A 288358-nucleotide genomic window follows, 5' to 3' on the forward strand; every position below is an offset into this window, starting at 1 on the left:
GAAATATCAGCTCATATTTCTTCATCTTAAGTAACTTAATTTTAGGGCTGGATTATTTCTCCCCACAGAGGTAGCAACTATTAGGCTATCAAAAATGTAGACTTAAAGAAATGCATGATAACCTCAACGTTACCGTCATCATATCTCTAAATAGCGTTGTCTTAAGAGTAAAGCAATGATCATACGTGGATGGCATGGGAAACGAAGCTAGATTTTTGCTGTTTTGGTTCCTCATGCTGGGGCCTCCTTGCATGGCATGTAACATCTCTGTGCCTCAGTGCCTTCATTTGTTTAACGGGGACCATAATATTATGTACCCCATAGGGTCGTATGAAGATTAAGTGTTTCAATACATGTTAGAAGCTCAGGGCACTATGTGTTAGATGTGCTCAGAATATATTAGCAGTGGTTATTTGTGAACCTGGTTGGAGACTTAAACTTGGTGGCAAGTCCTCTGACAAATTTGGACACTAACACGTCTGCAGTGTCACAGACTCTCTTGTTTCCACAGAAAAGTGCTCACCATGTACATATCCGTGGATATGCCAAGTAGGCGATAGAGGCAAATATTTAGGAAAACTTAAAAACTTAGGAAGTGTGAGTTACCCTATAACATAGTATTCTTAATCAATTAAATACAGGCCCATACAGATTATTGAACCAGATCCCTAAAGAATACCGGTGTTCCAGAAAATTCAGAAAAGTAGTATTTTATTTCCGAAAACGCTTTTTACTTGGTCTGTCTCTCACACGACCGAAACAAATTTTGCTCAAGAGATATGGTAATAATAAACGGAAGACAAAAACTTTCATTGATTGATTTAGACAACAAATAAAAATCTGAAGGTAATTAAAGTAAAATTGTAAAAGCTCTCCATTCTATGATATAAGAAAGAGTCTCTAAATCCCAGTTTAATATTTCCTGTCATGTAGAATATCCAGCTGCAATAAAAAGATGAAATTTTCCAGTCTCTGCTTTTGTGTATAGATTTGATACTCTTTTCTGCACCTTAAATGTTGTCAATTAAGTCACTAGTCAATTAAGTCACTCTCCCCAGAGCCAAGGCATTTTGCTTTAAATTCAACAGAGCTTAAGGTTTAAAATAATGAACTGCATATGTAATGATTAAATATAAAATCGCCATTTATCATATTTTATTAACAAAGATGGCTCGGAAATGAGTTCATACGAAAGAAATTTTTCATTACCAGCAAAAATTATTTGCTAAATGAGACAGATTCCCATGCTCCGTCTACAGGAGGGAAATTTTCATTGTAAATGATTAGGCGTTTTACAGATTAATATTGTTTACAAGCAACAATACTTTAAATTCTTCAGGATCAGGGATGGTGGGCAAAAAATATTTAAATAGAATTGGCCTTGTACGCCTGTCATGGGAGAGGAGGAATGAACTTCAGAGCAAAAAATACAGAAAATACAAAAAATACAAACATTTTTGATGATGCCGAAAATAATAGTCCTGGCTGTTCCATGATGAGGTAGCTGGCCCTCTTCCTTCCCCGGCTTCAGGGCACCTTACGTGGGATGAAAGAAGGAAAGTTCCCTTTTTGGCTTTCCTCTTCCACACCCAGCTCCTCTGCCATATTGTCTGCCTTCTGTACTGCCTCATCGCCACTACTCTGTCTTGTTGTGCAAGACTCCTCTCCTACTGACCAAATGTAATCTCTGTGAGTGCTAAATGTTCCTTAAACTGTACTAAAAACAAACCAAAAATGCTTATTGAGATCTCTTTCGCATCTTACTTCTTCACAACCCAGCTCTATCTTTGGCTGTATTTTGTCCGCACTCTTGAGTGTGGTGAATTAAGTTTTCTGGAATGATCTCTCCGGGTTTCCCCCGTCTGGGTTTTTACCCCCTCCCTTTGTTTCCAGCTTTTTACTACTCTTGTTTAGGATATTTTTTATTGAATCTTGACTTGTTTTGCAGCAAACTAAGTCTTACTGTCCTTACCATTTTTCTGTTTATTTCACCTCTTTCCTTACCTCCTTTGGCGGCTCCACCAACCATCATCAGAAGCATTTAATCTCTTGGTCAGAACTCTCTTGTCAACACCATCCCTTGACCCTGACTGGAGGGGTCCCTGCCCTGTGCTCTGCATTTTAGAGAGCCTTTCATTGGCCCTCTTCTGGAAATACCCTTCCCCAGGGGCTGAGGAATCTGGGGGGGAGAAGGCAACACGGCCAATTGAAATCCAAGCCCTCTTTTAGAACTCTTAAAGTCACATTTAGGTACCCAGAACCCTCGAATTCCCTGCCCAAGCCCATGTCCTGGGCCTCCACAGATCTCTTCACGGAGACCATGCTCCCAAGTGCAGATACAACCTACCAAGTGGCCACAGTTTGCCGGAATGTAGAGCGTTTGCACTCAGACATCCCCAGGCAAGTGCGGATCCCTTGTATATGGGATGAAGTCAGAGCGAAAAGAGAAGCGATGCAGGGCTTCTCCCCCAGGGAAAGTTCTCATTGAAGAACTCAAGAGAGCACAAACGTTCTATATTTGACGTGGCTTTCTAGGTTACAAAGGGCCACGTGTCCAAATAGGAGCCTAGAACACATTTTATTTAGCAATTTCTTACCTTGATTTAGATCTTTTGACTATTTAGTCTTATGGTATCTGGTCTTCCTATCCTACAAAGTCTGTCTTATGGTCTTAGTTTCTGTTTTATTTCATAGAGCCCCTTTAAAATATATTTTTGGGGGGAAAATGAAAAAGAAATATTTTTGTCCCTTTCTCTGCTGCATCACAATAATCCCAAATGCCATTCTTCTGCTTACTTTTACCCCTTGTTGCAATGCTCTGTTTCCATCTGCCTCATTCTGGAAATAGTTTCTGATAGATCAGTTTCTGATCCAGCTGGCCAGGGCTGCAGAACTGACTAAGCTATTCCATATAAGCCTTAAAGCCCAGCTTTGGACAACCAGCAACACCTTTCTATGAACTCCTTCAGGGCTTCTGATGACAGCCAGGTGTACCTCCTTCTTTTGTTTCGTGGAAAAACTACACAAAATTGTTGGCAGTCAGAATGTGAAAATAAATGGCAGTATTATCTGTACTTCCTGACTTAGGAATGCCAACACTCTTGATAGGAGTAACAACTATTATAACTTAAGATGCAGAGATCAAATGCCCCAGGAATTGCACAAACAATTTGCGTTGGCTTTTTAAAAAGTTTACCCTTCTCTAACAATTGGATTGCTCAATTCATATTTCAACCAGTTGGCCATGATCCTTGGGTCGTTAGTATCAGGTACATAGTATTTTACTACCATATTTTACATACTTTACAGCCATTTAATTTTTTAAAGCAAATGTCAATTGTCTTTACCCTGGCTTCCTTGTGTGAGATTATCATAAAATCCCAATAGATGTGGCCGATTTTGCTCTCATATGTTTCCCCCTAAATCTGACATGTAATTGGAGATTTAAATCTCTGTAAGTCTACTGTTTTGGTTTTATTTCTAACTCTAGGACCACATCTCCAGTAGCTGTGGTTCCAAGGGCACTGGGATAACACAGGATTGACTCATAGAATCTTGGGAGGTTTGACTCATGTTATGGTGTCCCCAGCACCGTAAGTGCAGCTTACATGAATGGGAAGCTGGAGATCTAGGCTTGTATGTTGAAACTCCTTCTCCTCGTCAAGCACTTCACAGACCACTTCTAGGCTGATTGCCTTCATAAGCAGGAGAAGAATCCCTTGCCACTTCTACTGTACCCCGATTGCACATGCTTGCTTAGAAGTCTCTTCCTAGCTTCTCCTTTGAACTATTAACATCTCATGGCCTTAGGTCAATGGTGTCTTGTGGGGCCTTCCCCATGTCTCACATCCTTCGATCAGTTGAATAAGTGAGAACCTTCCACAGCCACTAGAAAAAAGGTAATTCATCCTAAAACAGAGGGTTGTCATCGGTTGAGCTGGACAACAGTAAGAAGTAATAGTAACTGAACTGACTCATTCATTTATTTATTTATTTTGTTTAGCTCTTGGCTCAGGCCATTCCAATGAGGATCCCCAACATAGTTCCTTTGACTTTTTTTTTTTTTCTAATTTAGGTACAACTCAGGGCACCTGGGCTACTCAGTCTGATGAGCATCTGACTCTTGATTTTGACCCAGGTCATGATCCTGGAGTCATGGTATCGAGTCCTGCATTGGGCTCAGTGTTGAGTGCTGAGCATGGAGACTGCTTAAGACTCTCTCTCTCTCTCTCTCTCTCTCTCTCTCTCTCTCTCTCTCTCCTTCTCCCCTGCTCATGCACACTCTCTTTCTCTCTCTCTCTTTCTCTCTAAAAACCAAAAAGAAAAAAATTAGGTGTGGGGAATAAGTTTAAGGAGTCTCAAAGCTTGCACCAACGGATTAACAAAGCTTAGGGTGGAAAACCACCATGGGAGGAAAGCGCTCAGCATAGAACAAAGCTTAGAGCAGAAAGCTGCTTCCACAGGATGAAAAGCATCAGAGAACAGGTGGGGGTGGGGGGGGGCAAAGACACTGAAACAGGGCGAAAATGCCCAGAATTTATCATTAAGTAAAACAAAGCATAGAGTAGAAAGCCACTGCAGGGCGAAAGTGCCCAGAGCTAATTAGCAAAAAAATGCCTTGTTAACCCTGTGGTATCAGGGTTAACCTGATCATGGTCTACCTGTCTTAGCCCCTAGAAAAATTAAGATAGGGGCGCCTGGGTGGCTCAGTCGGTTAAGCGTCCGACTTCGTCTCAGGTCATGATCTCACAGTTCGTGAGTTCAAGCCCCGCGTCGGGCTCTGTGTTGACAGCTCAGAGTCTGGAGCCTGCTTCATATTCTGTGTCTCCCTCTCTCTCTGCCCCGTCCCTGCTCATGCTGTGTCTCTCTCTTTCTCAAAAATAAATAAACATTAAAAAAAAATTAAGATAAACAGACACGGTGCCTGGTGCCTGCAGTAAATGGCCATCTGCTCGGTGCCGGGACTTTGATTTGTATTGACCCTAACCCCTAATACCACATACCTTCGAAACCCCCCTTTGCTCACACACGAGTTAACGATCACTGTTTTATTGTCTCCTTCTGCACGTCCATCACGTATGGACGTCCATCAGCCTTCTGATCCTAATAAATATGGAGCAAGGACCTTTACTGAGGGCTCTTGTCTCCTCCCGGACATTAGCCTCTCTCATAGTCAATGCTGTGCCTGCTCTCTTGCTGGACAAGAGAGAACTCCAGACTCAAAGTCGGCAACATTTATGTATCATTCACATACCATAAAATTCATTTTTTAAGGGTGTACACTCCAGTGATTTTTTTAAAGTTGTGTTAATTCTAAAACATTTTTGTGAGTCCCAAAATAACCTCCATAACACATTAGTAGTGCCTCATTCCCTTCTTCCCTCAGCTCTTCGCAACGACTAAATCTATATTCAGTATCTATGGATTTGCTTATTCCAGACACTTCATATAAATGGAATCATGCAATATATGGTCTTTTGTATCTGGCTTCTTTCATTTAGCATAATGTTTTCAAAGTTCATTCACGTTGTAGCATAAATCAGTACTTCGTTTTTTTTTTTTTTTTTTTAATTGCTGAATAATATTGGATTATGTGGTCATACCACATTTGGTTATCCACTTGTTGGTTGGACGTTTGGGGTTGCTTGGTTGTGTCCAACTTTTGGATTTTATAAATAATGCTGTTTCTCGACGATTCATGAATTTATGTGGATATATGTTTTCAATTCTTTTGGGTAGACACCTGGGAAGTTGAAATTGTTGGATGATATGGTAAATCTATATTTGAGCACCTGAGGAACTGCCTGACTATTTTCCAAAGTGGGTGCACCATTTTACATTCCCACAGCCTCATTGACATTTGTTATGGTCTTCTTTTTTTTTTTAAATATAGCCATCCTAGTAAGTGTGAGGTGGCATCTCGTTATTATTTTGGTTTGCATTTCCGTAATGAGTAATGATGTTGGACATCTCTTCATGTGCTTACTGGACATCAGTAAATCTTTGAGAAAATGTGTATTCAGATTCATTGCCCCTTTTTGTTTTGTTATTATTTTGTTTATTATTGTTTTTATTTTAATTCCAGTGTAGTTAACATACACGGTTGCATTAATTTCAAGTGATTCCACAATTCTATACATTAGTCAGTGCTCATCATGATAAGCACTTTAATCTCCTTCAGCTCTCTCACTCATCCCCCCCCCCCCCGCCCCCCACCCCACTTCTCCTCTGGTAACCCTAGTAGTTTGTTTCGTTTGTTTTTTTTTGGCTTGTCTCTTTTTTTCCATTTGTTTATTTATTTTGCTTCTTAAATTCCACATATGAGTGAAATCATTTGGTTTGTCTTTCTCTGACTTATTTCACTTATCATTATACCCTCTAGATCCATCTATGTTGTTGCAAATGGCAAGATCTCATTCTTTTTTGTGACTGAGCGATATTCCAGTGTGTGTATGTGTGTGATAAAACTCGAAGTACCAATTCAATATCTTGTTACACGTCTATTCATATTTTTAACTTTTTATTGAGTCAGTTTCTGCAGTTTATATATTTCTAGGAATCTGTCCATTTCAAGTAGAGTTTCTAATTTGTTGGCAAGTAAGGGTTCATAGTATTCCCTTAGAATCCTTTTTTCCCCATAAAGTCTGTAATGATGTTTTCCTCTTCCATTCCTGATTTTTATGATTTGAGTTTTCTCTCTTTTTAGCTTGGTCAGTCTAGCTAAAAGTTTGTCAATTTTGTTGATATTTTCAAAGAACCAACTTTTGATTTCATTGATTCTGTTGTCCTTTTCTTTCTTTCTTTCTTTCTTTCTTTCTTTCTTTCTTTCTTTTTCTTTCTTCCTTCCTTCCTTCTTCCTTCCTTCCTTCCTTCCTTCCTCCCTCCCTCCCTCCCTTCCTTCCTTCCTTCCTTCCTTCCTTCCTTCCTTCCTTCGTATTTATTTTTTAGAGAGACAGAGAATGTGCGTGAGCTGGAGAAGGGGCTGAAAGAGAGAGAGAGAGAGAGAGAGAGAGAGAGAGAGAGAGAGAGAATAGTAAGCATGCTCCATGCTCAGTGCAGAGCCCAACCTGGGGCTCGATCCCATGACCCTGGGATCATGACCTGAGCCAAAACCAAGAGTGGGACACTCAACCGACTGAGCCACCTAGGTGCCCCATCTTCTATTCTCTATTTAAACTCCACTCTGTCATTTCCTTCCTTCTGCTACCTTTGGGTTTACTTTGCTCTTCTCTTACTATTTCCTTCAGAAGTAAGGTTAGATTATTGATTTGAGATCTCTTAAAAAAAATGTGTGTGTTTACTGCTATAAATCTCACTGTGAGCCCTGCTTCCTTTGCATTCCATAAGCTTTGGTGTGTTGTGTTTTTGTTTTCATTGGTCTTTATGTACTTGCTAATTTCCCTTAAGATTTTTTCTTTGACCTTTTAGTTTTGTAAGAGTGAGTTTTTTAATATCCGCATATTTGTGAATTCCAGTTTTCATTATGTTATTGACTTTTGGCTTGATTCCACTGTGGTCAGAGAAGATACTTCATGTGATTTCAATCTTTTAAAACTTATCGAGACTTATCTGGTATCCTAATGTACAGTCTATACTGAAGAATGTTTCATGTGCACTTGTGAAGAATATACATTCTGCTGTTGTTGGGTGGAGTATTCCATAGATGTCTGTGAGTTCTAGTTGGCCTATAGCATTTTTCAAGTTTTCTGTTTCCTTATTGATCATCTGTACAGTAGTTTTATTCATTATTCAGAGTGGTACATTTGACTATAACCTGTCTGGTGTGGCTCTCTTTGCAGTTATTATTTTTGGAAGCTGTCGAGCTTTTCAGATGTAAAAACTAATGTTTTTCCTCAATTTTGGGAAGTCCTATTTCTTCAAATTTTCTTTCTGCCCATTTCTCCCTTCCCCCTTCTTTGGGGACTCATATTACATGTATGTTGGGACATTTGATAGCGTTTCACAGGTCTCTGAAGCTCTGTTTATTTTTCTTCAATCTTTTTCTTTTCTGTTCCTCAAACTGGATAATCTCAACTGACTTAGCTTCAAGTTTGTTTATTACTTCTTCTGCCTGCTGAAATCTGCTATTGAAATCCTCTCGTGAAATTTTAATTTTAGTTATTGCACTTTTCAACCGCAGAATTTCTAGTTGATTCCTTTTTATAACTTCTCTCTGTTTATTGATAATCTCTGCGGGGTGATTTAAAGACTTCTTCTATGGCTTATGTCCAGGCTTCCTCATGGACAGTTTTTTATTAATTGACTTTTTTTCCCTGTGTATGAGCCATACCTTCCTGTTTCTTTGCTAGTCCCATGGTTCTTTATTGAAATTGGATATTTTAAATAATGTATCGTGGAAACTCTGGCAATCCCCTCCTCCCCAGGGTTTGTTGTTTTGACCGTTTGTTGGGGTTGTTTATTTTCGTAACGGGTTTTCTAAACCAATTCTGTAAAGTCTGTCTTCTTTGTGTGGCCCCTGACATCTCTGATTGGTTAGCATATTGGTCAACTAATGATTAGAAAGAGATATACTTTACAAATAAAACCAGTAATTCTTACCAGTATTTACTAGAAGTTCTGTGTGTGTTGAGGCATGCCTCCAACACTCAGCCAGGCAATTTGCCATTCTGTCTGGTTTTCACTTCCTGCTTGTGCAGGACCTCAAGGTCACCCCCAAGGTGAGTGCCTGGAGCCTTCTCTGGTCTTTTCTGAGGCATGTGCACAACCAATCCCAGGCGTGCAAATAGCTCTATCCGAGCATGTGGCTTTCTACATGCCCAGGAATAGGTCATGGCTTTTCAAAGCTCCCTATGGACATCTCATGCCCCCACTTTTCCTATCAATTATTTCGGTCAGGTTTTGTTTGCTCCAACTATCTTCTGTTTCAGGTAGCCACAATATTCAATTGCTTCTGATTATTTTCGACAAATGTCTATGGGAAAAGGGCTTTTTTGTATGGGGTGAGCGCCAAGGAAGGCCAAATAAAGGGAGTCTTGCAAATGGGATATTGCAGGAAAATGGCACACAGGTCAGATAATGTTAATTCTCTGGGAACGGGTCTTGAAGGAGCTCTACCAGCTCCATTCTGCCTCCAAGCTGCCAGGTTGCTGATCTTCACCGTGATTCGTGGCTGTTCGTTTTCAAGGTTCCTACAAAGCTTGAGAGGAGAATGAGGATAGGAGAGGTGGAAACTCCCCAAAACTTACTATTCTTACCGAGACTTGGCTCTTGTACTTGCATAAGTGCTCCCTGGATTGCGACAAGCTCTGGTTAATTTGCGGAGCTCAGAGAAAGTTGATTCTGACCATCTTTGCCACTGCTCTCATCACTTTTATGGAGGAGAGAATTTTTGGAGGTCTTTACTCCACCATTTCCGTTGACGCCCTCAGCGCCTTTGATTCCAGTGGAAACAACACCCAATCTGGTCTCTCCTAGCAAATGTTTAAGAAAAGTCCTCTTTGTAATTAATTATCGTACCTCTTTGAAAAGTCTCCTGCATTGAAACCTCTTTCTTCCTTCGCTGGTTTATTTTCTGTGTCATTTGAAGCCAGGGATGCAAAAACACCACCACCATATACCTTGGCTTTCTCCTGGTCTTTTTCTCCATAGTACCCATTCACCTCTGGCCCCGATTTTGCAACCGTCTCTGCCGAGCCCCTGCCCTTCAAGGCTGCTGTCTGTGCTGCTGGCTGGAGTTCGCCGTGCCAAGGCAGGAAATACTTCCAGATTGTGTATCTCTAAAATCCTGCTGGTCTCCAGCTGCTCTTGCCGTTCATACTTTATTTCATTCTCCCTCCTCCACGTTCATCTTAGTTGTTTCTCCAGGGCAAAGGCTTTCACCCTGGAGTCTACAGAGCTTGACATGTGGGGACGGGGGAGGTTGGGAAAGGCCACCGAGGTGAAGCTCCAAGCCTCAGTCACTCTGATCAGATCCGCTCAGCTTTTATCTGGTTTATTTGCTGAAATCTCCCTGTAAGCCTTCCTTTAAACAGAGTGCTCCCTGGTATTTAAAAAAAAAAAGTTTGAAAATTAGTTCTCTAAGGAAAACAATGTCATTGTGGCCACAGATGCAACCGATAGAATACAGAGCCCAATAACATTAAAGGAAAACTCATTATTAAAGAATCCCTGTTTCATAGGACAAACTTGAAACTGCTGGCTTCTCTAGAATTCCATAATGAAAGGGAAGCCTTTTGTTTTATACATGAGAAAACTAAAACCCAGAGGAGGTGAGTGACTTATCCCAAGGTCAAATAATGGTGCAGCTCTAGCCAAAAGCCAAGGCCACGGTGTGTTGGCAGGGGTGGGTCATTCTCAGTGTCCTTCGGGCAGAGCAGTTTCTCAGCCTTTGTAGCTCCTAGCACGTGAATGCATGATTCTCCTTCGCCCAGCCTCAGGCTCATTACAGGTATTCTCCGCTCTCCTTCACTCTCCACTTGCCTGCCTTTGGTGAGCCTCTTGTGTGCTTTAGAAGATGTCCACGAAGCCACTTATAAGTACTTATTTTCATCAGCCCTGTCTGGTCTGACCATTCCAATGTCTTTTCATTCAGATCCCTAAGATCAAACACTTGTTTAGTTCAGCCCAGCAGATGGATTAGCCACCTCCAAGGTTCCTAGTCATTATCTACCTCTGGTCCACCTCTGGGCCAAGAGGTTTGGGATACCTGGAGCTATCATGACCACACAGACCTGCCTCCTCCCTGGGTCTTGAAAAAATTCAGAGTGGCGAGTAAGCCAGATATTGAGAACAAGGCATATCTTCTCGAGCAATCGTCTTTAGTGTGGTTTTAGAAACCAATAAATATGGGATCCAGAGTTCTATACGTCTACTGATGAGCAACTGGTACAATTGATCTGTTGATGAATATCGTACTGCATTAGTCAAGGCCCTCCAGAGAAATAGAACTCACACACACACACACACACACACACACACACACACACACACCTCGTGTGAAGAGATTTATCATAAGGAATTGGATCACATGGTTATGGAGACTGGCAAGTCAAAATATGCAGTGTTGGCCAGTATGCTTGAGACCCAGGAGAGTTGATGGTAAAGTTCCAGTCCAAGAGCCAGGAACCTGGAGACCCAGGAAAGCCAATGGTGCAGATGAGATCTGAAGCCACTCTCCTGGAGACTGTCTCTTACTTGTGAAAGCTGGTCTTTGTGTTCTACGCAGGCCTTCAACAGATTGGATGAGGCCCATCCACATTATGGAGAGCAATCTGCTTACTCAGAGTTCAGCGACTGAAATGTTAATCTCACCCCAAACACCCTCCAAGTTGGCACATAAAACTCACCATCACGTACGCTTTCTGGGATCTCATCCAAAACAGCTCAGGTACCACAGAGTGAACATGATTCAATAGTCTTCTTCAGGGACTCATTCCAATTCAGTTTTTCATTAGCCCCGACCATTCCTGCTTTTCCTTAAGTAAATTTTATGAACTTCCATATGTATAGAACTGTCACAGAGAGCAAAGAGACTGATATGAGAAGAGTAGAGCATTAAACAGAGCAAAGGGGCTGTGCTATCTTGATAGAATCTCCCTGACGGAAGGATCCCTGGGGTTTCTGTCAGCTCACCAGTTTGACCAGTGGATAAGTGATTGTTTCAGAATGACCCAGTATATTCTGTAGGGTTGGAAATTCCTCGATTGCTGACTAACTTTTACATCAAGAAACACAATAATAAACAGACTTCCAACTGCTGTGGCCACATGGTGAGATTCGTCACTAAAGAATGCCTCTTTTTGCTCTCTCTCTCGACTTCCTCTTGAAAAGCCAGACATCCTGTTTATCATCCAGGATGTGTCAGCTATATAAACAATGCCACAAGACCTAATTCATAGAAATGTGGTAGAGGCACCCTAATTCATGATCAATAAATCTTTTACAGTATGTGTACTCTATGCTTTTTTTAATTTTAGAGAAAGGGAGAGAGAGAGAGAGGGCAAACGGGGGAGGGACAGAGGGAGAGAGAGAGAGAAAAATCTTAAGCAGGCTTCACGCTCAGTGGGGAAATCAAGAGTCGGACGCTCAACCAACCAAGCCACCTAGGTGCCCCAGGACACATCCATCGTTGCTGCCATCACCCCAGGTATCAAACCAGTAATGTTTAGGGATATTGCCCCTCCCACTCCTACAGGTCACATGAGGATCAGTTTCTTTTCAGAGATGTAAATGACTTATTAAATGTAAATAACGCAAATAATTTATTTGCCACTCTTCTTTAAAAATGACACAACTCTCAAGATAGCACTTGCACCTTAGGACTTCCAGACAGAGAGCTATGTTTTTTGATATTTCATGGTGCTGAAGGCCATGAGTATACTTTCAATTATATGAAGGAGAGTACAATATGGAATTCATTTTTGATGTTACATCTTTTCCAATGACTAATAACTACTGACATAGGGCCAGTACACCATCCAACAGTGTTAGGCAACGTATAGGAGAAAAAGTGAAACATGGAAGTCTGCTAAAACAGTTATTCTGTTGGTACAATAGAGCAGCGTGGGTTCAACTTAAGCAGGTGAATGTGATAAAACCACAGAGATAACAATGCCTTCAGCGCCATAGCCCGATAGAGACAAACAGCGGATTGCCTGTGTACAACATCATTTTCCACCTTAGTTTTTGACAGTCCTTTTAAGTTGGACCCTAACTGGAACATTTCTAATAGTGCCTCAAAAATTGCTTTTATGTCATGCTCATGTATGGTAGGATGAGGAAGCATTTTAGGAAATAAATTACAAGCAGGGTACAAAATCTGTACCTCAAAGAAGTTAGAATCGCATTAAGTCTGGTAGAACTTCCTTTTTTTTTTTTTTTTTTTTTTTTTTGGTATTCTTTCAGGTTGTTGGAGTCTGCAGTGTTAGCTAAGCTGTGTTTTAGAAGTTTGAGGCTGTTGGTCGATATGGCTTCAGGCTACCAGGAATATTGTTAGTAGGCGTTATCCCCCAGTCCCCAATTTCACCATAGCTGTTGAGCATAAAGCAGTAAGTGTTTGGTTCCGTTCAGTAATTGCTGTGGAGCTTGTACGGTGAGACCTTGGGTAGATGTACACCGAGGGAAGTCAGTCTTGTGCCTCATCCATAAGGAATGTCCAGTCTGGTGTCCGAGAAACGCCCTATGTGACTGTTGACCACATGACCTGGTAGATATAAGCACAGATGCCTGATAGACATGAGCGGAGAAGGGGACCTAAACCAGCCTAGATTCAAATAATGAAAGACCTAGACAAGCATTCAATTCTGAGTTTGTGTTTCATAACTCAGCCCGTTGTGATCCAGAAGTTCCTGCATCCAGTGCTTGGGGCAGGCTGGTTTCTCAAGCCCCCTGCCCTGCCCTGGGCACTTCCCTGAGAAGCACCTCCCACCCCTCCACCCCCGCCCCCCACTCCGAAATGTTTACTGGAGAATTCAAATAAACTGCTCAGCCTGGGTACAGCAACTCAATAAAAAATGGGCTAGAAAACCTTTGCCTCCAGGATCACCTTCCTGCCATCCATCCTCCAGCCCCTCTCTGAGAGGCAAGAGGGATGTTCCCTTCCCGGATTAAAGCCCTGGGGGGTGGGCAGGAGCCGAGCGGGGTGTCTCTCCCACAGCTGGCCTGGTAAGGTCTGCAGTTCCCTTCCTTCTGGCTCCTCCCCTTCTCTGGCTCTCTTACTAGCCCAGCTCCCATTCCACTGATTTGTGATTCCTCCCTCCTAGAACGTTCCCTTGCTCTTGGTGATAATCCTAATCACCTTTTAAGACCCAGTTCAGGAGTCTTCACCTTTGGGAAGCCTTCATCGGCCTTCCTGCAAAGGGATCTCTACCTCCTCTGTGCCACCGCCGTGGCCCATTCGCATCGCTTCGTTGTAGTAGCAGCAAGGGTAGTGTCTTGAAATCGTCTATGTGTCCGGCTCCACACCAGGCCTCTAAGCACCTTGACAGTGCAAGAAAATATCATATTCATTTTTATTTATTTTATTTTTATTTTATTCATTTTCTCCTGGCATACAGAAAGTCCCCCAAAAGTAGCTTGTGATGAATTACTCTGCTTCGTCATAGCAATTAATTCAGTGTTTTGCAACTATTTATTTACAAAAGCCACTCCACTTCCAGTTTAAGTATCTTGAGGGCAGAGACTGTGCCTCAAATATACTGTTGACCCTTGAACAACATGGGTTTGAACTGCACGGGTCCACTTATACACAGATGCTTTCTGATAAATACGATACAGTATTGTACATGTGTTTCTCTTCCTTATCATTTTCTTAATCACATTTTCTTTCCTCTAGCTTACTTTATTGTAAGAATACAGCCTATAGTACATATAACATACAAATATATGTATGTTAAAATAACTATGTTATCATTAAGGCTTCTGGTCAACAATAGGCTATTAGTAGTTACGATTGGGGGGAGTCCAAAGTTCTACTGGGAGTTTTGGCTGTGTTGGAGGGGCATCGGCGCCCTTAACTCCTGTGTTGTTCAAGGGTTGACCATATTTATCTGCCTAGCATATAAGAGGAATGACTAAGCAAATCGATGAATTAATTTGGGAAATTACCAATAATAATATTCTACATCTGTGATGCCTAGTAAATTTTCTTAATGAGAAGACTTATAGCATAAATACTGCACTACCTGTGAAAGGTATGTCAGGGGTGCTATGTGGCAGACGTTACCAAGCAAGGTGATCTTGCAAGAATAAAAATAACCCTGTGTTTTCCCCTCCCGTAGAATATTAACTGACGATGATCTGGAAAAGATGTGGTACCCGATATACTGGAAGTCACCAAGCAACAAATGAATTCAAGTGGACTTCAGGGCATACATTCTCTTGCAAAATGACTTCTATGTGGCCGTGCCATTGCTCACAGGCTTTGGGAGAGATCTGAGTCCTGGGGCATCAGCCCATTTTGCTGCTTGGGGTAATCTAATGAGGAGGCTTATAAAACTCTAAGTGCCCCTGACTTGAGAGAGCTTCCAGAGCATGAGCTAAGAGCCTTCCTTCCACTCACCAAGACTCAGCCTCAGAACATTAAAGGGCACCTGCAAAACTCCAAGGCTCCCGTTCTCATCTGGCTCCTAGCCAATGAGTGTGTTGTCTCTCACAATGAGATGTCAAGCAGCAAACACTCTAAGCACGAACTGCTCTCCTTCCAGTTCATTTTCATTAGCGTCCCTATTCCAGTAGTTCACTAAACCCATCTAGACCTCCAAGTCATTTGCAATTTGTCACATGCTCCTGTGTCCACGTCATGCATTGCCCATTCTCGAGTCCATCACTACAATAAGTCCCTTGCATACACTCGCCAATTCCCTGGCCAATGGGACAGTCAACGAAGGTCCCCAGGCCAGATCAGCCCACTGTTTTTATAAATCACATTTTACTGGAACACGGTCACACCTATGCAGTTGGCGCATTGTATTTGGCTACTTTTGCACTGAAGCGGTGAGCTGAATAGTTGTGACGGGGACTGTATAGCCCACAAAGCAAGTTTAAAATATATACCGCCTGACCCTTTACAAGCAAGGTTTTCTAATCTCCACCCATCGCTGTCTATCATATCCACTTGGAACAACTCAAGTTCTGCACATGCTGCTTCCGGCCTCGGAGCAATAGAATGGGCTGAGCAAAAGCTCAAGCCGAAGCTGAACACGCTTGCTGTAAATTGAAGGCTGTATTTTTCCAGTAATTCTTCAGCACTGCTCAAAACTTCACCTTAATTCCCTAGTCAATGAATGATTCCACTCTCTGAGATTACAATTTTCCATCTATTTCCTCAAAACTCCAATTACCCTTTTCCTCTTCGCACTCTGAGATGATTGATTTACTTCTCATTTCGCTCAGAAAATAATAATATTAAGAAAAGAAATACCCTGCCTACCTTTCATCAAATCTACCAACCTATTGACAGCTCGGCCCATCTTCTCTGTGTGCCCTCTTACAGGGCTTGAACCACCTCTACCCCTATAAGAGGCCAACCACTTGGTGAGTGTTTGGATCTCATGTCCTCAAGGACTTTGATCCTCTAATTATTTCCTCCTTCTTCTGTTTCATCAATTTATTTTTCTCTATTCGACCATGACTGTCAATACACATACTGTAGTTCCCATAAAAATAAAAATGCTCGGGGTGCCTGGGTGGCGCAGTCCGTTAAGCGTCCGACTTCAGCCAGGTCACGATCTCGCGGTCCGTGAGTTCGAGCCCCGCGTCGGGCTCTGGGCTGATGGCTCAGAGCCTGGAGCCTGTTTCCGATTCTGTGTCTCCCTCTCTCTATGCCCCTCCCCCATTCATGCTCTGTCTCTCTCTGTCCCAAAAATAAATAAACGTTGAAAAAAAAAAAATGCTCTTCCAAGAATGCTCACTGCCTTTAGCCTCGGCCTTACTTACCCGTTGCCTTGTCGTCATCCAGCTAGAAAGAGTTGTCTCTGCGGACCGTCTCCACATTCTCATCTCGAACTTTCTCTGCAACACGCTCTACTCAGACTGTTCCCGTGCCTCCAGACTGAAAACATAACTGTCAAGGCCACAAAGTCATTACACTCACCCTCTCAGGAGCATAGGATGTAGGGATCACTCTTTCCCTCCTGAGGCACTTTCTTCTTTTGGTTTTCACAGCACCATACCCTCCTGGCATTCTACCTGCTTCTCTGTGCCTCCTCAGCCTTTACTGCTGGCCTCCCTTATCCTCGGTTGCTAAATTGTGAAGGTCTCAGAGCTCCGTGCCCAATCCTTAGAACTTTTCTTTCTTATCTATGCTCATTTCCTAGAGAGTCTTGCCCCGTCCCATGGATTTAAATACCATCCATATCCTGATGCTTACCACATTCATATCTCCAGCCCAGACCACTTCTCTAAACTCTGTGTTGACTTCTCTACAGGCATCTCAAACTTAACAGGGCCATAATGAAGAGACTTCCAAAACATGCTTCTCCAGTGGTCTGTTTCCATAACTTATAACTCCATTCTTCCAGGGATAAGCCTATAAATATCTGTATCCCACTATTCATCTCTCCCTTCACATTCAGTCCATCAGCAAATCTTATCAGCTCTTCCTTTGAAATGTTACCCAAGTGTGACATCTTCTTGTCACTTCTGTCACTATTTCTTGTTCTAAGTCTCAGCCATCATCTCCTGCTCGGTCTTCTTTGCTTCTTTGCTTCTACTCTTGCCCATGATCTCCCCCTCCCCCCGCAGTGATTCCATAACAATCAGAAAGGTTTTATTTTAAATACAAACCTGCTATGTCGTTGCTATGCTGTCAACTTTCCAGTGGTTTCCCATTATTCTGAGATGAGAATTCAAGTCCTTCCCATAATCTGGAATGCCACCCATGATTTGACTTTGGTCAGGCTCTCTGACCTCCTCTTGACTCACTCACTCCATCTTAAGCTTCATCAGCATTTCTACTATTCCTTTTATGTCAAATCCTCTCCTCTCTCAAGTCTTGTGCATTTCCTCTTCCCCTGGGATGCCTCCCACCCCACCCCGCCCAGGCCTTCTTCACGAGGCTCGCCACCAACCTTTGTCAGCATGATTCTGTGTTCAGATGTCACTGCCTCAGAGAAATCTTCCCTGACCACCAGGGAAGTCTTCCTTCTCCCAGGTCATCCTCCACCCACCGATTCTGCTTTTCTTTTCTTCAAAAGCCGTTGTCACTGTGCCCATGGCAACATGTTTAGTTTGTATTGCCTGGATTCTCCTCTAGAACATAAACCCTTTGAGGTCAGTGACTTTGTCTAATCACCTCTGCATCCTGGGGTCTAAAATAGTGCCTAACACATAGTAGGTTTACAGTAACTGGTTTTTTGTTTGTTCTGTTTGTTTTTTAATGTTTATTTGAGAGAGAGAGAGAGAGAGAGAGAGAGAGAGAGAGATCACGAGCAAGGGAGGGGCAGAGAGGGAGGAGAGAAAGAATCCCGAGCAGGCTCCATGCTGGTAGTGCAGAGCTCCACTTGGGGCTCTATCTCAAGAACCATGCGATCATGACCTGAACCAAAATCAAGAGTCAGATGCTTAACTCACTGAGCCACCCAGGTACCCCTATGTTTTGAATAAATAAATAAAATCATTTCTATCTAATTTCATATCCTTGTAATCATCATTAGGAGTAGAATGACTTCTGTAGTCTTAAAGTGAAAGTCAACAGAGGAAGAAAGAATTTTATTCTGTGAAACACAGAAATGCAATTTAATAATGACTTGATGTTCTATTAAAGGTCAATTAAATCTCTACTCTTTACTTTATTTTGGCTTCTGCATTGAAGCCCTTATGATAGAGTAGAGATCTCTTTTTTGGTTATGTCTGTAGGTACAGGGGACTTGACCAGGGCTTATGTTAGGAAGGAAAACAGAGGGTGGTTAGAGATGAAGTGAATTGACCTGCAGGATGTGTTTGGCTACCATAGGGAAGACTTAATTTCATTAATTATCCCAGGTCTATGCAGTGATCACATTTGCCAACAGTCTGTCACTTATGCAAGAATGCATATTTCCTCTTAAACGTCTATCAAGAGAGTGAAAGACTTCATCAAACTGCTAACTCCCATCAAGTTCTAATTCATGGAGGTGATGTGGGCCCAGGACCAGCCAAGAAAGTCCTTGGCTTTGTGCAGGATGGAAATCAAACTCAAGCTGGAGAAAGTGAAAGCAGAGTTTATCAAACAATGTGAGTGACAGACATAGAACAGCAGAGTGTCGGGGAGACTCAGAAAGGAAAGAAGAATGAGTTTTTGTCATAGCTTGGGGTTTGGGCTTTATATTAGAAAGGGCTCTAGGGTATATTCTCTTTCAGGAACACAGGGTAGGGTCCAATCAAAGGTCAGTAACAGGTGAATACTCAGTGTTATTTTCTAAATTATCCAGATAAGGGGTATTGATGTCAGCATCAGCCAAGGTTTGTTTGAAACTAATGTTCTGGAACATGTTTGGGATCAGGCTCTTCTTAGATGTTATCAGGTGTTTAGGGGGCCTAGACAAAACTAGAGAATGATTAACTTTCTTGTTTCCCCCTTGGAGGGGGACCATAGCTTCTTTGGTTTATTTAGAGACAAAATACAGAACATGAATACATGGGGCCGAGCAGAAAAACAGCCGAGATAGAGCCTTTCCAAAATGGCGTCTCTTCAGTTTCCCTACCTCGGAGGTAAATTTCCCTTCATGTGAGGCCTCTATGCATCAGACTTTGCCTTTTATAGACCAGAAATTCTAAATACCCTTCATCTATTTCTGATAAATATGTAATTACATTTAGCAAAAAAAAAAAAAAAAAAATAGAGAAACCTGTTGTTTCAATAAAATGAGTCTTTTGACAAATACCCATGGAGCTATAGCCAAGGAAAAAAAATGACGTATTCACATTAAAGGAAAACAAACCCTCTGAAGAAAAGCACATGGTAATTATGCACATTCAAGAATTTATCCTCAAAATACAGTTGAAGAACAACATATGCATTTGATTATCTCCTTCTTATACTCTAGTCTTCCCCTTTACATCCTTTTCCTGCACAGACACTTTTCACAATCATGATTTTGATATACAAACAATGTCACCAAGAATCTGCACTCTCAGTGACACAGAGACAGCCAGTAAAAGGCCAAATAGGAAATGAACTAAAGTTCTGATTTTATCCCAACAGGAAAGAAGATATGTTTATAATTTCCCCTTGGGAAATCAGATCTATTTCTCTGCATAGCTTGACAAGATGATGGTATGTCTTTTCCCTCTCTATTAACATCATATCAAAATAATGGTAACCCAGAGTTAAATAAACAGGAATAGACTTCTAGTCTCAATCAAAACACCTGCCAACTTCACTTCTACTGTCAGTTGTGTAGAACTCAAGTTTATTACTAAAAGTATTTATAATGTTCTTTCCTCGTTGTCTAAATCAGAAAGAGATTTAAGAGAAAAAGGGGGAAAAAATGCCAGGTGACAATATTATCGTATCATTTCATTTGGAGGATTACCTTCTTATGAATTTTTCTCAACTGTTCTCATCCAAACACCCACCCTCCCACTCCCCCCTCCCCACCACCATTTTTAGCTGGAAGGTATTGGTGACGCGCTACATTTACCTGAAAATGTGAGCATAAATCCTTTTATCCAAAAGTGATTCTTAAGTCAAATTTCCAGACTCAGAAACCTCCCGTTTCATTTGCAGAGGTAGCTTCTGATGAATTTCCCTCAGAGAAACATTCTGTTGCTCTCCCGAGTTGAAAAACATATTCTAGATGACTAACGTTTCAGTGCTATTTTTCCCTTAGCAACATAAAATGGACTTTGGGGTAGAAGGAGCCTGATTTACTGACAACAGTTCTCTCTGTCAGTTGGGGGGCATTGCCAAATGCCTCCATATGCTCTGTACTTAAGATGCTCCTTCTAGGAGGCTTTTATCAAAACAATGTGTAAAGCAGTGACCCTCCTGGAAGAGTTACAGGGTAAAGACAGAAACCGTGATCTGGCACCCAAGACTGGCCTGGGCTCCTATTAGGACGTCCATGAATTCCTGACCTGAATAGTTCCTTCATCCTGTGTGGGTGGCCATAAAGTTTGTGGTGAGTCTGGAGCTGAAATACTAAAATGAAGAGGGCGGAGGCTTAGCTTCCCTACTTGCATTTATTTACGCATTGGGCATTTATTCAGCGGGCATGGAAAGAAGAGCTTGACAGACCCTGGGCTCCTGGACCCCATACAGAATGGGCACAAAGTAGAGGGAGAGAAACGGAGTTGGTTATACAGTTTCACATACACGTGTCTGTCTATCTCTATTACCTATCTATCACCTATTTATCTATTAAAAAGAGTATACACCCGTAAGATTTATTTATTATCGAAATGTCTTTGGAGAATGCACTACCTCAAAACAAACAAACAAACAAACAAACAAACAAACCCCGAAAAACCCAACTCAGGCTTGCCCTGAGCATGTCAGGATGCAGTTAGTTAATGACCTTGTTGCTTAACGTCTAGCCAAACGCTTTTTACCTTTAAGGCGGAAAATATTTTTGGAAGATAAAGTTCCAACCATTCTTTACATTCAAATTGTTCTTTTTCACTGTGTTCTTCCATAAGACCCTTTCGGGAAGCTTTATGAAAGGTTAAGAGGAACTCCAAACTTCGCCCCGCCCACCGTGAATGCCGCAGTCATTAGCTGTAGCTAAGGCTTAAATTAACTGGTATAGTAAGACCTTCTAGAATCTCACATGTGGATCTCTTCATATAGGTAGCTCCTTGAAAGAGCCCACAGAGTTCACACAATGTTTGGGAAGAGTCAAAGATTAGGAAGAGTCCCAAACGATTCCATAAATCTAGGGAAGGTTATGGCTTACCAACTACAAATAATGGCTGTATTTAATGTACTATATGAAGTTGCTTCTTTTTAAAATAATACCGCCTCGTAGGTGCCTCATGTAAATCACTTTTACTCTTGATCTCCTGAATTTGATACGCTAAAAGCCCATTTTATGATTTATTAATTAAAATGCACCTCTTATGCCTGCAAGTCTTTTGTAAGCCCCTTAAAACGGGCAGAAGGAAGAGAAATTAAATCAAACTTTTCAGTTGTTAGATTATCCAATCTGATAAAGGAGTCTCAGTGAAATCTACACCAGCAGGCAAAAGCAACAAATAAAAGGAGCTACTGTAAAGTTAAAATCAAAATCAGCTGATTAGCAACTCCTTGAAATTCCTTGGTAACAAATGCAGATAGTCTTGGCTTTGTTCTCTGGGCAGTGATGTTGCTGGAGTCAGAGCTATTTAAATCTGAGCTACACCCATTGGTTAGGAAAATTAAAAAGTTTATTTAACTCTGGCACATAACCATGTGGTGGCAAAACTACTGTGGTTAAAAAGAAATTAATTTAGGCTTTATAAGTAAGCTTTCTCAGCATGTTTTTATCAAGGAAAAAATCATCAAAGTGATAAAGTAGTAAGTACAAATGTAAAAATAATACACAGACTCTCAAAAGAGCCCAGCCAGTCTCTGAGTGCACAAGGAATTTAGGAAGAAGCCAGTTCTCAGAAAATTGAGATTTGTTGCCTTATGATCCAGGAATACAGAACAAAATCTATATTTTCTAAAACACAGTGGTTCCCACGCTAAGATTCTGCGTTTTTCTGTTTTGTGGTGTTTGTTTTGTGAATGTATGGTTACCGGAGTGAAATTTTCCCAGAAAAATATTTCCAAAATGTTTCAGTTTACATAAATGGTCAGGCAGATCCTAAACAGATGTATTTTTTGCAATGAGTGCTAATATGGTGTCATCACTATGGAGGGTTTACTTCCAAAAGGAGTCCTACAGAAGCATTTGATGATTTGTCTGCCATAATTTGCAATTAACAATTCACACAGCCGCTGGTTTGTATTGCAGTTCATAAGAAATGCAATCCCCTTAATTAATTCTTACCACAAAATATACAGCTGAAATGATAGATAGCATTTATATAAATATTTAACAACCAGGACTTGAGGCTGAGGGTTGGAGTGTTGCCCTGATTTTAACATTTATCTATATTATGGGTGTCAATATGCCCATCACGACCAATTTCAAGCTACCAAGCTGACATCACAAATTGTGGAGTTGGGGAGAGGTGTACGATTAGCCAGCATTATGTAGTATTTCTACCAAGTAGGTATGAAAAGAAGTAAAAAACCTCAAGAGCACAGATGATAGTAAAATGCAATAAAATAATCAGAAACTATTGAGTTTCAAGTGTTTATACCTTTTTATAGAACACAATAATGTAACATAATATTGTATAATGTGCAATTTTTAATAATGGCTACTTTTAACAACCGGCTTGAAAAATTCCTGAAACTTTGATATTCTTATGAATTCTTATGATTGATTCTTATGAATTAGTGTGATTCATAATTCTTATTGAATTAGTGTGAACTGGCTCCAGCATATCATGGTAAGACTTTCAGAGCTAAGTAATATTATTCCAGAAAAAAGAAATTTCATTTAAAAAAAATTTCATTAAAAAAAATTTTTTTTGACACTTCTTTATTTTTGAGAGACAGAGAGATAGAAGAGCACGAGTGGGGTAGGGGCAGAGGGAGAGGGAGACACAGAATCTGAAACAAGCTCCAGGCTCTGAGCTGTCAGCACAGAGCCTGATGCAAGGCTTGAACTCACGAACCGGTGAGATCGTGTCGTGAGCCGAAGTCGGACACTCAACTGACTAAGCCATGCAGGTGCCTCAAATTTCACTTTTAAAGGATGAAAAATTAGACGCCTTCAGTTAGCATCCAGATTAGTACTTTCTAGACATTCCATTTCTCTCACCATCCCCTTCACACTTCTTAGGCATCTTCTAACACACGTTTTCAGTGAAGGGGATGCAATGAGGAAATAAAGGTTTCTTGTGAGTGAACACATCATCATTGATCCCTGACATTTCATTTTCACATCCCTCCTCTACAGGTTGTATCTATTCTACAGAGCATGCCTGGTGGCCGGCTTTTCCATTTGCCCCATCCCATACGAGCCCACAATGCTACCCTAACTGCTCAGACAGGGGTGCACCGCTTCTAACCCTGAATATGGTCTTGAAAACAGAGATTGCAGAAGTGCCGTAACTTACCTACGTTCTCCTTCTCCATTTGATCTTTTCTATGGCAAAATGGTCAAGTACAAAATGAAGTTCTAAAGATTAAATGGGGCATTGTATTTAACTCTACCTTTGCCAAAGTCTCTTATACAGCTTTGGAAAACTTCCCAGGGCGTAATCTAATAACCATGATTCCCAAACCACAGTTGGATGACATATTTCATGGGGTAGATGTGGCCATTCATCCACCGTTCCTCTTTTTTTCATATTCTCCCTTAACAATGTTATACTATCCTGCAACGCCAACTATTGAGCTGAAGTGGATGTTATAAGTAAGAGTCACCATCCATTCTGGGTTGCCTGACATAGCTGCAATTTATGTTCACTGTCCTGGTGTAGGTCTTAATACTGTCCAGTGCACTCCAAAGGGGTCCATCCTGCTTTGGTTGATAAATTGTATGGTCATCTTTCCCCAACCCAACCATGATTTCTTGTTCTGATTCCTGACCCAACTAGATATCCCCAAAGACCTCGAAAGTCAGTTCATCCCAATCTTAACTGAAATTCTGTTCCCCAAACCTACACTTACAGGCTGCTGTTTGTGTTGATGGTATCTCTAATTTATCACATTATTGAGGTCTTTCTAAAAATTGCCCCTTCTTTTCCATGTAAAACAATTTAGGAACGTCTATCCACTTTCCATAGATTTGTATCCTGAACCCACCCCACTGCCACCAACTTGGCTTAGGTTTTCTTCCCTGGGCTGCTGAAAATGTTTTCTAACTGCCCTCATTATTTTGTTTCTCCAATTCATCTTATACAGTCTCACCAGACTAATGAAATATTTGCTAGAAAGGACCATACAAAGTTCTCTTTATGTTGCCATCATTTAGAATGCACCTGGCACATTTTAAGAGCTCAACGTTATTTGTTAAATAAAAGAATTAATAAACACACGTTAAAGTAATCTTCCTAAACCAGTCACTTATGCCTAAGACCCATTTTACAATATTCTTTCAATAGCCTCCTTCTATCTCCCACAGCAAAGTCCTTTCTCTGCATCCAAGAGCCTTTGTGTCTTAGGCACCTCCTCTTTCCACCATGTCTGATCATCTGGGTTCCTGTGCCATCACGTGGGTCTTGCCATAGAAAAGGGCACACCCTTCCCAGTATTGTTCCATGCTTATCTGCCTTCAAACTGTTGGTCCTGCCATTACCTAAACACCAATCATCTTCCTCCTTAACTGTCCCCAGCCCATCTTCCAAGAGTGCGATAAATTGCTAAGTAAAAAGACTGATTATTGCAGCAAGGATTTAATGTGATGCAAATCTCAGCGTTCACTCCCAAGTCATGACTTGCTAAAGTCATGTTTCTGTTTCCGTAATCAACTGTACCTTTGGGGGGGGAGGGAATCCAGTGTGTTTATAAATAATGTACTTCATTTTTCTAAAATGAAACTAGATAAAAAATATGACACCCAAAGAGATGATTTAAGATGATTTATTTTATTCAGAATATCGCAGCTTATAGTAGCTTTTAGCCTTAAGATGAATATAAAATACTCCACATGAAGTATTTTATGTGTTTTTTATGGTTCCATCAGTACATTTCTTTCTCTAGTAGCTTTATAATAGATTCCATAAAAAAAAGTCATCACCAAAACATAAAGTTAATATTTGTAGGTAAGTCTTCTAAAATTTGAAAATAGGACACAATTCAAGAGGTCTTTTGTGCCTGACTTTTTTGTCAGGAGCATAGATAAGAAATAGAAATAAACAATAATATTTTAAACAAATGAAATGATAGCAAGTATAAGAATTGCTTTATTTGTCCACTTAACTCATACCCTTTGGAGCTATTTAAGCAAAATTAAATCAACAGTGTTAGTTCCATTTGTAATTACTTAGGAAACTTTGAGAGACAGATTTTATTCCCAATATTTTTTTTTCTGTGACTTCTTTTATAAAAAATAGGAATTTTAATATTCTAAGAGTAAGTATAAATCTGAACTTTGAAGGGGTCGTTTGTAGTTCAGGATTTGGAAGATAAAATGTTTAAATGAGCCTTGAGCTTAGTATAACCCATGTGTTGCTTCTATCCTTTTTGCAATAATGCCTCAGAGCAAATAAAACCAGCTGTGTAAATCAAAAATTCAAATTAGATATGTTTAGAACAGCCGCTAGTCCCAGAGAAGCCATTTGAAAAGCTATTCTATTCCTTCTGTTACCAAATACAAGCAAACAAACTGTCGCTAAAACTTCACGAGTGACCGAGTCAAGACATCTCGGACTGATGACAAAAATTAATGCAACCCAAAGTTATTCCCTAGTAGAGCTAAAAGGTATCAGAGTGTAAGATATAGACAAATGATAGATGGGTACATAGATAGATTGATAGATGATAGAGATGAACAATGGGTTTGTGTCTAATATTGTGAATATAAAATACTATCCCAAGAAAGAGTCAACGACCAAGAATTTAAAAATTATGTATTTGTTTATTGCCCATATAAACCAGTATGTGATGTAAATCACAGAACGGTGTCATTTTCCTGTGAGACAGAAGTTTGGAGGGATTAGTTTATACTTTTGTCTTCGAGAGTCGGTATACAGATCACTCCTCAAAAGTCGATGACCTGTCTTCCTGGAAGCGTTGGCCACATGAATGTTGCCATTGGTCAAAACTCGGCTCTAGTGCGGCCTGAATCCGTTTTCAGCTCACGCAGATATATCGAGCCCCATGCGTTTCCTCCGAGGAAACGGTATGAGCCCACGGACGTAGCCTACTCGTGTCCTACCTGTCCTGATGTGATTCCCCACTGTGTTCCACTCCCAGAGCACAGCAGATCGCTCCCCTGCATGCTCTACCAGGTGGCTAATCCCAGCCCATGGTGGCCTCGATATTCCATTATCGAGGGCTCAATCTTTATGAGGGCCCAGTAGCACGTGAAAGTCGCCGTTCAGTTTCCTGCTGCAGAGAGCCGGTCCTCACTCCAGAACTCTAAGGACTTAGAGGGCCCTTAGACTCTTTAGCGAGGACAGCTACACAAAGAATTTTCTGGCACTGTTGGGTCTGCTGGGCCATGCAGCATGAGTGGCAGGGCATAGACCTGAAGCAGGGGTGCCTTGGGTACCCCTCCCAACAGGCAGCCTTCCGAGTCACATGATAAATGGTTGGCACAGTGGTGGTCCCGAGCGTGGTATATGTTGCCTACGAATCTAACCGATACAGGTATGCGATGCAAGGTCTTGTCCTTCATCATAAAGGGGTTGACCTAGCTTGCCCAGACCACTCAGCCCCTTAAAACTTTACAACGTGGCAGGCCACTCTATATTTCTAAGGCTGATCTCCTTCTCTTTGGCACTTTCTTGCTTACTAGGGTACCCAGAGGCTGGGTCCCTTCCTGTACACTGTGTGCACAATGTCATCAATATAGGGGACTAACACGCTGTTCCGCAGAAGGGTCAGAGCATCCAGGTCCCTGGAAAGCTTGTTTAAAGCATTATGTAGGCCAAATGGAGAAAGTTTACAACAGCTGCTGGGTGTAGTTGTATGTCCTTCTTTTTCACCTGGTGTTATTCGTAAGTATCTTCTCATGTCATTTAATATTCCTTTAAAAATTTTTTTAACACTTATTTTTGAGAGAAAGAGAGCGTGAGCAGGAGAGGGGCAGAGAGAGAGAGAGGGAGACACAGAATCCGAAGCAGGCTCCAGGCTCCGGGCTGTCAGCACAGAGCCCGACACGGGGCTCGAACTTATGAGCAGAGAGATCGTGACATCAGCTGAAGTGGCCGCTCAACCGATTTAGCCACCCAGGTGCCCCAACATTTAATATTCCTTTAAAGATAAGTCTTAAATGGCTGTGTAATACTCCATCATATTGCTATATGATATTTGTGAAACTGTTCTCCATCTACTAGATATTTAAATGTTTGAAAATATTTGTTATAAAAATAGTATTGTGAAACCGTTTTTGCATTTAACTCCCTTTCATCTTTATTTCCTCCAAAGAAATTCCTAGACATGAAATTACTTCTAGAGTGTACTAAATTCATACAAATGGTTCTCTAGAAATGGTATCCTGATTTATAGCCAACCGCCCATGTTTTAGAGGGCTCATTCCCCATGTGCTGGCCGGCACTGATGTTGGTATCGTTTTTAACTTTTGCAAATTCTGTTTATAACTTCTGACTCCTCCCAAATGTAACTACTAACAGCCCACTGCTGACCAGAAGCCTTACTGATAACATAGTTGATTGGCACATATTTCGTATGTTATGCATAATACAACATATATATATATACACACATGTATATACATATATATACATATATAGTATATTTACATACACATGTATATATACATATATAGTATATTTACATACACATATACATATATAGTATATTTACATACACATTGTATATATATATATACAAATTCTTACAAGGAAGTAAGCTAGAGAAAAGAAAATGTTAAGAAAATCAAAAGAAAGAGAAAAGGAAATTATAGCACTATATTGTAGTTATTGAAAAAAAAATCTGTGTGTCAGTAGACTTGTGTACTTCAAGGGTCAGTTCTCTTTTATTTTGATATAAAGTTGAATATTTTCATGTGCTTATTGGAAATGCTTATTTCCTACTTTTTCCCCAAACTTCCCAGAGAAGGAGATAGTATGATTGCCTTCCTATTATTCCATGTTCTCATTGGCATCAAATCTTTCTCATCTTTTTAAAAAATGTTTATTTATTTTTGAGAGAGAGAGAGAGAGAGAGAGAGAGCGCACAAGGGGGGAGGGGCAGAGAGAGAAGGAGACCCAGAATGTGAAGCAGGCTCCAGGATCCTAGCTGTCAGCACAGAGCCCGACATGGGGCTCAAGCTCACAAACCTGGAGATCATGACCTGAGCCAAAGTTGGACACTTAACTGACTGAGCCCCCCAGGCACCCCAAATCTTTCTCATCTTTAATATTGTGTTACTACCCATTCAATTTAAGGCCCCAATATGTTATCAAGTTATCAGAAGAATAACTCCCTTTGATTCAATAAAATATTCAAGATACTCATTTAATAACTACTCTCTAAACCGTTTCATTGTCCTGACCTTGTAGGATGAGTGCCTTCACTTCTCTTCTTCCTTATTGTTTTCTTTTATGTTTATTTATTTATTTATTTATTTGAGAGAGAGAGAGAGGGAGGGAGGGAGTCCCAAGCAAGCTCCATACACTGATAGCATGGAGCCTGACACAGGGCTCGATCCCATGACCCTGGGATCATGACTTGAGCTGAAACTGAGAGTTGGACACTTAACCAACTGAACAACCCAGGCTCCCTCTCTTCTTCCTTATTCTTATCTACCCAGCCTATGGATGCCATTCAGTCTGAGGTCCCCTCAGGTTCATGGCTGATCATTCCGGGATGTGATTGCTATGAACAGTAAGTAGGTAATCCCAGGGATTTTCATTTGGACAGTAAATGTTGATGCAGACCAATGCTTAACTAACCAAATTTTAGTTATTTCTTTATTCTTCTCTAAACTCTTTCAAAGTGTTTACTGTTCAATTTTTCCTCTTCAATTACAGGAATGAAAATGGAATGGGTACTACATGCACCAATATGGATGAATCTCACAAATACAGTGTTCAGTGAAGGAAGGTGGCCGCAAAGTGTGTACATACTTTATAAGCGGTTCCATTGACGTAAAGTTCGAGAATAGGCAAATTAATCTCCAGTGATAAAAGCAAAATAACAGTTAGCTTTGGTTGAGGGAATATTGGCTGCAAGGGCCTTGAGAGAGCCTTCTGGGATGTCCTGCTATTTTATCTGAAGGAAGGGTTCATTCATGGTATAGCCACGTATTAAAATTCATCAGTTAAGATTTGTGCATTTTACCTCAATAAACATGTAGATGAAAGGGAATAGGGTGCTCTAATATGTCTTTTGTTAAGTAAGTAAAGAATTTTATGGGTTTTTTTTTTCTGTCTGGATGTCTCTGTAACTAAATAATCTTAAACCTCTTTTGTATGACTTTTATTCTGAGGTTAGTATCTCCTTCCAGGTGAAGTGCAAGAAAATCATTTTTAACTAAAGCTTTGGAAGTTACAAGGATAAAGATCTATATAGTAAATTTTTTTCCCATAAAGCCAAATATTTTACAGCAAATCTCATATATCTTTACCCATTTCTTAGGTTAGTTTAGCATCAGTAATTCTTAATAAGGAAATGCCACAGAAATGCACTTTGATATTAATTACACTAGATGCTAATACAATTGACAAGATTTGTAACCTCACCAAGTAACTTACAAAGTTGTCTCAAGAGAATAAGAAAGCAAGACAGAATCTTCATATCACTGTAATTATATCTAGCTGATTAATGATTTTTAAAAGCTTTTAAAAAGTGTTTCTCATCCACTACCTATATATTTTCTCCCACTCTCAAAAAATAAATGGTACTAACCTTTTGTTTACATTTTCTTTCTTTTGCCATGCAAGAGAATAATGCATGATAATTTTTTTGTCAGAAACGAGGAGGGTGGGTGTGGCTCACTCGGTCGGTACAGCAGTCAACTCTCGATCTCGGGGTTGTAGGTTCAAGCCCCATGGTGGGTGTAGAGATTACTTAAAAATAAAAATCTTAAAAAATCTTGACAGCCATTTGGGAAAACTTGATTTTGTTTTCTTCCAGGAAATATCTGAAAACAGTCAATTTTAAAGTGGCTCTCACAAGGGGACCTCTTCTGAGGTAGTCTTTGCCAGGTATTAAGTAAACAGGTATCATATGGCAAATCGTTTCAAGAATACCTTTACTACTTTACGTGTCTAAGAATGCCCCTTGCCCTCCATCGCCTTCATTAAATCCCAAATTAATCTATAAATGTAGTAGAATTCTAATCACCATTCCTTGAGAGATTTTTGGAAACTGGAACATAATTCTGAAATTCAACTGAAATAACTCATGCTAAAGAAGTGAGGGATGTTTAGAAAAAAAAGCAAGACAGGAGCATGTCTACCAGATTCTGAAACATGAACTTGTAATTAGCAGCCACCATCTACTGGAGTGTACTATGGTCTACTGGCTGCTGAGCTATAGCAACCGTGACCACTGTAAGTCACCTTGTGACAGATTGGTGTGCCTTTCATGGAGGAATAATAATTGGTCCTCAATGGAATATACACAGGTATATTCTATATTTGAAGTTACTTTCTTGCCCCAAACCACTTGTCACTGATTTGCTGAGAACCTTATTTTCTATCATGAGAACCCAGACAACATTATTTTTGACCAAGGAACTTACTTTACTTCAGTAGATGTTAAGATGATAATTATTGTTCATGTGACTTATTCTTACTATGTATCCCATGACCTAGAAGCCTATTATTGATAGAGTGACTATCCGTCTTGCCGTGCCTAGGATGGCCTTGATTTATGCCTTGTTGTTCCAGAATAATTAGTCAAAGTGCTCCCTTTTGCTCTCGAAATGTCCTTCTTTAGATGATAAATTGTATGGTTATTCAACTTATTGGCATTTCAATTACAGCTTTAACTGGAAAACCACCCTTGTAGGTTTGTGATGCTATCCTTTAGGATTCAGTATTAGGTCTGAGCCCATCTCCATAAATAAATAAAATACAACCATCCAGGAACCCATGGATGTAAGGATGAGTGTATCTCTCACTATTATACTTAATGACCCTCTTGCATAATTTTTTTTGCTTCCCATACCTAAGACTTGGACCTTGCTGGCTGGAGACTATTGCTCAAAGGATTTGGATTAGTTACCTATTACTGTAGAAAAAGAATTCACTCCAACACTTAATGGCTTAAAATGGTAATTGCCATTTATTAGCTCCCATGATTTCTTTGGGTAAAAAATGTGGGTGTATTTGACTGAATGATTCTGGTTTGTGGTTTCTCTTGAGGTTGTAGTCAGGTGGTAGCCTGGACTGGGAAGACTAGAACATCTGGAAGCCAGAATAGCTGGGGCTCATTGAATGTCTCATTATGTAGCCTCTTCATATGAAGACTTCATATGCCTCTCCAACATGGCAGCTTCAGGGTAACTCAGAGTTCCCAGAGTACATAGAAAGAGAAAGAGTGAGGAAAGGAAGGAGACAGAAGAAAGAGAGAGAGAGAGAGGGAGAGAGAGAGAGAGAGAGAGAGAGAGAGAGAGAGAGAGAGGCATTTTGTTGATCAAGGCAATTACAAGAATTTTTTCCAGATTTAAGGGGGAGGGGGGTCATAGACTCTCAGTGGGGGAGTGTTAATAGCACACTGGGAGATGAACATGGGGAATGAAGTATTAATGTAGCAATAAAATGCAGTCTGCTATAGGATACCATACTTGTTCCATTGAATTAAAAACAGACCCAGGGCCAACTCATGGGCATGTGGTCACGGTAGCCGCACAATGTTCCATGCTTAGAGCACCCCAGGCTTGGTTTAATGCTCAGCTGTTGCCATCTTGAAATCCTTCATACATTTTTAACCAAAGACCCACATTTCATTTCACAAATGATTCTGCAAATTATGCACCTGGTCATGCTGAGATTGTTACCTAGATATTTCGGGCTCTTCACTCTGGACAAACAAGTAAGAAAATAGGGTTATGGTTTGCTGTGGTGATTAACTCTAGGGAAAATCAGGTTGCTAATAAACTATAGACGTAGTTAGGACATGAGCCGGTACATGAAAAACTAAAGGAAGCCTATAAAGGAAGTACTACCAAGGGAACACGGCCCCTAGAAACAAAAATTTTCATCATCCCATAAAATGCTGGCCGAAGGCAAAAGGACTGTGTAGAGAAAGAGGCAAGGCATAATTATCAAGTGAAGCCTGGGGACTCGTTGTGGAAATGAGGACGGTGGCATGTAATTGCATTTTATTTCTTGTATTTTCATGCATACATTTATTAACTAATATTGTTCTTTCTTTTATCTCTGTGTATGTGTGTGTGCGTGCATGTGTGTGTGTGTGCATGTGTATGTTAGTGATTGTTGACTATACCATGTAGTCCATAGGCTACAGAATAAAAAGAAAGGATTAGGACAGAGCTAAAGAAAGAATGGACATAGTTTTGACATTTTGAATCATGATGGCTGAAATAATTGAAGAATTTGCACTGATTACTTTTGGGGAAGTGGTGAGAAGGTTAACTGCATTATATGTTGCATTATAATTGTATTGTGTGTGTGTGCGTGTGTGTATGTGTGGTGTGTACCATTGTTTCTATCTTTGTTTTACAATTTTTTTTAAACGTTCATTTATTTTTGAGAGACAGAGAGTTAGATCATGAGCAAGGGAGGGAGACAGACTCGGAAGCAGGCTCCAGCCTCTGAGCTGTCAGCACAGAGCCCGACGTGGGGCTCGGACCCACGAACCGTGAGATCATGACCAGAGCTGAACTCGGCCGCTTAACCGACTGAGCCACCCAGGAGTCCCTTGTCTGTCTATCAAGAGGTGATTTGTAGTGGAAATTTGTCTTCTTTTTAGGCTGTAGCATCTGTGAGGAATCATACGGGGGAAATTCCTTATTTTATGGATCCAAACTTGGCTTCAACTACAGAAGCTGAAAATGTCAGCTACTTCTTTCCCTGGCTCTCTTGTTGCTAAGGTGTATGTGCTGACCAAAGGCCTTTGCCAGTCAATTGAAGTAAAAATTGGTGATGCAAAAAATGTATTTTGGTGATGGATTGCATGGGTAGCAATAGCCGTATCCATAATTTCCAATTTTGTGGTATCATTTTGAGTGCTGGTTTGGCCAGTGAGCTTTACCCCTGATTCTCCAGTTCCCTAACTGAATCTGCGAGCTACCCAATATCCTTTTCCTAAGTTCCCTTTCTGTTAATTTCAACCAGAATCAAGTTTTGTTGATTGTGAGTAAGAACCTTAACTAATACATGTAAAAAGATGTTTATAAAACATGACGAGTAATTGGGAATTTACCAAAAAAGTACAAATATAATCTCATTTTAAGGATAGAGAAGGGAAATACCCATAGCACAAATATTGGATAGAATACACAAAAATTCAAACAGTAACTGTCTCTGGCTTGTGAGACTATCAGAGGTTCTTCTTTCTTTTCTTCTTCCTCCTCCTTTTCTTCTTCTCATTGTCTCTGTTTCTCTGTTATTCCGTCCTTTCTCATCTTTTCTTCTTAAGACATCTTTTCAGGTGTTCCTTTACTGCGTACAGAATAATTGTTTGACATGCCTTTAGTGATTCTTAAAACATGAGGCAGAAAGAGGGTTTACATTTCCAGATTTTAACAACTTGTAGAAATGGATAGGAACTTAGAAATTAAGTACTCCAACTTCTTCACTTATACAGGACAAGATATTCAGGACCTGCAGGGTTACTAACTCTGGGTCGCACAGCAAGTTCAAGGTGGAGGTAGCTCTAGAACATGGATCTTCACTCCTTCAACAAATATGGATGTGTCAGGCACTGGTCTAGGCATTGGTGATAGAGTAATGAATGAGACAGATAAGGTCACTGTTGTCCTGAAGCTTAAATTCTATTGGGAGAGATAAACAGTAATCAGGTAGAATAATAAATAATATAGTTCTAAGTAGTGATAAATGTTATGAGCAAAATAAAAGAATTACTTAATAGAAAGCGATCAGGCGAGTTGATAGGAAGCCTAGGGGAGATTCTTTGTAAGGTTTCCACTTCAGTTGAGATGTGACCAATAAGAACGAGGCAGACTGGGGGATTTGGGATAAGCATGGCAGGAAGAATGAACAGTCAACGTGAGGCACTGAAGTAGACATCGAGTTTTGCATAATCGAAGAACAGAGAAGGCCAATGGGATAGGAGCATTGGGGTAAAAGGGGGGACACGCCATGACATGTGATCAGAGATGTAGAAAGGGACCAGAACATGTGGGACTGTACATGCTTTGGTTAAAAAAATTTTTTTAAAGAAACAAGTTGAAGCTATTAGAAGTTTTCTTGTGAGACCGTATGATCTAAGACAAAAATTAAGCACAAAAAGTTAACTCAGCCTTCTGGACTGTATTAGAATCCCCAGGAGGGCCTGTTAAAACGCAGATTTCTGGCCCCCACCCCCAAATTTATGATTCAGCATTTCGCAATTTGTATTTCTAGCAATTTCCCAGATGATGCTGATGTTGTTGGTCCAGGGACCATACTTTGAGAACTACTGGTCAGGTGCCATATTCTTGGTGACAGACGGTGATGTCTTAGACAAGGGTGGTAGTTGTGGGGTGAAGGAAAGAAATTGGGGATGCATGGTGATAATAAAGCCATTAGGACTGAGTGATTTGAAGTGGGGGTAGTGAAATGGCTTGAATTGCCAGGGGGCAGTGATGCCGATCGCCGAGACGGGGAAGACTGAGGGGTGAGGAGAGAGGTCAAGAAGTTCAATCAGCGATTAGGTGGTCTTTTGTTGCCATGTATTTCATTTTGGGTTGAAAGTTATCCAGGTAGAGATACCAAGCAGAGAGCGGGCCTTCTAAGTGTGCAACTCAGGTGTGATGGGGGAGCTGAAGTTACAAATATGTGTCATCAGCATATTGATGAGACTGAATGAGAAAGCAGGAAAAAAAAATAAAGCAGAGGAGAACAGTGGCCTCCAAAGCAAGCGCTGAGGCGCTCCACCATTTTCTTGTTTTGGCAAAAGAGAGCAAAGAAAAGTAGGAAGAGTGGCAGGCAAAGCCAAAGGGAAAGCAAGAGCGGGTGGTCCATGAAATGGGAGGGGGGAGGCGATTCAAGGGGGAGATGAGCGAATGGGCCCGTTGCTGCTGCAAACTTACCAAGAGCCGGGGTGGGCTGGGAAGGCCCGCGTCATCTGGTGACACGGGGGGGGGGGGGGGGGTCAGGGAAGGCCCCAGCGAGGGGAGTTTCAGTGACCTGAAAGCATCAGAGTTTGATTGTAGTGAGTTAAGAAGAGAACCTGACATGAGAAGGCAGAAGCAGAGAATGCAGCCAATCTTCCCAGAAGTGTGGCCTTGAACAGACAGACAGAAATGAGACAGGGTAGCTGGAGGAGGGTACGGATCAATCCCAGGAAGGGGATTGCTGGTTTGGTCGGGCTTTTAACTTCAAGGACTCCCCCGCCCAGGGTTAAGTGCTAATAGGTAAGACCACACAGAAGGGAGCATCTAAGCTGTACAAGACCCGGGGATCAGCACTGCAGAGATTGAGTCCTTGGGCAATGGGAGAAGTTGCCCCAGATGGTAGCTGGGAGGGACAGAAGGGCAGCAGAACTCAGCTTTCCTGCTCCCCGGTGCGGTGAGACCGCAGCCTTCTTCCTCCTGCCCTACCCAAGGAGACAGCCACTATCATAACACATTAACCAATTGCCGTATCTTTGTCAAACAATTTGGGAAGCCATAAGAAGGATTGATTAGGAGGTAGATGAGACAAGGGAATAGTATATCCCTGATGAAAGGAGGTAAAGCCCACGAGACTTGGACATGCCCAAGGATGTTTGGAACCCGTAGGCAAACTTGGTTTAAAACACAATACAAGGGGAACGTTTTGACTGATGAGTGACATGGTGAAAACGTTACATGAGTGACATAGAAGAAAATAAGATGCCTTTATATTATGTTATATAAATAATCAGGGGAGAAAGGGTTGGCATGAAATATTTTACTTCCTCCATCCCGAGGAAAAATTATGTGTTAAAGAGGCTCTATCATGCCTTTTTTTCTTTTTACTTTTCCATGATTTGGTACTCTGGGTACAGAATTTAAAGATCTAATCAAGGTGATAAGAATTATGCACTTGAATTTAAAACATTCAAAAACTCAATTTGGTATTTAAAAATAAACCAAATGGCCTGGGATTCAGATGTTTTAATACGTTCCAAGTTTTTATACTATTAGCCATCTGCTTAAGCAGCAGACAAATTGAAAGCCCAGGAATATACACACATCAAATATTCACGGAGATCAAATTCATGGAGAAATACATTCTTCAGGGAGAGACATTTCTACTTCAAGATGTGTTACAACACACAAATCTACCGGATTTTGCTGTTAGGATCGTGTCTGTTAAGGCTACATCACACGCTATTTACTGTGTTTTAGATGTGACCTACATAGGCTGATGGTTGTGGCTGATCTCAAAATATTGTCTGTCCTCCTTCTGCAGGAAGCCACTAGGAGCAAGGGGGCATTTACACTTAAATGTGATTTTTATTCATGAGCTCGCTCCGTCTTTCTTATTCTCTTGCTTCCGATCTTTTTGTGTGTGACAGGTTCAGAGGTGTAGTCTTGATAAGCGTGCAAAAGTTTGGATGTTTGTGTCAACCTCCTGCATCTGCACGAATCTGGCCAGAGTCTCCTGAGGGCTGCTTTCTTGCAAGTTCGCCGGGCTTTCTTTCATACTGGCAGTCCTGGGCAAATTGTCTACCTCAGGCATTTCGTCACTTCTGCTCTGAGCCCAGGCAGCAAGGGACAGATGCAGGGACTGAGTGAACATTGACATCTTGAGAGAGAAAGAAAGGGCTGCATTTTGGGCATTGGCCTTCGGTGACATCAAGGGACGCGTAGGGATGGAGACCTGGCGTGGCTGTTTCAGAGTCGAGACACTGAGTTGTTATCACATTTGAGGGACACTCTGCCTCTGCGCTGGGAATTTTGGTATTAGTAATTTTAATCCTTTGGATAAAAAGTCTTGTTCAGCTCATATGCATCACTTTATATTAATCTAACTTAGTTTTGGTATTCACGCATCTATTTATGTTAATTCCATGCTCGATGCCAGACGCTGATGGAGGCCCTGGGGATCCACTCACGGATAAGCCTGCATAAATAACGAGTCGAGGAGGTGCTCTTCTAGAAGGACTTCTTTCCGCCCCCCACCCCCCACCGTCCACCGTGTCAGTACCTTTTCTATGCCCCCCATGGCACCAGATACATTATTCCACAAATATCTCTTGAACCTTTTGTGAGTCACGTGTTGCTGAACCATGATGGCAAACGCTCAGTGATATGCAACATTAAACATTTTATTTCTTATTCGTTCATCTTCTGGTTAGGCAGGTGTTGCCTGATGGAGGCTGGCTTTGCCATTTGGTTCTCAACCATGAAACAGTCCTGGGCCTGTGCTATTCCATATCTTCCTCAGACCAGTAGATACCTAAGGATCTTCTAAGGGTAATCGCAGAAGCACCAGAGGGCGAGTGGGAAGGTGATGCTCTTGTGTTAAAAGCTGGCATGCTGACCCATTCTATTAGCCAAGCAAGTCACTTGGTCATGTTCACCATCAGTGGTGTGGGATCTACGCATCTTGCTTAGAGTCTGGTTGGGGAGGGAAGGAATGAACGTCTGCTGAACAGTCATCACCTCTATCCCAAGAACCTACTATGAACCAACTATTTAAAGTTGCTAAAGAGGCAATGCCTTCCAGAAGGGTAAGGCTTCTCACTAAACAGGCAACTACAATGTGATCAGTTAAAAGCAACACAGGTATGGGTTAAGAATTTGAACCCTGAGGTCAGGCAGTCTGTGAATTTTGCTTTTTCCACTTATGAAATCTATGGCCTTGCACAAGATTTTGTATTCTCTCTGAGCCCCCATTTCCACATCTATACATTGAAAGTGACAATAAGGTACCCATCCTGGAGGCTTCTTGTGGGGATTAAGTAGAGAATGCATGTAAAGTTTTAAATCTAGAGGCTGGCACGGTGTAAATGCTCAATAAATGGGCACTCTCATCATTAATCCCAGGCATCCCGAATAAGCAAGAAAAGCATCCTTGCTTTGGAGGTGCGGGGGAGGAAACTTAAAGAAAGCTTTAGTCTGGCATCTGTCCGATTGGGCTACAAGAGTCTGTTGGACCATCCGCTTTGCCAACCGAACGGTGCGCCCCTCAGGGACAGTCTCCAGGCCTCCTTCCCCAGCGGCCAGCACTCAGTGCACGTTGATAAACCACTGAAACCCACCCCCCTCCCCACTGTGCTCGCCATAGCACTGCTGTTAAAACTAGCTGCAGTGAAGAAGGTTTGGGGTTTGGGTTTGTTGTTTTCACTTCCGATCTGTCACAGACCAGTGTTTCTCGCCTCTGCTCTGTTGGGGGAAATGGATCCCTCGAGCGTACGCTGGAGCGTCATGGCCGTGTCAAATTGCCGGAGACGTTTGTCAACGATGACTCAGTATTTCTGTACCGATCTCTCTGTGAAGTAGCAGCAATCCTTGTGGAGGCCCGCACCAGTTCCCAGACCCCACCTTGGAAGAATGTTGCTGTACAGTTTGTGAGTTTCCTCGTTACACAGTCTGATGGGAAATCCTTGCCAAAGAAGGTATGTGGATAAGCAGGCACACCCTCTCTGCTATCCTTCCAGATACTTAGAGCCGAGGGGCAAAACCATCATTTATCTTGTCAGTGGTTCTCGCTCGGATGCTTCATCCCTCCTTGTTCTCCATAGCCCGGTTTTCCCAAGGAAAACAGCAGAAGCCGCGCTGTGGAGGCAGGCACGGGAGTGTAGCGTTGGGTCAGCTCCAAAGCACCCAGTTCGGGGGTTTCTGTAAATGGCTACAAGAGTTCAAATTCCTTAGCCCTGAAACTACCCTTCCAGTGTCGTTGCCCTCTCCCGAAACGCACATGCCCTGAAGGCAGCTGAACTGAATGAGACCAGTGGTTCTTTGTACAGGACCGACTTCTCACCCCTTGTGTTTGCTTGTACAGCTCCTTCCTTCCATCTCTACGTGTAGACTCTCCTCATCGTTATCCCCCTTAGTCTACATTAAACCTTCCTTGGTATCCCAGAGCCTAATGCCTTGCACGTAATAATGCTCACTAAATATCCCTGGAATGAGAACATTTAAGCAAAGACTGCTTCCTCTTCACGGTGGGAGCGGCAGTGTCTTTCTGTTGTTCAGATGAGCCAATCAAGACTTAGGTTTCTAACCTCTAGAGGGGTTTTATAGAATGGAGATTTGTTAGAGATGTGGTTTTGGAAGTAATGGATCAACCACATGATTGACTGATTGGATGAATGAAGGAATGAATGGTTTTGACCTGTGGTTGGGAGTCCTCTAAGTTTTGCTTCGTTTTCTATGGCACCTAGAAGGGTTTTCCTGATGGCGTATGATTTTTCCTTTTTGTTCCTGTCTCAAATCTAAGATATTGTAGTCATTGTGTCAAAACATCTGACTCTGAAGGAAATTGCTTCTCTTAAAAGATTCACAGTTGGGGCGCCTGGGTGGCTCAGTCGGTTAGGCGTCCGACTTCAGCCAGGTCACGATCTCGCGGTCTGTGAGTTCGAGCCCCGCGTTGGGCTCTGGGCTGATGGCTCAGAGCCTGGAGCCTGTTTCCAATTCTGTGTCTCCCTCTCTCTCTGCCCCTCCCCCGTTCATGCTCTGTCTCTCTCTGTCTCAAAAATAAATAAACGTTAAAAAAAAAAAATTAAAAAAAAAAAAAAGATTCACAGCAAGTTTCCAAGTCACATGACAAATGAATGGCTGCCAGGTCTATGCATCAAAAGTCTAGACAGAACTATCTACTTCCTGGAATCATAGATGATACAGGAACCATCTTTTGTTGTTTAATACGTTTATTTCTTTGAGAGAGAGAGAGAGAGAGAGAGAGAGGCAGAGAGAGAGAGGGGGACAGAGGATCCAAAGCAGGCTCTGTGCTGACAGCAGAGAGCCCAGTGTGGGGCTGGAACTCGTGAACTATGAGATCATGACCTGAGCTGAAGTTAGATACTTAACTGACTGGACCACCCAGGTGCCCCATTTTTTTTTTTTCAGGAACCATCTTTTACAGAAAAGGAAGCAGGGGTGCAGAGGACCCCTCATCTGCGTTCCCTTGGGTGGTGGCCGGGGTGGGGCTGGAACTGGACTGCAGACTCCCTCTCCATGCCCTGGAGTCACTCAGTCATCTTTTTTGTGGGTTTGAGGGCCCGGGAGAGGCAGCAGGACATGGAGGGAAGACGCAGGTCAGAGCCAGAAGTCCTGCTTAGAGGTCGGGCTCTCACACTTTCTAGGGCTGATTGTTGGCCAACTCATCGAGTTCCACTGCAGGTGCTTCCTTGTTTGTATTATGGGTACGGGCCCTTCCTAGAATCACAGGGTTTGTGTGTCACTGGGGTTGTCATGAGGACAAGGAAAAGTCTGCTCCTTCCATATTCCGATCCTACTCCACATGGACTCAACAGACGTGATGCTCTGTCCTTTTGGAGCATTGCACCAGGAATCACGTGAAGTTGGTTTGTCCCAATTGGTGACGCTAACTTGGATCCATTGGTTAAGGTGGTATCCGCTATCTTAATCCATCCATGGTAAGGGGTAAGGTTACTATTTTTCCTTTCTAATTAACTCGTAATTTGGGGGGAGGCTCTTTGAGGCTATGTAAGTATCCCTTTTCCTCATCAGACGTGTATGTATAAGTTTTGTTGCCTGAATCAATTGTTGCTCTGTTGGTGGTAACCTGGTGAAATCTTAACTCAAATGATGTCTTCCACATTTATTAGTTGCCTAAATTGAGCTCTGATAATATGAACAATGAATAACACAAAGAAGTATACGTAGTTTGCTTGTTGGTTTGTTTTTGTTTGTTGGTTTGTTTTTACTCCCTCGGTAAATATTCATGTCCTGGTTACTGTGGTTAAGCACTGGGGGGACATCAGACACGACATCACTGTCCCTCTCTCTGTGGTTCTCACTGTCTAATGCCAAACATATGACCATCAGCACAAGAGCAAATAGCTAAAAGTAGACAAAATCTGCAAAAAGTGCTATGGGATCATAGGACCAGGGTGTCAGGGAACGCTGTTTAATCTCCGTAAGTGGCATTTACTGAGAAACAAAGAAGGAGGTGGCCTTTGATGGTGAGGGCATTAGGGGCTGAACAGCACATTCCAGGCAAGGGTTCTCATGGGCAGAGGTCGGGACAGACAGCTTGTAGGGACGCCCCTTCGCACCCTTCAGCACCTCTGTTGGCACTCACACAGAACTGAAAGGCTGAGTTCCCCTCCCCAGGAGGGAACCCCCAGTGGTCAGCTTTTCTGGAGGCCTCGCTTGCCCTCCAGCCTCTCATCCCAGATAGTCCCAGTCAGAGAGATGTCCTTGTGTCTTGGAGGGAGAAAAAAAGAAAGATCTCCCTAAAAGTATTGGGTCAGACCTCAACAGCCCACAGAAAACAGCCTCCAGAAACTCTGGCCCCGAGATAATGTTCTAGACTGAGGATGTACGGTCAAAAGCTTACCTGGGTGGCCTGAGTCTAGGCTTTCGTCAGCCATGCAGAGGGGAATCCTGCACTTCTCTCTCAAGGATGCTGCTAGAACTAAGTGTGATTACGTTTGAAGAGCCCCCTGCTCAGTGCCCCCGCATAACTAACAAGATGCATGTATTAATGGCTGCTTCTCATGATCATTTTCTTTCTTTCTCATTTAGAGACAGGGCATATTTTGGGGATTGTTATTATATGGCAGAACATACCAACAATTAATACAATATAGGATGCCACTAACATGCACAATACAGCAGCACCTAACACATTTTACTTCAATGTAATATTCATTAAGATATCTTTTCGATATAATTTTACATCATATAGAAAGAGAACGAACATAGTTTTTGAACGCTGCTTTGTTTCCAAAAGAGAATTTTAAGATCCAAGCTTGCACTTAGGTTCAGACTATGATTTTGTTGTTGTTGTTTATTTATTTATTTTTGAGAGAGAGAGAGAGAGAGAGAGCGAGCGTGAGTCGGGGAGGGGCAGAGAGAGGGAGACACAGAATCGAAGCAGGCTCCACACTGTCGGCACAGAGTTCGACACGGGGCTCGAACTCACAAACTGTGAGATCATGACCTGAGCTGAAGTCGGATGTTCAACCGACTGAGCCACCCATGCGCCCCCGGACAATGATTTTTAAGGTCTGACAGATATAAAAATTAAAGAGCACCTTTGCCCCTCATTGCTAATTATTAGAGCTGGGCTTTTTATACAAGCCTGAAAATTGGTCCTTGTAATCCCTTCGATACCTGGGACTGAGTGAGGTTGAGCAGGGTCACTAGGCCGTGTGGGGGTCGGGCGCAAGACAAAGCACACATATTGGCTGTGTACTAGTAACACTCTCTTAGACAATAAATGGATGTGATCGCGAGAGACGCTTGACCCCATTTGAATAGTACATTACATGTTCCCAAACTAAGGTGACTGGGTATTTCCAAAGTGATTGCAGTTGTATGGTATTACGATAAGGACATATGCTTTTCAATAAACTGGCTGGAACTCATACATTTAAACGAGGCTTATCCTGCAGAGTAGTTATTGTGGGAGAGGATACCCACGTTCTCACAGAGGCGTCGTTTCTTAAAATATCCTGGAGCTCGGTTTCTGGAAGGGCTCTGTGATAACATTTAGTTTTTAAACTACATCATAATGATCAATGCATCCTCTATAATTGTATCGTATCCTAAAATAAAAATAAAAATCGATCACGCATATTATTTTCCTTTCATTGTTCTCCCAAATGGATCCAATTTCTAAATATCAGGATGATCCATCCAAAGCTTAATGTATCCCGCTTGAGGTTTGTGGGCCCACGTTCTAGTCTGCATTCCAAGGACGGCACTCCCTGTCCCGGGACAAGGGCTAAGGAAAGAAGAATCATGGTTGTGCGTCTTGAGAGGACAGACCCAGCATGTTAGATCGTTGCACCTGGCATTGATTGAAACTCAAAACCTGGTGAGTCTCCGAGCCAATGCAAGCCTGACTCACTCGAAAGCCAACCTCTGTACAGAACTACTCCTGAACTTCTCCAACTGCATTACGAGATGTGCCTGAGATAGCGCAGCTAAGCAGGGCTAGGTCTTCAACTGCAAGTAGCCTCGTTTATCCCAGAGTGCTTTGCAAATATGACTTTTTCATGGGAGCCGGGAAGGTTTGGAAGTACCCCATTGTGTTGCACCATTTTCTGCATTCGCTCGCTCGCCCGTTATTTTCATCGCTTTTCATGAGGCAAGCATAGTGCTAGAGCTTGGGATTATCATAGGAATAACCCTGTCTGTGTGTTTCAAGTGCAATGGAGGGACTGACAAAAATTAATGACATGTTTACCTATATGTACAGTGAGAATTATGGCGAAATGATCCCTTTTTTCTTTTTATCCGATCTTTTTTTTTCTGATTTCTTTTTTGTTTTCATCTGATCAGTTTTTCCAGGTTTTCTATAATTACTATGTATTGCTTGCATAATAGGAATAAGCAAGTTTATGTTTTAAAGTGCCCATATCATTTCAGAGGGCAGTTCAACCCATGGTGGAAGGAGTTCTTGACTTGGGTAGTCGAGTGGTGCTCTTTGGCTCAGCCCATTCTTTCTTATTTTTTTTTTAATTTTTTTTTTTTTTTAAGAGAGAGAAAGAAAGCATGAGAAGGCGGGGAGAGAGAGTGAGAGAGAGAAAGAATCTCAAGCAGGCTTCACGGTCAGGTCGGAGTCTGATACAGGGCTTGATCCCATGAACCTGGGATCATGACCTGAGCTGAAATCAAGAGTTGGATGCTCAACGGACAGAGCCACCCAGGCACCCCTGGCCCAGACTATTCTTAGCAGTCCAGGGATTGGCTCCTTCTGGTTGTGCCTCAACACTCTCATGACTTTGTGTGGCCGAGGTCTCCGAGGAGAGCATGAGTCCTAGAAACTGCCCCCAACTCAAGGCAACTATTCACTGTCTTTAAACTAACCAACCGTCTCAAAGGCACCATACCCAGGGCATTAGTGGGGACTCTGGTGTTGAAAGTGACAGAAAACCCAAATCAAACCTAATACAGAAACGTAGGGGGTGGGGTTTGGTTCACAGAACTGGAAGTCGGATGGGCGTGGCCGAACAGTATCCCTGTCTCTGCTGGGCCTCACTCTTGACGGTGACCCCCAGCAGCTCCAGGGTCACCACTACTGTTTGTTCTGGTAGAATCTCTTCCCCCTTCTCACTGAGGACCTCTGATTGGGCCCCATGGCCTGAGATTTGGGACACTCTATTATCGGCCCTGCCCGGGTCACTGCCCGGGTCACAGCTGATGAACAAGGGTATGAGGTGGCGGGGTGGCAGGAGGGGAGGGGGGAGCCGGGGGGGGGGTGCGGGAGGGCTGTACTGCACGGTCACACCAACAGTGCCCACAGGCACGGCCTCTGAGGACTGTAGCACACTGAGGACCATCTGAGATTAATGGAACTTGTTTGCAGTAGCCTGTTTAGAATTCTCTGGTAGTAAATGACACCGAAACGGAGAGAAGGACAGCAGTGTGCAGACCCTTTTGGTGTTCCTCCCTCTTGCTGGTGATGTGGCCAGAGCTCGGGGGGCCAGGAGTCAGGCAGCCTGGTGGTCTCTCTGGGCGGGCTGCACTGTTCTGTGGATCCGCTTGGGGCTGTCACCCCAGAGCCACCGGGCCTCCTGGGCGACCTTACCGCTTGACAAAATATTTAGGCACTCATCTTGAAAGAGGATAGTTGTTCGAGGTTAACAGACCGAGCGCTCACAAATCAAACCACCACCCACAAAATCTAGGCTGGGAGCATCACTTGGACTGGTTAGACTTGTCGTTCTGGAAGTGTCCTTGGCTTGCCTCCCTCCCTCATTTCTGCCCCTGTGTTTCTTGAGCGGATGTTGCCATTCACTTCTTCAGCCGTCTTATCCTTAGAACAGACTTTGCCCTTTGTTCTGGGGAGAGCACCCATGTCCCATCGTCAGCTCTGCATTCTCGGGGATACAATCTCCTTTTGCAAACTGACAAACTGCAGTCGTTTGAAAGAAATGCCACCTCACACAGAGGTCAGTGCTGGTGGAGTTTTAACGAGCTATGCTGAGTGCCGAGCGCTTGTTGGAGAGACAGGATGATTCCTTGTTTTTGCTGGTCTATGACTGACTGGGAGGGAGGGGACAGTGCCAGCGAGGGTGTGTTCGCAGCGTCACAAGCCACCGTGTGATGTGCATTCCTGCCTTGTGTGTTATCCGCAGGGACATCCATTTTATCTGCAAGGTGTCAGGGTGGAAATGAGATCAGTGCACTTAAAATACCGGCTCAGATAGAATAAGAATTAGCAAACAAGGGACGCCTGGGTGGCTCAGTTGGTGAAGCGACCGACTCTTGGTTTCGGCTCACGCCATGATCTCACGGTTCGTGAGTTCGAGCCCCACATGGGACTTCACGCTGACGGTGTAGGGCCTACTTGGGATTCTCTCTCCCCCTCTCTCTGTCCCTCCCCCGCTAGCTCTCTCTGTCTCTCTCTCAAAATAAATAAACTTAAAAAAAAAAAAAGGCTCAGCCAACAAAACCTATATTGTAGAATCTTGTGCCCGAAAGTAAAGAGGACAACTTCTTTAATAAAAGTATGAACACACACACACACATCTCTGTAGAAAGCTTTCACACAAAATCCTTTCAGTTCAACACTTCTAAGTCTTCCAAAGTTGTCACTTTCCAGTAGCATCTAGAACATCATTTACTCCCATTTGACGGTCTTGCAGCTTCTAGGCCTTTCCGGGCTGGCAGTGGGAGCTGTACCTCTAAATCAGCTCAGACAAGCTCTGAAAATATGCTCCTTTTCACTCGGTCGCCATTCTCGGCCTGTTTTCCAGCAGACCGCCTCCCTCGATTTCAAGTTCAGTGCCATAATACAATTCTGCACAACCAAACCCTGACTTACCGCGAGTAGACACAACTACCTACCTCCTAGGTGCAGCGTTTCTAGCCCGTGGAAAAGCCATAATAAGTAATAAGTTCTACAGAAAGCTTTATTTCAGTCAGTCAAGTTCACACTGGGACACGGCACTTAGGGAAAGCTGCTCTCCCTCTCCTTGGCTTCCCTCCCTCCCATGACAGGTTCTCCGAAGTTCCTATTCCTGTGACAGTGCAGCACCGTGAAAAGCCCAATTGGTTTAAGGGATATTGGACCTCAGGCGTTCACAAGGAAAGGAATAGCAGTGTTCAGCTCAGAGCAGGGACTGTCTACCCGGGGTTTTAATTAACGGCACACGTCTATCTACAGTCTCTACATCCCATTTGAATCAACACGATTATTAGCACTACAGTTAATTTTACAGAGAAACGAAACCCAGAAACTCTTCCGAAGTCAAGTCAAGTGGGAGTTCATTCTGGGCTGCGTGTATGCAAAGTGGGTTTTCCCAGATGAAGCCGCGGTGTGAACACTTAGACGGGTGGGTTTTCCATCGCTTTCTCGGTGGGAAAAGTTAAATAGACTGACGTGAGATTTAAACAACATTTTGAAACGACAATTAAAACAACAATGGGAGACGTGCCACAGGGCCACATGTGATTTATTGCCAAACGTTCTCTGCAATAAATAATTGTCACACACACACGCGGGAGGGAGGTGGGAAGACCAGCTGTGTGGTGTGACGGGACGGGAAGGCTTAGAAAGGGGGTAGTTTGGTTTGGGGTTCACAGGATTTGAGTTAGAAATTGGGGGGGGATGGGGTAAGGATGCCCCACGAGTTGTGTCCTCTCCCCTCCTAACCTGTTGGATTCCCCTTTGTGTCCCACAAAACCCTGGACAAGCTGGTCCGCAGTGGGAATTGTTACGTAAATGGATGAAAGAAAGTTTTCCCATGGCTAATTGTTTTCTAAAGTTCGGGCCCCCTTCTTGGTGACAATGCATTCAGAAATTCATGAAATGAAAGAGAACAGGGGGGGAGGAGGAGGGGAGACCCCAGGCCCCACTGGGTGCCGAGTACACGGATTTAACCCTCACAAAAGGATGACCCCTTCCTCCTGAGGAGGAAGACGCACCAGACAGTGTCTCCGTTTTGCAGATGAGGAAACTGAGGCCGAGCAAGCTTGCGTGAGCTGCTGAAGGTTCACAGCGGGAAGAGAAGGTATGGAGAGCGGAGCCCTCAGAAACCAAAGCGGAGTGGGGAGTGGGGGGCGGGGTCTGGCACTTTTCTGGGGATGGGAGAGTGTGAGATGCCACCACTGGCTGGGGCACAGACACTGAAGTTTCCAGTTCGCAGAAATGCTTCTGCCTCCGGTTGGCTGCCGTCTAGGCTACTGATTTTTCTGTCTCTGGGAGCCTCCACCCTGCGAGGGTTTGCTGGTCTGAACTGGGCTGTTGGTTTCTGTGGTCTTTGTTCTGAAAATGAGGCCTGAGCTCAAGTTGTGTGACTAGCTTATGCAGGTATGATATATATATATACATATATATATATATATATATATATACACACACTTGCGCATGTATATTTTTATTTATACATTTGTAGTATATGTATGTATATTTATGTACGTATATATGTATGTATATTATATATGTATAATTGTATATGTATGTCTGTTATATACGTATACATAATGTATTTCCATATAGTTATACATGTGCGTATATATATATATTTATATACACGTCTTTTACTTTATTATAAAGATATGAAAAAAGGTATTTGAAATCATGTTACTTGGTATTATTTACTTTTCTGTTACAGAAATGATTTTAATTAAACAAAATAAAAATAAGACTAGTGTGGGGCACCTGGGTGGCTCAAGTGGGTTAGGTGTCCAACTTTGGCTCGGGTTATGATCTCACGGTTCATGGGCTCCAGCCCCGCATCGGGCTCTGTGCTGACAGGGTGGAGCCTGCTTGGGATTCTCCCTCTCTCTCTCTCTCTCTCTCTCTCTCTCTCTCTGTCTCTCTCTCTCTCCCCCTCTGCCCCTCCTCCACTCGCACTGTCTCCATCTCTCTCAAAATAAAGAAATAAAGCTTTAAAAAAAGTAAGACTAGCGAACAGTGGCACTTGGTGGTGATTAAAGTAGGACTAAGCAGTCGGTTGAGTGTCTGACTTCAGCTCAGGTCGTGATCTCACAGTTCATGAGTTCGAGCCCCATGTCGGGCTCTGGGCTGACAGCTCGGAGCCTGGAGCCTGCTTCGGATTCTGCGTCTCCCTCTCTCTCTGCGCCTCCCCCACTTGTGCTCTGTCTCTGTCTACCAAAAATAAATAAAATGTAAAATAAAATAAAGTAGGACTAAGCAAACAAACGCTCTGTGTCGGGAGAACATAAACTTTTCCCAGTGTGCCTTCTGTCATGTGACGCCACGGGTCACCGTAGCCCTCTTCTTCTCTTTCCTGGACGTCTGACTGTTGTGGGCTGGGTTCGGAGGTACTGGGGACACAGCTGGTGACAAGGGCGGGCCATGAGGCCCCGTACCCGCCTGGCCGTCAGCTGGTTTCTGTGATCTTCAGGGAACCGAGCTCCCCCAAAGCGGTTCCTGACTCAGTGCAATGGTCTACACTACACCTGTCTCTCAGGATGGAAGCGTCCCCACGGGGATTCCAGAGAACAAGCTTAGGTTTACTGGCGTGTCCCAACCCGCAGCGTCCCCTCAAGGGCATCTGACTGATACGACGTTTTCCTTTCTTAGGGACTCACCACTAAGTAGCTAACCCCTTTGTTTCTCCTCAGCCCCGTGGGTCCCGCAGTGTATTTGCTGTGTCTGTAGCCGGGATTGCTTTTCTCTGATATGTCCGAGGTCCCTCCCTCACCTCCCTCAGTTTTTCCTCAAATGACACCCCAAGTAAGGCCACTGCCTATCACTGCGGTCCTGTTGTATTCCTTTGTCCCAAGCTTGTGTGATTGTCTCAGCGTCTGTACATCTGTCTATTTAGTCTGTCTCACAGGGAGATCAGAGCTCTGAGAGGGGGCGCATTCTGCCTGCGGGGCTCACCGTGGTGTCCCCAGGCTCAGAGCGGCGTCTGGGACAGGGCGGCCACTGGCAGAAGGGAAAGCTCTCTGCTCAGCCTTTCTGGTCTCTCCCCTGAGATTAGGACTCCTAATCTGAGATCTTGGGTTTTTTCTTACCTCGTATTCATTCAGTGAACATGAAGCACCTTCACGCGATACGCGCACCACAGTCAAGGAGGCACTGGCGACACAGCAGTGGGGCAAGGGTCCCCGTCTTCAGGGAGGTTACCTCCGCACGGGCGCATGTGAGAACAGAGGAAAATCGAACGGAACTGTGTTACCACCTTAGCTGCGGCTCCCTCTTCTCGCTAGGCAAGATGTTTGTTCTCTAATCTTTTCTTTTCCCCCAAACCTGAATGCGTTCAGGACGTTCAATCACCAGGCAAAGAGGGCTCAGAGTACGTATACGTTAGAGAAGATGCTTTACTTTTTCTTTTCAGTTCGAAATCGGCCTTCCTATCTGCTGGGCTACATGTCACATCAAACTCCCCTGCAAAGAACCCCCTCTGCCAAATCGCCAGGATTTTAATTAAAAAAAAATAACGGAAGTGGGGGGCGCCTGGGTGGCTCGGTTGGTTGGGCGGCTGACTTCGGCTCAGGTCATGATCTCATGGTTCTTGAGTTCGAGCCCCGCGTCGGGCTCTGGGCTGATGGCTCAGAGCCTGGAGCCTGCCTTGGATTCTGTGTCTTCCCCTCTCTCTGCCCCTCCCCTGCTCACGCTCCGTGTCTCTCTGTCTCTCAACAATAAATAAACGTTAAAAAAAAAAAAAATAACGGTAGTGTAACATGACCCCCAGGACATTTGTCTGGAGTACATTCTTCAAGAAGTCTGACATGTGCATGCACATGAACGCGTAATCATTTAAGTGCAGAAAGCACAAAAATCCACTTCAGCCATTAAACTGGATTTAAAAGGCATCAGGTGGTGAATTAAAGGCTGGAAACCAAACCTTGGGAACCCGAAATGCTGTCCAAATCTCAACTCGCAGATTCCTTACACCAAAGAATTCTCAGCAGATGGAAACAAAATCCATAAACTCCGAGCAAGGAGTCTTTAGGGAAGGGGGTGGTTTTTAAATCCCAGGCTCACACACCAAGCTGCTCTGAGAAATCCGCAACATGGACAAAACATACCAAGCCTTTGTTCAGACCGAATGGAGTAATTTTCTCGCCGCCGCAGACATTCGCCCCACGTTCCCGGACCACGTGCACCTGTCAGTTCATTGGGAGAAAAGAAGAAAAGCCTTTAGTAAACTAGCCACATGCCCATGAGGTTACCGAATGAATGTGTCAACCACGTTTCCTTCCAGAATAAAATGCGTCGTTGTTCCGGTCCTTAACATGGTGGAGAACCCCGTGGGGGAAATGATGTGCCTGCCGGAAACATTTGGAGTTTGGAGCTCGGCAGCCGAGAGCTCAGGGTGCACACAAGACACTCACCTGGCTGCTGTTCTCCGTCTCTTACAAAAAGGGGGAAACCACCGGCACAGATTAAGCACGCCTAGAACTCCTCGAAAGCTTCCAAACTTACCTTCACTCAGAAAGGCAAAGCAGGCTACCCCAAGCATCTTGGGAGGCAGAGCCCTGAGAGCCCTCCCTCCTGGTTTCCCTTCTCCCAGTCGATCTTCCGTATGTTCTCAGTTACCAGCCACCACAGTTTCATCCAATTGAGAGAGAAATTGCATTCATGCACGGTTGGCCTTTTCCTTTTTTTTTTTAATTCCCCAGTGAGCAGAATTTCCCAGAGAACAGGATGGTGAGCCCCCGGTTGAGAGGTCAGCGTGCGCAAACTGAAAGGCTCAAATGGGAGGCGATTCTGAGCCAGTTTTGCTGTGGAGACAGACTGCCGGGGGGCTTTCAACGGTGTATACCCAGGAGCGCTATCTTGAGTACGTATTTTCATTCAAAAGGTAAGCTTTTGTATTGAGGTAAGGAAATGGGGTGTGTTACTCCTTGGCCTTTGAGACAAATGGGAGGAAGGAAGTCAAGATAAAGATTCTGCATTCTTAGATGGTCACTATCCCCAGCCCATCCCAAGTAGAGCTGCCCACTGTTTTGGGCTACGGTTTGGAGGGAATAGGAGACTTTTGCTTTCATTTATTTATTTTCTGAGAGAGGGAAGGAGGGGAGGGGTGAGCAGGAGAGAGGGGCAGAGGGAGAGAGAGAGAATTTTAAGCAGGCTCCATGCTCATTGTGGAGCTGGCCAGCGGACTGGATCTCACCCATGACCCTGAGATCACGACCTGAGCCAAAATCAAGAGTCCGTTGGCTCAACCCGCTGAGCCATTCAGGCGTCCTGATTCCCCTTCTTTTTTTTTTTTTTTTTTTAATGTTTATTTATTTTTGAGAGAGAGAGAGAGGGAGAGAGAAAGAGAGAGAAACCTGGGAAGGGGCAGAGAGAGAGAGAAAGGGAGACATAGAATCTGAACCAGACTCTGAGCTGTCAGCACAGAGCCCGCATGGGACTCGAACTCACGAATGGCGAGATCGAGACCTGAGCCAAAGTCAGATGCTTCATCCACTGAGCCACCCAGGCCCCCCTCCACTTCTTTTGAATGAGTGAGAAATTCTTGCTTATAAAATCCTTTTATGCGGGGAAGTCCCTCTTGTGGACTCCTACGACCTTAAATGTGTTGGTTATTTTTTAATTTTTTTTATTTTATTTTTTGCTTTTGTGTTTTCATTTTCCAAAAACAAATACTAGGGCGAGAAACTTTTTTTAAATTTTTAAAAAAATTTTTAAACATTTTTATTTATTTATTTATTTATTATTTTTTTTTTAATTTTTTTTTTCAAAGTTTATTTATTTTTGGGACAGAGAGAGACAGAGCATGAACGGGGGAGGGGCAGAGAGAGAGGGAGACACAGAATCGGAAACAGGCTCCAGGCTCTGAGCTGTCAGCCCAGAGCCCGACGCGGGGCTCGAACTCACGGACCGCGAGATCGTGACCTGAGCCGAAGTTGGACACTCAACCGACCAAGCCACCCAGGCGCCCCTAGGGCGAGAAACTCTTAGATGCCAACCCCAGTTCTCATCTGTAGCAAGACTCTAACAGAGTGTCACTGTCAGAGACAGGAGGGGCAGAAGGACAAGCTGATGAGGGGACCCTGAAGCCATGAGGTGGGATTAGGTGAGGAGCTAGGTCTGGATTCTTCCATTCATTCTGAGGATACCCCACAGTCAGCACTCCTGTACCTGGAGCTGAACGGGGTAAAGGGGGCGAAAGAACACCCAAGATCGACCCTAACTTACCGAATGAGAGGATTTCAGATTGCGCTAAGTGCCAGGAAGGAAATTAGCAGGGGACGGAGATTAATGAACACAAGGAATCAACTTTATGGCAACAGAAATGAAACCTGAGAGGACAGGTCTGCCACGTGAGGAGGGAATTTCAAGAGGACGATGGCCTGTTAAGGAGGCAGCGACCCTGGACCCTGGGAGTTGGGGTGAGAGGAGCTGGTGCGCTCACAAACACGAGTGAGAGCGGAGGGAATGGGGAGCCTCGGTGTTGGGGGGCCAAGGCTGTGAGAGACACCACAGGGTCTCACGGCCTGAGGTGCAGCATTTTTAATTTTGTCACAGTACAAAATTAATATCGGTGGGAAATCACTGAATGGTTTTGAGCAGTGGAATGATACTACGCACGGTTGGTTTTGCAAAGGTCGCCTTTGGTTGCTTAACGGGAATGAATTGAGGGGGGAGCAGAGTGAAGCAGGCATTCAGAGGCTCCGGCTCAGAAGTAGGATTCCAAAATGTAACAAAAGTATCTCCTTTCTTTCTTTCTTAAATGTTTATTTACTCTTGAGACAGACACAGAGCATGAGTGGGGGAGGGGCAGAGAGAGAGGGAGACACAGAATCCGAAGCAGGCTCCAGGCTCCGAGCTGTCAGCACAGAGCCCGATGCGGGGCTCGAACTCACGGACTGCGAGATCATGACCTGAGACAAAGTTGGCCGTTTAACCGACTGAGCCACCCAGGCGCCCCTCAAAAGTATTTTCCAATACCAGACAATGATAGCATTCTCCCTGGTTTCCATTTAGTAACTTTTGGAGGGTACAGGTTAAAAAGGCAGATTGGGCCCACTCCTTGGGATTCTGACTCAGGATGTCTGGGGTGGCACTCAGGAATTTGCTTTGCATTGAGAACCTCAAGGGATTCAAATACAATGTTTCAGGGGCACGTTTTGAGAAACAAAGTGTTGGAGCCGGCCCTTTGATCCTGCCTCTTGCTGGAATAATGTGACCATCTTTTAAGTCTTATTGGTTGCATTCCAACAGAGGCAACAGTCTGGATGGGCCAGGCTGTGCCTTAGGGCAAAATAATCCCCCAGATGGGGGTCATTTACAAGGGCAGAGTTCATCCCCTGGGGTTTGTATATCCACTCTGTGTTGGGGGTGGAGGGCTCTGTTCTACGTTGTCCTCATTCGGGAATCTAAGGGCCACTCCGCCTTCTGGAACTTTGCTGGCTGCCATGTTTGAGGAAAGAGAAGATGAAAAATCTGGGACTAGCTCCTCCCTCCTCTAACATAGTCACTTCCATTCATGGTTCATTGGCCACAACTAACGCTGGGGGATGTGAACAGGCCGTCCTCTTGTGAGCAGGAAGGAGGAAGAAGCCAATGCCCCAGAGGATCCAGGATGCCGAGAATCAGGCCGGTAAAAACAGTCCCTAAGCTCCTGAGGAACACTGGGCAGCCACGGACGGCGGAGTTACCAAAATAACACGAAAACAGTGATAAGTCTTTCCAAAATTGCTAGAAGCTTCCTGAGAGAAATTTCTTAATCTCTATTAAGTATTTTATATCTGCTATGCTTAAATTGAGAAAGAGGTCATGCACATTAATAAGAAATCTAATTAAAGTTTCTTTAAATATCCGATAGTTTTTGAGGCCAGAGGCCCTGCAAAGGAATGATAGAGTAGATGGCGACCACGTCACGTGACGGAATTGTTAGTGGTGCGTGGTCCCACCGTTCCCTGGCCCTGGTACTTAGTGAGGGTGGTGGAGCTCTCGTCTCCCTGTTCTGGCTCCACTGGTCAGTTCACCTGCTCCGCAGCCCTGCCTGAGTCCCGCCGCCTCCTCCTTGCTCGGCACCCGTTTCCTCCTCTACAAAATAGGATAGAGAGGGCTAGTTGATCAGTGACGTCCCTCTCAGAAGAACCAAGAAGCTTCAGGCCTGATGGGATCAAAAGCGAGAACTAATCTGGCGTCACTCACTGCACGGAAGAATCACAATCCAGCCTACGTAATTGGGTTTGAAAGTTCTGGGGAACGTCCTGCAACACAATTTACCTCCCGCAAAGGAGCAAAAGTGGCTCCCCACCCTGCTAGATACTGATAACTCATTACGGACTGAGTGCTTTATGGGCATGGATTTGCATTTCACTCTTCCCACTGACTGGGTGGGTGCCTTGGAGAAGTTGCTCGAGCCTCAGATCTCTCATCGGCAAAGCAGATTCTAATTTACTTCTAACGTTCTTGTGAGAACGAAATGAGAGAACGTGACAAAGGGCTTAGCATCGCATCGAAGGCATACTAATGGTTGTCTCGTGAATGTGGAATGAATAAAGCGCCCAATAAAGTGAACGACTCTGTCATTATCATTATCACGGCTTTGTACATTGGTGTGCACTTGGCCACGTTCATTTCTGTCACCTTCTGACACCATGACACGTTTCTGGAGATTCCTTCCATTCAGAGAAGAATCTTTTTATAGGCTTCATTCCTTTCCCCCACTAGAGGCTGGTGCAGACAATGCCAGTAGGTGAAGTACTTGGCCCCCATCAGGCCTTGCCTGCCATGTCACTTGCCATGACAACATGAACCCAGCCTTCTCTGAATTTTCATAACCCCGCGCTTCATTCTAAAGTTCCGAAAACAGCTCTCGGTGCTGCCACGAAGCCCTGAGGCCAAGGGAACACCCGCGCCAGATGACTTTCCTTCTGTTTTGCAGGTGAGGGAATGGAGGCAAAGTTTTAGGCAGACGGGTCTCCGTTATCGGAGGAAGGGGTCTCACAAGGCTGCCGAGGCCCATCTCTCTTTGGCTTTTCCTTCTGCTGGGTTTCTGCCAAAGCAAGAGAGCGTGAACTACACATATGAGAGAAACCCTCCATGCAGGTGACTTTGTTCAGAGCCAGACACACAACCACAGAGCCTGTCTTTCATCGTGTCACTCTCGGACGGCTGTGTAGAAGCCGAGAGAACTCTCGGTCACCTTACAGGGCTAAGTGGACAAAGCAGGTGTCACATTTTCAAAACTGTGGTGAGATAAATCATCCTTTCTGAGTGAAGGATCTCTTCAGTTTTTCTGGAGCATCCTTAACCTTCTTATTCCTCCCCCAGCACATCTTCTGGCCAGAACACTCCATGTACCTCCCCGAGGACGGCAGAAGGGAATCATGCTGATTCACCAAATCGTCTAAATGTGTTCCCTGATTGTTGAATTACGGGCAGACATTCATCTCTGTTTACCCCTTCTGAAAGTCCTTGGTCAGAAAAGACAGGACGTACCTTCAAAACACAGCACACCCAGAACTGAAAGAATGCCATTCTGAACAGCGTTGTCTCTTTGAACTTAGCAGGCTGTGTGTTGTTATTCATAATGCAACGGCTGAAGTCTTTTTCTAAATTTTATTGGTTACCGTTTTGGTAAGAGTGAAAACTGCAGAAATTCTGACTGTCTGAGACATGTTTGTATATACAGACAGCAGATGAAATTATCAAGATGAATTTAAGAGCACTTTGGGGGGCGCCTGGGTGGCTCAGTCGGTTGGGCGGCCGACTTCGGCTCAGGTCATGATCTCGTGGTCAGTGAGTTCAAGCCCCGCGTCAGGCTCTGTGCTGACGGCTCGGAGCCTGGAGCCTGTTTCAGATTCTGTGTCTCCCTCTCTCTGACCCTCCCCTGTTCATGCTCTGTCTCTCTCTGTCTCAAAAATAAATAAATGTTAAAAAAAAAAAAAAAAAAAAAAAGAGCACTTTGGTTTTAAAGTACAACACTCAGTCTGCCTTTTTCTGTCTTGAGCTGGAATTGCAGTGTTGAGTTCACGCCCCTTCCTGCCACTTACTTCCTCTGGGATCTTGGTTAAGGGGCTTAACCTCCATGGAACTGAGGTGCTTCACCTGCAAAATGGAACAATAACGACCACCTTGGGTTCATCTGAGAACACTTTTGGAGTAACTAGCACAGGACTGAACAGTGATAGGTTAAAAAAAAATCCAGTCAACACTTACGAAGCATCTACTATATATTCTAGGCGGCTGTGCTGTGCCCTGGCCAACTCTGGGATCCCAGTTCACATTATACTCTTTGGAGATTTATGAATTAATAGGGCAGTCTTTTTTTTTTTTTTTTTTTTTTTAGCCGGGCAGAAAATCAAATGTTTTGAGGAAGGTATACCTTATAACAATTTACACAAAGGCACCGTTTAGGCTGGCAAAGCCTGGGCCAGTGGGCAGGACAAAAAAGTTACTATGTAATGGGAGAAGGCAACATCGAAACTCAAAAATATCACTGGTGGATGGTTGTGTTGAATCTCGAAACAGCAGAAGTCCGCGAAGTCAAGGAGGAAGGGAAAGGCATTCCTCACAGAATTAAAAACTACTGAAACTCAGCAGCAGTGATTTTAAAAGATGGGTATAAATTCCATGATATTTCTTCCTTTAAAAGATGAGGACTAATCCTCCTCTCTAGGAGCGTGGGTTGTATTTAGTGACACGCTTTTAGTCAATTGAATATGGTGGAGGTGTGTGTGACTTCAGATATTGGGTATCAGCAGATATTGGATCATAAAACGTATCGTGGCTTCCTCCTTGCTGTCCCTGTTCGGTCACTCCCTGTAGAGGAACCCAGACGCCATGTTGTAAGGACTCTTGGCAACATCACGTGATTCATCTTGGACTTTTGGATTCTCCAGCCCCAGTCAAGCCTCCAGCTGATGCAGCCCCAAATGACATTTTGTCTGGAGCCCAATGAGATACCCTGAGCCAGAAGCATCTGACTAAGCTTGCTTAGTGGTCCAGGATTCCTGACCCACAGAGAGTGAGATAATAAATACTTGTTGTTATAAGTTGCTCAGCTTTGGGACAATTTATTTTGCAGAACAGATCACTACCACACTGGGAAAAACTCCCAATGGAAACTTCCTCTGATTGGAGACTGGGGCTTGAGTGGTTGGAGCCTGGGGGCCTGGAGACAGAGAAAAGGGGGTCTGAAAAGTAAACACTCCACATTCTCTTAGAAGAAGTTAGGATTTATCCTATCAGCAATACATTCAACCTGGAGGATGTTTTCACATAGAGAAGAGACATGATCGGAGTTGATTATGGTATCTTTGGCATGAAGTGGGATGGGAAGGGAGATTGGCTGGCAGCAGAGGGTTCTCCAGTTAGGAGGTTAGAGGAACAGTAGTTCAGGTACAAAGATGAGAGCCTGGATGAAGACAACGGCAGAGGGGGGTGGTTCTGGGAGGACTGTCTTAAAATTTGGTGGTTCTCAGAAACAAACCAGTATTTGGGGCCATCTTGTGAAATCATGCTTCACCCTGCATTGTGCGTGGGGAAAAGTATGCTGAACTATATTCCTACTAACATTATCATTATCATCACACACACACACACACACACACACACACACATGTGCGTGTGCACACACACGAGATAACTTTTCATGCTCTAACAGAATCAGCACTTTGTGAAAAGGACTTTAGGAAGTCCTTTTAGGAAGTCTCTCACGCTTAGGATTTAATAGTAAGCCTCTGAAACAGTCCTTTATGGAAACTCTAATTTCAAGAACAAAAAGGAAATAAGGGGCCCCCACCTTCTATGAAAGGAACCAAAAGGCTCACATTTGTTCACTATTCTAACGAGGCCACACAGGATTAGACTGAATTATGGTGGGATGCAGATTACATGTGGTTTTATTTATTTTTTTTTAATTTTTTTTAACGTTTATTTTTGAGACAGAGAGAGACAGAGCATGAGCAGGGGAGGGTCAGAGAGAGAGGGAGACACAGAATCTGAAACGGGCTCCAGGCTCTGAGCGGTCAGCACAGAGCCCAACGCGGGGCTCGAACTCACAGACCGTGAGATCATGACCTGAGCTGAAGCCGGCCGCTTAACCGACTGAGCCACCCAGGCGCCCCTACATGTGGTTTTCAAATACTGGAAGATTCAACAGGATCCATGACTAAAACAGCATGGGCAGTGATGTTAAATTAGCTAAGAAGTGCTCTTCTTCCAAAAAAAAACTGGTTTCCTTAGAAAAATGACACAATTTTTGGTATTTCAATAGCCCTAGAAAGAGATGCATATATAGATGCTAAGCCATGAATATTTCAAATGGCCACATTTCTTCCCTAATGGTTAGGGAATATAAGAATATATGTGTGTGTGTGTGTGTGTATTATATATATATATAATATATATAATATATATAAAACTTATATATAATATATATTATATATATAACTATAAATGTTTTATATATATATATATATATATATATATATATATATAACTTATTTTGAACTAAATGAAAGAAACCTATTTTCATTCTATTATCCTGAATGTGCTGTGTCATCACCCACGCCAAGCTGCATTTCAGAATGTTTCTTCTGGGAAGTAGAAGTCTAGTTGAACTGAAAACTAATCCGAGAACCAGAAAGAATTCAAACCCAGCAGAGAGAGTCAAGGAACCAAATTTGATCTCCAGAGGGAAAGTGTTACAAACAGTAGTGGTTGGGAATCTTATTTCTGTTTCCGAAAAGTTTTCAAATAATGCTTTCTTTCACACTGACATATCACGCGGAACTGTTGAAGAAGAGTTAGCCTTCAAATAACTTGATTCAGTAAACGGTTGAATACTCAATGTCCTCATAAGAGGAGATAAGGTAGGTCCACTCAGAAGAGCGATGTTTCTCGGAAGGTGAACGTGAGAACCTGTGCTCCTTGAGGCAGAGACCGTGTTGTTGACCACGAAAGTCATGTGCCTACCGTGAGGCCTGAAAAAGGGAGCCGCTCGTCCAATGACCTGTTGAAAGAGGAACGAACGAACGGGTGGGCAGGTGTATGGACGCTGGTAATGTTCACGATGTCGGGCTTGTACAAATAAGGACCATTCAAGGGGATGTCTCCGCTGTATGAACTCATAAATATTTACAACTGGAGTCTTGGAGAAGATGTGAAAAATCCGGATGTGTAAGAAAAGGTAAAAATAACAAACGTGTGAACTAAGTAAGGAAGAGGCAGCATATTTTAGCAAGCCGGATGAAGCTATTTTAACAAAAGCACATTGCTATCGCTATCATTCGGAAGAACTGTGATGTGGTGAAAATAACTTAATGAAACAACGTGTCTTCAACACGATCAAAAATCCGCTTCTGGCCCACAGTCCAAAGTTAAACGTTGAAGAAGGGAGCAAAGAAAAGGACAAAGAGAAACCACCAGCATTAGTGCCTGCACCAGAGCTATTTATTAGCGTAACTTTTTTTTTTGTTGTTTCTTAAAGATTTCATAACAACTGAAGTATGTACAAAGTCTTACAGCATTTACACCATAAAAAGTTTCCCATTAGCCGATGAAGTCTAAGGTAGTGCTGCTGAGAACTTCGGGGCATGAGTACAGAGCAACGAAGCAGACTGCCACACGTTTACCTCTCTGCGACCGCACCGCGACTATCAGCTGGTCCACAGCTAACTAACCACCTGCGGGACAGGTTACTGGGGAAAACGGGGAACAAGTTGACAGGCAGCACTAGAGACCAAAGGCAGGGGTGGGGGGGTGGGGGTGGGAAGCTACATGGCATCATGTCTCTACAGTTTCCTAGAGCTGTAACAAAGGTCCACAGCCTGAGAGAATAACATAGGCAAGACAACACAATCGCACTGCTCGGATATGGTTCGGCTACGGAAGGTATTCACTTCTGCATGGGAGGCTCTATACTGATATGGCTGGTATTTCCATTTGTGTTTATGTCTTCAGAGAACTCAAACCTGTGCAAGCCCCCCCCCCCCCCAAATAAATCAACAACGCAGGAAGGGGAGGAGAGAGGGAAGAGAATCAGCATAGAATCAGTTCTTGATCAAAAACCTTTTTGTTTTGTTTTGTTTTGTTTTTTAAGACATTTAGTATCAGCTTTAGGATGGCCATTCCCGTCAAAAGATTAATAGTAGGAATTTTTGGAATCAACCCAAATCAGAACATCAACAAAACCCTCAACCCCTGGACTCCTAGATTTTATCACCCTCGTTGTATCTGATTGTCTTTCCTCGGGGTCAGTATTACACAGAAGCACCAACATTTTACACACAGAGTTGGACACAGAACGTAGCACGGTTGCCCCATTACTTTAACGAGTGGCAGGAGAATTCCAATACGCGAACGCTTAACATCAGGCTCACCGCTTTTCTTCCTCAGAAAACCCAGCCTGGTTCTCTCACTCAGGTCAGTCACTGTTATCCGTTTGGTAGCAGATCCCATTTCCTTCCCCACTGTCTGGGTCTCGCGTGTAGGCAAATTGGCTTTTTACTTCGAAACGGTTCTCCTCTCAACTTAAAAGCCAGTGGATAAGATTTTTAATTAAGACACAATAGCGCGGGATAGAAAAACACAAGAACCACATAAATATCGAAGAAGTTGTCTACCGTTTTTCGTGTAAACAGTTTTGCTCAAAAGATCGAAGCCCTAGTTGGATTCTGGATTCTGGCCGCAAACTCTTGGCAGGTGACGTGCGTTCAGCCGGGCTCTGCAGCGATGGTGGACGTGGAAGCCGGGTCGGTCCCCATGTTGACAGGCATGCAACTTGGAAACATTGCACAACAAGCAACACAAAGAGAGTGGAGAAGCTCACGACACTTCAAGGAGACCTCACACCCTTCACACTGCGGATGCACAGACAGAGACCCACCCCTCCCTCCTTCGCACGGCCTTTCTGTCTCACACGTGGGAGACCTTCTGTGACTCTCTGGCTTGTTTGATGCTATACAACCACTTGATGATCCTCGCGTTTCTTTCGATGGCAGAGATGCCGTATGGCACCCGGTCATTGGCACTGTCGTCATTCCTAAGGTCACTGTTACTGTCCTGAGACTGTTCGCAGTCTGAGCTGATCATGCTTGCGCTGCGGAAGTTGAGGGATATGATGTCGGAGTTGGCCCGGGCAAAGTTTTCCATGCCGAGGTTCTCCAGCTCCTCGGGGTCCAGTCCGCAGTAGTTGAAGAACCTCTCCACGTCCGCGTCCACCCGGAAATACCGGTCGCTCAAGTCCGACTTGGACCGCTGGAGCGAGGGCCTCCGGCTGACGCCGCAGGCCGGTTCCACCGCGTCGGCCTCGGGGGACTTCGCGGTGGCCGCGGCCGCGACCTTGGGCTTGGGAGGCAGGGGGGGCGCGGAGCTGCTGCAGGGGATCGCTTTCAAGGGCTTCGCGCTGGTCACCCTGCGGATGTCCGAGGAGCTGTGCGAGACGTGGAGGAAGGACTCGGCCGCCGGCTCCAGCAGCCGCCGGCCCCCGTGGGAGCCGCCCTCCTGCGGGCTGCCGCGGCCCTGCGTGGGGTACACCTTCAGGGACTCGGCGAACGAGTGCCGCTGCAGGTCGGCGGAGTCCGGCCGGTGGGGCGGCCAGTTCCGGGCGCTGTGCTTGTGCCCCGAGCCCGAGCTGGAGCCCTCCGAGCTGTTGATGATGTTCTTCAGGATCTCGAGCTTCAGGGTCTCCCTCTGCACGCCGCTCTCGGTCTTGGCGTGGCCGCCGAACACGCGGAGCGTCGGGCTGCCCAGGGCGCGCTTGGCGGCGGGGCACACGGGCGGCTTGGCCAGCACGGCCGGCTTCACGGGCTCCTGCTTCGCGTTGATGACCTCCTGGCTCTTGACGTACTTGGCCTTGTCGGCCTCCAGCCTCTCCACCGCGCTGAGTCTCTTGGGGTTGGGCTCGGCCTGCCTGCGGAAGTAGTCGGGGCCTTTGTTGAGGATGCGCAGGGGCACGGCCGAGGTGAAGGTGCCCGCGGGGCTGACCGGCTTCACCATGCTACCTGTCTGGAGCGTCTCCGTGGGCATGGTGGGTGGCCTCTCCCCGGCAGCCGTGTTGGATTCTCGTCTGGGCGCCTCCGGGTGCGCGGGGCAGACACATGTACATGAAGCACGCAGGGCGGCGCACGGAGCCTGGGGTCTGGGTGTCGTCAGCAGTAGCAGCAGCAGCAGCAGCGGCGGCGGCGCCTCATCTCACGGCTCGCCGACCGCCCCCCCGCGCCCCCCGCCTCCGATCCGCTCGCCCCCCTCTCCGGAAGGCCACGAGCCACGAGTTCCTCTGATGCGCCCGGCCGCCTCCTTTCTTCTCCCCGAACGACGTGGGAGTCTCCTCCAGGTCTTTGTGTTCGACTGCAGGCAGAGCTGAAACACACAACAACCAACCGCGGGTTAGGACGGGCGAGTGACATCACGGCTGTAGCAACAGAGAAAGCCCGCGGCGCCCCCGCCCCCGCCGCCGCCCCCTCCCACCCCCGCCGGCCGCGCCTGGGCGGCGGGGCCCCGGGGCCCGGAGCGCGCGCCCCGGGCGCCCTCAGTCGGACGCGGGGGCTCGGGGCGCGCGCGCACGGGGGCCGCGCTCTCCCACGCGTGTGGGCTCTCGCGGCTGCCTCCCCGTGGCCGCCATCCGCCCCCGGATCACGCCCGGCGGGCGTCCCTCGCCCCAAACCCAGCAAATCCTGGGTGGGTGTGGAAATGCGGGCTTGGCCAGGGCCGGGTCCCCGGGGCCCTGAACCCCGCGGCGTTGCGAGGCTCCCGCATCCGCGCCGGCGACCGCGTCGGGGAGTCGGGGAGTCGGGGAGCGCCGGCTCCTTCCGTCCGGCGGGCGGCCGGCGCAAAACACTTCGGGGTTTCTTCCTACCGACCGCTCAGTAACGTCTGAAACGAGCGCTTCCTTCACTCTTCAAAAGCTGAAGATAACGGGGCGAGCCGCGGGATTGGCAGCAGAGATGGAAACAAGTTTTTTAAAAGCAGGTTTCAGTTATCTTACTTTGGACAACCCATATATTTGAAAGCACTTTCTCCCGAAAGCCAAGTCTACGGTATGGAGCTCCTCCTGTTAAATAAAGCAAGCTTATTTTATTTTATTTTTTAATTAAACAGAAAACTAGAAAGACCTCCGGATTAACCAAGTTAACCAATTTGATTATAAATGCTCCATAATGTTTCACACTTCATGAGCAGAAATCAAGCGTTTCTCTGTGCTTTGTGTTTTCCCCAATCCCCTAGAGAGCTAAGAACTAAGAACATGTGAAGACGTCAGTCATACCTAAGCATGTCTGTGCTATAGAAAACTGGTGCAAGAATTGAGTATTCACGGATTTATTATTTGTGGCTTTCTGAACAATCTGACCACCCCGGCCCTCAACCAAAACCACCACAACGAAACATTTATCAATACTCCCAGTATCAATCTATCGGCTGTCTCTCTACTTAGTGAATGATCTATGTAGCGTTTTTCAAAAAAAATAAAAAAATGCTTACTTATTTTTGAGAGAGAGAGAGAGAGACAGAGTGCGAGCAGGGGAGGGGCAGAGAGAGAGGGAGACAGAATCCGAAGCAGGCTCCAGGCTCTGAGCTGTCAGCACAGAGCCTGATGCAGGGCTTGAACTCATGAACCTTGAGATCATGACCTGAGCTGAAGTCAGACCCTCAACTGACTGAGCCACCCAGGCACCCCTAACATTTACTCATTTTTGAAAGACAGAGAGAAACAGAGTGCGAGCAGGGGAGGGCCAGAGAGAGAGAGAGGGACACAGAATCTGGAGCAGGCTCCAGGCCTTGAGCTCTCAGCACACAGCCCGACACGGGGCTCGAATTCGCGAACTGTGAGATCATGACCTGAGCCGAAGTTGGGCCCTTAACCAACTGAGCCACCGAGGTGCCCCTAAAAAAATTTTTTTTAATGTTTATATTTGAGAGAGAGACAGAGACAGTACAAGCAGGGGAGGGGCAGAGAGAGAGGGAGACAGAATCCGAAGCAGGCTCTAGGCTCTGAGCTGTCAGCACAGAGCCTGATGCAGGGCTCGAACTCACGAAGCGTGGGATCATGACCTGAGCTGAAGTCAGACCCTCAACTGACTGAGCCACCCAGGCACCCCTAACATTTACTCATTTTTGAAAGACAGAGAGAAACAGAGTGTGAGCAGGGGAGGGCCAGAGAGAGAGAGAGGGACACAGAATCTGAAGCAGGCTCCAGGCTCTGAGCTGTCCGCACAGATCCTGACATGAGGCTTGAACTCACGAACCATGAGATCATGACCTGAGCTGAAGTCGGAGGCACAACCCACTGAGCCACCCAGGCGCCCCCTAAAATTTTATGTTTATTTATTTTTGAGAGAGAGAGAGACAGAGCACAAGCGGGGGTGGGGTAGAGAGAGAGGGAGACATAGAATCGGAAGCAGGGTCCAGGCTCTGAGCCGCCAGCACAGAGCCCGAGGCGGGGCTCGAACCCATGAACTGTGAGATCAGGGGCTCCAACCCAGGAACTGTGAGATCATGACCTGAGCCAAAGTCCAGTGCTTAACCGACTGAGCCACCCAGGTGTCCCATGTAGTATTTTTCTAAGAACAAGTCTCTTTGCCTGTTACTGCTGACAGAGAACATTTATGAATGCGTCAGCATCCCAGGGTAACTGGTTACAGACCTTTTCAGCATCTTTGGTTATAATAAGCAATATTAAGGGTAATGTATTCACTAACATCAAATAACTAATTTACAAAATAAAGTGGCGTACGTATAAAATCATCTCTCACGTTAAGAGAATGAAGGGTCCGTTAATAACAAGCATGGAGGTGGGGGGGGGAGGGAAGCCTGAGATTCCTCTCTCATCATCTTTTACAGGCTCAGTCTCCAAATACACCCATCGCCGTGTTTTGTTAAGAGACGATTTTGGGACTCTGCAAAAGGATTTGTTCTAATAAAAATATTTTCCTATGCGAGAGTTGAGAAGCCCCAAGGCAATTCCTACACAATAACTTCCTTTAATTGTGCGCTATGTAGTTTAAAATGTCACCGCCTCCTCCCCCCTCTCATGGATTCAGTGAGATTGTTTCTTTGCACACATTTTGAGCGAAATGCCAGAAGGGAGCGACTATTTCTCTGCGGAGCCTTCTGCGTTTGGTCATCCACCATCCTGGGTCCACCTTCCTGGGAAGATGGACTGGGGCTCCCTTCACAGAGGGGCTCAGGGCCAGAACAGGCAGGAGAGCCTGGGGTCAGAGGCAATCCACCGGATCACAAACGGAGTGCGCGACAGCAGGCTGCCCCCAGGACAGGCCACGTTTCTTTCCAGCATGTGTAACGTCTCCTCTGATTAGTTACCTCTGGAGTTTCCAACCGTGTCCACAGAGGGGACAGGGGCGGTACATCTGGGGACACAGTGAAGGACAGGACTGAGATTGGCGCCCATCAGCTCTGTGCTCAGGGACCAAAGCCAACCTCTGGCAAGGTGAGCCGAGGGGAGAGGATCGTCCAGTGGGTTGCAGGAGACAGAGCTCCTGGAGCCTCTTCTGCTGGGGCCTCGTCTCCTCATCTGGGATAGGAGGTGCTTGGGTGAGATTCCCAAGATCTTGGGAATCTCACCCAAGCACCTTGTATCCCTCTAAGTCATGTGGTTCCCTCCTCCCTCCAAGTCATGTGGTTCTGAGCAGCCAAGAAGGAGCGATCTACTTCCAATTTCAAAATGGCATATGGGGATATTGGCTCAGGACTGCACTGTGGTTCCTGTATTTACCGTTCTTAGGACAATATTCTCCGCACGATGAGTTGTCCTTATCACGTAATGTGAACTGGCATTAGAGCCCATGCTGGCCTGCTCGACTGTCTCCCCTTCTAACCCTATCCTGCTAAGACCAGAAGCCCCGACCTCCACCGCTACTGACCGGACCATACCGCATGGCCCTGTCTGTTAAGGCGGGCTTTGGTGTCGTTGAGAACACGAAACAAAAATCATTACTTTCGGCTCACAAGACTGGCAGACACCAGTTTATTTAAATACCCGGGCACCCGCCTCAGAAAGCTCCCTGTCTTGCTTTCACAGTTTGCTTTCTTCGTGGAAAAAAAGGCGAGGCAATGGGTAAACAGAGGCAGACGCTCAGGATGGCTCCCGCAGGCACTCCCATCTGTTCCACGCCATCTAACCTTCGGAAGCACGTACTAGAACAAAACCGGTGTGAAAAGATTATGTTAGAAAGGTCGTGACTGAAAGCAGTTCGCACTGCATTTCCTTGTTGTTTCCACCCCTTCCCTCTCCCTTTCCGCTGGCACCCCCAATCTCCCTAATAACTTTCAACACCCTGATATTTACAAACGACCAGGTTCGGAGCCTACACGTTTTAATCCGGACTCTTTGGAGAGGAAAAGGAAAAGCATCTTCCTGGAAGAAACAGGTTGGGTGCTACAGGGTCTGTTTTGGTCAACAAACTACAGCTACTTCAGACCTAATGAAGGCAGCTTAGGTGCTCCTTCTTTTAATGCTCCCATAATCCCTAACTTCTGTTCTTTTCCTTTTCAACGTTGACACGGTGCTGGCTGAGATCGGTCAAATGGTAGACGCCGTGCCTGGAACCCCGGGGCCACATCTCGAGGTCATGGATGTGTGACAACCACGATCTCTGCTCGGGGAGCAGATGACGCCCCTCTGACCCCTGGACAGGTCCCTCGGGTGTGGCCAGGCACCGGCCAGGAGGGGCTTCTATTTCTTTACCTTATTCTAGGAAAGGAAGATCAGAGCTCCGCCGCCTAGAGTTTCATCAACAAAGGTAATTCTACAGTCCTGCCTGATCCCTGACTTACGGCTACGAAGAGGGAACATAAGCCCGAGGCAGAGAGACACTTCCGCTCACCAACTACTTGGCTACATCCTCCCCTGTTTAATATCCATTTGAACATTTCACGGAAGTAAAAAATGAACCGGAGAACAAAGCTTGGCAGAGGTGAGACACAAAACGGTCCGCCGCATCAGGGTGCTCGTGAACTCCACAGCAATCTGGCCTCGGGTGACGGGGGCGGGGCCCCGCCGGTTCCTCCCCCCCCCCACGGTGGAGCAGGGCGGCTAGAGGGGTCACGTTATCTGCGGGGGTCCCGCTCTGGGTGGGGAGGGCTGGAGGCCACAGGCGCACACGGTGACTCTCACCCACTTGAAACAGTGTTTCTCAAGCTGTTACGTGCCTGTGCACCCCTGGGGATGCCCTGCAAACGCCCACTCCTGAAGTAGATCTGGGGTGGGGGGGGGGGACCTAGATCCTGTGCCGCTCACAGGTCCCAGGCGAGGCCTAGGAAGCTGGTGCACCTTTGAGGGGCGAGAGGAAGCCCACCGCTGCACTCGCGAGCATCAGGTTAGAACCCAAGTGCCTCGGGCGCAGAGGAAAACGAGCCAAGCTTTCTTGTCTCTCAAGTGAATTCAACTCTGGGGTCTTCCGGGCACGGAGGAAGAAAGCAAGGGAGTTAGAGCCAGGACCTTGGGATTCAACACAGTCCCGGATTCACCCATAGACATTCCTTAAATATGTGAAGACTGGCCATTTCCCACGCGCGTTACTACGGAGAAAAGCTGGAAATGTTGCCGTCAGGTGGGAGCTGAATTCCACTTGCGGTCACCAAACGTGACCTTCTCTACGAAAACTGAATGTGTTGAATTTGGCGAGCTTGGAAATGCCTTCAGTTCAAACATTCCTGGAGGCGGACAACAAAAGCGGTTTACCTTCAAGGTAAGTAAGAATTCTTGAAGAACCGATCTTCTGATTTCCTACCAAGTCAGAGCACAGAACACTGACAGTACGTATCCACCTGGGCCATGCTGCTTTCTGATTTTTTTGTTTGTTGTGGTAACAGTATTTGTGCTACTGCCTTTAGGCATCAAACCCCAACCTGGTAGGAGGGTCACTCTTGCAACTACAGTCTCGGTTTTTCCCACTTAAGGACAGACAGACATCCTTGTCGGTGTGGCAAAAATGCAGAGTTTCACGTGACAGTGTTAACCTTTGAATTCTTTACAAACTAAGAGAAATGCACTCACAATACAAGAGTCAGAACCGTCCGGGGAAGGGAGAAGGTGGCTGGGCTCGGAGTAGCTGCCTCTGGGTCTGGATCCTGGCTCAGCCCTGCGATGGCTGAGCCGCCGTGGGCAGGTTACGGCATCTTCTTGGGCCTCAGGTTCCCCGTCTCCAAAATGGGGACAATAATAGTACCCACCTCTTTACAGGACCCGAGAAGGTCAGATAAGGGCACAGACACTTTTCATTCACATAACCATTATGCGGAGGGTGTCTCTGGGGATGGAGAGAAGTGTGGACAATTTCGAGAGACGTTGGAAGAGGTACATTGGGCTGAACTTGGAGACGCGCTGGGTGTGGAGGGTGAGGGGGGCGTGTTGAGGACGATTCTGGCTCCCAGTTTGACTGCCGAGAAGCGGCTTGTGGGGAGGTACACACTCTCTCTTCCTTCCCTCCCTCCTCTGCACCCCAGGCCTGAGCCAAAATGAACTATGGCAGTCTGTCCCTCCAGACCAGCTGTGTGCATTCACACCTGTCCTCCCCTCTCCCTCAGATGTCTCCTAACCAGCAGCGTCTCACAATGTTTGTCACGTCCTTAATACCCATCACACACGGTTAACAATATCGTGGTTCTCACAGAAAATTATTTTATCGAAGCAAAATGCATTCACAAATAACGCTCAGTTCTGTGGGTTCAAGGGAGCAACACCATTCCATTTGGAAGACGTCAATGCGTCCATTTTAATTAATATGCCATGTTCTCAACGTGTTCCCGTCCTAACGCATGCTCATTTTTATTCCTTTCTTTCATGCTGGGACAATAACTTGCAAAAAGTGCAAAAGCAAAGGAGAGTATCAAAAGTGGAAAAGTAACTGGGGAAGTCACAAAAGCAGGTTCGAAAAAAAGACTGCATTTGCACGCTACAAATTGCACAGAAACTAAGAAATCAGAGTGCCCACCATCTGGAAGCATTAAGTCAAAACCACTGCCCTTTCTGGACCTGTACTTTTTCAATTACTGAATGACGTGCCTCGTTCTGTCTCATCGCCCGGTGAATCCCTCTCGTCTATAATTCTGACGGCTGAATCTTCTCTTTTTTGGCCTCAGTGTTGCCATCAACATCAACTCCAGGCTGTTGGTGAAATAATCGTCTTCCAACCACACTATCCCTTCGTATGTTCTTGGCAACCGGGGACTTTTCCCAATAACATTTTGACTTTTGATTCCAGTATCCTAGTCCTTTTTCGGCTTATTTTTTCGGTTGGCTACAGAGTAGGTCTTCACAGATGATTTAATAACAAACCCTTGCCCTAGGTTTCCATTCCTTTGTTTTAGTGTTCCACAGGTGGCGTAAACCGTTACCCCCCTTTGCAGCACCCCCTTTCAGCCCTGTTTCTTCCGGCACATCCATTCTCTAAAACCGCGGGATAGAAAAAGATGTTGGAATGGGTGCAGAGATGATGGGCAGGCCAACTCTTAGCTTGTTTTTTTTTTTTTTTTTTTTTTTAACATTTATTCATTTTTGAGAGTGAGAGAGACGGGGCATGAACAGAGGAGGGGCACAGAGAGAGGGAGACACAGAATCCGAAGCAGGCTGCAGGCTCTGAGCCATCAGCACAGAGCCCCACGCAGGGCTCAAACTCACAGACTGCGAGATCATGACCTGAGCCGAAGCCGGACCCTCAACCGACTGCGCCACCGAGGCGCCCCGCCCCTGCCGTTAGCTTCTTATGACTTTACAGATATGGACGAAGAGGAACTGTCTCACTGGCTCTCATATGTGCCAGGTGCACTGGTGGGGCAGCACACAACTTGTGCCTGCATTTTGATCAAGGTGTGAAAATTACTGGGACAACCGGGGAGGCCCTGTGTTATGGAAATATCCCCCAGGTGGCGCTGTGAGCTGAGCAAGGCTGGAGGGAAGCGCGGAGGGGGGTGGGTGCCACTTGCTACGCCCAGTGTTTCCTCATGAAGCCCAGGGGGCACACAAAGGCGGCTACGGGAGACAACTCTGCCTCAGGAAAGCAGTATGGAGGGCAGTCTCAGGCTCTCTGCTCGGAGCTATGATGGAGGACAGTGGCTCTGTCTGTCTGCCTTCATCTCAGACAGTGAGATGAAGCCGTGTTTCCATGAGCACAAGAGTGGGGGTTTCCTAGGTGCACCTAGGTATTTGGGAGAAGGTGCTCTGGGGTGATGGTACACAGAATTGCCCCCAAAGATTCACCCCCAAAGGAAGCCCCCGGCCCTGAGCTGAGTGGGAGGCCGTGAGCACCCCCTAGCGGTAGGAGGGGTGCGGCTGCCCCCAGGGAGCCCCAAAGCTCCCAAAGAAAGGCAGCTCTGAAATCCCCCGTCCCCGTCCCCGGGGGACCACACCAGATGACAGGTGTCAGAGCCCAGGGCAGGAAGCTTGCGATCCTCCCCTTCGCACTCTGCCTGGCCTGCACATTCACACAGCCTCACGGGACCTACTCAGGTCAGAAGGGACGCCTGCTCATGAGAGGGAAACAAGCTGGAACAAGAAAGGAGGGGAAAACCCACGATGTTTATTACGTCCCCTCCTCCACGGTAAATCCTCACCCCCCCCCCCCCCCTTCTCTCCTGAGCCAACACAGGCCTGAGCTGCAAGAGGGAGAAGCTAATTTAAACCGGATGAAAGGCTGGAGTTTGGGTTGAGACAGAACGATGGACTGGACTCTTTCGTTCCTGAAACTGATCCGAGAACTTTCAATTATTTAAGACCCACTGAAGAGGCTATGGGTGCCATCTGAGATTTCATCCCAGGGACGGAAAGGAGAACTCAGCAGGGTGAATTCTTCAGGCACAGAGAAAAGCGCACACTCACTTCCTGTTTATCCCTCCTGAATCCAGGCCAGAAAACAAAAGGGCTCCATCCACACAGTATCCCTCAGGTTTTCTGTTCCCCTGTTCACTCTCTGCCACTCCTCAGCTCAGAGCCCAGGTCCAGGGGTCAAGGTCAACCACACCTAAAGGTCTGCAACCCTGGGAAGTTACTCAAGCTGAGTGTGCCTCAGTTTCCTCTCTTATGTATAATGACTGCTACCCTCCATAGGGCTGATGTGGGAACTCCGTGAGGTATATAAACGCGCTCAGCATGGAACTCAGCACCACGTTTGTTCAGTAAATGTGAGCGGTTATTAAATTTCGTCCCCAGTGTCCGCAACTTGGCACTGATAATCGCCGTCATCAGATCTCGAGCTTTACGGGAACTGAATGATCTTTTGTCTTAAAATGATTCCATTACTCTCAAGCCATAGCGTGTGTGTGTGTGTGTGTGTGTGTGCTATTTCTGTCAAAGTGGATTGACTATGCAGTTTCTGTCTGAAAGGTCATTCGCATGACCCCATTTTTATTTGAGTTACAGAGAAAATATGTGGTTTCAAATTTCAAAGCAAACAGTTATGTGAGTGAACCAGGCTAGAGTAAATAATAGAGCCATTATTAAAAATGAAATCAAACCTAAAATTGGGAGGAGAAAAAGAGCCGGTCAAATCTCAATCCATGATGGATTCTTTAATGTCATTCTCCAAGGTCATTTAGAAAATGCTTCGTTTTCATTTTGAAGTCAATCCGTTATTTTTAAATGTTATGGGTTCCCTTTAAAACGCCTTTCTCCTATTTAAGACAATTAGAATGAAAACAGAATCAGGGGGACAAAAATCACATTTCCGGTCCAACGTTCTTCCTTGGCCAAAGGCGAAGAAAATGCTGCTAAGAGAGGCCCAGCAACTTGTTCCACTGTGGGGGAGCCCTGCCTTTCACCTGAGATTACAGAAATCAAGGCTGCGTGTAGCTGGGCCCCCAAAATCATTTGGCAATACAATGGCTTGCTTAATGGCAATAACTACAAGTAATTAAAAAACAGGGCCACTAGGATTCCTAATGAAAATCCAATAGGACTGCTTGCCTTATCCAAACAAACATAAAACGATCCCACTCGCAGCCACTTTTTATCCTCTCCTAGAGTTTTATGTGGTTTTACGTTCCGCTGTGAGAATGCGGGAGGCCAAATTCTAAATGAACGTCAAGTTCAAGGGACCACTGTCCTCTTTTAAAGACTAGTGTGCTCAAGTCACAGGCTTTAGAAGTCTTGCTAATTAACGTGGGTCTCAGTGTTAGCTGGTTCCCTTAGTCAGGTAGACCAGGCGACCCTTCCAGGGGCTCAACGATCTCAAAGATTCGGAACTCTAAAAGGATCTGTGTTGTGCATGGAGACCACCTCATCCGTGCTCACAACTGCCTCCTCGAGGCTGCCTGGTGCCCCTGTGTAAGCCAGAGGGTTACACTTGTGAGGGGCCCCTGACGGCCCTGACCAGAATCCAGGGTTGAGTGCATCTGGGGACCCTGCACCTACGTTCTCCCACCAGCATCGATGTTAAGCATCTATGCTTCACATACTGCTTTTTCCTTTAGCTGTGTGTTGACTCGTACTCTACGGCAATCGTAGCACATACATACGATAACAGAGATTAAGGGTGGCAATATAGATCGAACCCTTATTTCTGAAAGTATTTTTCATTTCTAGTGATCAGCCTTGGGGCAGAGGAGATTTTACTCTGGAATAAACCTTAACACGTGTTAACATTGTGAACCATTTTTCAACTTGAAGGGAGAAAAAGTAAAGCAGCATTTTTTTTTTTGGACAGTGGGCCAAGTTCGCTGTAAGTGGATTAGGTAAATTCCTTTGTATTACGTTTGAAAATTAACCTGTTAATCATGGCCACTTCTTATAAAGCATATATAATGTTCCCAGGACTGTACTAATGCATCTTATAGGTTTTTAAATTCAATCCTGCCGATATCTCTAAAGCAAGTATTATCCCCATTTTACAAATGAGGACACGGAGGTCCAAATAGTCTAAGGTATTCAATACTGAGTGGCTGCTGGCTCTACACCCAGGTTTGCACAGGTACACTTTGGCCCACCTCACCGTGTCACACTGTCACCCCAGAGCTCTTGATGATGTCATTTTGAATGTTTTACATTTGGGTAATATGGCCATAGGAGCCCACACTAATTATATTTTAGTTCCTAAAAATCTCCTCTTTTGGCTGTGTGCTGTTCAGTACCAGCTTCCCCCAGAAGGTGGAGAAGGAACAGAAATCTCCTTAATTTTTTGCTAAATCAAATAACCATGCCATTTGCTAAGAGCTTAAATGCACAAGCGGAGAAGGTGAAGTGTTTATAAATTGGGTTCCATTAATTTCATTTTCTTTCGTGATACCGCTGACTGCGGATCTATGAAAGTTAACCGAACTTTGATGAAAATAATGAGAGATATTAAAAGGAACAACAAGCAACATGAGACTGTGATTTCATTCTGTCTTACTACACAGAGCATCAGAGAGCAGGGATCGCACACTTTTTATTGCCATTTCCAGTAAAGCTGCCCGCCTTGCACATAGTAAGCACTTGAGTTGAACTAAAACGCTAACCACTCCCTAGAATGTCTAGCATGTCAATTTATATTGCAGAGACTCAATGAAGATGTCAGATATAAAGCCTGGGAAGTGAAACTTGGAATAAACTGTTTAGAAATTTGAAACCACACTCAAATCTCCTCCTTTTTCTTTTTAATGTTTTTTTTTTTTTTTTTTTTAATTTATTTTTGAGACCGAGAGAGACAGAGCATGAGCAGGGGAGGGACAGAAAGAGAAGGAGACACAGAATCCAAAGCAGGCTCCAGGCTCCGAGCTGTCGGCACAGAGCCCGGTGTGGGGCTGGAACCCACGGGCCATGAGATCATGGCTCTGAGCCGAAGTCACTCAACCGACTGAGCCACCCAGGCGCCCCAGAGCACCTCCTTTGGACTGCAGAGTTTGGTATAATAGCATACAACTGCACAGAACCTGTTCTTTCACAACTTCATGGACACATTAGCCCGGAATTGTGGTTAGGGAACAAATACGCTGCAAAAGGACATCAATGCAAGGTAGAATTTTCAAGCATAGCCAGTGGGTTCACTTAAAAACAAACGAACACAACACGTGGTCTCCTTTGCCAGGGAACACCTAGAATCGTTTTCGAGTTCTCGAATAGCTCTTAGTACCGCAGCGGTTCGGACGAGTTCTTTGCCTCAAACGTACTCAAAAAAGGTAACAGCATTTTCTCATTTTCCAGGATTCAGACTGCACCGTGGGAGAAAAAAATAACCTTCAAAATAAGATATGGACACGTGTTTTCTGCAGCACATCTTTTAATCTTGAGCGTTTTGACGCGTCTCACGCGAATCGTCTGCAAACCTAGAATGCCACGAGGTAGGGCTTCACCACGATTTGCGCTTGAAGTGATATTTTTGGGTCCAAGTGACAAGGAGCTCAGGAATGACTGGTAAGTTCACTCTACTTGCCCGGGCCCATTCCGGCACCAGAGCACCAGGCACGGGGCCAAACTGTTGGCTCTGCTGGGCAGTTTAGCCTGGAGGTGTCTGGGGGCAGGCACTGGGCTAGGAGGGACGGGAGATCCCGGGGCCAAGGGTAATCTGGGTGTGTGGCTGCAGCCCCCTCCCACCTGCCGCCAGGACCCCGTCTTCCCGGCCACGCGCTCTGATGCCTGCTTCCAGCTCCGGCTCCCTCCTCTGCCAGGCCTTGACCGGAGCCTTCCAGGCTGGAGAAAGTGTCCCCGAGGCCCCTGAGAAGCCTCGTCTGACCTCTCTCTCCGCATCCTGTCCTTCCTCCCTGGCACTTCCCTTATGGTCCTTATAGTCAAGTGGCGGTCCTGCCCTCGCGTCTCCCAGCCACACACACCTGAGGGCGGGCAACCCGGCTCTCGTCTGTCTGTCCAGCCCAGCACTTCCTGCTGGGGATGGCAGGCTTCAGAGATCTCTCGCAGGGACGCTTGGCTGACCCGAGTCCAGTTCAGGACGTGTCTGTGCCTCAGTGTAAAAGAATAAAAGCCAACGCTATCCCCAAGGCTTACTTCCCCGTCTCCCTCCTCCTGCTGCCCAAACGCACAAACACACAAACAAAAAGCTGCTCACTTAAGAGGCGCTCTAAGGATTACAGTAATCTTAAATCTATAGTAAAAGGAATCGGATAAAGACTTAAAAAAACCACAGGCGTTGCTGGATGAACAAAATGCATCTTTCACGCGCTCTGAAAACTCTGCCTTTGGTATCCACTCACATACAATGTACTTTTTTACTGCCCTCCTTCGTGCTTTCACTTCAAAACGATGCTATCTGCCTCTGTCTTGATTAATTTTAAGCTTCTCACTCCTGTTTACTAAAGAAAAATGACTCATTCAAAGTGAAAAAAGGGGGTAGGCTTTTTGAAATAGTTTTTTTTCCCCCTGTCTCTAGCATTTTTTTGTTTGTTTGTTTGTGTGGCAAGAAATGGGAGTTTTCCATTACTTTTTAACAGGAAAGAATTATTTCGCTTGTGCCAAAAGGTGGGTGTTGACGTTCAGTGCTTCACGATCTCTCAAGCTTTTGATTTTAGGCGCAATCCCTGGGTCTAAAAAGAGAAATACAGTAGCAACCATTTGCGGGGTACCTTTCCTCTGTCGGACCTCATGCCAGGTAAGTGCTTTACATTTATCAGCCTCGCCCAACGGGTGTCATGTGTCCCCCTTAGCAGATGGGGAAACTGAGGCTCGGAAAGTCTGAGGGGCTGGCGTGAAGACGGTCAGTCGAAGGAGCTCAGTGTCGACCTCAGGTCTGTTTTCTAAACCTGTGCTCTCCCACTGCTCTGCAGAGACATGGAAACATCTGCGGCTGCAGGGAGCGAAGACGGGCCGGATCTGGACGAGAGCCAGGAAGGAAGGGAGGACGGAACAGAGCGGGCGCCCTCCTCACCACCCCCAACCCAGATGATGCCAGGCCTCTGGCTGCTTTCCTAACGAAACCTCCTTCCTGCTGTGGTGGCAGAATCTGGGAGACACTGCAGTTAGCGGTACTGGCCGCACCAGAGGATAAAACAGTGAGGGGGAGTAAGAGGCAGGAAGATGTTCTGAAAACTTTGTGAGACGGCATTCGTAAAATATGAAAAATCGGCCCGATAAGCCCAACTTGTGGCAGTGCCCATAAAACTCTGTTTGGTAAGATGCTCCAAGGGGATCTCAAAATTGCGCTCTACCCTCCTTGTGGGAAATAATTATTCTATCTTGCTAAGGAAACGACAGCGTCTTCCTAACGACCGAAAAATAACAATCCAGTCATCACCGGGTGAGATAAAAGCCACATTCTGTCTGGACGGAGCTGGGCCCACCCCTGGGCATGAACCCTTTGGGTCACGGAGACCCACTCAATACGGCAAAGACAGCTTCCTATCATCTCCCTGCCCTCAAGGGAACAGGCCCCTAAAGGGACACGGTCAAGCCAGTTTGTACAGACAGAAAGGTCTAGAATGCAGGAAGCGCCAGAGGCGTCCCGGTTCATTCAGAGGATGTTTCCTGAGCACCTACTATACGCCGGGCCGTGAACAAGATGAACGATACACACGGGGCTCACATACATGGCAATACCTAAGAGAAAGAAAGAAAACACGTAGTCCGGTAAGTAGAGCCGCTAAAAGGAAAAACAGATCGTGTATTTTAGCAAGGTGGAAGTTACGGCCGACTTCAGTAAAACAGAGCTTGGCAAAGCGTCGGGCGGGGGGTTTAGGAGAGAATGGAAGAAAGAAAGGAGACCCTGAGGGCTGGCGGCTTGGTTCAGGAGGTGATAGCTGGAGGGGAAGCAGGGTCAAGGGAGGGTTTTTTCTTTAAGGGGGTAGAAATGACAGCACGTGTGTCTGCGACAGGAATGATACAGCAGAAAGAAAACATGTGCACAATGCAGGGGAGAGAGAGAGGGAGGCTTCACACATAAGTACCGGGAACAGGGGAATAAAAGCAAGAACCGTAAACTTTAACACAGGCGGTGAGTGATGGCTCACGAGTGTCGAAGGTTGTGTGTGGGACGTCTCACAACTGGCCTGTAACACTGGAGGACCCCTTCCTCAATGACACCTTCTCTGAAGGAATGGCGGGGGTGGGGAGCGCTGCTGAGGGTCAAGGGGGTAATGATACGGACCCCCCTCGGAGCCCGTGGGTGGGCACGGGGCAGAGAGTGCCTGGCCGGCACTGGAAGGTAGGCAGAAAGCCAGCGATATTGCTGTGGGGAGGTTACCAGACCCCAGGGAGTCAGCAGCTACCTTGTGGCACAGATTACAAACTGCCACCGAGGCAAAGCCTAAGAGCGTGACAGGAAGTGACAGATCTCCATTTGCCGCTTCTGCGGCCAAAAGCAAAGCATCTGATGAATTACAGTTCGACGTCCTGCAAGAGAGAGGAAGAACATATTGCTGCCGTGAACTTAGATCTAGTTCACCAACGGGAAATCAGAGACCCCACGGAGAGGGAGCTCGGCACGCACAGAGTCTACAAGGACGGAGGCAGGGAATTCAATCCCTGGACAAATACCAACCGAGTGCCTACCACGCGCCAGCCACCGTTCCGGGTACTGATGTGTACATCCGGTACATCCGGTAACTGATGTGAGTGCGGCACGCACAGCATTCCAGCAAGCAGACTGCACAATTCAGGGTAAAGGTGCTGAGATCTGATGGCTGGACTCTAAGGCGGAGAAGACGAACTCCTAACTGCTCCCAGGGTGAGACGCGGGAAAGGCATCTGAGAGAAACAGGTGACAGAGGACCAAAGGGGGCAAGTAAACCATGAGGAAAGAAGGCGCCCAGAGCAGGCGTGTGGGACCCGGGACGACAGGACCCACAAGAAGGGGCTCAGGCGCCTGTATCTGCCGGGCTCTCACTCTGGCTCCACCCTTTACTGCCACGTGACCTCCGTCGCCCTGGCCTTCCCGTCCCTTACATGTGCCATGCGGATGATGCTGCGACCTACCTCGGGGGAGGGGGCGATACATGTTAGCCACCGTTTTTATTTTATTTTATTTTTTTTTTAATTTTTTTTAAACGTTTATTTATTTTTGAGACAGAGAGAGACAGAGCATGAACGGGGGAGGGGCAGAGAGAGAGGGAGACACAGAACCGGAAGCAGGCTCCAGGCTCTGAGCCATCAGCCCAGAGCCCGGCGCGGGGCTCGAACTCACGGACCTCCAGATCGTGACCTGAGCCGAAGTCGGCCGCTCAACCGACTGAGCCACCCAGGCGCCCCGCCACCGTTCTTTTTTAACGAGCTGGAGCAACACCGCGAGGCAGCCGCAGAAGCAATCTGCAGACCGGTCGAAGGAAGCATTTTTGGAACAATCAAAACTATCCCGAGCAGGAGTTAACTCCTTTGTAACCAAGAGCGAGCTCCTTCTCCCAGGACGCGTGTGTACAGACGCCGACCTCCCACCTGTCCGACAAACAGAGGGGATTCCTGGGGCGGTGGGAGGGCGCGGCTGGCGAACGTCAAGTGCCTCTCCGAGAAGTCTGCTTCTCTGAAACTTCTCTCACTGCCGAGACTTCATTTACCGCGCTCAGAGCAAGAGGACAGGAACGCGAGGACAGACAGCACGTGAAGTCAGCAGAAACATTTGCAGACAGACTGTCCTAAGATACCGAGCACTAGTTGCACAGGTGACAGCAGGACAGAGGCAAGAATGCTTATGATAAGCTGTTGAGGTCTTCCGAGAAGAAGAGGAGGGTGTGAGTGAGGAGGGCTGGCTGAAGGAGAGGGGAGAGAAGAGAGAGCAACACGTCTTGTCAACCGTGGCCGCGGAGACCGAGCTGTGCCTTGCAGGCCGACGACCTTTCTCCCGGCGCTGTTCTCCTGGTTCTCGATCGGCACCCGGGGTTGATTTCTGGCATCTCTTACGGCCCTGAAATTCTTCTCGCAGGGCGTGTCTCCCGATGCAGACTGTGTAGAGTCTTTCGAGCAGTGCACAGCCCCTGAAACTGCCCCACGAGTTTATGGGCTCACCAAGGAAATCACCACGTAGGAGCCGTTCACTGGGCTAAGGAATGATGACAGGTGGTTGCTACCTGAAGGTCAGAGGCCGCCTCTAATGTGACCCAGAGCCGGGCGGTTACACGTGACACCGTGCTACCAGCAGCATTTCGTTTGCGTGTGATGCCTCAGCTCATTCGGGAGGTCACGTCCTCCCAAAGGCTTTCGGAAAACCTCCCTCCACGACTGCGGTTCAGAGATGGGAGTCATTAAATCCTGCAACAGGCGGCCACTGGCTCTGAACTGAGAGATATCACCAGGAATCACTGGATATAATGCCTGCCTCTCCAAAATGAATGTTTCGATTCCCGTCATTTCCCCCTCCATTAGCTTCGAGGGCGCCTAACTCCTTTGTGATATTCTTTTCTCTTTATCGATTTCTAGAGGGAGGGCATTGGATATTTCTCTTTTGTTTAAGAGCTTTAAAGATAGACGGAGGCTTTTCAGTGTTTACCTGTTTTACTTACCAAGGCTCTCTCGATCTCTGCAATTGCTGTTTCTGGAACATAAGGAGGTTAGAGCATAAGGAGGTATATCTAGAAAAATATTTCAATAAATGAAGCCAAAATATATACATATGAAGGCAAGATGACTCCTTCTATCAAGCCACAATTGACCATTAGATTGAAATTTATCTAGGGAGGAAACAGGAAAATGATGTTTTTTTGAAAAAGCTAGTGTCTATCTCAGAAAAAAAATCTCTTAGTAATCCGTATCTTGTCTTTGGACGAAGAACTACTCAACACGCAACTTCTCATTTTTCAGTGTCAGCTTTTTCAAGTATTATGAAAAATACTATAAAGTGACCTATTTCCTGACACCTACAGAAAGTAATGCGTCATTCCAAAATCCATTTCTCCTACTTGCGGGACAAAACACACCTTCTCTGACAGATGGGAAAGGCCCTTTTACATAATCCCTCCGTCGCCCCCACCCCGACACACGAAAAAGTTACTCTACAAAGTATCTATGAAATGTTGCCTTATAGCTGGACAATTTACTACAACCTTCGGGTCCAACTCTCTAGCCAGAACTGGAATGTTATGGTACAGTGGGGATATTCAAGATACGGCCTTGCTGGGAACTAGGTAGCAAAGTGATACAAGGATTACAGTGATTTTCAAAAAGTAGGATTATCTGAGAAAGCGGTTGGTAGGAGTCCCTCGCAGGAACCGAGGAAGACAGCAGGACCCCTGAGTACAGGGCAGGCTCTGGACTCAAGCTGGTCTGTGTTTTGAACCTGCTTCCCTACGCTCTAGTCCTGTGACCTTGGGTGAGTAACTTCCCCCGACGTGCTATCCTCTACTTTTCCGTCTCTTAAGTGGAGACGACAATGCCTTCCGCCCTGGGTGGCTGTGAATTTGAGGTGATAGGAAGGACGGAAGGCCCTCAGCCTGGGGCCTGGCATACCGAAGGTGTGTGCTCACATTTCACAGTAAAGGTGTTACTTCTATGGAAAGTATTAAAAGCACTTGGTGGTATTGGCAAGTCATTTCTTTGGTCATCATTTTCCAAAACACATGGAAATTCTAGACGTTCTTGTTAAAATAAATGTAGGAGAATGAAAACCGTACCAACAAAAAACAATCTTTCTGGGGTTTTGAGAGGCATCGCATTCAACCTGCTTAGCAATTTGGGGACCAGTGACATCTTTACTAGACTGAGTTTTCCAGTTTACTAAACATGGTAGGTCACTTCATTTATTTAGAGCTTCCCAGATCTCTTTGTCGGAGTTTTACCGTTTTCAGCATACACGTCCTGTAGGTGTTTTGTTAGATTTACCTTTAACTATCTCATTTATTTTTAGCCATTGTAAACGATAGTGTATTTTTAATTTTAGTTTCCATGTTCTCATTACTAGTGTATAGAAATATAACTGACTCCTGTGTGTTGATCTTGTACCCTGCGACCTTGCTGGATCTGTGTTTTAATTCTAGAGTTTGGTTGTTTTTCTTTAAGTTTTTGGTAGACCCCTTGATATTCTCCAAGGAGACAATATGCCAGACAATACAGACAACAAGAAGAAAAGTAGAAGCAAAGCAGGCCAAAACGAAACAGTGCAAGGCAGGAAGAGTGTCAAGTAAAACCTCCTATCAGTTACATGCAAACTCACAGAAGATTCTTTTAAGATTTATATAGAAAGGAGGGGCGTTTGGGTGGCTCAGTTGGTTAAGCATCTGGCTCTTGATCTTGGCTCAGGTCACCATGACCTCATGGTTTGTGAGTTCGAGCCCCATGTCGGGCTCTGTGCTGTCAGCGCCTGCTTGGACTTCTGTCTCTCTCTCTCTCTCTCTCTCTGCCCCTCCCTCTCGTCCGCGGTCTCAAAAAAGTAATAAAATAAACTTAAAAAAATGTATACGGAAAGGCAAACGAACTCTAATAGCTAAAACAATTTTGAGAAAAAAGAATAAAGTGGGGGGAATCACTCTCCTTACTTTCAAGACTTCTTAAAATAGCCATAATAATAAAGACTGTGTGATACTGTGAAGGGACAGACTTACAGAACAGTGGAATGGAACAGAAAACCCAAATACAGTACCAGTATACCCACACACGAGTACAGTCAGCATATTTTAACAAAGGTTCAGAAGCGATTCAATGAAGGAAAAATGGTCTTCTCAACAAACAGTACTGGAACAACTGGGCATCCATAGGCCGAAATGTGAATCTTGACCTAAATTTCATACCTTATGCAAAAATTCAGAAAGGATCACAGATCTACTTGTAAGACATAAAACTATAGAATTTTTAGGAGACAACACAGGAAAAAGTCTTTGGGATCCTGGGGCTTGATGAAGCAAAGTTCTTGGGTATGACAACAACAACGTGATCCAACAAAGGACACATGGGGAAGTCGGACTTATCAAAATTAAAAAAAAAAAAAAACTTTTGCTCTGCGAAAGACCCTGTCACCAGGAGGAAAAGACAAGCTACAGACTCAAAGAAAATAGTCGCACAACACGTATCTGACAACTCATATCTGGAATATATAGATAAGTCAAAACTCAACTTAAAAAAAAAAAAGACAATCCAGTTGGAAAATGTGCAAAAGATATGAAGAGATACTTCGACAGAGAGGGCATATGAAGGGCAGAAAACACGGAAAAAGATGTCCCACATCACTAGTGGTTAAGATGACAAAGCAATACCTTTACACGCTTGTTAGCGCAACTAAGATAAAAAAAGCGCCACCATGAAGATCATGCCGGTGAGGGTGCAGACAAACGAGATCACTGTGTGCACCAAGTAGGGATATTTTCTGGTAGAGACATGCCGGGAAAGAGTTTGGCAGGTTTCTGTTTTTGTTTTTTGTGTTTTGAAAGCTAGGTGTAGACTTACATAGAACTCAAGAACTGTACTCCTGGGCATTCATTCCAGGGAAATGAAAACTATACCCACATAAAACCTATGCATACTTGTTCACAGCAGCTGTATGTGTAATAGTTGAAAACTAGAAGCAGCCAAAATGTCCCTTGATGGGCGACTGCTTCAGCATAAGCATCCCATGGAATGCTTCTCAGAAATCTAAAAGAACTACTGGTCCATGCAACAAGTTGGACGCATCTCAAAGGCATTACACTGGGTGAAAAAAGCCAATATCCAAAATCGTACACTGACTCATCCCAGTTAGGTAACATCCTCAAAATTATGTAACTACAGTGATGGAGATCAACACATACATGGCCATGAGGGGCTGGGGGCAGTGTGTACATGTGTGTGTAAGGGGGTACAGAAAGGGAGACCTCTGCATACAGAAGACGATCTTGACTGCGGTGGTGGTTACATGAAACTATACATGTGATGAGAGTGACATATGTATGGCATCCCACACGTTGTCCCAATGTCCATTTCTTGGCTTTGATCTCTGATACTACACTATAATTCTATCAGACATAACCGTGGGGACAGAGAGTGCTGGGAGATGGTACGTAGCACTTCTGTTATCTTTGTAACTTTCTATGAATCTATAATTTCAGAATAAAAAGTAAAAAAAAAAAAAAAAAAAAAAAGCCTTGCCCAGGACACAGGGCGGAAACACACAATCTGTTTCCTGAATAAGTGAAAAATCATTACTTTAAAAATAACACAAATTTGGGGGCACCTGGGTGGCTCAGTTGGCTAAGCACCTCACTTTGGCTCAGGTCATGATCTCATGGTTTGTGAGTTCAAGTCCTGTAGGCTCTGTGCTGTCAGCACAGAGCCCACTGCAGATCCTTTGTCCCCCTCACTCTCTGCCCCTCCCCTAGTTGCGCGTGCGCTCTATTGCGCAAAAAGAATAAACGTTTAAAAAATTAATTAAAGGGGCACCCGGGTGGCCCAGGTGGCTAAGCATCTGACTTCGGCTCAGGTCATATCTCACATTTTGTGGGTTCGAGCTCCATGTGGAGCTCTGTGCTGACAGCTCAGAGCCTGGAGCCTGCTTCCGATTCTGTGTCTCCTTCTCTCTCTCTGCTCCTCCCCCGCTCACCCTCTGTCTCTCTCTGTCTCTCAAAAATGAATAAATGTTAACAAAAAATTTTTTTAATTAAAAAAATAAAAAATAAAACAACACAGATATAAAATATAATAGGTTTTACGATAATAGTTCTATAAAATAGGTTCTACTATAGAAATTAACATGTTTGTCAGATTACGAGACATTTTATATGGAGAAATGAGCTTTAACATTTCTCAGATTTTCATATTGAGAAACCAACCTGAGACTCAAGCTTTGGCCTCAAAATAAAAAAATGGGACCGTATTTTCTAAATTGCTAGGAGTTTCTAAAATCAAACTTTGTTTCGAAAAAAAAAAAAAAGTGTTTTTCCCTTATTACAGTTCAGAATCTGGCCTGGATTGTAATATGCCATTTAAATAGTACTGAAGACAGTAATGTACTAACCTAAGAACTTACTCATGCTTATGAAGGTACCAAGCTGGAAGTATTGGAGATGAGGTTTAGAGATAAAAGAACTTTCACACATGCATAGTGTTCTTTGAAATTGTTTCCCAGAAAGTGTTTTCAAGGAAAAATTTCATATGTAATTCAAACAGAGCAAAAAAACACACAAAAAAACAAAAAAACAAAAAAACAAACAAAAACAAACAAACAGAACAATTACAGATTTCAATGATTTCCTACTCCAGACTGAAGTGCTTTAAACTTATTTTAACAAGAAATTTAAAAAAGAATTAGCATCAAAGAAAGAGGATTTGGGGCGGAGCGGACTTCTCGGTCTAGCAAACTTGAAAGGAACGAACCATTTTTTCTTCTTAAATTCCCCAGTAACTGATTTAGAGGAACAAGATTCAATGATTTCACATTTGGCATTTCCTAAGCATTCCCCATTCATTCTATATTTTACATGACCATGCTAGCACAGATGTACGTAAAGTCGGTGGGAAAGTTTTAAAAACACGTGCTTTGCGAATTTAAGTTCTATTTAAGTATGGGATAGGTGATGTAACAAAGGCGATTTTCCTACCCTCTGGCACATCTTAAAACGTACCGGTCGAGTGTACGGTGTTGCCTCCTCCTTGCCTCTGCCTGTCTTTACACGCGTCACTAGGGTGCAGCCTATTACGGCATTTCTGGGATTGAAAGACTGCGAGCAAAGATGATGAAAAAAGTGAGGTGTGCATTGTAACGTGGAATCCCGATGTTTACGTATAGCTAGTCTATCAGATCCGTTTGGATTTGGGAATGAAACTTTGTTGGCGGACAGCGCAACCCAAGAATAGATCCAGTATGACTCTTCTGAGCAATGGTCTACTATGCTTCGCTAGCAAGAAAGATGAGGGGTTCACGGCAGATTTTACCATCAGAACGGCGTGAAGAATCTCATCTGGTCCAATTCATTTTACTTCAGGATGACTGAATATCCTAATTAATCTACTGAAGGCTCTGCCAATATACATATGGCCTCTCATCTGTAGACCAGAGACCAGGGCTAATTATTACCCCAAGAGTGGCCAAGAAGATGTTACTTGGGAACCCTGTCTTCCTTTTTAGAGCTGAATGCTTCCATTATTATCTTCTCTAGATTGACACTCCTATTAAATAACCAGGGACCCTCCCCCCAGAAGAAGAAGTTAAAAAAGATAACAGAGAGATAAAGGAAGGCAGATTAGCAGAGGTGCAAAAGGGCAAATCCAATTAAGAAGAACTGTTTCCTATACGGATCTCATACCCTCCTCATTTGTGTAGGATCAGGAGAACACGTTTTCTCTATAAATAGAAGAGAACTGAATCCCTGTCACAAACGCTATTAATTAACTTCGAACTCTGCTTTCATACTGTCTTTCCGAGTAAGTCCGTACAGCAAGAAGCCGTGTCTCAGACTCTACAGTCAGGACAGCTATGCAAACGCGTCTGGCACAGCCGACAGATCCTTTCTCAACCGATCCTTATAAAGCATAAGTCATGTCGATGAAATAATTTATAATTAGTGTCGGTGTGCAAAATCTTTACCGTATCATGTTGATGTGTTACAGAATTTAGCATTTTCTGCACGGTGTTTTCTAAAGGTGGATGCCTCATGTGGAGAATACAGTTAGAGCAACGGCTATAATTTGAATAACGCAAGATGCATCTAAAGCAAGTGGGGGGAAAAATAGCAAATGTGACTTTCGGTTCAGAATGGTCGCGTGATTTCTTGTATCTCCTTTCATTCCGCAAATCTTGTTAACGTGAGACGAGAAGAATAAAAAGGGCAAAAAAAGAGTAAGAGAGATACAAAGCAGAGGAATGAATAGTAGCTAACCTAACGGGACGCTGGAAATTAAATCGAACTGTGTGTCAGAAGATCCCAGTGACAAGCCAGTGGATGTTCCTGGCAACACCCCCAAAGAGGCAGGACCCTTGCACAGGACAGGCCCAGAGTGGAGGGCTAGAAAGCAAGCTGAAAGCATGGAGCCTGTGAAACTCCGAACACAGTACTGGGGGGCCCCTGGGACCCCCACCCTGACATGGCATGAAGGCAAGTGTCCCCTCTCCCCCATCTCTGCCATCACCCGCGGGACTCCAGGTGGGCAGCGCTGGGCCCAAAGCGAGACTGAGATACACCGAAGGCACCAGCACGGGGAGGAGGAATAGGCCTATGTCTCACTTCCTCTGCCAAACTCTCAGTGCCAACAGCAGGACATAAGATGCTTTCCGGGAAGGAATTTTTTCCCTCGGAAGAAACCGATCAGATCGGGTAGGGGTGTGTGTGTGTGTGTGTGTGTGTGTGTGTGTGCGTGCGCATGCATGCATGCATGCGTGTGCTGGGGCAGAGGGAACAGGGCACCTCCTGAAGTTTAGGGGTTCCAATCTGGAGAAGGTGGCTCAGCACAGGGTTTCATACAGTGCATTTCTCCATCCACAGCCTTTATCTTCTCGCACGGAGACCCTGATCTGATTCTCAGTAACTCCCTTTTAAGTGGTAATGGGCAGCCAAGACTCTAACATGAAAGCCAGAGGCCAGAATAATCAAACAGAAAAAAAGAAACCTGGAGGAAAACAAAATATTCAAAGGACATTTGAAGAAAACTTCAAAAGGCTTAGGAAATCATTTAGAGAAATAAGTAAAGATATTGCAGCCCCAAAATAGAAAACAAACGCTCCCTTGAAAAAAAAAAAAAAGCAAAAATAAGAGCTGTTAATTAAATACCGAATTGAAACAAAGATTCTGGGGGCGCCTGGGTGGCGCAGTCGGTTAAGCGTCCGACTTCAGCCAGGCCACGATCTCGCGGTCCGTGAGTTCGAGCCCCGCGTCGGGCTCTGGGCTGATGGCTCGGAGCCTGGAGCCTGTTTCCGAGTCTGTGTCTCCCTCTCTCTCTGCCCCTCCCCCGTTCATGCTCTGTCTCTCTCTGTCCCAAAAATAAATAAACGTTGAAAAAAAAAAAAAAAAAAAAAGAAATAAAGATTCTGTAGGAGAATTTGAAGGAACATCAGGGAGCTTTCCCAGAAGGTAGAGCCAAAAACCAACAAACAACAAAGTTAGGAAATAGTTAAGAAAAAAGGTGATGACATGAGAGGCTCCATCCAGAAGTCCCAGTATTCAAGTAATAAAGATTCTAGGCAAAGACAACAGAGATTAAGGTGGCGGAGAAATTATCTAAGAAATACTACTAAAAAGTCAGTCATGGGGGTGCCTGGGTGGCTCAGTCGGTTAAGTGTCCGACCTCAGCTCAGGTCATGATCTCACGGCTCGTGAGTTCGAGCCCCAGGTTGGGCTCTGTGAGGACAGCTCGGAGCCTGGAGCCTGCTTCGGATTCCGTGTCTCCCTCTCTCTCTCTACCCCTCCCGTGCTCACACTCTGTTTCTCTCTCCCTCAAAAATAAATAAACATTAAAAAAAAAAAAAAAAAGGTTAGTCATGGAAGGACGCAGGCATCCAGGGCCAGGACGAGCAGTCCCAAGAAGAAAGACCAAAGAAACCAAAGACTAAAAGAAACCAAAAATTCACGGTAAGTCACATCACTGTGAAATCTCAGCCCATCAGGATCAAGAAAAGATCTTTTTTAAAAAGCTTCGAAAGAAAAACAGGACACATCCAGGCGCCCGAATGGCACTGTGCTTCTTAAGAGCAGCACCAGATGCCAGAAGATGACGGTGCCGTGTCTCCAAAATTGAGGGGACGTGCTTGTTTAACCCGCAGTCACATGCCCAGGCACTCCTTCTTCAAGCAGGAGGGTCGAATAAAGACACTTTTTAGGAATGCAGGGATTCAAAAGCACACCTCCCAGGCAACTTTATTTAGGGAACGTACAGAGCGTGTGCTTTGTCAGATGGCAGAACAAACCTAGAGAGAAAACGCCCAGGAATCCAAGAAGAGAGACGGTCTCCCCCCGACCCCCTCCGCTGTCTCGCATTGTCTCGCACTGTGTTGAGAAGTCACAGCATAGCACCTGTGGAGGGGCTTTAAGAGTAACCAACTGGCCCAGAAATGACCCTGGGGGATAAAGAGCTCCAGGAAGCAGGCACGTATGAGTATTTATAATTAAAGGCACCATGTATGCATATGGGCAAAGGCGATCGATGGCCCTCTGGTTTCCTCCCCAGGCTCAGATGTCACTTCTCAGACCAGCAGCCACACAGCATGTACATTCCCATTACAGTCCCATTAAATGGTTACCTTTCTGCATACGCTTGCCACTAACCGAAGTCTTATCTGTTTGTCGGTCTCCTGAACCGGAAGGTAAGCTCCCTGAGGACAGCGCGGCGTCTGTCATTCGCCTCTGTATCTCCGGGGGGCATCACTAGAGTCAAGTGATGGGAGGAGCCAAGGGGAAGTGAGGAGGGAAAGAGGATTCTCATATGCCTCCGGGGCAGCTTCGTCTGCGCATCCCCTGAACTGGAGCTTTTCACGGGGGACACTCTGCGTCCCTAACCCTTCAACTCCACCTCACGCGGACGTTGTCTGGACAGGCGAGGGATGTGTCTGTTGAACAGCTGCCTCAGCCGACTCGGATTGCAGTCACCCCTCCAGTGTTTTAAATCACTGTCCCCTCTTCTCCCTGTCTTACGGCTCGGTTTCTTCACCTTGGGGACTTCGTGGATCCCAGAGGCATCTTCTTAGAGGCTAGATTCTTTATATCAGGGCTCTTGGGCAGATAAGGCAAAACCTCAACAACGTGGGTGAGGTATTCCCTCCCTTTGAATTCTTGAGCAGATTATTCGCTGTGGATTATCCTTATCTACAGCAAAAGGGCAGCCCGCTCTGGGACGGGAAGGCAGTCCGTAAGCAAGTATTCTGACACAAAAATAAACTACAGAGGAAGAAGTTCACCTGTTGAAATACCAGACTTACTCCCGGAGGTACCCTGCCTGGAATTTCTCCTGGTAGATAATAGGTATCAGTGGGGCTATTCTCTTATTCCTACATCCCCCATCATTCTTCATCATTAAATAGCGTACAGGGCATTCCAGACAAGAAAAGCTAAATCAAGTAGGTCAAAAGGGAACCACCCAGAAAAAGTGACTTCCCAAAGCGATCTCAGTAAGAAAGCAACATGTTAGGTACAGGGCTGGGGGGGGGGGTGTCCCCCATAATGATAAATATTTATGAGCACCTACAACTTGCCTGTCTTCTTCAAATACGCTCAGGCCATGGGCCCTTCCTCAGCCTCTGACAGAATTATCAGAAATCGTGTGCCCTTGCGGAAGGTGCCCTTGGAGTCGCTCAGTCAGGGACACAGGTCTGGGAGGCAGGACGTTCTGCCCACTGGTTCGGTGACGGTACAAATAGCGACTGAAAGTATGAACCTGGACGTCAGACGGATCTTGGCTTCACTCTGGGCTCCACTGCCTACTGACTGCACGTCCCTGAAGCAGATTACGGCTTTCTTGACAGCAAAGGAATGGCACATACAACCTACCTTACCAGATGGCCGTGGACTTAAAATGACGTAACACGTACAGGGCACCTAGTAGGCAGGCGAGTGCCGAAGGGCACAGCCGTCACTCTCGCCTAACAGAGAAGGCTGAGAAGCAGGACAGTCCCAAAGAACGTCTGAAAACAAGTCAGCGGGAGGAAGCAAAGCCACCGGAGTCGTCTGAATCTGTTTTATGGCGACTGCGGCGAGACGACTACAAGGACCCACGAGTAAAGCAAAGCATACGTCTCGACCAATTTGTCAAAACCCTGCCGATGAGAAGCGAGTTACTTGGAGCGTTGGATCTACTATCACAACGAGAAATTTACATACCGCCATTTCCCCAAACCCCGAGAAAGAGAAAACAAATTAAGATAAAAGGAAGCATGCAGGCTAACTTTCTTCAGATTTGCTACTCGATTTCCATTTGTTCCATCCTGAATTTCAGCTCAGCCATCCCGAGACAGCAGGCACGAGGATGGGCACGTATCCGAGTTTCTCGGGCTACAAGAGGATACCCTTACCCTCCCTGTTCAGAAGACTCATGGATCATCCGAATTCTGAATGTTTAAAGTAATAATGTCTGCAGGCGATGTTAAAACGAGGCTCTGCAAAGGAGATTCGAAGGCCAGAAGCACAAGTACGGTTGAGTGGTTTTTTTAGACGTGTCAGTATTATGATGTGTTTTAGCGTCGTAAAGTTAGATGGTTTTCCCCAGTCTGCACCAAACTAACATCTGAAATGGTAGCTGTAAAAAAAGAGGTGCTTCGCTAACCACACTTGTAAGGTTCAGAGGGGGAAGTTTTGGAGTCTCTACCCTCAATGGCACGGAAGATATTTACAACAGTAGTTGCTACAGATCCTGCTGATTTGCAACTGAAAGTATGAGTGTGTTGAGTAAAGGCATCGCTCTTAATGCAGGCTCTGTGGAAGCATCTTGGCAACCGGTACCGTGGTCACGCATCCCCCTCGATGAGAAGCCCCTGCTTAGAAGTAACCGTTGGCAATGAAGCTTTCCAGGGAAGCTGGCCACGTAGCTAAGCTGCTCGCCACTATTCTGATGCAGCGCTCTGACCTGACGTTTGGTCCCTCCCGCCTCCTGCAAAAATAGATGACCAGTCTGGGGAATGAAAAGCATTTGAAATCTGAATGCCCTGCAATGTATCTGGCTCCTTTCCCTTTTCGTTTTCAGTAAGAGGCCAGACGTTTGTAGCTCTTGAGATGTGAATGATGTGCGCTTCCTCACTGTGTCAACCTGCGGTACCCCGAGTACCAGGGATTGGCGTTTCCAGGATAGAATACGCACATTCATCAAATTTATGAGAAATGATGTCATGGAATAAGGTCAGTAGAGAGAGGAGGAAAGAGACAAGAAATCTCTTGGGATCATGGCAATGGTATTATTATCAATATAGAGATTGATGGTAACCAGGTAAACTTTTTTTTCTTTTTTAATTTAAGGTTCCTGACATTAGCACACATAAGATCTATCTTTTTTATAACTAAGGACCTTATTCTAGAATCTTCCTGAGACTTTTTGGAGGCCGAGAGATTTCACAGTATTGCATAAGTGTTTATAAAGATACTTTTTGATTTAAATTTTTTAAATGCTGTCCTTTATTTAATCTCTTTTTGTTTTCTAAGGAAACTAAGTTTAATGCGGATTAAATAGGGAGATTGCAAAAATGCCTTGGTTATAGACTATGTTTATTAATATACACATGCATTAGGTGCCTCATACATAGGAGTAATGATTACAGAAATAACTCCTGGCTGGTGCTTCCTGTAGGTGCCTTATGAATATGAACACGTTAACTCCTCCAACAGTTAGGAGGGGCTATTACTGTCCTTCACTTTACAAATGAAGAAACTGAGGCCCTAAGATGGTACGATGTTCAGTAATTTCCTCCAGAAAATGCCTGCCCGACCACGGCTAGAAAGAAGGAGGGCTCGAATGCAAACAAGGCAGTCTGGGTCCGCGCCAGACGTCTCTCAGGGTCACGTGTGGCCAACAGAGGAAGTGCAGTGCTCAGAGGCAAAGAGGCCCCCCATATCTGCCATCCCCACTTTTGGCAATCGTTCTGTGGCTCTGTGCTTCTCCATGCAAACTGGGGCCTCTGCAGCTCTCCCCTTTCTAAGTTTTCTCTGGCTCTTTTGCTGAATGTTGGTTCATGGATTGTCCCACCGGGGAGTAAACTTGAACAAACCCCTCTTTGTTCCCGTATCTGCGTCCAGCTGCCACCAAGAAAGCGGTGCCCAGAATCATATCAGCTCTTCTCATGTAGCTCAGCTTGCCTTCTGTTTTATTGGACTCACAGAAACCACTTCACTTAGGTTCCCTAATTGGTTTACCTACGATCGATTTTTTTTTTTTTTTTCCCCTGCTTAAGGGATTCTGGACGGGGCTAGCACAAAAATGCTGGAAAATAAGCCCACCACAAAAGAGGCCCTTTGCTTTAAGCCATCCCATGGGGTCCCGAGACACGTGCTTTCTAGTCTTACCACTTGTCCTTCTTTAGGTCTTGAGAGAGCTTCTAGCCTTAGAATCCTAGAGGCAGCCCCCAAATGCTGTGTGCATCGCACTCAGGAGAAGCTTGAAATGGTTTGCGGTTAACAAACCTTTCCTGATGCTCTACAGTCTATTATATCCCCCCGCCTCCAGAATCCAGAATTACAAGCCTGAAATGGAAGAAATTCTGGACAGGAACAAATAAGGTAACTTGCTTGTCTTTTCCTTATCTCTTCCAAATAGGATGAATGCTCATTCGTTCATAATCTCTGGATTTATTATCACGACACATCTGAATAAATGTCAGCGTCTGTAGGAAGAAGGCTCCTGAAACCTTCAGAATAGGCTTTTATTCTACTGATGGGTTAGTGAACTATTAAAAGTACTAAGGAACACATCTTGTCTGAATGTTAGGGTTGGCATATTTGTATGTTCAACAGGTATGGTAGCTCCTTCCACATTCAGGCAAGATTCTGTATGTCAAAGAGGGAGGCCTCATTGAGGAAGAGATCTCTGAGCCAAGTTCTGGAGGAGGTGAGGGGGTGATCACAGAAATGCTGCAGAAAGACAGGTGCAGAGGCCTGAAGGCACACGTGTGGTGAGCATGAGAGGGAGGAGGGGGGCCACCTAAGGGGCACAACCTCGCCATACCGTGCGATGCTACAAAGGCCATAACCACCTCCATGGGAACAGGTGCCACTGTAGTGTTGCAAGCCCAGGAGTGAGGATTTGGACTGAGGAGTTAGCCTGGGCTCTTTGGAATAGGCTGTAGGGGCCAGAATGGAAGTAGGGACCAGTTAAGAGACTACTGCAATGATCCCAGCGCTTTAGGTCTCAATCACAGCAGTGGAACCGTAAGAACCAGTCATTTCCTGGAAACGTACCGAAGGCGGGGCCAATAGGATGAGGACATATTTATTTATTTACTGTCTGTTTCCCATGCTAGTATTAAGTTGCGCTGGAGCAGCCTTGGTTCGCTTTGTTCTCTGCATCTCCAGAGCCCAGAACAGTACTGGGCACACAGGCCCCTGGCAATGTCCGCTGAATAAGTAAAGGAACCTGCCAGAGTCTGGAGTGTTACCGAGAGGCTAAACTAGGATTCCAGTCCAGGGGTTTCTCACTCCCAAGTTCCAGTTCATAATCACTATGCTGTTCTGCTTCTACTAACATATTTTTTTTTATCAGGAATAAGAGGTCCCCCCCCAAGTTATACTCAGGGTAACACACTTCTTAGCATCTGAGTAAGGCACACACTGTATCATTAGTGTGTGTGCAGTGTCGACATCTGGAAGAAAAGGGTCAGAAACAAGGCAAAGGTCCCAAGAAGCTCCTACATACTCTAACATGACCTTAGCATGGCCTTGGTTAGTGTGTGTGTGTGTGTGTGTGTGTGTGTATGTGTGTGTGTGTGTGTATGTGTGTGTGTGTGTGTGTAGAACTTACTATCTGGTAAAGACACTATATTAATAGCACTCTATAGTTACACAAAAGACATACAAGGGGAATTCTGTTTTGTAGTTCCACAAAAAAAAAAAAAAAATGGAGGGGCACCTGGGTGGCGCAGTCAGTTAAGCGTCCGACTTCAGCCAGGTCACGATCTCGCGGTCCGTGAGTTCGAGCCCCACGTCAGGCTCTGGGCTGATGGCTCAGAGCCTGGAGCCTGTTTCCGATTCTGTGTCTCCCTCTCTCTCTGTCCCTCCCCCGTTCATGCTCTGTCTCTCTCTGTCCCAAAAATAAATAAACGTTAAAAAAAAAAAAATGGAAAATGAGCCAGAGAAACAGTCTTTAAGAAACTGAATGGGATGGGACATTGAGGTTGGCACAAGTAAGTGAACAATGAAATATTTTAAACAACGGTGTTAGTCCAGATGAGTCACAGGTTCCGAGGAAAATGGGATTTTCCTGGAACTTACAGTGATCCAACCACAAATTAAAACAACAAACCTTCCGGGAGACAGGAACAGGTAGCCTCAGAGCACTAAACTAACTCTAGAGGTCTGACGCCAATTAAGATGACCTGTCATATCGCCCTTAATCAGAGGACAGCACAGCATGAAGTCTGGAGAGACGCCTGCTGGGTTTAGATAGTGCCTCTACCCGACTAGCTAAATGTCCTTTGGCAAGATACTTACATTCTCTGTCTCAATCTCCTCATCTGTAAAAAGAGATAAAAAATATTACCCTTCTGCGAGGATTAAGTCAGGATTAATTATACTAACACATGCAAAACATTTAGAACTGCTCCTGGCTCATACCGATAGTTAGCCCTTACTGAACACTTGGTTGTTTCACCTAGTGACTTTGTCTCTCAGCTCAGGGCCAGAAAAGGCCCCTAAAGCACCCCCCCCCCCGCCCCTACCAACGTGTCCAGCTAACTTTAAGAAGGGGAATCCCTTTTCGGTGTTTCAGTCCAGAAGGAGGAGCCTTGAGTCCTGTGCCTGGGGTTCAAAAAGGTGAACTGGGAGTCTCATCAAGAATGCAAAATCACTGAGGTCAATGTGAGGCTGGCTGGGACGAGGAAGGCCACTGGGCCCGAGAATGAGCACACTTGGAGAGAATGCCAGTGACTGTTACACATAATTACAGCTTTCAAAGAAAGTTCTGAGAATCCATGGAAATATTTCATTTATTACTCTATCATTACCAGAATAAATCATTATGAAATATCAATCTATTTGACCTGAGGAACAACAATGATGATTCTAGAAATAATTCTCTCAGACTGATATACTCTCTTGTCATGGAAAGCGGACAAGTTATAGATGGAACCTAGCAGGACTTGTGATTCCGTCTCATATCATAGTGATCATCTGGGAAAAGAGTGTCTCCCTCTACAAATATTAGTCTTTGAGTTATTAGTGAGCCTTTCCCTTCTTAAGGGACAGGGTATGCTCATTAAAGACCCAGAGGGCAGGACAGAGCAAACTTCCTAAGTTTGCAGATGACATTAATGTAAAGGTAGGATGTGAGTTACTTTAAAACAGAGAATACCAAAATAAAGCGACAAGGGGCTGTGAGTGAGCACGAACCTTTTAAAAAATGATGAAGAAGTCACTTAAACTCTCCTCTGACATTTATTTTCCATGCTTACTAAGCTTTAGCCAAGACATGAGTCCAAAGCAATTCTGTGCACGGATACCTATGAAACACCATTAAAGATCTGTACCCAGGAGATCCTTCTTTATTAACGGATCACCCCCACTCAGCGATTTGCTTCCTTCTTTGCAGGAAACTATAAAAGATCCCTTAAAACCATAAAGCCAGATGATGTTTCCTATGGGAGTGTTCTTGGGAAGACAAAGCTAGAAATTGTTTCCAGGTTTCATGGGAATCAGCATGCATCTGGAATGAGCCCGGATCAGGTCAGGGCTGCATATACCTAAGAGGTGGGGCCGCAAACCTGCCAGGGGGACCCAGGGACCAGGTCCGGCCCTCAGCAGCACCCTATACAGCACAGGGTGTCACAGGGGAGTCACAGACAGGTGACGTTCACCTGCAGGGTGAGTGAGGATTGTTACCAGACCTACAAATGCTCAAGGTACAGATCTAGATACTTGGGACTTGGAACTCTAGCTTTTTACAAGGTTATATTCATGATGTTTCAAGCAAAAACGAGTTAGAACTTCCTTGTAAAAACTACTAAGTAAGCTGTCGACAGGATGATATTAATTTTAAACTTGCATATCGTGATTTTAAACAGCACTAAAAAACAACGCCAGAAGGATTTGCTTTTTACCAATGACCTTTTGCTTTACGTGTAACTAATCTGAATTACGGGTATCTGGATAACTGAGGGTGAATTTGTTTTTATCTCAGTTAAACAAGACACGGAAAGTGCCTACCACAGTGCCAGGCACAGACTGTGTGCTCAGCGAGTGACTGACAGAATGCAGAATTAATCCCTCACTACTCTCCACGGTTGGGGGAGGAGGGGCTGGTGCACAGAGACATTAGAATTCGTCTTTGCACTCAAACTCATCACATGTCTATTTAAGGATCCAGACAGTTTGCTTAAATAAGCATTTGTGACGGTATCTTTTACTTATTAAAGTTTATTTACTTTGGAGCTCTCGAGATAGAGTGTGAGCAGGGGAGGGGCAGAGAGAGAGAGAGAAAGAGAGTCCCAAGCAGCCTTTGTGCTGTCAGCACAGCTGACCTTGGGCTCGATCTCATGAACCTCGAGATCATGACCGGAGCCGAAACCAAGAGTCAGACACTTAACTGACTGAGCCACCCGGGAGCCCCTGTGATGGTATCTTCTCAAAGTAGTTTATATACTTGCATATCTGTGTTTATTGATGATTCATGGTTATTATATAACTATAGTACATAGAAACCCTGCCTGGAGATGTCTGCTGTTTTAGGTTTCTAGTGTTCCTCATGGAATCAGGCTATTAGTTCTAATTGGCCATTATTCTTGGGTCCAGAAGTTTCCTCACCCTTTTGCAATTCCTGCTTCTAATCTACTGAGTTCAAAAAGAATTAAATTAAATTATAAATTAAAAATTTTAAAGTCTGCATTAAATGTAAGCCAACAAGATATCGATTGAATGGACAGTTTAGGAGTGGAGAGCATATTCTGCCATTATATCTAGACAGCCATTTTCTGAGCACAGCATTATTTTTTAAACTTAGGGGGTACACGAGGGCAGGGTCTCGTACAAGACGAACACGTGTGTTTAGAATGTTGCTTTATATTTGCAAAAAGAGATTCACGGAATTGTAAATAAATACAAAACATAAAATTATCTTCATAAAGATTAATTAATTCTCATTATTCAGAAGTCCAATGTTTTTTGTAACACAAAATTTATGAATTGCTATCATCAAGTAACAATATTCAATCAAATCCGTTTCATACAATTAGGCATTACACTATCTTCTAAAAGTGATGTTCTAAAACAACGTTTTAAAGGTTTTATTTTTGGCCTCCTATAATTTGGAATCTATTTTCCTGGAGCAACTTTTATAGCTATTTAAAGACTAACCTTTTATTTGAGGAATAATCACCATCAGTGTTCCCGCCCCGCCCCCCACCATGTCACTCAAAACGTCTGGCACAATTTTACACTATTGTTCAAGTGACATGTTCAAATGCCTGACGTATAATTGACTTTCTGTGGAAATTTTCTCAAACACTGAAAAAAAAAAATCCCCAAAATCTGTTCTTTCAATCTGATTTTCTAACCCCTGTTGGTCTGCATTTGAAATAAAAGAAAGTGTAATACTGGGCTGATAACACAGTTCAGATCAAGTTCTGAAGTAATTTTTTAGAAAAGAAAAAGAATCTTTGGTCAGAGGCTCTGATCTATGGTAAAGAAAGAAAGAATAAGGAAGATAATGCTACCGCGTAAAATACACCACGTAAAATACGCAAAAAACACTGTTACCTTTACTTACACGGAACTAACTTTTCATTACACACAACTTAGGGTAACACTTCCAACTATGACCCCCTTTCTGAGCCATTTTATGGGCCACCGATTCTCCAAAGAAAAATTGAAGTTTTAATCATCTTAACCAGTCCCTTTCTTTTTTCTCTCCTAATTAAAATGCACAATAATGTCAGCAATAAACTTCATCAATAAACCAACAGATTTCTTTTTTCCTTTTTCTAATCATAGCAGTTGGTAGTCCTTTCCGGTTTGGGGCAAACAGACTGATAAGTACATTTCCTCGTCCAAACAAATGAGTATGATGATACGATCATCTGCCTTGAAGAGTTTCTTGAATAAATAATTCTAACCAGCCCAAATGTAAACAATGGCTATGAAGTAGGTAGCAAGTTTAATTCCCGCTAGCCCCAAATCTTGGATTACTTCTGTTGGATGGAACCTTCAGGCCTCTGGGAACCCCACAGCTCAGTTTCTCAGGACTACCGTCCCTTCTGTGGTTTAGTCGATGACCGTGGAAGAGAAGAATAATCAGAATAAACATGGAAGGCACGAGGTTCCCAACTTTTCTGTTCGGCCTTGTCTCTGAGCCACTCACTACAGCCTTCGAATGAGTAGATTGAATACGTTACAGTAGGCTGTTCTCTCCAGGCCGGACTCACTTCCATAGTAAATGAATTGCAAAGAAGGACAGATTAATGACTCGAGGGCACTAGGGTGTTATTTAGTTGAAGGGTCACCAATCATGGCAGGCGGGATGGCGCTGGCTCAGATGGCCACTCTGGCAATCCCACAACCTTCTGCTTTTCTGATGGCAGGGGGCATGCCTGCTGGCCCTCTGGATTCTCCATCAGTGTCCCGGGCACCTTGCCACTGTGTGGGATCGTCTGGGATCTTCCAGTGTGGCTGGGCTGATGTATGAGGAACTCTAGACAAGCCCCCCTCCCCAAACTGCCCTTCACATGCTGCCTGGCCAGTAACCAGAAAGGGGGCCTACACAGAGTTAGCGCTGTGGAAAAACTAAACTTCCATGTTTCAGGACCCTTCATCGAAATCGCTTCTGTGCCTTTGTTTGAGGCCAACGAGTAACCGCAGCCCTAGAGACTCTAAGAGTTCTGTTTACGTAGACTCTCACCGTGGCCAGATACGTACAGCCGAAAAATATTCCCGCAAATACGATGTGCCGTTTATAAAATTGGATTTCGGTCTTTATTCTTACCCTGTGGCTACCCGGGAGTGGATTCAAACTTTCGATCAGTCACTCATCTGGTCCTCCGATAAACTTTACTCATGGAACAAGGACCCTGGGCCAAGGGTGGTGGTGCTGAATGTTTAGGGTTGAGGTAGAAGTGATAAGCCGATTAAGACAGAGAACTTCACAGTCTAGCGGGGAAGATAAACATGAAGCAGGCACACAACCACACAATGTGTGACATGCTATATGAGAGAGCAAATATTTCAATCCAAATTTCCTAATTACTGGTGACTTCCGGAGCGAGGTGGTCGTTTCCTCATCTATCAGAGTCTGTAACAGGGCTGAACAGGGCTGAACAGGGCTGCTGGGTGGGTCGACATCACTCGTGTCAAGTGCATTGGTGCATAACAGGCACCCCCCCCCCCCCCACCGCATACACACACCCAAACAGGAGGTGCCATGGTGGCTAAGAATAAATTACTTCCGGAGGAAGGTAATGAAGGCAAAGAAGTAATAAAGTTCTTGGGGAAGGAAGGAAAGAATTCCTTATCACTATCTGTGGTTCACAGAGTGACAGAGTGACAGTGACGGAGTGGGAGAGGGGCAGGCATTCCTGCAGAAGGCATGGTCTGAGTGAGGGCATGAACCACTAGAAGCCGAACCAGGGAGGGTGGGAATTTGCAGCTGCCAGAGGAGGGGGGGGGGGGGGGGGGAGGGCAGGGCTGTGGCACCGCAGGCTGGCCTCGTGGCCATCAGGGGCAGTGGGCTGCAGTCAGGAGGCCCGGGCTGTGACGCCCGGTGTCCCTGAGCGGGGGACATCACTGGCCAGGAGGCTAATGAGAAATAGCACCAAATTCCAAGTCACCCATTTTCTTAAAGGTGCTAGAAAGCCTCCTGTGGGATCTGAGCCAACGGAGAGGCTTTCTGTAACATTTTAGACCGAGTCTGAAGAGCAGGCCTGTCCCGGAGGGGCTCGGGGTGGCCTTCTGTGGGCCTACGAGGATTGCTGAAGGTCTCACCTATGGCACTGTTGGCTCAGGTTTGTGCCTTACTCATTGTCCTGCTGCAGAAATTTCCCTTCGTACAGATGGAAGTCAAAGAACATAACTGGAATTTGAGAATTAGCGAAGGATCTTCAAAATCACCATTTCTGACCCTTCTTTATGTTTAATGCTTAATCATTTACTTTGAGGGAGAGAAAGAGAGCATGCGGGAGTGAGGGAGAGAGAGAATCCCAAGCAGGTTCCACGCTAGCAGCACGGAGGCCGACGCGGGGCTTGATCCCATGACCCCGAGATCATGACCTGAGCCAAAATCAAGGTGCTTAACCGACGGAGCCACCCAGGCGCCCCAGACCCCCTTCTTTACTATGTCTGTCACCTTCTCATTGTACGTCATGGAATCTCCACCTCAGATTCAGGAAACAAATGTTCTGGAGTAAGAAAAAAAAATTTTTTATAGAGCTGATAAATATGACAGGATAAATTACATGATAAACAGCCATGTGCAAATTCATGTACACGAAGGGGGCAGGTCCCAAAAAGAACAAAAGCAATTCATCTCCTTGCTATATCCACAGACCACAGCACAAGACATTAAAGATAACCCAGAGGCCCTTATTATTATTCATTATACTAACATCTTTCAAAACCAACCAATTTGGAGGTTTTAAATTACAGGCAATTATTACAAGGTTGAATGATACAAGACAGGTTTAATTATTTTAGAGGTCTTCAAATCAAAACGATCTGCATGCATTAGCATGAGATGCACAACAAATCCCCTCCGCTTGGTGACTTAAGCTAGCAAACAAGATTACATTTCTCACCCCTCAAGAGACTGCAGATATGAACGGGAAATCTAGTAATCACGACAGAACTGTCACTAAAACTTGCTACGTATAATGCAGTGATCTGCCTGTTTGCCTGCGAAACACAGCAGCGGGGCCTTCTTTTATGATGAAAACAAAGAAACAAACCACTTTCGTTGTGCAAAAATATTGCACTAAGAGCACCACAAAAGTAGGAGTCTTCGAATATTTAATTTCTGGCCTTTCTGAAAATTCAAAATAACCAATATTGAGAAGTCAGAAAAAGGTCTACAATCAGTAAGGCATCTGTTACTAGATGAACTGCCTTTAAAAGGCGAGGACAGTAATTGAAAATAATGACAATATTAAAGAGGGTATGTGAGCTAATTTTTCAGTAATGGAAAATCCGTACGGCAATAGGATTTGTTTTGACTGTTTTTCACTGCAGATAGCCCTCACTTTTTCAAGGTTATGGCTAGAAAAAGAACCTCAGGGGGCACCTGGGTGGCTCAGTCAGTTAAGCATCCAACTCTTGGTTTCAGCTTAGGTCATGATTTCAGGGTTCGTGGGTTTGAGCCCCCCACTGGGCTCTGCGCTGACAGTGCGGAGCCTGCTTGGGATTCTCTCTGTCTCCCTCTCTCTCTGCTCCTCCCCCACTCCCATTCTCCCCCCACCTTTCAAAATAAATACATAGACTTAAACATAAAAAAAGAAAAAAAGAACCTTAGAGGCTGAAACCATGCAGTGGGTACTTACTAAACAAGGGCAAAAATTATGAAGGCTCTGTGGTGTCTACAGTTTCTTGTCAAAACCTTGAAAACTTGCTTCTTGTCAGTTATAAACGTGTAGGGAAATGAACGCTACAATTGAAAACACTATAATCGACAACAGAAACACATTGAGAATTTTTAATTTCTTGTGGGAATTTAGCAAGAGTGATCCAAACGATCAATGCTTGTTGCCTTCTCCACCTCACCCGACAGGAATGAAGTTGAGCATCTTTTCACACTCTGCTCCCACCATTTAATCCTTTGTGCTTTCGATGCCATGCATATCCCCGAAAACCGCTGTAACAGGAAGTCGTGGATGGCATCACTTCCTCTGGGACATCTTCAACCTGGTCACCTCCGCTTCCCTCACTGACGCGGTAAGCATCAGCTCTCACTGCACATCCGGAAGTCTCTCAAACAACGCAGGGTCAACGCTCCCCACGGAACTCTTTCTCCTGTGTCCCTTTGATGCCAGTGTCATTGCTCTGCGGCACTCCCATCCCGGCTGGCCAATTTGCCTTTTTAAGTATCCACTTTCATAAAATGTCGCGAGGTATTACCAGGAGACAAGGGGCCACAGCAACTACACCTACAGCTGTCGGTAGACGCTCGATGAGCAGTGACTCTGAAGGAAGTGACATGACTGTGACATTCGCCAGAAGGAGCACCTGCTATTTCTGTAGTGATCTGTGGCCTGAAGGGCTGGCGATGAAGTTTGCTCTTTATGCAATTATGGTCAGCACACTAATGAGAACTCAAATCTGAACTGTGGTGTGGGGTAACTGTTCTTATGAACTAAACGGCGTGACTGAAACTCATGTAGACTGCAACCACGTAAAGGAAAGAGAAAAGACTGGGCACAATTCCAGTCCACTAGACAGTTTTATTCTAACTCCATGGCCTACAACTATTTCGCATTTGTTTGTGCTGGGGCAATCACCAAATTCCCAAGCTTTGCATACACGCTCGGAGTTGAAATGACACTTGAGTATTGGAAAAAATGAAACACTGAAACACAGTTCAACCCTTTTCAACGCAATGAAAATTGGCCCATCAAAATAATAACAGAATAACACGGTATCCTAAGTATTTTACATCCAAATTCCCATTTAATACATCAAACCTTAGGAAACAGAGGCTTATAGAAGTTTCCTGGCTTGCCAAGATCACTCCCCTAATTGGTGGTAGGGCTATAATGAAACCCAGGTGTTTCCAGCTCTAGACCTTGTTCTTCAACCTTAGGTAACATGGAGGCCAAAGCCATTTTAGACAGACTTTGGTTTCCTCCATTAATAAAGTGTTTTTCTAGCCTTTAAGAAATCGCCGAGCCAAGTCATCTGAGAAACTTTCTGGAATATAACTTCACACAATGTGCTTTTATTTTGATTGGTTTTATTTGCATATAAAACCGTAATTTCCAATATTTAAAGAAGACTGAAAAAGGCAATCAGATACGAATTTTGGAAAATATGTAACGGTAACACCAAAGTAAAGAATATCCGTAGAAAAACTGTGGGGACTAATTATTTCAAAAGCAAGTAGGTACTGCATTACAGCACAGAAGACTGCAAGCAAGTTATTGCAGGTTGACTTTGAACAGTGAGAATCAATTTTACACGTTATAAAAAAAAGCTTATGATCACTATCTTTTAATCTAGTCTCACTCTGCCCTGTGGTCTTCCCCCTCCCAGGTGCAAAGAGGGTGAGGAAGAAAATGGCCTGTATGTAAAAAGATAGGTTTACATTTAATTTTTATTTGTAGTTTCAATAGATGATTTTCTACTTAGTCCTAGAACCCAGCTTGCTCTCAGGTGTTCTGCAATCTTCTTTACCAGACTTCCGTTTTAGAAAAAAATTAAAAAAAAAATTTTTTTTAACGTTTATTTATTTTTGAGACAGAGAGAGAGACAGAGCATGAACAGGGGAGGGTCAGAGAGAGAGGGAGACACAGAATCTGAAACGGGTTGCAGGCTCTGAGCGGTCAGCACAGAGCCTGACGCGGGGCTCGAACTCACGGACCGTGAGATCGTGACCTGAGCCGAAGTCGGACGTTTAACCGACTGAGCCACCCAGGCGCCCCAGAAAAAAAAGTTTTTAATGTTTATTTAGTTTTGAGAGAGACAGAGACAGAGACAGAGTGTGAGCAGGGGAGGGGTAGAGAGAGAGGGAGACACAGAATCCGAAGCAGGCTCCAGGCTCTGAGCTGTCAGCACAGAGCCCGACCTGGGGCTCGAACTCATGAACTGGGAGATCATGACCTGAAGTCGGACACTTAACCAACTGAGCCACCCAGGTGCCCCTTCTTTATTAGACTTTCTTAAAACCTGTGACATGCTCACTCGATTGCCAAGGCTTTGCTGCAATTCTTGGAGAAAAACAGGTGGAACCATAGTGTCCCTGTCTAGCCACAAGATTCCGTACAGCCAGGAAACATCTGAGCCGATCAGTATGTTTCTTAAGTTGACAGGTTAAACCTCGAAAGACTAATCTTGGGAAAAATCAAAGCGTGAAATAGAAGTATGCAGAGAAGCAAAGATTAAGGAGCCGGCTGGAGGCTCAAGACATCGCTGTCTTCCTCCTTTATTCGTTCATTTTGCAAACACATATTGAGTAATAAACCCAGCGCTGGGTGATGAGAAGTGAGTCAAAGAATGACACAGTCCCTGCTCTTGACACACTGGGGTCTAGCTGGGCAAGGCAACCAGACAACTACATTAGAGGGTGATATGCCATCTAGTAGAATTATGAGCGGGGCACCAGGGACGCTTCAAGGAAAGGCTGGTAAGCGTCAGGTAAGGAGACAGAATGTGCTGGGAAAATAAAACTGTTATGACTCATTTTTGTCCTCTTATGGCTCCTGGAAGGAGTCAAAGTAGTGAAAATGATGGGGACATGGGGAACTGCACCCGTGCAGTTTACTATCAAGACTGATTGAAATGTTCGGGACGTAACACGGGTACTTGCGTATAGAAATACACGGCAGGACTCTATATGCTGCATTAATTGGGTCAGCTGTACAAACCGTTCTCTGTATCCCCTTCCAAAGTTTAATTAATTTTGAGAACTGAAACCTGCCTTAGACAAAATAAGAACAATTTAAAATTAAGGCATAAGACCCTCAGGTATATATTCAACCCTTTTAGTGCCTTATTTCACTCAATAGGTCTTCTTTTTAAGATGCACTATACTCTATAATATTGCACACGGAAAGACGATGACAGGCTTTTCTAAAGCACGAGTCTCATCGTGTCACTCTTCTTTCAAATCCCTTTACTGGTTTTGAAGTTTCTAGCCTGGGTGACCAGTATCCATCCTGGGTAACGGCACGGCTAAGGTATGAGGAGTCGTACGTGCGAGAAGGCAGCGGGCTCGTGTGCAGGTATGATGTGAACCCCACTTGGGGGCTGAGAGTGAAATATGTTGTTACGACCTTGGAAATCAACTCGTTTCTGCAAAAACGTAAGTAGCTTTGTACTAACACCTGCCCAGATAAATTTCTTTCCATCATTAGAACTCACGTATTCTGGTTTAAAGGAGCTGGCTACGTTAAAAAATATATATATTCTTAAACAGTTTATTTAGATATACTCTGAACCCAGGGTCAGACAGGAGAAAGCTGTATTTTATTGGAGATCAAATTATATAAACAGTGGTAAACCTCTAGGATGAAAATCAAATTACATAATCAGAAATTGGTATGCTGCGAATAGATAATTTCCCAATTTTGGCTCTAAAACAGAAGTGGATTGATTCGTGGGAATATCCATTTGTTGCTCCGTATCGTCGTTTCCAAGTTCTGTCAATCAGAGCCCCTCTTTCCGTGACTGAGGCAGGGTGACTCATTCTGAATGCCACTGAAGCAGTGCAAAGTTATCTGCAATCTGGGTCTTCTAACATCCTGGCTGTGCTTTAATGTAAACACATTCCTGAAAAGTGTTGGTGAATAAGCTAGCATTGCTGAACGAAGGGAAAAGTAGACGTGACGGTCCAGAAAGATAACTAAAAGCAGCATTAATACTGAAGATTTCCTTGCCTTTCGAGTTTTAGATGTAGGGCCCGAGCGCCATTTAAATAGAATAAATACAAGTTGGTGGATGCCATAGCTCCAGCTTGCCGCTTTCGTGTCTCCCCTTGGGGGGCGCGTGAAGCCTGTGCCCTGGGACTCCAACTGACAGCGACAACTGCCACATGGCTGGAGGGCACAGACTCGCAGCTTCAAGGAAACGGGTACCAAGAGTGCCAATGGTGAGCCACTGGATGCCATCTGCCACTGAGAACCTGGCCCTCTCATTGGCTGGTGACTTACAAAAGAAAAATTTTAAATTAAGGTTTAAGACCTGTAGGTATATATCCAATGCTTTCAAATCCCCTGTGATTAAATGACAGTGTAGTCGAGCACGATCAAGAAACTAATTCTTGAAACATGAAGAACATGAGGTTTCGGAGGAAGTGAGTTCATCGAGGTTGGAAATCAATACGGCTCTCATTAATAATATACCGTGGTTTACTCTCAGTAAATATTCATATGGTCCAGGTTATTTTTGGATTAAAATGGAACCATCATCTGATGAAAAGGTTACAGTGACGTTGAACGATCTCACTGTCATGTGGGGGGGTAACAATCGCTGAGCACAAATTTAGACACAGTTCGTTTATTTTTCTTTTTTTTTTTAATTTTTTTTTCAACGTTTATTTATTTTTGGGACAGAGAGAGACAGAGCATGAATGGGGGAGGGGCAGAGAGAGAGGGAGACACAGAATCGGAAACAGGCTCCAGGCTCCGAGCCATCAGCCCAGAGCCTGACGCGGGGCTCGAACTCACGGACCGCGAGATCGTGACCTGGCCGAAGTCGGACGCTTAACCGACTGCGCCACCCAGGCGCCCCAACACAGTTCGTTTATTTTTCAAATGAGGTTGAGCTAGTATGATTAGGAATGAATGGACCCTCCAAGTACATGAACAAACAGAGTGCCAAGCAGAGCTGGCCAAGGCGTAAATGCTCACGACTTCATTTGTTAAAAGCACCCACACCAACTGTGTTTGATTTGCACCGCGATCCAAACACAAGATCTACCTGTTGCGAAACCATGGAGTAGACTCAGGATATAAAACAAATTTTGTTGTAATGATATGAGCTAGGGGTTGAATCGGGTCCCTCTAAAACTCATACAGTGAAGTCCCTCCTACTCCTCGGTAACAAAGAATGTGACCTTGTTTGGAAATAAAGGTGTGCTGATGTAATTAGCGAAAACGAGGTGATACTGGAATAAGGTGGGCCTTAGCGCAATACGATTGGGGTCCTTATAAAAATGGGGAGATCTGAACACAGACACACGCAGGGAGAATGCCATGTGAACACACAGGCAGAGATCAGGGTGACGCTTCTACAAGCCAAGCAGTACCAAAGATTGCCACCAGAAATTGCCAAGGATGGAGGGCCACCAGAACCTGGGGGAGAGGCAGGGAAAAGGGAATGAGCCCTGGACACCTTCATCCAGACGTCTCTGTTTCCAGAACAGACAGGGAATAATACATTTCTGTTGCTGTAGCCACTCAATCTGTGCTACTTTGTTATGGCAGCGCTGGCCGACTAATATGTGAAATGTATTCCACTGAGAAGGGGACCAAAACATAACAACTTGTATGCTGCTCTTTGAAGGAGCCCATCCGCCTTCAGAACACATCCTGTGGGAATAACTTCAAGGACCCTAAATTGAATTAATGATTGTTTTTCTTCCAAAGGATAGGAGGAAACACCGAACGAAATTTAGGGCGTGCTATTTCAGTATCTAGAGCTTGGGAATGTACATGGGCTGGATAGTACAGAGAACTAGAGGAACAGAATCCCTGGCTTCCACGAGATTTCTAGAATCTACATGACAACAGAAAAGAAAGGGACAGAGATCAGGGAGTGGGGAAAAGAAAAGCTGAGCGGACAGCATTGACACAGCACTCTGGCGGAGCAAACCGTGCACGGATTCCCCAAACGGGAGTAGGACGCGGGAACAAAAGGCTGGTATCTCGAATGCTTAGCAATCGGGTGGTAGGAGAGAAAATGAAGAGACGGACAGGAATCAATGGAAATTTTCAAACCTCGAAACGCAGCACACAAAACACAGAGCCTTCGTTCGGCCCACTTACGTGTAAGGCCATAGGCTCCATGAGAAAACACAAAACACACTTAGGAAATATTATGAAAAGTACGCAGGAAACAGATGAGATATACTCTGAAAGATATACTCTGCCGATATACTCGGCAGCGAGGTTGGGTATGTGTGTGTGTGCATAATATATCAGTACGGTATTCATATCTATACACACTTAAACATCTAGACGACAACTAAATCCGCCCAGGGAGACCAGAGGATCGGACCTGAATGAACTTAACAACCAGAACGAAGAGAGAAACTTTCCTCGGAGTTTACTGAAGAGATTTACATGCTGAAATTCCTTGTGTTCAATTTTTTGGAATGTAAGTATTCACTTTTAAAAACTACATTTAAATATTTAAGGGGCGCCTGGGTGGCGCAGTCGGTTAAGCGTCCGACTTCAGCCAGGTCACGATCTCACGCTCCGTGAGTTCGAGCCCCGCGTCAGGCTCTGGGCTGATGGCTCAGAGCCTGGAGCCTGTTTCCGATTCTGTGTCTCCCTCTCTCTCTGCCCCTCCCCCGTTCATGCTCTGTCTCTCTCTGTCCCAAAAATAAATAAACGTTGAAAAAAAAAAAAATTAAAAAAAAAAAAAAAAAAAAAAAAATAAATATTTAATATACCCCAATTAATGACTATCAACTTGAATATTTCTGTACATTCCTTTAGATTCTATCCTCACTATTTTTTTTATTTATTTTGAGAGAGAGAGAGAGAGACAGCGAGTGAGGAGGGGAGGGGCGGAGGGACAGAGGAAGAGAGGATCCCAAACAGGCTCCATGCTGTCAGCTCAGAGCCCGATGCTCAACTCACTGAGCTGCCCCGGTGCCCCTATTCCCACTTTTAAACTAACGAGTCAGCAGGCGTGTAGACACCGCACACAAAAGCTACTGTCGACGGGGAAAAGTGAACAGTCACTTATCCTGTCTGTGCAGGGACAGTACGCTTGATAAATGTAGCGTGTCTCCATAAGGAAGCTGAGATTTAAAAGACAAAAATAGTACATAAACAGCAAAGTCTGACAAAATAAAATTATGTTCTCCCAGATGACTCCAACGCCAAACCCAAACTATGATACGGGAAAAAGAAGGCTTAGTTAGTGGCAGGAGAACATCGACCTCCTAGCGGTGGTTACTCGGCTTGTGCGAAGCATTATTATTAATAAGAGCAGATGCAATACCCCTCAGAAGGAGAGTCTATTTGGAATTTGAAATGAATGCTTTTCCTCCAATAATGATGCATATTCAAAAGCCAGCTATGAACCTTAGGTTTATTTTTTTAGGACTAGTATAGAGTTAATGTTCCTGGAACTAGCCAGAAGGGCTTAGAAACTAGTAAGTGCGTTTCCATGGTAACGGGCTGCTCTGCCAAGGAGAGATCGGTTCACACATTCCCTATAACCCAGCGACCGCATGGGGAGAAGGGAGATCTGCATTTGGGGTTTTCAGGGTCACTGCCAGCTATGATTTTTGCTAGGTTATTTGTTTTCATGAGAATTCACGTGGCATTCATGTTTACAAGTTACCTAAGCTTAATGGCGACGGCCATCGGCGTGGGCTCTGAGGGAGGTATGGTGGTGACAAAGGCACCCACAGATTTCACTTTAATTCATGCTGTGGGTTACAGACCCCTGGCTGGAAGAGTCCAACGCGGAATCCCGACAGAGGAGGGGCTGCGCCCAACAGGTGTGGCACCCTTCACGTACGGAAGCGCAGAGAGCAGCTGCTGTCCAGCAGGGGCTTCGTGAGCCCCGCGGGACAACTGACTTGTGACAACTGACCAGGGGATCGTCAGAAGGATCAGGCAGAAAGCATGGTTTCCAAAGACACGGAAGACAAGTGCGGGAGACGCTCCGTAACCCGGAGATGAACGATCACAACTTCCTGAATAAGGGTGCCTTCTTCAAGGGAGATTTTTTTCCCAAAGGAAATGTTCTCATTCTGCTTTGCTTCAAATGTAATTCTGGGTGGTGAGAGGAACATGAAAATGCCCTTCTCTTTTGTCTTACAGGGTTCGCCTTCTGGAGTGGCATTAACTTTTGGCCCATTACAGAGGTTGTACGGTCAAGGATTCACTAGACGGGTGAAGGCAAGGCCATACCTATAATGCACGGCTGCCCCCCCCTCCCCCCCCCCCCCCCCCCCCCACCGCAGAGAGTGGTCCCACGAGGATAGCACTTGCGTGCTGCAGTTTCCTCCCCTGTACCAAGGGCATATTGTGAAGATGAAGGGGGAAAATCCAGGTTAATGCTTAAAATGGGGCCAAGAGTATAGCAAGCATCCAACAAATGTCAGCGGCTACATGTCATTACCATGGATGTTATCAGATTGTTAATATTAAAATTGAGGCAGGGTCTCTTACGAGGCCTTGGGAAAAATGCAGGTCAATCTTATAAATGATGAGATGAAAACACAAGAGATTCTCAAAGGAACTCTCCAAAAGTGTATACAGATACCTTAGACTTTATTTTGAATCAAACTAATTAATTGAAGGTCTTCTGAATCTTGCTAAGGCAACAGCACATTTGGGGAGAAGCACAGAAACTGAACTTCAAATGTGTAAGTAAAATGTTCTAAAAGATGCCATCACGGCAAAAATATGTTTTTAATGTAGCAGTTAGTTTTGGTGGTATTTTACTTCTATGAAACGCTTTCTCCTAAAAGAGGACTGCCTGATGTAAAAATAAAGAAGGACTATGTGAACTTTTAATATGAATAGCCAGCTCTGAAGCAAAACTTATCAATGCACACCCATAGTATATCTATTTCTCAAATGATCTGTATCAAATCATTACAATGTCAGGATGTTTATGGCTTTCTCCCACCCAGTGAATGTGTTGTCAAATTGCCATAATTATTTTTGTCTTTATTTCAGTCATAACCTATTTATCACGCCAAATAGAGTATCTGCAAAGCAGAGCCATGGATGCTAATCAGAAGAAAATGACCAGGGAAAGAAATGTACTCTGGGCAGTAGAAGGTAATGTCTTTGGACTCAGTTTTTATTCTAGTTTTTTGTGGAAAGCAGAACTCCTAAAACTAAGGCACCCACAAATAGATCAAACCGTGAAACTAAATCACTGCGAATTTAAGGCACAGTGTTTTAAGCACTACACCGAGGGAAGCAGCCGCCAAAGAGAAGCAGTAAACATCGAAACAGATCCCCAGTGCAAATGACAAGGCTGGCAGAGATCTGGAATGTTCTCAGAACTGTAGAGATGATAGCTCAGCCACAGATGACCTTCACACGATGAAATACTTTATGATCCTCGCCCACTGAACTTCACCGATCCACGCGGATGATACACAAAGGCAGCAACTGATAGACAGTATTAAGACCACAGAGTTGATGTGAAATAAAACCAATCATCTGTGAAGGTTTTATTTCAGCTTCTCCCTGCCCTTTGTGGGACCATTTGATTGTCACCTAAAACTTCAACGCCTTACTGCAGAGTTTTCACTACCGCTAAAGGCATATTCGTGGCACTAGCTCTGATCCCGTCAAAGGCAGTATTTATGTACACGGGAATATAAAACTGTTGTAACAAGGAGAAATGTTGCAGATTTACAAGGGATCAAATTTACAAGGGAGCAAGTTGAGGTGCAAAGGTTTCATCTTGTAAACGCTCCGATCAGAAAGGCAGCATGAAAAGCAGAAAAATCTGTCCTTGATGGTTTTCGGATAAAATATCGCTTCCCCTTGGAACGTGCTCATAACTTATTGTTCCTCCTCACATCCAGGATGGGGCCACGCCAAGCACCAGGCGTAACTTGGAAGCAGAGTTCCGTGTTCTTGGGACTTCCACATAAATTCTAGCGCGCGCAATCAACTGACAATCATGTCTTTCTCAAGTTTGGAAAATGGAGAACATACGATTCGGTTTATTAAACTAAGTGTTCATTGCATCCCATAAAAAGAAGCATACACAATCCCCCCCTACTCAAATCTCCAAGAATGAAGAGAATACAGACAATGGGTTATGGAAGGAAAAAGGACCATTTCACTGAATTCAGAACCGAACTACAAAAGATGGGGAAGCCTGTCTGGAAACGTCATTTTATCACAGGACTTCTAAACTGGATGTGTGAGTTGAAGACATTTAGGCCTTGCTACAACTAGAAATTCATCAACTCAGGAAAACAAGGAAGACAGCTACGGAGTGACTGGGTAACTGGGGAAATGCACTGTTATGTACAAACTCACTGAATATATGTATGCACATAGCAAAATGAGATTTAACGGAAAAACCGAAAGATGTGATTATCCTTTAAAATCAATTATGAAATTATTTATCATCCTCGCATACTTTAACAGGTATAAAATAAGTACATTTTTGCTGTTCTGTGCACCGCTTAAAATATATACTATAACGGAATTTAGTTTTTCATTTAATTTCACCTTAGCAAACATTTATTGGGCCCCTCTCATGAGCCAGGTGCTAGACTAACCACGAGGGATACAAAAATGACCGATACCTGTGCTCTGTCCCTGAGGAGATCAGATTAGAGAGGGAAAAAGATACCACTGGAATTGAAACATTTGATCTCAGTGCAGAAATAAAGTATGTAAGAGCCACGAAACCACCCAAGAGGAGCACGTGGGGGTAAACTGTAGAGTCAAGGGTAATGAAGTCTTCCTGGAAGTGATGACGTCTGGGCAGACTCCTAAAGCTGAGTGCCAGGCCAGAAAACAGTCTAAAACCCAAGCCCAAGAGCATTAAGAATCTGCTATTCACAGAGGCTGTGAGTCCTTTCATGATCCTTCAGGGAAACCGTGTGTGTGTGTGTGTTGGGGGCAGGGGCGGGCGGGGGGAAGATGTGCAGGAGAGGTAAACAGACCGTCATGGGGAATCTCATCTGAAGTGAAGCGGCCTGAACCTGACCTTGTAAGTGATGGGAGCCAGTGAATAGTGGTGAGTGGGGGCCAACGTGCCACTTGAAATCACCTGTGCTCTTTGGAGCACGCAGGTAGACCTGGGCAGACAAGGAGAGCAGCAAAACTTCGGAGAAGGTAGGACCAGGGCTTGAAGGAGATACGTGGTATCGAGCTGGGTATCAGACGTTTTACTTCCGGGGATCCCTGCTGGCCTCACCCAACAGAAACATCGTTGGAAAGCTGCAAATTAATTTGGGAAGCCAAACCACACCACTGACAACTTACTCGTGTTTCTATTAATTTCATTGATTATTAAGTTGGCGCTGGGCCCTAAAGGGTAGAGCTTAGAATGTAATACGAATGGAAGTCTTCACAGCATTTTGTTGGCTGCAGCAGTTGTCTCTAAAGTAAAGGTTATGGGGGCGCCTGGGTGGCGCAGTCGGTTAAGCGTCCGACTTCAGCCAGGTCACGATCTCGCGGTCTGTGAGTTCGAGCCCCGCGTCAGGCTCTGGGCTGATGGCTCAGAGTCTGGAGCCTGTTTCCGATTCTGTGTCTCCCTCTCTCTCTGCCCCTCCCCCGTTCATGCTCTATCTCTCTCTGTCCCAAAAATAAATAAAAAATGTTGAAAAAAAAAAAATAAAGTAAAGGTTATGTGGAACATCGGCGTGTAAAACAGACACACGGTGGTTTTGGCTAAAGCAGGGCCTCAAATCTCAATGCCCCGTCAGCCTGGAAACGTCTGTACTCCAGGGAACGGTGCTGAAAACCACTGAAGAAGCCCCATTCATTGACTCCGCTGATAAGCAAATGAGGTCTCCTGGGCAGAGGCCTTGTTTCAGAGTTGTGATGGAGAAGGAGACAGATGGGTTCACACGCACGGCTTTTCCAGTTATGAGCCACGTTACTTTGACAAGTCACTTTCCTTCTATGCTTCTGTTGCTTATCTATAAAGTTGAGGTGACAGTGCCCCCCATTCCTCAAAGCATAAGTGCTTTGTAAAATGTATACGTCTATGAAAAAAAAAAAAAGCAAATTGCCAACCTCCATTCAGAGAGCTGGCAGCAAAGCCCAATGATCCGAGTCCCAGACGGCCGGGTCAGCCATCCAAGACCCCTCCCCCTAAGGATAAGGATGGAGGTGACAGAGAGCATGGGTCTCTTTGAGGCCACTACATAATCCACAGCATGGAGGGGAACTGTTGTTGGCATCTACAGCAAGTTTTTTTGTTGTTGTTGTTCAGAGAATCCTTTAGTAGATCTAATCTGCCAAAAGAATATGGTTTCTAAATAGGAAGAAAACATTTAGCTCCAAAGTCTGGGATCTGGCACGTAAACCATCACTCTTGACACGCTTTGGCAAGGTGTACAAGAAGGCTGCATCTGCAGCCAAACATGGGCTTGTATCTTGCCCCCTGATTACCTGCTCTGTTCCAACAACTGCCTGCTATGAGAATTAAGCGAGATGATGCATAAAGGCCAGATGACTGGCCTCTGAAAAGCGCCTAGTAAATGCTAGGCCAACACCGGTTCCACAACCTTCCGCTCGTGCCCCATCGTGTAAGTCACTATGCTATGGAGCTATTCATCGATTAATATTCCACTGTCTTCCCCGGGAAACACAGCAGCATTTAACACGTAGTCTTAGAGGATCACCATCCGTTACTGACCCGTGAGGAGACTGGAAATCAGAGAGGGCAGTTTGTGAAGTATTTTACACAGCAATAAGGCGTGAGCTTAAAACAGAGGCAGCACCCTCTACAAAATATCCTAAGACCCTCACGGTGGTCTTACTTATGTATGAGGCCAACTGTCAATGACATGGCTACTTTTACTTTAAAATAGAAGACCATTTCAGCTAGCGATTCAAAACCAGGTTTCAACAGTCATAAAACATGAGATCGACTGGATGTAAATGTCTAATGATCATAAGGTGCTTTGAAATACGGTTGTTGTATTTAAGGTGAACGCATGACGTCAAGTGTCATTAATACAATGAAAAACCCCCAAACGTTGCAGATTTGGCATAAAGTGTCTTCAGGGAGAGACTTAAAGTCACATATCCATATAATTTTTCTTAATTGCACTTTAGCATCTCTTAATCGAAAGCTCAGTGGCCAAAGGATGTGAAGAATAAGAGAGAGATGCTCTTCCAGGCTCCAAATGAGGCCATTTGCTTTGGTCTGGCACCCCCGGAAACCAGCTGAGGATGACTGGAGAGTCAGTTACGAAGACGTGAGCACTGGCCACGGCTGATGAACAGCAGGGCAGCGGGCAGGTCCTCATTTGCAAAAGGACAGCATCAAGGAATGCGGCAAGGAACCAGTTACACGAAAGCAGAATGCAGCACGTTACGTAACAGGGACAAGTTCCGGGGAAGGTTCAAAGTGCAGAAACACACGTCGGTAGGGGAGGAAATGCACGTGGCCTTCAAATGCCTTATAAGTAAACATGCCAGGTGTATTCTGAGATCATTTATTACATTCTCTAAAAACCCAATGTGAATAAAACCTTTTCAGGCTCAAGTTCAACAAATGCACGCGTCTTTCTGGTTCTCGACAAGCCAATGGTCAAAATCTTAAATCTATGAGGGTATTGGCTTTCTAAGATCTCCTCATTGATTGTATGAAGAAAAGAAAGGGGGGGTGGTTCTTAAAAGTATAGCATGAAATGAACCACAAATAAAACTAGGAGAATAAAAGAAAATGAAGCCCTGCCTTCTCCCCTTATTTTTGCTGTCTACTGCCAGGGTTCTGGAGCAAGGACACAGAGCCTGAGACAGAGGCAGAAGAGGCAGTGGGATGGGGAAAGACAGTCACGTATCAATGCCGACCCTGACTCACCAGGGATGTCCATTCTGATATACTCTGTAAGACAGTGTGCAGAAGGGGGTCTTGAGATCGCAGTATGGGAGCTCACGCCTTTGCTAAGTTTAGGATCTAAGGCTACTGGGTGGGGATATTGACCATGATCCCAGCAGTCAAGTATAAATATCCCACTGGCGCCTCGGTGGAACCTCTTGGAAAGTAATCCACATTAACAGATGGAAAGAACAGCCTCGCAGCCCCCTCTCTTCCTGGGAGATGGAGAGTGGCAGGGTATAAAAGGTGTTAAGCTTTGCAGTGAAAAGTCATGTTTTCAAAAAACGGGATTCAAGTCCACGGTTCACTGGATGGAAAGCAAGCACGAGAATCTTACAAAACCACTTAAAATCTCAAACTCTGCCACTACGTATGGGCCAACTGCCTTCAAAACGATGCTTGAAAACAGTATGTTTGTCTGTTAACCGGGGTGCACACCATCAATGCGTTGCACTTCGTCCTTTGCACGTCCACTATATGAGATGAATGTCAGCCAGCAAGGTCTAGGTCACAAACACACCTCTCAGGAAAGATAGCATGGAGGTTTCAGAGGACACAGAGAACAGACCCTTGGCATTCACAGACAATGCTACGATCTATGAGAATAGACCAAAGATTCGAATACACAGTTCAGTCGTACTGGAATCTTCCATAGGTCATGGATCTGAGCTACCCACGATTTAGCCATTCTCTTCTGGCATGTGATCAGGGCTTCTGTTCTGCCTAAAATCCATCATTTTCTTCGATCTTTTCACATTTTCTTTACAACCAACCCCAAGATGAGTTAACGGACACTCTTCTCAAAATTAGTTTTCAAACACAAAGTTTTTATCCCTTCACGAGAAGGACTGAGAATGTCAGTGTCTCAGGGGGCAGGAAAGGTTCCTTATACCCGTTAAATCCCCAGGTGCACTAGGGCAGTGGATTCCTGTATTTTTTTTTTTTTTTTTTTTAAGGAAAAGATGAATGGACTAACACACAGGCAGAACGCGAAGCCGGGGTGAGTGTGAACAGTAGGCATGGCTGTGCTCATTCCTCATTTTTCATGAGCGCTGATGTATGTCTTTTGAGGCGGTACCTCCCCCAAATTGCAAATTAAGGCTATTATTGAACTTGGGGCCAAGCACAAATAATTGAGCTTTTGAATGCTGAATCTGAGTCCCTAGGGAACACAGACTTTGAGCTAAGGAACAGAACTGTATCTAAACTAAATTTTGTAAACAAAACCCTATTTAAATGCAGTTGAGGAGTCCAGATTTAAAGAGCCTTTTGATAAAGCTAATTATGCGTTCACTGCTCCCTCGTTTGACTAGCTTAAAGTTGAAGCTCAAGTTCTTACCATAACATTCAACTGTAACTCGTTACAAACAACTCAACTTTTCCTTTTTTTTTCCCCCCTTTCTTTTTCCTGACTTCATTTTCTCCTTCCTTTTCCTGCATGTAGACTGTGTCTTTGTCTTTCAGCGAAGTGATGCACCCGGTCCCGTTAACCCCTCCTGCTGCTATGTCTTGTGTCTGCAGAGGATGCTGCTACCAGAACTTGTAAAAGACAGAGGAGACCTACAGTGATTTTCCTTTATACGCAGAGGAAACCCTTGAGTCCTATTCAAGTCCACAAGCTATTCTCGATCGTCTACAGTTTGCTAGATTCTGTGCTGGATTCTAAGACACGGGGTTCAAACGTAATTCCTACCCTCCGATTGCTTATATAATTTGCCAGCAAGAAGCAGAGGAAATGTAACCGTAACACAAATCAGGTAACGGTAAGTACGCCGTATGTATGCAGAGACTGAAGAAAGTACACGACAGAGACACTCATGGTCCTAAGGGACTATGAGTGCTTGTAATGTAAGTTCTGAAATAACAACGATTTAGGAAAGAGCAAAGTCTTCACGCAGGAGGGGAAACTTGAACCGGACCTCACAAATCACGGGGGGATTCTGATCGGGTTTCTACTTGTGTTTCTGGCCATCAGTGGGTCTGTTTTACCTTCCAGGGGAGACGCTGTGGTTTCCTCTCGACTGTGTTTTCCCTAAGTCTATTTAGATGTCACTCTATTATGGGCATTTCAGAACCGACAACGGCTCTCCAATCTGTGCTGTTGAGCGCAACTGCGATTTTCCTGAAGGGCTTCCAGCATTGATAAATGACTTCATTTCCCTTCAGGAAGCTCGTCAGTCCACAGAAGCATACTGAGGCTGTAGGACATCCTAAAGTCTTCTCTAAGATTTCAGCCCCGCCCGTGCCCCTTCAGGGCAGGTGCCGACGGATGCCCGCCGTGGCTCAGACGCCACCGTTGAGAGCCTGTGTTCTTTACAGTAACAGAAAATTGTTAAAGAAACTCACCATATCATTTGAGAATCATACAAATGCTTACAGCAAAGGATGACTGTGAGACTGTGCCTGTAAGTGTACATGGTATATCCTAAATTGTGAAGAAACTTGGTGAATGAATGAGTGGCAGAAAGTCTTGGATTTTGCTCAACAAAAGCTTTTTTCTTTTTTAAGGAACAGGTAACTTTTGAGATGGGCCTCCAAGGAACTCCTCGACTCCGAGAGTGAGGCGCTGATAAGGAATTGTGGGGAGGAAGACGCACACAAACTCTGCTGAGCCAGGTGTGAAGGGCACACGAGAAGAGTAATAGATCCTGACTTTGGGTAAGTGTGGAGAGGCCAGCCGAGAGGTGGCTTTTGCTGCAAGGCTCTGGACTTTAAATTTAATCGATGGGTACCTGGGAGAAAACAGGGTTTTGGAGCAGGGAAGGAACAAGATGAAAACAGTGTTGGCAAAAAAATGTTCTGCCTGCTAAATGGACTGGTCTGACAGCAGAGACCAGAGGGCAGGCTGACTGATACAATAAGGCGAAGTCAGTAACAGAGCGGTTTGGTGTTGAAGGGACAGGGTCTGACGTCTAATGCATGAGGAAAAGCCGGTCAGGCTTGGCCTCCCTGGACACGGATGGTAAAGAGCCAGCAGTGACTCAATGGGGCTTCCTTCCAGAGGAAGTTCCTTCTGGTGACCGTCGTGATGGAAACTGCATGTCTTTGTCTGAGGATGATGCTGAGCTGAGCTCGGCTTTACACGGGTCTTCTAGAGTCAGACCCACCAGACCCAAGTAAAAGCAAGAGATCAATTTCAAGACAGTGACAGACCAGAGCTATGGGAAGCCATGAGAGCAGGTACGTCTGAACACCATCCAAAGGCCATGTGCAGAGGCCAACTTTCTCCTAGGGGTCTTAGTCTGTTCCGGATGCTACAACAAAATGCCACGGACCGGGTGGATTATAAACAATAAGCATTTCTTTCTCACAGGTCTGCGGGCTGGAAGTCCAAGATCGAGGTGCCAGCGTGGTTAGTCCTGGGGAAGGCCCTCTTCTGGGTGTGTCCTCACATGGCAGAAAGGGCAAGGGATCTCTCTGGAGCCTCTCTTACCAAGGTACCTTCCCATCCCGAGGGCTCCACTCTCATGACCTAAGTACCTCCCAAAGGCCTCAGCTTCTAGTACGATCACATTGGGCATTAGGATTCCAACATATGAATGGGGTGGGGGACACACTGAGACCACAGCACTAGGCTCTGGAAGAGAGTGACCAGTTTGGAGAGGATACTCCAATGCTCACTAGTCACGTGGTCCTGATAAGTCTCCACCTCTCTGAACTTTGCATAGTCAGGATGCTTGGACGCTTCCTCCGTCCACACCTCATGGTGGAGCAGAAACTCAACAGGCTGGAGAATAAACAGTGAAGGACTTGACAGGCCAGCTTTTTACTTGCCACTACTCTGTATGTGTCCTCCTCTCTCTAATGGGTGTTTTCTTACAGCCCCTTTCTCTCATCACTTGACTTTCTGGTCTCATCCCTTCTCTAATTGAAGACCACATGTTGTCTCGTGACTTTCCCGTTCCACTTTCCCGCTGTCCAATTATCCTCAACTATGTTTCCATTCCATTTATGACCCCAGCATTATAAAGAAATCAACGGGTATGAAAAGTCTAGTAAGGGATTGATAGAAGAGCCTGGGGGTAGACTTGGGATTTTATACCCAGTGCATCTTATCACGCGGTTGCCCTTTCAGGAAGTTTTAACCCCTTCAGTTCTTGCATCCTCGTCCACACGATGAAGATTCTTAAAGCCTTCTCTGCAGGGCAAGTAAGCAGATGAGGCACAGGATGCCTCTAGCACAGCACTCCCCAGGTAGGCCTTCCACAGACCATGGGCTTAGCTCTTCTTCTAATCTTTGTAGAAAACCAGTGACTAAGGGCGCCTGGGTGGCTCAGTCAGTTAAGCGTCTGACTCTTTGGCTCAGGCCATGATCTCACAGTTTGTGAGTTCAAGCCCTGCATCAGGCAGACCATGTGGAACCTGCTTGGGATTCTCTCTCTCCCTCTCCCTCCGTCCCTCCCCCACTTTCTCTCTCTCTCTCTCTCAAAATAAATAAATACACTTAAAAAAAAAAAGAAAAGCAGTGACTACATCGACAACGAACTGATGTATACTGTAATAGTCACTAGTAATTAACAACAACAAAAAACTATGGGCACACAGTAACTTACAGAAGTTCTTTCCTTTGATTAAAAAAGAGCATTTCAAATATGCCAAATAACTTAACTGGTAATTTAACAATTTAAATTGCCATCAGTAGTGGCCTCTCGAATTTCATAATAAATATGCGCTAAATCCTCAAAAACAGAATTCTACTTTCTGTCTGAGTATAGGACTATTTTGTTTTAGAGAGGAGAATATCCCTATGTCTAACTTCACAGAAGCCTATATGATTTTTGTGAAGGAGAATGAGACGAGTAAAATCCCAGCTACTTTTTTCCAGAGAATGCCCCTCCTCTTCCTCTGCTTTTTTAAAAAGCACCAAGCAAGGTCAAAGCCTGGCTCCACTGGGCTGCACGGCGGGTCTCATTACCGCCGATGGCTTCCCTGGCTCCTGGGGAGACCTTGCTCAAGGTCAGCTGAGCCGGCTTTGGGAGAGCCACACCTGACTGTACCGTGGAACTTGAGCTCTGAGTCATTTGCTTGGCAAAGAGCTGATCTGGGAAAAGGCAAAAAGTCAGAGATGCTGGCGTGAAAGGTGGATGAGTCATGGACAAGGAACAAATCTTTCGCTAGGGAGGACCAGCGTTAGGAGACACTAAAATGGAGAAACAGCGGTTTGGGGAAAACTAGCGTGGATTTTTGGTCAGGAGCATTTAACACACACAAAAAGCAGGCCAAGGTTGCTTTTGCTCCCGGCAATGTCTCAAGTACCCAGCACTCCCACTACGAAGGAACAAAAATCTGTGCCAGAGAAGTTTTGGAAAAGGAAGCTTTCCAGGCGAAACTGCCTTTATCACTTGCTTAAGTTTGATTCCAATAATAAGAAACTAAAACACTGTAACTTATTTCCTCAAATTGTAATCACACGGATAATGCATAGAAACTTTGTTTCTTTCATGGTGACTTACATAAACATTATACAGGGGGTTTCATATTCTAGACTGAAAAAACTCAAAAGTTTAACCAAGAGAACACTGCAAGGTCATTTTATGCCTTTCTTTTCTTTTTTAGTTTCCTTGAGTAAGGAACCATGTTTTAAAAAGACACACCTTGTACTCTTAAAAACAACGTAATCTTAAATGCACGTCTTGAGTAATAGTGAAAAACACGAATGACAAGATTAGTACCTAGGTCTCCATAGGGTTACGTATCTCAAGAACGCAGAACAAAACAAAGTTTTAATGCACTTCAAATGCAAAAACCACCCCAAACAGTTGAACACATTTGGATGGCGAGACAAAAACTATGCTTTTCAACAACGATCTTTTAGAGCCCCTTTGAAGTAAATGTTGCCATCTTATTTACGGGAAAACCAGCAGAAAAACAACTGAAATCAGCTTGTGTACAATTAACTGACTTAGACACAGGGCCAAGAGTTAGTGTCTCCAACCCAGGCAACATCGCATTAATGAGTCAACGTGGCTGGATCCTTTCTCATCTCTCCCATGCAGGACCTCAGCTAACTGAGAATATTGACAAATATCGACAAACTCAAGATGGTTATGCCTGGGACAGTAACTGCCTGTCTTCTCCGGAATCTGTCTGGGAGGGAGAAAGGACGTTCCTTCACTTCTTGCATGCCTCTGCGGAACCAGGCACTCCCACAGCTATGTCCTTGGCCTTCTCCAAACCCCTGCTAGCTTGCCGTTATCTTAGCTGGCCTGTGGGCAACTGAGGCTCAGAGAAGTAAAGTCCGTTCGCAGGGTTGGTAAGCAGTGGAGCTGGGTTCACACTCGTGTCTACTCAACCCCTCAGTGTTTTCCTGGCCACCAGGGTCGCAAATTCACCTGCTCTCAGGAGCGAGCCCCCTGGGCATTAACATCACACGGCGGTGTCTGAAAAAACACGGGAGCTGGGAATCATAAAAGGGACCCACAGGCCCATTGGTGGGGGGCCTGCTTTTAGCACCAGAAAACCCCCTCCCTTGTGGGCACATCGGGATGGGTGGGCTCCTCGAATGAGGCCGAGTGGAGAACACGGGCCCTGCTGGAGGCACTCCCTATGAAATCCTGTGTGCAGGGGCAGTTTTGCAATCTCAGACCTGGGGATGGAGGGCGTGGAGTTCCTTCCAGCCAACAGGAGTCTAGGGCTTTCCTCTCAGCACTTCTTAGATCTGGGATAAGAAGATAAGGTAATATGGTGATGGATTTCAGGGCATATCACTGGGGGGCACTGTTGGCTTTTTCTGTAATGCCTCTCTCTCCACAGATGGCAGAATTCCACCTGGCACAGGCCGGTTCTTACCTGTCAGCCTAAATTAGATTCTGAAGTTCCTGGACAGTGGTAACATCTACCCAACAGTGTCATGCATAATGCAGTAATAATAAACTACAGAATGCATGACATACTATACGGGCAATGGCCCAATTCATATGGATGCTGGAAAAGAGGCTTGAGGAAGGCTGTCAATCATATCGGAGCTTGTGGCCACTTGGGAATATGGCGCTGAGGTTAAGACTGTGCCCTTACCCCTTAAGTGGTAAGACCGTGCCTTACCACTGCTTAAGTGACTGCAGACATCAGTTAACTGGAGAGCTGTCTCTCAACTTCCTAAACATTTCCAACGTCCTCGTTTGGTGATATCGAACTCTCAGCCCCTCTGGAAAAGGGAGGAACCATCTGGACCGTGACCACTGTTCATCCACGTCCTTGCTTCCTTCGGGGGAAAATGGGTCTGGTTCCAGGATGTTTCCAGGCTCTCCATCAGCTCTGGAGACCAGGAAGGAATCCTGGGGTGGTGTGGACGCGGGACGAAATGCCCAGCAGTCTCTTCACGAAGCACGCACATTTCCATAGCTGTTGGCTATCTGCCAACACTTGCCCCCCGGCCTTCTCGGTCTGTCCCTTGGCTGGCCATTAGGTTCTGGCCTCTTGACATGGCCTCCTTTGGGAGCCATCCTGCAAAACTCTCTCTCCCCAAAACTCCCAGGGCACTTAATGCTGGTCCTACACCATTTGGCCTGTCAGAAAACACCATTTCATTCCCCGACCATAGACAGTGTACTTTTCATTAAAGTACAAAGATGTTCACTGTTTCATGTTGCCTTCAAACCCACGCACTGACAAGTAGCTGGTCACTGATTATTGGTAAATACAACACGGCCTTTGAAAAAACCATCACTACTAAGCAAATACATAGAAGACATACCATGGAATCCCTTGGAAAAGCCAAAGTAAATCAAGGTTACTGTTACTTTTAGTCCTGGTAGAGACCTCCAAGACAGGGGCTCCTTTTTTTTTCTTTGTCTTTTTTTCTTTTTTGGTCAGAGAGCAAAATATCTGAAACCTCAGCCTCTCAGCCTCTTTGTCTTAATGTAATAATGTCACAGGTTTTCAGAGAGAATCAATCCTTCTGCTCAGAACGGGTCCAAATCAAGCAATGTACTTACTTGAGAGAGGAATGAGTATTTTATGGACGGTAGGCAGAAGTCACAGGGAATCCTTTCTACCTTAAGCTACTCTCTGCAGCATGTAATATCTGAAAATAGAGAAAAAACTGCTATTGCTTTTTTATTTGACAGAAATAGGCAGGCTACTAGATATATATAGCAATGGAAAATGATGGTTCTTTTAAAAATGGGCGCATGAATTAAAAAAACAAAACAAAACAGATAACAAACAGGTAGGTACACCAAAATGTGTTAGTTCTCACACACTTCACTTAGAGGCGAAGGGTTTTTTGCTCACCTCAGCTACGCTTTTAAGGAGACATTTAACCATGGGCGGCAATTATATAGAAGAATCTGCACGCTGAGTTGTGAGAAGTCACGTAAATAAAGGCTGACAGGACGTCATCTCATTTCTGGAACTCTGCCCTGCACATCCCGAGTCTGAGTCTACCCAAGATCTGACAGGGTGTTCGCATGTCAAATGGCCTCAGGGCCATCTGGTAGACCACCCCGCCCTCTTCAGAACAGGAAACAGGCCCGCTCAGGTAAGGGGCTTCACAGAAACCACTCAGCTGGCTGGGGCAGAGGTCCAGGAGTACCCCTACCTGCACTGTCAAGCCCCCATGATAGTATTCATTCATTCATTCATTCATTCATTCATTCATTCATTCATTCTCAAGTACTGGCAGAGCACTCTCTATGAACCAAGTTCTATTCTAGGCTCTGTGGGTGAAGGGAAAAATGTCTGACCTCAGCGTCTACATTCCAGTGAGGGGAGACTATGTTCTCAGAATGTCCCGCTACCATGGCGGCTGGAGACATCTGAAGGCAGAAGGCAGCGGGGGAGCTAGCCAGGGGTCTACTGGGGGAGGCACATTCCAGGCAGAGGGGGCAGCCAGGGCCCTGAGGCACAAGGAGCCCAGGAGGCTGCTAGGACTGAAGCAGGGGACATGCGGGGACCCAAAAGTAGTGGCTAAGTCTGTGGCAATGGACGAACCAACCAGTGGAAAGCAGGTGTCAGAGAAGCTGATGAAGCACAGAACTTCGGAGGATACCTACTTAACAGGTGGGCAGAAAAGAAGGAGCCTGGAAAGAAACAATTCAAGACAGGAGAAAAACGGAAGGGGGCTGTTTCCCAGAGGCCAGCAGGCCAGCTCCCAGCTGCTGCCTCTGGTGGTCAGCTCTGAAGGAGAATACGTCCAACACAGAGAGTAGCGGTAGAGCGAAGGCAGAGGGAAGTCAAGGCTGCGATACGACAGATGTGAAAACGTGGCTATGGAGGCCCGACTAGAGCAAAACACTGCAGAATTCTGACTGCAGGTCCTGAATATCGGAAATGCAGGACCCGTATCCATGCAGACGGTTCACTGGTGGGAGATCTAATGCAAACGTGTCCTTAAAGTGGAACTTCCCCCCACATTTGGCACGATTTAAAAGACGCCTAAATTCGATGAAATGTGTAAGGAAAGGAAAGCAGAAGGCCTCCATCATAGTAAGGCCAAAGGCAAGTGTTATCATCCACGCTCCAACTTCACAAGCCTGTCTTTAGTGAGCATCGACAAAATAAATGACTCCCACAAAAGAGTCAACAGGCCTCTAAGAGCAAAAGATTATTCCTGGAAAGGCACACGGTTGCAAAAGTCATCACTGAATTGCCTGGGAGTACAACAGTAATGAAGGTATTTTGCGATTCCTTGAAGATAGATTTTTAAATTACGAGGTACATTTAAATTACTGGATGCCTCAAAAAAGGCTTTTTTAAGTCCCATGTTATGTAAATCTACTAAAACATAAATACTTCCGTGCAACAATCCAGGGTGCATTCTGCAAAGGTGCAGAAGGAAAAAAAAAAAAAAAAAAAAACGACGGTTTATCTTCAGGACGTTCATTACAGATCACAAACAGGACCACATAGTAAAACTGAAAGTCAATATAAGCTACGGAACAGCCCCGTGGCCCACGCCAACTCCTACAAGACGTTAGCTCTGGTGGATGTGGTGCAAAGTGAGTGGCAATCAGAAAGTTCTGGATGGGGGGCCGGGCGTTACCATCGCTCTTCTCCTGAAGCCTTCCCTCCCTGCCCTTTCTCCTTGGGATCACCAAGCTAAACGCCTCTGTTCTCCTCTTATCCCCTATTATTATTTATTTCACGGTCTCTCCTCTACCACAGAGCTGTGTCTTCTATCCTTCTCTCATAAACGCTTAGCGCAGAACCTAGCACTTGGTAGGCGCACATCATCACAGAGTAAAATAATTAAAAAAATGAAATACACTTAAATGAGAGCCCTGTGTCTCTTCAAATATTTTTCCAACCCAGGCAAATCTGGGGGGGGGGGGTCAATCCTGAGATATTAATCACTTGCTAAGGACAGATGTCCCTTGCTTTTTGCCATCACAGATGCCCAAGCATCTGGCCAGAAAGCCACCTCGAGGTGCCATACCACAACCTCACATCCAAGACCACGTACGACACCTTGCTCTTTCTTTTCTGCAATTATTTTCAGGCTGCGATCAGCCCAGGGGCTTTGTGGCACATACTATTCTACATGGAATGACTTTTTGTTTTTAAACTCACTACCATTTTTTTCGGCTATGATTACGAGCCCCTAGGAGAAAAAGTCAGGAAGTAGCCCTTGATGTTTTAATTTAAAAAATTTACATTTTATATTCTAGTTCATGGTAACGGACTTATTTTTGATTGGTCAGAAATGCCGTTCTCTCGGCAGTAAAGAGCCACAGAATTACAAGGATGGGCAGAACAAAATTTTAAAGTGTCTAAGAAACTTATTTTTACTTTCTCATTTCAGAACTACATAAAGAATCCTCTGAGCGTAGTAAAAACAGGTTGTAATTGATCTGAAGATAAAAGTGTAGGTTTTGGTACTCTAAGAAAAGATGGCTGGCATTTTGTTTAGTGCTATTTGAAACATGCCCCTTTCATGTTATGCCCCTTTCATGCCCCTTATATGTTAAAAGGCCCTTTAGGATATCATAGTACCTTACACAATATCCGTGCACATTTATAGTTACATCACATTTTTAAGAAGTTCCTTCTAGACACAGAAAGTCTTTTAAGATCCGGCCCTTGAGAATCAACGTCATTTACAACTATTTCCCACAGCTTCCCAAATGCTAAGTGGGGCTGTGCTCAAAAGGGAGGTTTACAATGGTTATGCAGGACAACAATAATTTACTCTTCAGGCAGCTTCCTTCTTGGAAATTCTGTAAGACTAAGGTGATTAAGGAGGGGTTTCGGGAGATTAGGCAGAAGGAGAAGGAGGACAGGCAGTTACGGAGCCGCATCAATTTATTCTTGTGCAGATGAGTGTCCACGCCCAACTGTCAAATGCAGGTTATTTTCCACACCTGCAGCAGGAAGCATGTCAGGCAAAGGATGGAGGGCTGTAACTGGAGAGAGGGGTCAGGCCGTGTGAAGGACAGCACGATCACCGTAACCACCTGCGCTCCCGCCACGGCGACGCAACCTTCTGAAGTCAGAACCAGGCGTGGCTGGGGTCAGGGGAGTCCAAACAGGAAGTCAGAGCTCTCAGGAGGGCGACCCTTCCCACATTCATCCCGTCACACGTGCTATCTTAAAACCAAAACGCTGCCACTGCCTGTGGTCACAGAGAGCCCCTGCCTTACAATGAGTGACTGCCAAACTTTGTTATTTATAGATGACGCTGCATTACCATAAATGACCCCCTTTCTTGATATATTCTTTATTTTTTTTTCTTAAAACTGTGATTTGGGAGAAATGTCACATTAGACAATTTATTACAACCTCCGGAGAGACTAGGGAGGGGATCCAGGCGGTGGGGAGTGAAGCAGAGTTAGTATTCTGAAGTTTTCCTCTGCCTAAGAATATACACAAGCCCTTCCAACCAGATCGTAGCTTTCAATCAAAGCAGTTATTTTAACAGAATACTTAAATGGCACTGTTTGGCTTTTCAGGAGCAGGGCAATAATTCCTGACAGCCTTCAGATATCAGCAGGGCTCTCCACTGATAGCAGACCAGACGCATGGTGGCAGCCAGCCAGCCGTGTGACTGGTGAGTCAATACACAAGTTTCTCTGGTCTCCACAGTCGGCGACGGTAAGGACATCAATTGTTAAGTTTGAGGACCAGATGATAACAAGGGGTTCTTCTGTAACAAACAGCTCTATGGCGAAGGTACGCTGAGAAACAAAAACTCACGCTGCGTTTGTCCGGGTTTCTTGAAGCTCAGCCTTGGCCATTTAGATATTTTTCCTCCAGACTATACCACCTTTATTACACCATTTAAGATTATTTAGGGTTTGATTTGGAAAACAGCCCAGGCGACCATGAATAGAAATTTTCAAACGTCGTCAGACCTCAGTCAAAGTGGTCAGAACCCCACCTTTCTGTGATTTCATTTCAACTCCGAAAGCAACGTAACATCCCTGTGAAACAAAAGCCCCGAGTGAAAAATTCTCTCTTTGGCACAGCTGAATACGCACCTCTACATATTTCTGGCACAATGGGATATGCTAATATTCTCCATATTAAAAAAGCTTAATGGGAACTACAAACAGTGAAACAAAGAAAGCCATCCAAAATGAAGGCTGCACACATCTTTGCAGAAACAATAGCACATTACTTCTGCGCCGACACCGGGAGAATCGCTCCCCCGTCCTCATTAAAGTGTGTTTCACTGAACTCTCCTCGAATGCTCATTATTCATGAGAGTCTGGACTCCATGCAAACAAAGTCACCCGGCTACGGAAACGCACCTCCAAAGCCACCTAAATCGAGGCAACACCGGACTTTCCAAAACAGAAGAGAACCAATAAGAATCATCCCCCGCTACCTGCACTCTCGAATCCAGGTAAAAACAATATTCCTTCGTGAACAGGGGAGCTGTTTACCAGCCAAGCCTTCTCCAGGAGAACACATTACAGTCTGGGAGAGCTGGAGCACGCGTGATATTAACAAAAGCAAGATCAAATTAAACGGAGGACATGACGAACGCACTTCATTTCACGCATGGCCCTGTTTTTTTCCTGCGAGATAAAGCCTCAAAGTAATTACCATGAACTGAAACTTCTCCAGCGATCTCCGGGAGCCGGCAGCCGGTGCCTCCGATGAACTACGACAAAGACGGACACCTTCTCTCCGGTGCCTTCCTCCTTCTTTACTGTCAGCAGCCAAGCACCTCCGCCGTCGCAAGAACACAGTAGAGTATCTCTGTATCTATGTCTCCAATGCAGCATAAAGAGTACTGTGGAAACCTATCAAACTGGCGAGCAGCAGGGCGGGCAACCAATGAGGAGAGGCTCATGCAGAGTCCAGCACATGCTCTCTGAGGCGCAGGCTGTCACCAGCGCTTAGCAGGCTGCTAATCTAATTATAGCTAGTTTGCTAGCACAGAGCTCTTGGAGAAGAAGCACAGGAGCAAATTGCATTTTAATAAATGAAGCCCCACAGACAAAAATCATCTTGATTTCCTGTCATTTTGAAGATGGATGCATCACCTTATAAACGAGAAGTGTTTCTTACAAGCGCACGCCTGTGTTCTCTCCAGTCTGGAGAAACAAAGAGTGGTGAAATCGATGTGCCGTGCACCAGCTTCCTTCAACTTCACAGAAGCCAGCAGGGAGAAATAATAAAATCGATACCGTGAGGATATTAAAATCCAAGCCCTCTAAAATCTGCGCCTCACTTTATTTACCCTGGGTCAGCAATTTGCCACTCATTTGTCCTAAAGTGCTAATTAATCTCTCAATATCATTAGAAATACCAAGCACGTTTGTGTCCATCGGGGAAAAGGGCTACTCAAGGTGTCAAAAGTCATAATCTTGATTCTCCTGATGAATAATAATTCAGAGTTACAAGGGATGGAAAAGGATTATCAGAAGTCATTATAAAAGCAAAAATTAAATAAATTTGCCCACCTCACGGTTTAACGGTAGAATCAGTTCTAGAAGCCAAATCCTGTCAGGGATGGTTTGATGCAAACCTAAAGGGCATGCGTCTAAGTGGCAAACTGGCTGGGTTTAAGTTCTGGATCAGCTATTTCCTACCTTTGTGACTGGGCAAGGGACTGGATTTCTCTGTGTCTCAGGGGCAATAATGTGAGACGCCTTGCAGGATTGTTGTCAATGGGCTATTAGCACTTAGCACGGGGACTGGCACACAGTGAGTTCTCATCAAGCTATTATTAATAGCAGCAATCTTTTCACGACGTCCTATTACCTACCTTCTTTTCCAGTATCACACTACTCTAAAAAAGTATCTAACCACTTCTCCACTGTGGAATTTTGTCAGAAACACCATTTAGAATTAACAGTGACAAGCTAGTGGCAGACTTGATTAATCACAGAGAATCATTATTGTATTCACTCTAGTAACAAAAAAAAAATATGACACCTCCTTCTTTTTGCCTATGTAATTGCTACAATTTCACTTGATTCTGTAAGAACCGATCTTTAAAGGACTTTTCAGGAAATTATGGGGATATAATTGTATTTCATTTACGACTTGCAATATGGATTATATGATATACATTTTGAAAGTGTTTTCTATGGAACATAAATTGGGGAAAGTTGGTAATGAGAAGTCTGATTAAATTCAAATTGACAAATTTATATGAGAAGGGGAGAGGAGAGAAGTCAGCGAGTCAAAGGCAACTTTTGTCCCTGCAGCCTACTTACACATTTGTTTTCCCTAGAAGTCATTTCTTTCTTGTATGTTCCACAAAATTAACAATCCCGGGATGATATTTATCAAATCTGTTAATCTGTTCAGTGTTCTTTCAGTAATTCCCAGAAACTGCTATGCTCTACCAGTTAAGTTCTGATCCGACGATACTGGGCAAACTTCTCATTTCTCATAGTTTTTATTTTGCTCTGCTTTTTATTTGAAAACCTTGATAGAAAGCTGACATGCTCAAAAGGCACTATGATTTGCTCTAAGGAACCAAATATCCCCAGGGATTAATCAGTGGCCATAGAAAAGGAATCCCGCCTAAGGATCATTTTTCATCCACCAGTCTTTGTGTCCCACAACCTGTTTGGGAAATAAGCTAGTGAAAGGGATGACATGGCCCATAAACTCCAAAGGAGAGCACAGAAACTCATGGCCCATCAACTTAAGAATGACAAAGGGCGTAGAAACGTACACACAGACACAAAGTCGGGGGAAACATGATGGAGACAAGTCTGCTAAAGTAAAGTATTGCCGCATGCGTTACTTGGAAGCATCGACCACCGAATTATCAAAGCGCAATCAGCATCATCAGGAGCTAAAACTCCAAGAGGAATTGGCTTCAGTGATTTGGCCTAAGGCACAGCTCCCCAGAGGCTGCCAGGATACAGACTAGTAACACTTCCAGGCATTTATCTAGGAAACATCGAACAGCTCTGCCTTCCCCTTCATTTAACAGACTGCTAGCTCAAAAACAGGCACTTTAAAAAGCTGTTTGATTAATTTCTCTCATGCCTGTTTTGTAGAAGCATTAAACAGACCCTTTCTGAGAGACGGAAGCGACTGTCCTTTCTTCGGTCTTATCTTTCCACATGTTTAGAACCAATATTTGTTTGAAACTGGGTAACAGATCATCGGTAATCTTTCTTACTGCCACTCCGCTGGGCGAGCCTATATACTTGGTTTTAACCTCCGGAATGAGCACTTTTGTCTTTGAACTTTTGTCAACTCGTCCTTGATTCTGAAAAGCCATTCGCCCCCTCAACGAACAGTGCTTGGCACCTCCTGTGTGCAAAGACCTGCTGGACATTGACAACAGCGGCACAGGGAGGAGTCAGAGCGTTCAGATTCTTCATGGAGCTTCCATTCTAATGAGGAAGATAAACATCAAGTGATTCATTAACAAATGAGCAACCAAGATGGCGGTAAACCCTTGGGAAGCGCTGTGGGGGGGGGGGCAGGGGGTGCTGTGAAAGCATGTAAGTGGGGGGTGGGGTGACCGGTCTGTGGCTGGAGTGTGGGTGAGGGCCAGGGGTGGGTCAAGGTCCTGGAGAGGCTGGTGGGACTGGAGGGCAAAGGAGGGACTTGGAGACACAGCCGGAAACAGCATCCACCAGAGAAGGAAGGAAGGGAGTTTGGTCCAAGCCTTCTGAAAATATGACTGCTGATTTCCTTTTCAGTTCTTTCTAGAGTAAGAGGTTCCCACAATCTTCTAGGTCAAAACTTTCGCTTGCCCTGCCCTGTACAAAGAACAGAAACGTGTGCATCTCACATGTGCCACACTGGGCAAGGAGGAGCAGTCACGCACCACGGGCATCAACCTCCCTGAACGGAATCTCTCAATTCTGTTTTGATTCTCTAACCTTGGAGAATGAAGAGAGGAAAGCGTAAGTGTCGAGACTTTCCATACAGAGTTCTGTTACAGTTTTCTTCTTCCCTTGGGAAAGAAACCAGAGTTCCCATACTAAAAATGATTCTTTCTAAGCCTATGGCTCCTAGATAACTTTAGACTGATCAGAGGTGTCTCTATTTTGGTTGTTTGTCAGACTCCAACTTGCCGCAAGGGGTCCAGGAAAGCTGCTTCTGCTCTGAGGAACCAGATCGGGTTCCACCGTGGAGAGGGCTGCTCATAAGCTGGGCCTCCATGGCCAAGGATTCTCCCACTTGGCTGACCGGAGCCGCAGCTCAGCTCTCCTCTCCCGGCTCTGCCAAGGGAAGGAGCAAGGACCAGCGGTTGACTGGTGGTCCGAGGCGTGCCACGGATCCCAGCCCACGTGGAGTACGGGCTGGCCAGTATCAGAACAGCCAGCCTGGGATGGCGTGGCCCTGACCAGCCGCGTTTCCATCATGGGGTTTCAAGCCGCCAACCACTATGCAGTCGCTGTGCGTGGGACTGGGCAGAGATGCTAACAATCAGTTCCCCCCAGACCCTATGAAGGGCTTTAGCATACCACCGACTCCCAACTCCAAGGGAAAGAGAAGCACGCCCAGGCTGTGAAAGCCTCCTCTGGCTACCAGGGGTGGGACAGCTGATGGAACAGCATATGAGTAGTTAGGAAGTGTAGTGCTCTTTCCTTCTCTGTTCATAACACCCAAACACTGGCCTGCCTTCCTTCCTTCCTTCCTTCCTTGTCTTGCTTCCCTTCTTTCTTTCTTTTTAGAACGCAGCTCACGGGTGCCTGAAGCAGGTGTAACATGGACAGGCTGGGAAAGACCAAAACGAGCTGCTGGAAATTCCCCCACCCATGCCAAACACCAGGTGCGGTCCTCAGCTCCCCCCTCTTCATTCGGATGCTTCGCACACTGCCCCGTGTGCCACGAAGTGACCCCGCTGTGCAAACAGGGCCTCCGACGTTCCTTCGTCCATCAACGCAGGATGCCGTCGTGTGAGTCAGCTCTCGGGGCCTCCTGGGACGCCACCTGCTGAGGAAGATGATTCTGGCTGGACGACCATCTTGCCAGCCCTCGTGAGCAGCCGGCGGGAGTCTTCTCAGTGTGGCTCGGTTTCCAATCCAGCCGTGCATCCTGTAGGGTCTTCTCAAAGCCTTGTCTGCGCCATCGCCTTTGCTTGTCTTTTTCTCCGACCGATTCATATTTTATAGTACCGGCGAGGAGAGATGGGAAGGTAGGGGACAGTGAGACAGCTAAGGAGGTATGAATCTGCGGGGCGGCTAGCTCCAGAGAGACTCTGTCCCGGAGGCTGGCTGTGAATGGCTAGCAGTCGCTCGCAGAGTAAAGCCTTTCCGACATCCTCGCACTCTCGGCATCTATCCTGTCAACGAGGACCCAGGGCGGCCCAAACACCCTCGCGGAGGGACTTCACAGGATCCACAAGTGCATGGCTGGACAGCACCAGTCGGTAGTACTTGACCACGGCACTTGGGCGGATTGTTTCCCGGGGGGTCCCCCCTCCCCATTGCCTTGGGCCCCTTTCCTGCTGTAGCCCCCTGTAACAAACCTATGAGGCCCTGTCTGCTCTCAGCCTCTCCTCCAGTTTGCCACCCCAGCCCACCCAGCGGACCACCGAAGTTAGGGCTTTGGACTTTGACACGACTTAATCATAGGTCAACACTGCACGGGGATTAGCCCTATCATGCCGATTTAACCAAGAATGTAACTGGTTTCTCAGGCCCAGAGGTAAGAAGTCACTTGGGAAAAAGAGAACAAAGAGTTCCTTAGGTATGGGACTAACCCTCAAAAAAGTTTATACAGGCAAAATTTACCTCTGCAATGTCCCATACCCTTTTGTACCGCACCCTGACCCCAAGGATGCCCAAGTACCAAGCGCCTACAACCTTAGCAGGCCACGTAGGGCTGCCCAGCCCCCAAACCTCCTCGCGTTCTAAAACTAACCAGCCAGGACTTTGTCCTCCTACAGGAAAACGGGCCTCCCACGCCTGTTGTGCACAAGAAGTAACAAGTCTCTTGCCCTGGGGGTGAGCTCCTGCACCTGTTAAGAGGACGGTAGCCGCAACATTCAGCGTGAATTAAGAAGAACCCACAGAGGCGCTTCCGCGCAGGTCCACGGGGTTAAGAAGAGAGCTGGGATACGTAGTGCAAAAGGGGCTTTCCCCCCACCCCCCCAGACCTGAGAAACTAAACGATTGGGGTGACATAAGCAACTTTTGAAATTCCGATGCAAAAAGCACACTTCCGTGCCTAATGAACATCAGACTAAGAAAAATCGTCATCAGATGATTTCATTTTGCATCTAACTCACAAACACAACATTCTTAGGAAAGCATCTTTTCGATTCAGCTATTTCCTACAGCAGCCCATTTCCACCCAAATGATTGTTTCTTAATTATAAAGTCCAACAGTCAATTACAGGGAGTGTTAAAAGTATCTCAACGCACAGGAATTTAAGCATTGCATAATAACGCACAGGAATTTAAGCACTGCATAATAAAAGAACTTCTATATTCTCCAGAAACCAAAACTCCTACCTTCCTTTCACTTATATTTATATATGGTTACAAGTCAAACATGGGTTTTTTTTTTTTCCAGCCGATGAGGCAGAACGCACAAGGACATTTCATGTGTGTGTAAGTACATGTTGGTATCAGAACACACATGTGGACAGCAGGGAGCCTTGCACGAATGGACATTCGAGCAATTAAAAATTAATATCACTAAGAAACTTTAACAATAACAACAACACAGCCATGGTGGTGGAATAAGACATCAGTGATCTATACCTTAATGGGAATGATTTTAAATAACCGACAAGAGGGGCGCCTGGGCGGCTCAGTTGGTTAAGCGTCCAGCTCTTGGTTTTGGCTCAGGTCATGATCTCACAGTTCGTGGGTTCAAGCCCCGAGTTGGACTCTGTGCTGAGCACGGAGCCTGCTTGGGATTCTCTCTCCCTCTCTCTCTGCCCCTCCCCCACGTGTGCTTTTTCCTCTCTCTCTCTCTCAAAGTAAATAAATAAACTTAAAAATAAATAAATAAATAAATAAATAAATAAATAACCAGTTAGATTAATCCTCAGCATTCTCATTTGTAGCGTTTAAGAAATGTAAGTTTAGGACAAGGAAGAGAGGGTTATTTGATAACCTAAAAATAGTAAGGAGACATTGCCTCAGTAGCTCGAGAAATGTATATTGGGCCCCTACTTATGTGATCATGGGTTGAGATATACCGTCTTCCTTGATGGAATTTACAGGTGAGGGAGGCAGTGAGTACCAGAGAGCTTGTTGGGAAGGAAGGGAAATCAGAAAGGGGAGCCACAAACTAGGACTTGCTCAGGAACTCCAATTTGTTCCTATTTTGCTCCTTTTCTCGCTAAAATCATGTTTGTTCTTATACACAAAAAATTAATTACCCCATGGGTATAATAATTAGATATTATTAAATAATCTTATATATATCTTATATATATATTATATATAAAAATAACAATAATGTATAAACACATCACACAAATCATATATAATATATATACATAAATCATCTTATATAGGATAATATAATAAACTTTGAATTGGCTTGCAGTAATATTCCTAAGCATATTACCTTTTCTTCTGTTCTCAAATCATACCATGGTTTATGGACACTGACAGGCATCTTCTTGGATGTGAAGGTGTTTACCTTATCAATAATCTCTGTTCTACCAAAAGGACTCAGGCTTGGACTCTTTGTCTACTGACCATCGATAATTCCTACACAACTTTAAATCACAATAAATGGACGAATGTCCTAAATCGTAGCTTTGACTCCTAAAGTGGCATGCGTAAATATTTCAGTTAAACGAAGCTTCCTATAATTGTAAACAGTTCTGCATAGTATCAGCCCCCGTTCTTGAGGGCATCTCTACAATTACCGTCCAAAAATCAAGGCATATAATCTTGCATGACTGAAGCATACTGCTATTTTAAGCAACAGCTTCAAGGAATCACTTCAAGTATGTATCGTACGAGATGTTCATAATTGTGTTTTAACGTTACTAACTTTGAAAGGTTACTTCATCCAAACAAATATCATTTGTTATGAAATTCATCTGGGGTCTTTCTGAAACGTTTAAAGTTTCCTTTAAAGCCTAAGGATAGGTGTCTTGAAAGGGGTCATATGAAAACTTTGGAAGTTATATCCTCCTGAATGATATTCTTTGGGGGAAATTACGTTGCTAGAATAACATCATCATGTACTTCTCACCTCCTATCCCATTACACTTTATACCAATCTACTACTTTCCAGCTGGCCACCTTGGGTAAATTACTTAACTTCTCCATGCTTGAATGTTCTCATCTACAACATGAGGATGACATTATGTGGATTAAGTGAGTTAATATATACAACAAGCATTTAGAGAGTACCCAGCATTTTGTAAACATTAAGTTCTCCACACTTGGCTGATGGCAAAATTAAACATCCAGGCCAAATGATATTCATGTTATTAGAGAAACCGACCCTCTCGTAAAAAAGAAGTATATAATATAAATACATAATATATACATAAGTATATAATATAAATACATCATGCCCTGCGTGCAACCTAGAGGGGAAATGTGATACTGTTAAGAGCTTGTTAGTAACATCTAGAAATCCTGGAACTTAAATGAGCATGGCTTTTTTTTTTTCCTGGGGGCAATGTGGGAAAATGTCTTGAAAATGTGACAAACGTGTATACCTTTACCCCTGGCCATTCACCATGGGGAAATCATCCTACAGACCATATGCAAAAATAAATTAGAAATAATTGAGGATATATGAAAAAATGTATACAGTGATGGTATTTGTCATACCACAGTATCCCTTAGAGAGCCAAAAGAGAAAGGAAATCCCATTCAACAATAGCCAATTGGTTACATACATTATGGGGTATAAAATCAATGGAATATTATACTGAATTTAAAAAATTTTTCTACTGTGCTATCACTAACATAAATTATTTACTAAAGCTTTGTGTTTTTTCTCACTCCCACCCAAGGAAAAGAAAAACCTAGGGTGGCCAGTGTTTAATGAGTAGAGCCCCTGTAATGTCTTGGCCTGGAGATTCTTGTTGCCCCCCCCTGCCCCGGTGGACAGATCTAGCCTACAGCCAGTCTGCAAGGAGCAACTCAGCCTTGCTAACCATTAGGTGAGGAATCAGCCAGTAAGCAGCAGCCTCAGCAACCACGATTTTGATGAGCTAATTGTTCTCAGCCGTAAGTCAAACCATTAGAGTAGGAACCAAAAGTTCAGCCTGGATTGTCAGCCAATTTGCTGATGATTATTAGACATCAGGGCAAGCCTCTGCTGGCACTCACACAAGTCCTCATTGCTAAGTGCAGCTCAGATATTCCTTACCTTAGTTATTTGGATAATTCTCTCCTTTTATCTAAAAGTGTTCTTACATACTTGGAAGATATGGCCAGGTTCAGACGTCTGGAAAGAAGCCAGTAAGTTTAAGTGCTGTAGAAAATGGAAAATAATTTCTTTGGATATAAAGTTAGAAACATTAGCATGCTTCAAGATCGACTGGGACCTTGGCAGGTGTCTGAAACTTTATGGATTGTTGCTACTACAGCAGGAATCAAGTTTAAAATAAGGTAAAGCGAAACAATCCCCTTTTAGAGTGTCTGCCTAGATACTGTTTTTACTTTCAGAGTTTAAAAAATCTTGTGAACCCTAGCTCAGTATCATTAATAGATAATGGTTCAATGGTTTTGTCAGAAAGATATTTCCATTTACACGTGTATATTTTAAAGAGAATTTTATTATATCTAGGGACCAATTTTTTAAGTTCCACAATAGAAATTAATGTGCAAGTGGGATTTGTTTAAAAGAAATCTGCCTTGCAGCAACCTGAGCCCTACTCCATCTATATATACTATTAAGTGTGTAATTACCTGTAAAGTCAAGACTTTTTTTTTCCTGCTGAAAATAATCACCCCCAGTTTCTTTTTTGAATGTTAAGTGTTTTTTTTTTTTTAATGTTTATTTATTTTTGAGACAGAGAGAGACAGCGTGAGCAGGGGTGGGGCAGAGAGAGAGGGAGACACAGAATCCGAAGCGGGCTCCAGGCTCCGAGCTGTCAGCACAGAGCCCGACACGGGGCTCGAACTCACAAACCATGAGATCATGACCTGAGCCGAAGTCGGACACCCAACCCACTGAGCCACCCAGGCACCCCGAATGTTAAGTTTTTCATACACGGTGACCGGTTTCTGTATCTGGATTCCCTATATGTCTCCTGTTCCTACTTCCAAATGTACACATTCTTTCCATGTTTTCTTTTAGAGCAAAGAAACAATTTTTCATTTCATAATCCTGTTAAAGGCAGTGGCAATAATTAGGGAACCCTTTTCCTTTAACTCATGTTCCGCTCCTGGAGCGTTTCACCACTCAGTGATTTTAAGGAGAAAAAAATAACGTGTCCCTCAAGAATGAATAAGTTATTTGACGAGAAAGAATCTTCTGAAACTATGAACATCTGACGACTTTCTTTTTTTTTTTTTAATTTTTTTAATGTTTTATTTATTTTTGAGAGAGAGAGAGACAGAGTGTGAGCAGGGGAGGGGCGGAGAGAGAGGGAGACACAGAATCCGAAGCAGGCTCCAGTCTCCGAGCCTGGACGCGGGGCTCGAACTCACAGAGTGCGAGGTCACGACCTGAGCCGAAGTCGGACGCTTAACCGACTGAGCCACCCAGGCGCCCCCTGATGACTTTCTAAACAAACTAGAAAATCTGTGTTACTTACTTACGGTTCTTTCTTGGGTTGTCACTTTATGCTTTATGGACACAATAAAGGGGAAAGTTCCTCCTCCAAACATTACCGAAACAGTGTGTAAATCTGTGGCGAGATCTGAAAATCATTTCTGCGGACGTGGGTTCTCTTTCTGTAGGGTATGTTTTCTAAGCACAGCGTCAGTATATCACGGAGAACAAGCACAGGAAAAGATAAGCTTCACTGCGTATTACTTTTATCGTGGGTATGTTATTAACTTTGAAACTGGAAGTGATGGGAAGGACATGAATTCACCTTCAGGAAACTTTCTCGCGTCTCTCTTCGGCTTTATTTTCAAAGTCAGATTACAAGCTAATTTAAATTTCAGGCAGTCAATTACATTCCTCTTGACTTGACTGCTCGTGATCTTTGCCAAATCAGCGCTCCATTCAGGGAGAAGCTGTTTTATTTCTACTGCAGGCAGGTCTTCTTCTGAAGAGGAGAGTTTAAATTCCTTTTCCATGGAACAGCACGTGATGAATGCTTTTTATCATAAAGTCTGAGTCAAGCCTACACAAGTGGATTGTGTACTAAATTACATAGAAGGCTTTTAAGTTAACATCACAGAAATGGTCTGCAATAGGAATAAATGGCATAAAGTACCTAACAGGTGAGCAGAAAAGCACCATAGGAGCTCAGAGGGTGGCAAGAGAAACTGTCCCCCTGATACCTTGATGGTATCCCCCGCATTTTCTAAAGCAGCACGGGCCGTTTCAGTCATCTTCCTCCAAAGGCTAAGCATAATCTTTGTATTTGTTTTTAATGGTGTTTAAGAGCAAATACAATTTGAGGATGTGATGTGAGTCGATGCCAGGCTTTAAAAGATGGTTCCTGGCGTTCCATGAGGACGAGCTGGGGGTACAGACAGTGGTTCTTAATCAATTTTATTTTGTCTATAATGAGCACAGCACTTCCAGTCAAAAGGGTGGATCCTGGCTTTTGGGGTGAAGTAGACAGAAAAATCTTACGGGTTTTGCTTCTCCACCATTAGTGACGGGGGGCCCAATGGATGAGAATCGACACGCCAACTCCTTCGGATGCTCCAGGTGAGAGGGCCAATACCTCCTGCCTCAAACCCCAGCCAAGGACAGGCCGGGGAAGGAAGCACAGAGAGGGAAGACCTTCCTTGATTTGTAGTTGCTAACTATTCTTCAAATGTGCTCATTTTCAGCAACGGAGCTGACACGGAATTTCTTCTCTGATTTTTTTTCCTTCGGAAACAAGCATAATTTCTGTTTTCCCCAAAGAGGCCAAAAGATGTTCATGCTGTGTGCCTTTTGGAAAGGATGTATTTTTCAAGGAAGAAAAAATACTGCACCGACAACCAAGAGGGAGCTGTACTGAAGCACCGTCATTTTGAACCCTGGTTGGACCCAGCTGTGTGATATTAATTGGAATATCAATTAACCGATCTTCCTTTTTTGATTTACTAGTTTGGGGCTGCTCTGTAGTCTGTGCTCGCTCAGGCCTTCGTACATGTTTCTTTTCAGCATTGTTCTCTGACCCAAATTGCAGTGAAATGGAATGTATTACACCAAATTTTTCATATCTGAATAAACCGAACTCATCCAACCGCAAAACACATTCCACCTGCAAAATTCCATGTCAGCGTCAAACATCCGTGATATGTCACACTTTGTGTTCATGTGTCCCACTGTGTGGAACCTAGATGGTGAGTCACCTGTGTTCCCACTGATAAGAAAGTGTCCTCCTCCTCCTCGGGAAGGACACTAAGCTGTTCCAGAAAGACACTGAAAGGCCAACACTATGGTGTTAGTAAGAAGCAACTGTTAGAGCAATGACCCAGAAGAGTCCAGAAATAGATCCACAAATACACAACTGATTTTTGAAAAAGCCACTCGGACAATTCAATGGAGAATGAAATGTATTTCAATAAATGATGATGGAACAGCTGGATACTCATCAGAAAAATAGTAAACTTTGACCCTTACTTCACACCAGAAGTATAAACCTGAGATAGATCATAGACCTACAAGTTAAAATCTAAAACTGTAAAGCTTCTAGAAAAATCAGATGGAAATATTTTTGCAACCCCGAAGTAGATAAAAATTTTCTAGAGCCACGAAAAACACTGTTAAAAAATTGACAAATTGATGGGGTGCCCGGGCGGCTCAGTCGGTTAAGCGCCCGACTTCGGCTCAGGTCATGATCTCACGGTTTGTGGGTTCAAGTCCCGCGTCGGGCTCTGTGCTGACAGCTCAGAGCCGGAAGCCTGCTTCGGATTCTGTGTCTCCCCCTCTTTCTCTCTGCCCCTTCCCCACTCACACTCCGTCTCTCTCTCAAAAATAAACATTAAAAAACATTTTTTTTAATTAACAAATTGGTCTTTGACCAAAGTCAAAACTTCTGCTCATCAAGTGACACTATCGAAAAAATGAAAAGGCAAACACCAAATGGGAGAAGTAGATCTATTACTTACATCTGAAAAAGAACTTTTAGACAGAAACAATAAAGAACTACAAACCAGTAACAGAAAGACCAACAGTCCCACTTTTAAAAGGGGAAAAAGGCTTGAACAGACACTTGGCAAAAGAAGATACACAAAAGACGTGTAAGCACACAAAGAGGTAGGTACTCATCACCATTAGTCGTGAGGGAAGCACAAACTTAAACCCCAAAAGACACTAGCTCATGATGTGGGAAACAAAGGCAAAGTTAAATTTCCCTACAAGTGACAAGTCCTTGAGACAGGCAGGGTGACCTTCTTCTGAGAGCTCCACTGTCTTGATGTGGACACTTGGCTAAGGGAAATAGACAGTCTTAGCCCGACCCCCTAGGATCCTGTGAGTCTACTTTAACATATAGAAATTCGTTTGGAAACGTCCTTTATTTATCTCTACCTCTCCAAGATATATGTTTCCAAGCATATGGCCCACTGATCTCCATCTGGAGGGTGTCATGACTGAGAGTTTACGAGACAGTCGTAAATGACCTTTTCCTAACCATAGCTAGCCTCCTCATGGTCCTGGAAACCTTGCTTCCAAAATTCCTTAGAGACTTAGGCTGTCCCTAACCCCCAACTAAAGGTATAAAATCCGTCACCCGTCATAACGCCAGTGCAGCTCTTTCTGCCCACAGGTCACATCCCTGTGCTTTGACAAAACCACCTTTTTTTGCACCAAAGTCGTCTCAAGATTTCTTTCTGGGCCGCCGGCTCTGAACCCCATCACTTCAAACCACATCAGTTCGCAGCCACTCAAATCACTGAAAATAAAGAGGCAACACCAAATGTCCGCAAAGACGTGGAATAACTGGAACTTTCACGTGGGGTTAATGGGACAGTCGGAAGTTAACCAAACATCTGGCCTCTGAGCCAGCAATTCCACTCAGGGGTCGTGTCCGAGATACAGGAAAACATCTGTCCAGTTGAGCGATGCTCGCAGCAATTTGATTCAAAATGTCCAACTGGAAACAAGCCAACTATCCATTAACAGAAGATCAGAGAAAACCCAATCGCGCTATTTACACACAATGGGGTGCCACTCAGCAGTAAAAGGACCCAGCCACTGAGAGAGACGACAACATGGATGAATCTCCAAGACCTGATATTGAGTGAAAGGAAACAGGACAAAGGGCATTTACTGTGATTTCACCGATACACGATTTAAAAACAGATAAAACTAACTTATGGTGATAGAAATCAGAACAATGATTTCATCTGGAGCGGAAAAGGGGAAATAGGGCTGCAAAACGGCAAGAGAGAACTTGTGGGAGTGAAGGAAAGGGTCCACATTTTTATTAGGGGCGTTGTAAGAGTGTTTGGGTTTGTTAGACCTTCCTTACCAGACTGGACACTAACGATCTGTAAATTTTACCCCCCAAAAATCCCATATTGTATAAAAAGCCCAATTAGTACCAACAGAGTCTCACTACAAAGCGTTCAAGGTTTTATTACCAATTTCACACCTTCACAAAACTATTTTTATTTTAAGTTCTTCTGAATTTTTCAACCTCTTATTTCTATGTAGAATGCCGCGTACACATAAAGAAGAAATGAGAACTCAATTCGACATGAGTTTATGTCAGGTACAGTTTACGCACGTGAATGTCACATTGTACCTTTATCTTTAGATGACTTTATCAGGCCTGAGAATCTCTTTTTCTATTTATAGGCCCTGGGAAAGCTCATTTCCAACAGTTAACTGCTGTTAGCAGCCATTTAAAATGCCTTTCCGGTAAGTTATTTTTGCGTCTTCTGCCTTTACCTGACCAATTTTTCTTTTATTTGTCTCATGTTTGTAATAAAGCAGTTTTCTGGAAGAAATCAAAACCTATTTGATATGAAAAGACTGTACCTGCTTGCCATTTTCTCTGACTTGTGTGTCACAGAAATGAGCTCACGGCGAAGCGTCTCGAGGCCAGAGGAGGCTTTACGACGGTCTTGGGCTCGAATTATCTGTTCCATTCCTTACTGGTTACCGGAAGGTAGGTAAAATTACTTAATTTCTTTAAGACGCAGTTTTTGCTTAGAGAGAAAGTTGTGTGGATAGCTATTTCACAGCTTTGAGAGGGGAGGGGTGCTGGCCCCCTTAAGCTAATAACGGGGTGCACTGTCTACAGAAAATTAAAAAAAAAAAAAGCCAAGCTGCACGCAGACGATGCTAAAACGTATCAGTGATAAAGCTCCTGTCCCCAGTGACAATGCGTCTGAAATTCAAAGCAATGCAAGCTGCCCACCTGTGAGGGCGGGTGAAAAGAAGAAACAAGAGAACACAGGACTGAGGCTAGTCTCCCGTGAAGTTCCGGCCCAGGAACAGCTTCCCTTCACTGAATACCGTCTGCGTACCTGGCCCCATGAACGAACCCATTAATCGCTCAATCCTCGCAATGACTCTGTGAGGCAGATACTAACTATTGTCACCACTCCACAGTTCAAGAACCGAGAGGTCTGTGACCTCAAGGCTACCAGCAGGGCTGGTCGAATCAGGGGTGCCCTGGCAGGGGACCCTGACAGGCGCCTTTGCAACCATGAAGCCACACGATTGCCTCTGAGCTCCTGAGCCTTCGCAGGGGCTTCTGCAGGTGACCGGGAAGGGGGGGGGGGTGGCGGGGCAGGTCACAAAAGGGGGTCTCTCGATGGAAAGCATTCCACTTTGGAGAATGCGGGTCCTCAAGCTTGAGGCACAACAGCACGAGAAACAAGAATGAGGAAGAGGGCAGGGCCTCCAGTTCTATTCTTTAGGAAAATAAGCTAGTTTCAGTTCCCAGTGCCCTGGAAATGGACAAGAGCAGCCTTGCCAAAAACGTTGCACGGAGCTGTCTCAATGTGCATTGTGTGTGCGTGTGTGCATGTGTGTGTGTGTGTCCAGCAAGCCCAGCAGGACCTCACCCATGCCAGCATCATGTGCCTGAGGGGCCCTGGCATGAGGTCGTCCGGGCTGTGGACCTGTAAGCCGGCCCGGTGTCCTCGCCAAGGAGAGCAGCCCTACTGCAGGGGCCGGCGGAGGACAGCAGAGCCCTTCAGCCAGCCCATAACCAGCGGAGTGTGTTTCATGGCAGGGAACTCGCCCCTCAGCTATAGTGTGGATGTGGCTATAAATCAAGCGGTAATTAGATTTCGCCACATTTAACACAGCCCCTCTGTTGCCCTCATTTACCAGCTCCGGATGGGAAAGAAAGGCAGATCGTTCCCACTGAAAGCACAGACTTCTTCGCTCAGAGCTCTGTGTCCTGCGTTAGCCCTCAGAGCCCAAGACCGCCGTGGAGAGGATGTTCTCTTCGGTCCGGGTCGTAGGACAGTACCCTGCAACTGCTCCGGTGACGGGGATGGCAAGGGCACCGGGAAAGAGGGGATCATCTGTCCTTATCATGCTGGAACACACATTAACCACCAAAAGCCTATGGAAAAGGAAACGGCAGTTCAAAGAAGCCGTGCATTACTATGAAAATGTAATTAACGTACCAGAAAAGCACTGAAGTCTTCCCAGACGTGCGCACACACAAAGAAACCCATGCAAACTAGCCTCTCATTTGATTTTAGTCCAAGGAAATCCAGCCTTCCCGTTAGGCTATAAACATGTCAAACTGGGTGGCTTACGAGGGAGACCTCCAGAGACGTGTGAATTATGCCTTCGTGAAGATTTTAGTTCTAAATGTTATCAAGCCCTGTGAAAATGTAACCTAATACTTAGGTTCTGTAGAAATGCCAATGTTCTCTTTCAGTGTGACCTGAGATGCTTTTCATTTCACATTGCCACACGTTATGCTTCCTAAGTCAAACAAATTTTGATAACCTGTGAAAATGGGAAGTGGTATTAGACAACCAAACAACGCTGCATTTTGATGTATTTTAAACCACTGGCTGTTTTCTCAATGGACTCTCCCTGACAATTTTAAAAAGATGGAAATAGCGATGATTCCAAAATTGGGTTATGGCCGAAAATGTTTAGTTTAAAAAAAGTTATAGATTTCAGACCACAGTTGGCAAACGTTTCGGTAAAGGGCCAGATAGTGAGTATTTTAGGCTCCACAAGTCTCTGCCATGACTTCTCACCTGTGTTACTACGGCACGGAGCAGCCGCAGTCAACACATACACAGATGATCGTAGCTGTGCTCCAATAAAACTTTATTTACCAAACCTGACAGTGGGCTAGATTTGGCCCATGAACCATCATTTGTCAACCTCTGTTCCAGACCAGACTAAAAACAGAGGGGAATCTGGTCTTTTATATCGGAAACTGACGCTTCAGAGCAAAAAAAAGGACGATACGCAAGCAATGCTTTGCATCCAAGTATATAATGTTAGATGTGGCAAATGTTTCTTGAGTTTCTGGAGGTTGCTAATTTTTATCAAGAAGCAGAAGACTTGAGGGTGTTTATGCTTTCTTGCACACAGCATATTAGCCGGTGTCAATGCTGATCCCAGCTGGAAACAGCACGTCCTATGCGTGACTCAAGATGGCCAGAGGAAAGGGTTCTTACAAAGGAAGGCTTCACTTGACCAGGAATGGATCTCCACAGGCCCAAAGCATCTTTAAAAAAAGTCACTGCTGTTACTTAAGAGCACAACTGATTCACTCAACTTGAAAAGGGCACTGAAAATACCATTCTTTGAAAGCATACACGACACTAGGGGAGTGGGGAAAAGCATGATGTCTTCTCAAATGACACAAAAGAATTCGTGTTCACAGGTTTAAGGAAAGGAAAATTAATTGAAGTGAAACTCTTAGAATGGGCATGGTAAGTATTTAAATACCAAAAAGGAATATAACCCGAAATGAGGGGTGGGGAAAGATGCCACACAGAGGTGGGAGAAGGGTGAGCTTTCTGCCAGTGAAGTCAGAGGGGAACAAAGATCCTGTGCTCTGCGGTCGGGTCTAAGCAAATGCTCCGGGCAGGTAGAAAAGGACAGGCAGGCTAACACCATAAATCAGGGTGCATACCATCCAGCACTGCTGCCCTTTGACCCCACTGCTCACTGTCCCAGGTGACAAGGCCAGCATGGTGTCCTCATTCCAGAAGGGCCAACCAGTTGAAACCCAAACTCTTCAGGTTTGCTGCTCAAGCCCTTCCTGGAGCAAGAGAGGGTATGAATAACCGTCTCAGCTCCCAAAGATTTTATATCACCACCTGGGTGACTCTATTTTTAAAAAGGTACTACCTTTGACAATGTAGCAATTCAATACTAGATTAAAATGACCCGCCTGATATGATGATGGAAAATGGAGAAAGAGAAAAAAAAAAGAGAGAGAGAGAAAGTACAATGAAATAACTGTTCATTTGTAAGACTTGTGAATAAATATGTAAGTAGCCTTATAGAGAAATTTACAGACTAAAGGGATTACTTACATAAACACAGATGTAGCCACAGGTAGGCTCTTTTGCTTGTGAGGGTCACGCCTCTCCCTACACCCACCAACCCCGACGAGGCTTGGGCTACATACGCCAGCCCCAGGGCTCTTGACAAATGCAGGTTTCACAGGGGTCCAGGGACTGCTCTCTCACCTCCTCCCAACTGCCCTGCTTTTTGGAGTTCTGATCTTTCCCGATCTACTAAATCCCCAGAGGGTGCCTTCCCATTCTCGTCTATCGGTTGAGTTGTGTCTAACTGAAGAAATACAGCAAACTATACGAGCGAGCCACGGGTCTTCTGCAAACCCCATCTTGAAAAGCCACCCTGACTGCTTATCTGTTCTTTGGTAATGAAGCTGAGGTCAGGGTAGGATATATAAATGCTCTGCCTGCTCTTGGGAAACTGGGGCTAGAAGGAGGCTCCAGGCTTACGCATCTATTTGCCCTCAGGAGGAAGAGATCTGCTCCTAGTTCGTGCTGGAATCTTCCCACCAGGGTCCAGCAGGTCATACCATATATTGAAAGCAAACAGAAAAAGTGAGCTGACGTTCTGGAGAGGAAGAGAAAAACATTTCATCACTGAGATAAAATAATTGAAGATATTCCACTGGCGCGCCAATGTTTCGGTCTTAAATCTCTTTCTTGCCCGTCTACAGTGACGGTCTTAGGGTCCTCATGGCCTTAGGTCCTGTACATGTGCTAACTACTTCCCTGTCTTCTCTCCTGAATGCCAGACTGGTACACCCAGCTGCAATTCACTGTCTCCCTTTGCACATCAGCAGCAGCTCGAGTGTACGAGGCCCCACGATCCTGTCCCCATCATCCTCAATGGCAGCACCTTCCTTCCAGGTGCTTTAGTGAGAAACCCTGGAGTCATCCTTTATTCTCCTCTATCACACTATGCATCTTAAATCCCATACACTCGATTTCAAAATATTTCCAGAACCTGACTTTTAAAAATTTTTTTTTTTTAACGTTTATTTATTTTTGAGACAGAGAGAGACAGAGCATGAACAGGGGAGGGCCAGAGAGAGAGGGAGACACAGAATCCGAAACGGGCTCCAGGCTCCGAGCTGTCAGCACAGAGCCCGACACGGGGCTCGAACTCACGGACCGCGAGATCATGACCTGAGCTGAAGTCGGACGCTTAGCCGAATGAGCCACCCAGGCGCCCCTCTCTGACCTTACTTCTGATAGCATGGGGCTCCCCTCCACCCCATAAATGTTGCTCTCCTGGCCACTCCCACTGCCTGGGCCCTTTCCCACAGAAAGCTGCATGTACTCTCTCAGGTACAGGCTTGACTCAAATACATGCCCCTCCCCCCCCCCCCCCCCCCCCCCCCAGCTGCAGTCAGGCCTTCCTTGGCTCTCTGTCTGCCTCAGGTCTCTGCTGCTGTGTAACCAGCTACCCCAAACTCTCCGGCTTAAAACAACACCCAGTGAGCATCTCACTGTTCCCGTCAAGGCCCATAGCAGAATCCTCGGCTCAAGGTCACACAAGGCTGCAATCGAGGTGCCCCCCTTTGAGTTCTTGTGGCTGTTGGCAAAATTCAGTCCCCGGGGGCTGGCGGACTGAGGTCCCGGGTTTCCTGGGGGCTGCGAGCTGGGGCCATTCTCGTCTCCGAGAGGTCGCTCCCGGTCTCCTGCCACGTGGCCTTCCCACGGCTCACTTCTCCACGACCAGCAGGAGAAACTCTAGCCCAGTCTGCTAAGATGGAGTCTTACATAACGTCATCCAGTAACGCATCACGGTAGTGACACTCATCACCCGCTCCACACTCCGCTGGCCCCGCCACCCAGTACAGAGTCCTGCCTACGACAGCCTCTAAAATTGCCCTCTCCTACAACACACATCTATCCCCCTGCCCTTTAGTTTCCCGTGTGGTACTTCTGCCCATTTGAAGTCCCAAATATTTCGTATATTTATCTTCCGTACGTCTGCTTCATGTCACCGAAATATAAGCCCCCCAAGGGCAGAACTTACTGCCTCTTTTTGTTTACTACTCTAGCCCCAGCTGTCGAAGAACAGGCTTGGGGCAGGTTAGCAATAAATATTTATTGAGTGTGGGGCGCCTGGGTGGCTCAGTCGGTTAAGCATCCGACTTCAGCCAGGTCACGATCTCGTGGTCCGTGAGTTCGAGCCCCGCATCGGGCTCTGGGCTGATGGCTCAGAGCCTGGAGCCTGTTTCAGATTCTGTGTCTCCCTCTCTCTCTGCCCCTCCCCCCCTTTCATGCTCTGTCTCTCTCTGTCTCAAAAATAAATAAACGTTAAAAAAATTTTTAATATTTATTGAGTGAACAAGTGATTTATTACGTAGGTTTCCTTTAAAACCCTCAGCATCTCAATGTCTCCAATCCCATCGCTAACCTACAGATCACTATGCCCTCCTTTTACCGTAGTTGCATTGCCAGTTTTGGTCACAAAGATGAAGCTATGTGTTCTCCTTCTCAGGCTACAAAAGCTCTGTAGTTTTAGTTTCTCTAGAGTTTTATCAGCCAACTGTGCGGTGAGAACTCCACGCTGAATATTTGCAAAACCAGCAGTTTTATACTTCCGTGCAAACGGATATGTTCACGGTCTGGTTCCCAGGCCCAGGGAGGACTTCTATGTTTGTTTGTTTGTTTCTAATCTTAAGAATCTTTCGGTCAAAAAAATGCATGGAGGGAATAAGAAGTAAAAGCCAAAAACTCCTTTGGAATACTGACTCCAAGAAAACCAGGAGTATGTGATTTAAACAGAGAAGTACAGTATTCAGAAGCAACAACCTGTCACTGTAGTCATAAATGTTAAGGAACCATTACCCTTAAAGGAGTGTTACTTTTTGCCAGGGATAGGGGAACAGGCAAAGCCAAGTGCTATAAGTGTGAAATACAACTCCCTGTAAAACACACATTGGGTATCCATTTTACCCCATGTGTCTCTGGTTAGCAAAGCTGTTTGGACGATAAGAAAAATGTATATGCACCTAAAACAATACGTATAAACCCAACTGCAAAGGCGGGTAAGTTAACAACAAACTGATCACTTACCTGATACGCAGCCTGAGAACCACTTATCCACGGTCTCCACTAAAACTGACTGATGCTATTCAGGTGATCACAACTCACAAAAAGCAGTCTGATTTTCTCGTTTATCTTGTTTAAGCTCCCCCGCTCATGTTTATTCTACTAGCACTATTGCTATTAAGGTAACTCAAGAAACATAATTAATTCCTGAATCTCCCTTGCCACGGATAAATAAACATTCACTTCTGAATTTCTGGCTAGTTTCTGCTTCTGGCTTCTCCCCTCTAACCATAATACAGTTTCCAGGTTAATCTGCCAAAAAACAGTGATTCTGGCAAGTCATTTCTCTGGTCTTGAACTGAGGGAGGCTCTCTATGGCCTGGCTTGTCAAGTTCACTGCCTTCCCCATGGCCTCACTTGTCAAGTTCCTCTCCTGGATGAAGCCCAAACTCGGGTCAATTTGGTTTCCATGTTAATTGCAGACTCTGCTCACTTGACTCCCGTCCTCACATCTGGCCACCACTGGCCCTGGAGTGACTGTCTGAAATAATACAGATCAATAAATGAAAACCACAAACATTCAACCCTATGCCCTCCTGACTGCAAAAACATCCCTTTATATGAAGGACTACTTCTCTCTTAGAAATATAGTAAGGTTGAAAAAGAGAGAGCCCATGAAACACAGTCTTCAGGATCTCAAAGTACAAGTATGAAGGTAAATTTGGTCTTTCCCAAGTATCTTAACTGAACTTTTTATGGAGGCAGAATTCTAACACGGTCCCCAGGAATTCCCAACCCGGTACGCACCCTGCATGGTCCCAGGACAGTAAATATAATGGATTTTACTATGCTTAGGTATGCCATATGGTGCATTAACCTTAAGATGGTGAGATTATCTGGAGGGACCTCACCTGATCTCATGGATCCTTTGGAAGCAGAGAGGTTTCTCTGGCTGGTCACAGGAGAGAAACCAAAGAGCTCAGAAGTGAGAGGTATTCGATGAGAGATTCTGCTAGGGTCAGTCAGAGGGCACCTGAGAAGGCCCAGGGCAAGGAACTGCCAGTAGTTTCTAGAAATTTCTCGGAACCGAGGGCACCCTTGGCTGATAGCCAGGATACAGGGACCTCCATCCTGCCAAAAACATGAATGAGCTTAGATACTGAATTTTCCCCAAAGTCTCAACCGAGAATACAGTCCGACCAACACCCTGAGTGTGAGACTGTAAGCAGAGGACCCAGTTGAGCCATGACAGGCTGGGGAGCAACTCAACTGTGAGGTAACAAATGGCTGCCTGCGGAGATCTGTTACCAGACACAGAAAAACGAATATGCTTTCTTCTAAGCCAGCCTCTGTTCACATAAAAATGACACTACCCTTGGGGCGCCTGGGTGGCACAGTCGGTTAAGCGTCCGACTTCAGCCAGGTCACGATCTCGCGGTCCGTGAGTTCGAGCCCCGCGTCGGGCTCTGGGCTGATGGCTCAGAGCCTGGAGCCTGTTTCCGATTCTGTGTCTCCCTCTCTCTCTGCCCCTCCCCCGTTCATGCTCTGTCTCTCTCTGTCCCAAAAATAAATAAACGTTGAAAAAAAAAAATTAAAAAAAAAAAAATGACACTACCCTAAAAGCACCTCCCAGGATTAGCCAACTATCCTCAGGAGCATGAATGTGTAACCAACAAGTGGAAAAGAAAGAAAAGCATAAGAAGCACTGAAGGAAATCTCTATCCTTCCTATGAAATGAAGGCCATGGAATCTGAGGCCAAGTAGGACGCACACATCTTTAATGAGAGTGACTATTCTAAAGTATTGCATGCAAAAAAAAGCAATACTTCTCAAAAATGTTAAAATAGAAATCAGCCCTTCTGCAACAGACTAATGCTAACGTCAATAAAAGCGACAACAATGTTATAGCTTGTTTAGGTTCCTATGATGTATATTAGGGACAGTGTCCGTCTTTTATTCATCAAAATAGTAATTGACTATCTACTATATGCAGTATCCTTTGTAAGTGCTTATTGACTAATTCTAGGGAATGCTAAGGTACATGTGACAGCCACATATTATAAGAAAAAGTAAGCATCAGAGGCTGTTTGCCTATTGCTTTTCCTAGGAGTAACTACTTATTAAAATATAAATGTTCAGCATCTCATTTTGTTTCTATAAGCAATTCTGCTGTGATTTCAACTTATAGAAGTTTGTTTCATTTCAACTCCATGCTAGGCTCTCTGCTAGGCGCTAAAAACAGATAAATAAGTCAGCCCCTGCTTTCCAGTAACCCTCAGGCTATTAAGAGCGAGAGAAACAAGTCTATTAAGAATTGAGATAAACAATTTAAATCAACACAGTACTATTACTGGTATGTATGATGTGTAAGATACAGTATAACCTGGGTATTATATAACGTTTGGTGTGATGGTGCTGAACAATCAATTCAGAAAGTGTACATTTCATTTGCTTGGTTTTTTGCTTGTGTGTGTGTGTGTGTGTGTGTGTGTGTGTGTATGTGTGTGTTTCTGAGATTCCACATATAAATGAAATCATATGGTATTTGTCTTTCTGGGTCTGATTTATTTCACCTCGCAGAATACTCTCTAGGTCCATCCATATTGTCACAAATGACAAGATCTCATTCCTTTTTATGGCTGAGTAATATTCTTCTGTGTGTGTGTGTGTGTGTGTGTGTGTGTGTGTGTGTCTACACCACTTCTTCTATATCTATCCACCTATAGATGGACATTTGTGTTGCTTCTCTATCTTGGCTATGCTGTAATAAACATAGGGGTGCATATACCTTTTTCAATTAGTATTTGGTATTTTGTTTTCTTTGGGTAAATATTCAGTGGAATTGCTGATCATATGTCTTTCTAATTTTAAATTTTTGAGGACCTCCAAACTCCTCCATACTACTTTCTGGATGGGCAACACAGGTGATAGGGAGGGGGACGTATAGGCTTCCAGTTATGAAATAAATAAATCACAGGGATAAAACGTACAGCATAGGGCATATAATCATTGGTACTTTAATAGCGTGGTGTGGTGACGGATGACAGCGACACTTGTGAGCGCAGCATGACATACAGATCTATCGAAATCACTACGCTGTACACGTGAAGCTAAAGTAACATTGAACGTCAACTATACTTCAATGAAAGAAAGAAAGAAGATGCTATGAAATTAAAGACAAAAAGTGAGCAAAATAAAATCACAGATTTTGGGGGGAAAAAGCGTATATTTCCACCCATCCATCCTTCCATCCATCCAGACTTATATTAAGAGTTACAAAGAAATATCTGATCTAATTCAGGGCAGTTCGGACATTTGTTGTAGGTACGCCTAAGGATTGTGACCAACTGCATTCTTTTCATTAAAGAAAATGAGATTTTCGTGAAGTATTTCTATCCACTGTCATCTATTCACATATGAGAGGTAGGTGGCAGTTCTTAATCACAACCGAGTTTGCACATGTCTGAAACAATAGCCTAGGTACCACAAAACGGTGCCCATCCACGGGAAGGGGACACGAGCTCACCAACTTCTAAAATTCCCCAACCAGAAACTTGTACGAAAGCCAAAGTGACTTCCCAGAAACAGAGTATATGAGAGTGTGACCTAAATCAAACACGAAACCTTTCATTCTTGACCCAGCAATATAAAATGAAAATAACCACGCTATTGAGGAGACAGAGTGATTCTAATAGATAATACTGAGCACTACAGTTTAAAAGCACGCACACACACACACACACACTCAAGTATCTATCACACTAGTCTTGTTGGGAGGAAATAAAAATCTTAATCCCTATTACTCTACAAAGATTTCTCTTAAGTGAGAAAATTCCCCCCCTGATAATGCTTATCTTGCTTGGCATTTACTTTTTAAACGAATGAGCTATGACTCTTTATACAAGCTGTTTACAAATTCCACCACCAAAAATTATTCCTAAAAGAAATTTCTTAAACTCAGTTGTCAGATGTTTAACATCTGCTGTGTGAACTAGACAAAGTCGGGGATGCAAAACACAGTGTTTAGAAACAACAGGCACATAACGAATGCACTGACTTAAGGCAACGCAGCCAAGAGTACAGAACCCAAGTCTTTAAATAGTTTATGTATCAACGGTTGAGATGTGGCTAATAAACCCATGAAAAATTGAAAATAATATAAAACAATAACACACCACCACTGAGAACTGTACATTTAGAAATTAAGATGGTAAATTTTATGTTGTGTTTTTTTTTTTACCACACTTAAAAATAAAACAGCGAAGAGACCCACTGATGACTCAAAACTAATTGCGAGATCTTAAGACAGGAAGTGCTATAAATTCATTTAGAGTCTTGTCTTTAAAGGAAGCACGAGGTGACCCTTCCGTTTTGTGGGCGACAGCACATATTGCCGTGACCGGGCTAAGTGAAGGAAATGGGACGGGGACTCTAGGCCCGGGTGAGAGCAGAGGAAACGAGCAGGGTTTGCCAAAAGCATTCAAGATCTCAAGCAGGTCAATAAAGCTGACGGGGAGGATTCCAAGCTGGAGAACAGAAAGGACTGGAAAGGTAAGTCAGAGCTCGTCTATGGCAGCAGGTAGGTGCCCACCCTACCCCATCTGTACCGTTTACCCCCCACAGTCCGTGGGAGTTAGTAAAAGGTTTTTAAGAAGGAAGGTAACATGAAGACAGCATTTTATCAAGATGCACCTATAGGTAACACACAAGCTGGACAGGAAATGGAACCCCTGAGGGATGGAGTAGCCAGCTGGCGACAGCTTTAGTGACGCCATCTGATGAAAGAAGATGGGCACTCGACTTGGAACTCAGTGAAGAGAGAAAGAAAAGGGCAAATATGAACAAGTCAAGGAACAAAACCACTTAATGAGTGAATGCCCAGGAGTGTGGTTGATTCTCCAAGGTCTTCCAAAGATGGTTCCTCCGTATCAGAAGCTCAGTGGTACTTTAGCAGAAAAGCTAGGAGAGATGCTGGTTTATTAGCAGGAAGATCTGGAGATCCATTCGTGTCCTCGTGAATTTGAGTTTGGGGTAGACTATCGATTAAGTGAATCTAGCAAGAGACATAAATGTTGAGATAATCACCGCGGGAAGAAAAGCTGGAACCAGGCTTGAATGTGATGTTCCAGGTTGAAAATGACCAAATGGCTGAGCGAGACCCCTGGTGGATGGGCACATTTCAGCCATAGTAAGGGAATGAACAAAGAGGGCAGGAAAGGGAGGAGATGAGAGCCCCTGACCTAGAAGACAACAGAAAACAGAGCAGTAAGTCACAAAGTCCTGAGGCCAGGGGGGAAAGGAATGAAAGTGTCCCAGGTTTGTGTATCAGGATGGAGAACCTCCAGAAAGTACCAAAAAGAGACAGTGCCGAGGGAAGGCAGAGGGGAAAGAAAGGACCAGGGTGAGCACAAACAGGAGAACAGAACCCACTGACATGTTGTGAGGTATGAGGCAAGGAGGGGACTCGGCGGCGGTGGAGGTGAGGGGGTCAGGGCTCAGCAGGGTAAGAACAACAGTGAGATCAACGTGAACATTCTTTTCAAAATGAAAAACATCCAGCAGCACCAAAATATTCTCCACCAAGCTTGCACCAAAGGAATATTCAAAGCTTCTATTTTTATCCTCCAAATATGAACAGATAATTTTCCTGAAGAGAATTTGCAGGTGCATCTGAAAGGGACTAAGTAAGAGAAAAACCACTGCAAAACAGCTAAGTAATTCACTGCTGACTGGCTTCGTAATAATGAACTATGCCTAAGCACCCTAGAGTTTCAGGCTGGGTTTAGGGATTATTAAGCAAGTATTGAGAACCAAATGCTGAATTTCAGCAGCACATATATAACCCAGGGAGTGTGAATCCATTAGGCTTTCATGCTAATAACTTCTGTAGAAGGTGAAAGAGAGTTAAAAGAAAGAGGCTGAAGTTTAAATCAAGTCCTACTTTGCCATTAGCTTTATTTTTTTTTTTCAAAATTCTCAAACTGGTGACCGAGCACGATAACCTCCTGCACGAAGCTGTTTTTAAAAACTAAAATCCCGATATTCATTACCCACGTGAAATGGCCTCTTACGTATGACAAGAGAGCAGTCATTTACCAAAACAGGTATAAACTGTACAAAGACAGAATTCCTCTATTACTGTTTGATGGGACATTGCCTCTTCAATGATTTACGAAGTATCACTGTTTGATTAACATCGGTTTAAAATGAAGAGAGAGAGAGGCGGAAAGAGAACACGATTCATTACAATCTCGGGAAGTCCCTCGTGCCTCTGGACAGCCGCTGTGCCTCAGTGCCTGGAACCACAGCCCACGCCCGGTGGCCTCTGGGGACAACCCCGAGGACACAAAGAAGAAACAAACATGGCAGCTCCCAAGTGCACCTCAGATACAGCTAGTCCTCAAACCTCATGACAAGCACCCTACCAAGCACAGACCATGATGCCAAAACTCGGGTAACTGGTATTTTCCTCTTCCCTACAGATAGGCAGGGACCGCTGGATGGACTTACTACATCATTCGACGCCCTTCAGAATGCTCGTATCACCGCTTCCCAAAAACGTAGAGTATCTCATTCTGACATAGTCTTTACTGTTTTCAAAGGAAAGAAATCTACTGATTTCCACATTCGCTCCTGGGATGACTGGATTTCGGTATCGTTCGAAGACGCCCCCTACCACCACCAGTATTTTCTCTCTGGAACTCTCCCACCCGACTTTCTCCTGGTTTGAAAGTGTGCTAGCCTCACGGGTGCCCAACAACATCAGCTCTGGAAATCTGCCACGTGCGTGTCGCAGGCTCCCCGGTTCGAGCTATGGCCTGTAAAGCAAATTCTCTCCAGCATTCGTAAAGCCACCTGCCACTGCATATTCCATTAGAGAGTGACCACTAATAAACCAAGACCCCACAGCCAACGTCTGGCAGAATGACACAGTCTAGCGTAAGGCTGGAGACGTCGTGTTTTGAACTGGACAACTGGTAATCGCTGACTTGACCAAGTAAGATATCCTCTTGCAAAAGTGGACGTGAGTAGGCGATACAAGTTGAAGATCAAGAAATGTGAATATGAGTCCATGTGGCCAGCTAGGGGAAGATGTACACACGGAGTTCCTTCTTGAGGTCTCTGCTCTAAGAGGGTTCCTAAAGTTGAAAGGTCAAAGAAGAAACAGATGTATAAGTGGTACTAAGACATTCTGTTTATTCTGGGTTTGTTAACGGGTGATGACGCACTTAAGGAGGGCGTACCTTTGTATCTGAAAGGTAATGCCTGACCCCCTACAACCTCCCTGTGCCTCAATTCCCTCATCTATGAAACGGGCACTCTTCAGAATGGCCACAAAACATACAGATCATTTCGGAGAATGCAGAAGTCCCAGAAGCCTGGATCACTGGACCATGGACCGGGTATTAATATACAATATGGGGTTAGATCGGGACACAGTTGAATTCATTCCATTTGGTGACTATTTATAGGGCACCCATTGGGTGTTAGGCACTGCTCTAGGCGCCCTGGGGAGACAGCTGCCAACACACCACACTTCCTGCCCTCACGGAGCTTACCACAAACCTCTATTAGGCGACATTCGCCTGGAAGAACCACAGAGCAACACAGGAGAGTGTGACCATGCTGTCAGAGAGGGGACCCCACTGTGCGGCCGTGATTACTGCTGACGTATCCAGAGCTGCTTTGAGCGGCTAGAGAAGGCAATTCTAGTGTCCTCGGAGCCCCACAACGTGGCCCACTCAGGGCTCTGCCTCCCCCTGTAATAAATGTGGCCATAACTATTCTAATTGCACACGCGTACATCACACTGACTTACTGTCAGGTTACAATTAATTCACTTCACTAATTTTTAAACAACTTCTCAACAGACGATTACGCTTAAACTTCTCACCAATTAAAGCTGCTTAAGAAGACGGCTTTATTTTACCTGGTTCACTCATTACTTCCTAACACTACATAGTACAGGTGTTATATAACCTATTTACTACTGAGCATATTTAGTGGGTACAGCAGTTTGAGGGCTTTGTGTCCATCCATCCACACAGCATTTTGTCCTTGTCTCATGAGAATTTCCAAGTGCCCCCTGCTTTTAGCCAGAAGTGGCACTTGGCTAAAGAGCATCCACGAATCTCTACAATCTGATGTATTGCGCAAGTTGTGCTGCCTTGAAGCTAAGTGACAGCTGAAATAGTTCAAACTGGCTTTTATTTTGGGACCTTGCTGGGTGAGGTCTATAATTTGCAAAATTACTAAGCTGATGAGTTTGTGATTCTAATACCCACACAGTCTGGCCAACTAACGTCCCTGTAAATTAGAAATTAGTACAGGGGCTTATTTTGATTCTTCTGTGGCATTCCAAACGGCTTCTCTATTTACCTGGTAGTGACTGCTTTCACATGGGCATTTTAGCATCTAGAGGTTTGCTATGTAAAGTACTTTTTTTTACTTCATTCAAAGGTAGCTTTGATACACTAAGGTGAGTTTATAAAGCAGGAACTATGATCATAGGTACACTACATTTTCTACATGTTCATGAAAGTTTTCTAAAAATTTTTTTTAATGTTTATTTATTTTTGAGACAGAGAGAGACAGAGCATGAACGGGGGAGGGTCAGAGAGAGAGGGAGACACAGAATCGGAAGCAGGCTCCAGGCTCTGAGCTGTCAGCACACAGCCCAACGCAGGGCTCGAAGTCATGGACCGTGAGATCGTGACCTGAGCCGAAGTCGGACGCCTAACCGACTGAGCCACCCAGGCGCCCCGAAAGTTTTCTAAATAAGGTTGTCAGCTTGTAAAAAGCCGGGCATACAACTGTACTGGCTGTGGACAACACAGTCTAAGAGATGTCATGATCATGGCGGTCTGTGCGAGGGGCCCCCTAGGACCAACACAGGATTCATCTGTACCAGCCTATGTGGTGCCTCTGAGCACCCCAATGTCTAGGTAGGAATCCACGCTGCTGCAGGAAGTCATTCCTAAGTAGCACGGTACTTTGTGCAGCCCCTGCAGAATGTATTTAAGTACCAGACAAACAGCGGTCACATTCATTGGTTCAAATACCTCCCACGAAAGAGTAAATGTACATTCACCAAATACAAAGGAATCAGTGACTATTATACCACTTTTTTGGAGAGCCAGTACCGCGTATCGTTTAAGGGAATGCAATTCTAGAATCATCCTGATTACATGCAAGTCCTATTTTACTACTGTTACCTGTGGAACCCTAGACAAGCTATTTTACCTCTCTACGCTTCAGTGGCCTCATTTATAATGGGGATAATAGCAGACCCTACCCCAGAGCTGTTAAGAGGATCAAATGAGGGAATAAGTTGCTCAGTACCCAGAACGCTGCCTGCCCACGGTAACCACTGTTGAAGCGTTCAGATCTGGAGTATCCACTGGGCAAGAAAATCAAAGCACAGAGAGATTAAATAACTTGTCGTAGGTTTAAGGGTTAGTTGGTGATCTCTTCCGGAATGAAAATTAACTCTTGATCTACAAGAAACAGTTTTTATGAGACCACGCTGTTTTATTTATTTATTTTCTTGAGAGAGAGAGAGAGAGAGAAGGGGGAGGAAGGGGGAGAGGGAGAGAGAGAGAACCCCAAGCAGCCTCCACACCCAGCACGGAGCCCCCCACTCAAGGCTCGATCTCGAAACGGTGAGATCGTGACCTTGGCCGAAATCAAGACTCCCACGTTTAACCTACTGAGCTACCCAGGCATCCCGAGACCACATTGTTTATATCCCAACTTTCTGACCAAGGCAAAACCCATGGCTTGAAGTACTTATTACATCTGAAAAAGCAAATGCCCACGACACCCGAGTGCTTTGATTACTGACACGCGTCATCCTTAACAGGCCACCGGGGCTGGGCATTCTGAAGCCACATGCTGCCGGCCCTGGGCTGACATTTACTAGCTGCCTCTCCTTGCGGGGAGAGGCATGCTCTGTGGACAAACAACTCCAGTTTGCACAATCAGCCATCGATAAGACTCGCAATCCTAGGAGGAAATAACTGTCCAAAAGCTGTAGCCTCGTGCCTCCGCAAGGCACCTACCGCTTTCGTTCGCGTTCTTTAAATACCAGCCGATCCCGGGTGCCCTGCCCTCGTAAAACCATCTCATTGGCTACAGTGCAAACAGCGTCTGCCCCGGTGCCCTGAGGGAGAGGGATGTGTTCTAAAGATGAAAGTGTCACTCAAAGTCTCCGGGGCCAACAGGAGCCAGGCCCGTTTCCAGGGTGTGAAGCGGGACATCTAGAAATCACAAAAAGGCCTGGCATGCTAATGACCGGATGCTTTATATCTATTTCACTTCTTCTACAAGGATCCAGGGAGGTTTGATAACGGGTTTTGACACAGATTGTAGCTCCTTTTTTTTTTTTTAAGTTTATTTTATTTATTTATTTTTGGTGGGGGGAGGAGAGGCAGAGGGAGAGGGGGAGAGAGAGAGAGAGAGAGAGAGAGAGTCCTAAACAGCGTGGAGCCTGATGCAGGGCTCAATCTCACGAACCGTGAGATCAAGACCTGAGCCGAAATCAAGAGCGGGACGCTTCACCGACTGAGCCACCCAGGTGCTCCTCCCCTATAGATCGTAGCTTTTAGGTAGCGGAACATAACACGACACTGGAGACGAGTTCCTCACCCACATCGTCATCTAGCATATTAGAAAGTGCAGTCCTACGCCGTAAACTCTGGCACACAGAGTTCACGCACTACCTCGGTGTGCTACAGCCGGCCAGAGTACCTCTCAAACCGTGCTATAGAGGCTGTGTTAGCATCACCTAACTAGCCTCCCTCACTTATGAAAGGAGATGGGGAGAGCTCGCTGGGAAAAAATTACAATCCGCAGAGCAGAAGATCCAGGTAACCTAGAAGGGTGAATAAACTAGAAATAGACAGGCTGCGGGAAACGATCTGTATAAAAAAGCAGCCAAAACCCAGAGAGGTCACACGCTATCATCTCTGCGTTGACACTGACATTGCACCCACAAGCCTCATTACTGTTGCCTTTGGCTACACAATCAGGAAAAGGCACCCAAGCCCTGTTGGTCAACAGCTGAATAAAAACGCATATGTACTATTTTAAATCAATTAACATCTGCAATTTTAAAATGTCTTCATCATAAACGCAATTTTAGTGCAATTTCCTGGATCGAGTATAGGGTTCAGTATCTAAAAAGAAGGAATAACATTATTTTCAGTCCAATTAACATTACGTGTTCTAACTTAGCCCCTGATTATAATGGTCAAATCAAAACTTGTAGCTGATGGAAGCAGAGAAATCGGAATCTATTTCTCCGCATGATACACACACGGAGGCTAAGGCTGGGAGACTTTACACAGCCTCTCTGAGGTCAAATCCTTCTAAGAACTGAAGCTAGACCCCTGCTTACTCCCTGTGAGAGACTCAGGGACAAGGAAACATGGTTCCTTTTTCGAGCCGCTTCCAGACTTAAAGCAGAAGTTAGCCGTCTGCCAACCATCTGGTGATCAGATTACTGCAGGATTACCAAACCCTATCGCTAAAATGGAGAAAACGGCCATACACACACTACTTTAAGGAACGTCTTCACTTACCAGATGGTTCACACCAGGAAGTGCTGTTGACCCCAAGTTCTTCCTCCACCAGCCAGTGTAGCCCCACACCTCGATGCCACATGTGGGTGACAGCTGGCCACCACTACGGTGAGTGAACTGCATCATCCAGGGTAATGCCCTCACCTTCCCTATCTGGCATTGACACTCCCAGCTTATGGTGCACCTGCCATAATTTCCTCTGGCTGCAGCTTCCCTGAATAGGGGCTACAGAATACTGACCAATCCAAATGAGGGAGGGGGGAGAACCAGTAGCATATCAACTTGCTAACATGGTGGCTGAAATGTCACCACCAATTAAGTGATGGGGACCACCAGAAATATCTACTCATGGCGGCATGTTTTAAGTTTTGGTAAAAGGGAGAATAACAGAAGAGTGGGAAACATCACCATGCTTTACGCTGAAGGCGTGGTCCTATTTCTTGCTGGAATGAACATTTCCACCTCATGTTTATTCACGTGGTTAAGTTACTGTGGTGTACCTTAGCAATTCAGCTTTCCCCATTTCTGACCCCCCCACCCCCGCCGAAAACAAGAAATTGTGTGCATTTGTTGCGAAAATTTATTTTATCAACCATCATATGGCAACAAGACTGCTGAAAAAAAAAAAAAAAAGGATCGTAGAGAAAGGAAAAATATCATATGTGGACATTTTAAGCCTCACTGAACATGGAATTTAAAAATGCTGGTCCTGGGGTGCCTGGGTGGCTCAGCTGGTTAAGCGTCCAACTTCGGCTCGGGTCACGATCTCGAGGTTCGTGGGTTCGAGCTCCGCATCCGGCTCTGTGCTAACAGCTCGGAGCCTGGAGCCTGCTTCGGATTCTGTGTCTCCCTGTCTCTCTGCCCCTCCCCCACTCACACTCTGTCTCCCTGTCTCAAAAATAAACAAACATTAAAAAAAGTTTTTTCAATGCTGGTCCTGATCTAGGGGGGTGACCATCCAGGAGCACCTGGTCTCTAAATGTTTGTACATCAACTTCTCTTTGTGAGCATTATTTCAGATACTGGAAAACACGAACTGCTTAGAAAAAAACCAAACTGCTTTGCTTTTATGTTCAATAAATAAACTGTCACAGCACACAGATGGATTAGCTCTGAGGACAGAATGATCTGTGCCCAAATCAAAAGCAGAAGAAAGTAAATGTTTTGCAGGAAAAGAAAAGAGGCAGGGCGGAGACAGTCTAGTACGTCAAAGAAGAGGTGACCTTCAGAGAAGGAGCTGACCTGTCCGGGCAACTCAAACCACAGTGAAAGAGCAGAACAGGACTCAGTTCCGAAATTCCTGCAGCATTTCCCATTGTCCAACCGACTGACCTGGTACCCGACACAGCCTACCAAACAGAGATAACTAATTAAATTACGATTGTAAAAACAAATCACGCGAAAGGAGCACCAGGGGAATACAATGTCAAGACCTGTGACCTCCATGCGATCCCATATGGGTAAGACTTTCCGCGTGGACGGTGAAGGTGTTCCAAAGGGAGCAAACGGAGCTGGTGACAAAGGCCTCTTGGGGAACACCGCCCATGGCTGGTGCTTCCGGGTTGGCCACCGGCCCTGTGCCAACCAGCATGGGATCGAACAAACAGGTAGGTGAGCTCATCACACGCATTCTAAGGGAAAGGAGCTCAGTCTTTGAGTCACACGAAGGCTAATAATCTAAGCTCTTTGCATTTTTAACGTGACCCACACAGAGGAGGCCCTCACAAGGACTTCCTCCCAGCATTCTTAGAGTGAGGATGAGTCAGGGCTGAGTTTCCCTCCCCAAAGCAGGGCCAGTGAGGAGGCCCTGAACCTGCCAGCCAGCCAGGATAACTGCAATCCAGTCTCTGGCATGGAGGGCAGCACTGTGAAGAATTACCTAGAAGGATCGGCGGGGGGGGAGTTGTATAAATTAACATGGTAGGGATATGCTTTCTTTAGCTCCGTCGGGGAGTTTCTTTTTTGGTTTTAATTTTTCCAATGAAGTTTATTTATTTATTTTGTGTGTGTGAGAGAGAGGGGAGGGACAGAGAGAGAGAGAGAGTGAATCCCAAGCAGGCTCTGCCCTGTCAGCACAGAGCCCAATGCAGGGCTTGAACACACGAACCCATGAGGCCATGACCTGAGGTGAAACCAAGAGTCAGAGGCTTAACCGACTGAGCCACCCAGGCACCCCTCCCTCAGGGAATTTCTATCAAAACAATCTCTGTGACCTCAATTTACGGAAGTGCAGGAATGGCAACAGAAAATGACATCTTTGCTGAATTCTTAACAGATATCCCAAGCGGAGGCGACTGTAAACGTGGTCTCAATTTTCTCCTCTGTAAAATCAAGGAGTCGGAGTGAAATCTGCAACACGTGTATCTTGAACATGCCACGACGTCAGGCGCAAATATGACACAGTGCTGAACAGCCGTCAAGAATGTTCCCAGGGCCGACGGGGAGCCACGAGGGCAGCGTTGCAACCTGATCTAGAGTGAGTGATACCTGAGATTTCGAATGTAAGTGAAAAGAGGCTAACACAGATTTATATGCCAACAGTAATCACTCTGGGAGAGAAAGACCTTTTGCAACTCAAACCTTTTGCAATTATCCTCCTAGTAGTACCTTTTGAAGATGCAGAAACAAAAACTGGGTGAGTTACTAGGTCAGAACAATCTAGAATTCATTTGGCCCCCTACACCCTGCATTTCAAACCCAGACAGTGCCTGCCTGTGTCATGTTGTGGTGACGCCTATCCATCCAGCCGACAGAGAGAGGAGAGCAGCCTCGGAGATAAAATGCTAACCGTGGAGGCTGGAGAGGCGAACCTGTACAACAATGAGAAAAAGAGAAAAGAAACGTCTGCTTTCCAGTGCTAATTAACATAGGAAACAACTCTGAAAACAGAGCCGAGAATGGAACTCATTGTAAAGGGATGCAACGAGAAAAGCTTCAAAGATTATACAAACACCGTATTCCTGGTTGAAACAGAGCTTCGTCTGTACGACTGAAGTGTGCGACTTAAATCAGAAACATCTGAAATCCATACAATAAACAACCTTCCTTTTAAAGAAGGAAAGCCAAATTCCATATTTGTGTATGAAAACCGGAAAAAGTGCTAAGGACTTGGTTCTTTTAAGAATCATATGTAACAATTAGAATTCATTTACTGTCGGTATCAGGCTTTGGAGGTTAATCAGAGCCTAGGATTATAAAATCAAATAGGAAAAAAAAAAAATGAACATGCACTTAGTGCCACTCATACATGGAAGGCCTACCATTACTTAATTGTCTCTAAAATCACCCTGAGGGGCGCCTGGGTGGCGCAGTCGGTTAAGCGTCCGACTTCAGCCAGGTCACGATCTCGCGGTCCGTGAGTTCGAGCCCCGCGTCGGGCTCTGGGCTGACGGCTCAGAGCCTGGAGCCTGTTTCCGATTCTGTGTCTCCCTCTCTCTCTGCCCCTCCCCTGTTCATGCTCTGTCTCTCTCTGTCCCCCCAAAAATAAATAAACGTTGAAAAAAAAATTAAAAAAATAAATAAATAAAATCACCCTGAAAAACGACAACATACTATCAGATGTTTTTCTTCTTCATCTAAACACAAGGAAGTGAGGGAAGGAAGTGAGGGAAGGAGGGAGGGAGGGAGGAAGGAAGAAAAGAAGGAAGGAAGGATGGATATTTACCAGAAAAAAATCGAAGAAAATCTAAGTTTACATTACAGAAATACAATAAAAAAATAAAATAAAAAACAGGACACTCAGTACTTGGAAAAGGGAAATTCAAATGTTTCTAGGACTTGAAGAACTGTATATTTAACCTACTCAAATACACTCCTGTTTAAATGGTTTGCTCTTCGATGGTACTCAGGTCAGATCTATACCAAAAGCAAACAAGTCTCCGTGAGAGTTTAAAGCCCAGGTGACCCCAGGGTAGAGGGGACAGGGGTATGGATAGGAGGGACTCACTAACATCCCGTTCAGAATAGCAACTAAACTATTCCCTGGTTTCCAGAAACTTTCACTGGTCACTGCTACAAATTTTGAGCAGTAGCCGCACTCTTTTTACTTGTTTAATCTCAGGGCAAACCATAACCTATGTGCAAACACGTAACAAAGTCGAATTTGTCAAGTTGTGCACATCTCCAACGGAAAAAAATCATAACGATTGCGTGCCAACTTATAGTCAAATACAAAAACTTTTAAAACTCAAAATGAAAAGAGATTAATGTCTATTGCTGGGAATACTAAGCCAGTTCAGGAGTCACTGTATCGGGTCTCTTTCTTTCTTTCTTTTTTTTCTTTTTTTGTAAACGTTTATTTATTTTGAGAGAGAGAGAGAGTGCATGCAGGGGAGGGGCTGAGAGAGAAGGAGAGAGAGAGAGAGAGAGAACCCCAAGCAAGCTCCGCATGGTCACGCCCAGAGCCCACGCGCAGAGCCCAATGCAGAGCTTGGTTTCGTGAACTGTGAGATCATGACCTGAGCCAAAATCAAGAGTTGGATACTTAACCGCCCCCACAGTGCTAGATTTCTATCATGAAGAACACACACTGGCAGATAAGAGAATAAGTCTGATTCCAAACAGAACTTAACACTTCTGGCTGAGCCTGGGTCTTTCCTGTGAAACGCAACCATAATACTGTTCTCTGCCAGAAAACAGTGATGTTAATAGAAGCAGAATGCTTCCTTCCCAAATTAGCTGAGGAACGATGTAGCAAAGGACGCCGACAAAACCACTCTAAGAGGCGATGTAACTCAAGAGCACAGACGTACCACCACGGATTCTAACAGAGAGGCGGACGGCTCCCTCAGGTGTTTAAGTAATGAAGGGGGGCTGCCCACCAGAATACAAGTCACAGCAGAAAGGGGTAGTGGCGTGACTGCTCGAGGCTGCCCACTGCTGTTGGTTTGAACTCTTACCAGGACCTCTGAAGACGACACCCAGGCCACTGCACGGGGAACACGAGAGCAGGGACAGACAGGGGCTTGTTTAAGGCCCATCTCAAAAACAGGCAGGAGGTGGGTGGGGGGAGGGGCAGGAGGGCAGACAGGGAAGGGGGGGGGCAGGGAGAGACACAGGCAGCAGGAAGGGAAGGCAGAAGGAAGGAGGAGGTGGACCCCGGGCCCATCAGCATCCTAAACTTAGGACAGAGCAAAAAGCTGCTTTCAAATACACCCAAAGTATCACCCCCGCTACAGGGTCTTGATTTCTACTTTAAACTCGATTATGGTAAGATGAGAGGCAAATTTGAAAAGTCATCATATTCTCAGTATCCTAACAAAGGCATTTTCAGTTCTCCAATTGCCTTTGCTGTGTTTTTAATTCAGTTCCCAGCTTCACCGAGCATGCCCGCTGCCAAGCACGGGTGCGAAGAAAACACAACAGGCCTCTATCGCCAGAAGGGCTCAACAACATTCACATCCTAAGGTCACTCACGGGCACTCGAATCATATACTCTGTCCTTTAACTGATGTTCTTAAGCCATGGAATGCCATTTGTCTCAGGTATACCCATGGCGAACATATAAAAAAAGTGGTAAGAAATTCTCCAATACACCAAGGATTCAAATATGCTTTGGTTCCAAGTATAGGAAAAAGAATGTCAAAGATTTTTCTAAAATTAAGCCTCATTTAATTTAGGTCTAGTAGAATCAAATGTTATTAGAGTTCAGTTTGCTTCCCCTTTTATAAAGTTTTGGAACAACCACATAATATGGGTGGTAATATTTCAGTATACTTAAGAATAACGAAGGAAAGGCCGTGTCTAATGAGAAAGACCAAAATATCGACACATCTATAAATATGATCAAAGACATGTGTGGACAGGCTGATGGATTCTAACATTGTTCAAGAGCTAATATCATTTATTCTTAAGGTAGTTTAAAAATTTTGTAAAAATTCAAGAAAAGGCTGTCCTTCATATTTAAAAACTTAGACACTAATAAGAATCAAAAGATGAGCGGGGTATATAATTCTCAACTATTCGCTCCAATAGTTAACCATACACAAAGCCTTTTTGAGTTAACTTTTGTGTCCAAAGTGTAGGCAATGATTTAACCAGCTAATGAAATTTTAAACAATGTCAAGTTGTCAATACATACATACCGTGTGGTCGCCAAACTGAACTTGTAGCTGTCTTGCCTGCTACTGTTACGTATCAGCTAGCGTTCAGAGTCACAATCTCTGTCCCATTCTGCACACACTTGCTGTGACAATGCTATTGTCATTTTGACCAGCACCACTGAGGGCGACCATATGTTGAGTGCATTTATGTGCCTGGCACGATGTATTTTACCGCTGATGCTTGAACAACGTGGGGTTGGGGCACCAATCTCTGAGCAGTCAAAAATCCACATATAGCTTCTGTCTCCCCCCAAACTTACCTACTGGTGGCCCACCGGAGACTGGAGGCCTTACCGGTGACATAAGAATATCGATCGACTATATTTTGGATGTTATATGTATTATCGACTGTATTCTTACAATAAAGGAAGCTAGAGGAAAGAACATATTAAGAAAAGCATGCGGAAGAGATTACACATTTGCGACACGGTACGTAGATCTACTGAAAAAATCCGCATAGAGGTGGACTCACACGGTTCAAACCGTGTTGTTCAAAGGCCGCCTGTATATGACCACCTCATTTAATGGGTAGAGTAACCAGGAGAGGGAAACATCACTATCTCCACTCTGCAGAAGGTGATGGCAACAAATAGCTACTAAGCATTCCCCATGAGCCCGTCTACGTTGCAACTCAATAATAACTCACTGAAGGCTCACGATAATCCTATGATACAGCACTACTATCATCCTGACTTGACAGATGAAGAAACTGGGGCACCAAGCCAAGAGCTCTCCCAACATCACATCCACCATGTGGCAGAGCACAGATGCTGACCCAGATGTGCTGAACGCCGAAGCCACGACCTTATTTACCAACCCCGAAGAATCTGGCTCTCCCATGCCTGCCCTCCATGCCACCTATGATAAGGGCTATAAGAAAGGGCAGGGGTGGTGCGGCCACAGCCGAACACCTTAATCCACAAGCCAACTCATAAATCTGGCTGGGCCCCCCAGCCCTGAAGAAACTCACAAGGAGGAAACTGAAATCTGGCCTCATAGGTGGCACATGTGACCCAAAGGCCAGGGCTTCTAACTGCCCAGAGCACAAGGCATCCCAGAATAAAGAGCCCTGCACAGATGCCCTATGTCCCTTCAATGGTCACCAACGGCTACGTGCCCAGCCACACTAGGCTCTCAGTTACTGAGCTTAACAAGTCAGGGACCTGCCTCACCAGCTAACAGTGTAGGAAAACCAACAACTGGGGAAGTGACGGAATAAGGGCTTTTGGAATCATGGCAAATTATTTTTGGATATAGTGGGGAAGGGGTTCCAGGGGGGACTGACTAACTTCACAACTGTCAACCTGAGGACAGACAGAGGCACTGTGAAGAGAGGAGACGTCCCAAGAATCATGCTTGAAAAGGTTTTCAGTTCAGGGAGAAGCTCCCCATTCCCACCGAGCGTCCAAGGCCCAGGTTCCCTAGGGAATACTGCAGTGACTGACGCATTCTTAATACCATGTGGCCTAAGTAGTAGCTTGATTACAGTGTACTACAAAACATGAACATGAACCAGGCATGTGGGAGCCCCAGCAGCCACCCCCTGCCCCCCCCCCCCGACAGAAATTGCCCGTTCAACTTGGCAGTTACCAGGAACGCGAAATAAATAAAGGTGCGATACTCCACAGAAAATATGAAACCACCTTTACCCCTGATATTTTTGCCAACTGGTTCAGGGCACTTATTACTGACTGAATGTCTTTATTAGCCACACGAGTCCATGTGTGGAGAGGAAAGGAATTAACATGTCCGCACCCCCATTTAGGCAGTATTATCGCCAGGGAGTGGCATGAGGGCAGACGGTCACATCCTGTGTTGCAGACCTGTAACATTTCATTGTTGTGCAATCTCCGTATCATGTTAGTGGCTCGGAAAAAGATGCCAAATCTCACACCGAGCGAGAACACTTACAAATTCACCAGTCAGGGGCCAGCACACCACTGCGCCTTTCTTTACTTACCCCGTGAGCGACTGCGATCCTGACAGCCCAAACTGGGGAGTTAAAATAGCCACAGAATTCACGGAAAAGCCCCTGCAGGTAAACGCCCAGGCAGCTTCAAAAAGGTCGGGGAGAGCCCATGGGTTTCAGGGACAATGAGGACAGTGACAGCCAGGGGCAGGAGCAGAGACCAGCAGACATGGTGCTCAGGTGGGCAGCAGGTCCCAAGAGGGGCTTTCTGGCAATCCCTCCACTCCCCCAGGGCAAGAAAGACAGGATGGCATGTGCGGGCTCAGGACAGTGAGCTGCACCACGGGACAGACGTCACAAACATCTGCTGGATGAATGCATGTAAAGAAGGGGGGGGGCGGGGTGAGAAGGAGGAGGGGGGAAGGAGGAAGGAGGGGAAAGGGAGAAAAGAGACAGGAACAGAGAAAGGAGGGAACAGAAGAGAGGAAGGGAAAGTAAATCAGAATGGAAAGGTGGGGGCGGTGGGGGGGAGGGCAAGTGGTGGAAGAAAACACCTAAATTCTGCTCAACAAATAAAAGGTTGTATTTACTTTACGATCATCAGGGTTACACATCAATTTAGTAAGAAAAGTTTTAATTACCTTTTATTTCCCCTTCAGACCTTAGAGTGTCCTGTTAACGCTCGATTCAAGATGCAGAAAGAACAGGGTAGGCGCTCCGGATGCCCAACTGGGGATTTCTAAAGGAAAAAGACACACAAAAATTATTCTGGAGGATATAAGTGATTAACTTTTCAAGTATCATTAAAAAAAAAAAAAAAAAAAGACCGATTTTCACTGAATAACAGAGACAGTGCAGTGTATTTTCTAACATCCCCAGGGAAAATGGAGCCCAAAGCCTCTTTCAAATGCAGTTGCTCTAGCAAATTTCAAGCATGGGGGGTGGGGGGTGCTTGCGTTTGGGCGTTCATTGGAAAACAAACCCAACAAGGAGCCTGTGTACTGCCATCTGCCGGGAGCCCCCACCCAGGTGGCTTTATGGCACTCCAAACTCAAGGCCCCCACAGGCCTTGTCAGTCCTAGTTCCCAAAACCACGCAGGAAACGAGGGAGCTTCTTCACCAACAACTGTATCACTGGGGAAGGAAACAGCTACGCTGGAGGAACTTGGTTAACGTTTGGAAGGGAATAAGATATTACGAAACGGGCCACACTGCTTGTCCCATTCTCCGAATGCAGTTAAGCATGAGCTCACACACACACACATGCCTCGTTGTCCCCGGGCTTCTTTCTCTTGGAGCCAGGACAGACCTTGGAGGCAAGGACGTCCCAAACCGTGAGCGCACAATGTTTCATTTTTAGGAAGGAAACAATTAACATTGACCAGGCATGCCCTCAGGCCCAGAAACAACGTGATTCCGGTTCACAAAGGGGGAAAGAGACGGAGAGTCCAATCCGTATATCTGTCTGACACATAAATGCTCTTATTATACTTGGATATACTTGCATCGACCATGAAAGTGCTTGTTATCTAAACATCCGGCAACTCAAAAGAAAATACCGCGGTGGGAAATGTAAACGTCTTCTCCTCTTGTACCTGTTCTCCTTGTGTATCATCAATCCAAATAACTAGATCTTTGTTTACGTGAAAGTGGGAGCTACAGACAGGGAAGGAAAATGCACTGACCGTAACGAGTTATCTTTTTTATTGAGATCTACTGTATATTTTGCATGGATATAGGAGTAAGCAATAGTAAAAATTTTAACCACTTCATTAAGGTCAATGCCAACTTTCCCAACCATCATTATCTCCTTTCTGGAGTGATGCGTAATGAACGATAAGCCAGAAGTTTATTAGCAAGGCTGCAGATCTTGACCTAGATTTTGCATAGCTTTAAAAAAAAAATAGAAAGCAAGCCTGAAAATGTCTATTTAAATAACAACTCAGACTGACACTTCCCACACTCACAGTTAAAACTTTCAAAACAATCTACTTTCCCTGTGCCTGTATCTAACAAGGTTCAACAAGAACCTAAAGTAAAAATTAGTACCAGATCAGAAGAGAAATATGAACTCCAAGTTCTACATTTCTGTTTAATTGTTTACTAACTGCAACTTAAGACTTTATTTGGTGGTGCCTGGGTGGCTCAGTCGGTTGAGCATTCGACTACAGCTCAGGTCATGATCTCACGGTCCGTGAGTTCGGGCCCCACGTCAGGCTCTCGGCTGACAGCTTGGAGCCTGGAGCCTGCTTCGGATTCTGTGTTTCCCTCTCTCTATCTCTACCCCTCTCCCACTCACACTTTGTCTCTGTCTCTCAAAAATGAATAAATGTTTAAAAGATAAAAAAAAAAAAAGACTTTATTTGCCTGCTGAAGTATATGATTCCAGAATTCAAATGAATAAAATCATACACCTTTGACAAAGCATTAGGGAAATTTTTATTAAATAGGGCCCAGAGGTATTTGGGATTGATGGTGACTCATAATAACAAAGTAAAAAGTTTTACATTTTACTATTTTCCAACCACAATTTTTTTGTTTTGCCCTAAATTGTATCATAAATTCCTTTTCACCTTTATCATTACTTTTGCTTTCTCTTTCTCACACTTTTGAAGAGAGAAAACAACAAAGAGGTCAACCTTACTCTAATGATTGAGAGATGTCAAAATTCACACCTCGGATCGGGATGGAGAATAACACCGTAAATGAATTTCAGGATTGGATTTGTCTTCAAAGTTGCCATGTGACATCGAAATCATCCTCATAAAAAATAATTCACAGCATGTATTTTATTTTATTTATTTATTTTTATTTATTTATTTATTCAACGTTTATTTATTTTTGGGACAGAGAGAGACAGAGCATGAACGGGGGAGGGGCAGAGAGAGAGGGAGACACAGAATCGGAAGCAGGCTCCAGGCTCCGAGCCATCAGCCCAGAGCCCGACGCGGGGCTCGAACTCACGGACCGCGAGATCGTGACCTGGCTGAAGTCGGACGCTTAACCGACTGAGCCACCGAGGAGCCCCTCACAGCATGTATTTTAAAGCTAAGACCATTGTATGGCCATCTGCTCGAATCCGCTCATTTCACATCCGAGGAAATGAAAGCCCAGAGTGGTCAAGTGACCTCTCCAAAGTCACACAGCTCACCTGGTCCTATATCTCAGATTTCATAGGTGCCAATCCAGGGCTCTATTAGATTCTCACTGATCTTTAATTCCTATAAATAAATTCTTCAGAGCTCACATTTTCATCTATTTTCTACACACCTATGACTCTACACAGCATGAACACCACTTGAAACGTCAACTTAACTTTACATTAATATGAAATGCTACTCAAAATGATAAAAAACATACTCTGCCCTTTGCTCCACTGATAAAGCTAGATTAAGCCACAAATGCCCAGGAGAAGTCCCAAATAAAATTTGGGATACTCTTAGGTTTTCTAACCTAGATACGTCTACTCTAAAAATAGAATTTCCCTCTCTTATTCACAGTCAAATCATCATCATAGCTTTGCTACAACACATTTTCAAGAAGATTTTATAGAGAGCTAGCAAGCAAAATGTAGGTATCCTACAGTAAAAGCTTATATAAGCAGTTTTTAAAGTAAGAGTTAAGATAATTTACTTTTAGATCCATCAGTTCAGACAGAACTCTTATTCTCCAAAACTCTGGAATCACTCAAGAGCACTTAATTTACCTAGACCGGCAACTTATTACCATCAGCAGTCATCTGTCGCCTCCTCAGTTATTTACTCCGCGCCGAGTGCCAGGTACAAGGGAACCAAAAAGCATGAGAGGCTGTCCTTGCCTACTGTTGGCTGATGAGGGGAATAATTCAGCGGGCTTTCATAGAGGCGTCTAGGTGAGGGAAGGTTTGCACACGATCAGTGTATACGTAGGTATGTGTGTTTAGAGGGGGGAGCTAATAAAACCACGTGGTTTTTCTCAGAGAACGAGTTGACAGGTTTAGTAAGGAGTACAGCTGACCCTTGACCAACATGGGCTTGAACGGTGAGGGTCCACTTATACGCAAGCTTTTCCCGATAAATGGGGTACAGTACTGTAAATGCATTTTCTCTTCCTTAGGATTTTAATAACATTCTGTTTTCTCTGTAAAACATATGACCTAGAAAATACGTGCTCATTTTTGTGTTACCAGTCAGGCTTCTGGTCCATAGGAGGCTGTTAGCAGTTAAGGGGGGGCTCAGTCGGTTAAGCGCCTGACTCTCGATGGCGGCTCAGGTCGCGATCTCGTGGTTGAAGAGATCGGGCCCCACGCACTACTTGGCTTCTGTGCTGACAGAGCAGAGGGTGCTTGGGATTCTCTCTCTCCCTCTCTCTACCCCTCCCCTGCTGCCTCTCTGTGTCTCTCTCTCTCTCTCCCAAAATAAAGAAATAAACTTAAAGAAAATAAAAATAAATACTAGGCTGTTAGCAGTTAACTTTTGGAGGGAGTTAAAAACTGGATGTGGATTTTTGACTGCATGGTGGGGGTTCAGCACCCTAATAACCCCTGCATTGTTCAAGGGTCAACTACGGATGTCAGGAAGCAGGGTGAGATACATGAAAAGAAACCAACAGATAACAGATGAATCCCTCTGGTCATGCCCACAACAGCAGCAATAAATAAATAAATAAATTAATTAATTAATTAATTTAAAAAAATAAAAATAAAAATAAAAATAAATTTAAAAAATGGTGCAGGAAACAAAATACCCACTGAAAGGAATTCCCTTCTTGAAAATAAGTCAGCAACAAAATACCTTCCTTGTATCTCTTCAGAATAACTCGTTAATGGTATTAAAACCCAATGCCAGACAAAAGACCCCACTGGGTGGGGGCGGGGGGGAAGACAAGATTTATTTATTTATTTTTAACGTTTATTTATTTTTGAGACAGAGAGAGACAGAGCATGAACGGGGGAGGGTCAGAGAGAGGGAGACGCAGAATCCAAAACAGGCTCCAGGCTCCGAGCCGTCAGCACAGAGCCCGACGCGGGGCTCGAACTCACGGACTGTGAGATCATGACCTGAGCCAAAGTCGGCCACCCAACCGACTGAGCCACCCAGGCGCCCCAAGATTTAAACACCTTCAACGAAGAAAATAAACAAATGCCAAGTGAGCACAAGAAGAAAGCTTCAATATAGTCAGCAGGAAAATGCAGAGCAAAACCTTAATGAGATACCACTAGAAACTCACGAGAATGACCAACTTTTAAAACAGCAAAAATACCAAGTGTTTGCAAGGAAACGGAGCAACTGGGATCCTTATACACCTGCTGGCAGAAAATTCAACATGTTGCAGGCACTTTGAAAAATAATTGGGCAGTTTTCTATAAAGTGAAACACACACCAGATGACCCAGCAATTCCACTCTGAGGCATCTGCCCAAGAGAAATTTAAAGACCCAAATGCTGAAGACTTACACAAGAATGCGGAGAGTAGCCTTATTCATAATAGCCCCAAACTTGAAAGAAGGCAAATGTCCACCAACTGATAAAGAAGGAAACAAATTATGGCGTAGCACACAAAGGAACACAACTCAGTCATAAAAAGAAAAGAATTACTGATGCATACGATAACGTAAGTCAGTCTCAAAAACGTTATACTAAGAAGCCAAACACAAGAGACTATATGCATAAATCCATTTACATAGACTTTTTTGGAAGGCAAAACTCTAGCAAGGAAAGCAGATCAATTATTGCCAGGGGCCAGGGTGCGGGGAGAAGGGGTGAATGCAGAGAGGGATGATAGAACATGCTGGGGGCGGGGGGAAGGAAATGATCTATGTCATGGTAGGAGTACTGCTACATGATCGTGCACATTTGTTGGTTTTTTTTTTTAATTTTTTAATGTTTTATTTATTTTTGAGCAAGTGCAAGTGGGGGACGGGGAAACAGAGAGGGACAGAGGATCTGAAGCGGGCTCTGCGCAGAGAACAGTGAACCTGATGTGGGGCTTGAACTCATGAACCAAGAGATCACGACCTGAGCTGGACGCTCAGCCAAGTGAGCCACCCACCCAGGTGCCTCGATCGGGCATATTTGTGAAAATTCACTGAATTATATACCCTTAAAATCAGTGGACTTAATTGCATACACAGTATAACTAAACAAACCTGATTAAGAACAAACAAAACTCAGTGCCACCATCATTTAACTTGAAAATCAACAATCTCATTAATAAAACCTAAAAATGTACTCAACATTTTCCAATACTTTATTTTTTTAAGTTTATTTATTTATTTTGAGAGAGAGAGAGAGGAAAACAGAGAGAATCCCAAGCAGGCTCTGCACTGTCAGTGTGAGCCTGATGTGGGGCTCGAACTCACGAAGTGTGAGATCATGACCTGAGGCTTTCGAAATCAAGAGCCAGACACTCAACTGACTGAGCCACCCAGGCGCCCCAACATCTTCCAATACTTAATAAAGATTATAGCAATCGATGGGTAAGTACCTAGAGACCACCAAAAAAGAAAAAGAAAAAAAACCAATAGTCAAATTGCTGATAGGGAAACTAAACTCTTCCATTTTTCTACAACTTCCGATAGGTTGTAGCCTTATAACAGATTTCCAAAAAAATGGGCTAATAAAATTTAGTCTAAAATAAACTCCCCCTCATTGTAAGTGGATAATCTTCCTAAAACTACTGATGATCCATGTGGGGTAATACATAGGAGATCAAAGAATTATCAATAAATGCAGAGACTAAAAAAACCCAACAAGTATGGAAATGTGAAGAAATATGGGTCAGATTGTAAATCAACTCCAAAATTATGATTTAAAACTCTTTGATAGGTTAATTGGGAAACACTTTTTAAGCATCCACAAGGCTCTGAGCTGGTCTACTGGACAAGCTTATCTATGATGTAAATAAGGATGTAAGGTAGGCTTATCAAAATTATAGCTGATTCAGAGGTTAAAAATGGCTACAATATTACATAACAGTGATTCTACATGTATAAAGATGGGATAATTTTATAGCGTTAGTGTCAGATATAAGGGAAAATTGCATTCATTTAGCAAATATTCCCCGAGGGGCTGCCACGTGTTGGTAACTAGATGGAAAAAAGACACCAAGATTAAGTAAGAAAGAGCCCTTGCCCCTCCTAAATTTATCAACGAAAAAATATAAGTAACACACTCTGCAGTTAGGAGTGATAAAGTAATTAATCTGAAAAAGACCTATGAGCTTGAGTTTATCACTCAAGTGTTACATATACATAAAATACTGGTAAAATTACAGGCTGAACTAACAAAAGTATCACATTGAAAACAAATACACACAAGTAGGGGCACCTGGGTGGCTCAGTCGGTTGAGCGTCCGGCTTCCGCTCAGGTCATGATGTCACGGTTCGTGGGTTCAAGCCCCGCGTCGGGCTCTGGGCTGACGGCTCGGAGCCTGGAGCCCGTTTCCGATTCTGTGTCTCCCTCTCTCTCTCTGCCCCTCCCCCGCTGTGCTGTGTGCGTCTCTCTCTCAGAAATAAATAAATAAATGTTAAAAAAAAATTTTAAAAGAGAAACAAATACACAGAAGTACTACTCTGCTCTAACTGCATCAACCATACAGGTGGAAGGGTAATGCTCTATTACGCTCTGGACATACGCATTACAAGTCTCATTCGGAAGTCCAGCTTAGGCGCCCGAACCTTCTGCATGTTGCCATCCGCCCACCGCTAAGTCCCCAAGATGATGTATGAGCCTGGAATTACCCCGTACCTCCTATACAACCCAGGCTGATCGGGGTGTTGGATACTGTCGGACCTTGACACACTGAAACATGGGCAGATAGGAAAAGGCCCAAGAAATACATTTCAATCAACTGGGGGAGTGGGGGGTGGAAGGCGGATTATCGTTGGAAGGAGGAGACACTATTCTGAATGGCAGGAGTTAGAGGAGCAAAGGTAGCTCGTGATATCAACATAGCATCACTGAGCAATCGCAACGTCGTTTGTTTTCTTTATTTTATGTATTTATTTAAATTCAAGTCAGTTAACATACCTCGTGGCCCTGGCTTCAGGAGCGGAACCCAGTGATTCATCCCTTACATCCAACACCGAGCGCGCATCCCGACAAGTGCCTCCGTGCCCATCACCCATTTTCCCCACCCCACCCCCGCCCACGCCTGAACAATGTCAAATTTGAAGACGCTGCCTCCTGAGGTAGGGAGACTTGGCAGCACAAGTTTACTGAGCCGAGAATTCAGCCACATTCTCTTTCTAAGACTTCATGGTAACACGCTACCTGTCATCCCACAGCCCGTCTCTCAACGCCCAGATTGTCAAGCTTCCGTGCGGCGGCAAAATCAATCTTTCTCGTATCCTTTTAGGACCGTGTGCCCCCACCCACCCCCGTGCCCACAATGCTTGCGCTCTTTCAGGGGCTCTCCGTCACTGATCACTCCAGGATCCGGGCCCAACACCCCGCAGGCTGGCAGACAGGGCCCCCTATCAATTTCACCTCTCTGTCACTCTCCCTCATATGCTGTGTCCAGCAGTTCTGAATCACTGCGGAACATGATCACAGGGCCACACTTTTTCTTGCCTTCACTGTGTACGTGCCACTCGCAGTCTGAAATACCCCACACCTCCTGACGTGTGTCTGGAGCCTTCGGCCCACACGGCCTTCACAGAGTCCGCCCCAGCCCTCTTGCCAGAAGAATTCCATGCTTTACCACGTCCCCCCCGCTCCATGCCCACGGCAGCTTACTGGTCTCCAGGAAAACGCTCACCCCGTATACAAAGATTAGTTATGGCTGCATCTCCCTGCTAAACCTTAAACCCCCTGCCTGGTTATCCTAATCCCTAGGATTTCGCCCAGGTTGTGACACTTTATAGGTATTTTCGACGAGTCAGGGATTCCAAGGTAACCCAGTTCTGTATGTCCCGTCTGCCCTTATACCCATGAGCAGTGTATCAACTTGGCTTATGCAGGAGACACAGAGGAAGCCCAGACAAATGCTATCATCCTGGAGCTACAGAAGACACGTGGGCATTTTTCTAAAGAATCCAAGCAGCCCTGGTTGGGATAGAATATTAGAACCAAAATGATTACCCAATGGACGCGCTCGGCTGTTGCAAAGTCAGCTGGGCTCAACTCTTGCTTCCACGCCTTCACTAACTAAGTGACTTTGAGTAACTAACTTGACCTCTTACAGCCCAGGTTTCGTAGTCTATAAAACGAAGATAATTATAGCCCTTACCTCGAAGGGCCATTGTGAGGACGATGTGCCAGTGTATCATAAAGGAGGTAATGAAGGAACCAGTACATGGCAAACACTCACTAAATGCCGATGTCTCAGCCGCCTCGTCCTGCCTGCTTTTCCCTTAACGAATGGAAACACTGCCTACTTCGCAATAAGATGTCTCAACAAGATGTGTAAAAATGCCAGGCACATAGGAGTCACTGGATTATGAATCACTGATTTCTAAGCCTAGAAAATTACCTTTTCTTTCCAAAAAGACAGGATTATACCACTAAAGAATCTTCTGGAGGTTCAAACCAACAAGACCATAATCACCTGACATAATACTCCTCACATGCTGTGAAGACAGTTTAAAAAGAGGCTTTTAAAAAATGTTTATTTATTTTTGAGGGGGGGAAAGAGGCAGAGAGAGAGGGGAACAGAGGATCTGAAGCAGGCTCTGGGAAGACAGCAGAGAGCCCAATGTGGGTCTTGAACTCACGAACCATGAGATCATGACCTGAGGTGAAGTCAGATGCTCAACCGACTGAGCCACCTAAGCACCTGAAAAAGAGGCTTTTGATGTATTCCAATAATTAATTTAACTGCACTAAGTTTAAACAGATACCTATATTTCTCTAGGCTTGACAAAAAAAGAAAAAGCACACTTAAAAGTTTCATGAAATTCACTCAAATGTATCCCATCACTTTTGCTCACTGATTCTCTATAAACAGTAACACTTACTAGCAAAACACGTTTGGGAAAAGAAAGGTTAGAGTCAAGACAGAAATTTCTGAAAAATGTCATCATGGAAAACCCCTCAAGTACTTACTACAATATCCGTGTCACAAATGTATCCTAAGAATAAATGCACCTGGTTCCAAACAACACATTTTTTTAGAAAGAACGCTGCACATTTCCAAAGTTCATTTTGTAACACCCGACACAGAGCTTATTATACAAATCCATGTTTAAAAAATCGAGGACGTAACTGATTGGCTATGATCCAATTACTAATGCCATTTTCCAGGGTTTTGGTGATTGTCAGTACCTGAAAGATCTCATTTAGAAAAGATTAACAAAATCACAAAACCGACAGTGTATGTAAGTAGCTGTGTGTGCCAGCAGGTGTGGGTGGGACAAGTTATTTACGGGCATGGACATGAATATAAACAAGGGTAGTTTTGATACATTCTGTAGGACTAACATGCTACTTTGGGAAGAAAGAATACAGGAGCTTCCTTCCTTGAAAATTTTCGAACTTGTACCCCACCAGAGATTTCCTAAATCCAAAATACACGAAGAGATTCTTTTTTTGTCAGATTCATCCTTCCAAAGTCACTGTACCTCTTTGTCCAGCAGAAACGGTTGTAGAAAACATATATTTTGTAAGTTACTCAAATTTTTCCGTGCAAAACCCCTTATTAACCTACCTTATGGAAAAGACTTCTTTCAAGAAGACACATGGGAATGAAGAACTTACTATATAACCTACGCCAAAAAGCATCGATCGTCTCTGCAGACCGATCTTTAAATTGTTATTATTGTTTAATTTTCTGTGGCGGTAAAATACCCAACACAAAATTTACCATCTTACACGGTTTTTACGTGTACAGTTCAGTGCTCTTAAACACATTCTTAACGTTGTGCAATCATCACCGCCATCCATCCACAGGACTCTTTTTATCTTGTAGAACGGAAACTCTGGACCCATCAAACAACAAGTCCCACCCCCACCCCACCCGCCCCGTCCCTGGCAACTATTTTCTGTCCCTATGATCTCCACCGCTCTGAGTATTTTACATAAGTGGAATCAGGCAGTATCTGTCCTTTTGCGATTGGCCTACTTCACTTAGTGTGAGGTCTTCAAGGGTCACCCCTATTGTAGCCCATGTCAGAATTTCCTTCCTTTCCAAGGCTGAATAGTATGGCTTTCTAGGGATATACCAGAGGTTGCTTATTCATTCATCCACTGACAGATACTTGAGTTGCTTGTGCATTACAGTTATCATAAATGATACTGCTGTGAACGTGGGTGCACAAATATCTCTGAGACCCTGATTTCCATTCTTTCGGGCGTATACCCAGAAGCAGAATATCTGGGGCATATGATAATTCTACTTTTATAAGCTACACTTTTTGACTCAGTACCTATTAAATTAATCACTACCTCCCTCAAAATTATAAAAATTATGTAATAGTACTTAAAAAACCTCACCAGGCCACAACATTATGTCAACAAAATTCTTTTCTCTTCTATGATTATAAACTGGCGATTTCCCATCCTACAAGGCATCTCCCAATCCCAAAAAAGGTGTTGATCAGATTCGAGTCTCCCCTCACCTTTTTTTTCCTTCAAAGAAGGGGTGCCCTGGGGTGCCTGGGTGGCTCAGTCCGGTAAGCATCTGACTCTTGATTTCAGCACAGGTCATGATCTCATGGTTCGTGGGCTCGAGACCCCCTTTGGGCTCTGCACTGACAGCATGGGGCCTGCTTGGGATTCTTTCTCTCCCTGTCTCTCTGCCCCTCCCTGGCTCATGTGCTCTCTCTCCTCTCTCTCAAAATAAATAATATATTGAAAACAATTAGTCTCCATAATATATTCAATGTGGACTGCAGGGACTCTAAGTATCAATTAAACTGTTTGTAAGACACACACACACACACACACACACACACACACACACTAGTTATGTTCATCAAACATGCAGGCACAGCGGCTTTCCCACACTGTTGTTTTTTATTTGGTCCTCAAGAGACAAATCTCTGTTTAACAATGCCAAGGTCTGGGGCCCTTTGTCTAGGTGAGAAGTATCACCAGAGTCCCTTTCAAGTACTTTCCAGAGTGGGTGGCAATGATTTCAGGCCAAAGAATCTCTACTTTTAGCTTTCTCTAAAAAAGCTATTTGTCTCATTAATAAGCAAGTATAGAACAATGCCAACATCAACACTGGCATTTTCCGCTATCCTATAAAAATTAGGCATAATGTCAATAAAATGTAACACAATCTACTGGGCACTTCTTTTTCTTCTCAGCATCGAAATGCATACTTTCCATCATGTTTTATATCGTTACATTTCTTAAATAGTGGTATAATACACATAACATAAAACTAACCATTTTTTAAAACGTTTAGTTATTTTGAGAGAGGGAGCACGAGTGGGGGAGGCGCAGAGACAGGGAGAGAGGGAGAATCCCAAGCAGGCTGCACGCTGTCAGCGCAAAGCCCAACGTGGGGCTTGAACCCATGAACCGTGAGATCGTGACCTGAGCCGAACCAAGAGTCGGACGCTTACCTGACTGAGCCACCCAGGTGCCCCCCCATCTTAATCATTTTTAAACATACAGTTCAGTGTCGTTAAGTACACATTCCTATTCTTGTCCAATCATCACCACCACCCATCTTGAGAACTCTTTTCACTTTGAAAAACTGGCATTCTGTACCCATTAAATACAAATTAATGAATGAGTGAGTGAATTCTGTGTCCTGTTCCCTCATCCAATACTTAGCATCCACCATTCTTTCTGTCTCCACGAATTCTCTAGGGACCTCATGTAAGTGGGATTCACTGGCATTTGTCCTTTTGTGACTGGCTCATTTTACGTAGCCTAAGTCTTCCAGGTTCATCCATGCCTTAGCCTGCGTCTACGCGTAACCCAGGAAAGTCTTTGCCCTTAGGATGTAAGTGCAGAGCCAGACGAGTCTCTCCAGTGAGGCCCTTGCGGATGGACGGTCCCAATATAAGTCCCTGTGTTTATTACAGCAAGAGTCTGACTGCACTAGTGGGCTCCAGGAAGACCAGCATTCAGTGCTGCTCAAGGCTCCCTTCTCAAGGCTGCTTCCGGCAATCGAGAGGGTGGGGAGTGTGAGCCAGGCCACCTGGTGTGTCTGTAAAATAACTCAGGGTAGGGGCGCCTGGGTGGCGCAGTCGGTTGAGCGTCCGACTTCAGCTCAGGTCACGATCTCGCGGTCCATGGGTTCGAGCCCCGCGTCGGGCTCTGGGCTGATGGCTCAGAGCCTGGAGCCTGTTTCCGATTTGGTGTCTCCCTCTCTCTCTGCCCCTCCCCCGTTCATGCTCTGTCTCTCTCTGTCCCCAAAATAAAGAAACGTTGAAAAAAAAAATTAAAAAAAAAAAGTCAGGGTACAGTTACACCCAGGACTGAACGTTTCGTTTTTGATGTCTGCTGTGCCCCAGCTTTAGGGCTTTGGGAAAATTCGTGTCAAAATAAATGGCCAGGAAAGAGCGACACCACTGGTAAACATCAAATTAATGGCTCCATCACATTTAAGGCAATTTTGCGATCTTAACGGTAATACTAAATTGCACGATAAAAAATACAGCTTGCTCCATCAAATATAGCAGTTATTATATGATCTTTTGTAGTAGTTTCTGGCTATGTGGCTATTTTATGTAAGCCTTCGCCAAATGAATTATATGTTTCAAAAACATAGTCTTTGAATTCTTTTATATCCATCTCAAATCAATGTTTGCAAAAAAAAAACTAGGTATTGGATAAAAATACTACCGACTGATCAAAAAGTAACAGATAAGACAAATATAACACCCCCCCAAAAATGAGGGGGTGTATTATGTGGTATAATACACCACATAATTTAAACAAGGGTTAAAAAGTGGTTAAACAAGGGAGTATTTATAGCTTAGTGGTTAAAGGTGCATGTTCTGTAGTCAAACAATTCCTGACTTAAATCTCCGTTCTACTCAGAGTTGTCCCGAGTTAAAGGATAATACATTTACGACCACTGGCTTGAAACCCGAAATAGAGTAAATAATCCTTTATGGTTGGACCCTCAGTGGTAGTAATGTTATTGCAATGAACCCACTGCGATAGTATTAGGAAGCAGTACCACTGCGGGGGTCATTGGTCATGAGGGTGGAGCCCTCCTGAATGGGATTAGTGCCCTTACAAAAGAGACACAAGAGACCCCTTCTGCCCTGTGAGGACACAAGACAAGACAGTTGTCTACGGGCCAAGAAACCGGCCTTCCTGACGCACGGAATCTGCCCACACTTTGATCTTGGACTTCCCTGCCTCCAGAGCTGTTAGAAACAAATGATTATTATTTAAGCTACGCAGTCTCTGGTAGATTGTTACATCAGCCCAAACAGACTAAGACAGCTCTGGGTTCACTTTATGTATGCATCTTTAACTTTTCCTGCTTCCCGACTTGCATTTGATCGGGCAGTTTCATGACTGAAAAGAAGTCTGTCTCACAGCAAGTGCCAGGGAACAATGTTTGATTTTATTTTTATTCTCTTGCGGACTATCGTGTTTTATTGTCGGCTATCGGTAACTAGGGTTGGCTCATTAGAATTGCGTAGGTCCCAGATTTTCGTCTTGGGAGAAAGGAAAAAGTGGAAGAATGTCACTCAGCACTTTCACTGTGGTAGGGTCCCCTCCCTAAGGAGGGAGAAAAAAGGGAGAGAAAACTTCCAAGGTAACCTGGCTACGCGCCTATGTGACAACATCCCTCATGACCTTGTAAACTGAGCCTGCTTAATCAGGCTGCATGTTTACGTGTGTTACCACATACGGGAGACAAAGAAATAGAAAATGTATAAAAAAACTACGCCACGTGATGTGCGGTGCCCAGATCTTGGGGCACAAACCCAACTGAGCGGTGCCGGCATGAATAAAAGTTGCCCCCTGGATAAAAAGCCTCAGCGTCACGACTCTCTCTGTGTGAGAATCCCGCCACATCACCTTACACCAATCATCTGCCAGTGTTTTCCACCGGTCGAACCCCACCGGAACCCAGGGAGCTCACTGTTGGATTTCAAAGTTTTGGGTATTTGCTTTAAAATAAATGTACAATGAGACTTCCATTTCCAATTACGATACAGAGCACGTAGAAAGGCCTTTGATCTCATGGTAACGAGAAATTTCACCCGGACCAAATAAAAATATACTTTTCTGGGCGTCCAGCAAAGGGTAATAAATGCACAGAAGCCTCGATGACCCATATTCAATAAGAAACAAGCCCTTCACAGGCAAGCTGAAAGCCAGCCTAGGGTGCATGTCTGCATAGGCTGAGCCTGGCTAGTCTGAAGAGGGGGGAGGAAGTAGTCCACGGACGGACCTGACCTGGCAGGAACACAGACAGAGACCAGTGTTACAGGACAGTGCGAACCGGTAGGACAGACAGACCGGAATCTGGAAGAACCAAAAATGCAGCAGCAAATCACCTTTCCTAGTAAGTCTTCCAATCTACCCCCCATACCCTCCTGTGCAAAAGCAGACAAGAGAGCAACAGTGAAGACGCTAGAAAGCCAAGGGAAATCACAGAGCCCATGCATTCTCATGGTATTTCAATCTCTGAGGACAAAGGGGAATCAAAACATCTAAAATGGTAGTCCAAGCCTCTCCCAGATGAAATGCTGAGATAATAAAAAAAAAGGAATATCAGGTGAACTCATTTTAATTGAAAGTATATAACCCATAGTTTAGCTAAATTCTGAGGGATCTGAATATTCAGTTCCTCACCCTAATCTCCATTATGAAGAAAGAGCGGGCAGGCTCTGAGATCTGAACCAAACAAAATATTATACTTCAGTCTTTCCTGTTTTATTTACACCACCTAGGGTACAATTTTTAAAATTATGAAATATACAAAGAAACAGGAAAATGTGATCCATAATTAAGAATTAACACATGTCAATAAGAAAAGAAACACAGACAACTCCATTAATGAAATAAGTAGTTAAGAACTTTAAAACAACTACAAACAAAAATATATTGAAGAATATATAGAAAAATAGGGGTGCTTGGGTGGCTCAGTCGGCTAAGCATCCAACTCCTGATTTCAGCTCAGGTCATGATCTCATGTTCCTGAGATCGAGCCCCACATCAGGCTCTGTGCTGACAGCATGGAGCCTGCTTGGAATTCTCTCTCCCTGTCTGCCCTTCCCCCACCCGCAGCACACATACTCAGGCTCTCTCAAAAATAAATAAATGTTAAAAAAAAAAGAAAATATGGGGGCGCCTGGGTGGCGCAGTCGGTTAAGCGTCCGACTTCAGCCAGGTCACGATCTCGCGGTCCGTGAGTTCGAGCCCCGCGTCGGGCTCTGGGCTGATGGCTCAGAGCCTGGAGCCTGTTTCCGATTCTGTGTCTCCCTCTCTCTCTGCCCCTCCCCTGTTCATGCTCTGTCTCTCTCTGTCCCAAAAATAAATAAAAACGTTGAAAAAAAAAAATTAAAAAAAAGAAAATATGGAAACATAAGTGTACAATGGGAGAAGATCTGAGAAACATTAGTACAGAACAGAAATTCTAAAACAGAACTAAATAAAAATCTAAAAATGCAGCATTTGAATAAAAAGTTTCTTGGATGGGATATCTCCCGAGGCAAAGGAAATAAACGCAAAGGTGGGCTATCGGGACTACATCAAAAGAAAAAGTTTCTGCACAGTGAAGGAAACAATCAACAAAACTAAAAGGCAACCGACGGAATGGGAGAAGATATTTGCAAATGACATACAGGATAAAGTGTTAGTATCCAAAATCTAATGAAGAACTTACAAACTCAACACCCAAAAAGCAAATAATCCAGTGAAGACATGGGCAGAAGACATGAATAGACACTTTTCTAAAGAAGACATCCAGATGGCCAACAGACACGTGAAAAGATGCTCAACATCACTCAGGATCAGAAAAACACAAATCGCAACTATAATGAGATATCGCCTCACACCTGTCAGAATGACTAAAATCAACAACACAAGGAACAACACGTGTTGTCAAGGATATGGAAAAAAAAAGGAACCCTCCTGCACTGCCAGGGGGGACGCAAACTGGTGCAGCTACTCTGGAAAACGAAATGGAGTTTCCTCAAAAATTGCAAACGGAACTACTCTACCACCTGGTCACGGCACTACTGGGTATTTACCCAAAAAGTACAATAAAAATTAATTCAAAGTGATACGTGCACCCCTATGCTTACAGCAGCATTATTTATAATAGCCAAACTATGGAAACAGCACAAATGTCCGTCAATAGACGAATGGATAAAGAAGATGTGTTTTATACACACACACACACACACACACACACACACACACACAAAGGAATATTATTCAGCCATAAAAAAGAGTGCAATCTTGCCATCTGCAACAACATGGATGAATCTAGAGGGTACTGCACTAATTGAAATAAATCAGTCAGAGAAAGACAAATACCATACGGTTTCATTTGTATGTGGGCTTTCAGAAACAAAACAAATAAGCAAAGAAAAAAAGCGAGAAACACACCAAGAAACAGACTTCTAAATACAGAAAACTGATGTATTAGATACAGAAAAAACGGATGTATTAAATACAGAAAACTGATGATAAACTGATGGTTATCAGAGGGGAAGAGGGAGGAGGGATGGGTTAAATAGGTGATGGGGATTAAATGGTACACTTATCATGATGAGCACTGAGTAATGTATAGAATTGTTGAATCACTATATTCTACACCTGAAACTAATAGAACATGGTATATTAATAATACTGAGATTAAAAAGAAAAAATTAACAAAGTGAAAATCTGGAAAAAAAGACGTTTATTGGATGGGTCTGCTAACTGGACATTTCAAAAGAACAAGTCAGTAATCTCACATTTTCCAAATTAAACAGAGAAAAAGAGAAAGAAAAAAAATGAACTGAGTAGCAATGACTTGAGAAATAATATCAAACAATCCAAAATATGAGTAGAGGAGAGACAATGATGGTATTTAAAATATTTTAAGGAATATGAATGAAATGTACCAAATTTGAAAAACATCAAACCGCTAACTCAAGATGCTCAATGAATCCAAAGCAGAAAAATACAAAGAAAACCATACCTAGACATATCACGGTCTAATTTCTGAAAGCTAAACATAAAAAGCAAAGGTATAATAAACAAACAAACAAATAAATCAACAGCAAGAGGGAACAAACACATTACATACAAAGATATTAATGACGGCCAGTTTCTCATTAGGAGAAATAGAAGCCAGAATCTGTCACGAGCAGATCCACATTACAGGAAATGATGCAGGAAGTTCTTCGGGTTGAAGGCAAATGACACCAAACAGAAGAACTCCGATCTACAAGAAGGAGTAAAGAGTGTAGGCATGGTAAAAGTGTGTATAAATATTTTAAAGGTTTTTCTTTTTTCTTTTTTTTTTTTACCTTTTTTAAAAAAGATAATTGGCTACAAAGCAAAACATACTATTGTCTTGTGAGGTTGATAACTTAGGTAGAAGCAAAATATATAACAACAGATCAGCAGAGGGTAAATGGAAATGTATTGTTGTAAGGTTCTCAGATTAAACTGAAAGTTGTACTATGAATTCAATATTAAATAGATGGATCCTTAGAACAACCAGTAAAAAATAAAAACAAACCTTGGCTAAACAGCCAAGGAGATAAAATGGCATACTAAAAAATACTTGATAGGGGTGCCTGAGTGGCTCAGTCGGTTGGGCGTCCAACTTCGGCTCAGGTCATGATCTCACGGTCCGTGAGTTCGAGCCCCGCGTCAGGCTCTGTGCTGACAGCTCAGAGCCTGAGCCTGCTTTGGATTCTGTGCCTCCCCTCTCTCTCTCTCTTCCCACCTCTGCTCATGTTCTGTCTCCCTCTGTCTCAAAAATAAATAAACATTAAAAAAGATGTTTAATAAAAAATACTTGATAAATCCAAACTTAGGCAGAACGAAAGGACAAACCCATCAAATAAACAGAACACAAGTAACAAGAGAGTAGACTTAAAATTAGCCATATCAATAATTACATCTCTCCCGATTTCCCTACCCACACTGTGCAAAGTTCAAGCCCAAAGCAAAGCCAGGTTCTCGACTTTACCAATAGCCAAGCATCACCCGAGGCCCCTCCCCCAGAAATAAATAAGCCTAAGGCGAGGCCTTGAAATCTTTACTGTAAATATGTGTCTCAGGTGATTCTTACAAAAAAACCAGTTTGCATCTCATCTGTACCTTCAGGTTTTCACACAGATGCGGACAGACACTCGGAGCCCCCGTGTCACGGGCTACATGACCTTGGCAAGTCAATTCATCTCCCTCAACGAGGCTCTCCTCTATACAATGGAGACATCTCCACCTTTCAGAAGTGGAGCCGTGCCACGCCTCAAACCTAACAGGTGCTCAAGTCTTTGCTGAAGGAATGAACGAGAAAATGTGCAGCACAGGTACCGTGACCACGTGCCCACGCTGCACGGTTCGGAAGCTAGTCCAAACGTCACTACCTGGGCACACGGGGCTTCTCCATCCCTCCGACCTCCCCAACCCAAACATTTCAGCTTACGTTGCTAAACTCAATTGCTTGGAGCATCCCCGACTGGCCCGTGCCGTTTCACGCTTCAGTTTCCTGACTTGGTCTGGCGCATCTGGCTGCAATTTCCTTCCTGAATTTCTCCCCCCAGCCCCCCACCCCCAGCCCATCCCTTCACCTATGTAACGCCTACCTTAGGGAGGTAGATGTGACTCAGCTCGGGGATGACCTTCCTCAGGAAAACTTCGCCGGGCACGTTCCCTTTTAGGCTAGCCCATGCCGATCACCGCGCCTGGAAGCAATGAACATTGCGGGTGTCTCCCTAGAGCACTTCCTGCAGCAAAGGAGCACCTCGGCAAAAACCTGGGGACTACGGAGAGTTGGGGAGGGGGGGAGCCAGTCTTGGACATAGTGAAGAATCATTCCCTGGGGCTTCCTTGGCCAAGAATTGGACCTGTGACCGAAACAGTTCAAACGGGTAGGAAAGGCCCCGGGTGGGGAGGAACTGAGGTCCACCCACCCAACCAAGAGCCAGCCAGCATCGATGCACCAGGCACCCAGCTGAGCCCCCCTGGATGTAGCTCCTCCAGGCCCCATCCAGGCTCCCAGTGGCCACAGCCCCAGCAACACGCTGACTGCAGTTTCCCAAGACACCCCAAACCCCCACAGAAATGGGAGGATGAGACACATCATTTTTTGAGCCACCAAGTTTCGTGGTCACTTCTTATGTAATGATAGATAGAGAATACAGATTTCACTTCAACTCCTAGCCTTCTTTTTGCTCTGTATACCCATTTATCTAAAAGTATCCGTTTCATAGATAAAAAAAAAAAAAAAAAAAAAAAAAAAATCATCAAAGAGCCACAGAGGATACATGTTCTAGCTCCCTCTGGCCACACTCACCAAAGAGACATCGGATTTCTCAGATTCTAAAATGGTTTAAAAGATACCCTAGTTTCTGTTTTGTGAGGTATTCAGATTAAATGGGTCAACTATATAATTACGCCGTAAAAATAGAATGAGTCAAATGATATGATAAGGAATAGTTCAATATTCTTTGAATTACACTTGTTTGCAAATAGGACTTATTTGAATTATAGAATACACATTTCATTACTTTAAATCCTTGTAACTCTTTAAAGACATGTTTCAGTTCATGAAAGGCATTTTTACCTATGGACCCAAGAGTAAATTTAGAAATCACCTTTACTATATTCCTCCAAATTTAATCAAGTTAATAATATCTACATTAATTTTTGTTGAAATAAGAAAAATTATTCCAAGAGTATAAATTTTATGTACCCTAAAACAAAAAGAGCCTAGCTGTTTCAAAATAAAGAACATCAAATTTATCAGCTAAAAAAAAAAAAAAACTCCCAAGAAAAGGATACCATTTTGTAAAAAAAATTTTTTTATTTTTATTTCTTTGAATTTATTTATTTTGAAAAAGAGAGTGCACGTACACACACGCATAAACAGGGGAGGGGGTGGGGGGGGAGAGAGAGAGAGAGAGAGAGAGAGAGAGAGAGAGAATCCCAAGCAGGCTCCATGCTGTCAGCACAGAGGCCAAAGCAGGGCTCAATTTCATGAGATCACAACCCAAGCCGAAATCAAGAGTCAGACGCTTAACTGACTGGGCCATCCTGGTGCCTTTTTTGGTCATAAAAACATTTTTTTAAACCTAAGGAAGTAAGTACACTTTTGTGGCTCAAAGTTTTTATGTTAACGCAAACACCTCAGAATCACTACATTTAAAAATATTTCATGAAAGCTGAGTATGTTCCAGATTTCCATTATTTTTATTTTTATTTTTTTTTTAATTTTTTTTCAACGTTTATTTATTTTTGGGACAGAGAGAGACAGAGCATGAACGGGGGAGGGGCAGAGAGAGAGGGAGACACAGAATCAGAAACAGGCTCCAGGCTCTGAGCCATCAGCCCAGAGCCCGACGCGGGGCTCGAACTCACGGACCGCGAGATCGTGACCTGGCTGAAGTTGGACGCTTAACCGACTGTGCCACCCAGGCGCCCCTCCATTATTTTTATTTTAAAATAAAACACAGTTTTATCATAGTCTTGCTCCCAAGCGTCTAAAAATGTTGAATAAACGGTACTCTGAAAAGCAAATCATAACTCAACTGATAATTTTTTCTTTTTCTTTTTCTTTTTTTTTTTAGAAAGAGAGAGAGCATGAATGGTAGAAGGGAGAGAGACAGAATCTCCAGCAGGTTCCATACCCAGCGCAAAGCCTGATGCAGGGCTTGATCTCACAACCCTGAGATCGTGATCAGAACCAAAATCAAGAGTCGGATGCTTAACGGACTGAGCCACCCAGGCAACCCCTCAACTGATATTTTAAATGTGAGTATCCACACAGACTAAAGACGAAAGCAGAATGGTTAGGGGAAAACATACATACGCACAGCTTATTAAGCAGAAGTGTTACATTAAGAATTATGAGCTTTGTTTCAGATTCTTGATGAGAAATGAAAGCCTGTGATAAGGCAGATCTTTGTCGGGAGAACGTCTGTAACTCCGCCCTCTGCGGCATTTTCCCACAAGACATCCACCTTCCATGAGCCTCCCTCCCTCCCTTCTGCCCAGGATCCTGCAAAATTTACTGTGCCTGGGGGCTCTCAGGGTGCACCCCTAAAATGAGGATTTCACCCCGATCAGCAGTTCAGCATCCACAGGGAACCTGTTAGAAATGCAAACTCTCAGGTCCTCCCTGGACCTTGTTAATCAGAAACTCTGGGAGCCGACTGGCAAGCTGTATTTAACCCTCTAGGTAAGTCTGCTGTTTTGGAGTCTGTGAGCCACTGACCCAGATCCAGGGCTCCCACAGCCACCTGTGTGCATCACTGTCACCAGCAAACTCCTCAGTGCCCCCCAATTCCTACCCGAAGAAGGTAGCCCAGGACACTACAGTTCTTACTGGGTCAACAGTGTGGATCACTGGATTAGGCAGTCTTGAAGGCCCTTTCGAGGAAGAGCTGTTTCGCCAAGTCAGCCCCAGTCGTTCCCGTTTTGCTTGGGCACTTGCCAAGCCAGAGAGATTGGAAGGCAAGAGAACTCTGCACCCGCGGCTGCCGGGATCTTGATGCACAGAAAATCCCTGATCCCAGGAGACACAAGCTCCAGTCTCGTTTCCAGCACGGTGACAGATGCCCCAAACTGAAGGCCAGCCGCTTTGCCCCTCTCCTACTCTGCTTACAAGCAGTTATCAGTTTACTTTGGTGTTAAAGAGAGATGTGACCTTATTTTCCAACACCGTGCCCCTGAGAGAGTGCCCTGAATAGATTCTGTTAAGTCTACCGTGGAGCAGATTCAGCTTGCGAGGCATCATGAAATAAACCCAAAATGAGAAGTCAAAAAGATGCTGCTAGAAATGGCGACAGCCATGGGGGTTGTGGGTGAAGCTGGGAAGTCAGGATGAAAACAACCTGGGTCTCAGCGTAGGGGACAGAAAGCCCACTGCCCAGCTCCCTCCGAACCCCCGCTTCCCCCTCCCAACAACGGAAAGTCCACTTTATATGGCAGCCCATTCTGATCTGGGTCAGCTGTGACCTTCATTAAGTTGAAACCCGCCTCCATATCACTTTCCCCCGTGGGTCCTGGCTGGGAAACCAGCAAAGCATGCAGTCACTAATCCCTCCACCCCACAGAGGCTTTTCGAGTATAGTCAACTACTGTGTGCTGAGCCCAGAAATGTGCCGGGCTGGGCGTCTGGACAGGAGAGTAGCCCATTTCCATCCGACGAGATGTGCGGGTCGGGGGACGGCCATTGGGATATCCCAACCCCCCCCCATCCTCTTACACTGGCCTCGGCACTTGCTGTTATATTTCATGTTTGATATACATAGGTAAAGATTCTGGAACACCAGGTATTCACCTTCATTTGCGGTACTGAAAGAAATCTTTAAGTAAAGCCCAGTCAGTCTCAGTTGCAACCTATCTAATTCCAAAACAGCCTGTCTGGGTGGGAAGATGCTCCAGGAAAACCCATCAGAGGGTCACCAACAATCCCTCTCAAGCCTGGGGGGGAAGCAGGGTTGGCAGAAGGGACATCCCAGGGGACGGTGAAACGCAGGAGCTCTGAGAACAGCTCCAGGCAGGGAGGCACCTGCCCAAGAAGGCAAATGTGGGAATGCTCACTCCACCTTGCCACCTCAGGGAAATGAGACACGCGACCCCGGGAAAGAGAAGAGCAGGCTGGGGGGGGGGGTGGGGGCAGGGGGAACGCCTCCTTCTGCCCACTGAGTATATGCTCTATACCAGCTTTTCCACTCCCCAGTGACTTGAAGATGCCACTGGTGCTACCTTTTGGCCCCAGTGTCCCTGTAGGCGGGACCATAGTAATACCAACACAGCAGTGTTGTTGTCAGAAGAAATGGGTAACCTCAGGTGACTGCCAGCAGCCCCCCCCTCCAAAGGCACAGGATCCCAAGGGTATGCCTGCCTCATGCTCCCGTCACCACACCCTCCCAGAGAATGCACTGCTCGTGGCCCAGAGACATCGCCAAATCCCCCTTTGAGATGTTCTTCACAAGAGGCAATTAAGTTGGAAGAAATTTTCTGCCACAGGACTCCATAAAACTTGTAATTGGGGATGGGAAAAAAGAAATGACCTCTAAATATTTTTCACACCCACAAAAGATAAAGAATTAAACACCTGACCGCCCCAATGTAAATATTTAGTACGCAAGTTTCAACAAGGTCACGTAGGTAACTCCTACCTTCCGAATACAAAGGATTTTCAACAACCAACTTGTAGACCAAAAATCACATTAAGAACTCTTCTGGTTTTACCGTGAACCCTGCCTTCTTTCACAAAAGATGTGAGATACCTTTAAGAAAAATTGTCATCAGAGGGAACCAGGTAGTTTAAGAACCTAGAGAAAATTAAAGCACAGAAACCGGTCAAGACATAGAAACACTACACATAGTTTCCTACTAAGCTGCTATAGGTGAGCTTAAATTTTGCTTCCAGTTTATTGTTTCTGATCAAATTATTTGCCTCACGTGTTTCTGACGCATTTTCAAGTGTGTAAAGTGTAGAACACCCCGGCTGATAGCAGTGCAACAGGTACTTACTGACGTGTCCACCAAAACACAGAGGGAGATGTCATGGCCACCTCTGGAATAGTCTTCAACCCAAACAGAGGGCAGGAGGGACAAGAGGGCCACGCTGTCAGGAAGATGATTCTAAAAGGATCCAAGAGAACTCCTGGCCACCCAAATGCTGCCTAGCGCCACCTATGTGGAAGGTCAAAGTTGACAAAAACAAAGCAGTGGAGGGGCTCCGTAAATCGTGGAAGAATCTTCCCCAACAAATAAGCCTCTTGGATTGTTAAGAGCTCAGTCGGTTCATAATTTTCAACGGAAGTCCCAAAAGCCCGGCCAGAAGGCAGAATTACGCGCTTCTGTCCCTAGTGAGCAAAGCCAGAATGTTCTTTGAGAACAGTTTTGAAGGACCCACTCTAGTACATGGGCCCGGTGAACCCGGATGTCTACTTGAAATTTGCCAAGAGGGTAGATCTTAAATGTTCTCGCCACACACACGTGCGCGTGCGAACACACACACACACACACACAAGGTAACTTCGTGAGGTAGTGGATGTGTTACTTAGCTTAACTGTGGCCACCATTTCATAATGCATACATACACCAAAACTTCACGCTGTATATCCTATGTATGATTTTTCTTTGTCAATGGTTAATTCAGTAAAGCTGGAAGAATATAAATAAAACCAAGTAGGGAAAAAAACCCTCTCATAAATGAATGTGCCATATATGTTAGATATGAGGCGTTAAGGACAACGATTTTAGTTTCAGACCAATTAATACTACGTCATTCTCTGGGGCCGCAGAGGTGAGGTGCCTACACACACATGCCTCTACCGATGTGTTACCAGCGAGTGTGCGACTTTATTGGAGGTTTTCTTTCTCGCCAGAGGAAATTTTGAGGTTAGGGATGATGTATTATTAATTTTTATTCTCAGCACTCAACGGAGCGCCGTGAGCACATATAAACTCAATAAATGTGTTCGCTGAATGGGATCCAGACCATTCGGCAGAACGTGGCTGGTGTGGCATGCCTCCTTTCAGACCTGGTCAAACTTGACCTCTTCACAGACGACCTTCGTTTATGTTCCCTTGTGTCACCCAAATGGAACAAGCTCTACGGGAAGCCTGAGAGCATCCCCACCTGTTCCTGACACCACAATCAATACAAGATATCCTGAGAACCGAGTTCAACCAGCTACAGACACAGCCACGCAATCAACCACAATTCTATGGACTCTATGTTGCTCTCGAGCTGGTCAGCGGAGATGTTTCAAATGTTTCTACAGAAAGCCAAATAGAAATCTACAGAATCATTCCGATCTTCTAGGCTAGTAACCTTATGAAAAAAAAATGAGGTTAGCTTGGCATGATTTGTTCTTCGTGAAACGATTCTTGCTTTCAGTTATGACTATTTCCTTCCCTGCAAGTACACAACCATCTGCTTAACACTATGTTTTAGAACACTGCCAAGGATAGGGAGTAAAATAATTGAATTGTAGAGTCTAGAACGGCATCCTCCCATGGAAATATAATGCAAGCCACAGATGTGAACCATATATGTCATTTCAAATCCTCTTGGTAGGTATATTAAAAATTAAAAAGAAGAAGATGAAATTAATTTTGATAGCATATTTTATTCAACTCAATCCAAAATATCATTTCAACTTGTAATATGAAAAATATTAATGAGTGATTTTGCATTCTGTTTTCAAACAAAATCTGCAAAATCTGAGATATCACACCTGCAGGATATCTGAAGTCATGCTAGCCACACAGCCAGTGCTCAGGAGTCATGGGTGGCCACCATATTGGACAGTGTGGGTCTGGAATCTCTTGTCACTTTCTGAAAAACCAGGGCATTTATCTCGATTCTGGCACCTCTCGTCTTCTCCGTGATCTCTTGGGATTATTACCAAGAGTAATGCCTTGCTTTCAGCCGCCAACTCCTTCGGCATCTGAGAAATCATTCACCTCAACCTTGAGATGCAAAACCACTCAGGTAGCTTAAGGCTGAGGCAGATATTCACAAGAATAAGTCATGAGGCAGAGATCTACCTTTATGCCCTTGCATTCAAGTTATTTAAACATCATAAAAAACGTGATTGTTTCTTCTGCCCTTTTTCATTCAGACCATATGTGGTCAGGGAAAATAATTAAAGAGGAGACATGACAGAAGCCTTTTAGGGTGGCCAGGATTGCATGAAGCAGAGCGGAGGCGAAGGGGCACCCGAGGCAGAAGAAACAGCAGGTGCAATGCAGAGAGATGCCAGAGGCACATGGGAGCCACACTGGGAAGAACAGGAATGGCATGTTAATAAGACTTTGTTTTGAGCATGTGGTCCGGGCTTGGAGCAGGTGAACAAGGTGATAGACGGATACCTCGGCTAATTTTGGAGATGGTACAAGAGAGGCAGGAAAGGGAAGAAGGTTCAGGGCAGGGCCATGAAACAGAAAGGAGAAGATGGCCAAGGAATGGACTAAGGTAGAAGATGCACCGAGAATGCAGACAGGCAGGGGGCTCAGTCAGTTAAGCATCCTACTCTCTGACCCGGCTCAGGTCATGATCTCAAGGTCATGGGATGAGCCCATGCTGACAGTATGGAGCCTGCTTGGGATTCTCTCTCTCCCTCTCTCTCTCTGCCCCTCCCCCACTTGCTCATGCTCTCTTTCTCTTTCTCTCAAAATAAATACACTTAAAAAAAAAAAAAAGAATGCCAAGACGGGCAAGCAGGAGAGATATTTCAGACTCAGGGACAGAGAGGATGTCAAAGGGGACCAGGGTCCTAACTTCAGTATTAAGATGCTACGCATGAGCTGGCAAGAACCATCCATCTGAAGGCCTCTCTCCCTCATGGGGCACATTCCTGATGTCAGCGCCAGGTCAGATGCAGGGGAAAGAATTCACCCCTTTCCGAAGACAAGCTTTTCATGATTCCTACGCTGTCATTTCATTAGACCACAAAGCATCGACTAATCGATTAAAAATCTATGAGCACAGACAAAAGTTGTCTTGCTTGAGAGTATGTTTGCTATGTCAGGTTTGAGGAATTTACCCCTTTATTGGGAGAGGGGAGTTTCTTACAGGAGTTTTGCTTCTTCACTTATCAAAATGCAAGGGGAAAAAAATGCCTGCTGACATCATATTCCCTTTACATGACTTTCTGTTCCAAGACGGGATAGAGGGGCTGAAAAGTGATGGAAAAAAGAAAACGTGATGAAGCTAAAATAAAAATAAAAATAAAATAAAATAAAATAAAAAGGTGAACGTTTGCTAAGCTTTCTTTTTCTCCTAAAATAAAAAGATGAACCTTTGCTTCATTGATGGTGCGTCCCCCATGTCACGTAGGCATCGCTGGGGTACACGGGATGCCATCTGCAAAGCACGGGCACCCAGACACTTCAGAGGACGGACAAGGTCAAAAGCAGCACTGAGGTCACTTCCATTCTCCTGCAACAGGCAGTGGCCTGGCATGAGACCTAAAGAAGTGTACCCATCAACCTGACTGGGTCACCAGGTGCCAGATACTTGGTTAAGCAAGAGTGTGCTTGGAAGGATGCTCCTGGGTGAGATTAACACTTGCACCTGTCCACTGAGTGAAGCAGACTGCCCTCCCCGCCCCACCCCCCGACGCGGGTGGGCCTCATCTAGTCTGTGGAAGGCTTGAATACCACAAAAGGGGAGAAGGGACAATCTGATCGCTGCCAGACTCTGTGAGCTGAGACATCGTCTTGCCCTCCCCTCACACTGGAACTTACACCATGGGCTCCCCTGGGTCTCCAGGCTCCAGGTGACAGATCTGGGACTTCCCAGCCTCCATACCCGCACGAGCCACTTCCTTATAATAAATCTCCCTTAAAAAGAGACGGAGATAGGGATAGAGGCAGAGACAGCAACCTCTTGATTCTGTTTCTCAGGAGGATCCTGACTAACACAAGGTCTGCATGACTAAAACACACCATCTGGTAAAATACAAGGTCCAAATTAAAATGAAGATATTCAAGTATTTTGGACACCAAACGTATAAACACGTCTCATCACGTCTTGGTGTCCTGACCTTACAAGGTCTCGGTGATGCCGTCTCTCGATCGCTAACTCGCGGTCCCTAAACACCTTTTGGGAAAGGTCCGAAGGGCAGAGAGAGCTTTTCAACAGCTGAATGCCTCGCGTTCAATGCCTCACATGAACTCCTATCACTTCGGTGGAATATTCACGTAAAACCAATTTCCAAACAACACAGGTTGATACGTACTTCAACTTACCAGATGCAGATGCGTATCGTTGGAAAACTCTTCCCCCTACAAGAGCTATACATTTCAATCCGCTAACAGGAGTCAGATAGAATAAAATCTCCATGAAATTAAATAACTGAGCTGCTAGACAGCTAGCTGATCCCTTCAAAGATGGTGGCCACGCTAACCAAAGCACTAGGAGAAGGTTTACGTGGTCACACACCCGATCCGCGCTGCAGGTTGGACCAAAGCCCGCAAAAGCGAGGAATCGCACCCATGAGCGGCCATATTCAGAACCGACACAAAGATCCCTCTTCTCCTCTCATGGTCACTACACAAGAACAAAATTTATTGGGAAGAATAACATCTGATTCTGAAAAATCACAACATTCCAATGAATGATCACTGGAATGAGCACGGGCCAGGGGACAGATTAAAAGGATTTTTTAAATCCCCAACTCACAGTCAGGAGGACAATGAGCTTTCCCATTTCACCTTGTTCTGACTGCATAGTCAAGACACAGAGCGTTGTCAGGATTCACTGGTATTTCTCAGCACGTCTGAGTTCCTAGTTTCCAACAGTCTGTTTCTGACCCACTGTGGAAGCGATGACCCCCTGGTAGCCAGGGAAGAAAGAGCTTGTACGTGTATGTGAATAAAAATGCACACACATCCACGACTGTGGAGTGTCTGCACGGAGATTTGAAAATAAGTCCTTTGATATTAGTCACTAAACTCCACCAAAGACTGCAATCAACAAGCAAGTACCGTGAAAGATTAAAAGCCTGGAAAAGAATATACAAATAATTTCCTTTTGCAAAATACAAACAACATGAAAATGCCCCAACCAAAGTCATTGTAATGAGATGGGGCAACACAAGTAACTGAATATAACTCAGAAGCAGGGGAGATAGCCCACAGTCCACGCAGCTGACCGGGCAGGTCTATGAGGCTGACGGCTGCGGCCACAACGTCAGGGCCGGCTTCTGGAATGGCCAGCACAGTTTCCCAAGAACTGGTTGTGTTTTTACGGCAGGTGCATTTCTCTATCGTGTTTGCTCTTGTGGTTTTTACAGAGGGACTAGGTGCCTGAAAGCTGGCATCTCAGACTTTAGGGCCTTCAAGGTCCCACAGGCAAGGACCTCCTCACCTCGCACCCCGGTCGGAAAGCCTGCCAGGTGCCTGGCACAATTTCCGGCCACGTGGATTCAGCAGCTTCCGTGACAGCATCCCTCTCACCCTGGAAACTATATTTTCAACATGTAAACAAATCCTACAATTTCAGCGAGGCATGAGGGCCGTGCAGAAAATGCGGCATGACGATGGGAAAGAGGGAAAGAAGGGTGGTCGGAGAAGGGGCGACCTCAGCTTCAGCGGTCAGGGGGAGTCTCTGGAAACGTGACTCTCGTCCTGTGACCCGTGTGATGAGAACATACAAGAACGATGGACGGGGGCGCCTGGGTGGCTCAGTCGGTTCGGCGTCTGACTCTTGATTTTGGCTCAGGTCAAGATCTCCATGGTTCATGAGTCTGACACCGCCCCACCCACGCCCCGGCTCTGCACTGATGGAGTAAAGCCTGCTTGGGATTCTCTCTCTCTCTCTCTCTCTCTCTCTTTCTCCCCCCTGCCCCACGTTCTCTTTCTCTCTCTCAAATAAATAAATAAACATTTAAAAAAGAGACAGATGGAAAAGGGCACGAAATCTACGAGACAGTAACACATAACAGCAACTCATCTCTGTGGAACACCAGGCATTGGGCAGCATCATCTTACTTAACCCTCACGGCAATCCGATGCTATAAGTTATCCCCGTTTTACAGATCAGGAAACTGAGGTTCCAGAAGCCTCCACAACTCGCTCAAGTTCACACAGAGCCGATCTCCGCACCCAGAAAAACTCAACTATAAAACCTCGTCTGAGTCTGTCGGTGATGGGCTCCACCACTTGCTGGCTTACAGCTAAGTGTTTGGCCTGGAATCCGCATGGCCCTGACCGAGCCCTCACCCTGCCCTCACCCTGCCTTGCTCCCAGTGTAACAGAAATAAAGTTTGTGATTCCCAAGGGCTCTGCCACCCCGTTTTGAATGTGCACACAGCTTCTGTGACTCCCCTTGAATCTGATGAATCCGGGCCGTCCCAATTTCCTTTATCTCTGACACTAACAGTCTGTTGTGCATCTGGGGGCAAAAGAATCTGTGAATGCCTTCTCTACACGTTTTTAAAGTATCAGAAAGACTGCTTCCACCGGATGCAATTGTCTAGCTTCCAATCCTGAGGTAGGGGATTCCACTATATATGACCACCTCCCCCCGGCCCAGGTCCTTTCAAATAACAGGATTCGGTTTGTATCACTGATACGCAAATAGAAATAAAACAGAAAGCAGCAAGGCCCTCTCAGCGTGAGCTCCAGAATGTACCCTATTTCACGGATTCTAAGACACATCTGTTTTAGCATTTTAATACCTGAAATGAGGATTCATATCACAGTGGGTGGTGCATCATAGTTTAACTGGTAGTATGTTTTCTCTTCTTAGCGTGCCATACGATAACGATGCATCTTAAGATCAAGAGTGGGTTAGGTTAGGAGACATTCAAAATGGTGCCAATATCAGGTTCCCCACCCCTCATCTCCTTTCTTTCCTTCCAGCCCAACTGGCTGGTCACCACAACAGCTTTCTCACTGACTCTCCATTTCCGCTCTTTCCCGACAGTCCATTCTCCAAAAGGTGGGCCACGTGAGCTGCCGGAGCCTGGTCCTCCTTGCGTCCCACCCTCCAGCAGCTCCCACGACTTTAGAATAAACAGAAACTCTCCCCTCCATGGCCTTCAAGGCCCTGCTGACCTGGTCCCTCTGCTGCAAGTTCCCGTTCTTCACAAATGCAGGTTCTGTCTGCCTCAGGGCCTTTGCACAAGCCACCCTCTCTACCCAGGGACCTGCCGGAGGTTGCCCCCCGCCTTTTTTTTCACTTAAGGTTCAGCTCAAACATCCTTCTTGGAGCCCTCCCAGACCACCCAGCCCAGTTCAGATGGTCACTGTCATTCCTGACTGAACTTACTACTGCTTTAAACTAGCTTTTCATTTGTTTGTTTACCTTATTAGCTTTTGCTTCCACTTATGCCATAAAGCCTAAAAGAGGTAGGAACCTTGTCTTCCTTGGACACTGCTTATCCCCAGTACCCAGGCAGGTGCACAAAGGATCCTCTATAAATACCATTTAACATAATAACCATAGTAGAAGATATTACTAAGCTACATTTATGTGTACAGTTACTATTTAATTTTTTTTAAGTTTATTTATTTATTTTGAGGGAGGGGGCAGAGAGAGAATCCCAGGCAAGATCCCCACTGTCAGCACAGAGCCCAATGCAGGGCTCCAATTCACAAACTGTGAGATTATGACCTAAGCCGAAATCAAGAGTGGGACACTTAACTGACTAAGCCACCCGGGCGCCCCTCATAGTTACTTCCTTTTCATTAAGTTCCAGCCAATGGGACAAAAAAAAAAAAATGCTGACAATGATCATTTTGAAGTGTATCTGTGATTCTTCCTGAAAAGTCAAAAAAAAAAAAAAAAAAAAAAAGAGAGAGAGAGAGAAAGAAACAAAGAAAGAAATAAACTTCCAGTGGGGCTTATGAGGAGCAAATGCTTTGCCTTCCCAGATAACCACTCAGAAATTTCCCATATGTTTCTAAATTGTCTCTTTAAAAGCTTTATCTAGACTGGATAATTTCAAAACCCATTGATTTTGCTCGGATGTATATATAAAACATACCACAGAATTCTTATAATTCTTCTAGAAAACCTGTCGGCCAAGTGACATATTGTTTCCTTTTGCTCAGTATTCACCTTTGAACTTCCCTCTAAAGTGTTTACAATTTTAAACCCCAGCTTTAGCTCCAGTTCCAGTTTAAAATTGTTTAAATCATCCACATGGTCACTATTTTTATCACCAAACATACACTGGAAAGAGGAAGCAATTTGCTTCATCTACTAACTACTAAAGTTTCCAAAACAAAACAAAACGAAGAAATGAGTCTTATGTCTTTGAATGCTGTGGTCCTCTGTAATTCTCTTTATGAGACTCAATGTTACAAATGTAAACATTACATTCGTCCTTTCTCGCAAGAAGGAGGAAATCTCACGTGTCAGAAAAGGAAGGTACATGACGTAAGGTCATTCATGCTGCGTTACAAAAGATCATCTAGAAACAAACCCAGGCTTAAAACCAGGAGGAAAATGTATTCTGCAGAAATTCTGAAGCTTTGCCCATACCTTAATTATCTGCAGTTACCTGCGTGGATGATGACACACACAAACAAAGAAAAATTGTATTTCTTACTACTTTCTCCCCAATCTTCCGGGCCGGACGATCCTGTAACGTATCCATCCAAACTTCAGAATCAACACTACCTTTAGTTTCTTTGGTAAACATTTTGGGCAGAATTTGTGTTCTCTTCTGAACAATTCCCCCAGACGACGTCTTTGTATTTCTATAACAATGTCAATTTTAGTGGCTGCGAGAAACATGAAGTTAGGCTCTGGCTAAAATGTCAGGTTGAAAAAAACGAGCACACTGAAAGAAGTATTCATCCAACGTTTCATTCATCACCATAACGTATTTGATTATTTGATGTTTTTAAGGGATCAAAATGAAAAAAAGGTCCTTTAACCCAAGGGAAAGAAAGTCAGTGGGGGTTCAAGGAGGCTAAGACTTTCACCAGATCCCCTGAGCCAGAAAGCCAGAAACAGTCCTAACACTACCTTCATCCTCTAGGCCATGAGCATCCGCCTTTACATAGTTCAAGAAACTCAAACCTGCCATCCTTCTCCTCAACCCTCTTAAAATAAGGAGGCTTTAATAAAGTATCGCAAAATCTTAAGAGGTGGCCTCTACACACTAAAATTAGCTTAAGGTCTCCTGCCTTGTACCCCTTAATGACTAAGCACTGCTCAAGAACTTCAAAGCATGTCACTTGGTTATGAAGAAGAGATCTGTTGGTATCAGACCCAAAAAGAATGTAGGGGAGCACCTCCAAGACAGAGGTTATCCCCCTCGGTGTGGTGGAAAGGTTCAGGGGCTCCGGGGCACACACAGCCCAGGGGTAAAACCATTGTGATTCACCCAGTCTCTTTGCGTCACCAGCAGAAAGGAGATAACAACTATCCTGCTTTGGAAGAAAGAGAACACGCTGTCAACTGCCCAGAACGAGGCCGGTCCCCGAGCCGGCCCACAGAGACAACTCAGATTACAGTCCAGAAAGCCTTCTTCTTCTGAGTCCTCTTATTCACTCGCTACCCTTGGTGCTGTACTAAATAGAATGGATATATTTTTTCTCGGATGAGTCATGGCTTTGCAGAGCTTCAGATCCTTCGTCCTGCATATCAATTCTCACTGCATCATACCGGGAGTCAGAAAACTGGTAAAAACGAGAATAAATGAGAAGTTGTTCTCTCCCTATTTTTTTTAATGTTTGTTTATTCATTTTTGAGAGAGAGAGAGAGAGATAGGGAGGGGCAGAGACAGAGAGAGAAGGAGGCAGAATCCCAAGCAGGCTCTGCACCATCAGCACTGAGCCCAGTGTGGGGCTTGAACTCATGAACCGTGGGGTCATGACCTGAGCCAAAACCAAGAATCGGATGCTTAACCGACTGAGCCACCCAGGCGCCCTGAGAAGCTGTTTTCTTAAATCGACTCATGACGTAACTGGGTTTCTTATCATTTGTTTCTCTCTCTTAAAAGTTAAGTATCGAAAAAAGGTCCAGGTTATAGGGTGTCAGGGTAGTCAGAGGGTTAAGGCGTGAGACTCCTGATTTCAGCTCAGGTCATGATCTCACAGTCGTGAGATGGAACCCCTTGTCAGGGAGCCTGCTTGAGATTCTCTCCCCCCCCCTCTGCCCCTCCCCTGATCTAAAATTAAAAATTAACAAACATTTTTTTAAGTCCAGGTTACTTGGAGATCCTCTGGGCTCAGAACAATCAACCTTATCCTATCACGGAAAAAAATGAGAGTAAAGAGTACGGTCGATCAAATAAGATTTTTACAAGCACCGTTCGTCGTAACACCTGGAATACCGTGGCTTTTCAGAGAGAAAAATGTGGCCAAGTAAACAGTCTAAAAAAGTTGGACATACAAAGGACAGACTTTTTACAGAGTTTATTCCTAAGGAGGCTGTTAGACAGGATCGGTGTGGCGGGAGTACATTTCGGGGAGAGGGCAAACAATGGGATTACTAAATTAATCCGTCCCATTCTCCTGGACCACAAATGTGCCTCGTCTATACCAGCATTATCCACAGCTCCACCTACCTGCCACACTGTGTCTACAGCAGCTATGGTATGGCAGGGCCCCAAGAGTTAATGCCATGCCTTTGCTTAGCTAAGTAAACTGTTTGGGAAAGAGAGAGCTATCATTTCAAAGTTAAAAGGGCTGGGGGCAGGGGGAGAAAACCTCACAATGAATGTACACTTCCGACAACCTTTTAAAATATCTAGGTAGCAAACGTAATCGTTTGGGTACAGACACTCGGCAAGTAAGTCGTTTTAATTTTTCTCATGTTAGCTAATTAGGCTGCTCTAGAGATTTAAAGTACAAGTAAGAATTACAGGATCTGGGTGATGTATATACAGGGCACACATTTGTATTTTATTCCCTTTTGACCCAGCGGGAGTTACCTAACCGTTGTGCCAATATGCTTCTTTCAAGTACAAATGAAAGTATTATTGTCAACCTGGAGAACGAGGGGGTTCAGAATGGGGTCCAGACTGGGTTTCTCCCAATGGCCAGGCTTCTCCTCAATTAGGCCCTTAAGGATAATTAAGTCTCCTTACTATGAAATGTACCTGGGTAGGACTGTTCAGGACTATGTGCTGGCCCGTACAGATCTCCTTATTGTGCAGAAGAAAACACGCAACAGATCGTCAGTCATAACAAAACAACAACCCGATCTCAATTCTGATCTAAAATTAAACCACATACTTAAAATAGACCATGCCTTAGAAATGCTTCCATTTTAAAACCAAAAACAACTGTACAGAAAAACACAGGGACTGATAACAAAAATTAAAAAAAGAAAAGTAGGGTGATACTCACCTAGCACTGGGTTTCGGGCACTGCTCAAAGCGCTTTACCGACTATCAGGTTGACAAAGCACGGCCACCTCCCTGTTCAATTAGTGACTTTACTGTTGTCAGATCCATACTAGCACCAGAAATATCGTAGGATAAATCAGTGGGGATGTTACGGACAAAGAATTCTGGCTTATCGTCACCTCGCCCTTAGGTTAAAATAATTATGCTTATTAATAAATAGCTCATCTGAATGACCAGGGGTTGTGATGTCACAAAACATATACAAGTTAGTACAGGTATTTTCCACAGAATGGCTCTAAGTGTGAATGGGGGGGGGGTGCGGAGGGAAAGGCTGAACAGGTATCTTCGACACCAACAAGGGAAATGGGGAAAAGCAAAGTCATATTATTGATACCACATTCCCCTTCTCAAAAACAGACCAGTTTGCAGTCCTTACAATGCCAGCCATGCAATGTTGTCACAGATGTGTGCCAGATTTTGCACAGGGCATGGCCGCGGGGAAGGGGGGGGGGGGGAACCCAGTTTGCCCGGATCTCAGGCAGCGAAGAAAGCCCGTCCATTTCTGCGGCTCACGAAACGAATCACAACTTGAAAGGGTTAAGAAGCCGGGCACCAGGTGTTTTCCTTCCACTTTCCCCGAGTAACTGAAGCCCACGGCAAAGTCACCCCTGCCACCCTCCCCGCAAGCCTGCGCAGAGGCACCACTGTCACTGCCATTTCCACCACGCCGCTCCTGCTCCGACAACAATCGGCGGGCACCAGGCTGGGCAGCGGGCACCGGCGCCTCCCCACAGCCTGCAACGCGCTGTGCTGCGAAGTTATGAGCTCCGCTGGGTGACGGGGGCACGAGTGAGCCAAGGATACTTTCATTCCCTCTCGAATCTGTGTGCTTTCAAAGAAAGTGGAGACGAGGGAGGCACGGGTGGAGCTGGAGGGGGCAACCAAATACAAACTTTCAGAGCCTCTGAATCTGCATTTCTTGCCAGAATGGCCCAGCCGGCGATCGGGAGATCCAGACACACCCCCCCGCCCCCCCCCCCCAACAAGTATTCAGCAGACCCCGCGAGGAGACGCGGTCCCTCGCCTGCCCGCTCCCCCAGCAGCAGGCAGCAGGCGCGCTCGGGGAGCCCGCCGCTCGCGCCCCGCAAGCCCGCCCGGCTCCGCAGCGCCCCTGCCCGGCCTCCCCGCCCAGCCCGGACGCGCAGCCGGGCGCCTCCCCCCTTCGCGGCCCACACCGCCGGCCGGGGTCCGTCCGGGCCAGCGCGGCTGCGGGACCGGGCCGGACGGACAGCCAGGCGCGGCGCGGAGGCTCGGGGGCGGACCCGGCTGCGCTCCGGCCGCGCGCGCCTCCCGCATTGTCCGCAGCCGGGGCGCCGCGCGGCCCCCCGCCCCGACCCCCCGCCCCTGCCCGGCCCGGCCTTACCTCGGCCGCGCTCCCCGGCCCCGGGCGGTGCGGTCCGCGGCCGGGCGCCAAGCTCCCGGGGACGACGGGTAGGAAGGTCGGGCCCGCCACACACGGGGTCCGGGCCGCCGGCGCCGCCGGAGGGCCGAGCGCGGGCCGCGGGGGCCGCCGAGTCCTCGCGCCGCCTCCGCGGGGCCACGGATACGGAGCTGCCCGCGCGAGCCGAGGCGGCCCGGGACGCAAGGCCGTGGAGGGCCCGGCCGGCGGCGGCCGCGATGGTTCGGTCTGCACCGAGTGGGAGGGCTCAGGCGGGCTTCGCGGAGCGCGAGGGAGGGAACTTGGAGCGAGTTGCCGCGGCCCAGAGCGCGTGTCCCTGTGGAGTGTGCACGCCCCTAAAGAGCGCCCCGCCCCCGCCCCGCCCCTCCCCTCCTCACCCCCTCCCCGTTCCCGCCCCCTCCCGCACCCCCACTTCCAGCCCGGCCCCCTCCCCCACTCCCTCCTTGGCCCCACCTCCAAACCCCTTCCACACCCCCACCGCCGCTCCCACCCCGTGGGGGGGGGGGTGGGGAGGGGGGGAAGAAGCCACAGGGTCTCCGGTGCCGCCGGGAAGCCCCACATTAGACCACGGCGCGGGGGACCCTGGAGTCCCTTTTGTGAATGCGGTAACCACACCTGGTAGTCAACCCATCCAGATGATCTCGGTGCCTGACATTTTCCGTGGGCTCACTTGCATACACTCTGGGGAGCCTGCTTTGAGCATTTGCAGACTTAATTTCTCAAGGCATTTTTTTCAGACTCCAAAAAATGTTTGGAGAAAACAGTAAAGAATATTTTAAAAATCGCAAGCAAGATGTACTGCCCCTAGAGTGCAGGCCGGCTGATGTTTCCAAATTAACTCAGTGTTTCAGGGTGTATGATGATTCATGTTCATCATGTATGGCTTGTAAATAAATGCTTTTTCTTTCGATGCGCTTAATCACTTGGTTGGGTTTTCTGAGGGTTTTGTTGTTTTAGGAATACCGAGCACATTCCAGTTTAGTGTTTGCTATTGGGAACTCTAGTAGAGGAAATCCCTACTTATCGAAACGACTGAATGAGATACAAACTCACAACATAATTACTTCTCTAGAATATTCAGCAGAGATTTCCTTATACCTTTTGTACGTTTGAAATAAAATTATGTTCATCCCATTTGCTCGGAAAGATCATCTGTATTTGAACTGTGTGACTTGTAGCATTCCAGGTCAGAAACGATCAAATAAATGAAACTCAGACTTCCAGCGTCAAGTTCTGGCTACTGACAAGGGAACCATTTTAAGCGAGTGACACGATACCAGGAACTTTCCTTTGCCATGCTAATGCATTCCATGTGATGCTCACACATCACGCCGTGTCCAAAAGTCATGTAACGGCAGAATAAAGTTATTTTGTGTAGCACATTAGAACTGACTTCTCTCATCCCAAGGTAAGCTATGAAAAAAAAATGAACATCATTGCCCCGACCTCTTCCTTTAGGGGATTGTTCCTTTACACTGTGCAGGAGAGACCTTCCCAGCCATCACAGAGGCACGTGACCCAAGCTTGCTAATGAGAGTACCTCTCATCCTCTGGGCACAAAGGGAAGAGGGGAAATACAGAGGATCTAATCTGGGAAGATGGGGGGGGGGCTTTTTCGGAGTTGATATGACAGCTTCTGAGACAGTGCCATGTAAGACAGAGGTAGCCTGTTAGAGAGTAAGGCCAAAAGAAGAAAGCCACCTGAGCAATGAAGACAGGAAGAGTAGTGATGGCATTAATGAGGCCCTCCAGGCAGCCATGTCTGAAACCAGTCAAAACCCTGGATTTCTGAGGAAATGCACCCATAAATTGTCCTTCTAGCTTCTTGAGAGTTAGGTTTCTTTCCAAAATACTCACTCATAAGGCCGTAAAAGATTCCCATGCAAGCCAGGCTCTGAAGATCAGGAATGTAATCAATGAATCCTAGCTTCTCGATCACCTAAATTGCTCCTTCATAATAAAATAGGTTCCAAGAAGGTCGTTTAGTAGTTAAGTCTTAACTTTTAATAGGACTGAGGTTCTCATTTAAGGTATTACCGTTGCCCAGTGCAGATTTAACATTTTCACATTGCCCTCCTTAAAACCAAAAGTTAATAAAAGATGTGGTTAGAAAACCGGAGAGAAAATATTAATATGTCTAAACCAGAACATCCCAGCAAATTTTTTGTCTTGTCAGTCAGTCCAGTAAAACGTGCCTCCGTAATCCCCTATTTTTGCTGATGTAGGACATTTCCTCTTTCCTGGATTGAAAATGTTAGGGCCTGTTACAGACTTTCAGGGACTGGCGAAATTGGTCGTCGTGCTGGAATTTTATTGTGTTGCGTATTGTTCAGGAGAAGTGGGCCATTGGCCTATGCTTGGAATTCTTTTGTTCCACAGAACTTGTTGTCTCTAAAACTATGTGACAATATTTGGCTTGGTACCCTAACAAGCGTCCATACACTAATCTGTATGTCGCTTAACCATTACTCACAGGTCACTGTGAACAGTAGGAGTTTGGGTGGCAAGAGAGTGGGTGGGACAGACCCAAAGGCATTGCTCTGAGCCTCTGATTGCACGAATGGTTTCTAAAGGGAAAAGAGTTTTTGCTGGTTTTCCTTCAGATGGGTATGTACTTGGCCATGTCAATAACTAGTGAAATTTCATGCATGAAAACCCAGGAGCTTAATAATTATAGTATACCATACATAGGTTTGAGCCCCACAGAAAGATAATACAAGGAGGTGAACCATCTCCAGAAACATGACGAGGAAGCCTAGGAGGAAAAGGAAAGGAAAGTTCTAGAATCCAGGCCCAGCTCGGAGTGACATTTGTTCAAATGACTGGCTATGGTTCCCCAAGGGAAAATTTCAGCCCGATATTCAGAGTCCCTCCCCATCCTTGTGCTGATCTGTGTGATGTCTGTGCCATTTCCTTACCCTAGAGTGGCGCAGAAATCTCTCATGTAACCTGGGCTCCCCTCTGTCCAGAGCCTACCCTAGAAAAATGGCATACACCAATAATTTTCAAACCATGAAACAGATGGTTAGGAGCACTTGGAGTGCTCCTAACAACGCCAGGTCTCCAGATTAGGGGGAGGAGGGACGGGCCCACGTATATTGTTTTAGGACTTCTCCCAAGAGAGTTGTAATGATCAATTTAAAGTAAATCACGTCTCTGAATTTGTGCCCTTCATCCCACAGGGGGGAAAAAACAACCTCTAGAAACCATCTGATCGGACTCCATTGACTTAGAATTATATGTAAAATTAAAGTTATTGATTGAACAAGCTCAATTTGCCTTTTTTTCCTGAACAGCCTGTATAGTTCTTCTGAGGTTATGGAAAAAGCAGTGAGGACTGCTCCTTAGGATTTGCCAGAAGCAATCACACTGAAAAAGGACAGCTCACAGCCAGCCAGAGATAAGAGAATCACTAACGAGAAAAACATCGTCCTTTGTTACAGGAAGAGGTTACTCCACCAGAGGCAACAGCCCCAGGGTTATCACCTATTGCATATTTCACAGTTTATTACATGTTCAGGCTGATGATCGGAGAAATCAAAACAATTGAATTACGTTCACGAATACTGACCTACATCATTTAATACTAGTAACGGCTATCGTTTACCGAATATGTGGTCTGTGCTAGGCAATTTACAAGCCTCGTTTCTAATTGCAACAATGCCCCTGAGCATAAATATTATAACCCCCATTTTATGAACAAGAAACTCAGGCCCCAGGAAGGTCAGTGACATACCCAAGGTCACAGAGTTAATATTCGAAGGATTTAAAGGCTGGTCTATGTGACCCGACCTCAGAGCCTATATATTTTTTACTCTAAAAACTTGCCTGTGAGTCATCTGTTTAATAATATAGTGCCTGGCCACATGTGCCTATTTCAATGTAAATGAGTTAAAATTGAATTGGACGAAGACCTCAGTTTTGCAGTCACGCTGGCCGCTTTTCAGGTGTCCAAGAGCCACATACAGCCCCGCTGGGTGGCACAGATAAAAAAAACATTGCCATAGTCATTGCAGAAAGTTCTGTTAGCACTGATGTTTCACATATTTGTTCATATCACCAATGAAGACACTGTTCTTTGTGATTGAATATCTCAAGTACATTACTCCAAGTATTTCGAAAGACGGAATTCTCTCTAAAACACATAACACATTGATGTTCCTGTGTCTTAGTCTGTTTGAACTGCTATCACAAAAATACCAGAGATAGTATGGCTTATAAATAACAGAAATTCACTTCTCATAGGTCTGCAGATTGGGAAGTCTGAGACCAAGAAGCCAACAGATTCAGTGTCTAGTGAGAGCCCACTGCCTGGTCCATAGACGGACATGTTCTCACTGTGTCCTTCACGTGGCAGAATGAGAAACAGAGCACCATGCTCTCTGGAGTCTCTTTTATGAGGACACTAATCCAATTTATGAGGACTTCACCCTCATGACCTAATCACCTCCAAAGGCCATGCCTGGTGCTAACATCAGTTGGGGGGGGGGGGGCGGGGGTTAGGATGTCAACATTTGACTTTTGGAGAGCGCAAACACGCATCACAACCTGCCTTAATCGTAGAGCACACTGAACAAGAGGCCTCTTGAGTGCCTCAGTGGACCCAAATGGCCTGATGTGGGGCTTATGCTTCCCAGTCCTCCTCTGGGGGTCTCTCTTCCCCGACTTTGCTTCTTGTTTCTCTCAGACTATCTGCCGCATTATGGCGCTCACGAATGTTCTGCCCCAGCCTGTTTCTACTTCTGTTTCTATTTCTTCCTACGCGCTGTTTTCCAATTCCGTGTCCCCAACTACTGCTGACTTGTCAGGGACTCCAGAATTTTGATCTCCGACCTCCACCTCAGTTTCTGATCTTCAGAGTAGGGTTTTTTTTTTTTCTTTTTCCTAGCTCTCTACCAGACTAGTGCATTCAGAGCGCCATCCGTAGACCCACCAGCAGTCATCTGTAAATTGATTATTGTTGTTCTGGGACAAGCGAAGTTAGAAAGTAAAAGCTGGAGTTTAGAAACTTTTAAAGCAATTTGTTGTTGCGGGGACCTTATATTTTATTTTATAGTATATATGCAAATAACAGACCGCAATGGATTGGAGATTAAAAATAAACAAACAGGGGCGCCTGGGTGGCTCAGTGGGTTGAGCGACCAACTTCGGCTCAGGTCATGATCTTGCAGTTCGTGAGTTCGAGCCCCACGTTGGGTTCTGTGCTGACAGCTCAGAGCCTGGAGCCTGCTTCAGATTCTGTGTCTCCCTCTCTCTGCCCCTTCCCCGCTCATGCTCTGTCTCTCTCTGGCTCTCAAAAATGAATAAATGTTACAAAACATTTTTTTTAAATAAACAAACAAACCCAAATACAGTAAAACCTTGGATCAAGAGTAAATTGTTCTGTGAGTGTTCCATAAGAAGAGCAAACATTCTGAGTAAATTTTTACTTGATAATCAAACGACGTCTTGTACTATGAGTGTATGTGACACCGAATGTCACATGATCACCATTGAGCCAATGGTTCTTGAAACTCACTTTGGTATACAAGTGCTTTGGATTCCAAGCATGTTTCAGGAATGAGTTATGCTGGCAAACCAAGGTTTCACTGACTGGACCTGACTCCATATGGCTACCTCCTATGCCCCCAATGCTCACTCACCACCTGCCAATAATGACAGTTCTTCTTCTCCCCCCCCCCCCGCCCCGCACTGATGCCCCCCACTCTTCAGTCAAGATCCCTGCAGGAAATGGGGGATTGAATACAGGGAACTACCTACAGAAATTCTTGAGAAGCTGAAGCACAAACAAGAAAAGGGAACTCAACCTAGATTTTAGCAGGAGCCAGAAACTCGATCATAAACAGCACAGATAAAGGACAAGTTGGTCTCATGGGCACCCAGGAGCTGGGGCTGATGACGGAACTTCTCCCCAGATGCTGAGACCACGGAGGGCATATGGGTGCTGTCTTTTCAATTGAACTGAATGAACTGATTTTCCTATTCTATTATCGACACCACCCACGATAAAAAATTTCCTGAGACATCCTAGATTGCCAAATACTGCATATAATAAGTTAATTATGCAGAGGAGCTTGACATTGTTAGGTCCTTTCAGGCTGTAAAACTGACCTAGGGGCGCCTGGGTGACTCACTCCGTTAAGCATCTGACTTCGGCTCAGGTTACGATCTCACAGTTTGTGGGTTCAAGCCCCACACTGGGCTCTGTGCTGACAGTCAGAGCCTGGAGCCTGCTTCGGATTCTGTGTCTCCCTCTCTTTCTGCCCCTCCCCTGCTCACGCTGTCTCTAACTCTCAAAAATGAATAAATGTTAAAAAAAAAAAAACATAAAAAGAAACCTGATCTATGCATCAGGACTGAAGATGTGTCTGTTTTTATAAAATAAATAAATGAGGTCTTGTTTCTATTTAGCTCAGAACTTTCATTTACTTCCAGATCTTCCAAACTTTTGAAAAATATTAAGCTGCCAGCATTTCTTGCATGCTATATGGAATATTAGGTTAACATATACACTTTCTGTATTCCTATAGTGGGAAATAATGTGCCACATATACGCAGCATTTTTAAACCATCTGTGGCAAGGTGAACTTAGAACATTAAGCTCCTTACTTAAAAGAGCTATAATCCCTTTTGCACACAGCTCACTAATTCTCATTTTCCCTGGAATCAAAAATCAGAGGTGGCATGAATAACTGAAATCTCTAATTCAATTCAAACCTCGTCCTAATCAAATATTAAACCAGTTCATTAGTAGCCAGAAAAATGAACTAATTTGAACTTTTCTGCTCCTTTCTACCATTATACGGTGGAGACGCCAACCAGTAAAAATAGGTAATAAGCAAGAGAGAACATGGAGAAGGGGACAAGTAAGGGAATATTAGGTCTCTGAGCCACAGATGGTACTGATACATAATAACCATTTTCCTCTATTTAAAACATGCTTAAAGTGGGTGTGTTTATTCCCTGAACTCTTTTTAAAGTGTATGGTATGGTTTCTAAATGTTGGGTAAAGATATATTCAGAATTTCATGTAGGCATTCGATTTTTTAGTCACCTGGTAGTAATCCGAAGGCTGAGCAATGTATTTCTGACATTTGCAGAAATCACCTGTAAATTACCGGGAACTTGCAACAAAATGTCAGAGTGCTTTTGGTATAGATGTGAATTTTAGCTAGTTCACCCACTCAATCCTCCCTCACTCATTCTGTCAGCAAATCTCTCATTTTCAATGTTTTCACTTATGCATTTAGTCATTCACATCTTACCTGCACTTAGTACAATAGCTTTCCTGGTTCACTGTGTAATACATGACAACCAGTCAAATGTGTTCTTTATCACCTCTTCTATGATTATTCTTCCATTCCCCCAAATTAGTAAAAATCAATCTTTTGGGCAGTTAGTCCGAGGACTAACTCATTTTATTTACCTTACAAATTACACACACATACACACACACACACACGCGTGTATATATATGTGTGTGTGTATATGCGTGTGTGTGTGTATATGTGTGTGTGTATATATATATGTATATACATATGCATATCCATATCCATATCCATATACATATACATATACATATACTCTTGTTTAGAGAGTGTGTGCGCAAACAGGGGAAAGGGATAGAGAGAAAAAATTTTAAGCAGACTCCATGTTCGGCACGGAACCTGGCACAGGGCTTGATCCCATGACCTTGCGATCATGACCTGAGCGGAAATCAAGCGTCGGATGCTCAACTGACTGAGCCACCCAGGTGCCTCATAAATTACACAGATTTGAAATTTTCTGCTACTTTCACCACCAGCAGTCAAGACTTCTAAGTAGATATCCTTTTAGAACATCCGCAGTTGCAAATTGTCGACTAGCACGTCAATGAAGAGGGACAAGGTAGAGGGACCGAGGGAAGGAGGTTAATAAGAGGCAGAATGGGGCGATAAAGAGAATGTCTCTACTCCCCAGCTCACCATCACACCCAATTCAAAAACTGTCCAAACTCTGCCAGACCGTAAACAGGAAGACTAAAGCATAGTATGTTGAAATCCTTTGAAAGAAAAGCAAATCAGCAAATGTTGCCATTTTGGTGCCACTGATAGAACAGAAGTGTGGCTACACACAATCACCGTAGGCTACAAAAATGTTGGTATGTAATTATGGCATTTATCGACAAGCACATCTCGCTCTGGTAGTCTCTACCTCCTAGTTAGCTGTGAGTTCAGAGTTTTATGCAAAGTAGTAAGTAGAAAATTTAAATACCCAGCACAATTTGCTCATAACCATCAACCGTAACAGTCTTATGAATTTTGGATGGGCTGGGTTCCCCCCTCTTAGTAAATATCTTAATCATGCCGTTCTTAGAAGGTCCTCCTGCGTTATATTTGATTAGATTGCCTATTTCTCCCAACTCAGGCCTCACTATGCACTAATAAATTGTCCTGCTCAATCAGTGGTATTCGGGTGGCTCTTCATTAACCTCATGAAGTCTGTAAGCTGTATGAGAAGAGTGGGTGCAGCTAACCCCTCTTGTGAAATTTCTCACTACTGTGTAGCGGCTGACAAAATTTCACCAGCTATTCACTGAGATGAATCCATGCTCTGATGGTGGCGTAATTATTATGTCACTTTATATTCATCAACATCCAATCCCCGGGATCTCGTCGAAAGTTTTATACCGCAGTAATTCCTGCTTGACCACGTGGAACACGGGAAGTGCTGACAGGCCAGGCAGGCGAAGTCCCTAATCTCCGTGCAGCTCCTGACGGGCTGCAGGGTACCTTTCCCACCTGGCGATGCGCATCAGAATCCGGGAGAGCACGAGAATGGAAAATTATGGGAAGATCTAATCTTCCTCGGATCTGAAAAGGTTTGTGAAGCCACATGTTTAAGAATATGAATAGCAAAATATTCCTGTTAATTTCCTATGCATAAGGTGTTCTTGTTCTCTACCTGAAAATATTATATTTGAGAAAATAAGAGTTGCGATGGCAAACGAGACGTGACTCACCCAGGCAGAGCTGTGGAGGTGGTTGGGGAGTCACAGGAAAGTGGGCTTTTCGGAATACTGGGAAGCTCGAAGCAGAGCAGTTCTTTGGGCATGCCTGACAGCTAACTCTGCTTTCTTCCTCCAGGATCACAAGGCCTTGCTAATATTTTCTCTGCCCCCTCCCCCTCCGCAGTTTTATTGAGATACAATTAACGTACAACATTGTACAAATTTAAGGTGTACAAAATAAGGAATCATTCCATGTATGTAGATACTATGGGGCCCCCAGGTGGCTCAGTCGTTTCAGTGTCCAGCTCCTCATTTCAGCTCAGGTCATGATCCCAAGGTTCATGAGTTCAAGCCCCACATTGGGCTCTACGCTCACACTGTGGAGCCTGCTTGGGATTCTCTCTTTCCTCTCTTTCCTCTCTCTCTGCCCTTCCCCTGTTCATTCTCTCTCTGTCTCAAAATAAATAAACTTTAAAAAAATAAATAAAATGTTCCCCACACTAAATTTATTTAACATCCATCACCTCACATAGTCACACATTTCTTTTTCTTGTGATGGGAGCTTTCAAGATCCTTTCTTAGCAATTTTCAAATATACAAAACAATATTAACTATAGTCACCAGGCTGGACATTGCATCCCAGAACATATTTATGTTATAACTGGAAGTTTGTACCTTTTGACCACCCTTATCTTCCCCCAAACCCCTGGCAACCACCAGTTTGTTCTCTGCTGCTATGATTTGGGGTTTTTTTTTTTTTTAGATTATTTGCATGTGTGTTTTGCTGTTGTTGTTATTGAGTTGTATGAATCTGTATATATTTTGGATAGTGACCTCTTATCACATGGTAAGCAAATATTTTACCCCATTCCATTGGTTGCTTTTTTACTTTGTTGATCATTTCTTTTGCTATGCAGGAGCTCTTTAGTCTGATGTAGCCCCACCAATTTACTTTTGGTTTCGTTGCCTGTGCTTTAGATGTCATATCCAAAAACAAAAAAAATAAAAAATAAAAAAAACATTGCCAAGTCCAATGTCAAGGAGCTTCTCCTTATGTTTCATTCTAGGAGTTTTATATTTTCAGGTCTTACACTTAGGTCTTTAATCCATTTTGAGTTAATTTTTGTAAGTGGTTTAAGATAGGGCCCAGTTTCTTTCTTTCTTTCTTTCTCCCTCTTTCTTTCTTTCTTTCTTTCTTTCTTTCTTTCTTTCTTTCTTTCTTTCTTTCTTTCTCTTTCTTTCTTTCTTTCTTTCTCTTTCTTTCTTTCTTTCTTTCTTTTCTCTTTCTTTCTTTCTTTCTCTTTCTTTCTTTCTTTCTCTTTCTTTCTTTCTCTTTCTTTCTTTCTCTTTCTTTCTTTCTTTCTCTTTCTTTCTCTTTCTTTCTTTCTTTCTCTTTCTTTCTTTCTTTCTTTCTCTTTCTTTCTTTCTTTCTTTCTTTCTTTCTTTCTTTCTCTTTCTTTCTTTCTTTCTCTTTCTTTCTTTCTCTTTCTTTCTTTCTTTCTCTTTCTTTCTTTCTTTCTCTTTCTTTCTCTTTCTTTCTTTCTTTCTTTCTTTCTTTCTTTCTTTCTTTCTTTCTTTCTTTCTTTCTTTCTTTCTTTTCTTTCTTTCTTTTTTGATGTGACTATCCAATTTTAACCCAGCAAGATTTATTGAAGAAACTAACTGTTCTCCAGTGAGTAAACTAAAATTCATTTGGAACCACAAAACACCCTGAACAACCAATGAAATCCTGGGAAAGAAGAATGTAGCTGGAGACATCACACTTTCTGATTTTGAACTACAATAAAAAGCTATAGTTATCCAAGCAGTATGGTGCTAATATAAAAACAGACAGATAGACCCACAGAGCAGAATTGAGAGCCCAGAAATAAACCCATGCATGTCGAGTCAACTAATATTTGGCAAAGGACCAATTCTCACTGGAGAAAAGACAGTTTTTCCAATAGGCTTTTCAGAAATCATAATTTTAGTTATTCCAGAATGGAGCCCCAAATACAACAGGATATAGGCAGAGGAAGTTACTGAGCTTGTAAAATCCCAAGAGATGTTTTTCTGCATAGCTTGGGCTATCTGTAGCTCCATCTAGGTTATATACATAATATATATTTTATATTCTTGGCTAGCTAAAATGGGCTAATTACACTCATTTCCCCTCAGTGTATAGCCTACCTGACATGTTGCATTTTCCATATAGCTTTAGACATGCAGATGTTATCTTATATAAATATAAACAAACTACTCCTTAATTTGCATTTAGCTAATATGAAATCAGTGTTTGTTTTCCTGTGCCTCAGCCTTTAAAAAAAGATTTAAGCTCAGGGGCGCCTGGGTGGCTCAATCAGTTGAACGTGCAACTTCAGCTCAGGTTGTGATCTCACGGTTCATGGGTTCGTGCCCCGCATTGGTCTCTGAGCTGACAGCTGGGAGCCTGAACCCTGATTCCGACTCTGTGTCTCCCTCTCCCTCTGCCCCTCCACTGCTCACACTCTGTCTCTGTCTCTCAAAAATAAACATTAAAAATTTTTTTTAAAAAAGATTTAAGCTCAAAAGTATGTATTTTTTCTGATATGATAGATAACAAATTTCAATTTTCAATGTTTCATGTGGTTGAATAATGTTTAAAAGCTACTGTTAGATGACTGAGAAATAACCCAGAACATATAATTCACATGAAAGATTATATGCTATTACGAAAGCTTCTATGCTACTAATTCAGCATAAAATAATTAATTTTAGCTTTAATGAATGATGGGTTTTTTTGGAGACTGAAATGTCACTACAAAATCTTTCCTTTTTTGAGACATAAGACTCGTGTAAGCAATATAAATTTTTAATGTTTGTGGCATATTTGCAGACAGTTTAGACTGTAAAAGTCCTTAATTTTAGATGCTAGTCATATTACGTTTTGTGCTTTATTCCTCACTTCTATTTTATTCACAAATATCCTAAATACAGAATTTGCTTTTTATTGTTATATCTTAATTTTTATTCTCAACTAAATCAAATGATTGGTAAGGGCCATTGTACATTCTGACAACACAGGCTATAACAGATTGACCAGACATCCATCAGAGTTTCAAGACTATTTAACTAAAAGGACTGGCCCTGAAGTTCAAAATTATGTAATATCCTCTACACTCTGGTTTCTGCAGGGCTATCATGCAAAACTAAGTGGCCTCCGGTGCCCAACTCCACGGGCCACACTACAGATGGCCCTCCCTAATGGGGTGTACAAAACACCCCCAACGCTAGAAATTTCGCCCACAGACTCTGATTTTCTGTCTGGTGCAATAGATCCAATGCTGTAACTATAAGTCACTTTGCGGAATGTTATATAATATGAGTCAATAACTGTTGCTCATAAGCTTCTATCTTCCCGATCATAACATATATGCACATGCATTAATAATTGCAGTGAGAAAGCCTTTGCTCCTCTTAATGACTGAATCTTTTAAAGGACAAAACTATTCAAATGTAGAAGTGTATTATATTTAAAAGAGCATTTTAGGAAACCACTGCACGAGGAATAGATTGGTACGTGCAGGCTGCAATCTTCTGCCCTAACTGCAACCCCAGAATAAAGTGATTACATAATTTATGGAGGTGCACCCATCTGTGATTGAGTTTGGTCATAATGAGAGATTTTCCAATGATCTGTGCAATTTGTAGAGAATCCATGGTGCATATGATGAAGAAAGACTGGAAGAGGTCAGAGTTATAAGCAAATTATAAGATGTCATTTCAATCCATGGGTAATTTCCTATTTCTTTAAGTAATAGAATATACTCAGGAAAACACAGAACAGACAAACGAGTTCGAATAAATATAATGCAAGATCAGTTTCAAGTAAGTGCCAAACAGACAGTGTATAGAGAAGTCAGATGTAGGATGATTATAAAATTTCCTTGAGGAAATAAAATTTTAATACGACTTTATACAATGAGAGGGTTAAAAAGAGGACCGTAGGGTTTTTCTGTTAGAGAAATTACAATTGTAAATAAAATAAAGAAACAGTTGATAACTGCTTTAAGAGTCTATGGTGGACAAAGCTTTAAAAAAAGGAAGTTAACTTCAGAAGAGACGAGAATAAGAATCTTCAGTGAAGGGGACACCAGTCAGTTGAACGATTACTTATAAACAATGTTTCAAAAGATGCTAGATGGTAGTCATAAGACAGTCATTGGGCATTTATCACTAACTTTAATATACAATATTATTGTTGAGAACTTTTGATCTTGTTGACAGACATGATTAAATGGTAAGACAAAATGTTTTAAGGTACAGACAGGATTAATTGAAATACATAATAATACGAATCATAATATATGATTTCATATTCAACAAATTTTAATATAAAACAGATGTTTTAAAGTGGTACCTAAAAACAATTTTGAGACTTTGGAGGAAGGAAGAGTTTTGGTCTGTTTTTAAAATCATCTTAATTTTATCTTCAGATTAGTAAGTCTAACATTACAGATATAGCAAAACAATATTAAGTCCTCATGAATTCTCAAGATCCCAAAGAAAATAAAACAATAGATTTTTAAGGTTCTGTTAATCCTCAAGACTAACTCCAAAATGGATTATTTAATTATTTTTTTTTAGTGAAATTGATTAGGTCATTAAAAGTGTCAGAAACTAAACCAAATATTTTGATGAGTTCTTAGAACTAGTTTTTAAAAAAACTAAACCAAATATTTTGATGAATTCTTAGAACTAGTTTTTTAAAAAACTAGTTTTAAAAAAAGGGATATGTGAGGCACAGACTTTGGATGCACTATACACATTAATTTAATCCAATAGTAGAGAAATTATGTTATCTGGAGTAGAAAAGTTGAAAATTTCCTCTTGTAAGCAAATCTCGGGTAGTCATAACTCAGAATTCTCCCTTTCTGTCTTTCCTGATAGACAGATCCAATTCATTCTGTACACTCCCATGAATAAACGACTTCAGGAAACGGGAAACATTTTCCCACATCTGTGGGATTGGAACTTTTTTAGTAGAGGTAAGGGGCAGACAGAAACATACTTGTTTAAAAGAATTTTATTAATCAAAGTGACGTTTCTTTAAGCAAATACACATTAATTATTTGGAAAAGATTTCAGCCTATTGGATGTGTATCATGAAATATTTGTGAAAAGAATAAACCATCTAAGTTACATGAGACCGTAACTATACCCTGTGCAATGAAAGGACTTACTGTATTTTTCCACATGTTGAGGTCAACCACATAATGCAGAAGTAGTGAAATAACTCCAGCCACAAATATGCCTCCAGAGTTCCAGCTTTTGGTCCTTTCACTTGGATTTCTTTTCTCTGCACTGATAAGAGAAGCTTCAAAACTCTTAAAAGAGAATCTAAGAATGCTATTTTATAGAAGAGAAGTTCCAAGTATTTAAAAAGGCTACTTGGATGGCAGCAATAGTATAAAGCTTTGTTGGTGCTTCACCAAATGGCAGGCAAATCGTTTATAACGATGTGACCAATCCAAGATTAAAGAATTTAAGATATTTTTTTAAAGTTTTTTAATGTTTATTCATTTTTTGAGAGGCAGAGAATGAGTGCGGGAGGGGTAGAGGGAGAGAGAGAGACACAGAATCCGAGCTGTCAGCACAGAGCCCGACGCGGGGCTTGAACCTACGAACTGTGAGATCATGACCTGAGCCAAAGTCGGACGCTCAACTCACTGAGCCACCCAGGCGCCCCTAAAACATTTTTTAAAAAAGAATCTAAAACATTTATATATTGCAGGTTAGGTTTGCATGATTGTGTGTAAATAGATTCTTAGAATTCACAAAGCAAGATGAGATCACAGCAGTTACGCTCTCGACGAACCACAAGCACAAATCACATGCAATGTTTTTACAAGAACAAGTCAGAATTAGGAGGAAGACAGGAGAGGAAGATGCAGGAAGAATGGGCATAGCATAAAAAGAGTTTACTCACTAATTTGGTAATTTGTTTATTCTCTCGTTTATTCAAGCGACGCATATTGCAAAGTTTCTCCACGGTGATACAACAGGAAACAAGCAGACAAAGGTTCTTCTACTGTATTCTCATGGTGGGAGAGCAAAAGCAATCAGATAATAAAACATGCATAAGACAATCCTAGATGATGATGAGTGTGTTTATTTTCAATAGATGAGGCTGTAGAAAGCCAGTGACTGCGGAGGCATGGAATTGAGTTAGGTCAGGTGGTCAGGAAGGTCTCATTGGGAAGATGGCATGTGAGGAACCAGCGACGCAGGGATAAGGGGAAAGGGCATTCCAAGCAGAGGGCATGGTTATCGCAAATGCCAAGAGGCAGGAATGAGCTAGGCGCGTTTGAGAAAAAAGAAGACGAGTACAGAAGGATGCAATATGTGATGGTTAATCTTATGATTTTTCAACTCTACAATAGTGTGAAAGCGATATGCACGTTCAGTAGAAGCCGTACTTTGACTTTTGAATTTGGCTCTTTTCCTGGGCTAGGGATATGGAGTAGGATCCTCTGTTGTGTTGCTGGGCAGTGATACAGCTCCCAACCAGCCACATGATCACAGGGGTCAACGACAAGCATACTTGTAACCATTCTGTTCCCCTGCAACCATTCTGTTTTCCACTTTCGGTACACTAGTCAATAGACTACATGAGAGAGTCAACACTTTCTTATAAAATACACTTGGTGTTAGACAATTTTGCCCCACTGTAGGCTAACATAAATGTCCTGAGCACACTGAAGGTAGGCGAGGCTAAGCTATGATGTTTCGTAAGTTAGGTGTGTTACATGCATTTTCAACGTACGGTATTTTCAACTTACTATGAGTTTGTGGAGACATAACCCATCATCTAAGTCAAGGAAGACCTTCAGTGAGCAAGGAGAGGTTGGAGGCGTGGCTGGAGAAGGGGTAGGACTGTAGTAAGGAATTTACATTTTAGTCTGCATGCCTCCTGAAAACTGTATAATCTGCCTTATATTCCCGCAGGGCCAATCTAGCTGAGATGTCACAAACTTTCAGGGGATCGGGGAACGGAAGCTAAGAACGGAAGCTGGGTGACCAACATGGAAATTTTACAGTGGTCCAGGGAAGCAGATGGAGGTGACTCACACCATGGTGGCTGTAAATTAAGATAAAAGAACCTTTAATGAAATTCAGTTCTATTTCTGAAGTAGGCTTCAGAAGGACTTGAAACCTCAGTAGACTTCAGACTTCAATTGGACTTGAAAATGGATTATAGATGTGAAGTGGGATGATATAGAACAAGGCAAAATGATTACCCCTAGTGGTAAATACTGACAACAGAAAATGTAATACGGTGCAGGTTGAGGAAGTACTAAAAGGAAAAATCCTGAGAGTCAAAAAATCTCAGCCTTCCATCTTAGAGAAGGTCTCATTCGATCTCATACCCAAAGTGCCTACTTCATCATGGGGTGATGGTCTCTGCTTAAAGACTCCAGTGATGAAAACGCTTTTGCCAACCACTATTCTGTTAAGGAGGGTCCACTGAGTTTAGTAGTTCATAAGCTGAATATCAGATAGTTTTGAGATCTTTCATTTCATAAAATTCAACAGGATACTGGAAAGGTATATTTGGAAGAAGCTTAATTTCAAAGTCTGAGAAGTTGCCTTTCCTTTCCTTTCTGTTTTGTCTAAGTTTCTGTTACCACATTTTAAAGATAGCAGGCACAATTTTTTAGGGAATTAGAAACAGGTCATAGGAGGACAGAGAAGAGAGACAACTCTTAAAGTTTCTGAGAGTCTGAGGAATGCAGCAGACAGCAGGCTGATCAGATGTGTTCTGAATTTCTGTAAAGGACTAGACATGAGAAAAGTGATATCAATTAGAAAAGGAAAATATTTTATTTTGCAATCGGGAAGAGTTTTGTGGATTTAAGAAGTAAAATAGTTAAAAATTCTTTGGAGTCATGTAGTCCTAGAAGATTAAATTAGGAAACAATTCATTCTGGGTAATTAAGACCATGTATTGAAGGTAGAGGGTCATATGATTCTCTAATATTAAAACAGGGTCATGAGTCTACTAAGTGAATTAGAACTCTCTTAGTTGCCTGACTGATTGTAGGCCAAAGTATGATAGAAATACTGTTGATTCCATTTTAGGGTCAGCAGAGATTTTAATCTAGTTCACAGGAAAGAGCAGGGAAAGACATTTTATCACACGGATGTGATAATTTCACAATTTGTAGATCATTTTCCTAGTGAAAAAATGTTGGTCTTGCTTTTAGTAAGTTATAACCCATTGGATTAAAAAATTCACAAAGAAAACAATTAAGTAACTTTTCAACAATTTAGTTTTATTTTTTAAATTAAAAAAAATTTTATTTATTTTTGACAGAGAGAGAGAGACAGAGCATGAGCAGGGGAGGGGCAGAGAGAGAGGGAGACGCAGAATCTGAAGCAGGCTCCAGGCTCTGAGCTGCCAGCACAGAGCCCTATGCGGGGCTTGAACTCACAGACCGCAAGATCATGACCTGAGCTGAAGTTGGATGCTCAACTGACTGAGCCACCCAGATGCCCCTCAACAATTTTATTTAAGGCTATCTTGAAAAAGAACGAAACTGGAGGAATTTTACTACTAAGTACCAAGAGTTGTTATTAAAGCTATAGTAATTAAAACATAAAATAGGAGACTAATAAAATGAACTACATCAAAATTAAGAAGTTCTGTTCACCAAAAGGTAAACCACAAAGTTGAAGACAATTGCAGTACATCTGACTGACAAAAGGCTCATGTACAAAACATGCGAGGAGCTCACAATGAAAACCGAGCCAAAGACTTAGACAGGATTCCCAAGGATATGCAAATGGCCAGTAAGCATATTTAAAAAAATGTATTCAGCCACATCAATAACCAGGGAATACAGTTTAACATCAGGATAAGTGACCACTCTGCAACTACAAGAACGAGTAAAATTAAAAAAACAAAAGACCTGACAGCTTGTGTAATTACTGGAACTCTGATACATGACTGGAAGGAGAGAAGTCTATACAAGCACTTTGTCAATCAATGTCTGCCAAAGTTGACCGTACTTATGTAAGAATAAATAAGCTGCTGATATATAAAACCACAAGGGTGAAACTTAAGCACGTTATTAAATAAAAGAAGCCAGGTACAAAGGAACGTGTACTATATATTCCCCTTATAAAATGTTGAATAAAAAGCAGAACTGAGGAGCCTGGGTGGCCCAGTCTGTTAGGTGCCTGACTCTTGATTTCGACTCAGGTCATGATCTCACGATTCACGGGATGGAGCCCCACGTCTGGCTCTGTGAGACAGCACGGAGCCTGCTTGGGATTTTCTCTCTCCCTTTCTCTCTCTGCCCCTCCCCTATGGTCACGCATGCTCTCCTCTCTCTCTCAAGATAATAAATAAACTTAAAAAAAAAAAAAAGCAAAACCAATCTATGCCTTTAGAAGTCAGGATAGGAGGGACCTCTTTAGGGGAATGGGGTGGCATTACTAATGGGGAAGCAGCATGGAAAGCGTGAGAGGTGCTGATAATTTGATGTTTCTTTAATAAGTGGTGATTGCACAGCAGTTCACTTTGTGCTAATTCAGCAGGCTTCCAGTCATCGTATTTAAATTATACTTTAATTAAATACATATAAGCATGTAAATCTTTATGTGTTACATTTTAATTAAATATATGTAAATATATGCCTGGATGCCAATTATATTTCACTTCAAATTGTATTCAAATGTACAAAGACAGAAGTTAAATTAACACTGCGAAATTTCTCAACTTGAACGTAACCCACGACATCTCAAGCAGCACAAAGTTGCATGTAATTACAGGAAAAACGTGGAACAGATTTTAAAGGGATCATAACAGGTTAGGACAATAAACCAAACCTACACGGTGGGGCTTAAGAGGTATTAGGATCAAGTCACTCTGGTGCGTTAAAAGAGCAACAAATAACCTACCCTTCAAGTAGCCAACACTACAAGTAAAGGAAATCCAAGGGTTCTTAGTAGGGAGATTGAGGTGGTTAAAAAGTAGTCTGTACCGTAGCTCCTATATGACTCCTGTTAACTTCTTTTCTAAAAGAGAAATAAAGATGCTGCAAATAGAATGAAAAGACCAAAGACCAAAGACGGACCAGCTGTCCGTCAACCTACTGCAACAATTAGACCCTTTTCTGAGACAGTTTTCCATAAGGTATGAAAAAGGATTGGTGGCGTTGAACTAAGAATTGCAATTGCTAGCCTGAAGCTGTTTGGTCAGATGAAATGGGGCAAAGCTGCTGGTGAGAATAAAGGTGGGAATCCAGCGATTTCCCCCCTCACTTCCTGCCAACCAAAAGATAAAACAAGTCTGCCCCATTCAGAGAACAGACAATGGCCTCCCTCTTCATTCTCCTCACTTTTACCAATAGCTGCTCTTCTAGTTGGGAGGTTGCCACTTCCTGAAAAGAAGGAAGGAAATTGAGTATGGGACCAGCAGAGCATACGGAGCCCAGGCACAGGGTCCAGATGTGGCGTCTAGTTAACAGTATATATGTAGGGCCTTGGGTTTGTGAATGTCATCAGAGAAACGGTCACCGGGCAAAGGAAGCACCTGCCATATTCCAAGTGAGCTTCGTGAAATGAAGACCTGTTAGGCTTTGATAAAGGCAATGAAGGCAATGATAGAAAGTGATATGATAACTTGCCACTAGGTAGGAGGATAGTGCTATATGAGATGGGGTGCTCAAGGGAACCACTCCAAAAAAGATGATCTTTGAGCTGACATCTGAATGACACAGTGGAGCCAGCCAAGTGGGCAGAACATTCCCGTCAAGGAAAAGACTAGCTCAAAGGCCACAATACAAGAATTGACCCAGTGTATTTGAAGAATGGAAAGCAAGTTAACGTAGATTTCTTACTGTTATTAGTTTTAAAGTCTGCTAATTGTGCCTAATGTTTTAAGCGTCTGTCATTTTTGCTCCCTTTTTAAATTCTAATTTGCTATCAAATATACTTTTTCTCCAAGCTCTATGTTATTCGTAAATTTAATAAACTAGTATGCTAGGATTTGTTGAAGTTACCGATAATACTTTGAATAGGACCGCATTGAGAGAAACCCGAAGACAGGGTCATTCAAGATTCTACTTCAGGGTAACATTCTTTAATTAACGGTTTTGGAGAGGGACTCACAAATTTACATAACTATATAATTCTTTAAGTTACCATTTTTAACAATTGTAATGAAATTAACTGCCACTTATAAGCACCTAGTATTTGAGGGCTTAGAATTGGATTTTACACGATTCTGTAAACAACCTTCAAAATAGTGTGCCTTAGTGGCGCCTGGGTGGCGCAGTCGGTTAAGCGTCGGACTTCAGCCAGGTCACGATCTCGCGGTCCGTGAGTTCGAGCCCCGCGTCAGGCTCTGGGCTGATGGCTCAGAGCCTGGAGCCTGTTTCCGATTCTGTGTCTCCCTCTCTCTCTGCCCCTCCCCCGTTCATGCTCTGTCTCTCTCTGTCCCAAAAATAAATAAACGTTGAAAAAAAAAATAAAAAAAAATAAAATAGTGTGCCTTAGAGTTAACTGGAACCAAGAGAGGTTGGATTAATTAATTGCCTGAAGACCACGGCTAGGAAATAGAACTCTTAGTACTGAGACATATATGTAAGTTCCACTGAATGCACTGGAATTTCCCATGGTTTGATGAAAAAAGTCGCTTCTTCCCTAGGGGTTGATGTTCCCTGAGATTTGGTTTTGGCCTTTGTCATACTCTGCTGCTTCTTAAACTAGACCCTCTATCATCAGGTTGCTCTTTACCTAGAATGCACCTTCCTCTTTTATAATCGATTAGTTATCTATACATTTTTCTTTCTTTTTTTATTTTTAAAGTTTGTTTATTTTGAGACAGGGAGAAAGGGATCAAGCACCTGCAAGTGGGGGTTGGGGGGGTGCAGAGAAAGAGAGAGAGAGAGAGAGAGAGAGAGAGAGAATCCCAAGCAGGCTCCACACTGTCAGTGCAGAGCCCGACGTGGGGCTCAACCCCACGAACTGTGAGATCATGACCTAAGCCTAAATCAAAAGTGAGATGCTCAATTGACTGAGCCACCCAGACACCCCTCTACCTATTTTTCTAAGACTCTGCTGGTATTATCACATCCTTGAAACTTCTCTTTGGCTCCCACTCCATTACCCTCACCCCCTGCCACTCCCCTAGGTTAGCTTGAGAAAAACGGAACACTCTTTCTTTTCTTATAAGCTTTATTGAGGCATAATGGATACCACTTCTCTTAAGCTCATTCAGGTAGAAAATGTGTCCTCCCTGTTTCCAGTCCCTTCCCCTTTTTTCCCATGGTCCACACTGCAATCATAGAGACTTCTATGAATACTATAAATCTAATGACATCAGCCTTTTCCCATAAGCTTAAATCTCTTCAACGACTCCCTACTGTCCTCAGCATAAAGTCCAAACTGCCCAGCCTGGCATGCTATTGATGTTGTATAAAGGGATTCATGAGTGAATGGTTTGTGAACTGGTAAATAGTTATACCTCCTTGGTCTTCTGGCATCTTTTCCATTTTCCTCAATTCCTAAAAAAAAAAAAAAAAAAATAGTCGAAGTTCGAAAATAGAATTCTCTTAGTCTTTTAAGTAATTTGGATGTGGAGATATGAACCTGGGCCAGGACTAGAGTGACGGAGACAAGTGAGGTGCTTGGCACACACAATTTAAAGAGGCTTTCACAATCAGGGTAGTGCAAATGCTAGCCATCAGGGGACGGGGAAAGTGGGTAGATCTGACGGAATGGTTGAAGAATGTGAATCTATTTGCGTTCCACGTGAATGCTTACTAAAGAGTGATGTCAGCCGAGGAGAATTTTAATGATATAGGTAGATGAGATGACCTCTTCTGTCGAGACCAGTCAGCTTTAATCCTGGCTATTCCCTGACCTTTTGAGGACCTTGGAGAGGTAGGAAAACTTTCTCCAGGATGCAGTATGTACTTCAAATCAATAGTGTCCCCCAAACTCAGGATTCAGGCATCCAGGAATGTGGGATTGGAAATGCCTTACTCTGACTCCTGGTCATCTACAAGAAAAAATTGTGCTTCCTCTGTCTTCATCTTTAGACTCTGTCTGTCTGGAAATCTTATTCCAAAAGGATCAATCTTCCACGAGTGAGAACAATAATTCCACTCAACTGAAAATTAAGACTGTTGTCTGGCCACTTTGAGATGCTTCACCCAGTGAACCACCAGGCGAAGAAAGTCCTTACTATATTGGCTGGGATGATTGATCACGATCATTAAGGAACAATTGGGTAACTACCCCACAGTGGGGGTAGGCAACAGTATGCCTGGAATGTAGGAGATCCCTTGGGGGCATTTCTTAGTACTTTCAAGTCCTGAGATTAAAGTCATTGGAAACTACAAAAACCCAATTCAGGAAGAATTGCTAATAACCCGAGCATTCAGGAATGAAGGTTTGGGTCACTCAAGAGTGCCCAACCATTACCAACTGTTGCACTTTCGGAAGGCAAAGGGAATTTTGAATGGGTGGCAGAATAATTTAGTTATAATTACCAGCCATTATCATGTGAACATTTAGAGAACTAAGTACTGTAACAGTTGAGTATTTTCTTATCTTGATATGAAGGCTTATATTAACCAACATTTTTGTTTTCTGCGACTTTTCCAGTCTCCTTGTTAACATGAGATATATTAATAGTCGCTTATATTTTACCTCAGTATTTAAATTACAAAGTGTCAAATGAGGAGTGTAAATCATCTGGAAGAAGATGATTTAACCGGAGACACCAACACATCTTTGCATCCATTTGGGGGGAAAGTCTTACACCGTATTTACTCTTTGCCTCATGTTTAGTGGCAATGTGATTTTACTATTATTTCTATTTGGATGTTAAGAGTGGTTTGAAGAGATAGGTATGGGTGGCAAGTTGATAAGGAGCGAATTGGTGTGGTTTTGTAATGTGTCACACTCATCTGGGATGAAGTGTTCCCTGGAGTTCCCTTTCCTGAATATTTCTGGTGCAGGGGAACTGCCATCGTGTTTTCGTGCAAGATTTGGAACGCAGACGTGGAGGAGCAGCCCTTTTGTGTATTTGCTTCAGAGGTCGAAGCAACTGCTTCTGCAGCTCACTCTTGTTGGTGTTCACCTGCTGGCTCACCTCCTTGGTGTGGGGCAACACCTGGGCCTGTAAGTCCTCCACTTACCCTTAAATCCTCCTTCAGCTTTTCTATTGCTGAGACACGTGTGCTCATCTCCGTGGCTTAGGGTGTCGGTTTCTCCTGTAGGACATGCGATTTGTCACGGTGGAGGTGAGAACTGATAAAGGTCCAGGGTGTGCTCTTGGATTCCAGGCAACTCATACACATAAGTTTCAGCTTATATTTATGGGTTTCAGTTTGTCCTTGTTGTTCCTCACTTTACATCTATCTTCCATTCAGAATTATCTGCTCTGTTCCAGCGTTAAACACAAAGACAACAGGCTTAGAGAGTCCCATGATTGCACTAGATCAAGTTCCTGTTAAAAATGCATATATATGTAAAACTCGGACTGATACAGATACATAGGAATAAATAACAAAAGAAGTTTAAGACCTCCACACTGTAAGCTACAAAACATTGCATCGACGAATTAAAAATGACCCAAATAAATAGAGTGACATATAGACAATGTTCATGGATGAGAAGACTCAATATTGTGAAAATGCAAGTTTCCCCAAAGTGATCTATCAATCTGATACAGTCCTAATCCATATTCCAGTTGACTTTTTTTTCATAAATTTTAAAAACTAATTTAAAAATATGTATTAAAATGCAATAGACCTGTGATAGATGAAACAATTTTAAAGAGGTAATTAATCTCTCACAAGTAGGGCTTACTCAGATGTGAGGGCCATCTAGCTGCAACATTTATCACTCCATTGATCTCCAGGGTTGATTTGGCTGATCTGGCTGGCTAGGCAGGGGTCCCTTTCCTCCCTCACCATTCCATGTGTATCCCTTCCAAAGATGCACTCTAGGTGGGAGAGGATGACCTTCCCCCATAGAGAAAGACCGTTCATTCTTTGGTCAAGGGTATACAAGAAGCTGCTCTCCCCTAGTAGAACCTCCAAAATAATCTCACAAGTAAGGCTTACCCTATTTGATTTTACAGAATTGAAACATTTGTATTAGTGAAAAGGTGAACATACAGATCAGTGGAACAGAATAAATAGTGTGTCTGGAATGTAGGAGGTATGCTGGGGTACTTATTACTTTCATGTGCTGTGAATAAATCCACACATATAAATGTAGATTTTAGGCAAAGATTCCAAGAAAATTAAATGTAGAAAAGGTAAGACTTGTAAACAAATAGTGGTGAACTAACTGTGGACTTGAATGGAAAAAAAATCCTCAACTCCTCATATCATAAACAAAAGTTAACTCAAGATAGATTTTAGAGTTAAATACAAATTTTAAAACTCTGAAATCCACAGAAGAAAACATAGGTAAAAAAAAAATCTTTGAGATTTTAGAACAGGCAAAAATGTGTTAGATCACCAAAAACATGAAAAACAAAAGACAGAATTGATAAATTGGACTATAGCAAAATAAAAACTTTGTTCTTTGAAAGACATCATTAAAAAAACGAAAAAGCAAATTTGGGGTGTTTTTCGACACAAACGACCAGTTCTCTGATTTTCCAGACACCCAATCAGGTGTTCAACAACTCAATTCAGTTCTGACACTAACCACTCAGAGTTAGCACAGGCCCCACAACTTAAAGTCTTACAGGACTGTCCCTTATGTCAGATGCCAGCTGCATTTCTGAGACCTCCCATACTTCTGGCCCCCTGGCTATAAGTTGAGAGCTCCCATGACTCCTTCCTAGGGTTTGATAATTTTCTAGAATGGCTCATAGAATCAGAAAGACACTTTACTTATGTTTACTAGTTTATTATGGAAGATACAAATGGATAGCCAGACAAAAACATATATAAAGTAAGGTCTGGAAGGATCCAAAGTGCAGAAGCTTCTGACCTCGTGAAATTGGGGCAGGCCACCCTCCAAGTGCATGGATATAATCACCAGTTGGGAAGTTTCCCAAATGTCCTTGTTCAGGAATTTTTAGAGAGCTCAATCTCCAGGTGACCCCTTCCCTCAGATAGGTGGGTGGGGCTTACAATTCCAATCATCTAATCACTTAGTCTTTCTTGTGATCAATTCCATTCTGAGGCTTTTAGTGGCCCTAACCTAAGTCCCTTCATTAGCATATATTCAAAAGTGGTTGAGGGAGGCTTCTTATGAATAACAAAAGATAGTTCTGAATAAGTCACAGGATGAAAAGTACGTCATAGGGAATATAGTTGATAGTATTATAATAGCATATGATGACAGATAGTAGCTACAGTTGTGGTAACATAATGTATACAGTTGTTGAATCACTGTGTTGTACACCTGAAACTAATACAATATTGTGTGTGGACTATACTTAAAAACAGAAAAAGACATTTCTATCATTCAGGAAATTCCAAAGGTGCTCTGTGCTGGAAACCGCATACAAACACCAAGGACTTATTTTTTTTGCATTAGATCTCAGCTATTCACAGACTGGGAGAAAACGTTTACAACATGTGCGTTAGGCAAAGAACTTATAACAAGGACATACAAAGATCTCTAGCAACGAATGACAACTCAATTTGAAAAGATTTGAGGGACGCCTGGGTGGCTTGGTCGGTTGGGCGGCCGACTTCAGCTCAGGTCATGATCTCGTGGTCCATGAGTTGGAGCCCCGTGTCGGGCTCTGGGCTGACAGCTCAGAGCCTGGAGCCTGTTTTGGATTCTGTGTCTCCCTCTCCCTCTGCCCCTCCCCTGTTCATGCTCTGTCTCTCTCTGTCTCAAAGATAAATAAACGTTAAAAAAAATTTTTTTAAATAAATAAATAAATAAATAAATAAATAAAATAAAAAGATTTGAATATACAGTCCACAAATGGACAACGTATATGTCAAAAGATCCTCACCATCATTGATCATGAGGTAAATGCAGAAAAACATGACATACCACCATACACTCAGCAGAATGGCTAAAAGTTAAAAGACTGATCATACCAAGTGTTGGTGAGGATGTGGAGGAACTGGAACTCCCATATACTGCTGAGGGGAAAGTGAAATGGTACAAATACATTGGATAAATTTTGCGAGTTTCTTAAAGAGTTAAAGATATACCAACCATATGACCTAGTCATTCAACTCTTAGTAATTAGCAAGGAAAGCAAAGCCAATATATATATATATTATATACATGTATTATATATATATATATATATATATATATATAAAATATATTATATTCATAATGGCTTTATTTGTAATAGTCTTAACTGAAAACAACCCAAAGCTTCCTCAACCGTGGAATGGATAAACAAATTATAACACATCCGTACTCAAGTCAGCCATGAGAAGAAACAAACTATTTATGTACACAAAACACTGATGATTCTCAAACACATTATCTTGAGTGAGAGAAATCAGGGCAAAAAAAAAAAAAAAAAGATCCTTTACTGCATGATTCATTTTAGGCAAAGTTCTAGAACATGCTAACTCATCTGCAGTAATGGCAGGCAGGTCCATGGCGGCTTCAGTAAGGGGAATAGAGAAGGATAAATTGCGAAGAAACATGAGGCCATGTGGTGGTGATGAAAATGTCCGTTACCTTGATTGCGGTGATGATTTCAAGGGTGTATACGTGTCAAAACTGATCAAATTGTACATTTTAATACATGACGTTTAATGTGCTTTAACGATACCAAAATAAATTTGTAAAAACAAAACAAAAAAACAACCAAAACAAATCCATACCTGGAGAGAAAGCTAATACTGACCTAACAAATGTTCCGATGGTTTGCAAGCATGTGCAGTAAGCACACCTGTTATTTTTTCACCTTTTCTTCGAAAACATTTCTCCCTTCCTTTGACCTCCTCCTGTGCTCTCACCCCAACCTTGGTAACAGGGACATCTGACTCAGGCCATGTTGCTCACGTTACTCTCTCTCCCGTCATGGAGATGGGCATGTAACCCAAGCCATGCCTCTCAGTGTCCCTCAAGATTAAAATGGAGCTGGCGGGGAAGACTCCTTTTCCTTCTGCTGTTAGAGCCATCAGGTAGGAGCACAGGGCTGCTGGTAGCCTGTCCCCTTCCTACGTGGAGGGTGCAGCACTTCGAAAGAACAAAGGAACGATGGAGAACGAGACAGAGAGAGAGGAAGGTCTGGAGCCAAGGAGACAGGAAGAGGGGGAAGGAAGGTGAGTTAAAGAGGAGAAGGAGAGAAGGAGGGTGGGCGCGTGGGGGGCGGGGGAGGAGAGATACTCGGATATAGTATCTGGCTTTCTCCAAGACCAGCTTCACCTCTGCCCTTTCCACAGTGTAGATATCTGAGCCAATAAACTTCCCTCTTTGGCAGCAGGTGAGTTAGGCTTCTGTCGTTTCCCACAGAAAAGAGTCTCGACTGATACAATACTTATCTAGTGCCATTCTTTTAGACTGAGGCAATGGGGGGGATTTGTATTGTTCTCTTTCCTCAGTGCTTGGAAAGTGGTTCCTTTGGTCCAAGTTAGGTACATAAGAGACCAAATCTCTTGGTATGCAATTTCTTTGAGGACCTTTCTCTCTTCTCTTGTCTGTAATGTCTTTTTTTCTTTAGTTTTTTGTTTGTTTGTTTGTTTGTTTGTTTGCTTTGTTTTGTTTTGTTTTTGGCCTTTAGGATGCAAGCTGTGTTTTTTTCTCTGGAAGTTTCAGTGTCTGGTGGGTGGTGGGGATGGAAGTTGAAATCAACGATGAAGCAGAAATCAGAATGTTTTCCTAATTCCTTCATCGCAGTCGTGTTGTATCGGTATCAGTGTGGGGTGACCCATGATTCTTTTTCTCAGTGGAGTGCTCTTAATGCAGTAGTTAGCAAGAATTTGCCCTAGACTCTTGGCATATCATTTTCTGTAATTTTTAGCCTACAATGCAGATGTAAACTTTTATATGTTTTTTTTTAAAAATATTTTAAAAAAATAACTCAGTATGTTAATGGAAATTTGGGAAAAAGTTAACCAAGTGACACTTGGACCCATCGTTGTTAAATGGGAAGGCTGGCAACTTGGTCTTTAAACATACGAGTTATTCCTTGCTTCCATCAGACTTCTAAGAATGGAAACATTTAGCCTTCCATTGGTGTTTCTCTGGTTTGGAAACCCAAAGGTGTGAAGTTTTCTTTTATGGTGAAATGTCAGTTGTCTTAAGTGGATAAAGAGAAGCATTTCTGGAGAGGGAGCCAGCCCAACATCCTCCAAGGGGCAGGACGTACTCAGTCTACTAACTCTGTAAAGTTGGCCCTAGCTTTGCGCAGTGGCAGTATCGTAGCCAATGAGGTTTATCCGAGGCGCGATTATTGCTAATTGAAAACTTTTCTGTAAAGTTGGCCCTGCTTCCAAAAGGCCAGAAAGCGTAGTATAGGGCAGGAATAATATTTGAGGAGGATCTGGAAGTAAGAACTCACATCTGGGCCACAGAGAGTCAATGGAAACATCCCCAAACGAGCCTCAGAGGGTTGTCTCCATATTTGCTTCTCAGATGCTTCTTCCTAGTTAACAAACCATGATGGCTGTCAGTTGGAGAGGCAAGCTACAGTCAGACAGGGGCTGAGAAGCTGGGAGAAAAGTTGTGGAAGAGGTGATTTATTGCTGGGGTATTTATATTTGGGGGCTTAGCATGTTTCTTCCCAGAAGTTCTAGGCTTTTTAATTTGAATGTCGCTGTAAGAGAATATACTTATCTAAATTTTTTTTTTCAACGTTTATTTATTTTTGGGACAGAGAGAGACAGAGCATGAACGGGGGAGGGGCAGAGAGAGAGGGAGACACAGAATCGGAAACAGGCTCCAGGCTCTGAGCCATCAGCCCAGAGCCCGACGCGGGGCTCGAACTCACGGACCGCGAGATCGTGACCTGGCTGAAGTCGGACGCTTAACCGACTGTGCCACCCAGGCGCCCCGAGAATATACTTATCTAAATGTAAAATTGTTGGAGGAGCATTGCCTATGATTTATACCCCATTTCTGTGAATGTCTTACATTATATACCTCCCGAAAGAAGCAAATGGACTGATTTAAAGACAGAGGAACCTACAGATGGTGTTTACAGAGCTCACCTGGGTAGAAGGCACAGTAAGACCTGCCTCTGAAAAACTCGCTTGTTGGCCCCACGCTAACCCCAGGGCTCTGAGAATCTCCTGAGAATTCCATCCAGGTTCTTCAAACTCATGAAGAGGGAAATAATATTATGAAATTGGATGTCCGAACGGTTGTTATAAATCCTGAGATATTTCTTCCATTACACTCTGTCCGAAAAGTCTGTTTTCCATGATGGACAGTTAGCTAATCACCCTGATATTGGCTGCTTAACTTCGTCTTTATAACATTACGAATCTCTTGTATTTAGGCTCAGAGAAATGATCCTCGAAGAACGACTTTCTAAATGAGTGATATTTACACTCTATGAGACGTGAAAGAATGCACAGCAGACTTCTACTCTTTGTTAGTTCCTCTTATTTTCAATATGCCTTTCAAGTGGACTGCAGAATATGTCACATGGGTTAATAATCTATATAAAACATTTAAGGGGCGCCTGGGTGGCTCAGTCGGTTGAGTGTCCGACTTCAGCTCAGGTCATGATCTCACAGTCCATGAGTTTGAGCCCCGTGTCGGGCTCTGTGCTGACAGCTCAGAGCCTGGAGCCTGCTTCGGATTCTGTGTCTCCCTCTCTCTCTGCCCCTAACCCACTCGCATTCTGTCTCTGTCTCTCTCAAAAATAAATAAACATTAAAAAAAGAAAACAGTTAAAAAATTTGAACATGTGTCTCTAAAACACATTAAGCGGTAATTAATTTCAGGTCAGCAAGATGGAAACCCTCACAGACCCCTAAAAATCATTATAGATAAATTTAGTGGGGAATTTTAAATATAAATTTTAATTGGTTCAGTAATGTTTCTAGTCACTATTTATTATGTAACTTAAAAATTATAGCGTACCTTGCTGATGTGTTTTAAAGCTGTTATTAACATAATTTATTTATTAAAGAGAATGGGAAAACTGTACTGCTAATCCTCCTGACTCAGTCATAAATCTTTACTGTTCTGCAATAAAACACATTTCCAATAACGCTGAATACACTTTCCCCTGAACTTCATCCTCTTCGGCTTTGGCCACTTCATGTTCTTAACATCATGATATATGTCCCCCAGTGAACCAGATGTTCTTTGGGCTCTGAAATGGAAGATCTTATTAAAATGTGCATGTGGGGGTTTTCTGATATCTCATGAGCGTTATTTTCTCTGACGGCATAAATGCCAGAGATTTCCAATTAATTTTTATTTATTTAATCAGAGCGAAGCTCTATGAAGAGTTAGCCCTGCACAGAACAAGTGTGAGAAAATCAAACGGATAGTCTGGGGACTATGCCAACACTGTTCGTATTATATGGTCCTTCCTTAGCCTCGTCTTTATGTGCTTTCAAACATTCAGCACCACACAGCATGGGCTGTCTAATCTATTTGGTAAAACTTGTGAAAACAACACCAAGAATAAATATTCTCTGCACCCAGAGATAACAATCAAGCAATACAGAAAGCATAACACATGGGTAAATTCCTAGCAGTGCTATTGCTGGGTCATAGGGTAGATCTATTTTTAATTTGTTGAGGAACCTCCACACTGTTACAGGAGTGCTGATGCGTAGGGGCACTTGTACCCCAATGTTTATAGCAGCACTCTCAACAATAGCCAAATCATGGAAAGAGCCTAAATGTCCATCAACTGACAAATGGATAAAGAAGTCACGGTTTATATACACAATGGAATACTACGTGGCAATGAGAAAGAATGAAATCTGGCCTTTTGTAGCAACGTGGGTGGAACTGGAGAGTGTGATGCTAAGTGAAATAAGCCATACAGAGAAAGACAGATACCATATGTGTTCACTCTTATGTGGATCCTGAGAAACTTACCAGAAGACCATGGGGGAGGGGAAGAAAAAAAAGAGGTTAGAGAGGGAGGGAGGCAAACCATAAGAGACTCTTAAAAACTGAGAACAAACTGAGGGTTGATGGGGGGTGGGAGGGTGGGGAGGGTGGGTGATGGGTACTGAGGAGGGCACCTGTTGGGATGAGCACTGGGTGCTGTATGGAAACCAATTTGAGAATAAGTTTCATATTTAAAAAATAAATAAATAAACAAAAAACCGAAAAGCATTACACATAGGAATAAACATAAAAATATATTTACAGAAAGCATATATACACATGCAAAAGAATTCAGGAGACTTCACTAAGATTGTTTTCCTAAAAAATTATTTTGATATAGGAGTTTACATAGCATTTCAGCCTTACTGGATGAGTTAGCTTCTTATAGATACCTGATACATAAGCAGATGTTAACAGCAGTGAACCCATAAGCTGGGCTAAAAACATGCTTGCATATACTTGTTTCCTTTAGAGGATGCATATCATTTTCAGTACTTAAGATTCATACTGGTTTGGGGGCACCTGGGTGGCTCAGCCGGTTGAGTGGCCAACTTCGGCTCAGGTCATGATCTCACAGTCTGTGAGTTCGAGCCCCGCGTCGGGCTCTGTGCTGACAGCTCAGAGCCTGGAGCCTGCTTCGGATTCTGTGTCTCCCTCTCTCTCTGCCCCTTCCCTACTTGTGTTCTCTCAGTCTCTCTCTCTCAAAAATAAATAAATATTAAATTTTTTTTTTTTTTTTTTTTAAAAAGGGCCAGGACTATATGGCAGGAGAGGTATGTTCTTCAAGACCCATGGAGAGCCAGAGATCCAGGAGCATGTCACATGGGGACAGAGAACTGGAGCCAGGTCAGGAAGGTAAGGGGTGAGGAAAGTCCAGGGAGACTGGGGCCTTACACGCCACAGGGAGGCCCCCTTTATTCTGGATGAGATGGGAAGGTTTGGGAGGGTTTTGAGCAGAAGAGACAACATAATCATGACCTGACCTACATTGTAACAAGATCACTGAATTGGCTTCTTGTCGTGCCCCTCCCTGCCCCATTTTAAATTATAGTTCTATTTTGGTGTTAATCTCATTCTTTTTTTTAATAGAAAATTCATGGCCGTCACCCTGTAGCATGTATAAATATATCATATGATTTTGAAATCACACATCAGTCCCTCACCTGTCAGTAAGCATACCAAATACTTTATTACTGGTATAAAAACATTCAGAATTATGCATTTATTGAACATAAAAAAGTTTTTCTCAACAGGCATTTTGGTATTTATGTATGGTTACGGTTTACCCAAATAAAAGCTTCATTCTTAAGGTCCTCTGCATGTGGTTTTTTAAAAATCATTTACAAAAATCCAGTAAATAAAACACTTCACTTTAGGATAGTGCATTAAATTCTTGTGACATTCTGCACATGCTCCGTCAAATAAAAATTACAATTTCTCTCTAGTCACAAGTTCCCTTTATGAGAAATGCGAATCTGTGAATTTACTGCTAGCATATGTGAATTCACTACTGACTCGGCATCATCAGAATTTGGGTCCATTTGAAAGAACTTGCAGGCCCTCTTTGGTGGGGATTGCAAAACAGGCAACTTGAGATTGGAAGTAGAACAAGGAATGATAAAACAAGAATAAAACATAAGAGAATAAGAACAGTAAACAAAAACCTGAAGGTTATTTGCCTTCTATTCCCTGAACTTGTTACCTTTGTTCTGTCATTTTGGAAATTCTTTCCCCCAGGCCTGACTTTTTTTTTGTAACAGATTTTTTTTTTTTTTAATGTTTATTTATTTTTGAGGGAGAGAGAGTCAGAGTGTGAGTGGAGGGCAGGGGGGCAGAGAGAGAAGGAGAGGCAGAATCCGAAGCAGGCTCCAGGCTCCGAGCTGTCCGCCCAGAGCCCGACGCGGGGCTCGAACCCACGAGCCACGAGACCATGACCCGAGCCGAAGTCGGACACTCAACCGACTGAGCCACTAGGCGCCCCTTTTTAGTTACAGCTTTATGGGAATACCAGTACCATACAACTCACCCATTTAAAGAACACAAGTCAGTGTTTCTTAGTATAGTCACTGAGTTGTTTTGCCTGATTTAAATGCTACCCAATCCTTGAAGTTCACCGTTGGTACTTTCCTGTACCCCCACCCACCCCATCCAGCCCCTTTCTCAACGCAAATTTTCTATACCTCTTTTCAACTCCGTTCTTTCTTCCATGAGCAGTTCCGTTAATAGCATTATCCGTGGAGGGGCTGGGTGGCTCAGTCAGGTAAGTGACTCTCTATTTCCGCTCAGGTCATGATTTCACACGTCTTGAGACGGAGCCCCACGTCAAGTTCTGTGCTGACAGCATGGAGCCTCCTTGGGATTTTCTCTCTCCCTCTCTCTCTGCCCTTCCCCTGCTCATATGCTCTCTCTCTCTCTGAAAATAAATAAATAAATAAATAAATAAATAAATTTTAAAAACCAGCCTTGTCCACACTTTTGAATCAAGCCAGCAAGCCTGGGTCAAAGCCTTGTCGAAGATGGCTGATTCTTTTCCTTTTCCTACTCAGTGTGAACACTCCAGCTGACTCCACCTTTGACATGTCCCGCCCACCCCCCCCTTCCCAACGCCAATCATTTCTGAGCCTTGTTTCAGGCCTCCCTACGTCTTCACTTGGATTGTTGTGAAGGTGTCCCAAATGAGTTCCCACCAGAAGACCGTTCCCCATTTTAATCTAGTCTTGCACTTGCCTTGCCAAACCCAAATTGTATCATCTTTCCCTTCTGTCTCAAACCTTTCCAGGTCTTCCAGTGACTTAGAGGTAAATCTAGATTCTTTGGCCGACCATCCACATCCTGCACCCTGTGGCTTCAGGTTATGCTTCTTGTCTTACTCCCTACCCTTCCTTCTCTTGTCATGCATCCAGAAAATTCCAGCCGCTGTGTTCTGAACCAGTAGGCTTCGGTATATTTATACAAATTGATACTTCTGCGCATATTTATGTACCGCAATTGCCCCCTTCTCCTTTGTCTGTCTGGGGAATTCTTCCACATCCTTCATATACTAAACGTGATACCAGCTCGGGGAAACCTTTCCCGAATACCCAGGACGATGTTTCCAGATCCTTCTAGCTGTTATTGCATTAGGTTCAAACCTCTTTTTCTGCCTGAAATTTAGATTGTGGTCATTTGGTCCACGTCTCTTTCAATTGCTAAGTTCAAGGGCCGTCCGGCCCTCACGCGGTGCCTTGTGCCATTCTCAGTCCATAGTGGGACTCAACGTGTAAAGCTGGATGTCGCTAAGTACATCTTCACTACAGTTGACGTCACGGTTTTCAGGAACTAGCTGGCAACTTCTTTGGTGCTGGTCTGGTTTGGGATTTTTAACTCTATACTGGTTTCTGGTTTTTTTCTCACTTCTTCCGTCTTCAGAATAGTCTTCCCACAAAGCAGAAAGTGAAGCATCTTAGAAATGGCTAGGTAAGGGACAAGGAGTGGCCCTTTTTTGGTGGCTAAGCCCCACAAAGCTCAGCTACCCTTTTAATCCAGGAGGTCGGTGAGAATAGAGGAGGGGATATAAAGAGCAGTTGGAAGGTAAGATTACGGTAAGAGAAATTTTAGTAAATCTGTTGAAGGTTTGGAAACGAAGAGATGGAGAGAGAGAATAGTGATATACTGTGAGTGTGACATTAGATTTTGAGCATACTTCTATTTAAAAAATCCATTCCCCAGTAAATGCCTATAATATAACAACCAGATGGTATATTTTGCTTTTTAAGATTTCTAACCTTTACAATATGCTGGCTTTATAAGGAGCCATTTGAATTTTAATGATCCAGATTTCCAAAAGGAGACGGTAGTTGATATAGTTTTGGGGTATCTGAAGTTTAGGATGGGAAGACGTACCCTCATATAGCCCCCGCTACCCCAGGTGGTATGTGTTTTTGCACATGGCCCTGCCTTAATCCTTTCCCCACTTTGCCCTTGGATGGGAATTGACGAGGACTTCAAGGTCAGCCAATCCATAACCTCTGATTGTAGTTCTAGTTCAAACAAAGCTAGAGAAATCAGACATTTTGTCCTTTGAAGTAGAATCACTCAGAAAGAGATCACCAAAAGCTATTGAGAGACAAACTGACCGGGGTAGCCGTCATGGGTCCCACTCAAACCGAAGTCACGAAGAAGTCATGAAGAAAAGCACACTGAGCAGGGGCACCTGGGTGGCTCAGTTGGTTCAGCGACCGACTTCAGCTCAGGTCATGATCTCACGGTTCGAGAGTTCCAGCCCCGTGTGGGGCTCTGTGCTGATAATTCCGAGCCTGGAGCCTGCTTCAGATTGTGTGTCGCCCTCTCTCTCTGCCCCTCCCCCATTTGTACTCTCTCTCTCTCTCTTTCTCCCTCAAAAATAAATAAACGATAAAAAATTTTTAAAAAAAGGCAGAGGCAAATGCTCAAGGCCTGAGAAAGGGATAAAGACGAACTGCTTTGGGTCTAATTATGTACTCCATATATATTCTCAGAATAACTCCACCCCCCCAGTAGTAGATCTCTACCCCTTGCACCCAAAAAACCCTTGCTAAAGTACGAATATTCTGGTATGTTTTCTGCTGTTTTTACTATAATACAGTAAACGAGGACCATTTTCTCCTTAGCTAACCTCCCTTGACAAATATCTTTATGGTTTGGGGCTCAACGAAACACCTACTTAGTAACCTTTTGTTATATTTCAAGTTCTGTGCTAGTCAGAAGGCAAGTGTCTCTTAATTTTGAGTTTACTGATGTGCTGTTAAATTAAAATAAGTATCATATATATATATATATATATATATATATGCCAGCAGCAATTGCAAAGTTGTGGCTACACATTCCTATGATGGCAGCCACAGGCATTATCACTCCTTGGCCTGCAAAGGCAGAACCTAATATTGTCACCTGTTTGAGAGTAGCCATCGTAGGTAAAGCCCAGCGGAGACCTGCCAGAGTCGGCTTCTAGTCAGGACCTCCAGTTGCTGTTCATGATGTTGGGCTAAATAATGGCCACCCAAAGATATCCTGTCCTAATCCCTGGAATGTGTAAATATTACCTTATATGAGAAAGGGAATCTTGGTAGATACGATTAAGGATCTTGACATGAGGAGATAGTCCTAGACTACCCAGGTGGGCCCTAAATTCAATCTCAAGTGTCTTTCTAAGAGACAGGCAGAGGCAAATGACATACCCAGAAGATGGGAAGCCATGTGACCACAGAGGCAAAAATGGAAGCGATACAGCACAAGCAGGGAATGACGGCAGCCACCAGAGGCTGGAGGAGCTAAGGAAAAATATTCCCCTTGGGCCTCTGAGGGGAGCAAGTCCCTGCCGACGTCTTGATTTTGGCCCAGGGAAACTGATCTTGGACTTCTGGATCTAAGTTTCTTTTGTTTTAATCCACCATATTTGTGGTAATTTGTTAGAGGACGACAAGATTGCTTTTCTTCAGAAATCAGAAAGGGAGAAATGAGAGAGGCTGCTGATGAGTTTCTTAGATAAGCACAATGAATAAAGAATGTCCTCGGCTGGAATCATGTCGACCTCACAGATTTTATACTTGTGGGGATTTTATGAGCCTCTACCTCGATCAGTGACCACAGATAGCCTCCTAACTTGTGTTGAAGAATCATGATAGGGGCGCCTGGGTGGCGCAGTCGGTTGGGCGTCCGACTTCAGCCAGGTCACGATCTCGCGGTCCGTGAGTTCGAGCCCCGCGTCGGGCTCTGGGCTGATGGCTCAGAGCCTGGAGCCTGTTTCTGATTCTGTGTCTCCCTCTCTCTCTGCCCCTCCCCCGTTCATGCTCTGTCTCTTTCTGTCCCAAAAACAAATAAACGTTGAAAAAAAAAAATTTAAAAAAAAAAAAAAAAAAAAAAAAGAATCATGATAGGCCTCAGATCTCCTCGATTCTAGAAGGACTTGGTTCAGCTCAGATTATACAGAGATCTTTCTGAACTGATGTTTGCCATTCAATGCTTGTAAACCTGAGTTACTGTCTGGGAGGCTGTGGTATGAAAAACAGCTCCAACGGAAGACAGGTGTGTGTGAATTGCCAGTTCTGCCCTAGGGGACACTTGGTATCTGGAGCTATGGCTGTGGTGACATTTGGAAGTCTCTTGTACAATGTATGCAGACCTGAATTCAAGGGTCTCCAAGAACAACGTTCATTGGAAATGATGTTATGAGACATCACTATCTTGTTCCCGATTGCTATCATTTGATCATTAAGTATGTTTGTTGTAAACTGTTAGTGAATTATCTTCTGTTTCTAATTTGCCAAGAGTTTAAATGTTTATCATAAATAGGTTTTGAGTTTTAGTAAATAATTTTTTTCCCGAATCTATTGAGAATATCATCTGTTTTTGCTGTCTTAATCTATTAATGTTCTGAATTATTTGAGTAAATTTTCTTTTTTTTTTAATAGGAAATTTATTGTCAAATTGGTTTCCATACAACACCCAGTGCTCATCCCCACAGGTGCCCTCCTCCATACCCATCGCCCACTTTCCCTCCCCCCCCACCCCCCATCAACCCTCAGTTTATTCTCAGTTTTTAAGACTCTCTTATGGTTTGCCTCCCTCCCTCTCTCTTTTTTTCCCCCTTCCCCTCCCCCATGGTCTTCTGTCAAGTTTCTCAGGATCCACATAAGAGTGAAAACATATGGTATCTGTCTTTCTCTGTATGACTTACTTCACTTAGCATAACACTCTCCAGTTCCATCCACATTGCTACAAATGGCCATATTTCATTCTTTCTCATTGCCACGTAGTACTCCATTGTGTATATAAACAACAATTTCTTTATCCATTCGTCAGTTGATGGACATTTAGGCTCTTTCCATAATCTGGCTATTGTTGAGAGTGCTGCTATAAACATAGGGGTACAAGTGCCCCTATGCATCAGCACTCCTGGATCCCTTGGGTAAATTCCTAGCAGTGCTATTTCTGGGTCATAGGGTAGTTCTATTCTTAATTTTCTGAGGAACCTCCATAATGTTTTCCAGAGTGGCTGCACCAGTTTGTCTTCCCACCAAGAGTGCAAGAGGGTTCCCGTGTCTCCACATCCTTGCCAGCATCTATAGTCTCTTGATTTGTTCATTTCAGCCATTGAGTAAATTTTCTAATGTTAAACTAACCTTGGATTCCTGAAATAGAGCACTTTGATATGATCAATTATACTTTGACATATATGGCTTGGATTCATTTGGCTAAAAGATATTTCTGAGAAGGCGCCTGGGTGGCTTAGTTGGTTAAGCTTCTGACTCTTGATTTCAGCTCAGGTCATGATCTCATGGTTCCTGAGTTCAAGCCCCACATTGGGCTCCATGCTGACAGTGAGGAGCCCGTGTGGGATTCTTTCTCTCCCTGTTTCCCTACTCCATCTCTGCCTCTCTCTCTCAAAAATAAATAAGTAAACTTAAAAAAAAGATATTTCTGAGTCTATATACATGAGTGAATTAGCTTATTTTTAATAAAAATAATTTTTATTTGATTTTCTTATAGAATTTTAGCATGAAGGTAATTTTAGTCTTATGAAATGAACTTTAGAGTATTCCCCTTTTTCCTCTTATTTGGATGATTAAAAAAAAATGAAATAGCTCACAAAACAACCGAATTCTAGGTTTCCTTTGCACGAAGATTATTAGCTGCTGATTCAATTTCTTTAAATATTATAGAGGTGTTCAGGTTGTGTGTTTCTCCTTTAGCCAGTTTTAATAGTCTTTTCCACAATGCATTTTAGCCAAGTTTTAAAATTTCATAGGTATAAAGCCATCCATGTTATTCTCTCATTACCATTTTAATCTATGATTTATATGTGCTATGCTTCTATTTTCACTGTTAACATATTTGTCTGTGTGCGTATCGTCTCTTTTTGTCGTGACCAGTTTCAGCAGACATTTTTGTCTATTTTAGTGTATTCTTTTCAAAAAACCAATTTTTGGCTGCCTTGATCTTCATTATGATGTGGTTGCTATGTTCTTTAATTATTGCTCCTATTTTTATCATCTGATTACTGTCATTTTCTTTGGACCAGTAATTTATGTTTCTCTTTGTCTTAGTTTTGACAATTAGCTCATTAAATTTCAACGTTCTCTTTTTCCAAGGTAAGAATTTATGGCTATAAATTTCTCTGTAAGTACAGCTTGAGCTATATCCTGCAAATTTCGGTAGGTAATATTTTCATTCAGTTCTGGGTACTTTCTAATTCCCCTTGAAATATAGCCTTTAATAAATTAATTATTTAAAAGTATAATTTAGGGGTGGCTGGGTGGCTCAGTCGGTTAAGTGCCCACTAGTGATTCAGGCTATGCCCTCGCAGTTTGTGGGTTCAAGCCCCGTGTTGGGATCTGTGCTGCCAGCTCAGAACCTGGAGTCTGCTTGGGATTCTGTGTGTGTCTCTCTCTCTGCCCGTCCTCCGCTCATACTCTCTCTCTCTCTCGAAAATAAATAACCAGGGGCGCCTGGGTGGCGCAGTCGGTTAAGCGTCCGACTTCAGCCAGGTCACGATCTCGCGGTCCGTGAGTTCGAGCCCCGCGTCAGGCTCTGGGCTGATGGCTCAGAGCCTGGAGCCTGTTTCCGATTCTGTGTCTCCCTCACTCTCTGCCCCTCCCCCGTTCGTGCTCTGTCTCACTCTGTCCCAAAAATAAATAAACGTTGAAAAAAAAATTAAAAAAAAAAAAGAATAAATAACCAATAAAAAATTTAAAAAATTAAAAATATAATTTAAATTTTCCAAACATGCTTTAAGTTTTTTTAAGTTTTCTTTTCATTTTGTTATAGACCCATATGGTTGCCCATATGATACTGAATGTGGTGAACATCTACAAGTGTTACGTTCGTGTTTAAGAACCAAGCAATAGCACTACTAGGAATTTATCCAAAGCATACTGGAGTGCTGATTTACAGGGGCACTTGTACCCCAACGTTTATAGCAGCGCTTTCAACAATAGCCAAATTATGGAAAGAGCCCAAATGTCCATCACCTGATGAATGGATAAAGAAGGTGTAGTTTACACATACAATGGAATACTACTTGGCGACGAGAAAGAACGCAATCCTGCCATTTGCAGCAACGTGGATGGAACTGGAGGGTATTATGCTAAGTGAAATAAGTCAGTCAGAGAAGGACAGATATCATATGTTTTCACTCATCTGTGGAATTTGAGAAATGTAACAGAAGACCATGGGGGAAGGGAAGGGGAAAAATAGTTTCAAACAGAGAGGGAGGCAAACCATAAGAGACTCTTAAATACAGAGAACAAACGGAGGGTTGATGGGGGGTGGGCACAGGGAGAGGGGAAAACGGGTGATGGGCATTGAGGAGAGCACTTGTTGGGATGAGCACTGGATGTTGTACGTAAGTGATGAATCACGGGAATCTACCCCCCAAACCAAGAGCACACTGTATACACTGTATATTAGCCAACTTGACACTAAATTATATTAGAAAAAGAGAGATATGTGTATATTCTCTAAAAGCTGGATAAGCTTTCTGATTATATCCACTAAATAAAACACTTTTTCTAACTCGTAAATTAAGAATGTTTTAAGTGATAAGAGGCCATGTTCTCTATAAATTCTTTCTCCTCTTAGAGTGTTTCTCTTAAGCCTTCCCTAGATTAACTGCATCAGAATCTCTGAGGTGCTTGCTAAATATTCAGATAGATGGGAACCACTCCCCAACCCACCAGCGAGTCTGATCGAACAGTTCTAGGTTCTATGACCAGAAATTTGCATTTAACATGGTTTAAGAAACAGGAAATAGTGGGCACCAGTGTGGTTCAATCATTTGGGTGTCAGACTTCGGCTCAGGTCATGATCTCACAGCTCGTGAGTTCGAGCCCCGCGTCGGGCTCTGTGTTGACAGCTAGAGCCTGGAGCCTGCTTCGGATTCTGTGTCTCCCTCTCTCTCTGCCCCTCCCCCACTCATGTTCTGTCTCTCTCTCTCAAAAATAAATAAACATTAAAAAAATTACAAAAAAAAAGAAACAAGGAAGAACAAGACTATGGAAGGTAATCCACTGGAAGGTGATTATGTAATGCTGTTATCCTCAATATTTTTTTCTAGTTTAATCAGCCTCTTTTGTTCAAGAAATCAATTTTTTCCCCTCAAAGAGTACTTTATGAACTATTTTAAAGATTTTTTAAAAGACAAACATAGTTACAATGTAAACTGTGAGAGTCTAATTTCCTATGGTATGTAACTGATAATACTTTCAGGCTCATAATACCTTCAGGCTGATTCATGACTTATTTCTTTTAGTATGATGGATTTCTTTCATTCTTACTGAGGTTCTCCTGCTTTATTTCATTTCATTTCATTTCTTCATTTCATTTCATTTCATTTCATTTCATTTCATTTTTTAAAGTTTATCTATTTATTTTGAAAGAGAGAGACAGAGAGTGGAAGGGGCAGAGAGAGAGAGAGGGAGAGAGAGAATCCCAAGCAGGCTCCACACTGCCAGTGCAGAGCCCGATGCGGGGCTTGAATTCACAAACTGTGAGGTCACAACCTGCGCTGAAACCGAGGGTCAGATGCTTAGCCCACTGAGCCACCCAGGCGCCCGGAGATTCTCCTGTTTTAAAATAGTGCCAAAGAATGCTAATTACTTTACTAATAATAGTTTATTAAAACTCACATTGCATTTTAGCTTGAATCATGGCGTTTAGTATTACATTATTCTCTGTTTTGTGTGCATGGGTTTTATCTGCTTAAATCAATTGTATATTATTTGAGATTAGGAGCTGTCCTATATGCATTTTTATATATTGACTCCAATATCTAGTATTATGTGGACTGGTAATATAGATAGTGAAAAATACGATATTTTAAATTGATAGTTTTCAAAGGTTATGCTTTTTTTGTTTGCTTGTTTTTGTTTTGGCACATCCTTTTTTCAAGTTAATGAATTTCAGGGTCTTAAAAAACAGCATCGACTTCAAAAGTGATAAGTAAGACTTAAATTTATCATTATTTTCACAAAGTCTTTTACTGCAATATTAATTTTTCTTTGTCTTTATAACAGGATCTAAGGAAAAATATAAGAAATGCATCTACCTGTTATTATCATCATAACATTCGTAAATACGTTTTAATTTACAAAGTGTTTCTGCACTGCTTTTTATCCATTTAGTCATAACAACAATCATGTGAATATTAACCTTACAAATAAATATAAAAATTTATTTCTACTTGAGCAATGGTTCAGACAGGTTTCAGAGACTGGCTTAAGAGAAAACCAGAATCAAGATGTCTTTCTCTTGGTCTGCGTGGCAAATACAAGCACATCATAGTCTGACCAGACAAATACAGTTCACAGAACAAGTGTTAATAAGGATGTGAAAGCAACTGTAAGACAAAACTGAATTTATTACACCTGCTCGGCAAGAAAGACCTGCATTTGGAAAAATTCTCACCAGTATATATCAGTTGATCTTACATATATCATGTTGGGTAAATGAATAGGGTTTCCACTAGTTGTAATAGAAGCAGAGAAGTTATGACTGGCTCTATGAGAGAAGAAAAAGAATTTCATTGCTCCCAGATTTAAGTGGGGGCTCAGCATTCCAATCTATCTCAGTGTACAGTTTGTTTATCTAGTCCATATGCTACCCTTGAAGCTTATTAGCCAGGGAAACTTCTACAGATTTCCATAGCATACATACGTGCCCACACAATCTTGCCATTAACTGTAACAACTTTATCAAAGTGTGAAGGAATAGACATCAGACAATAAAGACCTACAAAACCAAGTTACTTTTTGTTTCAGTTTGTAAATGAAAAGCATATATATATATGCAAAAAGCATATTTTACCTATTGTTATTCTTTGATTTAACCTAGCATATTGGATCTTCAGGGAGGTGGATCTATAATAATCTACTTGGATAACTCTCTACAACTGTGTCTGAGTTCTGAGTATGGTGGAGACCATATTGGTGGTCAAAATTGCATCATCTTTAAATGCCTCAAGTTCAAAATTAGTGCAAAGTGAGTCTGGAAGAAGGATTTAAAACTGGCACCTCACCACAACATACATAGTTTGTAATAGGAAGTCTCGTGACTAAGGGACTTTGTCATTATCTACGTTAAGCAGGTTTGGAAATGGCATCTGGATAAGAAAATAGAGACTAAGTCCTAAGAACGTATTATGACTCAGGGTAACTTCTTTCCTGTCTGGGTAGAAATATTGATTTGAAGATCAGTTCAGTGACAACCATATAAATGAAGCCAGGCATTGCAATCTGATACTTTGATTTCACCCAAGAGTATTCTTTTGAGTTTAACGATGTTCCATAGACCATTAAAAATATTTTCATAAGTGGATTCTTCTTAACCGAGAACCAGTACGTCAACATTTTCTACTAAGAATTCCCTTGAAAACAGTTTTTTTTTTTTTCTGTTGTTTGAGTGTAATTCAAGATCTCGCCACTGGTTTTTCTTTTCCTACCAAACCATTAAAATGAAAACAGAAGAGAGGCGTTTCTTTACCCTACTGATATTTCTAGTGAATAGCATCTTTTAGCATAGTTAAGCAAACTGATATAACGATTGTAAACAAGCAAATTAATTTATGACCTACTCTACCTAATTAAGAAATCCAAAAAAAATTTTTTTTAAATGGCATGATTTGAGACCAGAGAATCTGTCACGTCTGTGGGTAAAACTTCATGTTGATTTGAAAACTTTCCAAGTTCAACTGTGCCTGACTTGCTTCCTTGGGGGCAGGGAAGTTATTACTAGATGCATTCCTGAGGATGTAGGGTTGACAATACTCCCTCAGAACCTTCCAAGTCCTAAATCGTGAGTCCAAGTGGGGCTGAGGTTTGGGCCAGGGATGTGTGTGTGTGTGTGTGTGTGTGTGTGTGTGTATAGAGGGAGCGTGGTTCTGAGTGCAGAGAAACCTCCACAGAAACTACCAGTTCTTCTTGGTGACAAGACTGAGTTTGTCTCTCCCACCTTTAACTAGAGTAAGTTCCTTGCACCTTTCTCAGAATGAGCATAGAGGTAGCCTCGCTCTTCCGGAGATTGGATGGGAACAATGCTTTCCCTGTCCATGAGGTGGAAGACAGAAAAATCCATTGTCCTTCTCTCCTGGCTGAGGCTGGAGGAAGCTTGGTGAGCACCTGTAGAGTACTTGTAAGACTCCTAGGCACTGAGGGAAAATGATAATGACTAAATAATTTAGGAACTATATAATTTAGACTTGGATGGAGCTGGTCAGAGGGGAACCAAAGGGCAAAAAGGAGGAAAAGATAGAAGAGAGAAATGGAGGAAACAACCATGAATGAGCATTTCAGCATATGCCTCTTATAAACTAAGATTCGGCTCTCAATGAAAACAAATAAAGCTCTCACTTCAAGTAAGAAAGTAAGAGGAAGGAGATGGAGAGCCTGGGTGGCTCAGTCGGTTGAGCTTCCGACTTCCGCTAGGGTCACGATCTCACGGTTCCTGAGTTCCAGCCCCGCGTGGGGCTCTGTGCTGACAGCTCGGAGCCTGGAACCTGATTCGGATTCTGTGTCTCCCTCTCTCTCTGCCCCTTCCCTGCTCATGCTCTGTCTCTCTATCTCTGTCTCTCAAAGATAAATTAACATTTAAAAAAAAAGGTAAGAGGAAGGAGAGAATCTGGGAGAACAATTTGAATCAACTTTCAAATTTATGTACCCTTCTCACTTTTTACCAACATTTCTCTTAAATTCAAATGGAATGAAACATTTTTTTCTTTATGATTTTTTCCAGAATTAAGTACTTTTTAAAATGGTAGATCAAAGAAAGTTGCCAAGGTCTAGTCTTCACCAGCTGGAGAGCTAGAAAGTGGGTTTTTGTTTTGTCTTCCTTTGTTTTTGACTTTCCACAAACAACACTCTTGCATTTTCAAGTTAAGATTATATACAAAGTGGAAAACATCATAGTAAGAGTTCTTCCAGAAATCCTTCTATCTCGGTAGAAAATAGGAAATCTTAGAAACTTTGGAGAAGAAAAGGACAGATTTAAGCTTCCTCCTGTAACTTAGTTACTGTTTTTACAGACCAAGCTTTGAGATGTTTGGAAAAAGGAGCCCAGTGAACGGCCACTCTGGGAATTTTTGTTCCAAAGTAGGTAGAGAACCTGAATCAACAGTGGTTTACTTTCCCCTTTTTGTTAAAAATGGCATCCATGGGGGCACCTGGGTGGCTCATTCGGTTAAGTGTCTGACTTCAGCTCAGGTCATGATCTCACTGTCCCAACCCTTGACACAGAACAAACCTGGCCATAGTCTTACTAGAGACAGTATCAGAAGATGATTCCATCCAGATGTGCCCTTCCAGATGGAAAAACATCAGTGTACCTCTATGGGTCTTAATCATTCCATTCCTAGAGAGATGGAGTGACCAATGTGATGATTTTGGAAGGAGAATCTGAGCACGTTAGCTAGCCACTTTCATTTGGAATTTGTTGTCTATAAAGAATAAGCGTTCTCCTTGACTACCCCCCCAGGGGAAAGCTCTGTGGGGGAGAGAAACATAGGGGAGAGGTGAGGGGCGGGACTGTCCTGGTCCCACATTATTCTTTGTCCCAAGCTGCCCCGGATGAGATTTTAGGTTCATTATGAAGGAATACATTTGTCTGAGCCACATTCTCCAGTCGTGGCTTAGTCTTCACCTGCCTTATTCCATTATTTTGTTTCTCAAATGTTTAGAACTTGGTAGAGGTCACAGTGATGCCAACTACTGTACCATCTTTAAAATCCCAATAGGCAAAAGAGTATGAACTGTAGAGAGTAACACAGAACATTCGGAGTAACTGTGCTGTTCCCCCAATGAGTATAGTTTAATTGGTTTATAAAATTACAGAATCATGGAGTTGGATGGATCCCTCCAGAAAAAAATCTGTGCAGAGTGCTATTATTTAAGGCTTAGACCAATGATGACAGCTTTTTTTTTTTCCTGAGCATACATAACAGATTGTCATAGTCCCAAGACTCCTTAACTCCACCTTACCTTCCCCTTCCTAATAATAAGTGCCAATCAATCCCAGAATAGCTCCTTATTACACTCAGAATGAAGACATAAATTTGATGAAAATGAAAATTGCACGTTTAAGTTGTCAACATATCAAACCTATTTATCTCATTATTTTAATGAACAAATTCGAATATTCTTCAGTATTTTCAGAAACACATGAATAATAATGTTTCAAAAGCCCAATTTGTTTTTGTTTCTTAGAAAGACTGCCAAAGAACACCTTCCTGTATTTTACACTCCCTCCCAAGTAAATAGCTTGAGACCAAAATAGGAAAGTTGGTAAGTTATACATATAGTTCGATTCGGATTTTACTTTTGTGTAGCAACGTTCCTATCATCCCGAGACCCAACTTCCATTGTGCGTCGGCTTTACCGAAATGCTAAGCAAATTTTCTGTCAGCCAAAAATGCATTTGAGGATCTCTTTTGAATTTTAAAATGTACGATTCTACCTTTCTGTCCGATTTAGAGTAAATGAGTTTCCTGTTCTCGGGTGACTGAAGATCATGACTCAAACACATTTTGTTCAATGACTAGAGCCATATATGGCAGACAAAATGGCAGCTTTCATTATGGGTCAACATATTCTTCCATCTTCTACCTCGTTAAGAACTTACACGGGGTAAGCTCATTGATCACACGTCATTAAGGTGCCTGTGCCTTTCTTTCCCGCAGACGAAAGAGCATTGAGCTGAAAGGGCGAGAGCTCCGCATAGGTTCTCAGAGTTCAAGTTAGCCACTGTTAAAGGGGAATGCTCCCTGTCTTGCGTGAGCTACTGATGACAGACAGGGCATGTTGTGAAGCTCCCCCTTTAAATGGAACAGGGAAAGGCAAAGGGAAAGAGGAGAAGCTTGCATTTCCCAATCCCTTGGGTGTGAATTTGGCATAATATTCGCATTGCGCTGTGTCTCTCTGCCATTAACCCCCCTGTTCAGCACGGAGCCCTCGTTCGTGGAAAATACCTAGTGCGGGACCAGAGGGTGTATTTCCCCACCATTCAAAGGCCTGTGCCATCATTTACAGACCCTCTTCTCAAATACTGAATATGACAGTGACCTTGCTGGCCTTGCAGCCTTTCTAAATTCCCATTAGCACTAAATTCAGGTTTTTTCTTTTCTATGAGAACTAAAGAAATTGACTATCATTTAGCGACGGATCTCTAACCATAGGAGTCCTATCGAGATGACGGTGTCGCCCCGTCTTCCTTCTACCCACAAGCACATACTCAGAGTCAAGAAGGCAGTGCGTTATACTGGGGGAGACAGGGAATCGACGTAACGACGCCCCTCCAGGTAAACACGTGTCTGGGAGACTTCGCAGGCACCTGGGGCCGAGTTTCCACTGCCCGGAACTTGTCTCGGATGCCAGTCTGGCCTCAGTGCCACCAGGACTTGATCTCCTATGCGGTGACCCCCTGCCCCATCGTGGGAGCAGAAGCACCAGTGAAGCAGGCGGTGCAAGTCTCCTGCCTACACTCTCCGAAAGTGCACCTTCTCAGCAATTCCTTAGCGTTTGTTGACATGGTGGTTAGAAGACTGAGGAAAATGGCATCGGAAGAGACCCCGGGGGGGCAAGACGGGAAGACGTATAGGGAACCCTTTGCCCGCTCGCCGCCTTCTGTCTGGCTGGCTTCCCGGGGTGTGAGAAGTTTCCTTTCTCTGCCTGGGAATCCACCCATTGTCCTTGATTCCATTTGTCAGGCCTGTCACCCTGGCCTGGAGGAGTCTTCTGTGTTGTACAAGATAGACTAGATGTTTTCTTTATCTTTCTTGGAGGAGGCACACCCCAAAGGCCTGGGATGCCAGAGGAATCAGGAAGTGACAAGGATTAAGTAAGGCTTCTGTATCCTCTGTCTTTCTGGGTGAGGGAAGGAATGCCTCCTCGGATCGTAAGACGAGAGCCGAAGCTAGCCAAAAAGGAAAGAAAGAGTTCAAGGAGTGGACGGAACAGGAGGGAAAACTGCACAAAGGGATCCCCCCAGATTTGGGGCTCTTCCCAGGAAGCAAGTGTCGGCACCATGTGAGGAGAGAGGAGCTCTCTCACCAGCAAGGGGCACACACAGGGCCCTGGAAAGGGCTGTGGCCCTGCCCTGCCACGAGTTGTTACCCACTCAGGTCGTATGGGAAAGAGAAGCTGCCAACACAGGGCACGCAATTTGGAGTGGGATGAGAAAAGACACTCGACAAAGACTTAACTTTCATCAGGCTCCTTCAGGCCCTCTTTGGACTGGGCCCCGTCCTTGGGGCTTGACCTCAAGAGCAAGAATCCTGTGAAGTCAGTTTAGTGAGACTACCCTGCCCTCAGTATCTGACCACCCTTGATATCTGATCACGTTCCTCACCCTCCAACCCCCCACCCCCCACGTGCTATCTGCTCACCCTGCCTGCCTTCTGCAAGCATCCTGCCAAATTGGTTTAGCCAGAAACCCTTTTCCCCCATCCCCATGTCACCTCTTAGTAATTTTTACGCTGCTCCTTGGCCACAAACGCCCAATTTTCCTTGCTGCATGTGGAGCTGAGCCTAGGTCTATACTGAGATTTGGTTTCCCCTGTTGCGATGGTTCTTGGATAGAATCTGTTTTTGCCTCTGGAACTACTGTCCGTCTCTGGATTTTTCCTTGGCAGGCCTTGCAGAGCTCTAAAACTAGGTAGAGCCTGGTAGATAGGGCCCAGAAAAAGAGGCTTGATGGAGAACGTTCTGAATGATTCTCAAGAGGCAGCAGATCAGGCAGTGTAGGTCCTGGTGATGACCAAAGTGAATCCAACATTTCCGTTCAATTCGCTCCTAGTGGGGACCTGGGCTCGGTAGCTGCTTAAGTGATGCATCAGCCTAACCAGAATCTCATGATTAAATAAGAAAATTACTACAGGGGATTAAAAGCTATATCCATGGCTTTTTTTTTTTTTTAAATGAATGGATATTACTTTTAATCTTCTTTATCACTAACATTATGTATACTAAAGGAACTGCTAGATTACCCAGAAGAACAAGATCAAGGAAGTAAAAATCAGCCACAACTCTGCTGCCTGGGCGTTATAACACTGATATATGTGCACCTGGAATTTTTTTCTATTTCTGCACGTACACTTGAACTATGTTAAACTCATTGAGGTGTAACTTACATACAATAGAGCATATTTATGTATTTAGTTATTGAAATTCCAATGCAGGTAACATACAGTGTTCTATTAGTTTCAGGTGTGCAAAGCACACCCATTTTAAATGTGGATTGTGATGAGCTTTGACACACACATACAACCATGCAATTTCTACCAGCGTTGAGATACGGAGCATTACCACAAAACATTCCCTCTTGTCCGTGTGAAGTCAATCTCCCCACCACCTGTACTGCAAACCTGGGCCATGCCCTGACCCACTTTCTGTTACCATACCCTGTTTTTTCTGTTCTAGAATTTCATAAAATGCGATTATACACCATTCACCCTTTCCTGCCTGACTGCTTTTGCTCAGATAATTATTTTAGCTTCGACCAGGGTGTTAGAGGTATCACAGTTCATTTTTTTTTTTTTCCATTGGCACATGGCATCCTATTAGGGAAATATACCACAACCTGTTTATCCACTTGGCTATTATCGAAGAGTCCTTAGCTATTATGAATAAGGTGCTGAACGTTCAAGTACAAATCTTTATGGGAACATACATTCTCATCTCTTGGGGTAAATGCCTGGGAATTCAATTGCCCGGTCATGGTGAGTGTATGTTACGTTTTACAAGGAGCTTTCAAACTGTTTTCCAAAGTGTCTCTGGCATTTTTGTAGTCCTAACAGAAACGTATAGCCGTCCCAGTGGCTCCAAGTCTTTGTCGACACTTAGTAGAGTCAATCTTTTTAATTTTAGCTATTTTAGCGGGTGCATAGTGATATTTCTTTGTGGCTTCACTTTGGATTACCCTGAGCATTTTTTTCATGAGCTCGTTGGCACACCATTATATATATATTTCTGCAATGGAACTATTCAGATCTTTTGCTTATTATTTATTAAGTGTTCTTGTTTTATTATTGAATTATAAGAGTTCCTTATACGTTCCAGATTCAGGTTGTTCAGTGAGACTTACATATGGTGGCTATGTTCTAGCCTGTGTCTTGCCTTTTCATTTTCTTCACAGTATTTTCAAAAAACGATGCTTTTTTATTTTGATAAAGTCTGATTTATCAATGTAATGATTTATACATTTTTGTGTTCTATCTAGGAATTTTTCTTTACCCCAACTTTATGAATATATCTTACCATGCTTTTCTTCTGGAAGTTTAAAAGTTTATTTTTAACTTTGGTCTGTAACTCATTTCAAGGTAACATTTATATTTAGTTTGAGGTAAGGGTCAAAGTTCACGTTTATTTTATTTTTATTTTTACATACAAATGTACTATTGTTCCAGCATCATTTATTGAAAATACTGTCCTGGGGCACTGGGTGGCTCAGTCGGTTAAGCATCTGACTTTGGCTCGGGTCATGATCTCACCGTTCATGAGTTCGAGCCCCGCATCGGGCTCTGTGCTGACAGCTGGGAGCCTGGAGCCTGCTTCGGATTCTGTGTCTCGCTCTCTCTCTGCTCCTCCCCTGCTCACGCTCTGTCTCTGTCTGTCTCAAAAATAAATAAAACATTAAAGAAAAATGAAAATACTATCCTTTCCCCACTGAATTACCTTGACACTTATTCAAAATCTATTGTGCATAGTGTACATCTACTTCTGTACTCTTACGCTTCCTTATTAATTTCTAAGCTCATCATTATGCCCATACCACACTGTCTTAATTACTACAACTTTTTAGTAACTCTTGAAAGCAAAGGGTGTGTGTTCTACAACTTTGTTCTTTTTCAAGTTTGTTTAGCCATTTCCTATTTCTTTGTACTTCCATTTATATTTTAGAATGAGCTTGTCAACTTCTACAATAAGGCCTCCTGGGATTTTTATTGGGATTACATCAAATCTTAGGTCAGTGCTGTCCAACAGAAATATGATGTGAATCGCATATCATTTGGGTTGTGGTTTTGGGTGTGGTCTTTGTTTTTTAAATAGAATTACTAGGCTGATAGAGTTAGAGAATGAGAAAAACGGAGTATTTGGATAGGCAGCATGGCTTGTTAGAAAGAGCTTGGAATTTGGAGATAGAAGATCTAAGTTTGATTCGGGCTCTGTTCTGAGACCTTCGGCAAGTTATTTAATCATTCCGAGCTTTGGTTTCTTTATTTGCAAAACAGGAATGATAATACAACTGGATCCTTGAATGAGATAACATATCAGGAAATAAATCTTCGTAAGCCATGGAAGTGGAGAAAATCCTCATTCCTTTGGGACCCTTTCCATTTTACGCTTTGTGTGAAAAGAAACAACCTGTAAGGATGGCTTTTGCAACATGCGTACCTGATGCGTAGTGAGCAAAGCTCTAGGTTTATATTTCGTCATTACTACGTACGTTGAGGCCTAAGACAGTGCTCAAATAGATCACTTTTATTAATGACTGGACTCCCCTCTGATAAGTAGAGAAGACTAATGAAAATGCTGGCACAGTAGAGAGGATGTCAGGGACAGGGTGATGACAGAACTGTCGCCTATCAGTGACCCTCACCAGATATATACCAGCAGAGCATAAAAGCAGCGGTCAGTGCTGTCCAAACTGGACAAACTCCAGAGTAGATCTGCGGAGGGGCTGTCTTGCTTGTTGGTTACCCTGCATTCCAGTTGCTTCCAGCAGGGGCAAGTGATCCCATGTGTCCCTACCTCAACAGTTATCGCTTTTACCTTCCCCTCATTCCCTTCTGGTGGGCTCAGAATAAGGAAGAGGGAAGCAATGAATGATAAACATCGTTTCTCTTAGTGCTCTGACTGTCTTAGTTAACTGTCAGCTTCTTTTAAAAGAGCTTCCAGGTAAAATGCTGCTATACCAGAGAACCATAAAGTTGTCAGGGTTTCTGAAAACCGTGCAAAATACCATTATTCGTTTTGGTTAGGATCAATGATGTCAGCAAAACATTTGACAATGTTTTAAGTGACAATGTCATAAATGCAGATATGAAGCAAGAGATAATTTTCAATAGGTAACATTTGCACAGACGAAGGTGTTCGTATTACTGCTTTGCAGGAATTCTCTAGCTCTTTGATGTGCTAATATATGGTAAATCTCTAAGAGGGAGAATGTAAGCATCAGTATTTCACTAACATGAAGTTGCTTTAACCCTTTCTCCCTTCCACAGGTCTAACATTTTTTACAACCTATTTTGTGAATTCTTACAATCTCCCAGAATTCCCTGCTTTCCCAGAATCCCAGGCACAGGATGTGAGACTCCCGGACATGAATATCGTCCACAGAGGCTCTTTTGTGTTTGAATGTCATCACTGCTTAAGCACAAACTGATAGGGGACTTCTTCTAAGATAATTCATTCAATATAAAGTCAGCACTAGCTTTTGTCCGTTTTTACCTTTCGTGAAATTTGATCTGTATGGTCTGAAAGACAAGGAGTTAAACAGGTTTATTGCTAGTTGTCTAATTGTACTGGTCAATGAATCAATGCTAGCCATCGGAAAGGTTTGGTGACGTACCAATGGGATCAGGTCTAGCTTTCTCATATATAATATGTTTTATCAGTAACTTAAAGCACAGGTTGGCAAACTACTCATAAAGGATGAAAGAGAAAATATTTTAGGCTTTGCAGGTCATATGGTCTCTGTTGTATCTACTTCGTTCTGGCACCGCAGCACGAAGGTTGCCATAGACAACATGTGGACAAATGATGATGGCTGAGATCCAATAAATCTATTTACCAAATCAGGCTGCAGGCCAAGTTCGGATCATGGGCTGTAGCTTGCCAACCCATGACTTACAGGAAGAGGAAGAATGTGGTTATCAGATGCGCAGATAACACAGAACTATGAGGGATACATATGACTTTGATCTAGTATAGTGTCAGAGACACGTAAAATAGTAGATCTCTTTATTATTACTGTCATTCCTGGCACAGGATTGAGCTTCCAAATTACCTTAAAAGGGTGAAATATGGGTGAGATGCACAAGATTAAAATTTAAAACTACACAGGCCTATATTTTCTCCCCTAAGAACTAGATCGAAACATACAAACTATGGAAAAACTTGTCATAAGAGAAGCTCATGGGACAAAATGTATGGGTAGTTTCAATGAAGATGCACGTGTTTACCTGTGCATCTGGCCAAATCCCTAATAAGTTGGATTATTTGGAAAACAAAAGAAAAATAGATATACCCACAAGAGCAAAGAGACAGCTAGAGAAGATAACTGGAAAGCTAGAAAGCAGACGAAGGAATGATCGCTGGTTTTGCACACTTAAGAGCATTGAATCTCATTTGGCTCCGGGAAGGCTGAGAAGCATCTGATTTACACCAAACCCCTCCAAGCTAGGGATTGGCAATGTCAAGTACCCCTGGAGGAGGGCCAAAAGTGGGGTTGGGGCCTGGAAGACTTCATGAAAACATGTTTAAGAAGCTGGAAGCTCCCAGATTCCCATCTCACTCTGTCAGGATGTAAGGACTCTGGGGAGGATAAAACAGTGGATCTCTGCTGAACTGGAGGGCTCCTGGTGGAACTGAAAGCTGGTGTTCCCCAAGGAGAATGGGCGAGTCTGTGCAAGTCCACATGTATTCAACACTGAGACCTCCTTACCGCCACTTGCAATCTTCTCCCCCAAGCTTGACCGAGAATGCTGGCTTCTTCACTCCAGGCAGACATCAGAAAACTCTCTGTCAGCTGAATAACCCTGGAAAAAGATCTAAAGATATGAACGTTGGAGGTTCCCCAACTAATGGGCTCAGCCAGATGACGCCACGGTGACACCTGAAATTGACAAGCCCTATTCTCTTTTGTAGAGCTCCCAAGCAGTTTTTTTTTTTTTTTTTTTTTTGGTGCCCAGTCAAGAATCGCAGAATATGAAAGAGATCAAAACAAGAGGAGGGAAACCAAAGCAATTTGGAGGCAACAGAGACAATACAGGAATAAGAGAACTTAAAAATTAAAATGAAAACTATTATCAGAGAGATAAGGGAAGCTATTCCATTGAGGAGATAAGAATAGGGTGCTACAAAGGAAAAAAAAAGGCATTCACAGATTAGAATAAGCACCCTTGATAATTGAAAGGATAACAGCAAAAACGTAAACCCCAATAGAAGGATCGGGAGATATAGTTTTCAGGGATTCCAGTCCATGGAAACAGTCTCAGAACCCAGTAGAGACTATTTGACGAGATACTCTCTGAAAGCGGAACAGAAAACAAAGTTTGGAAAATGGAGAGACAAGATAAGAAAATCAAGGCTATTTCAGAAATTTCCACATGTGAACAATAGATGAAGAAACAGAGGTGAATTAATGTTCTGTGAATGTGGTCAGGTTGAGTTGTTTTTGTTGTTGTTGGGCTTTTTTTTTTTTTTTTGTCTCTTTTGGTGGGTGGGGGTGGGCTAAAGAAACAGAGGTGAATTAATGTTAAAGAAGGAATTCAAGACAAGGTCCCAGAACTGAAGGACTCAATTTTTCACAAAGTATCCAGACATGGAGTGAAAGGGACGAAATGTAACAAAGAGATGATGCCAAGATTTTTTAGAGAGAAGTTGATAAGACTACTCATGCAAGTTCAAGAATCTAATTGAGCTCAGGCTTATCAATAGCAACATTGGGAACTGGAAGACAATCGAGCAATGCTCTCAAGATTCTGAGGGAATTTTGAGAGAATAATTCCAGCTCAGAATTCTCGAGTTGAAAATTAGTTAAGAAGGTAAATTCTTAAAACATAAATTAAGAAGGTAGAATGAAGACACTTTGGGGCACTCAAAAACTTCAAAAAATTATTTTCCACACACCTCTTTTTAGGAAACTACAAAGCAATGCATCTCATCAAAATATGGGCGTACACCAAGAAGAAAGTCATGGGATCCAGGAAACACAAAGTCAACAAAAAAAGAGAGGCAAAAGATTTAACTGCTAAGATAAAAGCGGTCTTGAGTGAGCGTCCAGGTTGGATTAGAGACAGAATCTCTGAGAAAGATTTCTTTTAAAGATGTGTTAACCTGAAAAATACAAGATGTATTGGGTGAACTGAGAGGAGGTTACAACTGAGAATGAGTTTGGGGGCTATTCGACTGTGGAAAATAAACACAATGAAACCCAAGCAAATGAACAAACAAAAATAATTATGAACTCCAGGGAAAATGAGATTTTCAGCAAGGGATAGCTCTTGACTTAGCCATGAGTATTGAATTTCTGTCATGTTGATGTAACACTAAATATGTATAATACAAGTTGTGATATTGGGAGGTTGTGAGGACAAGAATAGGCATGTGAGTAGGGTAGTGAAAAAGAGATAAATCATTATCTTCTGCCGTGGGAAGTCAACGGATAATGCTTAAAGCTACAAAATGAAGCAACGTAAACATTTTTTTAATGTTTATTTCGTTTTGAGAGGGAGAGCAACATAAACATGTTTATAATAGACATACACTGAAAGAATAAGGGGAAAGAGTTGCAATTGTCTGGGAGGTAGGAAATTGGGAAAGGGGGTCATGATATGTTGCTTTTTTTCTAACAAGGCTTGGGCAGACTACGTGACATTATGCTATTAAATAACTTCGTTTTAAAAGGAACTACATTTAAAAAGATATGGGTCGAATTCAGTTGATCTTATAGGCACTTGACCAGTCCCATTTCTTTCCTCACAGTGTCCTATAGTTGCTTCTACAAAGTATTTGCAAAGTTTCACTGTGCTGAAAAATAGACTCTACACACAAGTGACCATGATCCATGACTCATTTAGAGTATTGTGCCCACCAAGTCCATTATATTTTATTTTTATTTTAATATACTTCTATTATAAAACAGTACAGTGCACATATCATTATAGAATAATCTAAAAGCAGAGATGAGGGTGGCTGGGTGGCTCAGTCAAGTAAGTGTCAGACTCTTTTGATTTCGGCTCAGGTCCTGATCCCAGGATCATGGGATCAAGCCCCACATCAGGTTCTGTGCTGAGTATGGAGTCTGCTTGGGATTCTCTCTCTCTCCCCCCCCCCCTCTCTCTCTGTCTCTCCCTCTGCCCCTCTCCCCCACTTGTGTTATCTCTCTCTCTCTAAAATTAAAAATAAAATAAAATAAAATAAAATAAATGCAGAGTTGAAAAGAGGAAGGAAAATAAAAATAAACCTTAGTAAGCCTCTGAGAAATACTTATTAATATTTCATTGAAATCCTTTTCAGATTTTTTTAAAAAAATGTAATGATACAGATTTGCATCTTATTTTATTTTTTTACTCAGAAAAAAATCATAAACATACCTTTATATTAAGACATACCCGTGTCACAAACAACTCAATCTAACTTTGGATTTTTAACTTACCTTGGGCTTTTTTCCCCCTTTCTATTATAATCATTGTTGCATTAAACATACCTTGAGCTAAAAATTTTGTGTATATCCTTCATTTAACTTGGGACAATTTTCTAGAAGCTGAATTATGTAGTCCAAATGAATGCACGCAAATTTTTAGAATAAAATGCTAAACAGGCACAATTTCAAAATCTGTATTTAGAAAAGTAGATTTACACATAAAATATACGTAAATTGATGAAATTGTAAGGTGAATATCATGAAATCACCATTCAGGTCAAGAATTAAAACACTACTGGGGCTCCTGGTGGCTCAGTTGGTTAAACGGCTGTTCAGGATGTCACTGATGTGGGATCAAGCCCCACATTGGGCTCTGTGCTGAATGTGGCATCTGCTTGGGATGCTCTCTCTCTCTCTCTCTCTCTCTCTCTGCCCCTCCCCTGCTCATGCATGCATGCTCTTTGTCTCTGTCTCTCAAAAAAAAAAAAATTAAGAAATGAAACACTACTAATGCTCTAAAACATCCCCTAAACCCAGACACATGTCCTTCTCTAATCTCACCTTCATTCTTTGTCCAGAGGTAAGTGTTATCATGACTTTCATAGTAATCATTAACTGGCTTTTCTTTATAGTTATAGTATCTATACATGCAGTCTTGTTAGATTTGAATTTACATGAATGAAATATACTGTATTCCTTTGTGTCCTGCTCATTCTATTAAATATTCTGTTTGTGAGTTTCAACCATATATTTGCCTGTGACTGTAGATCATTTATTTTTACTGAACTGTAGTGTATTTGATTACTTGAGTAACTTTTTCAAAGAGAGACCAAATAAGGAACATACAGAAATTAATAAAAAGGGTAATAAGATGAATGTAAACCATTTCCCATAAAGTTGAAACTGGAATAAACCATTTGGGGGAACAGGAGAGTTTTTTTCTTATAGGTGAATTACCGTATGAAGACAGTGCATGAACTCATACTGTCTGATTCTGGATAACAGAATAAGTTTCTGTAGAAACTACAGTCTGATTCCACTTCAGTATAGGAATAATGTTTCTAACAATTCAAGTCATCTGAACAGGAAATATGCTGCTTTGGGGGTCATGAATCCCCTGTTGCTGGAAGCTTGGGTGCAGCGGCCAATGGATGGCTCAAAGACCAAAGATACAAATGGAACTCCTGCCTGGGGTAGAAATTGGATTAGATGTTTACTAAGGCTCTTTTCATCTTCAGAATTCTTCTTCTCTGTGTCTTCTTCCGATATTGGAGGTGACTTTCAAAATCTGATAACATGATGTGTGCAGAGAACCTATTATCCAAGGGATTGGTGAGCAGCTGTTTTCAATTTCCACTGTTGACAGACCAAAAGGAAATGGCCTTTGGTTGCAGCAGTGGAAATGTCAGAGGAGAGGAAACATGAACAGTGGGGGTCTGACACAGTGGAATAATCGCTGGAGATTTTTAAAAGATTGACATGTGTCTTTCTCGAATGATCTAGGCACACAACACCATTCAACGTGGTGAGGCGATGTACCCATCAACTTGCGAAAATTTTTGTAAACAATTATATTAAGAGCCAATGCTCATTGCCATTCCGAACAACTTCCTGTGGGCTGTGGCTCCACTTTCCATAAGACTCCAGTCACTAGAAATAGCCTCATACCCCAGTAAGAGCGAGATTGATTATTTAGATGGAATATCCCTTCGTTTGGCAAGCCGTGTTTCTCTAACCGATTAAGAAAGTGGAGTCCAGAAAAGTAGAGTGCTTTGCCTAAAGTCCCACCCTCAATTTACTGCAAGAAAGAAAGAAAGAAAGAAAGAAAGAAAGAAGAGAAAAGAAAAAAGAAAAGAAAAGCCATATCTTTTTTTTTTTCCTCATCATATTGCTTCTGTCTCCCCAGTTATGGCCATCGACTAATATCTTGAGAATCCACAGATTTGGTACAGGCAACTGTCACTGAAAGCAAATCGCACCTCTCATGCACTTGACAAAATCCTATGGCAATCCCATTTTAATTGCTTTCTAAATTTTCTTTAGGAAAAATTCATACTTACATTTTTGTCTATGTTTGGATATTTGTGAGTATCTTAAATGGACTAAACAGTGAGAACTCAGAATGAAAATTATTATAAATCGTGATGATAGGGTATGAAGCTAGGGGGGTATTAGATAATTGTAACCTTCTTCCATAGATGAGAAAACTAAGCTTAATTCTTGCATCATTTCATTGAACATTTCATAGAGCAAGTTAGTAAACTTCCCCCCACCACTCCAAATCTCATTCATTCATTCATTCATTCAGTGGCATAACTGGGTCCACATGGTCAAAACTGATGTTGAAGACAATTGATTTCCTCTTCAGAATGCATAAAATTCTCACAAATCCTTGAATTATCTATTAGGATGATGTAACTGTAACCGATTGTCTATTTTACTTAATTTACCTTATCTCTGGAAATATGTTTTTATCCTGCCTAGCTTACTATTTGCGCAGGCTTGCGTCATGATGCCGCGTGTAAAATGTGAAGCGAAATTTAATCATGATATTGAAATCATTTTATAGACCGTTTTATTGATAGCTAAAAAAAACCAGCAGCTAATGCATTCGTGCATTTCATATCATTTAATTCATTTGTACACTTACAACTCATAAAGAAATGTTATATAAAGCGATACACTCATTTGTAACAGTCTTGGTTAGTATTGCATCTATCTAAATTCCATTTTCATTGTATTTGTTTTTAATAGGTAAAGGAGCTATTAAATTGGAAAATACAGAATGGGGAATAACAAAATTAAAAGGCACCAAAGTTCTTAACTTCTGGCTAAGAAAACATTTTCATGTTTACATTTTGAGAGTCAGCATGTGTGGCTGGAAGGATTCTGAGGATGCCCCGGGGATTCCTGTCCTCTGGTTATTGGATCCAAAGCTAATCTAGATACTGCTGTGACGGGATTTTTGAGACGGAATTCAGTTACTAATCAGCCCACTTTAAAAAGGGAGATTATCCTGGATTATCAGAACGGGTCCAGTATAATCCCACGAGACCTTAAATGACAAAAAGGAAGGCAGGAGAGGGTGAGGGGTGGTGAGGGCAAGGGGAGGTCAGACGGATCCCGAGGCGGGAGAGAGAGGGATTCCTCCCTGCCTCTGCCATTGCTGGTTGCCGGCTTTCAGATGGTAGAAGATGCCATGAGCTAAGGGAGCGTGTGGAAGCTTCCAGAAGCCTGGACAGCCAGCGAGCAACCAAGGACCTCAGTGCTGCGGCCTCAAGGAACCGCCTTCAGCCAACACCCGAATGAGCCTGGAAGCAGATTCATTCCTAGAACCTCCCAACCGTAACATAGTTTCATCTTTGTGAAACCTGAAGCAGAGAAACCAGCTGAGCCCGCATGGATTTCGGATCTACCAACCGGGAGATAATAATTTTGTTTTTAAGCTGGTAGTGATTTGTTTCTACAGCAATAGAGAACGAATATTGAATGTACAAAAATATACCAGACTGCTAAGGCGTCAACAGAAAGAACCAATATACTAAGAGGAAAAAAAAAATGAGGAAAAAGACAGGAACTGAGAATGTTACTTTTTGGGGCTCTTGGGTGGCTCAGTCCGCTGAGCGTCTGACTTCAACTCAGGTCATGATCTCGCGGTCCGTGAGTTCAAGCCCCGTGCCGGGCTCTGTGCTGACAGCTTAGAGCCTGGAGCTGATTCAGATTCTGTGTCTCCCCCTCTCTCTGCACCTCCCCTGCTTGCACTCCGTCTTTCTCTCTCTCAAAAATAAATAGACATTGAAAAAAAGAATGTTACTTTTTTTTTTTTTTTCTGAGAGTACATGTACAGAGCCACGGTGTGTGGCAACTTTTCTGTTAGGACTGGAGTCAACCAGTGCTTCGGGGCAGTCAGTACTGTACTTCTAGGTACGACCCAGGCCACCTCACGCTTCTGTTCCAGGCTGCGGGCGACTATGCCAGAACTTAATTAGTAGGGCGCTAAGTCTTAAGACTTTGGAAGCAATTTTGCAATTTATGAGGCCAAGTAGGTTTAGATTTCGCACACGCGCGCGCGCGTGCACACACGCACACACACACACACACATATCCTGGGAGAATCTATTCTTAAGGATGCACAGACTGCAAGTAAACGCTTTATGGCTAATTTTGGTTGGTTGGTCAAATATGGAATCTAGGCATGTTCATGGCAGTCAATTGTCCAGTGCGTGACATATGAGGTATCTTAGCATGTGCCAACTCCGTGACCTGGGGCAACTCACCTAATGCCTGTGTTTTAGTTTTACTCACTTGAAAAATGGGGTCCAAGTACTACCTAGCCTGGGGGGTATTATCAGAAAGACGTGAGTCAATAGATACATGGTGTCCAGAACAGTCCCTGGCACGTAGTAAGCGCGGTGTACCAGCTGTACTGTTATTTTTAACTTCTTAAAGGGGTGGGAACTCAAATGTAAGGAGTCGGTCTTTGTTCTGTATGGACAAGGCTGCTGTGATGTGTGCTACCATGTATAGGAAAAAGAATCTTTCAGAGTAGGGAAAGCTCAGGGAAGCCTTCCTGGAAAGTGGCATTTTAACTGGACTTTCCCATAGGCAGGATTCTCTAAGAGAAATGGGAGGGTTGGGTGAGAAGGGCAGTCCATCAGCATAACACAGACAGACCTCTTGGCCTCCTAGAATCTGGCGGGGAGCCCACAAATGCTGATTTCATGAACTTTGACCATGCGGGTAACAACAAAGCATGCTTTCTCAATAACCTCACATAGGGCTACCAGTCCTCATTTTGACTCTTATGGTGTTGTTATTATTCATTGACCATATTACCACCTTAAGAAATCGTTGAACACGTTCAGTGGTTTTCACACTGGGCTAATTCCATGATTCCAGGGAATTTGTTTGAACCTGTTTCAACAGTCAGATTTCCTTTTTGAGTTACTAAATTCACTCAACTGCGAGTAAAATTTTCACAATGCATCATTTAAGAGGCAAACAGAAAATTCTGATGTCTTCTATACCATAGAAGCTATCTTGAAAATGTATGTGGGAATATTGTTATTAATGCCTTGAATGTATTATTTCCTCTCCTGCTTTTCCAGCTCAGTGTAATGGATCGGGGCAGGGCAGGGGGGAGAGGGGGATGGGGGTAGGTGGATCTGGGGGAGGTAGGTATGGATCTGGCGGTGGGGGGGGGAAGGGGGAGGTCACAGTTGCCAGTCACTTGTTCATCTCAACATTGTGCCACAGACTGGGTGTCATTTTGTAATTCCTAATTTATTGGGGCCTTTTGATTGGAGCACTTTCCCTCACCCTGGCATCTTCAATGTCTTACTGACTCATTTGTTTCTCACACTCCATGCCTTCTTCAGAAAACTACAATCATATTTAACCAGGTTTAGCTGAGATTCTGTTGACACAGAATGTCTCAAAGTGAATTATACTTCAATTCCTTCATCTTCGGTATTCACATGAGATTAATGATAAAGATAAATGAAATTACAATGGTGAGACTTGTAAGAAGCTAATGGATATTAATATTTTTAAACAAAAATATGTACTAGGGGTATATATTGGCACAGAAGTACCCTTGAACTAGAGTTTCTGTGTTGGAGAGATTTGAAAGCCTTTTTTTCTTTATAATGCTAAGAGATTCCAAGAAGCACTTTTTTATTACCAAGTGGAATTAATGCTGTCAAATTATTATATTGATGACTCTAATCCAAAGCTTCAAAGTGTTTTCTAAATGAAGTGTGAACACCGAGATACTAAGCTCACATTCAGGCACTGCTAGAAATTACTGTGGTGCAGTTTAGAGAACAATGTTTTCTGTTTTCCCTTCATCCAAATGTGCTAAAGTGGACTGACAGCATGGGGTCAGGCTCAAAGCCACAGCTTTTGGAAATGTTGGAGAAAAACAAAGTTACCAGGAAAATTGTGTGCTGGAAGCTTAAATTCATTATTGCGTTGTTAAAAGACATTTCCATCGGTGACTGGTTTGGTTGATTTTGGATTTTTTCCTTTTAGTTTCTAGGCCGGATAAAGACATAATTTATCACCATAAGAACCCGGATTTCTAATTCTCTTTCTATTTCTGTGACAGAATTAATTGGTGTTAATCTGGGTTGCGGTGGGTATAATGAGCGCGTGTTAATTCACATAGGTTTTCGTTCTGTACTTTTAATAGTACAGCTGTAGTGTTAGCAAGAACAAAACTGGAGGATAAACCCGAAAAAAATCAAAAGTTCCTTCCTTCTTTCCCTTCCCTCTCCCTACCGTCCTCCCTCCCTTCCTTCGGACCTTCCTTTCTTCCCTCTTTTCTTGAACTGCGTTTCATGATCGTCGTGATCGTTGGTATTGAAGTTAAAGAGAAAGTGGTTAAATATTTATCATGGCTCCTAAAACCATTTGTTTCTATTGAAAACACCTTTGCCCTAGTGATGTGGTCTTCTCGCCAAAGCGTTCCTTCTTTTTTTGCCACTAATGCAACCAAAAATGAATCACTTTAATTGGAAAAATGTAAACCAGCTCCTAACTGCCCTCCCGGGGCAGGCATTCAAGGAGATAACATTTACCTCTGATATTTTTTAAAAGCTGGTATTTGCTGTTGCAAGCAGTCTTGTTATCAGGGCATGACTTCAGTCTGGTCACTCATTATCAGGTGTTCATAGTCAGCCTTAGGCAGATGTGCCCACACCACACGCCCTGCCCCACAGGAGGGCTCCCTCAAGTCCCTTTCATCCAAACCCAGCTCAAATGCAGTCATCAAGAGTGCTTATCTAATCCCCCCAAAATGCTTGTAAACTGGAAATCTCAGACTTGGTGCTATTGAAAGACCCCAAGCGAACTGCGTGGGGGCTCAGAAAGGACACCACCAAGCGCACAGGAGACTGTTAGAGCCACTTTGCAGGTTTCAGGGTGAAGCAGAAGAAGCAGTTACCAAACCGGAAGTAATCCCCCCATGGCTTCCGGGAAACCCAAATCCAACAGTGCTGAAGCTGAAGGACGACTTTGCTGACAAGAAGAAAGGGATGCAGGTGGGCAGATAGGCAGGGTGGGAATCTTGGCCCCCTGAGATAGTCACCCTTTTGTTTCCCTGTGGGGAATTGGGCCCCCAACCTGGAGAAATTCAGTCTAGTGTGAGGAAGGCAGGCATTCATAATCATACATTTTACCTAAAGATATGGCTGCAGCAGGACTGCAGTGAGAAAGCATTTCTTCTTCCCTGGGAAGAGGAGCCCAGGGCCACGAACAAAGCTTCTCCTCCCCCAGGGCTGACCTTCAATGCAAAGGACTCAGTGGATAGTAATAACCAGAAGAAGCAGACTGAGCTAGAATTACAAATTATACGTGGACCGGACCACTTACTCACTCAACTGGATTAAAAAGGGAACCCTTTTGTGGGAGTTAAGATGTGTATGTGGGTGCACGGGGCTTCATTGACGCTCGCCTTCCTGACGCCATGCATGTAGGAATTTCTTATTTTTATCTTTTTATGGTGGCAGAAGAAACGAAGGAGGGAAAACTGTTCTGGACACGTGTTTGGGAGACAGTATAGCCGATTATTTCCTTAGGCATAATATTCTAACTAGCAGCTGGGCTGACGTCATGCTGAATTCTGAAGAAATTTCCCTCATGTTACCCCATTTAGGGACTGAATTGGGCTCATAGTTTGATAGTGGCAGAAATCACAGCTTGGAAGTTGAAGTCAAGCTCAGTCGAAGCGGTCAGGTGGGTGACCATGATGTGTAGAATATTTAAATACCCTACAGTGTATATTATTATCATAAATATTTCAAGAATTGGCTGAAGACTGGCCTCCTCCAGGAAGCCCTAATCGTTAGTACTCCCCTCCCAACCCCAACAGGCACGCATTCCATGCCTCTTTCCAATATTTTGCCCTTCCTTGTTCCTATTCATGGCCTAGGCTTGTGGTTTTGGTGCTTACTTAGGTGGGTAATGCTTGGCTGGATCAGAATTTCTTAAAAACCAGGTCAGCTTCCATTGCCTTTGGCCTACTCACTAGCACCAAGCATTGTATGCTAATTCTCCTTTTGAAGGATCCTGATTTTTTTTATATGAAATTGATTGTCAGAATCGTTTCCATACAATACCCAGTGCTCATCCCAACAGGTGCCCTCCTCAATGCCCATCACCCACTTTTCCCTCCCCTCTACCCCCCATCAACCCTCAGTTTGTTCTCAGTATTTAAGAGTCTCTTATGGTTTGCCTCTTTCCCTCTCTGTAACTTCCCCCCCCACTTCTGTTGAGTTTCTCAAGACCCAAATAGGAGTGAAAACATACGGTATCTGTCTTTCTCTGCCTGACTTATTTCACTTAGCATGACACTCTCCAGTTCTATCCACATTGCTACAAAAGGCCAGATTTCATTCTTTCTCATTGCCAAGTAGTTTTCCATTGTATATATAACCACATCTTCTTTATCCATTCATCAGTTGATGGACATTTAGGCTCTTTCCATAATTTGGCTGTTGTTGAAAGTGCTGCTATAAACATCAGGGTACAAGTGCCCCTATGCATCAGCACTCCCAGATCCCTTGGGCAAATTTCTAGCAGTGTTATTGCTGGGTCATAGGGTAGATCTGTTTTGAATTCAGGATCCTGATTTTTAAGAAGGTTCCTATTTTACTTTTTATTCTTGATAACATTGTTTATTGTTTTGATAAGATTAAGCTGACTTTCCCTTATTTCCAGGTAAGAGATAACTGACACTTCTAAATAATGGAGTATTGTATTCTCCTGGACCCAGAACTAAAGCTTCGAATAAAACCAGTTATGATTTCCAACTTGATGTAAGTACCATAAGGACCATTGTAGTACTTTTAATTTAGAGCAAGGAGGGGAAGTTGGCTTGGTGATTGAAGAAAATGAGCATCTACAAACGTTAAGTATTTCAGAGATTAAAGTCCCTAAATCCCTAGATTTGACAAAACTGGTAGGCAAAAATTTAAGTGAGTTGGTTATAGAGTTGCGATTATATATATATATATATATACACACACATATATATATACATATATATGTATATATATATATATATATAATGAGTTAAGTTGTTTTTTTTTTTTTTAAGCAGTTTTTTTTTTTTCAACGTTTATTTATTTTTGGGACAGAGAGAGACAGAGCACGAACGGGGGAGGGGCAGAGAGAGAGGGAGACACAGAATCGGAAACAGGCTCCAGGCTCTGAGCCATCAGCCCAGAGCCCGACGCGGGGCTCGAACTCACGGACCGCGAGATCGTGACCTGGCTGAAGTCGGACGCTTAACCAACTGCGCCACCCAGGCGCCCCTATAATGAGTTAAGTTTTAAAGCAGTTTTAGAGTCACAGCAAAATTGAGAGAAAGGTACCAAGATTTTCCCCTGTCCTCTCCCTGCACTACCTTATAGGGTTTTTGCTTTTTGTATTTTGGGTACGTCCAGAAATAAGCTAGGCAGAACTTGGTAAAAATGGAGGAAGAAACCCAATGACTTTACACGTGTCAAAACCTTCAGAGATTGAAGATAGTATGGAGTGTGGCTATAGGAGAGGGTTCATTTTCATATACATGGAAACCAGGGCAATGTCCTCATATATAATCTGTGGTTTCTGAAATAGCATTCTTTAGCAGCTCTACAATGTCACTGTTTTTATGTAGAGCAAGTGACGCTTGTAGTTATCTTTTGATTTAATTGCTTCATCTTTTTATTTTATTTTTTTTAATGTTTATTTATTTTTGAGAGAGAGAGAGAGAGACAGAGCATGAGCAGGAGGCGTGCAGAGAGAGAGGGAGACACAGAACCCGAAGCAGGCTCCAGGCTCTGAGCTGTCAGCACGGACCCTGACGTGGGGCTCCAACTCATGAGCCGTGAGATCATGCCTGAGCTGAAGTCGGATGCTTAACTGACTGAACCACCCAGGCGCCCCATTTTTGTCTTTAAGAAGTGCTTGGTTTTTAAGAAATGGGCAGCCGCTTTATAAAATTGCATTTCTTACGAAAGCAATTTATTAACCCGCTAAACTTAAGTCTTTGAAAATAAATTGCTTGATTTCCTTATAACAACAACAAAAAGATAGAAGCAGCATTCCCAATGCCTGGAAAATGTAAACTAGTAGAAGAGGTGGCTTCTAGTTAAGTGTGGGAGAATGAGTATGCCAATGGACAATGGCCAGGCCATATAGGACAACTGAACTCCGACCCACAGCCTCTGTAGCAACTGGCCCAGAAAGGCCACGACTTGGTCAGTGACTGTCAGCTTCCCTGTTTTTGCCACTCCCACCCCATTTCAACTCAAGGACCAACCCGAGAAAGGCAAGCTGCCCAAACCAATCACATAATACCTCCTGCTCTGGTGAGCCCGCCTCCAGCTACCCCAGACCAACAACCTCTAATCAGGGCCTTCCTAAAGGCTTTCCTTTTGTCCACCATAAAGCTTTCCCACTCCCTTGGCTGCCTTGAGCCTCTGCCAAATGCAAGTGAGAGCGGTTGACTCCCTCGCTGTAACAAGATCTGAGTGAACAGCCTCAGTTCTCATTAGGGTAGTCTTTGTTTATTTCCCCAAACGGAAAATATGTAGTAGAATTCGAAGTGTTTGCAAACCAGCTGAAAGAATTCTCGGTCATCTCGGAAGACGGGGCCGTGTGCTATATTATCCACTGCAATACTAAGCTTATTTGGCTAATTGCATGACGTTTGCCTACAGTCAATCAATCAACAGATGTTTATTGAGACTTGAGACCCCGCACTCTGTATTTAGTGGCATGAAAGTTACTGACGTTGTATCGGAGCAAGCTGGTATTAAACATCTATCGGCAATCAATTCTGTGTTGAATACCTGCCATAGTTAAGACTTAGGGATCAGCCATTCCTGGAATCGACCTGTGGTTTTGGCGTGTAATAACTCTCTGACCCTGGGCAAATAACTTTGTTTTCAAATCTCAGAAGACTCACCTTTATAATGGTGAATAAGAAATACCTACCTGATAGGATTACTGTGTATATTAAATTAAATAATTCAGCTAAAATGCCTCGTGATTTGCCTGAGAGTAATAATCAAACACTATGCGACAATGTATTTTACATGCCCATCACTATTTTAAAATGTAAGAGATGAATAAAACATCGTTTCTATCCTTGGGGAAATTGCCTGTTGGACAGGAAAGGATAATATATAGGAAGTGTACATGGAGTGGTTAAAGAACTTAGTGAGACAATGCATAATTAAGTGTTGCTTTGGGTGGCACAGTGTTTAAGTGCTCAGAGGTTCGGTGGAGGGGAAATTAATATGGTTTGAGTGGGTTGGAAAGAATTTTCGAAAGAGGAGTCAGTGTGGATCTTGATGACTGGCAAGTTTGGGATAGGTGTAGCAAAAAGCTCCACCCACCTACTGTTAAATCTCAACCTATATCTTACTCAGAATATCACTGTTTAATATTTTTATTTATTTTTGAGACCGAGAAAGAGCACAGGTGGGGGAGGGGCAGAGAGAGAGGGAGACACAGAATCCAAAGCAGGCTCCGGGCTCCGAGCTGTCAGCACAGAGCTGGATGCCGGGCTCGAACTCATGAACCATGACCTGAGCCAAAGTTGGACGCTTAACCAACTGAGCCACCCAGGCGCCCCAGAATGTCACTTTTAAGTTCCCTACCGTCCCTGTCAATCTGTGAAAAGCTCATTTGTAAGAAATGGGGAACGGAGGATTTTTATTGGAAGACCGTGGGAATCAAGGATGGCTGGACAGGTAAAACAGATTATGGAGGGTGGCGTTAAAAATCAGACACATACGTGCATTTTGATTTAGGTTTTTTTTTTTTTTTTGTTTTTTTTTTTTTTTTAATTTGAGAGAGAGAGAGAGAGAGAGAGAAGGAGAGAGATGGAGAGAGAATCTCAAGCAGGCTCCATGATCAGTGTGGAGCCTGATGCAGGGGCTTGATCCTATAACCCTGGGATCATGATCTGAACCCAAATCAGGAGTCGGTCGCTCAACTGACTAGCCATCCAGGTGCCCCCAATTTAGGTATCTTAAGAAAGGGGAAGGCAATGGATGCTCTTTAAAGAAGTTTGCTTTTGGGGCGCCTGGGTGGCGCAGTCGGTTAAGCGTCCGACTTCAGCCAGGTCACGATCTCGCGGTCCGTGAGTTCGAGCCCCGCGTCGGGCTCTGGGCTGATGGCTCAGAGCCTGGAGCCTGTTTCTGATTCTGTGTCTCCCTCTCTCTCTGCCCCTCCCCCGTTCATGCTCTGTCTCTCTCTGTCCCCAAAAAAATAAATAAACGTTGAAAAAAAAAATAAAAGAAGTTTGCTTTAGGGATGCCTGGGTGGCTCAGTTTTAGTTGAGCGGCCAAATTTCGATTTTGGCTCAGGTCATGATCCCAAGGTCACAGGATCTAGCCCCACCTTTGGCTCTGCACTGTGTGTGTGAGATTCTCTCTCTCTCCCCCTGCTCCTCTCGCCTGCTTTCGTGCTACCTCTCTCTCTCCAAAATGAAATTAAGAAAAAAAAAAAAAAAAAAGGAAGTTTGATGTAGCTGCAGGCTGGTTTAGCAGAAAGGTCAGGGATACTGGAAAGTCTTAAATTATCTGGCTGTGTGGTGATCCCATCTTGAGTTAAGATGGTTGTGGAAGAAATGGGGAAGGGAAGCTTTTCAGAGGAAGAATATCTAGGACTCGGCAAGTAAATGGTTGTGGGGAATTAAGTAACGCTAATAATTACCACTTATTAGCACTTGCTATGTGGGAGGTATTATATACAAGAAATGGCCTTTACATAAGTATCTGGCAAAAAAAAAAAAAAAAAAATGGAGGTTGAAGACCAAATTCAAAGCAGCTTTCTTGAAAATGGTAGGCATATTACCTCTGTGAGTGTGCAAAATACGAAGTTTACGGTTTGCTAACTTTGTGTGGTACTCTTTAGTAGTTTAGTAGAATACTGAATTCAAGTCATTATTAAATAAGTAAATGCAGTTATCTATAAATATCAATTAATATTAACCTTTAATAACTTACAAAGTAGGTTACTATTACTTAGCCTTTAGTCAAATGTGAAATTAGAAATACTGTGGAAGTGGACACTGCACTCCCCTGAGAGCCAGAGACTGCACTTCTAGAACCTTCCATCACTTACCAGTTGGCCCTTCACAACTGGCTCGTTGCCACCACATGTCCTACTGTGAGAATTCTGCGCTGGATAATGTCAATTCTTCTCTCAGCCTGGTTGACCTTAACGTGGTGGTTATAAACCAAGATATTTTCTTCTTATTGAGTGTTTCCATTGAGTCGTTTCATTGAAACAGTTTCTCTTGCTTTGTGGCAAATTATTGTGCAATTTCAAATGGACTTACTAACTCCAGGGCTTGGGTATTTTCAAGACTGCTTTATCTCTATTTTTAACAATAAGGATGTAAGTGCTATGAACTCAACATACAGCAGGCTCTGTGCTTGACGTTCTGTATACTTTATCTCATTTAATACTCACAATAATGCTGTAAGGCTGACTTTATGATCCCTATATTCTGACGTGTAAATTGAGGCTCAAATTGGTTACAATGACTGGGTCAATGGCACATGACCAATAAAGGTAGAATCAGGATTCCAACCCAGATTTACCTGACTCCAAAACCATTCCCTCCACCCTATACTTCTACTGAAAGAAGACATAAAATTATAGATGAGTCCAAGTTCTACATGGAATGGCCATTGCCAGGGAGAGGGAAGCCAGGAAGGAAAAATGACTTGAGTCACTAATATAATATATGTTGCATATGATATGTACAATATAGGGAAGATACATACCAGGAAGTGATCCTCTCTTGTCAGACTTGCAATTACCCACAAGAATACCTGCCCACTCTTTCCCTCTTTTCCTTTAGCGCTGGCAGCGTTTTCTACCTTTGCGTCTTTTACCTGCATTTGAGGTAGTTATTGCTATGTTAAGTCCCACAGGCTTTGCAGGTTTTATTCAAATCCAAGAATGATGTAGGACTGATTCGCTGGGTTATTCTCATCTGAAAAGAACCAAGGGAGTCAGAAGAGAGATTCAGTTCAATAGTTACTATAAGAAAATAAGCCGGCTGGAGAAGTTCTCAGATTAAATCTAATGCAACATTACTTAGGAAAAAAAAAAAATCCCATTGGGGACATAATTCAGCAGCAAGGCTCAGACTGGAATGCTTTGCTATGCCAAACAAATTCAAGGTACGCCACCACTTTGAAAAGAAAGAGTTGCCGGTAAGGCCCGTGCTCAGTAACACTGAACAGGGCTAGTTTTATACAGATGTGGAAAGGCTCTTGCCTCACGCAACATCCATAGGATGAGTTGATCAAAGTGGGATGTATGGAAATATCTTTTGGGGGATGAGCGTTTTATGGGAAGTTGGGGTTCATTCTTTAGTTTTATTTTATTTTGTTTTGTTTTAACGTTTATTTATTTTTGACAGAGATCATGAGGGGCAGAGAGAGAGGGAGACACAGAATCCGAAGCGGGTTCCAGGCTCCGAGCCGTTGGCACAGAGCCCGACGCGGGGCTCGAACCCACGAACCCACGAACCTCGACATTGTGAACTGAGCCAAAGTCGGACGCTTAACCGACAGAGCCACCTAGGCGGCCCACATTATTTCGTTTTAAAGATAAAGGCTCATCATGGAGAAATAAAGAATGTGAAGCCGGTTTGGGAGCTAGTAAAACAGGTAAAAATCACTTCACTCACCTGACTGGAAATTTAAATGAAGTATATTAGCTGACATATGGTTACAGTAGAATTATCAAGGGCCTAAGTGTTAGAAAAAAATCTGGCTTCAACCCTTTGTTTGCCAAGTAGTAGCTGTATGACTGTGAGTAGTTTACGTACACTTGCTGAGTGAAAAGTATTCTCATATGTAAAAAGGGATAAAATCTGCTTTCTTTTGGGGATTATTGTGAGAATATGAAACGAGTACAGCAGAGTATCTGGACCATGTTAGGTCCATTTCACCCCAGGATCTAGAATCTATGCTTCAGCAAAGTCTGATTAAAGATCAGCCACCTTTTCACTTTCTGATTTCATACCTTTTCCTAGTACCGAAACAGAACGTTGCCATCACTGACCTTTGGGCCCATCCTGTGAGCCCAGAGATTGGGGAATCCCAAAGGCTTTGATGGCTTCTTCTCACACAACCCCATAGAGTTAAGGGCACTGTGTGGAAGAGAATAGCCTAGAAGTCATAGATGGGCTGAGTTCAACCTGGCTGTTCACCTAATGGGACTTTGATGGGAGGGACCAAAGAGGAGAAAGGCAAGAGGTAACCTAAAACTGGAGATATGGAGATGCTGAGACGAAGTGCAGAGGTGGGGCTCAAAATAAGAGTGTTCTTCGTGGTTCCTAGGAACACTTGGAGATCTTTGAAAGACTACTGACTGGCGTCTGGGTCAGGGGAGCATCCCAAACCTACCAAACAGGAATTGAAATTTAGGAAAGATATTACGGATGGGCACCCACATTTTGCATTTTTTTAATGCCTTCTCTCTGCCTTGTAAGAAGGGAAGTATCTTTGTTTCACTACAGGCTTCTGATGACTAATTTTAGGTTTGTTGATTCTAAAATGGTTGCACCGTCTTACATTGACATTGGAGTTCCGATTGCCCCACATCCTTGTGAACCCTTCGTATTTTTAGTTTTGGTTTTGGTTTTTTTTTTTTAGATCTTCGTTGGGCATGTAGTGGTGCCTTACTTTTGTTTTGATGAGCATTTTCTGAATAATTTGTGATGTGTAGCATCTTTTTATATGCTCATTTTCTCTATATACTTCTTCTTTGACCTAGTATCTTCTCAGATTTTTCCTCCCCTCCCCGTTTTTGCGTCACTTGTTTTCTTATTGCTAAGTTTTGAGAGTTCTTTCCAGGATGATCTGAGAACATATTTTATGTGATTTCGATTTTGCAAGATGTGTTGAGCTTGTTTCATGGCCCAAGATGAGATGGCCTGGGTTGGAGCTTTGTTGTTGCTATGGTAACTGTCCCTACACCACAGGCTTCAAAATGCTCTGAGATGCTTTCTGTTCAGCATGGGGGTCTGTCTGCTGATTTCTGAGTTTTAGGTCTTTGCATGGCACCTCAAAAAGATCACTTCAATGCTCTCATTCTCCAGTTCCCACCTGTTAATATTCTGCTGTTGTCACTTATTATTTCCAGCATGGTAGCTTGGGGCTGAGGGTGTTGGTCTCTGTTGTTTTGATTACTCTCCTTCCATTTAGGCTTGAGTAACTTTTCTTGGTTCAGGGGGTGTGAACTCCTTCCCCTCCGCTGGCTGTAGTTGTGAGGCCAATGTAATTCTGCTCCTTCTCCAGGAATGTTTTCCTCTGTTCCCTTTTTTATTTTTTTTTATTTTATTTTTTTTTTTTTTTAAATTTTTTTTTCAACGTTTATTTATTTTTGGGACAGAGAGAGACAGAGCATGAATGGGGGAGGGGCAGAGAGAGAGGGAGACACAGAATCGGAAACAGGCTCCAGGCTCTGAGCCATCAGCCCAGAGCCTGACGCGGGGCTCGAACTCACAGACCGCGAGATCGTGACCTGGCTGAAGTCGGACGCTTAACCGACTGAGCCACCCAGGCGCCCCATCTGTTCCCTTTTTTAATGTTTATTTATTTTTGAGAGAGAGAGAGAGAGAGACAGAGAGTGAGCGGGGGAGGGGCAGAGAGAGAGGGAGACACAGAATCCAAAGCAGGCTCCAGGTTCCGAGCTGTCAGCACAGAGCCTGACACGGGGCTCGAACCCACAAACCGCGTGATCGTGACCTGAGCCAAAGTCGGACCCTTAGCAGATTGAGCCACCCCGGCGCCCCCACAGGGAGTGCTTCATAGGGCTCTTTCTGGACTTCTCTGTGAGCAGACAACAGTGTTTGTCCAGAAAGAGTCTGCAAGTGGGAGCAAATTCAATTTCTGCAACCCCTAGGGGGTTCACACTCTCTGGCTGGCCCACACTTGACTCTCACCGGAGTTTTTGAACTCTTCCTGGCTAATAATTTAATTGGCGTCTGGTTCCATCTGCCACGCCCAGCTGGGTGTTCCATCTCCCCTCTCCCTGCATTGCCGTGTCTCCTTAGATTTTAAACCATTTGTTGCTTTTCCACCTCGTTCCCCGGTGGGTTCAAACACAGTTATGAATTTGAAGTGAGTCTGGCTGATTTTGTTGTAAAGGTGGGAGCGAGGCCCTTCTAGCTCTCTGCCTCCTGGGGCAGATACAGGAACTCTTGGCTGTTCATGATTTCCCCGCTGCGCCGTATCTTTTATTCTTTGGGTTTATTTTGCTTAGTTTTTTCTCTCTCTCCCATACTTCACAAGCTATATGCTTGGTTCATTGCAAACAAACTCAAAGAGGTCTATACGATGAGCTACCACTCTTGCTGGACTTCCAAAGCTAATGTGACCGGCCTTACTTTGTGATTATCAGTAGTCCTTCTGTGATGGTATTTTTGATCAGGAGGGCGACTGTAAGGAAAAACTTGTACACCCAGTGAACACGATGCGTTGGCTGTCTTGTGGGTTGCTTGATTTCTACTGTTGTCATTGCCTTTGAGCTATTTTATAACACCGCAAGCAACTGACAGCAACAGAATAATTCTCATCTATAGACACGCAGATTCTGTCCTATGCGGTAGAGAGGTTCAACCCTCTTCCCTAGTCCCCTATGGAAAAACCAGTTTTACTTCTATTTGCATATTCTTTTCAATATCCCTTATCTATAAACGTGTCTACTCTTTGGATTCTTTTTTGAACAGTTATAACAACTGCCTGACTCCCTCGCTGATGAACGAACAGGATGAGATTTTTAACACGTGTTCAGTTTTATATCTATATGGGAGCCATGATTTTACCTTTCATTGAGACTTAACACGGTTATGCGTTCGTCACGAAGCAATGCTTTGGCTACATTCCACAAGTTTTGTTGCATGCTATGGTAGTTACTGCTCATCTATAAATATTTGATCATTTGCACTATTCTCTCTACTTTGATCCCTGAGTGATTTAGAATTTTATGAAATGTGTAAATATCTTTTTCCTCTTGCTTTTTTTTGTTACTGAGTTCTAACTTATTTACATTGCGGTCAGAGACTCCATTCTGTATGCTACAATCCGTTGAAATTTGTTAACACCAGCTTGACGACTAGAATGTGGTCGGTCTTCAAAACTGTGCTTGAAAAGAACAAAAATTCCTCAAGTGTTGGGTGTGACATTCTCTACGTGCCCACTGGATAAAGCATATTAATTTTTCTGTCTAGATCTTTAATTGCTAATTTTACGCTTTATCCGTTGATTTCTGAGAGGTGTTAAATATTCCACAAGAATGGTAACTTCATTAATTTCTTGTAGGTCTGTGAAGATTCTCCATAAAACTGTAGAATTAAACTCTAGTTTAGAAGTTTTAAATATTCCTGTCAAATAAGCCCTTCTGTTATGACACTTTTTTATTTTATTTTATTTATTTTTTTTATTATATGATATTTATGGTAAATTAGTTTCCATACAACACCCAGTGCTCATCCCAAAAGATGCCCTCTTCGATGCCCATCACCTCCCCTCCCCTCCCTCCTGTTATGACACTTTGGATCCCTTTTTGCTCTAAGGTCTATTTTGTCTGATATCATAGCAACACAGGTTTGTTTTAGTTGACCTTTGCTTGCTGTATCTGTGGGGATACAGGCTAAGTTACAGAAACAAAGATCTCTACTTAAAAATGGCTTAAGTAAAATTGAAGTCCATTTCTACCTAATCTATAATGGTTTGGGGGTGGGGAGGACAGGGAGCAGAGGATACTTCTGTTTTCGTAAATTGTCTAAGGACTCGGGCTCCTATCTCATCGTTTTCCGGTCTGCAAGTGATGGCCTCACGCACATAGTCAAAGATGGCTCAATCCATCCCTGGCTCCTTTCTCTCTCTTCCACAGGAAGGAGGGAAAGCGAAGTGGGAGACGTATGTATTCTTTACAAATACTTGACCTGGGAGTTATATTAGTCACTGCAGTTCACTTCCTATTGGCGATACCTCACTACAAGGGAGGCTAATGAATGTGTCAAGGCAGGAGCATATCCAGCTACTCTTTGGAGAGTGGAGGGAAACCAGACTGTGTTCTAAATCTGTCTCCAGTCTGTCTCCACTCTGGATCTTATCCTTTTATTTGTTTATTTGTTGATTTATTTTTGAGAGAGACAGCATGAGTGGGGGAGGGGCAGAGAGCGGGAGAGAGAGGATCTGAAACCCGCTCAGCGCTGACAGCGGAGAGCCAGATGCGGGGCTTGAACTCACAAACCTGGAGGTAATGACTTGAATGGAACCTGGATGCTTAACCTCCTGTGCCACCCAGGCAGCCCTATCATTTCATATTTAATTTTTTTTTAATTTTTTTTATCATTTTATATTTTATTTTTTTATTTTTTTTTTCAACGTTTATTTATTTTTGGGACAGAGAGAGACAGAGCATGAACGGGGGACGGGGCAGAGAGAGAGGGAGACACAGAATCGGAAACAGGCTCCAGGTTCTGAGCCATCAGCCCAGAGCCCGACGCGGGCTCGAACTCGCGAACCGCGAGATCGTGACCTGGCTGAAGTCGGACGCTTAACCGACTGCGCCACCCAGGCGCCCCTATCATTTTATATTTTAAAGCAGAGGTTCATAAACTTTTTCTGTGAAGATCCAGATACAAAATATCTTAAACTTTGTAAATCACATGCGGTGTCTGTCACATATTTTTTTTCTTTTTTCCCAGTCACCTAAAATTATAAAAAACATTCTTCACCTAAGAATATGTGTAAATAGGTGGGGGGAGATGCTAACATGGCCTTTGGGCGGTAGTTTGCCAACTCTGTTTTATACTTACTTATAAACAATATGTAGTTACTTTTAAAATATCTGTTAGATTAATTTTTGTCCTTTACCTCAGTGGTGTCATCCATTTACTTTTATTGTGAATTCTCAAGTTTATTTTCTATTATTCCATACTCTTTTGTTTCTTCTCTTTCCTGCTGCCCCACCTACCCCCCTCCCCGCCCCTCCTTGATTTGTCTTTTTTGGATTGAGACTTTTTTTTAACTTTTTTTTTTTTTAACGAAAACCTGTTGGGAAAGCATATGCTTTATGTCTATTTAGTTGTTATTGTAGCTATTTTTTTAAAAATTTTTTTTTTTCAACGTTTATTTATTTTTGGGACAGAGAGAGACAGAGCATGAACGGGGGAGGGGCAGAGAGAGAGGGAGACACAGAATCGGAAACAGGCTCCAGGCTCTGAGCCATCAGCCCAGAGCCTGACGCGGGGCTCGAACTCACAGACCGCGAGATCGTGACCTGGCTGAAGTCGGACGCTTAACCGACTGCGCCACCCAGGCGCCCCTATTGTAGCTATTTTTAACATGATTCAATCTGTTATGATATCACACCTCTTGTAGCCTCTGGAAAACTCCATTAGATTATACTAGGGGACGGAGCTGGCTGGGACTCGCCCTAGGATCTTGAGCTGCTTCAAAGCCCTTTCAAAAGGAAAGAGGCCTGAAGTGGGGGACAGAAAGTGCAAATCTGCTTTCTTCAATATTTCTTCTGATCTCCTTCTCTGTTCCATTTCGCCCTCTTCCTGCCAGGCTCTCAAAACTGCTTTTCTAGACTCTCTATAAAAGTTCAGCCTACAATCTCAGATAGTCTATATATTTTTTCAAAAGTAGGTAAGAATTCTGATTATTTAAAAGAAATAACAGTCCCAGGTAGAGTCACGCTAGTAGAAATGAGTCTGCTTGTGCCCCAGTTTCAGAATTCTGATTTGTTTACATAAAAATTCAGCATCACACGACTCCTAAGTGATGAATGGGCTTCTGACTTTTGTCAGTAAAAGCCCATTTCTTGTATTTAAAACATGATTCTTTAATTACTAGAGCCAAGTTTAAATCATGAAAGTCCTCGGAAGTTGCTTTATCTTTTTAAAATATGGGCAAATGTTATCTGAAAGCATCAGTATATTGGCTATTTACGTACAAGCCAAGCTCTTGGCTGAGATGTTTACAGTTAGTCGTCCTTTACGCAAACATATACCCTAGCTAAAGCACATGGCTTTCCCACAGTAAGACTCCCTATTTGAAATTACGGCGTGTGATTATCTCTAAAAAATGATAAAGCCTTGATTTTTATGGTTGATTCCCTAGGTTATTGCAAATCACATCAGCTCCGAGGTTGGCATGCCTCCCAGAAAGCAAACTTCCCAGGCTCAACTCAAAGTTCCTTTTTCCATAACAAAGATCTGAATCCATAAAATCCCTTGAGATTTCTTGCATCCAAAACAGACATTTCCCAGGGTTTCATATGGTTTTCTGGAAAGCTCTTGACCCAACAAGTAGTTCCATATGGAGGCATCCAAGCTAATGAAGCTTCATTTCCTGTGACTTCATCTTACTTGAGATACTCAACTCAGGCCATTCTTTCAGCAGCCACTGGTCTCTCTGCCTCTGTCCCAGCCTGTGTTTGGTGGAGGGAAGCCGCAGTCATCACCAGTGACCTGACAAAAGAATGTTACTGAATTTTTTTTAGCAATGAAGTCAGCGGGGCATGCTATTTTATCATTTGGGATTTATTAAGAGACGTTGGTGGGTCTGTAACAGAGTCTGCACTGAGTGAGTGGCAATTAGGTCTTAGCTACGTGCCACAGCACGAATATCCAAAACGTTCTGAGACACGTTGTCTGCTTTCTAGACAACGGGAGACTCAATGTAGTAGTGACATTTTGAAGTTGGAAGGCGCACATTTAATCTTAGGTTTGCCTGGAAAAATTGCTTAGCTTCTTTGTGGCAGATACCGCCAATATCCCATCCAGGTCCCCTGGAATCCCTTTGACCTTATCTTTGCACCCATCCGTGGCTTCTGTGTGGTTTTTGCCTCTCATGGTTGGCACCTCTGACCTTCGTCGTAGAACTGTTCTCAGGCTCCTGGACCCAGTTCGCCAGAGACCCCAAAGGGCCTGGGAGTCTGCCTTTTCCATCCCGTCACCGGGGGCAGCCGGCTGCCAATGACCAATGATGAAGACATAGGGCGTAGGCGGGGGGTGGATATAAAAGCCAGCTCCCTCGTGGGGCTCTCCTGCTGAGTCAGGCTAACACTGGGACTTTGAAATCACACCATTTCTGGATTTTAAACTGGGATTCTGGTTCTTCTCAGGCAGGTTGACTAAATGTGCTTATGTACTTACTCTACTACACTACGCTACACAGGCTTACTTACGAAAAATAAGATGCATCGCGTTCGTGGCAAGATTGGTAATAGTATGATGCCCTGACCCCAAAGGATTCGTTCTGAGGCCAATGCAGGGATGTCACCTGGATAAAGCCGCCTGAAGCACTAGCTTGAGAATGTAAGCTCTGGTGGGGACCGAGCGGATTTAAGTAACAGGGAAGATCAGTTAGCATGCACGTCATTTGTTAGTCCCTCTGTCACTAAACTTGGAAGACGTTACAATAAATAGTGCTTGTGTTTAGAAATAGGGAGGAGGAAGATTTTAGGGTGCCTATGAGAGCCACCCCAAAATCGGCTAAAATCAGGAAATCTCACCGCGGAACTTTTCGACTCTCTAGACCCTGGTTTGTTACTAGTGAAAGCCCTGGGCTTTCTTTGAAAAAAAAAGGCACATATCATAAAAGTCGTGTTTCTATTTCAGGGGATCCATATCTCCCTGAAATATGATCCATTAGTATAGAAACCTTATAGGCACTTGTAGGCTTTTCATGCCATGGACCTCTTCACAAGACGATGTTTCTAAGCCATAAAATAAAATTTATAGAATTATAAAGGAAATCAATAATGTTGAAATGTAGGTCTAGCCACAGAGCCCAGGAGCATCTGTAAGACCTAGTCCAAAACCCCTGCAGTGAGGAAGGGGGTTGGTTGAGAACCCAAGGCCTTGGTCTTCCTGAGACACCTGCCTCACTCTTGACTGAGCCTTGACCCATTTGGTGAGGCCATTAGGCAATGGCCTTACCATCCTGACCCACAGCCTCCGCTCTGGGCTACCCTAGTGTAGTGCTTGTCATTTTAATATTTGGTAGTTAGAGTTTTCTGCTAATTCATGGCTATGAAAAGTTCGAATACGGGGTATGTCATGTGAAGCTTTTCCAGTAATGACAAGGGCGGGTAGTGAGGACAGACCATAGGGGCTATGGTCTGAATGTTTGTATCTTCCCAAATTTACGTGTTGAAATCCTAACCTGCAGAGGTGAGGTTATCAGGAGGAGGGGGCTTTGGAAGGTGATGAGATCATGAGGCTGAGCTTCTCATAAAATAGGCCCCACAGAGATGCCTTTCCCCTTTTACCATGTGTGGTCACAGCTATGAACCAGGATGAAGGCCATCGCCAGACTGCTGGCACCTTGACCTTGGATTTCCCAGCCCCCAGAACTATGAGAAATAAATTTCTCTTGCAGATAAGCCACCCAGTGTGTGATGTTTTGTTATAGCAGCCCAGACAAAGATAATGGGGAAGAGGGAACACCACCACCAAGAGAGTGTCTAGGCTTCACTTTATTGAAGAAATCTGTGATATGAGATTGCGTATTAGGTATCTGCTTTTTTTTTTCTTTTTATTTTTTTTGAAGTATAGAATGCTGTGGCTACCTCGTTTCATGGGTAAATGCAAAAACAGCTTCTTGTTTGTAAATCATTAAGTCAAATGCCAAGCTATGCTTCAAATGCCGAAATAAGGTTTTCTTCACATTCAGAAAATTTCCCTCTGTCTCTATCACGAATACCCTTGATTGACAACGCCATTCCAAAAATCATCTCATCTCCTCATTTAATTTCATTTTATTCCAACACATATATTAAATGACTACCACGTACAAATGCCTCTACTCTTGGGGAGCCCTCAGTCTAGGATTCTGGATTAGCAGGTCAACAAATAAATTCTAAAATAAGGTAACAATTTCAACGAGTTTAATACACTTCCACTAAGGTGTAAGATGATAAGATTATGGTTCAGATTATAGAGCAACAATTTAACAATGGGAATATGGGAAAGTTTCACCGAGAGGGTAATATTTGAACTAGATATGAACGGATGAGTGAGTTGATGGATGAAGAGTGGGGGGAATGTGACCCCAGAATAGCGAATACCGTGTGCCAAGGCCCAGAAGGAAAGGTACTGACTGGACTCATTTTGGATGCATGGGGGTAGAGGATGGAAATGGATCTGTAGTCAAGTTTGCAGCAAAATTTTGGGTTTCAATTTGCAGGTACCAAAGAGTCAGCTGATTTTTTCGGCTATTAACTCTGGTGATGCGTGTAGGGAAGAAACAGGTGACAGATTAAAAAAAAAATTGTTGTGATAATTCCAAGCAACAGATGATGGAGTCCTGGGCACAGGCAGTGGTAATAGGAAGTTAAAGGAGGTGCTGGATCCGAGAAACATTTCTTAGAGAACTGGCAGCATTTCGTGAGCAATTTGATGTAAAAGGTGAAAAAGAGGGAGGGATTGAGGTGTGCAGTAAGTTTGAAGTGCCCACCAGAAATACTTCCAGATTGTTTGATCCCCACCAACTACCCAGTTAACAGGTGAGGGCTGGAGTGGATTCTTTTGAACATAACCTAGGAGGAGACTTTCCTGGTACTTACCGTGCCTGGTGTTCTCTGGGCTTCGTGGATCTGTATCTTGGTTTGTTGTCTGTCACCAATTTTGAAATGTTCTCAACCATTATTACTTCAAATATTTCTTCCATTCCATTCTCCCTTTCTTCTCTGTCGGGTATTCTAATTATGTGTCTCTTATGCTTCCCGGTATCGCTCAGTTCTTGGATGTTCTGTTCTGGTTTTGGTTTCTTATTCTTTTTTTCTCTTTGCATGTCGATTCGAGAAATTTCTAATGGACTTCTCTTGAAGCTCACAGATTCTCTCCCCAGCCATGTCTAGTCTACTGATGGACTCATCTAAGTCATTCTTCATCTCTATGGTGTTGTTTTTGCTATTTTCTTAGCTTTTTTATCTCTCTGCCTATGTTACATTAACGATTTGTTCTTGCGTGTTATCTACTTTTTCCATTAATGTCTTTAATGTATTAGTGATTGTTGTCTTAAATTCCAGGCCTGAGAATCCCCAAAGCTGTGTCATATCTGCGTTGAGTTCTGATGATTGCTGTGTGTGTGTTCCTGCCTTTTAGTATGTCTTGTAATTTTCTGCTGAAATTCAAGTATGTTTAATTGGGTAAGAAGAACTGAAATAAATAGAGCTTTAGTGTGAGGATTGATATTAATCTGATTAGATATTAGGTTGTGTTAATATTTAGTGTAGCTATATGTACCAGCGGCATCCGATGCCTCCAGTGTCTTTGTTTTTGTCTCTTCTCCTCATGTTAGGCTTACCTAAGTACTCTTCCTCAGGGAGTCTGTGTCTGGCAGCATTTTTAGGTAGATCCTCTGTTATTATATTAGGTCTTGTTGGTGTGGTGGCAAGGTGTGGGGGCAGAGAGCATTCTATACTCTTTTAATAAAATCTTGTTCTTTTTGACGGCCTGTGTCTCTGGTCTGTGACCTTCATAAGTGGTTCTTTATTTACCCCTTGCCCTCCCCCCCCCCCACCACAACTCCTTTCCTTGACTACAGGGTTTCTGATCTATTTTCTTGAAGTCCTGACTCTTGACTATTTGTGCGTTCGCAAGTGCATGTGTGTGTGTGTGTGTGTGTGTGTGTGTGTGCATTTCATCTTAAATGAGACAGGAAAGTTGGAGGGACCTGGACTTGGAAGGAATTCTCTTCCTCCAGCTGAGATAGGGTTTTAGAATCAAGGTCTGCCAAATTCCTTTTATCTGGAGAGTAGCCATTTGACATAGAGAAGGCTCTTCCCCCTCTTCGACCAGAGTCACAGGGGATCCTTTTTAGAATCTCACCATGAGCACCTACTGGGGTTTCTGGAGAGAAAAACCCATGGATGTGAGGGAGTGTCCCTAAGATTGTGACCTCTAAGAGGTTCTCACCTTCATGATAGTCGACATTGGCATCCCATCAATTTGTCAGTGTTACCATTTAACTGTTCCTACAGTTGATGGCTCTTGTGGCTTTTGCTCTGGGGAATAGATCTTGGTTTCAGTATCTTCCTAGAGACACCACTTGACTCAAGATTCCAGGGTGACGGTTTGCCCAATGACTTCAGTTCCCTA

At 43.9% G+C, this 288358-nt stretch overlaps 1 protein-coding gene, 1 long non-coding RNA gene and 1 pseudogene across 9 annotated transcripts; 1 reads left to right on the top strand and 2 right to left on the bottom strand.

The window, feature by feature from the left end:
• Positions 1 to 39854: 39854 nt before the first annotated feature.
• On the bottom strand, positions 39855 to 50455 carry LOC123585059. The gene is made up of 3 exons (XR_006705877.1): positions 50361 to 50455; positions 49344 to 49455; positions 39855 to 39900 (listed from the first exon to the last, which is right to left on the bottom strand). It is a non-coding gene; the product is annotated as an uncharacterized LOC123585059 (long non-coding RNA).
• A 9221-nt stretch (positions 50456 to 59676) lies between these two features.
• Positions 59677 to 206167, bottom strand: FAM110B (family with sequence similarity 110 member B). Of its 8 annotated transcripts, XR_006706687.1 has the most exons (5): positions 205809 to 206167; positions 169177 to 169274; positions 136705 to 136782; positions 128023 to 128230; positions 66212 to 66396 (listed from the first exon to the last, which is right to left on the bottom strand). XR_006706687.1 is itself a non-coding variant. In XM_045455181.1 (4 exons), the coding sequence occupies exon 4, from the start codon at positions 62269 to 62271 to the stop codon at positions 61159 to 61161; it is 1113 nt and encodes a 370-aa protein (XP_045311137.1). In that variant the 5' UTR covers positions 62272 to 62604; positions 122970 to 123058; positions 169177 to 169274; positions 205809 to 206145; the 3' UTR covers positions 59677 to 61158. The 8 variants fall into 8 exon arrangements, 4 of the variants coding, with proteins under 4 accessions (XP_045311137.1, XP_045311135.1, XP_045311136.1 ...); XM_045455181.1 differs by lacking the exons at positions 66212 to 66396; positions 128023 to 128230; positions 136705 to 136782 and adding exons at positions 59677 to 62604; positions 122970 to 123058 and having other exon boundaries at positions 205809 to 206145; XR_006706688.1 differs by lacking the exon at positions 128023 to 128230.
• A 27993-nt stretch (positions 206168 to 234160) lies between these two features.
• On the top strand, positions 234161 to 234326 carry LOC123587141 (annotated as a pseudogene).
• Positions 234327 to 288358: the final 54032 nt, after the last annotated feature.

The sequence above is a fragment of the Leopardus geoffroyi genome, chromosome C3 (genome assembly GCF_018350155.1).
Source record: "Leopardus geoffroyi isolate Oge1 chromosome C3, O.geoffroyi_Oge1_pat1.0, whole genome shotgun sequence".
Taxonomy (NCBI): Eukaryota; Metazoa; Chordata; class Mammalia; order Carnivora; family Felidae; genus Leopardus; species Leopardus geoffroyi.

What these genes read in the sequence shown, in the direction of transcription:
- FAM110B (XM_045455179.1), bottom strand. Translation starts at nt 62,271, where the DNA reads ATGCCCACGGAGACGCTCCAGACAGGTAGCATGGTGAAGCCGGTCAGC.